This window comes from Pomacea canaliculata, linkage group LG6 (genome assembly GCF_003073045.1).
Source record: "Pomacea canaliculata isolate SZHN2017 linkage group LG6, ASM307304v1, whole genome shotgun sequence".
In the NCBI taxonomy this organism is placed as follows: Eukaryota; Metazoa; Mollusca; class Gastropoda; order Architaenioglossa; family Ampullariidae; genus Pomacea; species Pomacea canaliculata.
In genome coordinates, this window is record NC_037595.1 from 5,392,352 (window position 1) to 5,680,709 (window position 288,358).

Sequence of the window (288,358 nt, forward strand, 5' to 3'; positions counted from 1 at the left end):
GAGCTGGCGTGCTTTTACGTTCAAGCTTTGAGGAGGTTCTTCCTGATAACAATCTGCCCAGTTAACCCCCACATAAACTGCTCCTTCCCTTCTTCTAGACATCAAGCTATGGGGGATCAGCCGCCGACACCCCACAAAAGAGTTTGCGATCCTCGTGGGATACTGGATTTCTTCGATCGCCCGGATTGTGCCAGGGCATCTAGAGTACAATCTGCTGTGCACCGGAGATACCACAGGGATCAGAAGATAAATCTCCATTGGTGTGTCTGCTGGCGAGGTCTCTGCTGTTCTGGTGGACTCAACAGTCCTGCAGGAAGCGGGCAATGGCATCTATAGCTGTACCGCTGGCGACTCTTGAATGCAAAATTTGATGCCGAGTCTGGTTACCTGTCCCGAGTTTCATGATCATCCGTTCCTCTCTCTCGATTTTGTCAGAAGAATCATGGCTGCTGCAGGTGAATCCATCTTTTTATGTGCTTTACATTTATTTTGTCTAGGCCTTAAAACAGCTGACATAGGGAAAGGTCTCCAGGCAGCTTTTCTCATTAGCTAGTCACAGGATAAAGACAACCCTTTGCTGAATTCGAAGGCAACATTCTTATACATTTATCACCACCAACCTGTGCTCAACAGATAATTAAAAATACGGGGATTAACGTTTCCCATGCATGACTGCATGCTTTTCTGAGAGCTGCAAAATGCAGAATGCAGTCTACATGAACACCTCTGGTGTGTGATTGCAAGTTATGATCACTGCCCATGTCTAACGTCCTCCCTTTCTCCTAGGCTTCCCATGTACATCTTAAACACTTTAACTACAAGCCTTGTCAACATTTCTCAAGTCACATTTCTTGTAATTCCTTTACCTTAAAAACTCCCTTTTGGTTGGTAATAAAACTTATTTTTCCCTGAAAAACAAACAATAAAACACAGCAGTGGATAAATGATGAAGGAAATGTTTTCAATTATTCAAAAGTTAGAATCTGGTATTCACGATTCAGTGCTCATCCATAAAGCTATCATCATAATTTTTCTTTTACCTTTTGAATATCACAGTCACCAGCATCACAACAGCAACATTTTCTCAGATGGTCAAATAATGTTATAGAAATGATTTGTACTTGAATTTTAGTTCTGTCCCACTGAAGATATCGCAAAGGAACAGTCACCATAATCTTAAAATAAATGCAATGGAAGTACGTCTTGTTAGATTTTATTACTCTGGAGAACCTGTTTTTCTCTTTACCCTTTTCTCATTTTATACTGCTTTTTTATAGGAGCGAGAAAACGATGCATGAAAGGTACAATAACAGGATTTAATGTAATGACAATCATAAAACATTTGAATGGCAACTTAAAAATTTGTGTTTGTTTCCAATTTTAGAAAAATGAGAGGAAAACAAGGGTCTACTTGAAACTATTTTGGTCCTGTTTATTGTTAAAATCTTATCCAGTTCTTCAGCAAGCAGCAGATAATAAAAGTCAAGAGGCATAAAATGACGAGTGTGAGGAAAAACAGCACAGCATACAACTATTAATAAACTCAGGAGGGAGCAGGGGATTGGTGTTTTACTCCGTGCCAGAAACTAAGGCTATATCACAGCAAGGCAGCCAGCCCTGTAAACAGATGCCACATGCAGATACACCTCTAAACTAGCGTGCCTGAGACGAGAGCTGAGCCCAGGACAGCCAACCTTCACTGTATTGGTAACAGGTGCTAACTATTGGGCCACCGGACCGTCCGAATAAACTCTGAACATAAAAGTTAATATTTTATAACAATTTTAAGCTGGCAAAACCTTTATAACGAAAGCATGTGTTTGCTTGCACGTTCTCATATATATGTGTGGATGATGTATCTGTTTTGCATAACAACACCTATTAATATGATCAGAAAGATGACTTGTACTTTTCTGCATGTATATAAGATCAATATTATGGTGCAGAGTTAAAATAGCTGTGAACTAACTTGATCGGCAGGAAACAATTTTCTGTTAAGGAGATTTAAATGATGATGCTGTCATAATTTTAAAACATTCACCTTGATATTTCTTGATACTCATCATCAAATAACCCAAAGGGAATCAAACTCATATATTCTGCCTGCAAAACTGAAGGCATCATAGGTAGAACAGTATCATACAAACAGTATTCCAAAACAACAAAGCTGGAATTAAAAAACAAAACAAAACAAGTGAATGGACTGTGTTGATGTTTAATGCTGAAAGGTGACCACAACACATAAGAACTGTTTTCCAACATTTTCAGACAAAACCCATGCAGCAGCATTCTGTCACAGGGAGAGAAGCACTACAACAGGACAGTGATCACTGCCTTTGACATCTTTACGAATCAAACTGTCACACAGATCCTTCTTCAGTCGCTGTGACAATACAAAGTAATCCAGACGCCTAGCAAGACATAAAGAGATTTACAATTAAAAAAGATCTGACAGGTCAGCAAAAGGAAATAAAATCAGAACTGCTTTTATCTAAAGCTTTTTCTTCTGACACAGAATGTACACAGACACACAAAAATGCACGCATACTTTTTAATTTGTAAATCAGCATTTAAAACCAGCATCATAAGGTTTTACTTACCAGCCAATATTTTTTTCGCGGGCATTTCTGAAGTTCGACCAGAAAGTGTATGCTTCTTCCTGGTCTGGGTAGAGTGTGCGGAAAGAATCAATGAAGCCTTCCTCCAACTGCTTCGTAAACTCTGCACGTTCCTCATCGGTAAATCCCGCATTCCTTTTGTTAGATTTGGGGTTTTTCAGATCTGCAAAAGCACCACATTATAGCACAGTCAGGTCTTGATGTTAATGACTCACATGAAGAGCCATAAAAAATACAGCAGTAAAGATCCATGGTAAGCAGCATTCTGATTTTCACCTTTCAGAACATATGCATGTACACGTTGTGCATACACATACAGGGATACAACATTACAGCAGTGCATGAGACTCTACATTAAGAAATGCATGATAACAGAGACTACACATCTTGACAGCAAGAAACAAAAAGCATTAATTCCTTGAGACCAACAAAGGTAACAATTGTTTACTACACATTTTATATTAATAGAAAGAGTAACACAAAGGACAGACAAAGCTAAGTAGGAAGTGCTTGCCTATTTCAAGGTGGGCAACATTGAGGTCTCCACACAGAACAACTGGCTTCTTTTCCTCAAGGCCTTTCAGATATTTTCTGAAATCTACATCCCACTCTTCAGTTCTGTACTTTAGCCGCACCAATCCCTGTCCTGAGTTAGGCACATCTGCACTCATTGTAGGATACAAATGCGGTACAGATCAATGTCTTCACATCCATTTGCAAGTGATTTCAATGAGTCAAAATTGCTTTTAGCACATTCTAATCAAATGAGAAAGAAAAAGAAATGATGTTGTAGCCTAGTGGCTGCAGAGTGAAGTGTAAGTGATTTACTGCATCCAGAGCCCGGTATGTGGTTTCTGCCCCTTTTACCTTTCCTGCTAAATCAGACTCCTATTACTTCTGGGGAGGTCTTTAGACATGCAAGCACACATGAACCTGGAATTGGCAGCCTACTCTTCCAAAGGCAACAAACCACAGTGTTACCTATTCCCTCTCACATTAAGTAAAACATTCGATTTTTTAATTTAAATATGCACTCACAAAAAGCTAATAATTACATTTTTCCTTAAATAATTGGTTTCCATTCTTTTACAGGATTCTGATATCTTCTGATATCAATTATAAATGCAGTAAAACTGGGTAATTTTATAAATTATACATGATATCAGTAAATCTGTTTGTGTTTGCTCTATATGTTGCTGTAGAACAGGTCTAGATAATAAAGTACTATGTCATACCCCCCCCCCAAAAAAAAAAACCAAAAAAACAAAACAAACAAACAAAACCCAAACTTATATCTCATCTCTCAGTGCCAGAACAGAGAAGTATATAAGATCACAATTTAAGGTGTAAAGAATTAGTCTCCAAATAAATACTCTGGCCAAATGCATGTGAAAAGTTTACTTTTACTGCACATAAAAATAATCTCTGAAGGTAATGGTATGATGTATCAAACCTACATGCAGTAACCAAGTAGAATTTGTCAAACTCTGCAGTCATCACCCTGCCCTCATTGTCGTGCTTTTCAATACCTGAAAAAGAGAAAAATGCTGCAAATGTAATTCACTTGGAAGTCAGAAAATGATGGCATGATTCAAATAAAAATGTATTTTTCCAAATTCTTTTTCTTCTTCAGCATTCACAAAAAAAAAAAAAAGCACAACTATCGATTAGTTTTGTTCTGATTATAAAATGGACTACTTTACCTTGTTCACTTGGTGATTCTTCAAAATAAAAATTAACTTTTCAAACTGGATAGATGGAAGTTTACAAGAACATGCTGGTCTGCTTTACGGTAATTTCTAAGATTTAGCTAGAGTTTTTTCTCTCTTTTTTTAAGCTAATGCTCAGCTATCTCCTTATAAGCACTTAAGAAATGGCAATCACAGAAGAACAGCTCTTAACTGCATTCTTCACAGCTCATAATCGTTATTTCTTTAAAAAAAATTCAAGATATATTTGCAATGACTTTGTATATTGTCTATACTAAATATCATGCTGAAATTATGACTCAACATAAAAAAAAGGACAGTAAATGCTGTGCATCAGCACATTTTAATCACACTAGCAAACATTCTGGAAATTTAATACTAATAATTGAACTTTCTTTGTTTTACTGTTGTGTTTAATACTTTTATTTACGCTGAAAATGATAACATCTTAAACAGACCTAAGCCATATGTGATGGAGATAGGCTCTGTTTTTGTATACATTCCAATGCCAGAGTATCCTTCTTTTTCTGCTGAATACCAGTAAGCTTTGTAGCCTTCTGCCTCAGCCTCCTTAGGAATTTTTTGTTTTGAACATTTTGTCTCTTGGACACAAAGCACATCTGGTTTTTCCTTTGTCAGGTAGGACAGCCCACCTTTCTGTAACATGAAATAATGAAAAGAACATCGAGAAGAGAATTTGTGTGAAAGGATAACATGCCAAACCCTAACTGATTTTTCTTTGAACCTGGTGTCTGATAGCTTTAGTATATTTATGTTTAAATGAATGCTTGAAACATTTCTCTTTGTCTTCTGCTGAACAACTAAAATAGTCTAGTAATGAATGAACAAAGGAATATCAAAATGAACTTAGTAATGTCATTCCAAATAGGAATGAAGGCTCCCCCAAGCAACTGACACATATGATAATGTTGGTGAGTTCATGAACACAAAACACAATCAAACATAAACACCACTTTAAAAATGCACTTGAACAGTACTATAGAAATGTATCATATTCTGGAAAATTGTTATGATAATGAATATTTCAATAACAGAAGCCTACTCTCCATTATTATGGGGAAAAATTGTGGAATGTTCCAATCACTCTAACAATTTGCCCTTAACAACACTGACATACTTTACAGCATCTACAAGAACATCATTCAACAATGCCAGCATTCTATAACATAGCAAAAATTATAATAACTAAATAAAATAAAAATTAAGACTGTTCACCAACAAGATATGAAAGATGTGGATTAACAAAGGTAGTAATCATATATTCTCAAGGCTCATTGTGAACATCAAAACTGTTAATGGCTAACACAATACACCATAGACTGAGAATCATCACATGAATCAAAACAAAGTTGCTGGCTGGTTGCTCATGATATCCACCCATACAACTATGCACATACATTTTGCACATTTCAGATGATGCCCTCTCTACATGTACATCTGCCACAGAGATGCATGCACAGCCTCACTGCACTAGTATCAAATTTGGTTTTTTAAATCAAATTTCTGGATGGCAATCATTATATAGCAGTGAATAACAGTTTGAAAAGCATAATATATCAAATACTCTATACATTTCAAAGGGAATTTAAACTGCCAAAATTCCACTGTACATTTCTAGCATGGTATTTCACCATTTACAGTTTATAAGGTTTAGTAAGCTATAAAGGTTCTATTTTGTCATTGTCTGCTTCAAGTCGAGGGCAAATTGTCCTCCCCCCAAAAAAAAACATTTCAAATTATACTTACATTTAACCATGCTCGGACACCATTGATATTCCAAGATGCTAGCTTCAAATTCCAGGGGCGTCCATCATTTGTTTTAGCTGTCGACTCAAAGTCTGTTGTGGAAAGACTATCTGAGACCTTGGCCTGCTTTGGAGTGGGCTCTAATTTCTCTTCAGACCCATTTTCTCCATCATCAGCTCTCTTTGCTTTTCCCCTGCTTCTCTATAGGTATTAATAAACCCCATGAAAACAGTTACATAAAACAGACTTCTCCTTTAGTATTTCTTACAAATAATTTTATCAATCATTTCAGTCCATGTATCATTTGTCCATGTATTCTTTTCGCTTTATTGATTTGATTGTGTGTGTGTGTTTTTTTAGCTTTTAAATCTGACCTTTTTTGCAAAAGTTTTAGTATTCCTCTCAGACTGTAAGAATGGCAACATGCACAAATCAGTAGGGGAAAGAGAAAATAAAAGCTTAGGTCACCTTTGTTCCTTTCTTGACGGTGTCAATTTCATTTTCCGAGGTCTCATCTTCAAGTGTTTCATCCACAGACTTCGGTTTAGATTTATCCTTGGCAGCTTTAGTATTTGCCTTCCAAAATGATGACAAAATGTTTTCTAAGAATAGCAAATTTTAATACAAAGCTTTTAGTGTAAAGTTTAGGACTAGTATGACAGGGAGAATCCTCAGCTAAATCCGAGTACAACAAAATCTCACAAACAATTAAATGGATAAGAAAATACTAAATAGCAGAATCAACTTCCTCTGATAGTGCATCTACAAGATACGAAAATCCCTTTCTGCATCATTACTTCTTCGAATTTCTGTATTTGTCATACCTTTTCTCTTCCCTATCAAATCTTTTAAATAAACTGCTCTACATCAAATCACATGAAAGTGAAACTGCATAACTGGTATGCGATCCTTGATTATGACCACTTTAAAATAACTACATACCTAAAAAAATTCAATTAAGATACATATTTTATATATAAAGCTATTAATTTTAAAAGATCGGATAAAGGACAAACAACAATCACGGATATGTCCGTCCAGATCTATAGTCACCGTTAAAAAAAAAAAGATAGTAAGACATTTATAAAATCTCACAGCAGCTCTTTTCTTCGGTGGCATGACGAAATGTCTAAACAAGAAGTTTGATACAGAAGTATTATCAAATACAAGACAACAACTTTTGGGATTTGCTGATTTTGCAATTAGTTTACACCACGATGCCAGCATACGCGCTCTATTGTTGTTGTTGACTGTACGCGCGAAATGCCGGCGGAGAATCAAAAATTATACCAAGTCTATAACGCTCAATTTAAAATATAAATCACTCTCAATTTAACATTATAAATATCATTTTTCTTACAATAGAAATAATGCATTTAACTGTTTATTTATAACTAATTATGATTTTATTTTTATTGTAACTTTTTGTCGCACATTTCCTTAGCCATAGTTTTTGATAAAGCACAATGTTGATATTGAGGCTCCGGTAAGGATGCAAGAAATAGGTAGGTATAACTAAGCATCACAAATAACAGCTTGTGTACTGTTCATACGTGTGTGCGTGTGCGTGCGTACGCTCGTTTGTTTTTCTGCCGGAGACTTTGTTACATAAGGAGAATACCGTGGTGGATATATATCCATGTTCAGCAAGATCTCTCATTCTTACGCAAGCAATTGAGCAATTAGCTCGCACACTTACACAAGCATACAACAAACACGTACTCTCACTCAAGCACACACTAACACGTAGTCTCACACAAGCACACACACTCACACACTCATACCCCAGCCCTTCCACACACCCACAGAAATAGATCACTAAGAGCGTAGAGACAGACGCGCAAAAGCATTGATTTAGCCAAGGGCCAAAACTCTGATAGTAACTATGACTACCCTGCAGCAATGGCTAATAACGATGAAAAGAAAAATTCAAACTCTGTTTTCGGTGGACATGAAAAAGGGCACGCACAACATCACAACGCATCATACGAAGAGCATAACAAGAACAACAAATCACACAGGTAGCACAAGCATGCGATTGATGCTTGACGCACGCTGTATAGGTGAATAGATATCGCAGCAGGTGGGCATGAATCGCAGGTCTGCCTTTGGGGTATTTGGGAAATAGTTGTGCGACTGTGTATGGCAGGTGTGTCAAACTAAGGGTTCCCCGAGTACCGCATTGGTCACATTTGTGTTGTCATGAGGGCCGTACATGTGTACAGTTTGCTTTGACATGCCTGGTATATATGGAATACAGGTGAACGTAATCGGTATAGCCCTTTACCTCGTCGTGTACATCAACAAGCCAACATGGAATCAGGTATAATGGTTCCTGACTTGGTATATTATCAGTTTTTGTCTCTGCACTGCATGGTAACTGAGATTTTTCACTGCTCAAGAAACGATCCAGTAGAAAGGTCAAGAAGGCAGTATTGGATTTATATCCTGCTCTTTTTTGTCCAAGTTCAAACTTTTTTTTAAATTCTTTTCTTTCCTCTTCGTTTTGGAAATACAAGCGTATATCTTTCGTTAAAGACCTATATTCATAAGTTTTAAAAGAGCCGTCAGCCATAAGTTTCTTGTACCGATTCCTGCGAGACGATGATTTCACCTCAGAACCCTTTGTTGTGGGCATGTTGATAATTTTCAGTAAATGCCGCAGGTATCTGGGAACCTGTTTTTAAAAAAGTCAAATAAGTTTTTATTTACAATCATAGCCGAATTTTCTTGTAAATTTAAAGAATATCGCTAACTTATTTTGTAGTAGAAAAATGTGACCAAAAAAAAAAAAAAAAAACCCCAACAAAACAACTGATTTTGCGTGTCATTCTTTTGCATGCAGTTTTATTAATAAATGCTGTTTGTTTCACGTATTTAGTCTTTTTGGATTGGAAGTATATCTTATTGTCGTTCATGCGTTCATCATTTGATTGGTACAACGAAAGGTTTCACTCGATCCCAATCGGAGACGTGGTCGCTTAGAGTTATGTCAGGGTTAGATCGTCGTCTTTCATTTCACACGTGTGTGTATGTGTGGTCATCCCTAAACGCCTTCACATTGGGTGAATCGACTCCTCTCAAATCAACTTGGTCGAATCGACCGATGACCCTGAACCCTGAACGACCACTTTCGTTTTACCTGCCAGACAGACTAAAACAGTTTCTTTTTTGTACTTTATAAATTGCAGGTAAACAAAACCAAACATACCCGCAATGACTGAGAAAATCCAAGTTATAGCTCAGTGGCGCGTGGTGGCAGTGCGAAATCGAGAGAACACTTCTAATGTCAGGAAACTGCCTCCGCCCTTTGGCAACTGAGAGTGGAAGATATGTTTATCAGGAAGGCAATTGCAGGTCAGTCATGCGGTGAAACAGGTGTCGTAACGCATGAATTAGTCAACGTAGATCGGTAACATCAGACAGCACAACGCTAGTTCGACACAAGGAGCCATAGTCATAAAACCGGTTTCTCGCTTTCTTGCTGTAGGTAAGAAAGAGGGAGACTCTGGGGGCGGGGGTGGCAAACACGTATTGTGCCGTCTAGCCAGAGACACTAAAGAGCAAGGACTGCCATCTCTTGCGACGCGCATGCGCTGGACTAAGTTGTTGCTTTGCCTTTTCCGGTTTCCCTTTATACAGTGCGTCGCAGAGCTATTGTTGTTATCATTTTGAGATGCCAGGCAATAGTTGTGCGATTACCAGGAGGCCCTGCATGGAAAAGTCAACACAAATGTTTATGATTTTATCCGCATACGAAAACTAGACAATCAAGACTGGGAGGGGCGGGGGGGGGGGGAATGTTGTGTGATTCCAATCGTTGTGATTCTTGAAAGAGCAACCATTTGTTTCAGACATTTCAAACCGGAGTGTTACATTGAAGGTAGGTCATTAATCATTACTATGATACAACATATAGTTACTGTCAAGAGTAATGCATGCTTAAAAAATAATGTGTTTTATGTGAAACTTTTTATGTTTACCAAGTTAATGTTCTTAATGCTTCTAGTTTCATTCTGCATTATACCTTCGATACCTTTACATCCTTGCATGGTAAGATACACATATAATTAAAGTCAACTGGTTAAAAAATCTGCAGTAGCTAAGCTAAAGCATTGATGATAAGAGGTTTATTATAACCTTTGTTTACATTTTAAGACCATTGACTGCAGTAGTTTTAACCTTGACGCATTTTATTAACTCTCGGTATAAAGTTCTTAGTGTGCACTGCATGTTATGTATAATGTCACTTCACCAATGGTATCGTTTACTGGATAAGAAGGAGCTACAATGTTCCTTTATTACAGAGTCCTGTCTCTTGTTTTGCCTTGTTCCTGGCCTTGGCTGAAATACACCGGAACAATAAAACAAAACACAAAAAAAAAACCAATTACTAAGGGTGTAAGGGTGTTATCTTTATTGAATTGAGTGTGCATGAATTTAAGTGCCAAAGTGATTAAAGCCATGGAATCAACATTTCACATCAATTTTTGTTTTATATATATACACATCAAGTAAGGCTCCTCTACTTATATAATGCTTAAGATTACAACGCCTTTGGGATAATTAGATTAAATTAAATTTGGCATTTCCTTCAGCATGGGCCAGAAGAATACAGTTTTGCTGAAATCCTTGAGATCGCATGACGAAATGGACAGCTGGCGAAATATGGAGTACTTCGAGGAGGATCTTCATGAAGCTGTGGTGTCTGGGAACCTGGCTTCGGTGGAAGGATACCTGAAGCGAGGTCTTAGCCCCAACCACGCCTTCCGCTCCGCCGATCCTGCCGCGGCCAGGCGTATGGGGCGCACGCTGCTGGAAGAAGCCGTGCATGCTGGTCAGAAAGACATCGTGCGCCTGCTGGCCACGTTCAAAGTCGACCCCAACCTGACCTTCGTCGTTCACGTAGACGAGGACTTACGCCCCGTGCTAAAGCCGTACACGAAGAAGGAGCGGTTGAAGATGTCCTGCGTTTACCCCAGCATCGTCCGGCGCGACGTAGAGATGGTGCAGCTGTTGGTGCGGGCGGGGCTGGACGTCAACCTCTGTGACGACCGCGGCTGCACGGCGCTGTGGCACGCCGTTGACCTGCAAGACTATGACCTGGCCAAGGCCTTGGTCGGCAGTCCGGCCTGTGACGTCAACCTGCCTGACGTAGCGCAACTCCGCCCTCTGCACGTCGCGGCCCTCCACGGCCACGTGCGCTTGGCCTCCTTGCTCATCCGACACGGCGCGCGGGTGGATCCGGTGCAGCTGCGAGGATCCACACCCTTGGTACTGGCTTGCAAGGCCGCATGCTGCCAGACTGCCCGCCTTCTGCTGCTCAACGGGGCAGATCCCAACCACGTGGGCTATAACGGCCACACACCCATGTCGGCTGCCCTGGAAAGTTGTCGCGAGCGACACCTGACGGATCTTTTGATCGACGCCGGCGCCACAGTGGACTGCACAACGGTCCGGAAGTGCATCAGGGACCAGGTGCCGCTGCTCCAGACGTGCCCGGAAGTTCTGGACCTCATCCGGGAACTTGCGCGTACGCCCCGCCCCTTGAAGGTGCAGTGCCTCTTAGCCGTCCGCCGTGCGGTAGTCGCCTCCCTCAGCAAACTGCACTTCGTGCTCAAAGTAGAGAGTCTCCCCGTCCCTCGCATCGTGCAGGAGCTCATCCTGCTGAGCTACTTGTAATACCATGCAGGAACTCATTCTGCTGAACACACCTTGAACTAGTCTTGATGAGTTCATTGTAAAACACTGTGCAAGGTCTTTTCCTGCTAAACTGCTTGTAGTAATCTTGTAACAGTGTGCACTTGACTAAAAGTTGTAATCTGCCTGTAACTGCATTGCCTGGATCACACCACTGAACTTTTTAATACAGTGTTAACAAACTTATCCTGCTGAACTACTTGTAATATATTTTCCTGGAGCACATCCACAGAAATTCTTGTAACAATATGCAAGGTCTCTCATCCGGCAGAGCTACTACTTGTAATATACTGTGTGTAATGTAATACAGTGTTCAGTATTTCGTCCGAGTGAATGACTTGTAATAAATTGCATGATAGTTCTGTTGTCGTTAAGTGTTTCTGATGAACAAGGTCGGCAGTTGTGTGGCATCTTCATGTCGTGTTGTCGATGAAGTACTTGTGACATGTTGCACCGGTATCTGTCTTGTAACTGTGCTCTGTGTGTGTGTGTGTGTGATTTAGCATAAAATTCATTCAGTCATTCGTACCTTGATGGTACCAGTCGCTGGGGTAGGGGGGCAGGGAGCACATGGATAGACACGGCCCGCCATTCACGTCTATTGTGGGCGATGGTCAGCAGGACCACAGGTCCAGTTTTTGACGCTCGTAAGCCAGTTCTTCCTCTGGCTGCGGCGTCCACCACCCTCCAAGATAACTTGAAGGACAAAAAATTATTGTGAACAAGATGTTATTTTTTTTTTAATTTTAACTATCATGTGTATCATCTGACTAAAAGGCCAGATCTGTCACCGAAAACAAGACTGCGTGGTCCGTGTTTGATGCGGTAGTCTGCTTAGCTTTAGAGGATCAATTATTTATTATCCTTAATTAAAGAGCAGTTAACGCGACTAAAACGTATATTCTTTATCGTTGACTCTTTTTTGCTATGGTAAAAATAGCACACCGACAAAAAAAATTTTGAAAAAAAATTCGGTTGGAAGAAAATCACCTAAAGAAAGTGGCATAACTGGACTAAAGGACCTTTCCTCGAGAGATTTCTCGATCGGATTTTCTCGTGTATTGGGGTGAAAAAAAAGGGGGCCACGCCCTAGGCTTAATCTGTCTTTCATTATACCAAAGACCTCGACAAGTTCCAATCAGCAAGTAAGCACGTGTATCACTGTCCTTGATAAGAGCAAAGAGCATTAGTAATTGCATGGTTGGCTTATGTGGTAAGAGGGCAGATCGATTCGACAACAACCCACAGTCGATTCAACAACAGGTCTGAGTCAATTTGACCACCGAGTACATATTGAAAACTCTACTGTTATGTTTTCTGAGATTTTTAAGAATCTTGGTGTTGTGATCGACTGTCATTTAACAATGCCTGCTCATCATATTCTTGGTATTGTTGGTTGGTTGGGCTCGTCGCTTTGACGGGAAAATATGCTTGTCTAAAGGTGATTTTGCACGTATGTTTACAAGCATTTTAACCACTACGCTACTGGGTTCCCCTTCTTAGTATCATCTGTGAGCATGGAACTGCATTGACTTCCAGGTGAATCCAGAATAAAGTACAAACTTTCATGTCTATCGTATGGTGCTGTTTACTGAAGTGGCCCTTCATATCTGATGTGTTTCACTGGTACATCAAACTATCTGGGGATCAAACTTCCTCCGAGTACTTACATTGGCCTGCGGCCAGAGCGGTGCCCAGATTCTTCTGTCGAGGCACTGCACAGGACTCGTCATACTAGCAAGAGAGACTTGTGCAGCTGCTCTCCTTTTGTGAGTGTCGTTGAAACAGCGATGCTAGCCAGTGACAAGTGCTGCAAGCGGGAAGTGGCAAGCACCTTGCTGCACCTAAACACTTCGCCAACACAAAGCCATTTGACAGGAGTGATCTACCGGACCAATAACCTTTGGTAAGGGAAGGTGGTGGAGAGGGAGAAGAACACCCTGACGACCAGTCCTGTCAACAGGTTCACCTCCCTGGGGGCGAGATCTGAGTGCATGATCTTCGTTGCAGTAGTGATAAGTCGACTTGGATCCACTTCGCAGACTCCCTCCTCCTATAGTCCATTGCAACCGAAACCTGAATAGGGCCCCAAAAGAAGGTAGGCAATCCCTGCTGCACAGGTTGCTATGCTTGTCGATTGTCTCCCATGAAGAGCTAATACAGAGTGGTGCATGAAAAATCATCCCTCAGGCCGATGTGAGCCACGTTTCAGACTCCATACAGAAAAATAATACCAGAACTTAGACACACGTTATTCTGTAGGGTTTCATTTGTAGAGAGTGTAACACACGTTGACAAAACCTGCGCGAAACGTTCGTTTGTAGCGAAAATTTACATGTCGACTTCGTAAGACTTTGTGGTCAGCCACGCTTGAATATCTGCGATCACAGATCTTTTCTCGCGTTTGTAACTGACCTGTTGTACGTTACTTATTCATTAAAACTTGTATATTGCTAGTCTTTCCTGGCAGGCTATAGTCAGGAAACTTGAATGCAAAAATATCCCGGGTTTTGTAAATGGGACCGGTAAACATGTACGCTGCGCCTTTACAACTGCGATTATTAATTTGTTGCAGAGAATACATCTTTGAAGCTCCTTCGCACACGGCTGTAGACATCTGCCTCACAGCTTTCGTCCTCACGAGAACTTCTGTGATCCTGACGAGCTTGAGGCGATGTTAACTCTGTTGTGCAGGAAAGTGTAAAGGGAAAACACTCGATCACTCTCTGCAGACAACAAAGATGTTGCTCATGATCATCGTTTTCCTCATCGTGGTAATGTTTGCAGTTTTGCAAAAATTTGCTACAGAAATAACTGTAAAAGTGAGTATTGATTTGTCATTATTTTTATTACTGGAAGGAAGAATTTCATAATATCTAGCATAGTTACAGCAATATCTCGCTTACTAAAATCTATGCACGGATATCACTGTCAAACTTTAGGAGTAACCGTCTTGCTCGTCGTGGAGTCAAGATATCCAGAGTATTATACAGTAGTACTATATTAGTTTAGTTGCTCACCCACTTTAACCCACTTCTAGAGACGAAGCAACTGAAAAACCAAGCTGTCACTTCGAGTGGGAGTCCCGATTTTTTGTGCATTTTATGTAAATTTGACATTTTGTTTATTGGCATTCATTCATGTTAGACCCATAGTTTTTTTTCTTCTTTAAGGCTCTCCCTATTGAAATAATTTCCCGAATTCGAAATATGGAACACTTTTGTCAGTAAATATGGTGTTTTTGGTCAAATATAATCAGTTCTGCTCCATTGAACTAATATTACATGAAGAGTTTGTAAAATGGTAGTTATATGACATGTTTAATACAATATGTAACCACATAGTAATGTTTGTTGTTTGAAATTTGTCATTTCTGTTAAAACAAAGCACTTGCAGTTCTTTTAATTTCTATTTTATTTACTTTTTGAAATAATATTTTTTGTTTTTTTTTAATTGTTTGAAGTCACTGATGACTTGATGTGGGACGTTGAATGAGCCCATTCTAATGCCCAATATATATTCATTCAAGAAGTATTTTGAAATATATAAAATTTACATTTCAGTAGTTTAATTATAGTCAATTTTGAATTATCCATCATCATCTTTTAGACTTTTATAATGTTTTTCTTTCTTAGGTTGGCAACTGTATCTTCTCACCTGATGATGCTGAACTTGACCTCAGAGCACAAATTCGAGACCTGAAAGACCAGCAGGCTCAAATCAGCATGATTGATGAATTTGCTCGTTACATGAAGCTTCAACGACAGATTGACAAGTTCCTTTCTCAGGTCAAAGAAAGTAGTAAGTAATTTGTGAAAACTAGTTAACAATTTACAGCAGAAAATTGACTACCTTGAGAAAAACACAAAACTCTATGTTGTATGTTGATTGTATTGGATCATGTAGGACTTCTTTCCGTTTTTTCAGGTGGTTTAAGAGAAAGAAACTTACTATGCTGGATACTGGTGTGAAAATTGGAATACATGTTCTGCATGTAAGTATAAAGAGGAGTAGAAATCTATACTGCTCATAAAAAGATATGCAATCTTGGAGATATTTTGAAAACATTGTATAACAATTACACTATTTCATTGATCATTGTGAAAATTGTACATCACTAAAGCTTGTCAGTTATAAATCCATATAAATATCACAGTTAGTCTTCTATCATGATAATAACAAATTACTCATCCAGTCATCAGACAACAAGTACAGTTATATTATGCTAGTAAATTTTAGCTTTTAGTAAAGTTTACAATATCTAAACATTTTGGACAGTTCCACAGGACTTTTTTGCATAAAGTTTCCATCTTTATGGTAATAAATAGATCAGAACTTGACAAAAATAATAGTCAGACACTAGCCATCAATTTAGTTACTTTCACTAGACCAGCTTTTGCATTACTGACTTTGTTCAGAGTGAAAGCTGCTATATATTTAATCATTTGGTCAGTCTATCTATAAATCTGTTCATCAGTCAAAGATATTCCCAATTCTTGGCATCAATGAAGTGATGTCCCTTTTCACTGACTGTGGGTAAAGAGTGTATTCATGTGGAGCAGATAAAGAGTGGGAGGCAAGAGGCACCAGTAGCCATTTGTAGTGAAGGAAGAGATTAAAATTATGGCTGTGCCAGCTTTCTCCCCCGGCTCTTTCTGTCCTCCTCTGGCTCAGTTTTTTAATTTCTAGCTTAAGGTTTCCTCTTAAATTATGGCGTTGTCCAAGTTTGCTCTGTATAGTAGAGGTATGTTACAGTTTGATCTGCATTATAGACCTTTTTCCTTTTATTTGGAGCCATCCCTAACATCTTAAAAATGGAAAAATTGCAAAGTAAACATTGCTCTGGAGCAATATATTAATTTTATATATATTTATATATACACATACAAAACAAAAAATTTGATTAGGAGTGCAAAAACATTAATTTGCAGATGTGGTCACTACACATATCAGCACATTCTGCTTTATTTATAAGATTTGTGTACAACGGACTATTATGTAAAGTCACATTTAGTGAAAACAGCAGATATACAGATGCTATAAAGTAATTAGTGGATGCCTTTATCAGTTTAGAGAGAGGTTGAAGAAGAATTTAAATTTAGTACTGAGGTTGTACAGATAATTGTGTAATCATAGCTTTTTTAACTGTCAGGTTTGAGACATGTTATAGAAGACTGCTGACACAATTGCATTATGTTATGGGTTTAATTGCATTAATAAAAGCTGGCAGGTCCAGTGACATAATCATTGAACTGGTTTGTATTGACAACAACAAGACTTAAAATGTTTCTTGTAAGAAACAAATTCTGGTATAATGATGATCATTACATATTGGCCAGGGCTTCATAATGCTGGTTTTGGTGCTACTTTACCGAAGTCAACCCTGATGCTGCTGCCAGAAAGGTGGTTCTTCCCTGTGCAACGTTTTGTATCTTTTCCTTCTGGTGTTTCAGGTAGAAGACTTTTTAAATAGTCTGCCAATTTATGACTCATTTATGAGAGACTTTAAAAATAGCTAATGTAATACACCTGGAGCATTTGTTTAGCATTTTTGAGACAACAAAGACGTGAAATAGAGATGAACTTCTCTCAAGTGGCAAAGACTTCTTTCATTTTACACGGAAAGGTTATAGATCTTTGTGAGATAAAGAAACTAAACTTCTTTTTGTACCTGCTGAGTTTGTCTTCATAAATAACTTTTCTGTTTGGTTCAAACTGCATAAAAATACATCTTAGAATTTTAGACCAGAGATATGAAATAATCAGAAAAAAATAAGCTCAAAGAAACACCAGGCTGAATACATTACAGGATACTAATAGGTGAAGAACTGTTTTTGAACAGCTAAATGCTTGGTGGAGAGAGACATATAGGCTTAACTAAAGACAGTCCAATCCATGCATGCCACAAAATCTTAAAAGCATGGTATAGATAAAAAAAAATTATTGTTCACCATTACAAGCCACTCTTCCACTAAAATAAGAATCAAACAACTTCATTGGTAAGTCTGCCAGCTTAAGGAAAAAAAGAAAGATTGCATGTCATGTCCTTTGTAGCCTTCCACCCAGTTTAGTCCCCAGTTAGCTGCAGGTTATATTTTGCGAAAATAATTTTATGTATAATTAGCTGAAGAAAATGTAATTGGGGTCAGTATGGTGATCACTCTCTGTGTTATTTGGATAGTATTTTTAATTAAGATATTTGAGAGAATTCTGTGTGAATTAAATGTATATTTGCTGTATTTGAATTTATTGTTTTTTTTTGTTTTTTTAAAACCAGGTGGTGTTGGAATAGTATGCTGGATTTTGGTTTGCAACTCAGTGGTGATGCGTGCAAAACGGTTACTGGCTATTTCATCAAGCAAGTCAATGTAAAATACAATTTGAAATTGAAAATAAGTCTGTGCCTTAGGTTTGAGTAGGTTGAAGTATATAAGCACCTGTACATGCAGTATACATAGAGGGAGACAAGTATAGCCCTGCCTGCTTCTCATCCAAAACAGTTGTAAACTGTTCAAAAAATGTGAATAATAATGTATAATATTGCATGCATGAGTGTCTGTGTGTGTGTTAGAGAAAGAAAACATGTATGAAAGTGAACATAATTCTGCGTGTGAGGAAATATCCACTGTCAAAGTTGTTATTTTGCCAGCTTCATAGATAAAAGTCCAAGCACGAATGAGAGAGCAAATTCAGCTGCCACAAATACTCATGTTCATTTTTTTAGAGGTTGTGATTTTGTTTTTTATTTGTAATATTTCCTATTATTGGATAAGATAGAAACTTCAATAAAACATGCTTTCCCAAAAACTCAGGAAAAAAGAGATCATGTTCTCCTTTAAGACAGATTGCTATATTGCTGTTCTCATTTATAACTCATCATTCACACATAAAGATGTCTGCAACTGCACTAATCCCTCTCATGCACACACACGCACGTACATTCACACACCCTAAGCATCTAGTATCTGTACACCCTTACAATCTATTACACATGCACATGCAGGAAGACTGTTGGCTGTGTTTGAGTACCTAAACATTTGATAATGTGCTTTAAAAGTCAAACTTCCACTGTTGAGCAGGAAAGCATAATTTGACCTTGGAGAGGGTACTTGTTGCTCAGATGAAAACAACATAGCATGACCTCCAGAGTAGCTGGCACTGTGTGCACTCCTCACCCCACTGCATGGCTCATGCAGGGTTAGGGTCGAAAACCACTTCTATACAGTAAATAAGCAAGGATCTCAGGACTGCAAAGAGATCTAATTTCAAAAGGAAAACTATATATGCATAAAACATTAAATTTTTCCATCTTATTTCCAGTTTTTTTATTGACTTAACCATGCTCTATAGGCAGTATTATTCATGTTAAAAATTTAGAAAGTGAATATTAGAATTATCTGCTTTATCTTGCACCTCTACTGTTTATGCATGTATTTTAATATCTCGTACACCTGTAACACATTCAATAAGCACAAAAGAATATATGTATACCTAGATTCATAATTGTATCAACAATGTCAGATTGAAAAACTACATCTAAATCAATTTTAAGAACTAAAGAGAAAGGTAAAAAGGCAAAAAACTTAAGCATACTAACTCATTTAACTTGTTTTTGACCAAGCATTATCAAATAAAAATATCTGGCAAAATTTATTTGCTAATGGAAGACCATGTAGACGGTTTTGTGTGTGTCATGAAGAGACATTAAAGATTGTGGAAATTTGAGATTCCCGAAAACCTACAAAGAAAGAAAACTGCTGATGCAATAACATGAATGTAAAGTTTATCAAAATGTTTCATGGATTTTCTAAAATAAAAATTTTAATTATTTACAAATGTTGCAAACTATATGAAAGCATCATGATTAACAAAATTACAGAGAAATCTGACATCTTGTTATTAGTCACTGAATGATGGAATTCCTCGCAGTACTGGATGGACAAAATGGACTTGTTCTGTTAACCACCACCAATAATTAAACTTTAGTGCAGCATGGAAAAATACCTTGTTGTAAGCAAATTTAACAAGGGAACAGTTATAGGGTTCCCATGGACTGTAAATTCACACCTTGTGTTGCATGAACTTGTAAACTTATGAAAACATTTTAAAACATAGAAAAAACAGAAGACAAGATTGCATAAATTTATCTACTTTATTTACCAAGATAAACATTGCCTTTAGTATTCCTACCACCTTTCTATAGTTTAAAACAACTTTAGGCTTTCCAAAAAAAAAAGAAGAAAGACTCATCTATTGTATAATAACACTAATGAATGTCATCATTCTTCTTATGTCTGTCAGCATTACAATTTTGCAAACTTTTGTTTTATTGGACAGAATAAATCTGAGAAAAAGGTGATCAATTTCTAAAAATGTTCGTGTTCAATGATATTGCAATTGAGTTATAATTACATTATTGAAGTTTTATCATGACCACAGCACATCACCAACAAAATAGGTTATGCAGGAATATTAAATACAAAAACTTAAGTGACAATAGAATAAATTATCTCTTTCTCTGCAGACTTGTCTCAGCATCTGAACTAATATTAACAGGTTAGAAGAAACATGTCTGTTTAAATACAATCAGTTATATATGAAAGAAGAGTTCCTACCACTCATTGTAAATTATCAGGATTTTTAAGATCTAGGAACTAACAAAGGATCTGTATCACTGTCCTTGAAACTAGCTCAGTAAGACATTTTTACTAGGACATGTCATTTTACATGAACTGAGTATCAAATATTAGTCACTGATAACATTTATTACTTGAGTGCATTGATACCAGTTAAAAACTGTGAAATTTAAACAAGACAAGAGGTCTTTTGATATATGTCCTGCTATTTAGTGATTTTGATGATCAGCTATTTCTATCTGTGGTATAGTTTCTGTCCTCTCTATTATTACATATATGGTGAGTCTTTGTGCATATTTACATTGCTGTATGATGTATTTCAGAGGTAAGAAGTTTTCTAATGCAACCTGACCCATGTTAAACTAAATCCTTTGAAGTATCCAACTATTTGCTTTTACTTCCTAACATTAGCATATATTATGTTTGTGATATTCTTATTGTCCTTTCTGACCACATGACTGCAGCAACACAACTGTAAGACACACCTTAAACTTGCTAAAGGAAATTCCAACATAAAGGCTGTGCATCACAGTGAGGAATAAACTTTGTAAGCTCAGATCATGATGCACACAAACGTTCAAAGTGCTGTTATTACGACACTTGAAATGAAGCTAAAGTTACGGACAGATATAGATGAGAAGCATGCGTTTCCCAAAGTTTTCAGCCAGACTTAAAAAAAACCAAGTACTATTTAGCTGGTAAAGTACACTGTTTCCCTCTCAATGTGAGAACTATTAAGTCACTATGGAGTCAATTTATCCTGTACAGTATTCCTAAATACATACTTGACACTTGCCAGTTGTTTAAAGAAGCACAAGGGTTTTACTCCACATTCATGAGGCACAGCTGTGATGAACACTATCTTCAGAGACCTGTCTGTGGGATATGGGTAGACTAGCTCCTTCAAGTAACAGCGATCATGTAAGCTTTTGCTTCATCTGAGTTAGCTGCAGAGCAGGATGATAAGCCACTCTACAGAATTATCCTCTCCCTCACCACACCTAGTAAGTGAAGTTGGCTGGAAGAGGTTCTGATTATGACAAAAAAGAAAAAAAACGATGTTGTGGACATGCACTGTCCAATTTGTGACATCACAGCAAAAGAAATTATGCCCAAACAGAATGTACCCTGATTACTTTCGACCACAAAACAGATCCTTTCTGAAGTATTCACCTGCACACATCCCAGTTTATACCTATTACAGAAATCACAGCTGTAATCAAAGAATAACTTCTTCGATATCATCATCTATATTATCAATTGCTGTGACTGCTGGTTTGGAACTGAAAGCAGTTGACTGCTGCCTCTGTCGTCTTGGCAATAAGACTGCTGAGGAATTATTTGCAGCAGAATCATCATCAACAAGAGCAGCCCCTCCTCCAAAGAGAACACTGGACTCCCGGTGATTGACAGCTGTGCTGCCATGGCTTTAGAAGAACTTTTGTCATCATCCCATGGGAATCCTGAACTTTGCTTTGAGTGTGTTGGTTGCAAGGGGAGCTTACTGGTGAGGAACATATCATCACTGTCATTTCTTTTGGAGTGAGTTGCAGCTGCCTCAGGACCAAACAAGTCGGCCATGAGCTTGGACTTTTTGTCTACTGGGGTTGATGACGCTTTGCTGCTGCTGTCATCTTCAAACAGAGACATGGGTTTTTTGTGCATCTTACCACTTTTGGTTGTAGAATATGATGGTTGATAGCCTCCAGTTTCTAAGTCCTCCTTTTCGGCCTTGGACCTGCGCTGCTTTTCCAGGTATGGCACAGACACATCACCGTGTGAGGGCCTACCTTTGTGTAGGTTCTCAATGGGGCGTGTGAAGGCATAGTCCTTTTTGTTGTTAAGATTATACTCGCTGTTGTCTGCCATGGTGTTCAAGAACGGATCTCTTTGCTGTTTCTTTCCCAAAGAGCTACTTGAGGATGTGGCAAATAATGTATTGACAGCTGTGTCCCCTCCACCATGTACTGTGGTAGCCTTGTCAGTGTGGACAGGAGCAAAAGGATCTTGAGGCTGCGAGTTCTCTTTGCTGGCATCGAGCTGTTTCAGCCGACGGAGAAGTTCATCTTTCTTTCGCCTTTCCTCTGCAAGCCTGGGATCGTTATCAAGCCGCTCTCTTTCTTCCTTTGCCCTTTTCTCTTTATCTGCTCTGGCCCTCCTTTCTCGTTCTTGTTCATTTTCTCTTCTCTCCCTCTCTCTCTGTTCCCGCTCTTCTTGTTCCATCCTAGCCCTTTCATGCTCCCTCCTTTCTTTCGCATCTTCTTCCCGCCTTATTCTTTCTGCCTTTTCTCTGTCTTCTAAGTCTCGCTTCATCTTTTCTCTGTTACGGAGAAATTGCTCTCGTTCTTTTTCTTCATTTTTTCTTTTCGCTTCCTCCCGTTCTCTCTCTTTTTCACCACTCTCTTGATCCCTTTGCTGCTTGTATTCTTCTTCCTGACGCTTCCAGAAGTCATCTTCGCTATCCTGGTGAGGGAGGCTGTTGAAGGAGGCCTGACTTTCTTTGATTTCTGAACCTTTTTTTATGGCACTGTCTTCCCATTTGTGCATTTTCACATTCTTGACCTGCAACATAGACTGAGCTTGTTGGGAAATAATACTATATGTATCTAGTATAAAGCAAAGCTATTTTGAGAATGCAGATTCATGCTTTTTAACTTTTCTAATTGCAAGTAAGCCTAGACTTTATAATTTTTTTTTCACAACTATAGCGTCTGAATATGAGGCAATACATAACCAGTGTAGCTGAATATAATGGACAACTACATCAATATCAAGAAATAAGCAACTGCACAGCACAGAACTACAAAGAATTTCTATCTCTATTATTAAAATATCCCTATGCAAGAAAAAAGATGTTTTAGACAGAGTATCACAGTGGGTCACATGGCCAGACCAGATCAACTTTCACTCTTCACAATTCACAAGGGCAGCCACTGTGCTCCGTACAAAGTCATGGGTTTTGCATACCCTGTATGAGATTCAGAGCAGCCTCCTCAGGAACTCGGTCTCATTTTTGCATCACATGCCACTGCCTCTCATGCCAGACTCAAATGCTTTTATAAAGTCAACGAAGTTGTGTAAGAGGCTGTGTTGGTGCTGTAGATGTTCTTCTATCAAGATGCAACTGTTGAAGATCTGTTTAACTGTGCTTATGCCTAGCATGAAACTAGTCTGTTCTTCTGCCAGCAGTTCTTTGGAGGTGGTGTTTATGCAATTCTGGATTACTTTCAGCATGACTTTGCTTGGGTAGCTGATTAGCTTATGGTTCTGTAATTCTGGAACTTTTTTCAGTAATTTTTTTTGGGAAGGGGTGCAGGTAGCGAGTCTGCCCATTCTTTGGATCATTCTTTTGCATTCCAGACTCTGGCAAAGAGCCGTAAAGGACCTTGCTTCTTCATATTTAGTAATGAGTTCACAAAGCCTGGGTGTTGAATTCATTTTAAAAATTAATGAAGCTGTTAACACCATGTACCTTAATCTACTTTTTGCTGAAACTCCTAGTTTTGTAAGAATGTAAGGAAGACAAATTATGGACACATATTCTAAAGGCCAGTTTGAATGCATACCAACTCTTATATTAATATCTTGTTTGAACAAAAATTATGTGAATAGAGCATATTATTTAAGTCTGGGAATACATTACCTTTTTCTTTTTTTCTTCAACCTTTCTTTTTTCTTCGTATGCTTTAGCTTTTTCTCTAGGGTTCACATCTGTTAAAGATGGTGCTCTTTTCTTCAAAGCTTGCTTCCAGAGTGGGGGTGAGTCTTGAGGAGTACCACTGTATGATGATGGATGAAGAAGACGATTACTGTAGATGTTTCTCAGTTCTAACACCTTCTCTTTTTCCTGAAGAATACAACAGAACCAAAAACACACTTTCTGAAGTTGGACTTAAAGGTAAGTTTTTCTTGTTCTTTTATTCTGAGTAATTGAATGGGTTGGTAGGTTGGGGAATGAGTAAAGCAGTGAGATAGACAGCCGAAAAAGGAATGAAGATGAGTAGAAAGCACAAGAAGATGACAATAATGATTATATGTTCATGCAGATGGGAGGGGAAGGATTTCTGACAAGAAAAGGAGATAATCAAAATGTTGCAAGCTGTAATAGACTCCACAGTTTGTTTTAAATGGATCATTTATGAAGTAAGGATTTCTAGAAGCTTGTGTGCTAAAATTCATTTCTAAAATTAATATCAAAGATGTTAAAATTATCTAATAAATTTACCTTAACTTGTTCCTCTAATTTTTTGTTAAAAGCTTGCGCATTCTCCAGCTGGTGCTGAGTTTCTTTGGATCGGGCTCTCTCTATTCCCAGTTCATGGCGATGATTCTTCTTCAAGTTCTCAATATACCGTTCCAGTTCCTTAAACATATGAATTGCATAAATTAATTTCTTCTAAATATACACCTGAAAATGAAAGAATCAAAGAAATAGAAAATGAGAGAATAAAGTTAAAGTACATGTGATAAGCACAACATAAGCATTTTTAAAAATGGTTTTCTATTCCTTGCTACAATCATTGGCACAAGAGTTCTTACTAGTTATGTGCAGGTTTATTGGTAGGAAGTTTCTTATAAAATAAATATAACAGCATCACAGGCCAACATCGAATTCAGCATCAATTTCTCTTGAAATTTGATTATTCTCAATAATATCTACTGTGAGAGATTTTCCATATATTCCCATATCTTAGTTTAGTTAGTTTATTCCTTGTTGCTCCTTTGAGGAGCATAGGGCTGCAATCCCATATCTTAACTAGATACAAATAGTTGTTGACAAGAATGACTTCACATGTATTGCTATACATTTGATGAAACAGAGTTAAGTATTCCATATTTTCCAGCATCTCTTCTGTGATGTGTAGTGCATAAAAACAACTAGCAAAACAAGCGGAAACTCCATTATAACTCACTTTAATTTTGACATCTTTTTCTTCAATTTTCAGTTCTGCATCATTCAGATTATTTCTGAGCTCACTTCGCTCAGCCAGTTCCTGCTGGTCAGCTAGATCTTTGTATTTTTTCATGCGTGCTTTTGCTTTCTCTAGTTCATCTTCTGCATCTCTGAGGTAGCGATCTGTCTTTTCATACTTCTCACGAGTTCGGCGAAGCTGTTCTTTGATTGTTCTCACTTCATTGTTGTGAGCTTGAATCAACTGAGGGAGCTCATTCTCTCGATCTTCAAACTTTTCTAAAGCTTTCTCCTGCAATTCACAATTTCATGTAATTGTGCATGTGTGGTAAACAGCAGTTGTTGGAACTTTTAAAGTATTCTTACCATCTTACACCTAAAATCTGTGCAGTGTCATAATGCAAGACATGGTATAGCATACTGAACTGGAATATTAGGAAGAACTAGGGGCTAAGGCTAAGGGAAGATTTTAAAGATTTGAATATATTGAGGGTCCTGCGAACTTTTATACGTACTGTATGCGTTAATACTAATTATTTTCACACAAAAGTCTCCTCCAAAGTTAAACAACATAAGTTTTAAGTGTTCAGGCAAGCATCATAACTGCTGCTACAGTTATTATCACATTCTTGGCTTGCTTTATCTAAATTTTCTCCTACGTGAATACTTCAAACTCCTGTCTTAGAGGATCCACCTGCTTGTGCTGAAGACGCTTGTACAGCTTGTTTTCCTCGATGATAATCTTCATCTGCCTGCGCAGGTCTTCTACCTCATTTTGCAGATCCTTGATTTTTTGATGGCTTGCTGATAACAGGCGCTTGGTCACCACATCCTTACCAGAGTCTGATGCTGCTCGACTTTGATTGCCACCTCCAACTCTCCTCCCTCCCCTACCATGACTTTTTCCTTTGCCATAACCTGACCAAAAAAAAAAAACAAAAAACAGATCGTAATAAAAATGAAGGAAAATTCAGAAAATCTCATAAATAAAGGGAAATATTCTTGTCATGACTTTCATGTTTCACTTTTGAACGAAGGCTAACTGTGTAGTAGAAACAAGAGAAGTGCAAGGAGAGCCCGAAATCATGAAAATAACAAACATTAAATCAAATGTAAGAAACAATGAACATCAGATAAAAAAAATGTGTAAACAACAAATTTATTCATAAAAACCTGGCTTCGCTATTTTAATTATTCCTCATTTGTGCATGAGTTAATTTCATCTTGTGATGTCCTACATTGTAACTCTTTTTAAAAAAATTTTCTGACCAAAAGGCAGCTATCTTTTGTTTACCAGAGTGTATGCTGTATTTCTCTCCATACAGGTAAATTGTTCTGCAAAATCCTTTCCAGGAGGGCGCAAACATCATACTTAAAGTAATCAATGCTTAAAGTTGTAATTGATGAACTGTGCTGAGTATTCTACCTTGGCACTTGGAGTGTTGCCACTTCAGCATGTGTGAATGAATTAAGCCAGTAACTGTGCATACTTGAAGTCCCATGCATACATTATAACATTTGAACTAAAGTGTAGCACTCCACTTAAGCTTAGATAAGTATCAGTTCAACAGAGTTAAATAGTGATACCATTCTGCACAATCTATGACCACAGCAAACACGAGCTACAAGAACTAAATCATTCTTTAAATTGCTCAAATTACTTTGGGATCAATTCTTAAACGTTTAAATATTAGTGAAAGGCAAGTGCTTAAGTTTGTAAGAAGCCTAATAATCATTAACCCCTGTGAAATGATGTGGAGGAAGACAAGCTGTCCCAGAGATTTTAACAAAACTTATTTAGGAGTGGAAGATTTTGCACATTGATATTCAACAAAGTCAAAACTGATTAGCCCCAGCACAAATTAGGTTCTGAACAAACGTTTTTCTGCTCCTCTTTAAGCAGTACATGGTATAAATATATTATTTTTAACAAATTCTCCTTTTGTTAAAGAGACGTGCTTTTTTTTTTTGATATGGTTCGGCATCAGAAGCAAGACCCAAGACATAGTCACATGCCAAGAACCCTGACATCAGAAGAAAATAGGGATAGAAACATGAAAACATTTATACATGTGACCAGAGTACCTTTTTCTGCAAATAATAAGTGAAACTGCAAAATATTTATATGGTGTCTGAAAACACCCAATAATTTTAACTAGGGAGTCTAAAAATCCCTTGTACTTTATGGATGGAAAACATGCTGGCAGCCATGGCATACAACAAATATGATAAAAACTAACATTTGTGTGTGTATGTGTGTGAGAAAGGGAATGTAGATGTGCAGTTGTGAGTGCATGTGGAAGAATGAGAGAAAAGACCAAAAGAACCTCTGCATGTATGTGCACGCACACACACACAGAGGACCAAAACAAGTACAAAGATAAATGCTAAAGGACACAGCAAGAGAATTCAAACACATGGCTAACATTTTACTGTTTGGTCAAATATGCAAGTCAAAAAAGCTACATTTACGCAGCAATGAGCAAGAAAGTGTTAAGAGTTAAAGGCTATCCTGTTGTATTCTGAGAGTAAGAAGCTCCATTATTGAAATCTAACCCACAACTGAAACAATAAAACAGAGATCCTGGCTAGTCAAAACAGAGATGTGCTGATCTTTTAACTGAATTTAAGCTCAATCCAGACAATTTATTAGTAATTTAGTACTGTATAGTAGTATGGAACATGGCACGCATACACAAGCACACAGGACAGGTACAGGCTGGCGGTGGGGGTTAATTACTAACCGGGTAACAACACCGTGACCGGAGGAGAGTTGGCGAGTTGACTATTGACAGGATGGAGGTGCAGGGATATGTTTGGAGGGAAGTCGGGTGTGAAGGTCGGGTGAAGAGAGAGTGGTCAGAATGTGAAGGGACAGTGCAGAGGTGGAAGCACACTTCAGTTTCATCAACAGCGCGAGTGTGTGGTGTGGAGGTTTCGTCTTACCCAGAACCATCGACTAGCGTTAGGGTAAAAAGAACTTAGAACCCATGAAAGTGTTGTTCTTGGTTCTTGTGGTGAGATTGGGAGAGCAACCACATCTGCTCTGTTACAACTGCATTATAAATAGATGATTAAAATTCTGACAAATTGCTGAAGCTCCCATAATATTTCACATTTTTTCAAATTTTTTAGTTGAGTAGACATAGTGGAGAAATGGATGCATGAGGCCAGAAAGACAGGCTGATCAGCTCAATACCAATAGTGCTCAGCGCATTTTTTACAGTTGACCAAACTGTTGTTAGTTACCTTATACCTTAGATGGTTGGATAAGAGCAGCAAGTAAGAGGAAACTGCCCTCATAAGATGCTGGCCCCATTTTGTGCACTCTCTAACACCCCAATAACTTAGGCTACAACAGAATAATCAGTAACTCTTTACACTTTCTTGTTCAACCACTGAAGCTTAACAGAAAGATCCACAAGTACTGTGAAATCAATCAGTGATTACTAGAAGAAAATATGTATACATATATGTGTGCCTTCATGCATAGGTCTCAACACATTTAGAGGATATAGGCAATAATGTGGGAGATAAAAACAATGAGAAAGCATTAGAATGTAAGTCTACTCACCTCTGGTTCTTATGGTTGGAAACTGTTTTGGCTTTGCTGGCTGATTATGTTCCTCATCCACAACAAAATCCTCACTGTAATTATCATCTTCCTCAGAGTGGTTTACATTGTTGTAATGGTTCTTGGTGGCCATGGTTGTTGCTCTTTGACCGGGATATGTGCTATTAGTGCTGTACATTAATCATTGGTTTATTTGGGGGAAAAATCTACTGACTCCACTTTATCAAACCCATCTTTTTATTCTTGAGTCCATTTCCCCTGATGATCTTAGGCATGTCAGATTTTGCCTGAAAGCACTTTTGGTCCGTAGTATGTACCACATAGGACCTGACATGAAAAAAAGGTGTTGATAGTTGAACTTAACAAGAAGAAGTTTTAAAACAAATAAGAAATGGTTCTAATTCACTTATTTCTTTTAAAATTCTTGTTGCATTCAAATATCATTGAATACGGTTGAGCATTCAAAGAGTATAAAATAATGTGAGTGAAAAATTAAGGTGGAACTTTTTCTGGCCATTTTCTGCAGTTATGATATATGTTTGCAGTTACACACTGTACACCTATAGCTGTGGCTCAGTATGTAACTGCAAATATTTAGCCACTACAAGGAGCTAGACAAAACCAATAATTTAAAACAATAATTTTTATCAACCGTAGAATGAATAGCTGCAAGGAGCTCTCTGATACAGTTTTAATGCTGTCCTCTCTTCAATATATGACTGAAGATGTATAATCATAGCCAGTCCAGTATGAAAATAACCTGTCCGTGGAAAATTCGGAACACAGAAAGTGTTGCATTCATTAACAGTATCAGTGATGCGTCCAAAAAATATAAAGTCTTGGTTAAAGTGATCAAGTTCTGAAGTTAATTTAGTAAAGACTCTATCTTTTTTATTACTAAAATATGCCTACCTATTGAGTAAAATCAAACAGTTTCTCATAAGATTGGCGGCTTTCAAACCAGAATGAAGTGTAGCATTTCATCATCCCGTCTTATATCCGACAGATGTGCGTGTAAGGAATGAAGAATGAGTCTAATGCGTGATCCACCGGTATGTCAATTTGTTTACCTGCCCCAGCAACAAGCAACAACTTCCTGTGACCTGTTGGTTACCGCGTGTGCGCGCTGAAGCCTACTACGTCATTGATTCCTGCTGTGACGTTGACAGCATCTTCTCTTTCTTTCCATACTTGCGAAGTCTGTTGGCCGTGAACTGATCTTGTTTCGTCCTGCTCAGTTCAGCAGGCATTTTCTGTGTGTATTTGACGAACATATTAAAAATAGGCAAGCAAAAATGACTAAAGGGGTGATTAAAGTTTATTGTACAAGTGTTACCACCAATACAAAGGTAAGTTGTGATGACGGTGTACCAGTCGGCTAGTAGCAGACGCTAGTTCCTTAAAAGGAAAAAAGCAAGGTTAGGAACGACTGTGATATGTCAACAAGACCCTAACTTAGTTTGATAATACATTTTAGAAGGTAACTGTACTAAAAGGTTATTTTTTTTAAATTAATATTTTAAGCGACAGAGAGCAAAATGTCAAACCGCACAGAAAGAGCGAGCATACAAGTAGAATTCCAAGCATACATCCTACCATAAAGTCATTATTATTTAACGGTCGTATAATTTTGTTTATACCTCAGAAGCATATCGGTCATCCATTTTGGTATATTTGTTGAGTTTTTATTAATTTCAAATTTAATTTTAGAAGTACAGTTTTAGTGACATTTTGCAAATCTTGAGGTAGGTTACAGGGGTAATTTTATGGTACTGCAACCTATCTAAGAAAGGTTAAAAATAATCCAGTTCATTACAAAGATTTTGGAAAATTATGCAATATACAAATATAACTTTATATCTTGCTGTACAGAAATGTGGCTGTTTAAAACTTAAAGAAAGAAGATAAGGCATATATGCCCAGTTTCAGTGAGCTTGCTCAGGTCTGTTTAAAAAAATGAAACATTTGTGTGTAGCCTAATTATCCATTGCTTCAGTTTGTAACTAGTTTATCTCAAGGACTGAATATTAATACACTTTGTCATTCATGAAACAGTGAAGACCATTGCAAAATATTATTTCAGCTTCGGAAACAACAGCAGCAGGTGATTGATACACTTGAAAGCATGAAAATTCCATTTGAACAAGTGGATATATCTGATCCATGCAATGATGAAGCCTTGAAATTTATGAGAGCCAACAGCAAACCAAGAAAAGACAACCAGAGGCCTCTTCCTCCTCAGATTTTTAACGATGAGGACTACTGCGGTGTATGCTAGTATAATTTTTTTTTTCTTTACCATGGTGGTGAAAGTAAATGGAATGTCATGTATATGTATGTGTGACAGCTGTTGGGAGGGGTGAGGGAAGTCCCATGTTTGTTTATGCACAAATAAAAAGCAGAGAATAAAACAATAGTAAAATAACAAATACGGTGGTGTTCTGATATCGTCAGCAAATAGAATATTGCAAGCATGCTTCTTTTAGCTTCCCACTAATATATGTGCTTCCTGTGAACATTTGTTGCCCTTCCTATTTGAACTGAATTTGCAGTTAGTATAGCCTTTGCCTTTCTCTCTACCTCCCCTTTGTTACCACCTAAACAGCTCATTATTCTGAGTTTAGAATGAGTTAAAGTTGCAATGAAGATGGTTATTGCAGTTTCAAGAGGCAAAACTATGTTTCAGTTTTGATTTTTCTCTTTCACCCCTAACTGTTGTTAACTTTCTTACCCACAACTGTTGAATGCTTAGCAAAATGTTTTCCCCTGTTGCCTGTTTAAAATACTTTCTTGTTTGTCACAGGATTTTGATTCCTTTGCTGAAAGTGTGGAGACAGATACTTTTTATGAGTTTCTGAAACTGGTGAACCCTAACAAAACATCAAGAGCAGCTGTGGTAATAACAGGAGTGGGTAACAGTTTGTTTGCTTTGAGATTTTTTTTTTAGCACAATTATCACTGGTGGAGCTGGAAGGATACAAGTATACAAATATGCTCACACACCACGTTTTTCAAATGCTATCTGAGAGAGTATATTTTTTTTCTTGCCTTGAAAATGTTGCAGAGCTGTTGGTAATAATATTGAAGATTGGAACAACCAGCCAAATGTTTTTTTTTTTTGCTTTTTTTCTGCTGCATTTTTACACATAGTACCATTCTTGACCATCATATTCTGACTGTATTATTGCTTAAAATCTTATGTTTTTAAGAATTTTCTCATTGCATTGCTAGGAGGAGGAAGAGGAAAAAGAAAAACAGGATGAGGTAATCCATGGTGTGGAGTGTGTACTAACATTTCAGAATATTTTGCTTTATATATAATAAGTCTTTTTTTTCTCTTTTGGCTTTAGGTACCAAATGTTTGCTTTAGCTGTTGATTTTAGCAGATTATTTTTGTCTGCTTTTTTTTCAAATGTTGTAACAACTGCTTTATTTGAGCTTTTGATAACCAATGAGATATCTTACAAGATGCTTTAAACAATTTTTTCTCTTTTGTTTCTTCTATTTCAGTTCATTATATTTTAATTACTCTGACAGGTTTTGTGTGAAAGTGAGTGTGTATGTGTATGTGCATGCATGCATTAATATTTGTGTATGCATGAGTGTGTGGGAATTTGATCAAAGAAATTGCAAAGTTTGTGAGATAAAATTTAAATATCTGTGTTTTATCACACATTATATTAATACTTTCAAAGTGATGTATAAGATGTTGTGAATTTTTATTAATTCTTGGGCTAAACTCTTTATCTAGGGACCACCAATTTTGTATGGATTTTCATTGTCATAAACAACTGTTATTGTTATGAGGTTAAGTTCCAACCCTAATGAGTTTTGTGCTTTGCTGAAGTTAAAGCATTTTCCATGCTGTTGTATCGGTGAAAGCATAGTTAATGGCATTCCTTAGTGTCCACATTACCATTTAAGTGTTTTTATTCTCCTGTACACTTAATGTCTATTCAAGCTTGATGATTGTAAAGGGCTGTAAGCATTTTGTAACATCCCACAGTGATGTAAAAGTTATCTTTCTCTAGCTATAGTTTTGATGTGCAGACCAAAGAAGAAAGGGGAGAGGAGAAGGAGGAGACAGAAAAGTTAGAAGCAGATAAGGAGATCAGTTCAGAGAAAGAAAAAGAGGATGTTAAACAGGAAGTGGAAAAGAAAGATGAAGAGAAAAAGGAAAAGGAGAAAGGAGAAAAAGAGGAGGTGGAAGATTCTGCTGCATCTTTTGCCTCAAGGTTTAGAAAGATGAAGGATGAAGAAGACGAGCCAGATGAGCTTCTCTTTGAGGAAGAAAAGCCAAAGGAAGAACAAAAGGAAGAGAAGAAAGAAGATGCTGAAGAAAAGAAAGAAGATTCTGCTGTGTCTTTGGCATCACGTTTCAAAAAGCTGAGAGATTATGAAGAAGAGCCAGAAGAGCTACTGTTTGAAGAAAAGGAAGAAAAGAAAAGTGAAGACAAGGAACAAGTAGAGGAAAAAAAGAGGATACCACTGCTGCCTTTGCATCCAGATTCAAGAAGATAAGAGACTACGATGACGAATGTGAAGAACTTTTATTTGAAGAATCTTTAGTTGAAGACAAGAAGGAGGAGGAGAAGAAAGAAGAAGAAAGAAAAAAGGAAGAAGAGGACGACACAGCTTCTTCTTTTGCTGCAAGATTTAAAAAGCTAAGAGACTTTGAAGATGAACCAGAAGAACTTACGTTGGAACAGTCAGCAAAAGATACTGCAGAGGAGGAACCCACACAGGAAAGAAAGGTAAGTGAAGATGCTCCAAAAGAAAAGGAAGAAGAGAGAAAACAAGTGGATGAACCAGCTAAGAAAGAGGAAGATCCTGCAGCTGCATTAGCAGCTAGAATGAAAAAAAGCAGGGGAGAAGAAGAAGATCTTGACATCAGCCACAAGGAGGAAGAGGAAAAGGTGAAATCAGAAGATGAGAGCCTTGGGAAAAAGGAGGAAATGATTGAAGTACCCAAAGAAACAGAGGAGAATGCAGAGGTTGTAACTTAGCTGAGGAGGCAAGTTCAGCTGTGAAAGAAGTGAACAAAGAAGAACCAGCGAAAGAGGAAATAAAAGAAGAACCAGCGAAAGAGAAATAAAAGAAGAACCAGCGAAAGAAGAAATAAAAGAAGAACCAGCGAAAGAGGAAATAAAAGAAGAACCAGCGAAAGAGGAAATAAAAGAAGAACCAGCGAAAGAGGAAATAAAAGAACCAGCGAAAGAGGAAATAAAAGAAGAACCCAAGCAAGAGACTATGGCAGAGAGACTGAGAAGACTGCGAACAGAAGAGGAGACTAAGCTGGAAGATAAGAAAGAAGAAGAAACAGAACAAAAGGTGGAGGAGAGCCCTTCCGAGCGTTTGAGGCGTCGAAGGGCCGAACCCAAGAAGAAGAAGTGGAAGAGAAAAAGGAGCAAGAAAAGAATGAAGAGGAAACTCCTGCTGAGCGCTTAAGGCGCAGGAGGGCAGCTAAGAGAGGCAGAAGAAACCAAAGTGGAAGAACCAAAAGAAGAGGAGAGCTACACTTCCCGAAGGAGACGCAGAGCGGATGCAGAAAAGGTGGCAGAAGAGAATAAACCAGAAGACAGCCAAGAAGCAAGGCGGCGCCACAGACAGGAACAGGAAAGCGCTGCTGCGCCCAGTGAACCTGCTGAAGAAGATGACAGGGAGGCCAGACGCAGACGCCGTCGAGAGGAACGGCAGAAGCAGGAAGCTGAAGCAGCTGCCGAAGAGGAGGAACGAGAGGCTAGGCGCAGGCGCAGGCGTAACCGTACAGGGGAGGAAGACTGAAGGGAGGTAATGCTTACATTTGAGTGCTGCAACCCTGGGCTTGTGCCTGAAGTGACTTAGCGGTTTAGAGAACAAGATTGCATGGAGTGACATCCATACGATGAACTGCCAGAACTCACCCAAGCACAAGTTTTCAATTGCTCTGCCTTACACCCAGTGCACATCATATGAGACTGAGACTGCATGAGGAATGTTAGTCGTCACTTGGCATGCTTAGCCAGTTTAGTATCCCCAGTGTAAGTGTTATTCTCTCTCTCCTGGAATTTCCTTTTGAAGAAATGCATGGTGTGTTGCCAAGACTGACAGTAGGTAGAAATGTGACTTCAGGATGCATAACTCAAGTAATAATGATATTCATGATCAGAGAAATATTTTCCCAGCTTGAAAGGTGCAATTTTTGACATGATGCTACTTCAAAGAATGTCTTGTTAACCATTTTACCATGTGATAAAATTTCTATTGTCTGTTTTGTGCTTACTTGATATATGTCTATATATACACACACATCTATTCTTTTGCTCTTTTGCTTATTATTTCACCATAATTATTAGGCATTGATAAAATTGAGTACTAATTTACTAGTATAATAACATGCATGTCTCTTTTTTTTTATTTCATGAATTTTGAGAGAGAAGGATAACACTACATTTGCGATGTCTTTTGAATGTGTGCAGCTAGAAGACAGTTATTAATGTTGAGTTACTCAGTTTTGATTTTCAGCACTGTAAGGCCTTCAGATGTTTTTATTTTTTTAGCATAGAGTCCTAATGTTAAGTCCTAAAACTATACTATTTTACATATACAGCTTGATTTTTTTCTTAGAGGTTCATAAAACCTACCATTTTTTTTTTTTTTTGCAACACTGTGCCCCAAATTTTTTGAACAGTTAATAAATTAACTATAACATATAAGAATTTAATTCCATTTTAAATTTACATTATTAGATTTTAATATTGTTTCTTGATGCCACTCTTGTTAACCTTATGTCATGTTTCATGCTTTCAGAACCAGTGTTGACATGAGTTTTGTTAACCATGGTATTTCCAGCTGTTTTAAGTTTGAGTATTTTTATACACTTCAATGGCTTAGCAGTTTGACTTTGCCACATTGATAAACAGCTCCACATCAGTCACAAAATTAGTGTCCTTGCTTTCTTGCAAACATTAAAACCAGAAATGTGTTTAAATGTGCATGAAAGTTATAAACACTTCAGCAGTTTTTTTTTGTTTTTTTTTAAGGGCTATACACACTTAAAAATTACTGCTAGCTATGTGGATGATTGTCAGTGAATCATCAATATTTTTTAATCTATGTTTAAAATTTCTCTACAGTTATCAATATTGCTATCATCACTGTGTAAATTGAAATGTTTCTATCAGTACTATTATTACTACCACCAGTAACACAAATCGTTAATGAGTAACAGATTTACATTTAAATCATATTCAAAACAGAAATGAAATGTTGCTACCTGCAACAGGTAGAAGAACAGCTTGTGGAATATTCGTTGACACTGGTGATTTACTAATTCTGACTTGCTGCAGTGACCAATGACCAGATGACAACCGTAGTTGCATGCAGGGCCCAGTGTATTTAAATGATTGCATAGGGTATTATCACATTTATAAGCTTTAGGTGTTTAGGTGTGTTTTAATCCATTTGTAACTAGCATTCAAAATGCCACTGATATAATAATTTGGGTAACTCCCAGTGTTGTAGGGCATTCTTTTAAGGTATGCAATTTAAGAGTGATTCCTTTTCTTCCTCATAGATTACACTACTGACTGTTCAGTTGATTATAGTTTTATGAACTAAAGCATCATTACCGCCTCCTGTTACATAACAAAGATTTATTCCTGGGGGCATGGTTCTAACCTGTAGTATCTGGTTATTATTAATCTTGTTTTTGTATTTCAAATACATTCTTGTGTGGTTTTTCAGACTCCAGATTCACCATACGAATCAATCCAGTAGTATGACTGGTAAGATTTTACTGATGAGTTTGTGTTCTAAATGTTGGTGATATGATTGAATTTGGTTCCTGGGGCATTCACAAGATATAATTGATTTATTGGAACTGGAACAGATAAGAAGTTAACTAGGTGTTTTCCTTCATTCTCTACTTTCAGTGCAGTAACTGCCAGTTTATTTTGAAGTTTCTGTTATCTTCGTATTTTTTTTTTATACATTTATTAATGAATTTCATGCAGCTTTGTCAGTGTTTTCGGCATGTAACATTTTATGGTTGAAAGTGTTAATAATGATCTTAATAAAGAAATGCTTCTTGGAAATAGTCATACAACGAACATTTTATGATGATAGCCATAACTAAATTTTCCTACAGTTTTTATCAGGATTTCACACATTGTACAATACTCTATCAGTTTTTAATACATGAAAAGATATTGAAGATGCTTATTGAAGACTCATGATAATGATAATTGTACCCTTCCTCATGTTCCAAGAAGATGTACACTTTATGAAGTAGTGCATATTGAGAAGTTCTGATGTCTAGAAAAGAACACATTTGTTCAGATCACTGGGGTGAGTTCAGTGCAAAGTATCAAGTGAACACTTCCTCCTTTCTTCCAAGATACAGGCCTACAAATATTACTTTTCAGAAGCAAGTCAAACCTGTGATGTTATGAATGCCCATGGGTGGGTCCCAGCACTCCTACTGATAAACTAAGTGTATCCTCGTCTAATGCCAAGGTTATGACCTCTCTTTGCAGGGTCTTTTTGTAAAATGCTATGTTAACTGAGCTCAGCCCAGTCATTTGATAGAAATGCCTGCAGTCTTAACTCCTGTAGAATCTGGATGTTGGAGAGGAGAAGAAACTGACGCTAATGTTGAGCTATTTTTATTACTATAAAACGCTAAGATATTTCAGGATATGCAGACAAGGGAATAAAAAGTAAAATACATGGGACTGTCATTATTACTGCCAACATGCTTCTTAGTTTCTGCTTCAAATTGGATCTCTGTTTACATTTGCAGATCTGCTATATGCACATCATTGACAGAAGGACCTGTTTGTCCTATCCTCCGTCTTAACGTTTGAAATCACGATGCCCTCAACTTTCAGTTTTATCTTCTCAGGAGATCAGACTACTCTTTCTTTTCATCACTTCTGCATCTCCACCGTTTTTTGATGCGTTATGGTTTTGTTAAAAGCAAAACTAATAATAATAACACTTCTTTAAATGCAATAAATCGTGCATCTTTTGTGCATTATCCTGTAACTAACTGCAATATCTATGGGGTGGATGCATTTGCTAGCATCAGACTTCAGTGCAATTTTATATCCACCTTCAGCAACATAAGACAAAAAGTTAGGTTTCCTGTAACTGTTATTAAATAATTATTTATTATAAAGAATGAAACATGCATTTGTGTTAACAATGATGATTAATAAATTCAAAATGATAATGTCAAATGATTTTCAGCTTTTGGAGTAACATTAATGAGTAAAAAAAATGTTCACATGTATTTACTGTATGCTGTATGAGCAGAGAACAAATGTTTCCTTCAACACAGTGAGTTAGACGACCAATGCCATTGTTAAACTTATTATTTTTGTAACAGATGCTTGCCAAATGATCTTAGTATGCTGTGTGCAATACTTGTACATGTCTTGCACAGATTCATTTGAATATGATTGCCCTTTTTTTTCTCATTAACCTGTTCTGCAGTTGCATGCAATATAAGTAGCTGCTCATTATTGTGCATACTCTTTGTGGAAACTGTCAACTTATGTTTCCTTAATTTTATGCCGCTCATAAAAGAAAAACTGTAATGGGTGCTTATGAAGTGATGCTCAGTGGATGTTTTTCATCTGTCTCAAAGCATATTTACCAAAAGAGATGGAACTTAAAAGTCTATTTTGTAACTGAGATCATTAACCTTGCCGTACATTATCTTTAGTATGTTTTAATGTTTATAAAGTAATTGACTTTAGTTTTCTGTTTCATTGTTAGTGTTCTTTTCCAGGTCAAAGATTGGTTCAAAAAAGAAACCAAACAAACAAGCAAGCACTTGGTTAAAAGAGTATATATATATATTTGCCTGACTTCTACCACTTTACTCCTATTGTTACTTTAAACTCCTGGAAATTCTTTGCATTATTCAGGATTCAGCTGAACTGGAATCTGCTACATTTTCTTGTAATTCTATGATGTCCTAATGGCTCAGAAATTGGCAGAGTTAAGAAAAGATGTAATTAAAAAGCTGCCCGAGTGAAGCCATTACACCTTACTGTTAGTACAGACTATTTGAACTCTCCAGGGGTCGGATGTTGCATTGTCGTTCTCCAACATACTTATGTTTGGGGATTACTTAACTACAAAAGTTCAAAACATGTTAATGGTACCTTATATGCCATGTGGTTTGGTCTAAAAGCACTAATCAAAATGCACATGAGTGTATACATGCATGTGTGAGTGTGTGCATGTATACTGTGTACATCGAAATGTGTATAGGGTGTTCCTTCCCGAACACCAGAAGTCATGGCAACGCAATTAGTTGGGCATTTTTGTTCTCAGGCACATGTTGAAGGTAGCATTGTGTATGAAATTCAATTTTGCTCGAAATCTATCTACAAATTTTAATATAAATTTCAGTTATCTTCTAAACAGCTTAGAAGATACATTTAGCTGCATATGGTTATTTTGCTGGCAACATGACTTTTTTAATGATCATGGCAACCGTAAGAATTTGTCCCTAACCAGATGCTTATCACCAAAATTCTTGTTCAGCTTCGTCATATTTTCAAATACTACTACTAAAATATGCAAAGTCTGCCTTTTTAAGGAGCACACTTTTCTTTAGTTTTCGTCTTTTTTTTTTTAAACAGATTTCTGTGAGCACACTTGAAATAAGCAAAGGTACTTTAGACTTATTTTGTGCTGGTTCGAACAATCTGGACATCTTTTGACTTTGGTGATGACTATTTAAAATTAACCTAGTGATTTGAATCCATTTTTGTATACTAGTCTTTCACTATATACATGTTATCGTGTTGGAAGATTGATCCTTTTGATAGTAAAAATTTACCGCAAATCACTTGCACCTTCTGTTTCTGGATGTGTGCTTAAGTGTGTAAATACAAAATGCATATTGTATTTTTTTAAATGTGCCCACACCTTACTCATCCTCTCCATCACTGTTGCATGCACCTAAAGGAACATTTGAATCGATCAAAATTATTATTAGTTTAAAAAAAACCCCAAACAGAAACATTATATAACATTAAATGCATTAAAGTATTTTGCAATGCTGACTAGTTATTTCACTACTATTTCAATTATTAGAAATGTAAACTTGACACCCTGTTGTTTCTGTACTCAAATACGTGTATTCACTGCTGACCTATTTCAATATTTTTGGAAAACTATCAACCATGAATGTATACAGCCTCATTCAGCCAAAATTTCGAGCAAACTTCATGACTCTTTAATTTATTGTTTTAATTTTCCTGCAGTCTTTCTTCATCTCACTTGTATACACTTAAACATTGATACATTTTAACATGCACCAAATGTAACCACAGTTAAATGTGTGTGAGTTTATTATAGTGCAACTATTTCTATTACACACAGTAACCCCTGAGCACTAAGTACATGAGGGTGGCTGTCCAGTGTATCCCAGCACACTGCGGCTTATCAGGAAATGAAGTTACAAACTAGAATATGCAGCGTGTTCTCAGAGGCATATTTATGAAGCTCTTTTCTATGGCATTAGTGTAGTGGATCACCAGCAGATCTTGGTCATTCAAACCTACAAGCATATAATTATCAAATTTGTTTGTGTAAACACGTGTATCCACCACCAGTCCACTAAACAGAAGAACAAATCCATCACTAAGAAAATATTTTATTTGGGGGTGCTCAAAACATCATTACACAATTGGAGTTATAATGCACCAAGTGTGAGGCAATGATGGAGTACCTGAGAGAAGAAAGATTTCTGGAACACAAGGTGTGGCCTGTGCAAGAAACCAACAATAAACAAGAACTGACAAGCGTTTCTGAATTTACATTTTAAATGCATTAAAGGGAAAAGTGATAGACAATGCAATTTTTTTTTCCTTTAGTGGTCCCTGACTGTTGGAAGAAACAAAAGCCATAACACTCATCACAGACACTTTAAAAACAAAATGCTAAGATATATGACATGACAGTTGTCCCAGCATCCAAAAAACAAGTATACGATCAACTGCAATAAAAAGTGCAACCTAGGTTATACCAGCTGTCTGTAGCCAGATCTCACATTCAAAAACTAATTTTTCTCTGCTGTTTTACAAGGCAATTCTTTCTTCTTAATGTTTTTAAATTATTTAAGCTAAACACAGATGATATATCTGCTAATAGCCTTAACTACCAACATATTCTAAACTACAGGTCAAGGTCAAAGTATTCCAAAGCACATTCCATTTATTTCTGTCAAATTTTGTTTTGAAGTTAAACTTTAAAAATAAAACCCCCAATGAATTTGAAAAAAAAAAGCAGAATGACAAAGTATCAAAGCTAAGAAACCTAATAAAACACATTTCCAGTGGTTTTAGACCCCCCCCTCCCAATACGTCTGTTCAAATCTCAATTTGTAATAAAAGACCATTTTTTGTAGAGACAAAATGGTTCCTTTCGTTGCAGGATGAAACGACCAATTTCTCCATGGCAGAAATAAAGTGAACTTATATAGAAACACATCCCAGGGCCCTATGGGCAACCTCATGGCACTTTACAAAGAATGACAAACACACAACATGAAGACATGGGATGAGAAAGATATAAGCCAACAGTTGCTCCCCGCTTGATTGATTCATCTGAAAAACTATCAAGACAGCAAATGCTCCTATCCACACCACAGTTCCAACCATAGAACAGATCAAATAGGTGTGAATGTTTTTTTTGTCTTTTTTTTAAGCTTATAGGATAATCTGCAGAATGCCTATTTAAAAACTACAAGTCTGAGTTGACAAGCCATGGGGAGCATCAGCACAAATCTAATACTTTCAACTTGCCATTATCCTTCATGAGTTGCAAATTCACATGCTTTTGTTAAACACTGCTATAATCTTCTGTTGAAAAGATATAATAGAAGATAGATTTCTATTTCTTTCTTGCCAGAAATGCAGTCTACTTATAGTCGAAAGTTTCTCCAACTTCTCTGCGGAAAAACAAGATGTAATGAGCACTAGGGGCATAATGGTATGAATAAAACAGACATTGAAAATAATGTTAATCTAGTTAAATACTGTGCATCTGAGAGATGAAGGCAATATTGTCATGGCCAGCCTTAAAAGTTAATTATTATATACTCTCATAGTTTCATGATTTTCACTGTTGCCAATACACTGGACGAAGGATACAACTCACTTTACACTCCAGTAAATATTACTTGAATACAATTCAACATAAATTAATACAAATTTTATGGTTTAAATTATGAATGGATTTTATTTAATATATCTAGAAGTCTTTTTTTATTATACATTTTATCTCATAATTAACACACAAATGTTCAATTAACATGCATTTATATGATGAAGGGCAGCAAATATGATGCTAGCTTAGTAATTAAGAAATAGATTTTGCATCTGACTGCTGTGAACCTAGTTAAAATGTACTTGAAAGAACAGGGCTTAATACATGCAAGGAAAAATATGTGATTTGGAAAAAAATAAACTTATGAATTTTTATTACTGATTGTTAATGGATGTCTTTGCACAATGAATCAGTTAATAACAATGGCACACCTGTAAACTATCAGAAATGCAACTAGTATTCAGTTTCAAATGCCACATAAGAAAAAGTCGTGGTTGAGATTTTAATAAGATCTTGTAATTTCCTGAGTGCCGAATGTGTTTTAAGTCCCCAGTTCTGTGGTACGTGCGAAATTTCTGTGTATATTACTGAAAACACCATTTTGGATTGTTTTGACAAAGTAACAAATGACTTCATGCACAAAATAAACAAGCATGTGAGAGATGAAATAATGTACCACACAAAACGCCAAAACATGGGTTACTAACAGAAAAACAACCAAAAAAACATAAAAATAATGTAGGTATCACTTTGAGACTGGAGGAATCGCAATAGCCAATCCAAAGTCTTATGAGCTACTCAGCACTTTATAAACAAAAACATACTGTCTAATTAATCGAAAGGCTTGTATTTCTTTTATCTTCATCTGTAGTGACAGGAGGACACCAGAATGTTGTTTTCTTTCCACATAAAGTAAAACAGAGTTTTGCTTGTATGTCAGTTCCCAAGCCACTACGCAAAATGTCAAAAAACAATTTATCGAATGGTTATAAGCATGCAACTGGCCAATCAATATGATCTTGTATTTCACACCAGAAAAATTTGAAGAGACAAAATGAATAAACAGCTCATAAAACGAACATTACGAAAAAAGTATGATTTTATTTTTAAATAAATATATATGATCAAAAAGTCGCAAAAATATCCTCACCTACTTCAACAGGAACAGTTGTGTTAAAAACATGTAAGTGCTAAGATCCAAAATGCAGCAATACATAATCATGATAATATAATTTATGACTACCTAAAATGTCATAAGACTCAATTTTTTCAGGTAATAAAATAAATGCAACTAAAATTCCCACAACTGCTACTTTTAACAACAAAATTTATATGTGCCATGAGGTCCCACAAGTATGACCATGGCAAAAATATATTTACATACAAAAATTATAATGCAAAGCACCATGCTTAGAGAGTTTCTATGCTTTTTTTATTTTCAACGCTAGCCCGTAATTTCAAAAGTCAGATGTTATTAAACACTTTCTGTTTCTGTTCAACTAGCTGGGCCTGTAAATTTACTGTGATGTAAAATAACAACCAGAATAAACCAATGGAACCATAAATAGCTGATACATAAAATGGGAAGACATTGTTCATAATTTCTTCATAAATCAAGTTATACAGATAAAGTGGGAAAGGAAAGAAAAAAATCTGAAAAGTTGACAACAGAAAGTAATGTCACACAAGTTTACTACAATCTTTAAAAAAAAAGCAAGTAAAATAGATTATCAATAGTTTTATTATAGGGCTTGCTTGAAAGCAGAACAGTCTGACAGAAAAAGTGAGGCGCAACTTATAACACTGGAATATACACAAACTTTCATGTGCTATCTGCACACACAACCAAATGTTTCCTTGTAACTGTCCATTTACTACTGGCCTACTACAAGTTTAAAATGTTATTTCTTACACTTTTATGCCCTAATAATAAGCAGTAAATTAACAAATGCACTGACATTATTTTGTTCCTGCAGAACATTTACTACTGGGAAAGTGGTTGGAAAGTAAGGTGGACAGAGCAACCGTCAGCATTTATCATTCCTGGTTAAGCAATTTATACCAGTTTGACTAAAAATTATTTAACACTGGCATTACTTCTATACTCATGCCCATACCCATCATTCAGACATTTTTTTCCTCATATTTACTACAAATACTGTATCATGATGAGCTTAAGACATGTAATACCTTTCAAATGGTATTTTTATGGCTTTGAGCCCATGCCATCAAGGGAAATGGAAATGACTGCTCATTGAGTACGTTGAAACAGCCACAAATGTACATCATGGCAAGCTAAAACCAGGCATGTAAATCAGGTGCCAGAGAGAAATTACGTGCGACAAGTGAGATTTGAGCCTAAGACCCTTCCTGACACTTAGAGAACAAACGGCAAAGCAGTTTTTCATGAGATCAACAATCTTTTGCAACTTAAGCTGATGTTGCTTTATTTTACTGAACTGATGTACCAACCAATGTTCTTTGTATACATGACTGAAAAAACCAGTAACTGCCAAGAAAATGTTAACTTAAACTGGAGGCATGAATACACTAACCATCTCACAACAAATGTCAATGCTACTATCACTGCAATTACAAGACATAAGCAAGAATAAAACTGGTCAACATGAGCTTTCCCAACCTCGTCCCCAAAAATAATAATTTTCTTTATCTTAAAAAAAAAAAAAAACCACATAAAATTTTATCCCACATCCCACTATTTCTACAGGTTAAAGAATCTAAAAAAGCTTGTTACACACCCTTCAACGGAAAAAGTTTCAAACCTGACCAAAATTCTTATGTACCAATCAAACAATAATACTATACTATTTGAAAAAAAATGCCTCACAAATGAAATGAAAAATTTGCTGTTGCCAACTTCCATCCTTGATTATGAATATTTCTCCTTTTGTGTGAGTGAAAGAAAATTCTTGTAACAACAGAAATAAAATGCAATAAACAGAAGGCACAAAGTTCACATACTCTAGTCTGTGCCAAAATACTTCTGTCCAAAGTGGTTGGGTGTCACAGGATGCACCTCAGTCGTCACGATTGTTAAGCCAGGAAACTTTGTGAGAATTTGTTTTACAGCTGTCAAGTAAAATAAAACAAAACAAAAAACACTATAAAATAAAAACAAACCTCTAACATGTGTGCCACACAGCACAACAGTGAATACTATGCTATTTGGAAAGTCATGTGTAAGTGAAGGAGGCAAGCATAAAAACAAACTTCTAAAATTTATGTTTTATTTAAATCATTTTAATTCTATGAAACTTTCATTCCATATTTTCCTTGTGCACTGCACCTTGTCATCTAAAATTTTACTATGACGTTGATGTACAAAGCCCTTAAACCATAAACTATTTCTAAATTGTTGATTCCTTCAACAACACATCTCTCACAGCAAGAGCATAACTTTTAGGATACATTCTACATGTAATATGAAAACCCGCATTGTTTTAAATAATACAATATAATACCTTGAGGTGTGCAGAAGAGATTCAGCAAAATTATATTTTGTTCTTTAGCATTATGTTCCTGAAGCACACTCACTGCTTTTACAACTGTATTGCCAGTATCTGGAAAAAGTAAACTCTTACTTATTACTTGATGAAAGATGCAGTCTGATAAAGCTGGTGAAAAGGATAACTTTTTTCTTTGCTGCTTATCATTGTACTTCAAACAGTTAAAAAATCTTCTCTTTCTTAAACTTAAGTCTTAAAAGAAAAATAATTGACAGAATATTTCCAATGATGAATTATCATTTTGTAACTATTCTACTAGCATTTCACCTTTTTATGTTTACCTGTAATGTCATTCTGCAAGTATAAACAGTACTTAAATGTTTTCAAAAATCTCTTTCTACTGTAATATATAAAATACAGCAGTGGTTCTCAAAGTGTGGTCTATAGACCACTTGTGGGCCGCATGTATAAGTCAGGTGGTCCGTGGCTGACAGTCATCATGTGTCAGCAAAGTGATGTTTAAATCTTCAGATACACTAATTAGTCCAGTATTGATTTCACTCGAGTTTTAATTTTATCCATGCCCAACTGCTTTTTTGCATAAAACGCTCACTTACCAACTAAGTCTTTATACCACAGTGCAAGCACTGCGTCATTGAATCCGTCATCTGTTACCCTTAGTAATGCAGGTCACTTCATTATTTTTAATTTTTTTATGTGTACTTTGTGAAGTATGTAATTTTATGTAAACTTATTAGTATACTACTGTTGCAACACCAAAGTACATTTAGTTTTGAATTGTAATGAAACAAATGCAGCAATTTAAATTTGAAATTCATGTTACAGAGTGATTTTAGGCCTTGATGGTTTGCTGCATTTTTTACTTTAATAAAGTGGTTCGTGGTACAAAATACTTTGATAACCACTGAAATACAGTATAAACTAATACAGTGAAGCCTGTTACTTTTATCTGAAGGAATTATTATGAAGAGTAGAAAAGTAGAAGAGGATTGTTAGTAAAATGTGTTAACTAGTAAAAACAGCAAACAAAATAAACATAGCAGTCTAAAATATTTCCTGTTTTCACATGGCCGTAAACATAAATTCTCATGCTAATTATACATTCAAATTCTAAATATTTCAATAAGAATCTGAAAAGGTGGGACTTACTCATAATTGGATACATCAATAAAACTTTTCTCTTGTAAATGTCCACTGGAACCTTGGCATAGACACGTTTTGCTTCATGAGTATCCTCATCACTATGAATCAGAATTTTGCCAAGTCGTATGGATCTGCAACAGTCCCGAAGACCTTGCTCCATAGCTTCACCTGCTCAAATGAAAAAGAAATTAAACCAAAGTTTTCTCAGTGGGTAAAATCTATTAAGATCTATAAGCTAGCAATAAACAAATCCAAAACTAAATTTTCTGAGAAATTTGTTTTTACTGTTAGTTGTTAAGTACACAGAAAATCATTGCACTTGCCAAACACTTCATGACTAAACAGTTAATGCATTTTACCTGTAGTACTCACCACTTCTCATGATGCTGACTCCACAGTTCCCTTTCTCATATCGCAACCCCAGGTATGCATGACCTGTTTCAATCAAATAGGAGCAAAAATTACAATTTATTGAAAAGCAGTTCAGGACAGATTCTTTTTTTTTTTGTCTAAACTTCATGGTATGCATTTGTAGATACACTTGTGTCTGCTGCTACCCTTTATGATGTGGCAAAGCACCACCACAATAAAGGCAGCTCACTCTTTTGGGATTTAATTAAAAACACCCTAGTTCAAGCGTTTTTGTTGCTATTATCAACATGGGATATGTAAATTATTAATATATAATGCCTAGAAAAATTTCTCACCTCACAAAATATCATTATAGCATATTTTATTATCCATTACCTAGGAATAAAGTGTTCACAACAATCATACCTGTTGGTGTTGTGATAACACATTCCTTGTAAGGCAACTGGTTCAGGCCCTCCTCAACTACCAAACGTATCTGGTACAAGGGAAGAAATAAGTAAACTTGCTTAAGAAGAAACAATAAAAAGCTCTCATTCTACTACCCATATTTACACCACTGACAACTCCATGATATAATCTGAAACAGATGGAAATTTTTGTAACAATGAATGCAACCCATACTCAGCTTTTTCAGTATGATAATACAATGGACTGGTAAACAGCCAGATCGATTTAATCCATTCTGAATCCAGTTTGTACCTAGAAATGCTTTCAAGATATGAAAGTATGTGTTTCATTTTCTTTTAGGCAAGAGCTTTCTGCACAAAGAATATGGCAGCATAGCTATCAGAGTATAAAATGTGGACAGGTACAATTTTGTGTGTGTTTTCTTGGATTTTTCCATTCTCTTCTTACAACATGTTAGAAAATAAAGAAGAAATTATCAATATATAAGTTTATTGTTCTTTGCTATAAACTGACATTTCTTCTATTATCTTTGTACTTTTAAAATTGTCTAGAGAACAAGAGATGAAATTCACTCTGAATAAACAGGAACCATGTTGCAAAAGTCCCTTGTTAATGTGGCACTATATTTTATAGTTATTGTCGAATTTCAAGTGTACAATAATTCTTTTACAGTTCTATATAAACATACCAATCTGTCAGCATAAAATATGAAGTCACTTCTTGATGTTGACCTATTCAGAAAAACAAGAAAAGTGTGCTGTCATAATTTATACAGTGTTTGAAATATGAACATGCATATATGCAACACCACTAGCTCTTCAAATGGGTTAGATGTAGTTACAAACACATTTTGATTCATAAGCTGTTTTGTAGATGAAAACACCAACGGGCTGATTTGTTTTAATTCTTGCTGAGCAATTTACTATATGGCATATAATCTAATTTCCATAACCTGTTTAAGTATACCATATACCATAAACATAAGCTATACCCTTAGTCCCTGCTTTCTCAATCACTTGTTTGACACACCATATGCGAAGATCTATTCAACACGGAACGAAATGTTAAAGTTCAACTTTCCTAATGAGGTGGCTCGTATTGTAAATGTAATGTTGAGAAACGCGAACTTCTTGACAGCAGAATTTAGAGGCACTGAACCGTATGCTACATTGATCCTACAGAACGGCTCCATCTGTATAGCCTTTCACTTGACTGAGTCGCAACATATTAAGGAAAATGCGTGGGCACTCAACGTGAACGAAGCAAGCATAACTTTATGAACAGTTCCTGTGCTACAGGCTGTTACACACAAATGCTGCACACGCGTCTGACAACACAGCAATTAAAATTACATCGGTATCATCATATAGTGTAAATTTCTGAAAATCACTTGCTCTTTATAACATAAAACATAAGTGACGGTGCAAAACATAAGAAACGGTGTAACTAAACTTTTAAATTCGCTAGTGGCATCACCTGACTAATCACTGAAGCAGACGAGCAGGTTGACAACAAAGACTTTACAAACACGTGCAGATTGGCAACTCACTTGTCTCTTAAATTTGTCTGTAAGTCCCGAACATTGTCGGTGATCCGCAAAACTTTCAACGATGTCCTATAAGGTTCTTCTTCAAAAAATGCTGTTACGGGAATAACATCAGGCTCCATTTTCCGTCAAAATACGCAGACGATCGCCGCAATGGACAGACCTCCTCCACTGTTGATTCGAGTATTGACAACTTCCGGAATTTTAATATCCTTCCGCAAAATATGGCCAGGTTTAAAACAGTGAGATACATAAAACCTATAGTTTATTTTAATTCTCAAACAGAAATCTACCAACACATTTTAAAGTCGTATAAAAGGACACATCAAGTGGATAATATAATGGAGTATAGCACGCGTTTAAAGATAGCGCGGATAAATACGTGAACTGTGAAGGGGAGACTACCCTAAACATCAGTCACGTGACTGCCAAGTGTCGAGAAGATGGAGTCTACCAACATAGAGACGTATGGGGACGGATTTTGACATGTACTTGCTACGAGTTATGTGTTGCCACAACCGGTAAAGATCCGCAGTTATTTTAAGCCCAACTGAGATGAAACAGTAAAATATTCCCAAGTATATTAATCGCAAGGCAGTATTGTATCAATTTTTGCTAATACTGTATTAGAACGTTACGCTGATAAAGTTGTCAACTAAGATTTACTTGAAACTGTGAGTGAGTGTCGACTAAATTACCAAGCTTATTATTATTATCATCATCACACGCAGAGTCCACACAAAACGAGAAGGAGGAAAGCCTTTACGTTTTGTCTTTACAGCTACATTCTTGGAAACTTTTTGTTAGTTTTTGCTTAGATACAGGCTATTGAACTCCATTGCATTAAATATTGAATGGTCATTGATAGAATCACGAGCACCGAAAACAGGAAAATAAACACGGAGTACAGCCAATATTTACTTTTTAAGATATATATATATGAACTTTTATTCAGAGTGCATTTCTTGGGTATCTGATCAAAACTAGCAATATGATAAAGATTGCATGGATTTAAGTAATGAATTATTAGTGTAACTAAAGCATTTAAAGTGTGTATTTTTTTAATCTTTAACTAAGCTAGAGTTATGTAGTTGACTACACAACAAAATCTTAGTGTAAATTTGACCTATATCTACAAGTAAATGATGAGGATAGGTCACTTAGGTGTAATGATTTATTTGTTGTGGATAGGGACATAAAATAGAAAGTAACAATAGATACTGTCAAATAAATGGAATATCCAAAACCTTGAGGTAAAGAATATAAAAAACTTGATGAAGGACCAAGGGAGCAGCAAGCATTATTTTCATAAAGGATAAGAGCCTTTCTCTCATTTATGAAACCACTAATCTGGCTTCTTCAACCATGCATTTGTTATTTACTTTGCTAAATCTTCATGTGCTGTCTCCTTGTAAGCAAAATATTTTAAAAGAAAAAAAAAGGAATTAATGTATAGGTTAGTAATATGTATTATTAAGATAAGATACAACTTTATTTATCACAGAGAGCAATTAGTAGCAACTCTGTTGGGAAATAGGGGTTAGAACCATACAGCACAACAACATCAGTTAACAATACCATAAGACATTCAGCCATAACTGCTTCACCAAATAGATGCCTATACAATCAGGATTCAGACTCCACATTCACATTCCACATTCATTTACATACAACCAATGAAGGACAACCTTAATGTTGGTTCAGCATGCAGATACACATCAGCTTGGCGGAAGTTGATGGAATGTTCCTGACAAGATATTATATATGCAAAAATAGCATACATTTCTTTTCTTTTTTTGTGCCTCTTAATAAGGACACAGTGTTATTTTGGAGAAAAACTTCAGTACAACAAACTGACTACAATGTTAGCTCATGACTCTCATTCAATCAGTAATTTGACAACAGATCCATAGACAGAAGTGAAAGGTTTAGAGTTCTTCAAGTCAGAACTGCAAGATATCTGCACTCTCTTATTCCAGCATCAATCCACATTTTTTTTATTGTTTGTTCTTAAGTATGTTTATATTTAATGTCATATTTTAGGTATCATGTAACATCTGGTGTATTATGTAATAGTGGCAAACAATTTCCTGGAAAGGATTAATAATGATGTTTTGTATTTGTATTTAGATATAAACTTTTATTTACTTTTTGCAGAGGCATACATTGATGTAAGAAGATGGAAAAATCTCAGAATATGAGAGAATGCTAGATTGAATAACGCTTGGTGGAGTAGTTGGCAGGTAAAAATTTTGGAAGTGAGCCTTATCCTGTTTGTCTTGTTCTTTATTTTATGGTCATGACAGGCTTTAATTTTGTCTTTAAACATAAACTTAGTTTCTCTAGCTTCAGTCTCCATGTTTAGCTATAACATAAAAGGATATTGTTTTCAAATAATATGTCTTGAAAAGTGATCTCAGACACAGACCTTGTTCCTATAATGTTATTCTTTGGAAACATTGCTCGCTACGTTGGTTACAGATGTTTGAGATGGATGAGCAGTAAGGAGTCTACAGGTTGCTGGTAGAAAAGAAAAATAAATCAGCAAAATGGCTGACAGTGAGCTTCAGATGCAAGTAGAGCAGCAGCAGCTGATGATCAACCAGCTGAAAGAGCTCATCCGCCTGAGAGATTCTGACCTTGACAAAAAGGAAAAAGAGTTGCATGTAAAAATACCTTTAATTTCTCCCATATAGTCTTAAGTAAAACCAAGCTAAATTTGTTTTTTTTTATATTAAAAAATACATCATTTTGTTCATTTATCACTGTGAGCATATTTCTTTGTTTCATCTAATTTATGTGCAAAACATAAAAATCATAAACTGCATATTATGTTATAGGTAAACTGCATGTTTGATGTATTGTTTCAATGGTTACATGAATATAGGCTGTTGATTCTGGTTGTGAACAGATATCACTTGTCAGTTTCAGTAAAGATTATCTGAGAAGGATATGTAACCATAATTTTGTCTTTAAACATAAACTTAGTTTCTCTAGCTTCAGTCTCCATGTTTAGCTATAACATAAAAGGATATTGTTTTCAAATAATATGTCTTGAAAAGTGATCTCAGACACAGACCTTGTTCCTATAATGTTATTCTTTGGAAACATTGCTCGCTACGTTGGTTACAGATGTTTGAGATGGATGAGCAGTAAGGAGTCTACAGGTTGCTGGTAGAAAAGAAAAATATTTAGTGGAACTAAATGCCAGAAGAAATTTAATTTGGATATGACTGTAATGCTTTGTATGTTAGTTGTTTTAGCAGCAAAATTTTACTTTTTCAGGATACAACCACCAAATTATCTAAAATGAAATTACAAAACAAAGCAAAACAGGCCAGAATGTCCAAAATGGAGGAATCTAAAAGAGAGCCAGTGGAGGAAAAGGTATTGCTATTGAAATTAGTTTCTCTTTCAGAGGAAATTGTTGATTTTTAAGGATTTGCAGTTTTTCAAGCATATAAGGGCTTGCGGTCCAGTTTTCTCATTTGGATGCTTAGCAGATCATGTTTGTGATATAGCTTTCCTCTCATTAAAAAAAAAGGGAAAGCACATATTTCTTAAGAAAATAATTTATTTCCTTAACACCCTGCAGTTTTCCTTGCCTCAGGCTTTGGAATTCATGCTTTTAAGTGTGAGAAATTTTTTCTTGTAGGCTGAACATTTACAGATTTATTTCAGCATCCAGTTTCAAAATATATCACTCATTTAAGAAGAAATAACTAAAGGGAAGAAACTATTGGTTCATTAAGGGATCATTTTTTACTTTAAAAATCCACCCAAATCAGGTCGTAACTGAGAGGGGTCTTAGCAGGGAAATCGATCAGTCTGCTTTTACTTCTAAGAACCATAGGTTCAAACACCTATAAATTCAAGTTCATTTATTTACATGTTGAAAATAAACTGCTTAAAACCATATCATAGTGCTTTTCTTGGTTGCTTTCACTCAGTCATGCTTACTTTTGTTTACTATACATGTATGCCATGGTAGATAAAGATGCTTTCTTAAAGTGGACTGTATTTTTTTTCAATGTGATTTCTGCAAAAAGTTGCAATAGAACACAAACTGTTGGCCACAAGAATTAACCTCTGCTATGACCATATGGACAACCATGACCATGTTAAGTCCGCATTGTCCAAACACCAACAGTCGAATTGACCTAAGTCGAGCCTAAATGAATGCCTGAGCAGTGACACATGTTTGATATTTATCAAATATGTCATACATATTTAAAATGATCTCCAAATTAAAAAATAAATAAAAACAAATGCTTCTTCAAAAAAAGAAAATATCATGTTCCATTGTGAGATTCTTTCTGTGAGTATGTACAGCCAAGCAGCTAGTTTTGTTTATTGCAGTGGTGCCTGAACTTGCTTGAACAATATATGGTTTTGTTTGTAATATTTGATGTTAATAACTACTTTTGTCATTGGTGATATATTCTATTTTTGGATTTGGGTTGTTGTAGTGTTACATGAGATGATACAATCAAGGTGGGGTCAGTTTGCAAAATGACCCGTGAAACAGTCTTTTTCTAAATTTACTTAATTAACCTATTCTGTTATAGGGAAAGCTTCTGCAAAAAGGTTGTAATACAACACGAATTATTGGCCGTAAGCTGTGTTGGAGAGGTAGTCATAATAGAGATGATGTTTATTTAGTGAAACATCCATGAAAAACTTTGGGCTGTGTCTATGTGAGAGTTGCAATATGGAACGTTTTAATGAGAAGATTTTTCTGTCTATATTTTATCTGTGTGAAGACTGAAACTGCTGAAATGCATAAAGAGGAAGCATCAGTATCTCAAGCCAGTCGTGCCAAAATGACATTGCTGAAAAAAAGGTTGGAAGAAAAGGATCGCATCATTAGCGAGAAGGATGAAGTCATCAAGACACGAGAGCAACAGGTGGAGGCGAAGGAGCGTGTTCTTGCCGAAAGAGATTCATTTATAAATAGTCTTAATGAGCAACTGGAAGAGAAAACCAAAATATTGGAGAACCTCCAGGCAGGCCGAAGTTTTGCATGTGGTGATGGTGATTCAGAGGTTAGTGGGGTTTTTTTTCATTCACATGCATGAATCTGTGTACATGTGCACACATTCATATACATTTTTTCTTGTGCTAAATGATTTAGCTCGTAGTAGAAAGAAATGGCCTAACAATAATTTTTAAAGCAACCACTCTGTTTAGTTTTAAATATCTGTATACCAGTTATTAGCATAAAACTAGTATTGTCTCACTCTTCCCTAATGTGGAAACTCAAACAAGCAAAATATCAGGACATTGTATTTTGCCCTTTTTCTGAAATAATTGAGCATTAGTATAAGTAAATTTTAAAAAATGTATTTTACAGCATATATTTCACCTCTTACCCAGATTTTTTTCCCAGAGATAAGAGAGAAAGGTATGGAAAAGTAAAAATCAGGACATGTGCAATGTTTTTAATACGCATAAACTGTTCTCTTATAATTGCAGACACAGGTGCAGGCGATGTTTGCTCAAATGGTGTACAAGGATCGCATGATCATGGAGCTGAATAATAAAATTCTGGAACAGGATCGGAAAGTGATGGATCTTCAAGAGCTTGCTGGTGAAAAGCAAGAGGTCATCAGAGGTCGAGATAAAGTAATTGAGGTAATTAAAGGAACAAGCTTTAAAAAACAGCAAAAAAAAGAAGTATTTTTAAATATATACCTATTAATTTTTCATTTTTCTTGGGAATAGTAGAGTTTCTCTATTACCATTTGATTCCTTTGCCTACTAGAGGCAATCCAGTGATGTAAAAGTTAAATGCCTGCCACCAAAAACAATGCAGATTGGCTGTCCTAGATTCCAGTCTTGTCTTGGACATTCTGTTTTTTCTTAGCATGTGACACTGGTTTATAATGCTGGCTTCCTTGCCATAAAGTAGCTCTACTTGCTGGCTTCATGTTGGCATAAAGCACCACTCCCCATCTTTTCTGAAGTCATCAAAATACACAGCTATATTGGATGTGTGAAGGACATTTGATCTCCCAAATAGTTTGCCAAATAAATTATACCCATTGTAAAGTATATGTTATAGATTATATAAATTACAAATTACATAAATTGTAAATATCTCATTTACTTAAAATAAAAACTCATACATGCATGTACACACACGCACACATATTCATGCGCAGTGCCAAAATAGCTAAATAACTGTGCATTTAGATGAATGTCAAAGGTTGTATAGTCGTTTATTTTTTCATCTTGCAGATCTTGCAGGCATCCATCAAAGAAAAGGAGCAGAGTTTTAATGATCATACAGCACTTATTGCCAAGCTGACTGCTAGGATTGAGAACAATGAAGAGGCCCATGACATGACAAGAGAAAACTTGCGGAAAGCAGAACATCTGCTGAAGTCAGAAACTGATCGATTTCATATCAAACTGACTGAAACCCAAAAGTATTTTGAAGAAATGCTGGCAGAGTTAGATTCTGAGTGTCAGCAGTTGAAGAACACTATCAGAGAGAAGGACAAAGAACTCACCACTCGGGAGAATGATCTTCGGGAAGTCATTGTCCGACATGAACAGGACATCCAGCGGATTATGTCCAAGGAAGAAGTCAATATTCAGGATGAGATCATTCGCATGTTTGAACAGAAGCTGAAAGACACTAATGATGTTCTTGAAGGCAAAGCCAGGGTGATAGAGGTTCTACAGAAAGAGTCAGCAGACAAGGAGAAGGAACTGCAAGAAAACAAAGATGCTCTTAAAATGCTTAGAGAAAAACTGCAGGTGTGTTGTTTCTTTGAGCTTAGCTGGTGACATAGCCTATGAGATAATAGCTTACATGTGCTCTTTAACCATTGAAGGTTGATTCCCTGACAGGGAGCTAGTACATACCTGCATTCAGATCACTTCACCAGTCAGTGAGCCACTGCAAAGCCAATTCAGCAGTGCAATTTGCTGTCTGCTCTTGAGCTATGTGCAGTGTTCCAACTTTACTTAAGGTTTGCCCATATACTGCGGGTCTTTCCATTCTTGCCCATCCCTTCAGGCTGTCACTCGCTTTGTTGACTTTCACTTGTATGAAAGTCAGATCTCCAGCCCTATCAGGATTTTATTTATCTGGGGAATGGGTTTCCTTACAGCAGGTAGGTCTGTCTGGTCCTGACCCAGGCATAGATGATTCAGAATGAAGCCTCCTCTTTTGTCCACAGCCCTTCCAAGTTGGCTTGGTTGGGGCTGCGCCTTCTGGGACTTCAGAATGCTGCATCTGACCCTTTTTCCCTAAGCCAGCTTTGGATGCATTGTCTCCAAATGTGCCTGCTGCAGTTCTGGAAGTGGCTGATAAGTCATTTTGAGGACTGAGTTCTTGTCTTGCAGCTTGCCATGTGCAGCTTTCACTGCTGGAATGACTGGCTACGGGTGGGAATGCTACTGCAACAAGAAACTGCAAAGTTTACCCTCTGACTCAATGCCAGCAAGACAGGGAAGCTCATCTTTCCCCTCCTTTTCTTCAGCCCCAGGCTTCTTGGTCTCCACAGGAGACATCAATCTTCTGAAAGTGCTTCAGCAGTAGACTGTGCTGCTGACCCACCAAGGAGTATTGCATCTGTTGGACAACTCCGCCCATGGTAGTGTGATATTTGCACAGAAAGGGGGACACTTTATCCCCCTCTCTCTCAGTCTTTAGGCCTGGAAGATTCTGTTTTGCTGCTGGGATCATGTGATTCGGCTCCAAGTCCTTCACATTCCTGGATACTTGAACATCCTTGCCAATGCCCTCAGCAGGAACACAGAGTGTTCACCTGACCAGTGAAGTGCTCCATATACCAGGCTTGTGCTGAGTTACTGTCATAGAGTCAACTTTCGATGGTTAAAAAGCAGATGATATCTATTTTTGTGTATGATCGTATCATCTGGCAGGTCTCAAAGAGAATTCATAATAACATTTTCTCTTTTTTTTTTTTTTCATCTTTGAATCAAAAGAGTACCCATGATTTTGCATTAACTCAGTAAACATATGTTAGCCATCAATATACATTGTTCGTGGACATATTTTCCAGAAAATGAACTGTCAACAGTAAGTGACAAAGTTAGATTCTTTTAAATATATATTGAAATTGATTTCTCCTATATAAATGCATTAGTACTTTGAAGGGTGTGTTAACAACATTGTCAGTGTGTTAAAATCTCAAGCAACAGAAGATACGACATTTTTGCTGCAGATTAAAATTTTTTTGCTCTCATAGGTGACATCAGAGCAGCTGATGCTTCTTCAGGCTAACTTTGTAGACAAGGAGAATGAATGGAGGGAAGAGAAGCATCGACTAGATGTTAAAATGCATGATGCTGCTGAGAAACATGAACTTGAGTTGTCTGAGAAGGAACTGCAGATTCAGACATTGAGGTCATCACTTCAGCAGTATGAGTATGCGTACAGTCAAGCAGCCATGCAGTACAGTGCTTTGCAGGTATTGTAAATAGATCATGCAGGAACATGCTTTATGTTTATTATTTTCCTTGAAATTGCATACTAACAAATTATTTAAAAGACTCCTGACAATTTTGAAAAGAATTTTTAGATTAAAAAAATAATAATAAGGATTGGAGGTCATCTAACAGTCATGACAAAAATTGTTGGTAAGTTTCCAGTGCCTGATGTAATTAAATAATAAAGGTACATTTATATAGCACAGTTTCCTAACTCCTTATTGCAATTAACAAAACTAAACAGAAATGGTTTGATTATCCTGAATTGATGTAATAAATATATCTGTGACTTATCCAGACAGGTAACCTGTTTTATCATGTTAACTGATGAAAGGCCTTTCTATAAAGAGCTTGTTGGTGTTGTGAATCCCTTCAGGAAAGGTATCAGCAAGCATTTGAATCTCAAGCAGTGCATCCAGCACAAGAGCTGGCAGCACCTCTTTTGACTTCTTCCCATGCTACTGGTGCGACCTCGGACAAAGATAATCTCCAGGAGATGTTGGACAGGTTGCAGAAGGAGCTCCAGGAGAAGACTGAGCAGCTAGAGGAAGCCAGAAAAATGGCTGAGGAGGGGGGTGGTAAGAGTGAGACAAAGATGCTGAAGTTGAAGGCACAGATGACATCCAAGATCAGAGCTCTGGAGAAAGAACTGCAGGAATTACGACAGGTGAACACCTAGGTTACAGTATTATGTTGTAAATATTTAATCCCCACTCTTTCCCCTCAAATGAAGGCTTGAACTTTGAATTATTGAATAGTTTGATTTTTCCTTTTAAAATGAACCATGTTGAAAAGAGAATAGACCTTTTATACAAGAGATTTTTTGGCTGCTTCAGCTTCTGAGGTTTGTCAGAACTTTGTCATCAGGTCTCCCAGCACAAACTGTTACTTATGAATGAAGAGAATTTTGTGAGGATATGAGATTTCGTGTCTGGATTGAAATGTTATCGTTAATGTGTTTTCCACTGTCTGCAAAAGATTATGTGACCACTAGTTCCTATTGTTTCTTGGATGTGTCTCTTCATAGTTCCAGCAAAAAAAACGGAGAGGTTAACTTACTGGCAGAATGGGGATGAGTTGCTTGAGTTTCTGTGCTCCCTGTTTATTTGTCAGTTTTTGGCCAATAGGGAGCAGACAGTTTGGTAGCTAGTAGGCTGAACTCCACAGTCATGTTATCTGTCATCGAAGACAGAAATTTTTCTATCAAAATAGTATTTTTTTATTGCCTTTTCTGCTGTTGTCTGTCCCCATGCTTTGTGTTGTAATGACTTTTCATATGCATGTTTCCTGTGAAAGAATTTTCCCCGCGATCTCTCTAGCTTTAGAACAGATCTTGGATGCTAGCTATATATGTGACCCTCTTTTGTTGTATGACTTAGGGAAGTGCCCTTGCTGATGAAGTGGTGCAGCTGAGAAATAAAATGGCAGAACTGGAGGATGAAAAGGGTAACCTGCAGCTCAGACTGGTTGATTTTGAAGAAACTAAAGCTTCTCTGAGTAAGTTGTGTGAATAGATTATAGACCTACCCCTAAGAGTTTTGTAAGACATTAGTCTCACACTGAGTGAGTTGTGTGGACAAATTTAAGACCTGGCCCTTCAAATTCTGCATTACAGTAGTTGCACCCTGAACTGAGAACCACATTAATGGTTCATCTAAATTCTTCAGACTTCCTGCTGGTACTGTCATGTAGCCCTTTAGTTGATTAGAACAGAGTCCGGAATAGGCATTCCTGTTGCTATAAACATTTTAGGAAGCTTTGTATGGCTCAAAGCAAATTTCTTATACATCTTGAGAACATATGTTTGACATTTGGCAGTGCATGATATTGGATTGTTTGATACTTTATTTAGCTAGTTGTAGATAGTTAGCAGTGTTGGTAGATATGTATGCCCCTTACTAGTGCTCCTTCTAGAGCAAAAATGATTTTGTGGAGCTCAGACTAGATTTGTGGCATGTATATAAGTGGATCAGTTCATTTGAGCTGCACCTTTCAGTGGAATGAGTTTTCCTGGGTGTTATTTAAAAACATTTTGAAAATTTTTTAGAGTTGGTAGGTTATTTTTTAAATTTCAGATGAGTAGATATGCATTGTTTCACATGTTCCTATTTGGGTTTCATGATTTGGAGTTCTTAACTCTCTCCTTACATAAAATGTTAGTGTTGTAGTTTGTCTTCCACAAATACTTTACACAGTAGGCAATTTTATTCTGCATCTTTTCTCCCTCAGCTGCAGATTGTTTTTAATTGTTTGTCTGGATATTTATTCACTGACTTAGCTTGTGAATGTGAATGTATGTGCACATGTAATCATCGTGTTCAAGATTTGCCAACATAAAACTGTGACATTTTTTTTTTTTAAAGCTTCAATGGAAAACCAGATTAAAGATTTGGAAGGCAGCCAAACACAGGCACAGCAAGAACAAGCTAAACTTGCTGCAGACATGGATGTTGTCATAGATGAGCGCAACAAGTACAGCCAGATTGTGGCGGACCTTCAAATACAAACAGTAAGTAAGGATTATAAAGTAATTGGAGGCTGTGGAAGGCTTGGCCTTTTAAGTATTTACCTCAAAGTAATGTAGATGAAGGCAGACAGATTGTTACCCGCTTCTATATTTAGAGAAGAGATATATTTAAGCCTTCAGCTCAGTGGAGCTCTCAGATTGGACATCTAAGGCATTTTTAATTGATTGTATCTGGTTGATTCCTTAAGGACACCTGTAACACCGCTGACTTTGTCAGTACCCATTGAGAAAAGAATTTCTAGTAAAGATTTCATGATCTAAGAACATAGTAAAACTTGATTTATTGCAGTCTTTTGATAATTATATTAATGTATCAAAAGTGTAAGTAAATAAAGTTTAGTCAGCATAGTTGTAGTTGATATTCTGAAACAGCCTTTTGTGTGTTTTTGCAGGAAAGCCTGATGGAACAGGTGAGTGCTCTCAAGAAGGAAGTCCAGTCCCTAGAGGCATCGAAGCAAGAGTTGCAGGGAGAAAAAGTTTCGTTAGAAGTCCGAATGGCAGAGCTGGAGGAACAGAGAGAAGGTGAGTTCATCAACAAGCACCAACAGATATAGGATTCTCATTGGAATGTCACCATGAGTCAGAAATGGTTAAAAAAAAAATCAAGATTGTTTAAATTTACTGAAATGAAATGTGAGAGAGTGAAAATGAGCTAGTATGGAACTAAAAGGAAAGAGTACTTATCTTAAATGCTGCATGCTATGTACTCTGGATATGAATGGAGTGTTATGTATTTGGCTGTTTATGGTAGCATTGAACTTTTGAATTATCCTTTGTTACAATTTTTCAGAGCTGGAAAAGGAGAAGGCAGAACTGTACAAAGAGATTGAAAAATGGCGAGAAAGAGTAGAATATGAGAAGCAGCCAAATATTGCTTTTGAAAAAGAGAATGAAGAAATGCGGTCAAAAGTAAGTTAAAGACATTGTAGTTTTTTCTTGGAGGCAGTCTTGAATACTCATGGAGTAATTTGTCAGTATCTGTAATAAGATAATGGCTGTTTCAACATTGTGACTGTTGGTTTTAAGCTCATTAGCTTTATATAAGTGAGTGATAAATTGTATTTTGGCATAAAGGGAAGACAAACTAAAAATAAAATAATAGCACTAGAAAGACAATAATCATTATGAAAGTATTTGTCTATGAGTTAGAAACAACTGTAGAAAAAAACAAAAAACTTACACATGCATTTTGAAACCATTATTTTTGATTCAGGTGGAAATACTTGATAAAAAGTTGCAAGAAGAGGAGGTTTTAAACAAGCAACAGAAGGAAGAGATAAACTACCTAACTGCTGAACTCCTTGCTTTGAAAAATGAACAGGTGGGACTTGGTGGTCTGTTGAGCATGTCAGATGTCCATGTTTTGTCTTAAGAAGAGTTTAAAATGCACTCAATCCCCCCCCCCCCAAAAAACCCTTTTATTGAGGTAATGATTTTGATAAAAGCTTAGACTGTTTTCCTGACACTGTTTTTTTAAATTTTGTGTTTCAGTCTGAACTGAAGTTGGAACATGACAAACTGAAATCAGAGTTAGAAGTTACCAAAGGGTCACTTGAAGATGCAAATGTTGAGGCCCAGAAGCTGCAGGGAGAAGTGCAAGAGCTGCTGACCAAGGTGACTAATGCAGAGATACAGCTGGAACAAACTCACAAAAAACATCAGACTGAGATGGAAGACCTTCAAATAATGTTGACGGAGACCCGTGAACAGCAGGAGGAGGTGACCACAGATCTTCAGAAGAAGCTCACCATGTATCAGGAGCAGGCACAAAGACTTCAGGGCGAGCTTGCTGAAAGAGCTTCCCTGGTCAGCAAGCTGGAACTGCAGGTGACGCAGATGGCCAGGGAGGCAGAGGTCTGCGGGAGGGACAGAGTGAGAGAGGAAAAGAGTTCGAGTCCAAGACCCGCTCCTTGCTGACTCAGCTATTGTCAGAGTTGGAATCAGAGCTGATGCATCAGCAGGAGCTGTCTGGAAAGTTTGAGGAAGAAGTTGCACGGCTAAACTATGAACTACAGGACAAGCAGCAAACGATAGACTCCCTAACTCTCAAATCCACAGACATGTCTTTGAAAATGGAGCAGCAGCAAACCAATCTGATTCAACAGGCCAGTGAACTTGCATCCCTCAGGGAGGAATTAAGGCTGCAGCAGGAAGAGTGTGCAGAACTCAAAAAGACTATTGCTTCACATGAATCACAGACAAAGAGTGAACTTACAGATAAGGAAAAGGAATTGTCCAGTCTGTCTGAAAAGTTGAATAGCATTTTTTCAGTTTTGGAAGAAGAAAAGGCCAAATTAAGAAAGTCAGAAGAGACCATAGTTGAACTGCAGACACAGCTTCAAAGCAAAGACTCAGAAGTTGAAGAGATGCAAAATTCCTTGGAACAAGTCCAGTCAGTATTGATGGAGAAGACTGCCATGTACACTGCTTTACAGAAAGACTTTGAAAGGTTAAAGCAGGAGAAAGAGTCTTTGGAAGGTGACCATCAGAGCAGTCAGGCTCAGTGTTCAGAGCTGCTGCAGACTCAGAAGCAGATGGAGCAGGAAGCGGAACTCCTAAAGGGAGATTTGGAAGAGAAGGCTGGAAAGCTGAATGCTCTTATGCAGTCTATGGATGACACCTCATCCAGCAACCTGGAAGTGCTGCAAGCAAAGGATCTGGTAATTCAGAGTTTAAAGACTGAAGTGGAGGAGTTGAAGTCAATCCTAGAGAAGCATCAAGAGTCAATTGTCTTACTGGAAACCTCTTTACAAGAAAAGGAGCAGTTGCTGCTGGAGAAGAAGGGGCAAGTGGAGCTGCTTTCGGCAGAGGTGAATAACCAACAAGAAAGTCGCTGTGGTTTGGAGAGCTGCTTGAGACATACAGAAGACAGGATGGCAGCAAAGGTGAGGAGCTTGTCTGAAACTAATCAACTTCTGTTACAGGAAAAAAACCAACTTTCTCTTTCTCTTGATGGCACCAAACAAGCTCTGTTTTCGCTTGAATCTCAGGCACTTTCTCTGAAAGAGTCCATGGACTCTTTGCAAACCTTGTTCGAGTCTAAATGTGCTGAGTGTCTCTCTTTGTCCGAAAAACTCAATGGCTTGCAGTCTTTGCACGAAGAGAAGGTAGAAGAATTATCTAAAGTAAAAGAACTGCTAACTAGCCTGCATGTAAGTTTGGAAGAAAAGCACATTGAGGTGTCTTCCCTTAAGGAGTCCCTCAAATCATCCAAGGATCTGCATGAAAAAGATGTAGAAAATTTAAATTTCAAACTTCATGAGCATGCTGGTCAGGTGCATGATCTGAATTCTTGCATGAACACTTATACCTCTGAAATAGCCTCTTTGAAGTTACAGCTAGTGGACATTAAGCAGGAGAAAGACGTGTTGCATGAAAAACATGTTGCTGTGTGTTCACAGCATGCAGAGGAGATCTCTAATCTAAAGCTGACATTGCAGAGTGCCTTAGATAAGAATAGCATCTCAGAAGCTGAGCAGCTGGTGGAAATTTCCTCTTTGCAGAAGCAACTGGAAAGTGCCTTGCATGATGTGACTAGCCTGCAAGAGAAGCTTGTTATCTGTGAGCAGCAGGAGGAGGTCAAAATCGGTTCGCTGATGTCCAAGCTGCACGACATCTCTCAGGAAAAAGAGACCTTGCATGGTGTACACATTGATCTTCAAACTGCTCACCAGTGCCTTGTCAGTCAGTTAGAGTCCCTCCAGCAGAAGCTACAGTCTAGTGAGCATGAACTGCATGATGCCTTAGCCTCCCTGGCCAGTCTGCAGCAACAAAGGCAGCAGGACCTGTCTTTTGTGTCTGTGCATTGTTCAGAAATTGTTCAGTGCTTATCTTCTCTTCCTGACTTCAAACCTACTGGTGAGATCAACATGGAGAATGTATCATTAACAGATATTTCTTGCATTGTGCACAATGTGGTTGCAAGTGTGAAGTCAAAGTCAGCTGATGACGAGAAAACCATTCAGGAGGAAAGGAGCAGATTTTCTCGGGTGTGTGCTGAACAACAGGAAAAGGTTTCTAGTCTTTTGCAAGAACTTAGTAACCAAAAGGTCTTAGCATTCGAAGAAAGTTCAGCTTTGCAGGCCCAGATACAGTCTTTAGGTCTGCAGTTGAAAGAGAGTGAAGAAAAAGTAAACAATCTGGTGCAGGAACTTGCAGATGAAAAAACCAAGTGCTGGGAGGAATGCTTATCGTTTAAGAAAGCCATTGAGTCCCTGGAGATTACTTTAGCTGAACAAGAGGCAAAAAACAAACAGCTGATGAATGACATTGCCCAAGAGAAAGATGCTGGGTCAGAGAAATGCTTATCATTACAGTCCACAATTAGCATGGTAGAAGATGAAATCAGTAATGTTAGAGAAACTTTGGCCAATGAACTTACTCAGAACAGAATTTTGCAGGAGACAGTTAAGACCTTGCAAGGCAGAATTAGAACTTTGGAAGATGACAACCAGGACCTTACTGGGAAACTGTCTGATGAGAAGGCCTCTTGCTGTGGTCTGCAGGCAAATGTTGAGTCTTTGCAGCAAATAGTAAATAGTCTGAACAGCACCATGGTTGAAGAACAGAGGACAGCTGCCACAAAGTATGAGAGCCTTGTGGCCTCTCTGCAAGAAAATCTGAAAGCACAGACAGAGTTATTGGAAATCAAGGAAAAGGATCAAGAGATGCTTGAGCAGCAGCTGAGAGAGTCAAGCAGCAAAATAATGCTGTTAGAAAAAGAGATGGGCGAATGCAGGTCTAAGACTGATGACCTTGAATGTGTCGTTTCGCAGCAGCATGCTGTTATCAGTGAAAAGAATGAGACGTTGGCTAAAATCATAGGTGTGAAAGATTCACTTGAGAATGAGAAGAAGGACTTGAAGCCATCATCAGCTCCCTGAGGGAGGGGTTGTTAAAGACTGAAGATGCCCAAAATAAGCTAGCTGTTGAAAAAGATGAGCTCCTGTTGGAAGTGTGCACATGGAAGGAGAAGTGCCAGGAAAGAGAAATGAGCTTGGCTGAGCTAAATGCTGTCTTAGCCAAGTCCAAAGATGAAGCCACACAGACCTTCGCATCTGTTCAAAACACTTTGACAGACCTGCGAGAAGAATTGACAGAAAGGATTTCCACTGCTGAAGACCTGGGGCAACAGTTGAAGAGTGTAGAAGCTGATCTGCAAGCCAGAACTCTTTTGTGCCAAAATCTAGAAGCCAAGCTTTCCTCTGAGAAGAAAGAAATAGGAAGTTTGAATGAACAGTGCAGTCTTTATGTTGAAACTATTAGTAGTCTGCAGATGCAGCTTGGTGTAATTGAGTCAGCACTCCAAGAAGCAGAAACAGAGAAAAATGCTTTGCAGTGTGAACAACATTCTTTTTACAAAAAGTACAGAAGTCTGAACTTTTGTATAAATGTGTTGAAAATTCATTAAATGTAGAAAGGTTAAAGTTACTGATACAGAGGACCAAGTAAGCAAGTTGAAATCTACTCTAGAAGAAGTTGTGAACCAGAGAGTGAGTGCAAGTGATGAAGTTGTGAGAATGCAAAAAGAAATGTATGAACTTGTTGGACAAGTGGCCGACACAACAAAAGCTCTGGAAGAAAAGGACTCAGCAATAGGTGACCTTCTGAGACAAGTTGAAGATTTGAAGTCCAGCATGTTGAACCTAAGGAAAGAGAAAGCTTTGCTGAAGGAACAGTTAGCAGCCCAACAAAATGTCTGTGAGGAGCTCAGTGTGCAGCTTCAAGACATGGAGCAGAAGACAACTGCTAGGCTGATGGAACTGGACACATTAGCTATAGAGAACAAGAGGCTGGAAGAAATTCTGCAGAAGGAAAAACAAAGTCACCTAGGGATGGTTCAGACTTTGGAGGAAACAATACAAAAACTGGTATCAGAAAATTCCACTCTCACAGAGAAGCTGACCAGTGCTCTGTCTCAAGTAGAGTCATTGCAATCAGAAGACTCTGTATTAAAATGTAAAATTTCTGAATTTGTTGTTGAGGATAGGAACCTCTGAGGTGGAAGTGTCAACTCTGTCTCAAGAGGCTTCACATCTCCAGTCCCAAGTCCAGTGTTTGGACGAAGAAAAAGCACGCTCGATAGAACAGATATCTCTTATTCTGAGCCAGTTAAAGGCAGTAGAAGAAGAGAAAAACTATCTGATTCAAGAAAAGACTTTTTTAAATCAACAGCTTGTTCAGGGGCGGGATCAAATAGCAGTCCTGGAAAAGGAGAAGAGTTCTGTTTTTCAAGAACTGTCAGCACTACAAACGGAACTTTCTGAAGTAAAGACAGAGAATGCCTTTCTCCATGCCCATCAACAGGAAAGTCAAACTAGAGAAGCTGAGTTACAGGAGCAGTTACATGAAAAGGCGACAGTACTTGAGATTCTGGCAGAAGAGTACCAGAATCTTTCAGATAAAGATTGTGTGACTGAGATTTCTTTTCAGAAATCTTTGAAGAAAATCAAAACCCTGATGGACATGGTTGCTGCCACTTTAGAAGAAAAAGATGTCTTGTCAGAAGTGGTGTCAAGTAAACAAGCTGATCTGCAGGAAAAGAAATTGGAAATCGAAGCCCTGCTTCAAAAATTACAGGAAAGAGAAGTAAAAATGCAGCAACTTGAACACTGCCTGAAAGAAGAGCGTGGTGTAGTTTTGAAGTAACAAGGAAGAATGAAGTTGGTCAGGAGGTAGTTCTGCACTTAGAGGCAGAGCTGAAAGCAGTTCAAGACCAGCTGCAGTCAGTCTGTGAAGAGAGCCAGAGCAGACTTCAGCAGATAGAGTCCTTGCAGACTGAACTGGAAACTGCCATGAGAGTAAACTATGAAAATGTTGACAACATAGAGAGGCTTCAGGCAGAAATACAGCATCTGTCTGAAATGCTGGATCTTACAAGAACTGAGAATCAGGCAAGAACAGAAGAAGTGCAGAAACTCACAGCAGAACTTGAAAAAGCTTTAAATGAACTTGGAGAATCAGCACAAGCGAGTAGCTTAAACCTGGGCAGACTGCAGGAGTGTGAGGCTCACTTGGAGAAGACAGTTGATCATCTTGGGAAAGTTAATGGTGAAAATGAGGCCCATTTGCAACGGATCCATTGCCTTGAGAAGGAGCTAGAGGAAGTGAAGGGGCAGCTTCGATGTGTGACTGATGAAAACCAAAACAGTCTGGGGCAGATGCAGTGTCTGGAAGCCGAACTGACAATATTACAGAAAAAAGTGTTAGAATTCAATGATGAAAGGGAGCAACTCAAAAAGACACTTAACACCACAACAAGCGATCTTAAGACTCAGTTAAGAGAAAGTGATGAACACCTACAGAGTGCTGAAGAAACTATCAGTAGATTAAGAGCAGGTAGTGACATTCAATCTGCAAAGCTGCTAGAAATAGAGAGAAGTTTGGATGCTGAAAAAGAAAGAAATGTTCTTCTGTTAGAAGAAAGAAATAGACTTAAAGCACAGCTATGTCATGTCACCGAAGAGAAAGACATTCAGCAGAAATCTTTCTTTGACACATATGAATTGATGAAAGAGAGACTTGAGGAAGCAGTTTCTGAAAAGGAGTCCCTGTCATCAAAATTATGCCATCAACTAAAGGAATCTCTGATTGTGAAGACAGAGTTGTTGTCGGTCCAGAAGAATTTGAAAAATGCAGAAGCTACTTTGCAGAAGACAGCAGAAGAGAAAGATGTGTATGTCAAGACAATTTCAAAGCAACTAAAAGATATGGCAGGCACAGCAGAGAGGCTGAAAGATGAAATTGATGAAAAGGAGCAACAGCTAGCAGACATGGTACATGAGTTGGGAGTCTGCAAGGCGAAGCTGGAGGAAAAGTCTTTACTCATAGAAGAAAATCTCAGAGCAAAAGATTACGTGATGAAGCTTCTTGAAGACGATAAAGCTGAGCTAGCTGTTTTCACAGCTCAGAACATTCAGCTTCAGGAAAATCTTTCCTGTGAGCATCAGAAAAACGACTACCTTCGCAGGGAACTTGCATTGAAAAGTGAAACATGCTGTGTGGTAGAACAGGATTTGCAGTCTCAGACCATGAAATTGAAAGACTTAGAGTCCGTTATTACTGAAAGGAACCAATCTCTTTCACAGCTTCAACAAAAGGTTGATGCATCTTTGGAGGATGTTCATCATCTTACATTGCAGCTTGAAGAAAGAGACATCTTGGTGAAGAGGCTTCAGGCAGACCTGCAGAGCACTTCAACAGAACTCAAGGACACTCAACAAGAGCTGCAGTTATCCTTTGAAAGCAACAGAGAGGCAGAAGACTCAAGGGCAGAGCTCAACAGCATGAATGAGAATCTCCGAGGAAAGCTGAAAGAAATTGATGTATTACAAGAACAGGTGCAGACTTCCCAAGAGTCTCTTGCTGTTATTCAAGAAGAAGTAGCTGATAAAACCTCGAGACTTTTTGAGCTGCAGGAGAGTAATAGACTGCTGAAGGAAGAAATTGCAGGACTAAAGGAAGTGAACGTGTCACTGGAAGTTGAAGTCGAGTCCAAAAATGAGATTGAGATTTCTCTTGGAAAACAGCTGTCTGAGCTTCAGGAAGAGCGTGCTATTCTTGTCCCATCATTGCAGCAGCAAATTCAGACCATGGCATCAGAACTAGAGAAAGTCAGGCTGGAGGTGGAAAAACTTAGGGCAGAAGCCAGTCATCAGTCTGAAGAAATCAGTCACCTGAGGAAAACTCTTCAGGAGAGAAACCTACAGATCTCTATATTTACTGACAGTGACATACTGCTTCAGGATGCTTTAGACTCTAACCGTAGTCAACTTGCATCTGCACTACATAAGGAAAAACGACTTAAAGAAACACTTGAGTACCAAGATCATCTGCTTGAAGCCAAGGAGCTGATCATACAAAGTCTGACACAGGATGTTGAGAAACAAAAAGACAGACTATTACAATTAGCGGCAGCAGAAAACAAACTGTCAGAAAGTGTAAGTCAGTGCAAAGCAGAGCTAGTTGCGAAGGAGGAAAACATTCAGCACCTTTGTGATGACCTGGAAAAGGCTACTACAGCCATAAGAGCAGGGAGCAAGAACTGGAAATGCTGTCCAGCCAGTATAAAGATAGCCAATTCACTGTTGCAGAACAAGAAAGAGAAATCAACCACCTCAGGATTGTTTGTGATGAGACGTCATCACAGATTGATAATACCCGTGGTTTGTTAGAAGAAACAGCTTCCTCCAGAGATCAAACGGCTCAAGCCTTGGCAGAACGTACAGAACAGTTACAGGCTGTGGAGCAGAAGCTGCATGCTTTGGAAGAGCACAGTCAGCAGATGGAGGAGGATCTTACCAATTTCAAGACTCTGCTCAAGGACAAGAAGAGAAGAACCAGATGGATCTTACCAGCCTGACCCGTTTGCAGACTGATAAAAATGACCTTGAGGTGGCCTTGAGTGCCATGACTCGTAAGACAGCGGAACTTGAAGCAAGTTTGGAAGATTTGGAGAAAAAATGTTGTGCATCTGATAAGAGTGTTGTGGAAATAAAGGCAGTGTTACAAAATGAGAGAGAAAAAATTGCTGACTTGGAGGCAAGTTCTTCTGAACTTCTTAGCCTACAGCAGGACTTGCAGGCTAATTTGTCTGCGACTGAGAAGCTACTTGCTTCAGCCAATCAGAACTTAGAAAGAAGTTTTATGGAGAAAGATGAAGTGAAAAAGGAAAATGAGAAACTTCTGAATTCCTTGGAAGACAGAGAAATTGTGATCTTACAGACAAAGGAACGGATGACATCATTGGAACAGCACCTAGCAGCTGTAAAGAGTGAAATGTGTGAGAGAGAAAATACTGTGACCAATTCCCAATTCCCAGCTAGAGAACACCATTTTGGAAAAGGACACCATTGTCCAGAAGATGGAAGCTGAACGTGATGTGCTTAAACAAGAGCTGGAAGAAAAGGACCTGATCTTGAAGGAACAAGAGATGAAGCTTGGTGACCTGAAGCTTGAACTTTTGCAGTCCATGGAACAACAAAGTGCTTTAACTGCACAGAATGACCAGTTGATCAAGGACCTGCGGAGCGTTGTGAAAGAGAAGGAAGACATACAGGAACAGTTATCCCAGCTCAAGCATCAAAGAAATGAGAGAGAAGAGAAGATACAGGAGATGGAGAGGCAGTTGAAGTCAGGCCACCAGCATGTGGAGACTGTTCAGACAGAGCTGGGTGAAGCCATTGCTGAGCTTACACGCAAAGGATCGGAGCTTCAGTACATCAAAGAGCAGTGGGATAGTTTGCAGAAGGAGAGCAATGATGGCTCTAGGCGCATTGAGGATCTGGAGAATGTTGTGGAGCAGCTCCAAAATATGGCAGCCAGGCTGAAAGAGGAGAAACAATTGAATGATCAGACCCTCACGTCCAACCTGGAAAAGGTCAACACTGCCCTCTTTGAAGAGAGAACCAAAACAGGCAAGATTCAAAAGGAGATGCGGGAGCTGAAGAGTGCCTTACAGGCAGTGAAGAGCAAGTTTATGAAAATAAAAGGTGAAAAGAATCACATAGAAGGTGAGCTTCTTGTTAATGTAAAGTCCAGCAAGGCTGATTTGGAAAAGCTTAGGAACACTTTAGGGGAAACACAGGCTGGGATGATTTTGAACAAAACTACCATAGACCAGCTGAAGGCTGACTTGGAAGTGTGCAAAGAAGGTAGAGAGGAGTCCAAACAAATGCTGTTTCAGGTGAAAACAGACTTGCAAGAGCACATGGATAAGAGAAAGAAGACAGGTGAAGACCAAGCAGCCATCAACCAAAGTCTCAGTGAAACCAGAGTGGCAATTGAGTTTCTCCGCCATTCCATCCTCAACATTGACAGCTCTTCCAGAACCAGCATTTCAAACTTTGAAGATCTGTTGCTTCAGGTTAAAGAAGAAAGAAATTCCAGAGAATCCCTTAGTGAGCAAGTTTTACTTGCAAGTACTGCTTTCACAACTTTGAAATCTAACCTGGAACAGGTGCTTGAGCAGATCTGTAAAGAGCAAAGCCATTTGTCAGAAAGCAAGAGTGTTGTTAATGACCTTGATGAAAATACAGTCTGAGCTGCAAAACCAAAATGAGTCCTTGGGATCTGACCTCAGCAAGATGGCAGAGAAGCTCAGTGCTGTGGAGTCAAGGGTTCAGAAGTACATTGATGCCATGGTGGACTTAGAACAGCAGGTCTGCGGCTTCATAGAAGATAAAACGAAAGCCAGGGAAGAGAGGGACCTTGAGTGTACCAAACTGCGAGAAGAAATGAACAATATAAGGGAGCAGATTACAGAGGACTGTGCCAAGAAAGAGGATGAACTGTCCATTTGGAAGACCCATTCTGAAACACTGACAACACTGCTAGAGGAAGCAAGGACTGGGCTTGAAGCAGTCCAGAAAGAGAACCATGTCCTACAAGCAGAGATGCAGCAGCTTAAAAAGAACCACTTGGACCATGAGGCAGAACTGCAGGAAGAACAAGAGGCACTTAAACTCATCCAACAAGAGAAAGATGAACTCACTACTTTGAGCAGATCTCTGAAAGATGCCAATGCTGTTTTGCATCAAGAGCTAGACAAAGCTCATGCTGAGTATGAGCAGCTCAAGCTAGACAACGATAGTCTTGTGTCAAAAGAACATCAGACTGCTGAAGAACTACAGCAACTTAAGGAAGACAGCAGTCGTCTTCAAGAACAATGTGCCTTGCAAAAGTACTTACATGAGAGCTTTCTCCCAGGCAGGAGAAAAAAGCAAGCAGATAGAAAGTTTGCTTTCGGAGGTCCATACTCTTCAAGAGCATGAGAAGGACCTCATTGAAACAAATACTGAGCTTAAGAAACAGGCTGAGGAGATGGCAAACAGGGGATTGCATCAAGCTTCAGAACTTGCAACACTGCAGCTCCAATTGCAGATGATGGTTGTACATATTACAGAGAAAGAATCTCTGGCCATTTCAAGCTCTTCAGCAGCAACCAAACTGTCAGATGAAGTGTCTAGGCTGAAGACCCGGTGTGCAGGACTTGCCAGTGAGTTGCAGGAAAACATAAATATAAAGGAACAAATTGAAGTGCAGCTACTTCAAGAGAAGGCAGAAACAAGTCAGCTGAAGAACATCCTGGAGCAGAAGATGTCTGATGCTGACCTCCTTCTGAAGAAAAGCCACGAGGAACTGAAAACAAAGAAAGAAGACTTTGAATCTGTCATTGCTGAGAAAACGAGGCTGCAGGAAGAGCTGAAGGAGATAAGGGAAGCCCACCAAGATCAGGCTGATTTGCAAGCAGTTGTGACAGCTTCTGCCAGTGAGATAGTTGAGCTGAATAGCAAAGTAAGTAGTTTACAAGAAGAAAAAGGCCAGTTGATCAGCCAGTGTTCTAGCCTCCAACAAGTTTGTGGGACTTTGCAAGAAGATAAAGATACCTTAATTTCTCAAAAGGCTAAGTTGTTGCAGGATGGGGCTGAGAGCAACAGAGCACACCAGGATCTGTTGGAAAAGCTTGAGAGGTGTGAAGAAGCGAATAAAATTTTAATGCAAGAACATAGAAGTTTAAAATGTGACTTGGATGAGAGAACTTCCCAGTTTGTTGCTTTGCAAGCCATCTGTAAAGACCTGCAAGAAGCTGTAGATGCCAGGGCAGCTGCTGAAGAAATTCATCATTGCCAGATCGAGAAGCTTACTGCTTTGAAAAATAGTCTACAAAACATAGTAGAACTACACAAGAAGACAGTGGCAAACAGCTCCATAGGCTGGAAGAAGAAAGGAAGCTGTTAGTTGAGAAGGTAATTTCCTTAGAAGAGCAGCACAAAGTTATTGTGGATGACAATGCCAGGCTGGCTGTCCAGATTAATGATAAGAATGTAGAAATAAACACACTTGTAGAGAGATTTCAGAGTTCGCAGGACAGACTTCAAGAAACTGAGGCAGAATGTAGGGACATCAAGTCGATTCTTCTTGAGAAAAACAACTTGATTCTGGACCTGGAAGCCAGATTTAAGATGGCAGAGAGCGAACTTGAACAGCTTCATGAACAGTACGCTATAGCAAACAGTGCACACAAGCATTTTTTCAGGCTAGAGAAACAGTACGCAGCTTTGGATACCATTTCCACTGAAAGCAAGGTTTGTCTCAACAATACATTGATGGCACTTGCCGAGGTTCTTCAGATAGTGAAGGAATTGGGTGTGGTGGTGTACAGCATGGATGAAAAGGCCAAAACAGGGGAAAGCTGTCTGGAAGTCTTTGATGGATGTAGTTCAGATTTGGATTACACGAGTATGGTGAAGATTCATGAGTTCAAAGTAGCTTTTGATTATCTGCAGTCAGAAAAAGTTCAGAAGCTAAAAGCTTTGTCTGATGGCGTTCACAGAGTGGTGCAGGAGAAGCTGATGCTAGAGAAAGAGCAGGCAAAACTGCTGAAGCTTCTAGAGGAAACAATTGACGAGAAGGACTTGACTGACCAGCAAATGCTGGATACCCAGACTGTATGCCAGACCCTTCAGGAGGAGATTGGGCAGCTGACGCAAGAGCTGGAGGAGGTCAAGGTGATTGTGGTTGGCAAAGAATCCCACCTTGAGAAAGTGCAGGAGGTGAAAAAGGGCTTTGAATCTGACTTCCAGCAGTTTCGAAGCACTTTAACATCTCTTATGGAAGAGAAACAACAACTCTGCAATGAAAATGAACATCTGATGACCAAACTTGTGGATTTTCAAGCCATCCTTGATCTTGAGAAAGATTTCCACCTTACTCAGATTAAGAATTTGGAGGAAGAGATAAAGGTGTTGCAAGACAATGCTCATAAAGATACAATTTTTAGGGAAGAAATGTCGCAACAGAAAGCCAGATTAGAAAATGAATTGTCTGATTTGCAGAGGCGTCTAGAAATAGAGAAACAAGAGCAAGCAGCCAGAACTGATGCCCAGAATGAAAAGATGAAAGATCTGCAGTCTTCACTCAATGAAAAGGTGTCTAGCCATTTGCTGGTAAACCAACAGCTGGAGGACTTGACATCTCAGTTAGCAGCCATGCAGGATGAGTTAGTGATAAGTAATGATAAGAATGAGTCTTTACAGTCTATTCACAGAAAATTGATAAGATATTCCCATGACACCGAGAAGAGAATTCAAGGTCTTGCTGAACAGTTGACTCTAGAACGTCAAACTATTAAGAGTTTAAATTCAGCTCTTTATAATAAAGAGACAGCCCTTTTGCAAGAACAAGAAAAAGTGTTAGATTTAGAACAGTCCCTTCTTGAAAGAACCGATGAAGTAGAATCCAGAGATAAAGAATTAGAAGCACAGTTCCAGAAAATGCTTGTGTTTAAAGAAAATATCCTTGAACTGAATTATGCTGATGAGGAGAAGAGGAGCGAGCTGGAGACCCTGAGGGCTCATATGGATGAGGCTTTGGACAAAGTTCATAACCTGCAAAGTGAGAGGGATGAGATGGAAGAGAGGCTTTTAGATTCTCAGGTGTATGTGCAGCGAAGTGAACTGAGGCTTGAGCAACTGGAAAGCCTTGTGCAGAATCTTGAGGCTGAAGTTCATGAATGGAAGAAGAAGTTCCAAGAAACCAGAGATGTGTTAATCAGCTCTGAGTCACATTTCCACACATGCCAGACAGAAAATAATGACCTTGCATCACAGTTGCTATCTGTTGAAGTGGAGTTGAAAGAAAAGCAGAAGGAAGTTTCTGGCTTGATGGAGCAATTAGAGAGGATGGAATTCAATCTGGCCAACAAAAACTGCCTTGAGGAAGATCTTCAGGTACTGAGAACTGAATTACAGGAGTGCAGGAAGAACCTGGACTTGGTAGTTGCAGAATGTAGTGATTTAAAACAAAATCTAAATGAGTCAGAGGCACAGGAGTTAAGGTTGCAGCAGAGTATTGAAGAGAAAGATGATATAATTAACGGTTTGACTGCAGAAGCCATGAGTTTGAGTAGGACAAAGACAGACCTTGAAGCTTGCTTACAGTTTGCTAACGAAAATGTCATAGCTTTGAAGGGGGAACTTGAGATGAGGGATGAAGCTCTTGTTGATAAAAGAGTTGAAATAGATGATTTAGCAAATCAAATGCATTCTTTAAGAGCTGAATTGACAAAAGAAATAGAGACAAGAAATTGTAGAATAGATGATTTGGAAAAGAAACTTGAGGGCATTGGTGCGGAGTTGACACCTTCTCTGGGTACCCAGGATGAATCGCCACTCAAGGACCAGCAGGAGGTGGTGGTGGAAGCAGTTGGCCTGGCAAGTAAACCCCAAAAAGAAGCTGTGCAGGAAGCAATTTTGACTGAGCAGCAGGAGTTCTCCCATCAACAGAAAGATACTCTGAACGTTTCAGTTTCGTTACTTACAGATCGTCTACATTCATTAGAAACAGAGAACATGCGCCTCCAGGAGCTTCTTCAGAAGAAGGAGAAGATCATTCAAGGTCTTCACCTCAAGAAAAGACATACAGCAGCAAAGAACCAGCACCTTGCATTACTGCAGACTACAGAGTCGGTCAAGCAAGTCCAGCAAGAGGAAGGAGCAGTGGTAGATCACACAACAACCCTTAACGTTGCTGGTGTTCAGTCATCCGCAGCAGCTTCTGACCTCATCTCAGAGTCACATGCTTCCACACTGCTGTCTGAGAATACTGTAGGGAGTCAGCATACAGGTGAGGCTTTACAGAAACTGCTAAAGGAGAACCAGTACCTCGTCATTGAAAGGGATACAATGAAGGAGATATGTGATGAAAAGGATGCAGAGATCATCCAGCTTCAGACGAGGTTTTTTGATGCAGAATATCATTGGAAAGAAATGGTAGCAGCAAAAGAGAGGGAAATAGTCCGACTCTTAAAACAATTTCAGGAAGAAGAAGACGTGTCTCAAGATCTACAGAAAAAGAAGGAGATTTTGGAGCAGGATTCAGCAGATACAAATACAAAGCTTCTTCTCATCTCAGAGGAAGCTGGATTCCATGAAACAACAGTCAGAAGAGGAGAATAAGAAGATGCAAGAACTTTTAAAAGATCTGCAGCAGCTTCGTGATGAGAAACTCATGTTGTCCCAGCAACTAGACAGCTATGTTGAATACAGCAGACAGCAGCAAGAATCCATTGCATCCTTGCAAAGTCAGCTGCAGGACTTCAGTCGTGACCAGCAGGTTTCGCAGTCAGTTTTGAAAGACAAAGATTCCAGTTTAGAACGAGAGAACAAGAGGCTGGCTTACGAAGTCCGAAACCTAGAGGCGCAGGTGTCATCACTGAAAGAGAATCTAGGGATTATGGAGATGGAAAGACAGGGACGAAGCGAGCACCTCAAGACATATCTGAATAGATGCCAGCAGCTGGAAGAAGCATTAAAGGAGATGGCAGCTGAAGCACAAGACCTGAAGCAAAAGCTGTCAGAGAAAGTACAGCAGCTGAGTGTGACGGAGGATGTCATGAAGGGTATGTTAGGAGAAAAGGATGCTGACCAGAAAACAGTATTGATGTTGTCTTCAGAACTGGAAACTGTCAAGAAAGAAAACACTTTCATGAAAAAGGAGCTGTCAGAGCTGCAGAAAACTTTAAAGAAGCGGGAGGCTAGGCTGTCCAAGCTGACCAAGGAGCTGAAAGGTGCAAAGACTTCAGAAGGTACTGCACAACTGGGTGAAAGTTCATCTGAAATGGGCTCCTCCCAGTTTGGGTCCCAGTATCTATTTGGTAGTGTAGACACTCTCTCCTCAAGTGCACATGAAGACAGTAGCATTAACAAGACTTTAGATAGCAGCGAACTGGTTACAGAAGCTGATGAACTTTGTAGCGACTTTGCAAGTGCAAGTGCCAAAAGTCAGAATCCAGAGACAGAAAGCTTGCGGCAGGCACTTTCTTACAAAGCTCAGCAACTTTTAGCAGCTCAAGCTGAGCTGGAAGCCATCAAGAAACAAATGAAGAGAAAAGATGCCAAACTTCTTTCTTTGACTAAGAAGCTGAAGAATACAGAAGCTACACCAGAGACCAAAGCAATGGGAGATGTAAGAGAAACAGTGGACACACCACCATTAACTCCCAGCACAAAGTCCACACCAGGTGCTGACTTCCAAGACTTCCAAGAAGTTGTTCGGGAGAGGGATCGGCTGGAAATGCTTCTCAGGGATACAGAGGACTCTCTGCATCAGGCGGAAGAGAGAAATGACATTCTGGAGCAGGACTTAGAAGACCTGGAGGCCAGGTTGCAGAAGGTGGAGCTAGAGAGAGGTCACATGGAGTCAGACCTCATGGACATTCAGGCCATTGTTTACCGGAGGCCACGGTCTGACTTCACCTATGTTATCAATATGCGAGACACACTGGCTAGACTACATCAACTCCTTGGAGAGCGAGTCCCTGCAGCTGGCCATTTTGGAGAGCAAATTGTAGACTTGCAGTGGGAAAGAGACAGCCTCTGGGAGCGCTTGAACAAGGCAGAGAAGTATATCCAGCAATGTGAAGAAGACAAAAATGCTTTGGGACAAAAGTGTCAAGCCTCCAGCATAGAGCTGCAACAAGCTGCTGAACGAGATCAAGCACAGATACAACAAATTCAAGAGCTGCAGCAGCAGCTTGCTGATGTGCAGGATGCTGCTGGTGTCAGTGGAGAGAAACAATTAAAGGACTTCTTGGCTGAGATGGATCAGCTACAGAAAGAGAAGCAGAGTGCATTGGACAGCCTGCAAAATGCAGTCACAAAGATTGAGCACTTGGAGAGGGAGAGGTGTGCCTTGCAGGAGAGCCTAGACCAGGTGCAGAGAGATCTGGCTGATGCGGATGGTTATTACAGGCAAATACATGAGGACCTCAACATTCAGCTTCAGCAACTTGAGTCACAGGTTTCGGAGCTTCGTCAGGAAAACGCTAGCCTTGTCGCACAAAGATCTGCAACACAAGATGATATTGTAAAACTTGACAGTGACTACAGAAGGGTTAACGAAGCCCTCAGCAAGGCTGCGCATGATCGAGATCTGGCCGAAAAGCAGCTTTCTGCCATGGAGAAAGATGTGGACTATCAGAGAACAAGGGCAGAGAAACTGCTCAAGTTGCTTCGTGAAAAAGAAAGTAGTGAAACATCAGCAACTGAAATGGTGACTCATCTGCAAAGTCAGGTAGAGCTGTCTCGGAATGAAGTCCATGATCTTCAGCAGATCCTCACCATCCTCCAGCAGCAAGAAGCAGCGGCTAAAGAAGAGGCTGCGAAGTGTCAGAGTCAGTTGTTGTGTAATTCACTGGAGTCCGTCACCAAAGCAGAGAAAATCTCCTCACTTGAAGAGCAAGTAGCCATTTTAAAACAGGACATGGTCTCCAGAAATGAAGACTTCCTAGAACTGGAGAAGATTGTGTCAGACTTAAAGCATGAGCTGCAATTAAAAGCTGCCACTGAAGAGCAGCAGCAGCTGGAGCTTTCAGCAGCTGTGAACAAACATGAGGGCTGATGCAGCAGATTCAGATGCTGACAGGACTTCAGCAGCAGGCTGAAATAGAGAGGGACAGTGCTTTAGCCAGCCAGGAGCTAGTCAGGAATGAGCTGACTCAACAGATAAAGCATTTGCAGCAACAGCTGGATGATAGTAGACAGTTATCGGCAAACTTAGAGAAGCAGCTGTTGACAGTTGAACAGGGCCAGCAAGAAGGTCTGTGGAGCCAAGAGTCTCAGTTCAGGGAGATGCAGCAGAAGCTCAGTGAGTGGGAAGCTTACTGCACACATCAGGACCAACAGAAGCAGCAGCTGGAGGAGCATGCAAGACAGCTGCAGCTGCAGTGTTTGGAGTTTACAGAGCAGAGCCAGCATTACCAGGAACTGATACTGCAGCTTGAGGGGCGAATAAACATTCTGGAGCAGCAACTGTTGGCTGTAACCAAAAGAGCTGATCAGGAAGATCGACTGAAGGCAAATCTAGAAGCCAGAGTTGTGGAGCTGGAGTCAGAATTACAAAGTAAAATTCATGCTTTCACAGAAGACATAGAATCTCTACGCTTGCAAGTGGAGGTGGAGAGGCAGATGGTGGTTAATCTGGATGCTGAAGTGAAGGCAGAAAGAGTGGCTGTTCAGGTTAGTGAAGCAGAGAAGTTGCAGCTGATGTTGAAACTGAAGGAGACTGAGGAAGAACTTTCAGCAGTAAGTCAAACCAAAGAGGAAACGGTCAGAAAACTTTCTGATTTGAACAGTGAACTTAGTCGGACAGCTAGTCACTCTGAGGAACTGCAGACACAGATTCTTCAGAAGGATAGAGCATTTGAAGGTGTCAGTGACTTGCTAGTGTCATCACAGAATGAGCTTAAGAGACTGAATGATGAGCTGCAGCAGTTGACTGAAAGGAATACAGCACTTCAAGCTCAGAATGCCTTTCTGCAGCAGGAACTGCATACAGCTCGTCAGAATCTGCACGTGACTGTTGAGAAACTGAGATCCAGCGAGTCAGGCTCCAGAGCTTGTGAGAGCAGTGCTGCACAGGAACTTCATAGTAAAATAGCTGAAATGCAGAAATCCCTCAAGAAAAAGGATGCCAAAGTTACTTCGCTCACCAAACAGCTAACCAAAAGTCAAGACAAGATGGAAATCCTGTCCAAAGAGCTTGAGCAAGCCAAAGAAGAGATTGCCCATCTGTGTTCCCATTCATCTGAGCATTCTTCAGTCGCAGATTTGACCAGCAAACATGCTGTTGCAGACTATTTCGCAACACAAGCGCCGGATGAAAATGTATTTGCTAGTTTCTTTCCAAGCAGCGATGCTGCACATAACCAGATACTTGCAGCAGATTGTGCCACCAAAGAAAAAGTCCAGCTTTGCAATGAGGAACCAAAGATGACTGCTCTGAAGGCGACAGATTCAGAGACTGATGATCTAATAACACAGCTCAGGTCACAGCTCCAGGCAAAGGAAGTACATGTAAGATATTATGTCCTGAGACTTTCTGCCAAGCAGCAAGTGTATTGTAAAGTTTATGCTCATGCGCTAACTGCCTTGCTAAGTTGTACTGCCCACTAACCTGTTGGATGCATCGTTCATATGTTCACCTGCCAACCAACCTTGGGCAAAGTTTGCTTCCTTTGCGGATCCTGAGTTCTGGATGAAAATGTCGTTTATTTGGGTACATGTTTGGTTGGCAGCGTGATCATGCCGTTATGCTGAATTTTTCTTTTCATTTCCTTCCATTGCAATATAGCTTTTGGAAAACAAAATGGAGGCATGAAGTGATAAAGGCTGCATCTGGTGTGAAGACATGTAAAAGGCAGATCTGGGGCTTGTGGAAAAGGTTACACCTTCCATAAACCTGCTCTCAAATAGGAGTGTAAACTGTGGTGGGATGGAAGTTGTAATTGTATTATTAAATGTTGAAATTACGACTCAAAATCTTTGTATAATACAGTAGTCTTGGGCAAGAACCAGGTGTGCCTTCCATCCTTGTCTTCCATCAGACTAGGCTTCATACGTTAGCAGCATTGTGTGGTTTTACACAGAACCCTTCCATTCAGTGCACATCTGCTCTGTTTGTGTTATGTCTCAACATAGGTAAAAATCTGATGATAAGTTTAAAATGTCCTTACTAACGATTTATTTATTTGCTCTTTTTGCAGCTAATGAATGAATCACTTTTATCTTAAATCTGCCCTTTCCAAGAAAATTAAACATATGATTTAGCATTTTGATATAGTCATTAATGTCATTGCATTTAAAACCTAAGTTTGTGTTTCAGTCCTTGTGTATTCTTGCATTTACTTCCCACTTTAGATGATGCGTTGTGGGAATCAACATTCTTTTTTGTAGCACATTCTAAGTTACGCACTAGGTTATGTATAGAGATAATCGGATATATATGTTTAATAACTTACACTAAAATCAGTTTAGTTTGGTGAAGGGCTTTGTAAAGCAGAGCAGTAAATACGAAGTGTCATGGCTTATCTTGCTTGCACTGGCAGCACACTACTGTGCCTCTCATTTAGGTTATGTATCACTGTTCTAGTTTTAATCAATGGAGGACTAATTACTTTTCTGTAGAATTTAAGTCTAGATTTACGTTTCAATCATTTGTTGCTGTTTTCTTTGACGTGTTGGTTTATTATTTATGTTTTTGCTGTTATTTGAAAGGTAAAGGTAGGTTTCCTTTTAAAAAGTAACAGCATTTAGGTTAGCTTTCACAGATTTTCTATATATTTTATATTGAAGAATTTAATAGATAAAAAGTTATATATTAAAGAAAGCTAGTTCTTTATTTCATTCTTTAGAAATGCATTGCTGCTTAAGAGTGAAAAAAACTGGTTTTGACACTTTTTTATTTAGGTCATTTTTGGGGGACTGCTGAGAAAGTTAATAAATACAGTTGGTATTTTTTTTATAAATGCAGTTCATGTTAGTGTTTTGCAGTTGGTAAGGCTACGTCCATTTTGTTAATGATGAACTTAATCTTTGCTTCCTGTACAAGGTGGCTGACCTAACACAGACCATTGAGACATTTCAAGAACAGCTGCAGATGTATGGCCAGTCCATGGAGGCCCTGCAGAGCCAGGTCAGCCAACTGGAAGAGCAGAAAGAGGTTGCAGAACAGTTGGCTGATTCACAAGCCATTCAGATGAGAGAGCTGAAAGACAAACTTGCTGAAGCACTATCACAGAAAGAAGAGTCTGAGAAGACACTTAGCAATATTCAAAGTGACCTGGATACAAAACTGTCAGAGGCATTGTCAGCAAAGGAGGAAGCTGAAAGCAGTTTGAATAAGCTTGACCAGCAATTAGGGGAACTTGGTGCCAAGTTTTCAGAGTCTGTGATGGAAAGGTCAGAGCTGGAAAATAAGGTTGTCAAGATGCATGACCTGCTAGCAGAACTAGAATCCAGGCTGTCGGCAGAACTGTCAGAGAAGTCAAGAGTAGAATGTGAGGTGCAGACTCTGAACCAGCAGCTGACAGAGATTAAGTCACAGCTATCTGATGTGTCTTCAGAGAAGGAGGAGGCTGAGGCAAGTGCCATCAAACTAAATGATCAATTGTCTGAACTAGGCACCTAAGCTATCTGAGGTTTTTGATAGCAAAAGCTGAAGCAGAGAACAAAGCAGAGAGGCTTGAGTTGGAGTTGAGAACTTCTAGAGAACATCTCAGTCAGCTTCAATTATTGTCCGAGCAGTCATCTGATGAACTAAGCAAAGAGTTGCATGGTCGCTTGGAGGAGAATGCTGCCTTGCAAAATCAGCTTCTATCATTCAAGCAGGAACTTTGTGAGGTCAAGGACCAGCAGAGACTGATTGAAGAAGAGAAGAATATGTTGCAGGTTCAGCTGGCTTCCAGTCAGCAGGAGCTTGAGAATCTGAAGGAAACTCTAACCTGTGTCCAGATAGAAAGAGACTGTCAACAGGCTGAGATGGAATCTGTGCAAAATCTGAAGAGAAATATGGAAGAACAAGTGAGTGAGCTTAAGAGTGAAGCAGCTGCTGCTCACGAACAGTTGAGGGAGTCTCAGGAAGCGAAGCTGTCAGCTGAGTCAAGGGCACTGCAGCTCCAGCGAGAAGTAGAGGCATTGTCAGAAACAGTACCATCCTCAGATTCCTTGTTGGCAGACCTTGCCAGGCTGCAGCAAGAGAAATCCTCATACTCAACACATGTGGAGGAACTGGAGGAAGCACTGACAGCTCTTGCGGTTAAGTATGATGGCATACTGGCTGCCTCGGAACCAGTGCGTGCAGAGCTGGAAACTGTCCAAAATCAGCTGATGGCATCCCAGGACCATTCTCGTGAAATGGAGGTTGCTGTTAGTGACCTCACAAAACAGCTAGAAGAATCTCAGTCCCTTTGTGCCTCGCAAAACATGGCCATGAAAGCAGTGCAGTCAGATCTGGAGCAGGCTCAGTCATCTTTGCTAGCCTGTCAGTCACAGCTGCAGGACACTGAAGCTGCTCTGTCAAAAGAGCTAGCAGTTGTCCGAGAAGACAATCGTGACTTGTTGGAAAAATCTTCTATGTTGGAGGAGCAAATAGCTGAGCTGAAGGCCCAACTGCTGGACCAGAGTGGCTCTGAGACAAAGATGCAGCACATGCTAGAAACCACAAACCAGCAGCTGTCGGAGAAGGATGATCAAGTGGATAATTTGCAAGAAAAGCTTCAGATAGCCAGGAACCAGGTAACTACAGGTTTGATCACACAGCTCATGTATAGGAAAATATATATATATGAGTGTGACCTGCCACCACGAAATGAGTCTTAAGTCACACAGACCAGTTTCAAAGTAGAGGCCCAGAAAGGTGATTAGGATCAACTTTTTGCCATTGGATCTGCACACTTCAAAAGGTCAAAAACCTGTACATTTTAAAAATATACAATTTGCAAAATCTGAAATTTTCGACTTCAGATTCATTCTGTGGTGGCGGGTCACATATATACTTGTTCATATGGTGAACTACTAACAGTAAAGTTTGTGTCAGATCCAGTTTGTTCATTGACAGGTAAAGAGATGGAGAGAAACAGAAGGAAAGAGGTTGTGGGGTTGAAAGAGGAAAAACAAATGGAGAAACATTTACAGCTGGCACATGTCTGAAACCTTCAGTTTAGGAACTTTTGTTATGACTTTCAGATTGCAGATCTGACACAGAAACTGCACACAAAGGAGGAGAAAATGATGTCCCTTGTGGAGACCATGCGGGAGATGGAGGAGCGACTTGAGCAGCTCACAGCTGAGGCTGAGGAAGGAAATAGACAGGCCACTGTGCCTGGCAGTCTAGCTGCTGAACAGGTAGGAATACTAGCAGAATACAAGAATAAGGCTTGCCCTGATAATGTTCTGTGGCATTTTACTGTTTACTTCAGCAATGGAATGAAATGTTTCTACCAGAGAAGAACAAACAACACGAAGCATTGAAACGTAACCATGGCCCATATTATATGTCTGCAGGGCGTGCATGAGGAGCTCCTCACACTTAAAGCTCAGCTGACAGCCAAGGAGGAGAGTCTAGCAGCTAGGAGAAATTGGTGTCCGATAAAGAACTGACTTTGAAGAAAGCCTTGGCTACTGTCAAAAAGCTCAAGTATCAGTTAGAGCAAACAAATACAAAGGTCAGCTGAGAAACTTACATTTATTGATAAACATATACATAGGGGTGAATGAAGAGTTCTAAGATTTTCTTACAGCAAAGACATTTTATTTGTACTTTACACTAGGATCAATAAAGAAGCTTGCAGTTATTGTACTTTCTAGAGTAGTGTTTAAGGAAATCTTTATGTGGGGGTATATCTTAGTTATGTTCATTGTGTCTGGCTTTGAGCTGTGTACAGTTAATAAAAATCATCATTTCTCTTCTGTAGGTGCAGCAGCTCACTCAGGAAAAAGAAGCACTTGAGCAACAAATAGCACAACAACAGGAAATTCCGTCCTCATTTGTCGAAGTAGCAGCGATCAAAGAGCAGAAAGTCATAGCTGAAGAGAAACTCCAAAGCTCTGAAAATGTTGGTACTGGCCGAATATTAGCAGATGCAGACCAGCACCCATTAGAGCTTCAAGAACTAAAGAAGCAGGTGCAAGCAATCAGTGAATACTGCCAGCGTCTTCAAGAACAGGTTCAGACCTTGACAGAGAGTAACCAGCTTGCAGAGAGCTCAAAACTTTCTGCTCTTCAACAACTAAAACTGGAGCAGCAAACAGCAGAGAAAGCTACGCAGGAAGTATCTTTTCTGCAGCAGCAGTTGTCCAGTGCAGAGCAAGAGCTCACCCAGAACCAGGAAGAATTACTTTCTCTTCAGGAACAGCTTGTCCAACTCAAACAGGAACAAGTAAAGACAGAGAAACTGAAAGAGGAAGACTCACTGCTGAAAGAACAGATGTCCAGCCTAGACCAGGAGCTTGCCAGTGCTAAGCAAGAGATTCTTAGCCTTCAGGAGCAGCTTACCCTCAGGCAGGAGGATTTGGACCAGGTACGACAAGATTATGCCAGTCTGCAGGAACACATGGACCAGATGCAGGAGGACTCGGACAAGACACTGGGTCAACTTGATTCACTCCAGCATTCCTTGAGTGAGGCACGCCAAAGTGCGGAGAAAATGCAGCAAGATAACACCAGTCTGCAGAACACTGTGACAGCTATTGGGCAGGAAGCAGAGAAGGCTCAGCAAGAAGCAGAAAAAGCTCATCAAGACTTAATGTCAGTGCAGGAGCAGCTCTTGCAGGCCAAGGAAGAGGCAAGTCAAGCAGTGGAGCAATGCTCATCCCTGAAGCAAATGCTCAGAGAACGGGAGGAGAAAGTGCAACAACTGCAGCAAGAAAGAGACAGTTTATGTGAGCAGCTAGCAGAAGTGGAGTCTTTAAAGTTCTCTGTGGAAGAGAAGACCAGGCATGTGGAGCAGCTTACGCTGGCTGTGGAGGACATGAGGAGTGCCAAGATAGAACAGGCTCAACTGAAGGAGGACTTTGACCAGCAGGTGACCTCCATGCTGTCGGTGGTGGAGACTTTGCGAGGCAACCTCAGCAAACGGGATGAGGAGCTAGAGGAGATGATGAGGGAGATGTTGAGCTTGAAGGAGAGGTTGGCAGAACGTGAAGGAGAAGTGTCCAGTTTGCAGGATAACCTCAGAGATGTGCAGGATGTGATTGCAGTGACCAAACTGGACCTGGAAGCAGTCACTGGTGATTTTAACAATCGTAGCAAGGACATGGAAGCACGTATCAGTGAGTTGGAAAATGAGCGAGATGCTTTGAGGGGTGAGCTTCAGGCAGAGAAAGACAGGACCCAGGAGACACTGACACAGCTGTCCGAGGCTCAGAACAAAGAAGCTGCCATGGCTGCAGAAGCAGAAGCATTGAGAAGCACATATCAAGAACAGATAAAATCGCTGTCTGCAGAGCTTGCTGATGCCAGGCAGCAAATGGCTCAGTTGGATGAGGTGAATGTATCTCTTGTAGCAGAGCTACAGAATAAAACCAGTGATCTACAATCTTTGGAGGACTTGCATTGTCAGGTCCGGTCACTTAATTCAGACATTTTGACGTACCAGCAGCAGATAGAGGTGCTGAGTAAAGGTCATCAAAGAACTTCAAGTGAAGAATCTGAAAAACAGTTGGAACCAGCTGCCGAGAGTGATAGTTTCTCACAGATACAGGCCTACCAACAGGAGATAGAAGATCTTAAAGAACAGCTTGCACAGGTCAAGCTGGCAATCAAGGTTCCTGCTTTGAGTAATGAGTCGACCATGGAACTGAAACCCCAACTTGATCAAATGGTTACTGAAAAAACAGACAGGGAAACCACCATACAGGACTTGCAGGAGTTGGTCCAGCGCCTGCAGGCTGAAAAATCCTCTCTTACTGCCTCTTTGGACCAGACACAAGAAGAACTGGAGCAGGAGCAGCAGGTGGTGCTTCAGAAGGATGCAGACTTGGCCAGCCTGCGTTCTGCTACTGATGCTCTAGGTGCTCAACTGAAGCGAGCGCTGCAAGAGAAGGAGAAGCTGCAGCAGCAAAAAGAGCAGCTGGAAATGGACTGCGATACTTTGAGGGGAGAGATCGAGGGTATGGAAAAGATCATCGCGGATGCCCAGTTTGCTGAGACGGATTCGGTTGGAGAGCGCAGGCGACTGCAGCAGGATTTGAACAAGGTGCTGCAAGACAATGCTGCTCTCAAAGCTCAAATAGAAGAGCTGCAGACATTGTCAGCGCAGAAACAGCAACAAAGTGCAGCAGAAAACAGCAGTGGGAATGATTCATGGGACTGGGGAGTGCAGGTCGCTGTGGAAGAGCCTGTGGTTATACAGCAGAGTCTGCAGCAGGCAGCACCAAAGCCACTCCATTCCAGTGAAGTGATTTTACAAGAAGTCAGACAGCAGTACCAGAGGCTGCAGCTAGAGCATGACAAGGTGAGTGTAGGTGGCTGTAGTCTCAACTGAAATGGAAATGCTTATCAAGCCACCAAGACATCTTGTCAAATGCACATCTAGAGTTTTGATGAAAACTTGTACCAAGCATCAATTTCATGGTTTCAGTGAGTGCATGAAGTATTGATTTTGGCAATACATTAAAAACGCATGGTTGTTCTATTCTTGGAGCCTTGCTGTCTTATGTTCATGTAAAAGGACATGCATGCGCACACACAAACACACTCCTTGTCACTCACTCTCAATGTTTGCATTTGCATGTATCTGTATAGGTTATGCAGGTACAGAAGTGCTGCAGTCATTTAATGTTATATTGGACCAAATGCCCATTGGTGATAACATTAAATTGTTGCCCTTTTTAATATTCAGGTACGAAATCGACTGCAGGTGAATGAAATAAAATGTGAGAAGATGCTAGTCAAGTTGAAAGCTTTTAAAGAAAAGAATGAACGCTTGCAACTCACTCTGGATGAAACTCAGAGGAACTCCGAGCGCCAGCTTTGGGAAGTTCGTCGTGGCCTAGAGGAGCAGCTACAAGGACTGCGCATCCGGCTGAGAGATGTTGAAACTTACAATGGACAACTCATACATGAAAACAACACTTTGAAGGAGGCAGCAGCCAAAGCATCCGGAGTTGCTTCTGTGAGTCTGTCTGGCATTGCTGAGATCTCTTTGGTGGTCTTCAGTACCTTCAGAAAGTTGTGTGGCAGATATGTGATGTGGTATATTGTCATCCACACTGATGTTTTTGATGTCATTCTGTCACTCAGCATACAGTTTCATATTATGCCATGTGTCTCATGATTGCATTATGTGGGACTGTGCCTTTACAGGTGCTTGGGAGCCTAGTGAACCAAACATCTCTCAGTCCCCATATCTTTTGTAGTTGTTAACTTTCCGACCTCTCTCACCTGAAGTGCTTTTTTAAATCTAAATGCATAGCTAGTTTCACAGTACATGCAATGCAGTAGTATTTTTCATTTCTTCTTCATATCTTTCTTATTTGTCTTTCATTTATATCTCTCTAGGTCAAACTTTCTCATATTCTCTTACACTTATACAGTCAAAATTATTTTCACGAGATGTCAGAGGATTTCGTTAACATGGAATTAACTCAACACAGGACACAGAAGAGCTGAAGCGACTGCAGTTAGTGGTGGCTCAGCTACAGAGCAGATGTCAGGTTCTGAGTGAGGAGAAGACTACTTTAGAGGCTGCCCAGCAACAGGAGCTTGCTGAGGCCAACGCCCAGGTGCAGAAAGCTCAGCAAGAGATGGAGCAGCATAGAATTCTGGCACAGAACCTGCAGCAAGAGTTGGAGCGATTGAAACGAGAGAAAGCAGATAAGCTGCAGGAGGCTTCATTGGCTGCACAGCAGAGTCAGCAGCTGCTTCAGACTGAGGTCAGGAATGTGGCCATGGTTATCTGTTCCATGAGCATTACTTCTTACACCAATCAACAAAATGCTAGTCCATTTTCTAACCCTTTCTCTTTTTTCGTCCACTGATTAGTTGTCAATAACTGTGATTATAACCTGCCTGCTTGTCTTCTTCTGCAGATTTATGATACTCCTTACTATTTGTTTCTCGATCCCTCTTTGCGTCTTCTATGTTTGTCTTTTGTTATTATTATTCAGCCTCTGTCCTTCGTATGCTGTCCATGTCTCCTTAAGCACTGAGAGCATTCTCCTTCATGAGTGTGGTCATGCGCTATATAAATCACATGTTTATATAAATCACACTGTCTGCTTTATAGAGAAATGTGCTCTATAAGTGCACTTTATTAGAGAGACCTAAGAATGTTTTAAATTAAGTTACTATGTTTGATATTTGCTTTCGTTACCATTTGCTAGTATCATAATCTGATACATTTCATTTGTGTTTTTTGTATAAATTATTTTTTCAAGTAAATGAAAAATTGACCACAGGCTTGATGTAGCTTTATAAGCAATTTAGTGAGAGTAAGCAGTCTCTCTTTAATTTTATAAATGAACATAGTATTTGGTGTTTTTAAAAAATAGGTTGAGAGTCTGCAGAACCAACTCAAAGACTTGCGTAAACACTACCAAATGCTTCAGGAAGACAACAACCAGTACCAAGAAGTCCTTGCTTCTCTTACAACCACCAACAAAGAACTCAAGCGCCAGGTGGAACAACTTCAGTTTGACCTCAGCAAGACAACAAAGTCACCATTGCTGACAGACATTCCTGCTGTTTCTTCCATTTCACCTCCAGCCTCTGCAGACATTCCAGACAGTAATTATGTCAGCCAGAAAGACGTGCAGAACCTGGAAAGGCAGGTCCAACAGCTGGAGACGGAGAAGCACGATCTCACAGAGGAGCTGGAAGGGGTGATGGAAGAAGCAATTGCTTTGAGGCGGGAGAAGCAGCAGCTTGCTATGCGCGTTGGTGATGTTGTTCATCAGATATCACAGCTACAAGAACAGCATAAAGTGGAGGTGATGGGGCTGCAGGAACAGATTAGTGGCCTGACCTGGAGGCTGGAGGAGGCCTCTGGCTGGGAGGAGGAGGTGGAGGACTTGAAACAGCAGTTGGAAGCATCGAGCACCAGTAAACACACCGAGCTGCTGGCAGAAATCTCCAGGCTGACCATCATTGCTGACAAGGCTGAGTCTCTTGATACTCAGTTGCTTGAGCTTCAAAGGGAGGTGATTGAAAAGTCTAAAGAGCTGGAGGAAACCAGACTCATTGTGAGTGTGAAGGAAGAGGAAATTGTGTCACTTAAGGACAGTCTTTTGAAGGCAAACAAAGAATCTTGCAGGCTTAAGGGAGATTTAGATGTGCAGAACGAAAAAGTGGCGGGACTGGATGAACAGATAGTGGCACTGACGCAAGAGTTGGCAGACTCACAGGGAGAAGCTAGCAAGCTTAGGCGACAGGCTGATCTGTTCACAGCTAAGCTAGACACAGTGCAGTCTCTCGAGTTGGATTTTGAGTCATTGAGTGAGGAGTACCATGGAGTGCTCAGAGACAATTCAGCCCTTGTGCAGCAGATTGAGGTACTTCACAGACGCATTGAGGAACTTTCGCGACAGGCAAGTCTAGTTTTGCAACGAGGGTTATGGCTTTTCCTGCTAAAGTCTTGTAAGATCAAGAAATTCCTGCTTTCAAATAGTTGTTAGTGGGTAAAGAAGCCACTTTTTTACCATTAGCAAGATTTTTTTGTTGTGACTTCAGCACATTGTATTATGGTGATCTTTCTCTGTTAACAGAGACAAATGGGATGATGGATGTAAAAGGAAAAGGTAATCTTTCAGGGATTGTGAATAAAATTTAGTATTCTTGAATATGATATTGTCTATCATTTTGGAGTCTTTGATCCCCAAAGATATTCCTGCCAGACTTCTCATTTTTAAACTTTGTTGCTGTCACTGCATGGTCTTTTGGCTGTTTCAAGTCTCTAACCCTTCAATCCTTTTCTTCACCAAGGACCAAGAAGCAGCATTGGACCAAGGACGACGAGAGCATTTTGAACGTGAGATCGACCGCTTGAACCAACGAATCATGGAGCTGGAGGAACAGGTGGCATCTCTCTTGACTACTAACACTCACTTAAAACAAGAACTGGCTGCAACCTCCTCCAATGTACAGCAGCTGACCTTTCAGCATCAGGCTCTGCAGGCCCAGTGTCAGTTGACACCAACCGCTGGAGATGATGCAGCGGACTATGACAGGCTACAGGAGCAGTTTCGTAAGGTACTGGAGGAGAAAAACCAGCTACAGGAGGAGGTAAATCAGGACCAGCATTCTCTCCAGCAGAGGGAGGCACGATGCCAGCAGTTGGCCATGCAAGTGAGTGCAGATAGCTGTCATGTGAACATCTCCGTCTAGTCTTGGCATCATCATGTTCAGTTTTTACATCTGTAGAGTCTAGTCTTAGTATTGTTATGCTAAGAAATTTGGTTCTCATTTATGCTGCGTACCAAGTGTGTTAACAGTCTGTCACCTTGAGCAAATGCTTACAATTGTTGTGGTTTGAGTAGGAGTTTAGGATAAGCTGCTGTTAGAAAGTACCATGTTGATTGTTGATGGTCCCCATTAGTAACAGGCAAGAACTGAGGTTTCTGGGTGATACTTTAGAAATGTTAAAAAAACCCTGTTCTGTAAGACTGTGAAGATGTGAAGGTATTTCATTCTCCATCATCGCCTGTCCTGTCATGTTTCTGTCATTTCTGTTATCAGCTATATTCTGATCAGTCACACCAGGGTGAGGTAGGATATATTACATGGACTTCATTTTTTAAATGCAGGGTATCATGGTGGCTTGTGAAGCATTTGATTTTCAAACACTTGTTTTTTGTGAAGCTGTTTCAGCAGTTATGACTTATTTGTTCTTCGGTACATTTTGTCCTGTTGAATTAACCTCAGGGTGCTGTGTTTTTGTGCTGCCTGATTGTAAACCCATGTTGCTGACTTGCTAAACCTTATTATTTCTGCTCATTACTGATATTCACTGGTCAGCAGGAGCCTTTGAGCTTATTTCTAAGAAAGGTTTTTTTTAAGCTTGGCCATTCTAGATGACAATGGATTTCATTTGCTAAGTCAGGAACACTTTTTCCCGGTTTGTTGACTGATTGGATGTGTGGGTCACTGACACATTTCAGCACTGTTCATGTTGTTTGTGAAGAGGGTGCTGGTTTACCTGCTTTTCTCTACTTTGAAGATAGAGAATAAGAATCATAGCTTGGTGAATTTCCTAAGCTTTTCATCAGAAAATAGAAGAAAGATTCTTTCATTTAAAAAAAAATGAAAGCATGGCATCCAAAAAAAAGTAAGATAGCTGCTGGAAAACTGTGTGTGTGGTTATTTGAGTTGTATGTCAAAACAGTTATGTGTGGTTATTTAAAATCCTAACCACTGTTGGTAAAAGGAGGAGTTTATGATGTTAGGTTGGTCAACTGGTGGAGGACCGTACATATCTCAATACACAGCTGGGCACCCTGTCCAGGTCGCTGAGGGAGAAAGAGGCTGAGTGGATTGCTATGAGACAGCAATACTCTAGTCTGCACCAGGCACACATAGCTACCCAGGCAAAGGTACAGTAGTTACTATAGTCTGCACCAGGCACAAGAAGCTACTCAGCCAGTAGTAAATAGGTACAGTTGTTACGTTGACAAGAGCGCACAGGTACCTGAAAGTATAGTAAGCTGCACCAAGCAAACATAACCACCAAGGCAAAAGTGGCATAGGAACAGACATTTTGAGTAGAGTCGTGAGTTTAGAGGTATACTTTAAATGAAAGATGGGAGAACTATTGCTGAAAGGGCTTTGTAGCTATGTAGACCATTGTTTATGAGGTCATGGGCCATTTTTTTTGGGGGTGGGGGGAAGAGGGGGATACACTATGAATAAAATGTCTGTGTCGCATGTTTTGAAGGCTTTTCTGGTTGTCTAACTTAGTTAAAGCTTTTGGCAAAAAACTTCTTCATGCAACAAATATTTCTTATTTTACAGGACAGATGTATTTTTCAATGCTTCTGAGGTTTCTGTTCATTTGTGTTTGTGTGTGTTTGCAGGTTGGAGAACTAGAGCGTCGAGTGGCTCTGGAATCACTTCAGAAAGATGTTGATGTGGAGGAGATATCAAAAGCTGATGAATCCAGACACCAGGCTCTGCAGGAAAGGTGTGTAGGTGCATGTGTACATCCAAAGAAGGATGCAATGTTACCATTTTTTAAACAAGAGATAGGAAAATGGATTTACTTGTAAACTTGTATAAGATTGTAGCTTAAAGCCAAACAGCAAATATTTAGGGGATCATATTTTTGTGGTATGGATTTCTCTAGTCCTGTCATCTATGGGCCTTACATTAACTTATCTTGTCCAGATGTCATTTTACAGATTGGAAGCACTGAATGCCGACTACCAAAAAGCCATACACAACTTGCATTTAGTGGAAGATCAACTGGCCAGAGAAAGTGCAGCCAAACTGCAAGCTGAACGTGCCCTAGGAGAGGCCCAGGAACACATCAGGTTACAAGCATCAGGTTCTTTACATGAGGTTAGTGATCCACTGTCCACATGCTACATCTGTTTCTGATCTGATCCACCTCCTGTCTGTTCTCCTGTGGTCTTGTCATCTGGTAAAGTCAGTGAGTAACAAAATTTTGAAGTTCTTTTTCTTTGAGACAACACGACAGCAATTCCCTTCCTCCTGCTTATCTTTGTGACCGAGTTGTGGTGAAAAGTAGTCTTAGGCAAGCATCAAGGGAGATAAACCCCAAAAGGACGAGAAAATTAGACTTAAAAATGTAAATGTTCGTGAAAGTTATGTGTTCCCTCAAGCTTTGCTAAGGAGAGAGTTTGACATATTCCCCGTCATCCCCAGCTAGACACACGAAGAGAGAAAAGTAAGCTGATTGTATTCTGCTGAATGGCTTTCTGTTGAAAAGAAGTAAAACAGTTTTGGGGTTATAAAAGAGCATTTTTAATACTCAGTTGCTGCTTTATTGTCATGTGCAAGATCTTTATGGTATTTTTCAGCTGAATTTGAATTTGTGTTTATATATACACAGATCAAGCTGGAGATGGAAGAGGAACTAGATAACAGGATCCCAGAAACATCAGCAATGCTAAGTAAGCAAGCAGTGTTGTTGTTGAGGTCAAAACTCTGCTGTACATTCTGATGCCACTCAAGCTTGTCCTCACTCTTGCCTGTTGCTTCTCAAAACTAAATGACAATGTCTTCCCTCTCTCTTAGTTTCCTTTCATATTCTCTTTCACTATTTTTTGTGACATTTTTTCAGTATGTTTGGTCTAGTCGCTTGAAAGCCTCAGATCAATTAGCAGAATAGCCTAGAATTCTGATGGTGCCACCAAACTTGAGATAAGTTGTTGAATCCTATTTTTATGTTTGCAGCTCGGCATGGCATGGGATATGTGCAGAGACTGCAAAGACTTTTGAGAGTAAGAAGGTAAGATAACTGCATCAATTGAAACAAGTGAATTTGGTAAATATGATGTTAGAGTAAACAACATCGGGACAGTGTAAAACTATTTAGTCTTTTCAATATTTTGTAGTTAAAATTTAAACTTCACAGTTTTCAGTCATGATGCTACATTAAATGAGGAACATTGATGACTTCATTTGGTGTCATTGAGAGCTCAAGAGTTAATTGGTTAGGATGTCTGAACTTTTCCTGAACCATTTGTGCATGCACACGCATACACAAAAATGAGAGATGTAGGCTGCATGTCTGTTGTTCAGGATAACCATTTATAATAACGTATTGCTTTTTACTGCTTGCACTCATTTCTTATTGCTCCAGTTCTGCTGGGAAAGCTGATTTCTTTAATCTACATCTGTCTAAATTAATGTTCTAGTTGAAACCCAACCCATCAGAGTGAAAATGCTTGGACATGAACGTGTACAATCTCTAGATATGTTCAAAAACCATTGAAAGATTAGTGTGAAACAGTATTAAATGCCTGCTGTGGGTTGGTTCGTTAAAACTATTCTTGTATTCTTGATTGGTTGGTGAAGGGGTGTCTGGCATGCTGTTCCCACACTCCCCGCTGCAATCTTCTTCTCACTGCAGGGAATCATTCTGCTTTTCCAGCCGACAGTTATCCCGCCTCATGCGTCTGCGGCCTGGGATACGAACTCTTATCTGGGTCTACTTTATTTGCCTGCATCTCCTGATAGTTGGCTGCTTTACAGGGATCTTATGACAGCACATCTACTGATGGTGGTCTGGTTTATGGGGATCTTGTGACAGCACATTTGAACCTGTGATGTTTAATGTACACGCGGCTGTGATCACTTGCATTGACAAAAACTATTGACATTTGACCTACACATCAATGCAAGTTCATGCCATTTTTCCTCTATTGACATTTGACCTACGCATTTCTGCAAGTTAATGCCATGCTGCCTAATCATGTTTCATCAGGGTTCCAAATTTATGAACATTGTTTGAAATTTATAGAAAGGAACATATGGTGTAAATGGCTTTAATTTGTGAGCTGAATGAGAGGCACAGTTTTAAAAAAAAATAGTGATGTTTTGTGGCGTTGTAGCATTTGCAAAAAATATTTTTGGAGTGCAGCTGTCAGTTTCAAGAGGGATGTATGGTGTTAAAATACATTTACCGCTATGTTCAGAAATGATTAAGATTTTATTTTTCATTTTGTTTGATACAGTTGTATTTGTGCAAGATATGTATTTTTGATGCATCCTAAGCCCTCTGACTTCACAAGCCAGGGTTTGGACAGGCAAGATCTGTTTTTAAACTGCAGTGCATTGTAATTAATGAGGGTGTGTGCGGCGGTCTTAAGCTTAACCGTGTGAGCTCACCATACATGCTATTTAAGCATATCTAGCATATTGCTAGCCAGTCGCCTTGTCAGCAGAGGCATGTAATTAATTTGCCTGGCAAAAGGTGTTGGGCAATTTTAGATACCATGTAGAATAGTGAAATTGTGATACTTGTTTTCACACATCTGTGTTATGGGACAGCCTGCTCAGATGTGCAGTAAGTGCATGTGATGAATGTTCACCATTGATATGCAAAGTTTTGCATTATTTTCACTTTTTCTTCCATTAGTCCGACATTAAGGGGATAAAATTGGGCTTTCATTGTGACTAAGGTTGTGTCATGTTTTCACTTTTTTGAATATTTCAAAAAAATCATTATCAAAATATTAATCTGATTTTTGCATGCTTCTGTTTATAAGCAATTGCTACGTCGTGTTTTATTTAATGGAATATCACATCCCTCCTGATCTGAACATGGGTTATGTGGTGGCATTGGGTTAGCCTAGCTTCTAGCAACCTTGCATATTGTAGGCCTGGCATGTGTTATGATCAACTCATCAGCTTTAGTGTCAGGGAAATCTTTGTACAGAGAGTTTATTTTTGTGACATGTACATACTTAACAGTCACAAATGTCTCCATGAAGACCTTGACCAGCTGTGACCAGTAGTTTTTATAAGCACAGCATTCCTGCTAGTTTTGTCTAGAGTCTTGTATACCCTGCTATACATTTCGTGAAACATTCCAGATGTTAGTAGTGCATCTTGCATGATGAAGTGGGGATGGTTGCAATTGAAACATGAACATATATAATATATATTGTCTATAGTAATGTTTATATGTTAACCTTATCTGATTAATTTTTTTAAATATCAACTCCAAAACATCCTGGCATAATTTCTGTCTGGGAGATAATACAGTGAAATCCTATGGGAAAGATTTTCCAACTGCTTGAATGACCATTAGGTGGCGAGTTTACAAACCTATATGGAAATTGTGGCTTGCAGCTTGTTTACAGTTGAGATGTTTGGGTTAGATAAGCCTATGATGAATTGCCATGTTGGTAATGGTTGATTTATTAAAAGAAAATGTTTCCATGTGTGCACAATCTGCCACTAGTTGGAGAGCCAATGCTTCCTTGCAGTTCGCCAAAATGCACATTATACTAAAACTCAAATCGCAAAACACCTTCACGGTGAAGTCAGGTGTTGAAAGGGCTGCATTGCTAGTTGATGCCTGTTTGCACGATCATTTTGAAATGTCTTAAAAGATATAACACCACCATCATTGTAGTGTAGCTCTGGCATTTAAGCTCCCATCAGAACCCTAACAGTGCACTCAATGGCATTTTGTGTAAGAACATGTTAACTGCACACAACATCTAGTAGCTTCTGCTGTAACAATCTCCCCTACGTCTCAGTGAAGATCAAATGACAGGCTACATACACCTCATCTCTGCATAGCAATAGTTACTTCACACAGGATTAACAACTATGTCTGCATTTACTAGAGGTGGCAAGCTAATTTTTAGAACTTCTTCCCATGATCACATTTCATTATGACATGTCCACAGCATTTTACAAATTGTAACTTACAATTTCTTGCTCATTGACCAATTAAACATTTTTTGTCTCAACCATGTTTAAAATCTGGAGTTCAAATGTTGCTACAGGGTTAAAGTGAAGGAAGGACTGCTAAAATGTTTGTGAAACGAACAAAAAAATGCAGACTTGTAAAGATGAGACAACTCTAAACTTCTGCTAACCAGCATTCTTTAAGGATTTTACCTGGGGTTGACGACTGAAGAAAGTACAACTTATTCAAATGTCTAAAGACTCACCACTATAGCAAAATATTTATTATGCAACTGTTCATTAATCTAAATTAGAAACAGAAACCTTTGAGTATTTGAATAGCCCTACATGCTTCACAAGTCCAACTTCACAGCACCAAATTCAGTGAGTAAAGATTTAGACAAACTAAACAAACATTTACAAATGCATGACAAGGACTGCTAATGTTGCATTGTAAAATTGGATTTGCTCTGCTGCCTATGACAAATCAAACATTTCGATTGCTACCAAAGAAAGCATCTAACCAGTGTTGAAATGGCTCTAGCTGTAAATGAAAGCACTGCAAACTATGAAATGGAGAGTAAGTTTCAACCACGTTGCTCAGTTTATGGTAGACTCCCATTTATTTACACCATAGTATTTACTGTGCATGCACATCACTGGCTTTATAAGTTGAGTTGATATACAAAACTATCAGTGCCTGTCTGTCAGCAAAATTTCTGATCAAATGTGTATTTTTTTAAAGCAACCATGTTTATCCACTTTTGACTTCTAACCCTAATAGTATGCCACGACCTATAAATCCTTATAAGCTGGTTATCAACCAGTCAAAATTTCAGTCTCTCTATTTCCAAGTGTAGAGATAGCAAAGCCACAGATAAAATATTCTAGTTTGGCACATTTTTAAATGGTATGTTTTCATTTGAAGACCAGAGCATACATTTTGTAACAGCATATAAAAACCATACAAAAGTCAAGTGTGAAGAAGAGGAGATGGGGGAAAGGTGGCAGGCACACTCAGTCAGACGTAGTGAGACATACTTTAGGGTAGGAATGTACTTTGACAGGGTTCATACTAACACTGTTCCATGGTCATATGACCCGCTGCCTTAAAAGCCGTGTTACATATGGAAATGCCTAGGACACAGCTTATCTAATGATTTAATTTTAGATTCTTGACAAATGCCATCATCATCCACCTACCTCTATTAATCAAGTTCCTACAGAGACTACATGGTTGATCTTGAACTCAACAAGACTTATTATCTACATGCATCTTTTCTCTTTGGGGAGTAATTGTTGTTTTAGGGGTGTAAATGTGAGAGGTAGGGAAAGCCTGGCTTGAGATCAGATCAGAAGTTTTGTGCTATGGTCTTTGAACTGAAAATCGAATCTGTAAACATAAGCTTTTGAAGTATCTCAACAATAATCACAGCTACCACCGCTGAAGCTGGAAATATTTGCAACTTAAAGGCTGAACTTCGATTTGAGTTTGGGGGAAGGAAGGTGAGGGTACTTGTTGGGCCAGATGTAAGCAGTTTAGCCAAGCATACCAAGAGGTTATGCGACAACCATTCTCTCCTACAGAAAGGTAAAAAGTACAGCCTTTAAATGCCATAAATGGAATGCTCTGAAAAGCTAGAAATAAATTATGCACTGCAATAATACTTTAAAAAAAAAATGCAAGAAATATTCTGGACATGCTAACATAATTTTATAAATCTTTCCCTGAATTCTTATTAAAGTAAACATTCTCAAGCCATTCCAGTAAGTAGTACCAAGTCTCTTTTAGACAGCATTTTGTATCTAGGCTTTGTTTCACAATAGCAGTCTACTTTCAGGGATATTCAGCATGTCATGTCAGATTATTACGTCAACTAATTAAGTCAATTGCACATGCAAGCAGATTTTTCTGTAGGACATCTCAATACCACTTTCCTCCAAGAGACAATGTACGTTCACAGAATTTGTTAATGAAGTGAAATTTCCATAATTATGAGCCTTCCCCTGTAGAGCTGGAACCAATTCCTTGATATGCCTTACAAAATTATCGAATTCTACCCAAAAAACACCCACACATGTATGACTCTAAAAATGTGCGCAGTGGTTCTCTCCAAACACACACATACCTTTCATAAGTATGCACAGACTCATTAATCTTTCTGCTCATCCATCTCAAGCAAACAGGAACTTGATACACATATGCATTAACGCATGCATGCATGCACACATTTTCAACATGTTGCAAACATATCTTTCTTCCTAATGGCGCTGGCAAGGAAATCAACCTCACTAATATCAGTCATCACAACCATGTCATGTGTTCACAGTTGTTGCACCATAAATGAGACACATTGCATCATTTGTTCACAGGCTCAGGTGGGTCAGTAGTCTCTAGAGTGGAGAGGATTCGAACCACTTCTGCTCTCTGTGCAGGTGTCATAAGTTGTGTCATATGAACCACAACATCCATTGAAACTTCTGGGTTCTTCTCCAGGACACTGCAAAAAGTTGCACATCCAATGAGTACCTCGGGAGAGTGGATAAAGCACAACATAACTAAAATAGTTTGCCTTACTTGCTATCCTTACTGCAGAAAAGGACCAAATAAAAAAAATAATAGCCTGATACTCATAAATATATAAATAAAACTTATCAGACTGAAGTGATTCGTTCTCCACCACCCATAACGATCTGTGCTACAATGTTCCACCACCTATAACCGTAGCATCTGTGCTACAGACATGGTTACTTACTCCTTGACGTGGGCAAGCACATGGTCCCGCTGCAAGCACCGCACATTGTCCTTTAGCAAAGAGCAGCCCTCTGTTCCATCACGCTCCTGCAGCTGTTGCTGCAGCCAGTTCACAACCTTTTGGTCATTTTCCCACAAGTAGCCCTGCATGCACACAGAAAAGTGTATAAAGTGAAGTAGTTTCAGCTGAATTTGCAGCAGACCATAACATCTGAACCATCAGCAGCAAATGACCAAGCAGTTCGGCTGAAATTCTCAGCAATTCACAACTCTTGAAGTACAATCAACATAACCAAGTAGCTTTCATCAAGGTGAATTCTCAGGGAACCGTAACATCTAAGCTACAATCATAGTTTGTCCCCTTCACTTCGTAATTCCATAAATAAGTCTAAATACCTATTCTATTACAAATCCTTTCTCAGCCAGATTGTCAAGTGAACACTAATTACCCCTGATTACTCACTCCAGACTTCAGCAATCTGATCCTGAAGATTTTTTCGCATCCTTAGTAAACTTTTTAAGAAAACTTTCTCATAACCTCTGAGGCCATTTTTGAGACTTCCTACAGTTCCTAGTAAACATTTATGACTAAGTTCAACATACGTTGACAGCTCCTTGGTCTTCGGAAAACCATCGACTCAGCATGGAGTCAAAGTGGGCACGTGATTGCATGCGATGGCCGCCCTCTGACAACAGCTTCTTAGCCTGCATCTCCAACAGTCGCCGCTGCAGCCGCCAGTAGAAGAACTCTCGACTCTTCTGCCACTGCAGTACATTCTGCAAGTGAATTGCTCCTAATTAATCACAGGTCTGTGGAGTTTATGTTGCACAACTATTCAGGATAACATAAGCTATCAGAACAACACTGCATGAAATAACATTTCTTCTTTTACAAAAAATCCAGTCCTCAAGAATAGACGACAGGTATTAGTAGAAGACCAAAGGATCCAAGCACAGATCTGAAGATTTTAATATTCCCTCCCCCAACTCCTTTGGTCCTCATCTGAATATATAACTGATACAAGAACATTGCTTTGAAAGTGCTATTGAAAAAAAAACCTGACTTCACCCTTAAAGCTAATACTCTATTCTTATTTAGCATTTTCACAATGATGTCCACTCACTGATATAACTCCTTTCTCCTCCATGCGACCAGGTGTATCATGCAGATCAGCAAAGTGCAAGGCTACTGTATGATAAACTGGGGCCAGTGCATCCTCTGCAGCCTTCAGTTGCTTTTCCAGCTCTGCCCTTGTGTTTGCTGGCAGGTCAGGAGTTGCCATCTGTTCTACTATCTGTCGGACATTGGGGTCCAGCCGCCGCATCACCTTCTCCAGGTCTTTGCGTCGGAACTTGATTTCCACAGTGCCTTCAGGCTCCAAAACTCCACCCCTAGAAGTGAAAATCAAGACTGTATGCCTTATAAAGAGTGATTGTGGTTTTTCTCAATTACATCAGTAATCTTGTGGTGGATCACTGTCACCAGATATCATCAATATTTACATTCAACTTAGTTTAGTATGGAATATTTCTACAATTACCAGATAACTATGTTTGTCAGTGGTATTTTATCATAGTCTTTTGAATTATGAAAGAAAATGATGTAATATTTTAAAATACTTCATGCAGAATTTAAAATAAGAACAAGTCACAGGATGCATAAGCATTTGAAGCTAAATGTCACCTGCAAAGAGAATCGGCAAACATTTCCATGTGGTCTGGGTTGATTGTGGGATCCACTACCACCCACGAACCCCCTCGCAGCTCCCCATAAGGAGGGATGTAAATCAGCACAGGCTGCTGGTAGGCACGTAGAGCATCAACAATGTAGGAACCAAACTTGAGTACCTGGTCGTACATGTCTGTGATAATAAACAAAGATCACACTTCTATATCAGCAGAGAACTTCGTAATTCTGCAACTGTCAGTGTACATGATAAACAACAAGGGTGACAGACAACAGCTTTGTGGCGATTCAATGCTTATAATAACATCAAAACTCTTTACATAAGCCCTCTGCAGCCTGCAAGTCAAAAAATCCACTATTCACAAAATGGATAAGGAGGAAAGGCCGATGAAAATTTTGTGTATTTTGCCAGGGATGTGTTTTTTTTCTCTGTGTGTGTTTTTTCTATAATTGTTTTAAGTGGTAGTCCTTTATGTTTTGTGTATATGTTGCATAATAAACAAAACAACAACAAAAATTCCACACACAGACTTACTATTTGTAAATAACTGTTTTATGTGATCATATCGAGTTCTTTATATGCTACAGTAAGTCCTGACAATCACTTTTACCTGTTAGACATAATTTGAGAACTTTAACTGTTCTTGTGTCTTACTCATGCATGTGTCAACTTACATGAATGCATGCACAGAACAGCAAAACTATGAGACAAGCAAGAGTGACTGTACCTTTCATGCCACCTGAAAAGCCACGCCAGTTTGCAAAAATTATCAGTGGAAGCTCTTCTCTATTGAAATCCATGATGGCCTGGGCTGTCTTGTAAGCTGAGTCTGGGAACCAAACCTGACCAGCTTGCTGGATCACCTGAGACAGTAAAAATGGGATTTCTAATTTGCTAATAACAAGAAATTTGTTATATCAGTATAATAATTTATACCTGTATTTGGTCTTTTTTTTCCAAAGTACTTACAAAGCAAACAAAAAAAGGCTAACAGAAAAAAAAAAAAGACAAATCAAGTAATTGCATACTGCTCAGAAAATAATTCTTGTCAGGTGATAAACACATTTACTGGTTCCGCCCTCAAATGACCAAAGGGGAAGAATTCTGCCTACCTTCGTCTCCGAGTCCAAATTAGCAGGGTCAGCAGGAACAACCAGTTCTACTGTTCTCGTTTCTACAGAAACCACACCAACAGGAATGCCACCCAGTCTTGCTCTGCCAACAACAACAGTCTCTGCCCAGGGTTTCAAGATCTCATCAAATGATCCAATGTCAAAAAATCCAGCCTGGAACTGCTTGGTTTCTGGACACACACCAAAAAAAAAAAAAAAGGTTAACTTTTCTAGCAGAACAAAGCTGTAGCCTTTAAATTTTACAATCTCAACCAGACATGCAAATGGAGAAATAGTACAATGGAGAAATAGTACAAATTGTGAACAAGTTGCGACATCAACTCTTGTATGGTGAGCAAGAAATTTGTGATACATTTTTGCATTAATGGTTAAACATGGCCCCTAAATTATTTTTGTTTACATGATTATTTAAGGGAGAAACTGAGTTAAACACAAGTGATGGAAAGTGACATTCTAAATAACTTTCCTTCAGAATTTCTGGTGGCAAAATGATAGTTCACTTCTAAACAACTCTGAGGGGTTTAAACAGGTTGTAATGTTGTGATGTTGAATCACAGCTGTCAGATTAGAGCAAGCTCTGTCTCTTCAGGGGTGTGGCTCTGTCAAAACAATGACAATGGCTGTCTGGATTTGGAAATCATGCAGTAAAATAATCTGGAACCAGAGCACCATGATGAAAAAAATAAGAAAAACTTGAGAATACTAGCACTACTTAATGGACATCTTTTCCGGTTCATTCGTGTTGAGAGTGGGGGTATCGGCAGTTCCAGAGATTCTTAAAAATGAAGCTCTGCACTCACTCTGCTTTCTCAAAGGTAGGTCTATCATGTAAACCCAGCTTACCATTTTCCTTTAAACAAGATGATATTTCTTTTGAAATATCAACTCCTGTTGGGAAAAAAAAAAAAAAAAAAAAACAGCAGAAAGATAAAAACCATTTTAACACACCTGGTACTTTGCGTCCTGCTAACATCCATCGGGGGTCATACGGCGTTTTGGTTGGCATGAACTCCACACTTCGTTCCACAGGATCTGTGATGCTTAGGATGGGCAGAGGGCCTCCGCGAAACTATTACAATGAATGGTGATATTTAAATATTTAATACACATCTTCACCCACTTACACACTCTCTCTGTGCTTATTTTACAGATTTAAAAAAGAACTTGCTCTAAAGCAACCCTGGCAAGTTTACTTGTGTGTTTTTATTAGTTTGATGACATCACAAAAGTAAAACCAAAAAAGACAATCAAGTAGATTTAGAATATACCTTAGGCATGTAGGACAACCAATGTAGAACCTTGTACACCCCTTCAAAGTCATCGTGAACAACTGCATGAGTAACACCATTGTTGTACATGATCTGTATGCCTCCCAGCTGGTTATTGCTGGTGTACACTTCACGGCCAAGTACCTAATACAGCAGTAAAAAAAAAAAACAGCTTTTTTTAAAAATATTACATACACATTTCACAATTTGATTAAAAGAACATTTTTTTCATCTGGTCTGGGGATTAAGTATGAGGTGAAATAAACTCATTGTTTACCTTGTTGAGGGCAGAAGCTCCAGTCAGAATAATGGCTGAGTTTTCAACTTGGATAACTCGTTGGCCCAGACGCACCAGATAAGCCCCAATTCCAATAGCTCTGCAAGTCACCTGCCAGCAAAACATTTTCTCCTCTGAAGAATTCAGCCCAATGAGGCAACCATTCATGGCAAAAAGAATCTTCTTACATCAATTGTGGTAGTTTAAAATTTTGAGATTTTTCTGCTGAAAAAAAAAATCTGAAAGTCTGTAACTCACCAAGTTTATGGTGATAACTTCATCATAAGCAGTGGATGTCTCGCCTGCAATCATCCCTGAACCACGAAGATTTTCAACACCCAAGCCATCCTCTTTACCTGCATCAACAGCAGATACACCAGTTTATTCAAAATAAACACCTGCTTTAGACTTCATTTAATCACATAACCAGAATCAAGATGACAGTTCTTTGAAAGATTACAGGCTAGAGAACTACCTTAAACATTTTTTTTAAAAGTCTATCCTGTATCTAGCAAGTCTGAGTCTGTAGGATAAGAGGACCACTTACCTATAATGTCAGTGATCTTGTACCTTGACTCTCCTTCATCCTCTATCAATTCTGCACGGACTGAGCTCATGGAACTCACTTTCTTGAATTCATCAGGTCGCAAATATAGGTACTTGAAACCCTGCACACAAAACACAAGCTTTAAAAAAAAAAAATCCACAATAAGACTGCCATAAAAAATCCTCCAAGTAGCATACAATTTTTAAATGCATCTACGCATACCTGCAAGATAACAGTATGTATCAATCAATGCAATAATCAGAAAAACATGATATCTCAGAAAAATCTTAAAAACAAAAAACAATAAAAACATCAAAAGAAAATTTAAATTGGAAGAGTAGACAGCAACTGTCACACCTTGTCTGGATTCTCTGGGTCTTCCCAGGCAACACGAAACAGGTGTTTGATTTCTTCAGCAAGACCAATGCGAGCCCCACTGTTGGCAGCAAGGAAAATTCGTGGCAGGCCATATTTTCTGGACAGCTCTGATGCCTTCTGAATGACCAGACATGGGAGGAAGATTAGTCAGTGCATACATGAACAACTTATAAAAAAAAAGAGAAGTAAATAATAGGAGACCCGAAAGGATTTCAAACAGGTAACAGAAACAACAAACTTTATAAACCTGTAATGACTTTGTTGTCAAATGAATGAGACTCTTAAATGGAAAGGGAAAAATTAAAATGCAAGCAAAGGATTGCCAGTGTTAGCTCTTAACAATATAATACTTGCTTTGAACAAAAGATCTTCCTGAGGCCCAAATGAACCAATCTTGTTTGTCATGTCATTGGCGATAACAACAATGTCCCGGCCATCTGGAAATTCTGGTGTTTTAAGGGTCATCTTCCACACCACCATCCCTATCTAATCATAAAAACAAACGTTTCTTCATAAGGTATCTTTAAATATAAGCTATCAAGTATCTTAAAATACCTGGCATAAGACATAACCACAGGAACATCTCTACGTCTCTAACTTTAATCTCGGGAAAAAACTGATTAAATGAGGTGAATCTTATGATACATTAAATGCAATAACACTGATTTCATCCACTATTTATCTTATGTGTATGATAATGTTTTGCTGTTGTCGATGTTTTTGTAGCAAGGGTTTGTTTTACGGGGTGGGGGTGCTAGCCCCACGCCCAACCCTCCTCCTTTTTCAGCCGGGCTTGGGACCGTCCTCAAATCAGGTTGGATGGGGAGCCGCTAGAAGAAGTCGACACCTTTACCTACCTCGGGAGTGTGGTGGACAAACAGGGAGGGACAGACGCGGATGTAAAGACAAGAATTAACAAGGCAAGATGCGCTTTCATAAAGCTTGGAAAGGTCTGGAGCTCCGGGAGCATAGGCTACACGACAAAGATCCGTCTCTTCAACTCCAACGTCAAGTCATCCTACTATACGGAGCAGAAACATGGAGGACGACCAAGGGCACAACGAAGAAGATCCAAACGTTTGTCAACCAGTGCCTGCGCAGAATCCTCAGAATTCACTGGCCAGAGAGGATAAGCAACACCGACCTGTGCAGAGAACGAAACAACAGCCCATAGAGGAGGAAATCCTGCGGAGAAGATGGGGTTGGCTAGGACACACCCTAAGGAAACCAACATCCAACGTCACAAGACAATCGCTGACGTGGAACCCCCAGGGAAAGAGAAAGCGAGGAAGGCCGAGAAACACCTGGAGACGGGACCTCGCCGCCGACACCAAGCTCACCGGATTTGGATGGGGTCAGCTGGTGACGGTAGCCCAGGACAGGAGGCGTTGGAGGGCGGTCGTCGATGGCCTATGCACCAGGAGGGGCGAAGGGCATAACTGACTGAACTGAACTAACTGTATGATAATGTTATTTTCCACAAGTAAATATTCAAAGCATAATTGTATCGCAAGAAGGATAAATCCAGGTCTATTTGCATCCTAGGTAAAAGTGTATTTATTAACATTAATATTAAAAGAGATTTAATGCTAGAAAAGCTGGACTGTTAAAGTATTTTGTAATAGTGTGATTACAGTAGTCAGTTCTGTATAGTTATGCTGTGGGTTTTTTTTTTAAATCTGTGGTCAAGGGAATGTTCAAGTTTTGTATGCATTGTGATGGGACAATTGCTTTGAATTGTCATATGCTACATCGAAGTAAATCACTGGAAATTATTGGGCTTGTTGGTGACCACACCTTTCACTTATTCTTTTCACCCCAAACTGGCAGAAAATAGGGACAAAAAAAGGGGTTGGGGGGTCTCAGAGATTTTTATGGTCAAGTCTAAGAAGAAATAATTGGGAATTGAAAAAAAAAAATCAAGCTACCAGAAAATTATGGTCATTAACATCCTTCTCGATGTTTTGAGACTAGTCCTGACCTGTTGCTGGCCAGTGTGTCAAGGAGCATAACTGCATTACCTCGTTCTCCCCAGGCAGGCGGTTGTGCGGACACATGTGACCATGTGAGTCCAGCACTAGCTCCACACATGACAGCATGTCCATGAAGTTGCGCTCGATCTTGCAGTTGAAGGTTTTGTCATGCTGCTCCCACAACTGCATCAAGGCCTAGTGAGAGAACAATTAAGGATGACAAGCAGGATCACACAGCACCAGCAGCAACCCAACCAGAGGTTTTCTCTACCTTTTTTTTCCTTATAATAATAATGGTGGTAAAAATGGTAAAAATTCATCCACATCCAAGGAAATACTTCATTTACGCATTTACCTGTCTGAACATCTCTGGGTAGTCATAGACATAGGTAGTTCCACTTGACTGGGCCTGGAATCGTTTAAGCTGCAGGTGATCTTTGGTCAGGTATGGTGTGGAGATAAGTAATCCATGTAGTGGTCCTCGTTTGGCCCCATAAGACTCAAACATTATCTGTAACCAAAGAAAACAGCATCCACAATACAGAAAAAAACGACAAATGCTGTATGAACAAAGCTCTTTCTGCAGCTGCAGGTTTATCCACAGCGTAATTCCTGTAGTGGGTAGTGTCACAAAACAAATCATGCTTTGTGTAAATGAATGAATATATAAGGAAGAAACTGTTGGCTACTTCAGGGATTGTTTTCTTATGAATTCCTTCAAGGAGCTAAAATAGTCAACATATCAGGTATTTTGTTATGCCTGAAAGAAGGCAATGAGACAGTTGGTAAAGAGCCATGTCTGAGATGGTTCCCATTCTACATCAAATCGCATTGCTTTTTGTCTGCATTGAACAAGACTTAGTTTTCAGTGATTTTACTGCTATACGATACCGACCTGTCCAGTTCTGGAATCTGTCACCTCCCGATACAAACTGATGTCCAAATAGTATCCACTTTCATTGGTTACAAACAGCCGGATGGGAAAACTTGAAGCAATTCCTCCTGTTGTCAGCCTGGAAGAGAAACAAAACCCACACTTTACAATCTCACTTATAAATCTACATGCTCAATGTCTTCTCCAGCCTGAAGCCATGGACGTAGTAATTTCATACAGTTCAATTATCATTGAATAACCATATTTACTCTGGGAATAAACAAGAAACTACCAGAAGGCACAAAATTTATAAATAGACCAAAACTCATGTTTAAAAAAATTAGAAGGAATGGAAAAACGAAAAAATTACCTGATGCTAAACTTCAACTCAGCATGCAGCACGCGAAGCTTCCAAAGTCGACTGCCGTACCTCATGATGAATGTTCGCACAGTCTCTACCAGCTAAACCATAATTCATGACAGGTTATTATTCACAAGTAGTATGCAGAAGCTTGTAGCATAGTAACAGAATTCATGCCTGTTTGGCACATTAAAAACAAAAACAAAATAAAAAGCATCTGCATGTCAAGACAAATTATCACTTGAAACAAGGAAGAACCATGCAAGTTACAATGAGTCATTGTATTACCTTTCCTGGTTCTGTAAGCGTCAGTGTTGGCACAAAGTTGAGGAAGATGTGATTACAGTCAGTTTTTTTGGACTGAAATGAAAGAGAGAAAAAAAAGGAAGCAATCTGAAAATTTAGAGTTTGTACTGCATGACTCAAAACCATGATAAAAATTTTAATGTATGTTTGCAAACATGATGGCATGCTTGCACACTGAAATTTGGGCATTTTTTTAAGTTTCACATTAAAGCTTGTAAAAAGCATTAGTAAACATAACTTCTTATTTAGCTTCTTACTTCTGTCTGCTGTCACATATTTCATCCCTTGAACTAAAGGTAAGACTGTCTTACCACTTGTTGTGAATGAGAAAAGGCAACCTCCAAGGAATCCATTGCCTCCAGAAGGGTTCGTTCCCCTTCATTCTGGAGGTATTCAAAAGATGCTTCCTGCAACAACCACATGGGTATTTGTGTTTATCGTATCACTCTCCATGACAAATCAACAAGCAATTAAATAAATAGTATCTGCAGATCTTGGAGACTTAGTTCTCAATTCTGATTATGAGGTTGATGAAAATAATATGAAACATGCACAACTGGATATAGGGGCAGTTTTTAAGATACTAGAAAAGAAATGTTAGAAATAACCTACTAAAAAGAGAATCTAAGATCAATCAGTGGATAAAACAAAACTTTTTATAGAATCAGGCAGAATGACTGGCATAAAATGTAGAATGAATTATTACACAAGATGGTACAAGATTTATATCAGCCATCAGGTGATAAGATCACAAACCTTTGTGACAAGATCTGAGTGGCGCACTATTGCGCGTACGAAGAAACGAAAATCAGTGACTTCTTGACCCTTGGCAACCTTCGCCTTGCCAAGATAAAGGTGCATTTTGTAGTTGGCAGTAGGAATGTTTGTAAGTTCAAAGTTCCGCAGACGATTAATCTCTAACTGAAAAGCCAAACCAGGCTCCAGGTGTCTGTAGATCGTATCTTCACAGAACTGCACACCACACACAGGGTTATGATAGATGTTTTAAAGATGCCAGCTTTCATTTGCTATTAAATGCTCACACATATGCATAATTTTTCATCTGTGGAATGACCACATCATACATGGTCCTGGCTCACCACACAAATTCACAAAAAAACATACTGGACCAGATGCACAACTCAATGCTTGGCAATATGTTGCAGGCAGATTTTCTTTTACTTTTTTCTTTCAAAAGCTTAGGTTTTCATTGCTAATCTTTAGCTAGGAGTGGGAAAAAACCCAGATAAAATTTTGCATTCTTATCATAAAATGGAAGTGCTTCAAAATAAAACATTTTCACCATGGAATACCAATTACTCAGGCAGGAATCTTACCTCAAACTTTGCTCTGTAAGTAAAGTATTTTGGCACAGCTTTCTGTAAATAAGAGCAAAATATTACAACATATTTGATGAAATGGATCTTTTGACATACTATGTTCTTTTCACACTTTTTAGGCTTTGTTGTCATGTTCTCTTTCTCATAAACCATGCCGTACAAATTCTCACAGGATAGTTTAGTTCAAATCACGAAACAACTTCCATAGACATATTGTACACTGAACTCCCGATAATTGTCATTTTTCAAAAACCTTAGAGGATAAATCTCAGCAATATATCTGCAACATTTTCTTCTATAAATTGACGACTGACAGGAACAAAACAAACAATGAAATAAGAGAAACATCTATATACCCTGTACAGCACAACGAAGGTGACTCTTCTGATGCCACGGTCATATAAAGCTCGCTCCTTAGAGAAAAAAGGAAAACATTTAAAATCTAGTAATTGGATTAATGCAAGTAAAGTTTTTGTTTGTACAATGTGTTGGGTTATTGACAGAACAACTTCCAACCAAAAAGGGAAAATAATTTTAAGCATATTCTTGTGCAGAATACGGTCATAAGCTGCTTGCATTTCATTATTTTCACCAACTGCACCACTGATTACTATAACAGCTACAGAATGACTGACCTGTTGTTTGCAGAAGACCTGGAAGCGCTGAGAAAGCACGTTGTCCTGCTCATACTCCTCCATTCTCATTGCAATGTTAATGATATGAATGGGGTCGTCTGTATCTGACAGGCTCTGAAATAAAAGACTTTTTAAATTCTTCTTTGGCATAGATTGCAGCCAGAAAGCAAAAATATAATGTACACAAACTTTACATCACCAGATAAATTATGAAAGAAAGATTGAAGCTATTCTTGTATGAATTACAGAGGCATTTCAATGCCAATATTATTTTACAACTTTTCTGGGGAGACTGGCAGCTGCCATGAGAACAAGTTTTAAAATAATTAACAATGAAATTTTTTACCAATGAAAGAAGTTATCCTTAGATCTGACAGCTTGTCTTCGAGTATTATTCTGTGCCTCCTCTGCATGTGGCACCTGTCTATAGGGCCAGCTCCCTGTGTTGCTGGCTCAGCATAAAACCTTTATTTACTAAACGTCCCTCTGCCTCTTTCACCTACAAACATGGGAGCAACGAAATCAAAGTTTGGTACCTGTATGGACTGCATGGAGCCAAAATCTTCACTGTCAGACAAAAGAGGACTGTCAGGTTGTGGCATGCTTTGAAATTTGTCCAAAACACCCTCAAAGTTTCTGGAAAAGAAAATGAAATTTAAAAAAAAATAAATAGAAGTTGCTTAACAAATTTTCTGCTTGAAAAATGCAAACACTGGTATATACAGAAGAAATGAAAGGGAAAATGTGTCGGATATAGAAATGGATGCTTAGAGACAATGGGGCTCACCTGGACATCTGTTCAAATGTCTCAAATGCTGTCATGACTCCCATTCTCTGGCATACTGGAAGCTCCTCCCAGTTGTCTGAATCTGAGGACTCTTTCTCCATGCTGTTCACTCGCATCATTGCGCACAGGTCAAACCGAGTCACCATCAGTCTAATGTCATTAGAAATTGCACCATTATCCACAGGTCAAAGGGCATCATCATCAGTCTATCAACATTAGAAACACATACAATACAAAACATCTTTATAAATCCCTTATGGGAAATTAATTAACATCAGACATTACATGATGGTTACATCTTTAAAAAACAAAACAGGAACAGGTGTCAGCTGTGTAAGAACCTTCACTCAAAGATGAGTCCTAGCCATGATTTGGTTGCATATGCAAATTGCCGCTGGAATAAGAGTGCAGATATCGTTCGGTTCTACCTAGGGTATTTTTGTTTATATGTCTGTTGTCAAATTCCTGTCAAAATGAATGATAGTTGTCAGCTAAAATTGTAGAAAGTTTGTTATACAGAAGCTTGTGACATAGTGTCTCTAAGTCATTCAGCCCCCTCACAAGTAATTCATAAAGATTTTTACATGTAAAAATGCTGGTAAATCTAACAGCCTCATTCTCTTTAACTGAACTGTTATATCTTGCAGAAGATATAGGATTTCTTTCACCAGAGAGGACTAACCTGTTGGGATGAGATCGCGGCAACAGGAACCGGAACTCTACGACACAGTGTCCATCAGGAAGGGATGAATGTTGGAGCGAGTGTAGCTCATAAGCAACGTATGCTCGCCGAATGTACACCTAGCACAAATCCCACATTTTCTCAAGCTCTGGTTTGTGTCGAGTGTGTGTATAGAAACAGACATCTTTGAGTATGTAGCTATGTGCAACGCAACAAAACTGTACACTTATTTCCAACATTTCAGATACCATACAGACTGCATAAATAAAACTCTGCTCTCTCTCAGCAGAATGTGTTAAAGTCTCCTAAGACAATTACCAGCAACATTCTAACCTAGGGCTCCCTTAGACAAACCACAAGCACATCCTTTAAAAAATGATGTTGTGATTAAGTTATCATATGAGAAGCAATCATTCATGGAAAACATGCATGTGCTCTTGTCCTGGAAACTCATGAAAAGACAACTCCCATGCCCCTGCAGGCAAACATCTCAGTGATTTACCTCCAGTGCTGCACTTTCACCAGGTCATTAGGGTGGAAGAAAAATTCTTGTAGAACATCGTAAATTGCAGTTTCTGAGTTTATCAGCTTCTGTAATCACCAAAAATAGTCAAATACTCTACTGATCATGAGCTTCTCTTTAAATATCTCTCATTTCAAAATAGCATTCACGTTTGTGTATGTCATGATATGTTATTAAAGGGGAAGATATACATGCATATGGGTGCACATGCAAATTATGCACATTTCAAAATTTGCATCACTCAAAAGATTCTAAAACAGATTTCAAAATTTCATGATATTCCCCATCATTAATGAATAAATGTCATATAGCTACCTGCAAGTTTTCTGGAGAGAAATCATGACCATATATATTGATGGATGAAAGAAAGATGGACTCCATCTGGTTATAGCGTTGCTCATATGGAGGTTGGTGAGCTGCTATTAAAACCTGTCACAAGAAGACAAAAAAAAAAAAAATCTGCAAAGACCGTTCAAGGGAAACGCAATGGTTTATTAATTTTTTTTAATGACTGCCAGACTCATTAAAATTTACAGGTTTCCCATATACCAAGAGAACAGCCCTCTTACTTTCACTGCACTTCCTACACTCTCTCTCTCTCTCACAAGCACATATGCAAATGCTAAGTTCTATATCCCCACTCTCCTCACCTGTCTAGCTTTAAGAGCCACTTTGGAGTTTTCTGTCTTGCTCAGTTGTGTCAGTTCACTCAGAACACTGGCCAGCTCATCTGTTAGTCCAGGCTCTTTTCCAAAAAGATGATCCTGACAAAAGACATTGGTACCAATGAATTTCATTCTGCTTTATACAGCAAGCCAACTGTTCCATTCTCTACATGTTTGCAAAAATAAGTAAAATCATAAATAAATAAAATAACAAATAATTAATCACAAAAACTGCCTTTGATCCCTTTCAACGTACAATGAGCATGATGACCAGGGCATTTCTCTGTTGGATGGCCAGATGGGAAAAGATGGTTTGCACCACCACTGGAATATTTTCTTTGTTCTTGTCCCGAAGCTGTTGAACACACTTGTCATAGGAACCTGTATATAATCAACAGCTGTTGTACATACTTGTTACAGGAAGCTGTAATATGATCAACAGTTGATATATACTTGTTACCCCTGTGACTCAATTATCAGATGTGTCATACAATTGTTACAGGTACTGGTGCAATGACACTGCACACTCTTGCCTACAACACATGGCACAGAAAATTAATGTTCACACTGAAGCTTGCAAAAGATTAGTGATCAAAAAAAGAAAATATGCCTTAATGTACAAACATAAATCTTTTACCATGAAAGGTGCCGACAAATAGTAATTACTTGAAAAAAGAAAAAAAAAGGAAAAAAAGAAGAAAATAGTTCTTTCAAACCTTCCTCCACAAAATCTCCTGCCTGCACAAACCATTCACAGGCACATGAGCAGCAGCTAACAAAGATTCTGTAAAATACCAGCACAGCCAATCACTAAGAATGACAAAGTACAATGACTGACCATTTTGAAACTGAAGCTCAACCCTGAGGTACTGCCGGAGCAAGTCCTGCACAACACTCTTCATGTGGCCACGGATTCCATTCCGATAGCGCTGCACTAGCTGCACAACACCTTGTGTGGCCATAAAGAACACATCCCGGTCTCCTCGCTTGCTTAGTGTTGCTGCATAGTTGTCGATGACACTAGCAATCTGAATAAAAAGAAAAAAACTATCAAAACAATATCTATCTACACAGTTTAGCAAAACTGTATCTGTAAAAAGACTTTCTATCAGAGAAGGAGTTTATTTTCCAGAAATAAAGAAACTCTGAAGAAAGAACTCTGACCTGCTGGCTGGGAAACTGGCTGAGGATGGAGGTGATGTTGGAAGAGTAGGAGGACATGAGCTTGCGGATGGAACGCTCCACCAGGTGTGGCACTCGGCCCCTGATCATGGATATCAGCTCCTGAAAGATCCACACGACATGAATTTAAGCTTAGTTTTCTAACCTTAGGGGTGTAAAATATTTTTGTATTTATATATATATTTCAATATTCTACTCAGAGCAAACACTGCTTTTAGAACATTGCATTAACCAAAAAAAAAAAAAAGCCTAGTCATGAAAATAAGTGCACAGTTTAATGTGCATGCATATGACATCGAGGAAGTAGGCATGTGTGCAAGTCCATCGACAACTATATGCATGTCCCTTTTCTCACACACCTGAAGCTCCAACAAAGGCAGGCAAGGATCCTTCAGACAAGACATGAGTCTCTCTACTGTCACCAGGGCCTTTTGTTCAAAGTAGGGGTCAGGGAGAATGTAGCCACTCATTATGTTGTCCAGCTCTGAGCGTGTGCGCTGAAAGACCTGGTGCAGCTTGTCACCATGTGTCATTGGATTCTGGGGTTGAGGCAGTGTCTCTGTACACTCCAGGGCCTATGGTGTGAAAACATTCCTCAAGATGAGACAGATTTTACAAATATTTCGCACACAGGTAAGACCGAAAACCTACCAGTCAACATTATAATTCAAACAGCTGTGTGTGTTTTTAAACATATTTGTGACCTACAACACCAACATACCAGTTTATGGAATTGAAAATCTCAAATTAAAAACCACAGAGAGAAACCAGTAAGACATGGATGTTTTGAATACCTGCTGCACCCGACTGGGATCATCAAGCTGAAGATAGGCCACAACAGTACCTGGATCCAGTACTGACCCAGGCCGCCTGGAGAAGTGGATGCTGAAAGTAAACAAGTCACACACACACAATAATTGGATTTGTAGAGTGCATTTTCACATATGGACATGAGCTTAATGTGCTGCACAACAAAGATCATGAATGAACTGACAGTAAACCATACAAAAGCATTAAGGGTCAGCAGAAAAAAAAAAAAAAGAAAAGAAAGAAAGAGTGAACAGGAAGGAAATGCTATGATGATCAAGAAGAAATAAAAGACTAAGTGAAGGAATATTATCTTTAAGATTATGAAAGATACTTTCCAGATATAGGTCAGGCAGAATTAGAAGGCTTTAAATGAAGACATAGTTTGGAGAGAAAGAGAGAGCTCCAAACAGTGGGCCTGAAAAGGAAAGGGAATGTCTGCCAAATTTCTCCAGTCCTATATGTCTGTGGCACAGAAAGGACGGTGGCACAAACAGATCAAAGAGACCGACTGCAGAATTCTGAATCCCATCTTCAGAAAAAAAGTTACTGAGAACTTCAGCAACCTACAGCGTGTTGCCAATAGACATACCAGCCATTCTCTGTCACACGTAGTTCCATGACCATTTTCATGACCTCTATCTCTGCATAAACATCGCCTGAAAACACATGGCCCCCATCTTCCACAGCGAAGTTAAGTAGCTTTCCTGCTGATGGAGATCTGCAAAGGATAACATAAAAAAGTCAAAACCCAAAGCTCAAGAAAAAGACTTAGCTGATAATGAGGATTTTAATGAGGATTTGACAGCCTATAAAATACAAGCTACTGCCTTTCAGAAATGTGTGCAATTTTAAAGCCATTTTAATATGGTTCTAATTGCTTTATCTAAACTCACTGTGCTGAAGCAAAAGGAAAATGTTTTAAGTGACATTATATAAATAAACAATACACTATCAAAGATCATGTGAAGTAAGCAGCTATGCTTGCCTGAGAATTGTGGGATCATTTTCCTTTTGCATGCAACATGTCTGGTTGTCAATGGTAATGCGGTAATTGTTTACTTGTTCTTTCATATAGGTGGTGTAACTCAACCCATCAACTGACAACAGCAGCCCTCCATCACTTAACCTGCAAGTAAATCAAGTTTTTTTGTTAATCCACCATAAGAATATTACACATTATTCTCTTTACTAAAGTAAAATATTTTTCTGAAAAAGGAAATGGGGTGCAAGCAGCAAAAGATACAAGGATTATTTTGGTATCCAGTGTGTATTACTGAAACATGACTTGTTTTGCTGGATAGCAAGTTTACTGTACCTGTGGGCTTCCACATCTAGTGTAGATTTGTTCATGCTGAGCAGTAACTGCTCTGTCCAGTTTTGACTACCTATCAGAAATTAGAAAAACAAAGCTTCAAGCAAGGTAACTTTTATCTTGTATTTATCTAATACAGATCAAGAACAGATACTACACTTTGATCTTAGCCAAAAGGCCGAGAAGCAGGCCCGGTGCTGGTAAATGTAGCCACTAAATTTTGTCAGTGAGAACATTGCCTATACCCTTTTACACGCTTCAGATAACAGAATAAAATTAAAGGAACTTGGTTGCAATAGAAACTTTACATGCAATATACAGGAGATTTTACCTGTAAAGCGTACTTCACTCCTTCATAAATGAACTGTACATCAGCAATGTTCTTTAAAGAGTATGATGGCAGAATCTGACCCCTGCAAAAACAATTGCAATGCCACATTAGGATTAAGAATAATTACACTCATTTACTTAACCATGTTGGCAACACCAACTATTGACAACAACGCAAAAAAAAAAAAAACCCCCAAAAAAAAAAAAAAAAAAACCATGAGAAATGTTATCTCAAGGCTGCTCTTTGCACATGCACAATTATTCCTCTGTAGTTTGGTTTTAAGAAAGCTATGATGACTGCTACTTTTATTGCTTTGCCTGTCAATAGAATCCTATTTACCCTTCTTTGCTGATGAAACCTCAATAATATAATCAATAAGGGAACCAGACCAGGGTAATTCTCCCTTCTAAAGGTTGAAGAAAAAAAAAGACACATGCAAAACCCAAAAACATAAAGTGAAAAAAAAAACTTCTTTAAAGAAAAAATACAGAGCTTAATAAAAGGAGAGGAAGAAAAATGAACAGAAGAGCAGTAATGAAATGATTGTCTGAACTACAGCGTTCACCACTAACTTTTCCAGTGATGCTGTGAAATCTGAGAAACTGGAGATTATCTGGTGGTCAGCGATGTGCAGGGCACAAACAATGACTGCCAGCATTGTGTCTGGCCTTTCTGCCTTCACTTTTTCTGCAATGAGGCGATCAAGCCATCCTGTGGTAATGGTGTTTGTTTGATATTCTTCTGTTTCCAGAAGTTTGATCAAATACTCCACTGTTGTCCCAAAGTCACCACGAATAGACAGTTCCTTTAGGGCCACAACAAGGTTCCTGCAAACATAAAATTAAAATTTTAGTTTTAAAAAATAGCACTTTTAGTACCATTTTTTTTTCTTTAAGATACTTACATGATGTTAAAAGATTTCCAAAATTCACCATCAAGTTTCAGTCAAATTTAAAACCAATTATAATTGGATAAACATATACTCACTCTCTGGCAGCCTCTCGGTCCTCCCCCCATGAAAAACAATGTCCAAACTGCGAGTCAGCAAACTCATGCAGCCCTCCAGAGGCAGCAACACTAAAGTAGCCCCACACATTCTTGCTGCTGCGGAAGTTCAGCTCAGAGACAGTACCAGAACTAGGTTTGAAGCCCTGTTATGATAAAAAGGTGATTTTTTCTCTCAGTAAAATCACTTTTCTGAGACTTACCAGATGATGTGACCACAGGAGTTCAGTGCTACTACCGTCTGTATAGGATTGTATTGTGTGTGCTATTACAAGACCTCTGACTCTTAATAATCCACCCAGTAATCTCCCCTGAGCACCCATGATAGTTGTTGTAAATGTATGAGATGAATATACTTAAACTTTACACCACATTAGACTTTTCAGAATGTACAAAAGTCAAGTGAAAGCAAGCACACCAAGAAAATACAGATTAAAACTTCCCCCACCTCATCTGGGTTTTCACTTGTTATTCTGGCAGCAATGACATGACCACGTGGCTGAGGCTGATGCTGCGGCTGGTCAAAATCAATCACAGAATCACCCCATGGATCCTCGCCATAAAGCATACGAATGTCTTTGATGCGATACAAAGGCAGTCCCATGGCAATCTGCCCACAAAGACCAAGTCAAAGTGTTGACATCAAAAAAATAATCTAGTCCTGCAAGTAGAGTTCCAGATCTTGCAACATGTATTTATTTCAATGTTTATCATATGAAAAAAGACAAAACATACCTGGATGCAAGAAACAGAATAAATAGGACAAGACCTAGTAGTCAGTAAAAATATATATATATCTTCAACCAACAACTTGCTATACAGACATGCAAAAGTTAAAAAAACAACAACAAAAAAAAAAAAAACCAAACAAACAAAATTCAGAATCAAAACACTTTATCTGTTGAAAAAGCAGCATGAATAAACCATCACCTGCAACTGAGCAGCAGGTAAGTTGATGTCTGCAACCATTTCTGTACATGGGTGTTCTACTTGCAGACGTGGATTCAGCTCCAGGAAGTGGAATGTGTCATCACTGGCACTATATAGGTACTCCACTGTGCCTGCACTCACGTACCCCACCATCTTGGCTAGCTTCACTGCAGCCTGTGTGGGATAACAACAACAAAAATCTATTCATGGCTCATTCTATGGCAAGTTAATACAACATGGTGCCTAATAAGTCTCAATGATGGGATCTACAAACATTAGCTACTGAAGTTCCAGTCTTTTTCCCACATCACCAACTATTTCAAGCAAGTACTGTGAAGAATGCATCTAAGACCCTAATTTTTACTCTACAATATGCCATCCTGCACAACAAATAATTTCAGATTTCTGTCATAAAATGCTAACAACACTTTATGCTAATGAAAGGCATAACTTGACCACACTATTGCACGTGTCTGTGACTATTTTCTCTTTTGTGTTTTATTCGTGTATCTTGAATACAACTCTCTTTCACTGTCAGCATATATTGACAGCAAAAAGTCAAAAAACTAATGCTCTAAAGCACATCCACAATTGAGTGGAGAGAGAGAGAGAGAGAGAATGTGTTTATGCATGTATTTAATTTTGAAATGAACATTTGATGCCTGTAAAATGCCTGTTCACTCTCACCTTCTCCATCTTCTCAAACACATCAGGCTTAGCAATTACTGCAGGAGCCTCCTCGATGATCTTCTGGTGGCGGCGCTGAATAGAGCAGTCACGACCAAAAAGAGAAATGGCATTTCCATACTTGTCAGCCAGCAGCTGCACCTCCAAGTGCCGAGCAACAGAGGCCAGCTTCATGATAAATATTGGGGAGCCTGGAACCTCCTGCTGTACCTGGTATTCACAAATTTAAAGTGATTCTTCAAGATACCAAAGTTAATCAGGTGTGTAGCTCTTTTGAGGAAATTTAATGTGCTTTGTCATTAAATATGTTCTTTACTCTTTGGCAAACAGCTCCTGGTAAAAAGGTTGCATCATATTTACATTTGTTAGCATTTAAGATAAAACATAAAAATAATATCCAAGGTTTGGTGCGATTCCCCCTCCCCCCACAAAAATTTTTTCTTGCCTATAAATGCTTTCTGTTTGGTTGATCAACAGATGACCAAACGTAAAACTGTTCTTCTATCTCCAACGTCAGATCTTAGCGAAAAGGTTTCAAATTAGCACCCGTGTTCTATGTCTCCCATTTGATTTTCTTTGTAACACTTAACCTTGTAGGAAAAGGTAGCAGATGCCACTAAAAACTTGAGCTTATGGAACATAGTCACCCTGTTTCTTGGGTTTATTCCTTACCTGGCGGTACATATTGTTGAAATCATTGGCACTGTCTACTTTACGGATACCCTTGCCTCCTCCACCTTCTGAGGCCTTTATCATGACAGGAAAGCCAATCTCAGTGGCCACTTTCAGCCCCTCATCAACATTCATGGTGCACCCTCGCCTGTACAACTCTTGCGGAACAGACAGTGGTTTGCCCCTCATACAATCCTCCTCAGACCAACTGAGCTTTATGCCTGATCCGCTCCATGGCAGTGTAGGTACCCCAGCTGTTTGAGCGACAATGGAAGAGGCTATCTTGTCCCCTAGAGCCCACATGGCATTCTCTGGTGGTCCTGACAACCATGCCATATAGTAAATAAGACATTCATACAAAACAGGTATGTATGGACAATTTTCAGGATCGTACAAATTGCAAGTGATTTAATTTGTAATTTTATAAAAATTTATAAAAATATACATACATAGAGCAGTTTTGAAAATACAATGCCTATTGCTGAGAAAATCAAAAAAAGAAGGGGATTTTAAACACTAAAGCACACTGTAATTTTTGAATGTCAGAGAAAAGTAGATAAAGGCGTTAAACCAGTATAATAAAAAGATTTATACCAATGAATTGAATATTGTTCTTGTGCAGCAACTCAGGTAGTTTAGGATTTTCTGATGCATGACCCCAGCCAGCCCACACTGCCTGCACACGTTTCCATTTTTTAAATACAGATTCAAAAGTCTGTCCTTTTACTATACCTTAAAAGGACATTGCTATCTCAAGTAGACAAATGCAAAACATAATTATATGAACAGCAACATTCATAAGAATTTCACCAATGGTGAGATAAATGTGCATTTCAAGCCTCAAGTATGTATGGGTGTGAATATTATATGCGAGTGCATGGACAAAGAGGGAAATAAGTGGATGTGTGTGTGAAAAATTAATAATAAGTACACATGGGCATATCCATTAGTGTGTGTGCATATATATATACACATACAAGTTTCTTATAATTATAATCAGAATTTTTTGTAACATGGAATATACCAGCACGTGACCAGGAACTTTGTGCTTCACAATACCGCGGACCAGGTTTTGGGCAGCCCCCCCACCTCTCTCAGTTGGGTCCATGTGGTTCTGACATCCTTTCCCTCACTTTCTACTGTTCTTTTCCAAGTCTGCTTTGCAAATGTATTTAAGTATAAATAGGGCTGTGTGGGTAAAGGAGGGGAATATTTTGAAAGATTAAACCAAATAATAACATGCCAATGGAAGGTGCTGTGAAAATTATCCTACAATTCCTGTCTGGGACTATGTGGGTTGGCTTTAATATCTTCAAAGCATACCTATCAATGACATGAAGACTGACCTGGACATGCGTGCGCTTGGCAATGTCAAGAATGAGCTCCACATTAGCATAGTTGTTGTTGTTTGTTCCCCCAGGCACAGGAATGTATTGGTCAGCCATGCGAATATACTCTGCAAAATGAAACAGCTTTCTTCATTATCAAGCTTATGTAAATGAGTACAAGTCGGCACATTCGCTGAAGCCAAATTCTAATCTCTGCATCTCAGATTTGGCAAACAGAGGCAATCCAAGATTTTAATGCTGACCTTCAGACACACTTCTGTAAAGATTTCCAATACCACCCACTACCCACCCCCAAGCTTTTGTATTTGCCAGATATATTACTGTATTTGTTACTTGGAATATTTTTTTATTAAGGCAGATTATGCTCACTACCAGAAACAGAGGTGCATTATAAAAGTACTTTATTACCACTACAAAACAGCTTCCTGAGAATTTACCTGCATTAGCTTTCAAATCTTCTGGTGTGACCATGACAACAAAACGAATAGCTCGCTCATTCCGAAACATTTCATAGGCCCATCGCCTCACTGATCTCATGCATTTCACTGCAGCAATGCCATTGTTGGCAATAAGGACCTAAGACAAATAATAATAGTGTAAACAAATTTGAAATCTTTGAGCATTTCTAGTTTTTCCTGACTACAAAGCCAGCACCCATAAAAGCTCTATTGAAAATGGTTATATAAATGTAAGAGTTCTGTTTTCATGGTATATTACAAAAAATAATTAGCTTAATGCCATTCTTCAGAATCTTCACCAAATGCAATGAAAGCACTTTACCTTGTTTATCACCACATCCCCACCAAAGCACTTGACATACTCCTCTGGAGTGGCCACACAGAAATCTTTGATATAAGCTCTTCGACCCTTGGTTGTATCCAAAGAAATCCCTGACATGGTATGTCTGAAATTTAAAATCATCAGCTGATTTAAAATATGGAAGTTATCAAAATCCACAAAAATTCTATCTGACCTAATTCTTTATTAAAAAATGCTGTGCCTTTTTATCACATACTGTTATCATACTTTCATCAACAACTTACAAAAAATGAATTGACACATTCATATTTTAAAATGTACACAATCATCTTTAAGAGGGTTAACAGAAAACACACATTAAGTCTCACGCTGCAGTGCAAAAAAGGAAATGAAAAAAATAACATTTCAAAATAACAGGGTAGTGGATACTGACAATATCTTAGAAAAACACAGCAAATATACTGTGAATGTCACAAGTGCTTAGGGTGCCAAGCAGGCATTTGCAAGCATTGTGCAATCTAGTAAAGCAAAACTAGAAAACACTGCCAGCAGTGGAATAAAATGGACTAAAAATGCAAAAGCACTGCATGTAATAAATAACAAAACAATTCTAAATAATAAATGGCTAACTACATATTTTTAACGCATAAGACACAACCACTCCAGTTACATAGAATATAGACACACACAAAACAAAGCCTCTGCTCTGTAAAGCTCTCTGGGAAAGTAGGTCATTTCAACCCCGAAATTGTGTGGCTCTTATCAAGCATCTCGACACAGAAGAAAAAAGTGCATTTTGGAAAAGTCCTCTGAGATGAAATATAAGCTTATCTGCAACCACTACTACTCAACACAAGTCTATCACCTTCAACTATGCTGTCTAGTTTAATCACCTGATAAGCATTTAATTTTCATTTTTGTTTGCTACTCATTTAGCTGTCACCAAATCCCCTACTGTTTGGTCTACATCAAATGTACACATCTTGGATATACCCAAATGGTTTTCTATGTACGAACTTAAACCAGCTGCTTTATTTTCAAACACTGCAACACAGAATGGCTTTAGATGGAGTGACAGACTTTTTCTTTAATAGCCACTTATGTCCTTTAAGACTGAAATAAATACTCTTGGACAAACTTAATATTAATTAGTGTTTAAATTTGTATGATCTTCACTGTTGCCCCAAACACTTGATAGAGTGGGTAGGGTTACAGAAATACACTTTTTTTTTCACCGTTTCAAAAGATTTATTTGACTTATCAAGAACTAGTACAAAGTCACTTTGGTTAAAAAAAAAAAGAAAAAGAAAAGAAAAGCAAAAAGGCCAAAGTGCTAAAAATAGCCAAATCTGATGAGGCAGGTTTTACTTTAAATACAAATACTGAGAGCAGTGTACTTGCGACATCAGATTTGGATAAATGCTTTTAAACAGGCAAGTAAGCCAAGGTTTATGAAGCAGACTATAGAAATAAAAGCTCTTTAAAAAGAAAGTATGGGCGATGGCTAAATGCTCCAAGCTTTGGACAGAAGCAGAATACTAGATAATCACTAATCTCAACTTTTCCATACAGCCAACATATGATGTCTTAATCCTTAGATGAACATACATTTGCATAGAAGGGAAATAATAAAAAAAAGTTTTAGTTTTTGAATACCAAACTTAAAATTACCATCAGAGAACTGCATCTACATGATAAAGTAGAATCATGATCTTGTTATGAGCAGTCTAATATGGTTTTACACAGTTGGTGTTCTTAATAAACTAATGGCAACATTAAAATTTATCATAGTTACACCCCTAGCACAGACAACTTACTGCATTAATCACGTCTTTTTCCTGGAAAACATGCTGCACACACCTGCTATTGCAATTTTTTGCTTTCCTTGTCAGTTTAACATACTCAAGACTGCTCAAGCACAGATTTCAAAGTCACGAAGGAACATTACCTTCTTGACACAAATATAGAGTATGAACCATTGCACCTACCTATCACCTAGGTGCAGTAACAGGCCATTCCCTTATCTACCAATGACATGGATTTGATCTGGGTCCAATATCAATCTCGTGAACCCTGATATACAGATAACCCTTTTGGCCTTTACTGTTTGCAATGTTACATTTGCAACACCAGCCTGCAAGGAGGCACACACATAACACATCATTCATTCTAAAACCCTATTTCACTCACATTCCTAATCAGCCACCAATAAATGTGCTGACAGAGTATAAAAAAAACCTGTTGTGTAAAAAAAAAGCGAACAGCAGTTAAAAATACTTTGACCCATAACACAAGATGCTGAGGGCCCATAAAAAAAAGACTACAGTTCATACCGTGGTAAATCCATTGTTTCTAATTTGCTTCCAGTTGTTTTGCTTTAGACAGCCCATCTGGTCTTCTAAACAGCTTTGCACCAAACCGTTCTTTATGGTACATGCCATTGCCAGCTAAGCACACTTATCGCTAAAACTAGGTCAGTAATGCTGATTCCATGGCAATGAAAACATCCGCTCACACTGCTGGGGGCGAGGGGTAAATACATGGTACAGGAAGCAAGAAAGCCAAGTTGTGGTGGGAGGGGAAGAAATGTTGCAGAAGTACATCAAACTAATGACTGTGTATATGTTGCTGTATTAGCTGTTGACCCTGTCAATGCTTCAGAATTGTAACAGTAAAACACAGAAAATATAAATTATGGAATGCATGTACCAATGAAAAAATATTGTTCACTAAAGTGCAAGAAATGGTGCAACTGTTTAACTGGCTCTGCACTATAAAATGGACAAAAAATATTGCTTGCCTCTGAAGGTTAAAAGCCATGCCTATATCTTAACATCAGAGAGAAAACATTATAGTTCCTAATCTCAACTCAAATCCTTAAAATAATCTACATTAATACACTCACAGAATTTGGGGTAACTTTGCAGCAATGTTCTACTTTTTCCAGAGCAGGCAGAAAGCCTACGCCTTCTCTACTAATGGAAAAACCTGTGGTTAAACTAATGTGTTAAAGTTTTAATTTAAAATTAGAAACCAGTCCAAGTATTATGTCAAAAGCTCAGGTGAGCAAATAACTTTCATAGCTTTTAACCATCTCATTACGGCCTACAAACGAATCTTAGGTATTGTTGTACAAGAGAAAGCAGGCATGGGATGTTTATAACCCTATTAAAAATGTAACAAAAGAGATTAATGTATAGAGGAAAAAAATCCAAGAAATAAACTTAATGCTTTTGGATGACAGCTTTAGATGTCTTTTTGAACATTTGAAAAAAAAATTCATGCTTGATCAATAAAATTAAAATTACTCTGAAATATGAAACTGAAGAGGAAAAGGTTTAAGAATATACAATAATAATTCAAAATAAAACTTTAAGTGTTTCATGCTGTGGTCAAACTTCTCGAATGTACTGTATATAACAATACTGATAACTCAAACTTTATGAACAGTTTCTAATGATGACTGTATCAGAGTTAACATCATTTGATAGCTTATTTTCCTTACTTTTCCCTTGAGGAAAAAGGCAGCTGAACTCTGAAAAATACAATGGCAATGTCTGATCTATATGCATTTGTTTTGGGAGAGACCAACAATCATTGTGAAAAATTCAGTTTCAACTGAAATAATTCTAAACAGTAATTAAATATTAAAGGTAATACTCTTGTTTATGACTGTGCCAGACATCATTACTATGAGTAAATTGCAGTAACATTAAATCATCAATAAATGATTCTATAATTGTTAACTTTAATTTTATTTTAATATAAATGAAAAAATCCAATGGAGTTTGACTGATGATCCATTATTTGTGTGATGCAGTATTTTTTTTAATAGGAATTTTGAAGATTTCATTAAACCTCTGTTTCTGAAGCCCAACCTCCTACCTTTCACTTGGCAACACAATAAGTTAGGGATTATCTCCCCTGTACTACAAAGTCAAAGTAGCTTTCTCCCAGATTTTCAGGATAACTTTGAGCATATATAGGTATGGATACATCAAACATGCACAAATAAATTTATGCTAACAGATGTTTATTGCATCTGATGCCACATTGGCACTTTTAAAAGAAAGTGGATCAACGGCAAACATGATAGGGAAATGATACAAGTAGTAGTAATTGTGAAAAAAGGCTAAACAACTATTAGTGCCACATACATTACTATTACTGATAAAACTTGCATAATGGGCACATGACAGAAAAGACGGAAAGAGCAAAATGAACATTTTACACAGACAACACAGAACACACCAGTCAGGGCACAACATCTAAGAAAAAAAAAACCCCAACTGATCCATGCCCAAGTATCAGGTCCACTATCAGCCTAATTAATACAATCTCCACAGCCTGGCCTAGTGAATCTGCTGGCCACAGCTTTGTGATGCAGTGTTGTAACCACAGTAGTCTGAGGTTATAATACTGTGCTTAAATGAATACATAAGGGAAAAAATACTGGAACCTTTAGGAATAGTTCCACTGTGGATTACTTCCCTTTAGATCCCGAAAAAAGTCAAATAATCAGGTATTTCGTTATGTTTGAGAGTAGGCGAAGTTTAGTTGATCAAGCACCATGTCGAAGTCGGTTGCCGGTTACTCAATTCAACATGGATTTGTACTTAAACAACTGAGAAAGAGAAAAAAACAGTAAGTAATATTTAAATTCTAAAGTATATTCTAATAAAATATATGCCTGTTTTGTATTTTGTGTGCATATACAGTGGAACCTCGGTTAGCGAACGCCTCGGATAGCGAATATTTCGGTTAACGAACAAAAATTTCGTTAAAAATTTGTCTCGGATAGCGAACAAAATTTCGGATAACGAACAGCCACCTGAACCACACGTGACCGACCAGCATGTCATCATTCGCGCTCGAGACACAGTTACCTTACCTGTGCGCATCCTTCTTATTTAGTGATTTTTGTGCCTTATTTTAATAAGATAATCCCCAATAATGGCTCCAAAGAAGATTAACAGCAATTAATAGTAGTGAGGTAATGACAAGGAAGCGGCCAACAAATGAATTGAAAAAGGAAATGACTTCAAAGTATGAAGGTGGCATGCGTCTGTCGGATGTGTGATGTCGTATTACCGAAGAGTTTTACAAAAAATGCAGAAGCAACAGACACTGGACAAGATTTTTCCTTTAACCTCAAAGCTACAGAAAAGGAAAGTCACCCCCGATTTTACAATGTCACGTGCTCATGGAGGGGGAATCCAAGCAGTAATTCCACCCCTTCCTCCCCACACCTCCATCCACCCATGCTGTCAAAACGGCAAGTTTTCTGATGTTTAAATGCTTTCGTTAATGTTTTTATGTTTATTTAACTCCTTTTATATTGCATTATAACTGTTCTCATTAAAACAAATACCTATAGAGCCTGTAACTTTCAAATATTAGCGAGTCAACAGGGGCTAGGAACCAATTAAATCTATTTCCTTTATTTCTCATGGAAAAAATTGTTTCGGATAACGAACAGCTTTCCAGAACGGATTAAGTTCGTTAACCGAGGTTCCACTGTATTGTATAAATATTTTTTTCTTAATGTCATACTTTTGACCTACTTTCTGATTTGTGAATTCTCTGTCCTGTACAGTAACAGTTTTTCAGTTGCTTTTACTAAAAGAAAATAAAACCTACAACTGTTAAAATTCACACCACATAAATCTCTTTAAAATGTTCTTTAAAACGGAGTATCACAGATAGTTGTCTTTATTGTAGCTTAATAGATATAATATTTTAAAATACCAGTCAAAATTTCATTTGCCAGATTTTGCCCCAGTGTAAGGAACAACTAGCAACCTTGAAGACTCCCTGCAGTGTTGTGAAAGTGCTAACACAACTGTAAGTCAACTGCCATGATCTGCTTGAACAATGCATGAATACATTTTTGTAAAACTCTATCAAGTTGACTGCTGACAATTAAAGGTTGAGGCATAGATACTGACCACACTAATTATAATCTTGGGAAAATATGTTACAATGTGACAGGTAGAAAAGGGATCCATTATTGTAATTGAAGGCAATATAAAATAGGTTATAATAATGGGAAATATTTGGGCAGAATAGACAGTTTCTGAACTAAGTATTTTCAGTAATAGCAATAATAATTATAATCATAAGGGGCACAGAACTACAATCCATGGTGTGCTGAAACTTTAATATGATGATATCCTATTGCTATTATTCTCCTTTTGCTTTAAACCTGCCTATCATTATGACTATTAAACTTTGTCATTATTATTTTCTTTGCTAATAAAGATAGGCTACAAGTTTTTAACAGATTTGAATGTGAAGTTGTAAAATATCATTTGAAAATCCTTCATTTTAAATTACTACTTTAGCATGATGTTTATTACAATGGGAAACTATGGTCAACTGCAATTTTTATGCTTAAATCGAATAAAGAGGAAGACATTAATTATCAATATGCACAAACTGATGTCCTGAATGATCTTCTCAGGTCAGCTAAAAAAGGATTTTTTCCCCTTAAACTTTGTACACTTTGACAGCATAAATTATTCAGCACTCTTGCCATTTTGTTAACAGAATAGTGAGGGGATAGTAATTTGGACATCCCTTTATGTTAAAGTAGGGTAAAAAAAAATACACGGCTGATTAATAAAAGCACTATTTAAAATATAAAAAAATTACTCAAACTAGATCACCTTATTGTTGACTTTGTGACATCTGCTCCTGAATCAGAGTACAGTGAAGACTCTGATTCGCTTCGATACATGCTGGGTGATGATGAACCAGTGGACAGATCAGCACTCACTTGATGACTGAATTTTCTCCTACTTATTAGAGGCCCCACTTGTTCTTTGGCCTCTGGATGGTCATCATCATCATCTTGGTCAAGATTAAAAACAACCTTTTCACTGGATTCATCACCTGCATCCTCATCCAACTTTCCCGCTCCAGATTCTTCACTCTCTTCTGCTTTGTTTCCCAGACCAGACATACTGTCCACCTCCCAGTAGTCTTCAGCACAAACAAATTCTGTTCCTTCAAAACAGAAAGAAAAGGAAATTAGAAAATCTATTTATTATGAGCATCGTTTACACACAAAAAAAGAAAAAAGTGTAAAACACCAAACTGTTATTGTTGCTATCGATGCACTGTCCAAACCATTTGAGTACAGTTTCCCATCTGGTAACCATTTCTAAACACATATCATCACAAATTATCTTGGAATATCTTTTATTAATGACAAATACAACATACCCTAGCCCTTTTTTCATAACTATTTCTTCATACTAACAGCTGTACCTGACTTACGTCTTGAATAACGTGAATCCTAGCTAACCTTAAGGCTAAGTAGTTGATGCGAACGATAAACCTTTTTTACAAAGTGGGTCGTGGTAGATTCTGGCATGTATGGTATTTACTCAATGGTACTGCAAGTTTACTGCATCAATATTTTCTTACAAAGAGTAATGCAAGTCGCCTGCATTTAGTTTTACGGAGCCTGACAACTGGGTCTGGCATGGGAGGGCACACTTTACAAATCGAAAGAGAAGAAAATAGAAAATAACTTTTAAAAAAAATTGCATAAAAAAACGGATATACCTCCAAGAAAATTCTGTAAAAATAAATAATACTGTCAGTCAGCTAGCTCACAGAGCTAACTTAAAACACGTGCGTGGAGCAGTGATGCAACTGTGTCATGCTACTTTGTCGTTCGTTCGTCACCAGACGATGGCGTGAGCCGACCATACTTCCGGAAATCCTCGTTGCCTGGCTCGGGTGAGATCTCACGAGGTTACCGCGAGGTCACGGACGTGGGCATCGAGTTCCTTTACGAAGACTATTCGAAGTCAGCGGAAGTATGGACAGTTGTTTTGCTTACATCGATGTAAAATGTTCTGAGATACTACAACAGAACGTAGATTTTACAATTAATTTCCTGGTAAAAAACCTGGGACTCATCAGATCAGGCCCAAAGATTGGGAATAGGGGTTCAAGGCCGTGTCAATAGGGAGCGCGGACCTACGTCAGTAATGAAGGTCTGTGTGTGATTAAAGTATAAAAACTTTCGTAGTGCTTTACGGGGTTATCAGTATCAGAGAGAGGATGGTAAAGATTCTATTTATTTGTTTTAAAAAGCGTAATATCTGGACAACTATTTGTTTTGCAACCTTTTGAAACCAATATGGGTGTTTTTCCACCCATGCACCTCCTACCCTTTCTGTTCACCATAAGGGAAAACGGATTGAAAATCACAGAACATATAATTTGACTGTGATGCAGTCCCAACAGTTTTTCAATAGTCGTCCTCAAATTAAAAATAGCATTACACCATTTATAAATAGAAAAGAAATGGTGTGGTCGAGTGCGTTCAATCACACCTTTCGAAACGTTCGGTCATAAAATATAACACACAAGCCTTAGAGATTTTCTTGTTAATGCCGATCGCTATATACTTTTATACGACGAGCGCACACATTTCAAAAACAATTAACATTATCACCCTTACTGGTCTAAGGCATAAAATTGAAAGGGGCTTTATTGTACATGTAATAAATTCTGACGTGTGGCATAACAGAATTAATTGAAATTCATCGACCAGCCCTTCACCTATATATATATATGATTTTAAAGGGATATATAGATATAGTGAGGTGCACAATTTTTTTTACAACCGGGTAAAGCTAATACAAAATGATCGGTCGCACTGGGTTTCTGTTCCGAGCGCCAGAAGCCGGCCTTTGTTGCTGAACTGAACGCTCTTGCCACGTACATGCTTTGACTTTTCTCGTCACAAAACAAGACGTACTGATGAGGTCAACCACCTCGACTGATGCGGTGGACCCCCTGCCCTCTTTCTCGCCGGTAACTGATCCATACTGCGGCTATCACTGATATCTCTTGTTGTCCCCTTGCTTTCCGCCAGACGCGATTACAATTTTACAATTGAAAAAAAAAAAGACTTAGATATTCGAAATCTCGCACAAATGTTAAAAATAATATTTCCTCATTTCCGAGATAATGGCCTATCCGTGAGCACAACGAAAAGATCTGATTTGAAAAGCAGGTGTTAAACACATTGACTAATCCCACCATGCAGTTGCACAGGTAGGTAAAATTACTTTCATCGTGTCGCCGTTGCAGAATACCTGACACACACTTTACGGAAGAATACAGAAGTACCCGCTTTGTACCAGCCACAATCAGTGCTTTGTTTGATGATGGTCGCCGTGATGTAGCCTTATATATAGTTGCTGGCTTGGCATAAAACACAATTATTTAATGATGGGAAAGAGTCCGTGTGCTAGCCTGATTGACAAGAAAACTAATTTATAGCCTTGCTTGGAGGTATTACCGCTTTTTGATTTAAAAAAAAAAATTCTTTCAATTTCTGTTCTCCCATAAGAGTCTCTATTCGCACTTCGATAAATCAAGTGTCGGTTATGTTTTGTAAACAAACTATGAAGAAGGTAGTATATAAAACTTTCTGAGTCATTTCATCGGTATTATGAACTCACGATGTACATTATGTTTTCTGTATTCACTTTTATCGACTAACCTTTCTGTCAAAAGGATTATATATATTAAACAAGTACGTACGCACGCGTGTGTGTGAGTGATAACTGAAGCATAAAAGCAACGAAACAATGAGTTATAATTAACTCACGGAAAATTCCCTGCAGAAGAAACTCCGATATCAACTGCAGAAAAATCCTTAGTGTTCTAAGAAACTGTGTAATGAAGACCCTCATATATCGTGGGGATAGCTCGCCCTGCTTGCGAGCCGACTGCAAATACACAAATAAATCTCGTGCTTTAAGGTCATCGCCTTTCAGCGAAGTGCTGCGGACTGCTGGTCCACAGAATTGTCCATCGACCATCACAAACATTGATTATATGCCGTTGGTCCTGGGGCCGTGTGCACGACACCTCGCTACGCTTAGTCTGGCTTGCTGGCTAAACGCAAAGCATCGGCTAAACTGCCTAGTGAATGGCCGTGCATCTGGCCCCACATCTTCAGACCCTCTAGAGATCTGTTATAAAGCAAATACATTAAACTGATTCGTGCCCACGTTCGAGTCTCGGGCACACACGCGCAAAGTTCACAGCAATGACCAGTATGACATGAATACAGAATGGCCAGTATCCTTAACAAAAAGGAACACTTTTGTCTGATAAAGCCTTTTCATTTTGCAGATTCAAATCATAGTTCTCTTAACAATATTAACAAGATATCAACTTGCAGGTTTTCTTCTGATGGGGTAGTGCTTGCTTATTTTCATAGTCGCTTTATTCCTCTCGATCTGTAGTCAAAACTCGTTAACTCGTCAACCCGTCCCCTCGACACACGTTGTGGCAGAATGACCCCCCCCCCCCCCTCAACCTAAAAAAAAGTGTAATATATAAAGGAGATCTGAAATTAACCTTAGTACTTAGCCATGGGCTAGCAGCAAGCGTTCAATACATGCCCGCAAGCGAATAAAGAACACACACGGGTATGTTGATGGACACGCTCATGCAACCCAGCACAGAAAATATTCATCACGAGAGATCGCACCCCGCTTTTGACACGATAAAAGGTCAAGGGGTCTACTATCTGTAAGCTGTTCTCGGAGAACTTTGCTCGGGATGCCTTTAGATAGCATCACCTACCTTATTAATAAAGCAAATAACGCATACACCTTCAGACGTTCAGGTAGCGTGACGGCCGGAATAGTGAACAGGTGGATACAAGTACACTACTTAATATGATGATTGTCTTCTATAACTATTGATTTGTTTTTTACATAATGACTCACCTTACACATAGTCAGGTTTGAATGATCAATCTCTTCTATATAAAAATAAAAGAATTTTTAATTTAAAAAATGCTGTATATTATCATGGAAACGAGCGTATTCCATTTCAAAGAAAAGTTTTTGTCATATGAGATTTGCTTAAATGAAAGGTGAACTTTTTCTAATGCAGAATATCTTGCAAGCATCTATTTACAGGTGCTTGCGGCAATAAGCTTTGACCCTAATCCATGGTTGCATTGACCCACAGTAAGCTCATCTATAATTTACATGCGTTGGCGTAAAACTTAGTCACTCAGCGGAAGAATTTGATGATCACCTTCGATTCCGACCTCAAACGGTCGTTGCAAGCTGCAGACTTGACACTAACGGAGACTTGAAACAAGTCAGCCTCGGCAAACAGTTTTCATACTGCAAGTCTTTATTTCTAATGGGTCCTCAGCTTAAGGTCAATATGCGAGTATGTGTCAGGAGAGCAAGACAAATTGCAACATATATGTCTCCAGGCATTAAATTATGCCACATTAATAATATCTGAAATGCAGAAGACGACTCTCGCTCCAACAAAATCGATCAAGTTTTTTCGGACATGGAAATTATCAAAGTTCAATCAAACAGAGCTCTGCAGTGGTTTCCATGGTATCCAGACTGACGTGCACACGGAATGTCAAAGGTCGATGATCTTGTTTTGCTTCAGCTCATTTGCACGAATAGATTATATTTAATTAAATAAAAAATAAAAAATATTATTTTTATTGATTCTATTAATCTTTTACGCATGCATTTTGATATAGACTGAAAATCACCTTAGTAATGGTGAGAAGAGCGAAGATAACGAACTTGATAATGATGACTTCGATGAATGGTGAGCATTTTATACATCACCTTATTTATACAGGTAACGAAAGCCTTAGTTTCTACAGAACTACGATGGTTTGGCAGCGTTAAGACGGTTTTAGTTACCATTTTCCCTTGATCATCTTCCATTGACATATGGATTCTGTTCAAATTTAGGTTTTCTAATTTTATTTTATTGTCGATCAACCAAAATCTCGACTCTTAAGAACTTGTAACTGAAAAAGTAATCGAATAAATGAGATGTTCGGTGAGCGTGGTAGCCTGTTCTTGAAGAGAAAATGAGTGTGAGGAATTAGGAAAGGAGTAAGCACCGTTCACTACCATTACACGAGATAAAAATCTTATCGAGCAATGGTTGCAAAAAAAAGACACACAAACAATTTTGTATCATCCAGGATTTTATAATTTAGTAGGTTACTGACTTTTGATAAAAAGTCAAGAAACATCTTTTTACTGAAAAGTCTTACACGATAAAACTCAAACTAAACTTTTACGTTTTGAGACCCTCGATGCCAAATCATGAAGGTTTTGAGCTCCTCTCCACCCTCATCCCTGCGTGGGTTCTGAGGGGAAAGAAACCCTGTTCCCCAGTCTTTTGTTCATGCATCACAAAGGGTTGAGCTTCGCGTAACGTCTAAAATCAATCGATGTTGCTTGTTCTGAAGCATCATGTGTGTGCGACATGACATTTAAAATTAAATTTACATTTGATTGACGGAGCGTTTTAAATCTTACCTCGATTCATTCTGAAGTCTGGAGTAGAATGTCGTCTTTGCGACATTTTCGGAAGGTCTGGCCACTGCGGTCGACGTATCCCACCTTGTACGTGCAGACAATTAAGCTTGGTGAAAAAGGAGAAGTGGGGGCAAAGGGCGCAGGGATCAAGGGAGAAACGGGGGAAATCACGTGCGCCACCTGACAGGTATGCGTCAGACAACAGCTCAAGAGTTGTCAGAAATAAATCATCCGAGTCTACTACCTTTCCTGAAAACGGGAGCAAAAACAAATTTGTGATGACAGAAAAGGACCCGAAGAATTACATAATTACAGAGTGATGAGACACCAATGATATAATAAATGTCAATTTTATACGGACTAAATAACGTAGTCGTAGTATGGCTTGTTTCACAACTGAAAATCTCCATGTGACCTCCATATATTACCTCAGTGACTTATAACATACTGTCTGTATACATTTTGCATGTGAAGTTTTAGGGGTGCCCAGTATATAGTGTATATAGTGGTTAAAACACTCGCTTGTCATCGCCACCACTTCAGTGAGAAGATCAGGGTTCAGATCTCGTCTCGGGACACTCTCTGTATGTGACACATGACTGTAGGGCTGGGGGTAGGGGATTTTCTCCGGATACTCGTCTGGTTTAAATCCTCTCCCCACCTCGATCCCCTTTAATACGTTAAATCACCAAAAGGTGGAAACACTTCAATTCCTACTAAACCAACCAAAAACCACGTATAAAGTTTTACATGTATAACGATTATTTCCTTGTCTGCTGACTTGTTTCTTTTTCCTTTTTACAGTAGACACAAATTTTGATCAAGCAACTAGCAGAACACTGTGGGTGTGATTATAAGCAGAAATTAGAGTACGCTAGCTGTATTAAAACCATCAGATCGCTATAAAGGTCTAAAGCCTATATAGGTATATACGAGAACTATGCAACTATGTCACAGGCTTTCGGTAACAATCATGTACAGGGACTATATCTGGATAAAGAGCACCAAATATTTCTTATATGCTGTTAACCTGTCAAGCAGGTAACATATTATGTATATAAGTCGGAGCAGTAAGAAGTAAATCCATGTACGTGGCTGTTAGCGTCAAGTTCTACAACTCTCATCCATTTGTTTTTAAAAGCAGTGCATTGCGTCCCCTGCACAATATGGCTGATATCGGTAAGACGGAGCATCCCTTATGTTTTTTCGATTTTCTTATTAGACGGAAACACGAGTCGACGTACAGTAGCAATGTTTCCAGAAGGTTATTATTTTAATTTATATAGCCTATAATATGTACAAATTATCTCCATTTTTGTATTATTACGAAGGGCAATACATAGTTGTCTCACCTAGACTGACTTTGGTTATGCACTACCTCTCCAGCATTTAGTTTTACTTAAAAAATTACTTTCATGTTTCCTGCTATTCAACGCAGCAAAATATTTATGTTTTTTTGCAATAAATTCATTAGGTACAGAAGTCCGTTGAAAATAAGAGGTTACATTTCCAGTAAATCCTCAGTGACGTCGAAAATGCAGACGAAAACAGATTATCCCGAGGCCGTAATTAATGATAAAACATAATGTTAGAAATCAGATAATGAATAATCGATCTGTAAGTGAAAGCATGTTTGTCATGCACTACATTCTCTTTCAATTCAAATTCTTTAAAACATAAAATTCTTTTACTGACTGCTGAAAAAAACTTACTATTTGTGGATTCCTTGCAGTATATCTCATTAAGTATAGCGTGTTGATATTTAAATATTAAGAGTTGAGAACACTCAAGTTTAAAGTTTTGAATATAGCTTATACTGCAGACATAATCGTTGCATCCAGTGTAATTTACAAATAAAACCACAAAAATTGGTCTCTTAGACACTGCTTTTTCGTAATAATAATTACAATTTTGGGGTTTTGATGGCAATTACCCGTGAATTTGTTGTGTATGCATGAATATTAGGACAGTTTGTGAATTGGTTATTTATTCATTTTTAGATCAGCTCCAATTTTTTTCTGCAGGACATACAGAAATGGCTGACTCACAAACAAAAACATCAGCAAAGTCACTGGTATCCGAACAGTATTTAGATGGATGGCCTCTTGATGATGACAACAATGAAGAAGAAGAGGAGGAGGAGGAGAAGAAGATGATGATGATAATGATAACAATGAGGATGATGATGATAATGATGATGATGATGACGAAGACGTGATTCAAAGCCTGAAGAAGAGAAATCATCAACAAGCAAGAACTCTTCAGACAAGGTAAGCATATCTAGTACAGTAATTAGTAATTTTGTATGATCAGATCCATACTCAAAAGCTAATTGTACATCACTTTTTGCTGTTTCAGCTGTTTAGTCTTTTTTTTAATTTAGCTCAAGGTTTAAAAAAAGTGGAAAAAGACAGCATTATCTTAAACTAACTTTTCAGTAGATTCAGTGACGTATCAGGAACCATAGAATATAAAAAAATCTTTCCAAATATCCTGCAGTGTTTTTTTATTATGTAATAGTTATGGAAATATTTTGAAAAAGGGTTTACTTTACAGGAGACTGCTTGTAAATTGGTTATTCATTCGTTTTAGATAAGCTACAAGTTTTGTGTACAGGATATACAGAAATGTCCATTTAAAGAGAAGAGAGACAGCTTATTTTTAGAAGGATTATTGTTTTAACTGAGATTAGAACTCATTTATGCTGCAACAAATGAAAACCGGAGTTTTTTTGTTTTCATAAAAGTGTCACTCATGATGTGGATGACTTTACTTACCTGAGAACATTGAGGTTAAAAATGGTGAGAATTTAAAACACTGAACTACAAATCACTGAAGAATTGACTATTTTTTGTTTTTTAGACAAACCTCTCCAGAAGCTCTGTAAAAAGACAAAATTATGATGAAGAAGAGACAACAGAGAAGAAGAGAGCTTGTTACACCTTTAGTAGTGTAGATGACAAATCAGATGTCAACAAACCCTTGGCATCATCCAGGATCTCTATGAACCTAGGGTCGTCAAAGGCAAAAATTGTTGCCCCTATCAAGATGGATTTATCATCCCAGGTCTGTGAACAGTTTGCTGGTGTTTTTATCTTTTTATTTCTCTTATACTCTGTTGTAATCCACAATTATATTGTTTAATGGTTTGTGCCTTGTTATTGACATTTTGAGCTGTTATTTTAGTAATTCTAGTTGCGTGGCTGTGTGTAACTGTGCATTCAGTGTCATGGATGTGACATTCTAAACTCTTTGGATTCAGCCCAGATACTCTTTGGTGATTACAAATTATGATTATTTAAACCCTAGAAGTGCAGAATCCTTCACGGTTAAATCTGCCATCACAGAAAATAGACTTTTGGAAATGTTTTTGTGATTTCAGAGTTACTACCAAAAAATGTCACTGTATGTGTATCATTTCCATTTTATAATATGCTTTGAAGAACAAATCTGTATTAAACCTTTACTTATCTCCAGTCAAAACCAAAGGAACCACACTCCTTAATCAAGAAAAGTGCAGCTGTGGAGCAAGCATTTGGTGAAGACAGTGATGATGTAAGTATCTTGTACAAGTCTGTTCATTTTGAAACATTTAGTGTATTGTACAGATATTTAGCAATTAAGAATGAATCTTCGGTTCATCACGAGAATGGTCATCATGTAGGTGCACATCTGCCCCCATTACACATAATTATGAAAATATGTCCATGTATGAATAAACACTCCAGTGTCGAACATCATGATGTATTTAAATATAACTGACAAGCTCTTTTCTTTTTCTAAAATTCGTGAATGATTTAAACAATAAAGGCATGGTTTCAAATATAAAACGAGTACATTTGGTGTTAATTCAGGTAAGCTTCTGTTTACAGCGACGTATCAGCAAACTTTGGATTAAAAATACTGGCAATAGTGATGTGCAGTGTTGGTAAGACTGCATTTTTTATACCACCCTCCTCCCCAATAAAAAAGCCATGAAGTCATGGACTAAGCAGGGGTAAGATGGAAAGCAGAAAACACTGATGATGAAGATCCTATATTTCAGAGTGAAGAAGAGATGCCAGCTGAGGCACGGATGCGCATGAGGAATATTGGCAGGTGATAAACATTGCTGCACTCCGGAATGCTACATCTTAGTCCACACATTTTTGTTGCTATGTCTTTAAAGCTTGAATTGATAGACTGAAATACATGTAGGAAGTATTCAGCAAACAAAACATAAGACCTGATCATGAAAACATGTGGACTTAAACCCTCTTGTGTTTGGTAAAATTATTTTCTAATCTTGGGACGTTGCCTTTCCCCAGATTTCTAAGTTCTTATGCTGAATTATAGCTTAGCTACAAGATCACAACACAAACAAGAAAACAGATGTCACATATTTAATAATGTCAGTCACTCAACCGTGTAGGGCAAAAAAAAATTTATTTCCTTTTTGCAAGTCTGCCCAAAACTTCAGGTCTGACCAGAATGATTCTATTGTTGAAGGAAGTGGTTGATAGTATTACCCACATCAACACAAGAGGGTTAAATATGCTGCCATCTTAAAGAGGCCTCTTAACTGGACATATGTTGCCAAATATGTGAGTTGCAATTTTCTTTGTCATGTAAGATTTGCCACATGCAGTTACATATTCAAAAGCATGTGTCTGGTTAAGAAAACCCTGAGAGATCAGTGATTCGTACTCTTCTTGTGCAAAGCTATGAGCATCAGCCATGATATATGGTCAATGCTGACACTTTTGGATTCTTTCTGTGTGCAGAGAAACTCCAACAGCTGCAGGGCCCAACTCTTTTGGCAAAGGAAGATTGGGGTTTTGTGATCGACAGAAAATCATTGAAAGGGAGCTCGTTAAAAAAACAGATTCCTGAAGCACCTGACAGAAACAGAAGGATGGTTGATGACTGATGCATTGTTTACTGTGTTTGCTTGGGACTGCTGAACACACTTTAAAGACAAGGATGAAAAATGGCTCTGGTTTCTTCATACAGTTTTTGTGGCAGGTTGTTTTTAAAAGGAAAAAGGTTGAACACCTGGGTGTTGGTCACCTGCTGGAACTATTAAATCATTTGTCAGCATTCTTTCTTGCCAGCCCAAGTTGTCAGAGGCAGTAAGTAGCAAACAGCACTTCTGTGTGTAGCCCTGTTACTCTGGCTTTGCAGTCTTATTAGGGTATTGAAACGGCAATGGTTATTAAGTATCTTTTGCATTAATGACTGGTACATGTGGTAAAATCCATTTCACAGGTTTTAATGTAAACAGATACATGGTTAAGAAGTCTTGTCGCAAAGTTCCTTAGGTAATTTTCCACAGCTTGCTTGAGCACTGAGAAGGATGCTGTTTGAGAGTTGCTTTGTTGCAGATGAATGAATTAAAGTTAGTGAATGGGCAATCGGTAGCTTCTAAACTAGCCTTTTTGGGGGAGATGGTCCTACACATGCTCCTAACGTGAGCTGTCATTGCCTTAACATTCAGTGCAAGCAGACATAGAATAAGTTATTAATCATGGGTTATGCTGTGACTTTGATCCGACTGATCGAGTATATTTTGAAATGTGAAACACATTTAAGGTTAGTTTCCATTATTATTTGTATTTTATTAGCACCATTCTTGAATGCATATTTAAAGAATAATAGCTTCTGTCAGCTTTCTGTTAGAATTAAATTGCACGGTGCTCTTGGTGTTTCTTTTCTACAAGTCAACATTTTTGTCACAAATGCAACAGCACATTACAGTGAAAAAAATTATTTTCCACCTCAAAACTGATATCTTTGTGAATAATTTATTTGGCACTTTCTGTATCTGCATTAATCGAATTGTTTATTAGTTCCAAGTGACTAGCAAGAAATATATATTTGTATTTAAAATGTTAATGTTGAAAATTAACTGGACAGATGTTCATACCTACAACTATTTAGCTGTTTGATAACAGAATGTATTATACTGCCTCTTTATAGTGCTGCATGATGTTTTATTTCTGAATGTATTGAATGTTTTTGTACAGTTTATGCTGGTTTCTGGAAGAAATGCTTTCAGTGACAGTATCTTGAACAGCAGTTTGCATTATGCCAAACTGATGTGAATACAAAAATGGTTTCAGTCTTATACTTTACCTTTTTTTCATGTTTTATATTCTTGAAAGAGTGTTAGCTGCTGTGGTAAAAGGTTGAAAGGTAAAAGTGATTGAAATGACAGTACTTCACAGCATACTTCTAATAAAGAAGTAATTGCATGATTTATATGGTGCATGCTCACGCTCACAAACAATGTATTGGCATCTGTGCAGGGACATTTTTTTCGTAAGGATGATAACCATCTCCTCTCACCATCTAACTGCCTCACTGCCTTTCCTTCCTCAACCCTCCAAGCTCAAAGGGTCAGGTACACATTCCAACAGCTGGGTCAACTGGATGAAGCACATTGTGCCACATGATTTTTATCTAACCATTTAGCTTTCTGCTTCCCTAAAAGAAAGACTGACTCATCCACAGTTTACTATGTACAGGACGGAGTCATTGATGCTTCAGCACATCTAATACGTGCAGAAGGGAGCAGTGAGGTAGAAGAGGAGGAGAAGAAGGAAAATTTACCAACTACAAGTCTCTTTTCACACGTTTAAACTCACCAACTACAAGTCTCTCTTTACATATTTAAACTTACCAGCTTCAAATCTCTTTTCACACATTTAAACTCATCAGCATCAAGTCTCTTCACACAAACTCATCAGTTACAAGTCTCTCTTCAGCTGAGCCAAAGAGATAAAACGTTTGTACTCCGTGTAATCACCTCGCCTTCTGCAGAAATGACAGTAATATTCAGGTTTACATTTCAATGCAGAGAACTTCTCACATTAAGCCTTTTACATTTGACATTTTTTCCTCCATCCACCCGATTGATATGCTGTGATTTTTTTCCCACTATGTGTCCATGTGGAGCTGGAAAGAGTTAAAGAGATCCTGTAACTCAACTCACATTGGTACCTTGTTTTTTAGCGTCCTTTTTCCGACCTGGCATTACAGGCTTTGCTTTCTGGAAAAAAAAAATGGAAACAATAGCGATTAAAAAGTTGACCATCAAAAGCTTTTAGTAAAACAGATGACACACTTTTCTGCTATTGCCATGAACACAAAAACAAGCAACGTGCATGTGAAAAGGATAGGATGGTGGTAATGATGACGATGCAAAAGACTCGGGTTCTTGTGTTGTTGTCAATGGCTCTTGCGTCCTTGAATCTATGATGCCAGTCTCTCAGTCAAGCTAAGTCCATACAACCTTTGTTGAACTCAGATAAAGTTACAGTTCATATTTGCGATGACCTCCAAGTGCCAAATCAGCAGACACATGCGCTGACTAAAGGTGAAATACCCCTAACAAATAATCCTTGCATGATCTCTATGCACTTTCTTGATACTTCTCTCACCCTCAGCACGTATTTACAGAAAACTCTAAATAAAATAACTACCTTTCACTCATGTGCTCTTTCACACCCAATGGTCATAATTATAAGTACTGGAAGGATCAAGAGCTCACTGGAGCTAGAGCTAGGGTTAGACTTACTAATGAGTTATACCCACCTCTATGACAGCATCTTTGTCAACTTCAATCAAAATCCAGGTATACAGTCTCTTCAGCTCAAATGCCAGCTTTGTGTATTCAAGGCTGCTTAGACCATCGGAGTCGAATCTTGTAGGGGCTTTGTGTAGTAGGTTCATTCTGAGGAGGGAAGAGAAAACATGATTCATCATTACTGAGGTGTTGAAGCTGCATTATAGGAAATCTAGAAATAGATCTGCTACTATTTTTTATGTTTCATTTTCCTGTTGTAGATCAGTCTTTGATGAGTTTAAGTTTTATGCATTCTGTATAGTTCACTCAAAACAGATACAGTAGCTCATAATGAAATGCTAAGCAGAAAAAGAGTGAAAAGATGGGCAAGAGTTTGGTTAATTTTTTAACATTAGGAGAAAGTTTTAGCATTACTACAGCTGGATTGGGGAACCTAGTGTCTCAGAACCAAACTCTGCAACATATTTTTCATCACATGAACAGATACTTACCGAGCTGGATTGGGCTGCTCTCGTGCATGTGACATGGACTTGTAGCGAGCGACATCTCTTTTATATCTTACTATGCGCATACCACGGCTTTTGACCCTAAAGAAACGTATGATTCACGTTTGTATATTAATCTTGCTTCTTTAAGTCTCAAATACATAGTGAACAATAGTAAAAGTGAATGCTAAGAAAAAATTTCCTTCGAATTATCTCTTTCTTTCTATCATGCATACTACAATATCAATCCATATGCCCACCTGCCAACCCCAACAACTTCTTTGCCAAATAAATTTTTTTAAAGATCTAGGTATATTTATTTATTTATATTTCTCTATCCTGCACACAAGAATTCTGAAACACACCTCCACCCACCAATCCCAACAACCGCCTTGCCAACTTCCCCCACAACCCCACCTCTGCACATACAGTAATGTTTCTTGTATAATGAACCCAGTACATTAGCGAGATAGCCAGCCCCTTAACCCCTAAACTTAAAATGATATAATGTGATGTATTCTGCACTCTAAAATTTAATATGTTGGAAAAAATACAACCAGTATTGTGATGTTCTACACATAAACTAAATGGTTTGCAGATGAAAAACACAACCAATAAAAAAACCAGTTTTTTAAGTTTACATCAGACATTCACATAATAAAAGTAAAAAAAGGTTTCCTGTTGTAAGGTTATTGACTAAGCTATTCACTTCCAAAGCTCATTCATCCTCTAAAAGTCATTGGAGATATACAAAGGAACAATAGTTACCTCTGGGACATATCGTCATCCTCTCCACCCCAGCCAAAGTAGACATTTGAGAAGCCATTGACAAGCATAAACTGATTTTTTGTCAGGGCTGATGCACCGCCAAAGATAGAATAGTATGGCAACCTTGAAAACATACATCAATAATTCTTGCTGAAATGTTTACCAGAATGGAGTGGTTCAGTCATTTTTGTGATATTACCCTGTCCCCTACCCCTAAAAATATATATATAGAGAGAGAGGGCGCCCACCGTAACTATAAATTTTGAAAGATGTCATTCTGACTGCCCAGCTTTAAAAAAAAGCTGCTTGAGATTATTTTTCTATAAAATATACTATTATCTCACTTCCGATTTTATCATTACAATTTTTTATGCTTATTTTTTAGTTTCATTTTTTTTAAATGTCAACCCCTCAACCTAAAAGTCCACTCCATCCTCTTGATCAGCTTCTCTCCTAAACAAAACATTTCAAACCCATATTTCATATGTATATATGGCACACTCATAATGTATAAGCAAGAATTTGCATAAAACATCTTTATGCATAAGCAGGTAAACTAAGATTAATGAGAATAATATAATTCAAAATATTGAGGAAGGACAGCAAGCTGGAGCAAGTTTACTACAAAGCATAATGCTTTTCTACCTGTAATTCATTCTGTCAATGGCCACTGACAAATGACGAGGCTCCCTTGTACACCTGTACAAGTTTCGATCATCCTCAGGTATAAGGTCCACATCATGGAAGATAAAACAGGTGTAGTTGTCCTGCTTTAATGCTTCAGTGAAGCCCACGTTAAACAGCAGAGCTCTGTTAAATTCAATACCTTCTTTCTGAAAAAAAAAAAAAAAAAAAAATTCGGAGTTTAGTTCATTATCGGGTTTTCTGGATGGATGCTAGTATGGGTACTAAACCAGTAATAGCTGAAAGAGTGGGGAGGTCGAAAAAATTCCAAATATTATAAACACTATTATTCACCATTTCAACCACATAGATGCCATAGTCCAACTGCTGGCGCTGAAGAAATGGGTGAATGTTGTTCAAAAATATTTTCAGGTGAACCTGTCGATCCCTGTAGGGTATAATTAATGCAACCTTTTGATGAGCTAAACACTCTGGTGGCTGATGCTGTCCTCCTGGCTGTAACATGCTGAACTTTTCATTAAGTTCTTGGAAAGATGGCACCTGTTCGTCTACCTTGAGTAGACCCTCTATAAAAAAATACATAAAAATAAACACATGGTTTGGTCTTCTATGATGAAAAATTTCAGCTCTTACTAACAAAGAAAAATCTGATAAGTAATTAGATGTGTGCCATAGCTTTAATTTGATGAACTTAGCTGATTTTGTGGACAGAAAATAATGACTAGGATCCAAGAAACACAAACAACCCTCACCTATAATCATTAATTCTGATTTGTTTTAACATGACCAAGCTTAAAGATTTGTTTGACTGGATTTTCCTTGTGATTCTTATTCTTCCTTTCTCTCAAGAAGTCAAAATTTTTTGTTACGAATCATCTATCATTTCTTTGTTGCCGCTGTCACCTCTCATTTATGTTGAATAGATGATGGTGAGATAATATGTTGGGAATACATTTTAAAACAAATCATACCAATAACTACAATAAAAGCTACTCACCTAGACCTGGAGGTATCAGCGGACAGGGAGGTAGATTTTTGTTTTCATCACTCTGTAAAAACCATGTTTGAAAGATGCTTTTTTGTGGTCTGATGCCAGCTGCATTCTCAAAGTCAGAAAAACTTATTTTTCCATCTTTGTACCATTTGATATGCCTGAAATAGGTTCCACCATTATAGCCAAAGTATACAGCCAGTGAAAGTAGGGCCTCTGCCACACACAACAGCAGGAAAAAGACACACACATAACGTATACTTCTCTTCAGCAAAGGAAAGACAGCTGATAGAATATTCCAGCTTCCTACTGCTGAAGAACCTCCTTTTTTCCACATTCTGTTCTTTACTCACACACAGCCCCAGACTAATTGCTAGTTCTCGGTGAGATAATTGGGAATGTCTGGGCAGTACAACTGAAGACTGCTTTCACTATTCTCATTTTGCCATAATGATCTAATAATCTGGCAGTATTCTCAATCCTGTGTCAGCACCAAGGTTGTATCTAAAGTCAGACACGATGAATATGAAGTTCAAGCCATTGCAGAAAAATTATTGGAGCTCACTGCAACACAAAACATGTCTATAAGATGAGAGCAAAATCAGGCAGAACTGCATTGGGAAAAATAGTAACAATAATGACTTAACACTGATAAGAAGTACTCGAAGTATAAGAGAAAATCCTTAAACTAGGAAGATAAGAAGATAAAAACAACACACTCCTTATCAATCAACACAGAGAGAGCCACCATTGTGTGTATAAGGGGGTGAAAAGTGAGAGAAAGAAAGCATTTGAGTGCGCATTACATCTCTAGCCATAATAAAAAATACAGATGCTTTCAAATAGAATGTCAATAAATGTCACCGTCAATGATTATTTTTCCAAGTTTAATGAACACGATCTGCCAATCTTTTATTACTTTAATATCGCTAGGAAGCACAGACAGAAAGACATTGTGTGCCAGAGTGCTTATACCTGTTGAGGAAAAAAAATATCATAGCTTGTCAAGCGGGTTCTTGCTCGTGCAGTGACATTTAATTAAACTATATCTTTTGAACAAAGAAAATGTGTTAAGAGGAATGCGACAATACCCTATCTTTTCTCCTCTCCACCCCCCACAAAAAAAAAAAAAGTCCGAACTCACAGTTGAACGCTGAGTTACCAAGTTATTATTTTTTGACTCATGAGTGTCTATACACAATCTATGAAAGCATGCTCCATCCATGCAGTCGCAGAGTCAGCTGGTGGTCTAAATCCCTGTCAGGACACATTGGTGCAGCTGATGTTTACACCACAGAAAGTTCAGCAACTTGGCAGCGAGGAACCCCCCACCATCTTGGAGAGTTGTGCGCCAAGCGTGGTGCCGACCACAGATATCTCTCCGCCTGGCAGGCTGCAGGGCTGGCACTGCAACACGCTCCACTGAAAGCTGCTGTGTAGCTTCCTAGGCATGTGAAAACAAAATGGACTACTGTCGATGTAGGTAAAAGAATATCGGTGTCATTTCTCCATTGACTATGGGCACCCCGAAATTTGAAACGCGGAGGGAGGTGTACAAATGTATGCAAAAGACGCGAGATGTTTACGAAAACAAACACATAGCAAACACTCATGTTTCTGCGTCCATGGAACGTGGAACACGATCCTGATACTTATCAATGTACCCGTAAGGTCACGATCACGTGACGATCGACGTCTTATTACGTGCTTATTACGTTTCACTTCAAAATCTTATTACTTATGACTTCGAACCAAACATGCAGGGTCCTCTTTGGTCAACCTTCTTGGTTTCTGCATTGATGCTAAGGAACCTTGAGACGTCGGATGTGTGGAGCACATGATCAGAGATACTCATGCAGTGAGGTTGAATTCTATAGTTTATTTGGCAGAAAAGGGCCGGCGAGACGATTTTACAAAATGAAGGGATAGGGGAAAGTGGAGTACCCGAAAAACCTTCTCCGACAGCTAGACTGGCGAACGAGTGCTATAAATAAGATATTGTAGTGTTCTTATATGAGATTTGAACCCCTGACCATACGACGACATTTGTGACCTGCGTGTCGGACTGCAAGGCTGGCCTAGAGATTTTTTAATTTTGCAAGTCGTTTGCCCTTTCCATTCACAGATTTGCAAGACGGAGGGTTCTGTGTACCGCATTGGAGAAAAGGGCGTTGACGACGGCATGAGCAAGATATTGGTTGGAGGGATTGTTGTATAATTTGTGGCATCATATTGTTCTGACATTTGCACCCAGTCCTGACGAGATAGAAAAGTCAGGCAGGGTTTTGAATCAAGTACATTTTTCGTATGGCTTTTCACTGTCAGTTGGTTGATTTAGTATTAAAGTGCTTCCACCTTGGGGTGCCTTTGCACTATGGGGGGAGAGATAGTGGAGAAGGGAACCAGAGTCCCCAGAGAAACCCGTAATTCCATCCCCGCGAACATGTATAGAGTGTCCTGAGACGAGGTCTTTGCATCAGATTTCCATTTATTTTGTAGGTTTTTTTTTAATTCACTTACAGTTAAACAATACGCCAGGCGCTACAGAATGTCTGATAAGCAAGTGATGCGACTAATCATAATATACTATAAAACTGCATGACTAGACACGTCTCCATTCCCAAGCTAAGCCACCTGTCAAACAAACTGTTGTTTACATTTAGTTATAAGTTACATACAAGTCTCGCCGCCATTTCGCCAGGCGGTTTGAAAACCAAGTCTGGAAGGTAGAACCAGAATGTTAATGCGTGTCTCTTTGAGTCATTTGCTTTTGTAAAATTCTTTGAGCTTGCCATCCTGTGAGAGAATACATTTGCTAGCTGCTACTTCTGAGACAGAACAAATATTATTGAGTGAACAAGTCTACGGTTCCTAATTTTCTCTTCTAGAAAAACTCCACTCAGAGCAAAGGCAAGATTGAGGACAGTGACCTCAAGGCACAAACTAGAAAGGTCTAGAGTCATGCGCACTTTTGTCATGCATGGTAAGAAGAGGCACCATTTCTCTTTCGGCATGCAGGTTTCCCCTAGTCTCATGTGTTCATCCACTTGTGACCGATTAAAAGATATCAAGTACGATCGTGCATGCTAATTAGCGAACTCTCCTGTTCTACCCGGCCCATCCATCCTACCTCCATCTAACCGCCATTCCACCCACTCACCCCTAGGTCTCTTTGGTGTGTGCGGACACAGCTGTGACGCGGTCGTTTTCGCGGACGAATCGACATGCATCAGCTTGGCAATGACGTAGCACGATCGTGAAGACTGACTTTAACGTCACAAATACTGGTAACTACTTACTGGCAACTTGTAACTGTTCTCGCATGCATCAGCACTTTTCTAGCATGCAGATCCCGCCAAACTATCAACCGCCGGCTCCGCCAAAACCAAACAACGCCGGACTACCGGCCCTCTACACACATATTGAGTAAGTAGAAGCAAATTATTTTTCTTTCGTTTTCGATTTTTCGAAAATAAGTAGCCTGATGAAAAAGGCATCGCCAGGTTCAATGTCGTTTCATAAGTTACAACTCGTGTTGTTTGCCGTCTGCCTGGAAGACAAATCACGGGGAGAGTAGTCTTACTTTGAATAGGAAACAGTTTGTGCAGATGCGAAAATTTGAAAACAGTTTGCCTTTTGCATTTCTTTTCTACGGTAATACAAAAGAAACTGGTTGGTGGACAGGATTTGATTTCTGTCATGGATGCTTTTCAAATTTTGATTGATTAGTGACTCAAACTGCAAGAAAGTAAAAGCGTGTCCTTGTGAGTGTCACACCACAGTTGACTGCAAGAGTGGAAAACGACTTTTGCAACCTCCCCAGTGTAGGTAGTTGATCAAAAAGACGAGAAATGGCATTGTGATTGACAGCATAGGGTTCTTGTCGCAGTTTATTTGAAAAGAGACCAATAATTTCTTCGATGTGTGTCATCCTTATTCCTCCGGTCTGATGCTTTTGTAGAGGTAAATGGCTAAGCAAAGTGTTATGCCTAGATTTTTATCAGCCGTAAGTACAGAAAATCTAAAGTGAGATAAAAATTTACAGAACTTGGTTGGAATACACTCTTCTCTCAACTCGGTATATCTACGACAACCAAGTACAAAGTAAAGTTCGATCTCATCACAGTAATATAACAAATTGCATAGAGAACTGCTGTTTAAAGTACCTAAATTTAGGACACAAGATTCGTCTAAATCTGGCTAAGGTTTCTCTAAAACCTGTATGTCTGAGGTCAGAGAGATATGCACTAGTTGTATGGAAAAAATGTTCGAGAATATTGTCAAATACATCTGCCGCTTGATATGCAATCAAATTGCGAATAAAATGCCCTCTAACATTTTTATATCGTGGAAGGAATGAACGCACGTGCAAGGATGAGAGAGCGTGAATTAGGAAAGAGTAAGTGACGAAAGTTTTCAGAATGCGTGTATGAATGACTTAAAAATGAAGTATAACGAAGACAGTAAATGCATGAAGATAGGGGGCAGAGAGGAGCTAGAACCACGATGTCAAATAATATTTGGTGAGTAAAAGTACATTTCACTGAGGAGTAAGTCGAAAGTGAGAGCGAACTCCTACTACATTTTCATATGCTAATATCTCTTATGACGATATATTTAAAAAAAGCTCAGTCTTTAGATCTTGAATTAATAATATTCGTTTTTAGGGTCGTTTTTAACTAGAATTCAGAACATAGGTGGGAAGAGAAACCTGGATACAAAATATGTCACAGGTGCTACTCTTGTCGGAAACAAAGGGGCTTGTGGAGCGGACCGGAATGCTTCACTTCAGTGCGGAGATACGATTTATTCCGTTTCAAAAGGACTTGTCACAGAATTAGCATTAAAATGATCCCTAAAATGATATTCTAAGCATAAGTAATAATTTAGTTTGTTTGTGTTTTTATTTGTTTCAGCTAGAAAAGCTAAAGTAATATATATGAGGAGAACCGAAAAATGAAGTTACGGAGTTGGGCCAAGTGGCGGCGGAATGACCGTGGAGCTCGAGGACGGCTGGAACTTTGCCCCTGCTTTCCAAAAGTCCAACTACCCCGAGGCGCTGGCAAGAAAACCAGACTCTCAGCAACCACGGTCCGGGTGGGCACAGTAAACAGGTACAGTGCCTATTGAGTTTAGACAGTATATATAAACAACTCTTTACATAAGTGTTTCAACTATTCGTTTTCTACTCCTCGTAGTCTCTCTCTTTTTCTTTCTTTCTCTCTCTCTCTACAAGTAGGTTTCGTGTGTATATAGAACACACATTTTCCCAGTCGTCATATAGTGACTGTTTTAATGACACGTCAATTTTATTAGATAGAAAGAATAGAATGCTTCAAAGGAAGGCCTAAAGGCCAGTCTAAAGGCCAAAGGTTGAACATGTTTGAGTCCAAGCTGCTTGCTAATTCGTTTGACAATAAAATAGTCTTGGGAGGTTCGATGCTTCGGTGTTTCGGCTTGAAACGCAGCGTTTTGTTTACAGTTTGCTACCACAACACCCAGGATGTGGGAGCGTTTCCTGTCCTGCGCTGGGCACAGACCGGGGGTCACGGTTACGCTCACTGACTCACTCATTCATCTTTGAAGAATGGCTCCACTACTGGTATCCTTTCAGGAAGAAACGCTTCTGGCAGAGTGGCATCGGGGCTGGCTCCTTTGCATCAATCACCATCTTTTGTGTAAGTCTTCCCTGACTTATTTTGCATTTTTTCTGTTTTATTTGTATTGTTTCTTGACCTAAAGACTATAAGTGTGAGTTGTAAATAAATGGGCCGGGTAGAACAGGAGAGTTCGCTAATTAGTATGCACGATCGTGCTTGAAAGCTTTTAATCGGTCACAAGGGGATGAACTCAAATATATATATATTCAGTGAGAATTACTTCATAAATTTTTCCCCTGCTCTTAGATACAAGTTAATGAAATTAAGATGTAGAAATATCCCTAGATATTTAAGAACATATCTGTTGTGATGAGGTAGATGATGAATTTCATTATCTGTTTTTGTGTGCTCTTTCTTTGCTGACTGTTTTGCGGAATATGCTTTTTGCATATTTTGTGCGTATTAAAGGACAAAAAAGTCGAATAGCCAATATGTTAGAAGGTTAAGAGAATACAAAACTAGAGACCATGAGTCTAGAGGGAATTTGACCAGAGCCACTATCACTCGGTGAGGACAGGGTATGAAATAGCCTTCTCGATCTCTCCATTGACTGAAGGAAAAATAAAATTATAGAATAAATAGTCGCTTTCAGACAAAATGTTTATGATGTGATTGTTTCTTTTATTGCAGATTTAACCATGAAAATATTCTATATCCTTTGCGCTTGCGCAGTTGTGTCCGCCGCCCTAAACCCCGGTGTTACCAAAGAACAGCTGCACGACTGTGAGTATCTAGCGAGATATAATACGATTCTTAAGTCCACTTTTAACCCTCCAAATGTTTGCGAACGATTTTGGCGAAGCTGGGTTGTGTGTGTGATATAAAAATATAAAGGTGGGGTAAATTAAGAGCACTCTCTGTTGGACGGTCTGTTCAAACCATGCAGTAGTCACAAGAATGTATGAAGTTTCTGGTCATGCCTCTCCTGAAGAAAGTAAACGCGAGGAAGTCCCAGAACCATCGAACGATAAGCCTGATTAGTAAATCCAGCCTAAGGTGACCCAGAACTGTCTCACACCTTCGGCAAAGGAGCAGCAGGGATTCCAGGCCAACAAGAGAACTGCTGAACAAATTTTCAACAGCTTAGTCCTCACTGAAAAACAATAGCCGCATGGCAAGGATCTCTACCATAACTTTATAGACTTTGATAATGGAGTATAGCATTAGGGGCTATGGAACGTTCTGCTGACATTCAACGTAGAAGACGAGCTTGTACACCATCAAGGCGCTGCTGTATGACAGTTCCAGGAGCTGAGTACCACTAGTGCTGCTTAACATCTGCCTGGAGAAATCATTCTTGATCATGCTTCATGACCATCACACCACAGAAATCGACTTGATGGCGAACACCAACAGCGAGTTACTGAGCTTCACTGAAAAACTCACCACCAGTGCATACGGGATGTGGATGAGCACGGACAGTGTTTAGTCATTGTAAACACCAGCAGATGTAGCATGGCGGACATCCGGATAAACAGGGTACAGCAGTACGAGGTGGGGGCCTTCAGATACCAGGGCGCCACCATTTCAAACAAACGTCTCAGGATCACGTCAACAACAGCGGCGATGTCCCCTGAGCCAAAATATACAAATGCAAAATTGAGATTAAGGACTTGACACGTTTTTTAGTCTTAAGGTACACAAATTTAATCTGCATTAACAATTGTTGATTTTATTTTACATTAGCAGTGAAGTTAATATTGAAAATTCATTTAATATATATTTGAATTCTTTCGCAGGTTGCAATCAGTCCAATCTTCATAACTGCTGACGTCGAGACAGTCCGGATTTCTCCTCCCATTAAAAGTTTCTTCCCAAGTTTCTAAAGACTCAAAGTGCTACTCGTAGTTCCTTTTTCTTTAAATTCAGAACTTCTGAATGTTTCAATTAATTCAAGTTCCAACACAGAGAAAATAGTAAAGAATCTGAAAACAGCGACGGCTTTTGTCTTTTCACCGTTTTGAGATTACAGTTGCATGTGTATGTGTACCAGTCCGAATATCTGAATTTATGTTACTTTCTGTCAGTCTGTCTCTATACGTATAAGGCCATTCACGTCTGTCGTGCCTGTTTCTCGACTGTTGCCTACCTGGTTCAAGATGTGTAGTTTTCCTCCATAGGCTCCATTGCCCATCAAAAGATATTTAAGAAATACACGCATATTCCAGAAACCGCTCGTGGTTCTATATTTGATGGTCAAGATTTCCATCTTCGAATCGGAAGCCTCATGTATGACTGCCTCCACCACTGTTAACAGCGTACGTGTTACTTCACAAGCAGTCAACTTCTTATAAACTGTTTCCTCGGTTTTTTTTTTTTTTTTTTCCACGGGACATGGCTGTTAGCCTCATGCCCCCCAACCTGGAGGACCAGAGATCGCGCTTCTGGTTTCTGCCTTTTGCCATAACCAGAATCAGCATGGCGATCATTCTCGACACCAGAGGCCCTTCCCATGGGACACCGAAACAGTCTACCTGACCTCGAAAAGGTGCTAATTCTCCAGGGACCATGAGCTGCCACGAGGGGCTTAATGCAAGGGAAATAACTGCAAAATCTCTTAGTCCCTGATGCTATCTATTTTCTTATTAGTTCCTTGTATTGCATGGGAAAGGAGCTTCGCTGTCACCACTTGTATATCTCTGGACTTCTGCCAGTTTTGCCGAGACCATCTAGCGATTTAATATCCGGAAAACCACACTTAAATTGTTGAAGTCCACAATAGACCTCAACGTCCCACGAATTTCAGTTGAAAACTGAAAAATACAACACACTGTACCATAAAGCTTGCGTTTTTGTACCTCCATCAACACAAGAGTTCGCATCGTCTGCTCTTTCTTCTTGTTGTTGATAATTAAAGCATTGATGCTAAGGAACCTTGAGACGTCGGATGTGTGGAGCACATGATCAGAGATACTCATGCAGTGAGGTTGAATTCTATAGTTTATTTGGCAGAAAAGGGCCGGCGAGACGATTTTGCAAAATGAAGGGATAGGGGAAAGTGGAGTACCCGAAAAACCTTCTCGACAGCTAGACTGGCGAACGAGTGCTATAAATAAGATATTGTAGTGTTCTTATATGAGATTTGAACCCCTGACCATACGACGACATTTGTGACCTGCGTGTCGGACTGCAAGGCTGGCCTAGAGATTTTTTAATTTTGCAAGTCGTTTGCCCTTTCCATTCACAGATTTGCAAGACGGAGGGTTCTGTGTACCGCATTGGAGAAAAGGGCGTTGACTACGGCATGAGCAAGATATTGGTTGGAGGGATTGTTGTATAATTTGTGGCATCATATTGTTCTGACATTTGCACCCAGTCCTGACGAGATAGAAAAGTCAGGCAGGGTTTTGAATCAAGTACATTTTTCGTATGACTTTTCACTGTCAGTTGGTTGATTTAGTATTAAAGTGCTTTCACCTTGGGGTGCCTTTGCAATATGGGGGGAGAGATAGTGGAGAAGGGAACCAAAGTCCCCCAGAGAAACCCGTAATTCAATCCTTGTAAACTAGAAAGGTCTAGACTCCTAGAACCAGCCTAGAGTCATGCATGTCATTTTTTTTTTCTTCCTTTTTTTGATTTGTGGTCCTGTGTTGTGAGTAGTGGTCATGCGCTTTGTAGCAGCAGATCGTTCGCTCACAACTGTGGTCCTTTTTTAGCCGTCTGATCGTTTGATTTTAACTTCCCTTTTGGTTTTCTGCAGCTGCTAATGTTTTATTGGTGTACCTTTCTGTATCATTTCGGCGCATTGAGCATTTCCCTAGGATTCGGATTTTGCGCGTTATAAGTCTCCTTTTATTTATTTATTATTATGGTAAGAAGAGGCACCATTTCTCTTTCGGCATACAGGTTTCCCCTCTCATGTGTTCATCCACTTGTGACCGATTAAAAGATATCAAGTACGATCGTGCATGCTAATTAGCGAACTCTCCTGTTGTACACGGCCCATCCATCCTACCTCCATCTAACCGCCATTCCACCCACTCACCCTTAGGTCTCTTTGGTGTGTGCGGACACAGCTGTGACGCGGTCGTTTTCGAGCCTAGCGGACGAATCGACATGCGTCAGCTTGGCAATGACGTAGCACGATCGTGAAGACTGACTTTAACGTCACAAATACTGGTAACTACTTACTGGCAACTTGTAACTGTTCTCGCATGCATCAGCACTTTTCTAGCATGCAGATCCCGCCAAACTATCAACCGCCGGCTCCGCCAAAACCAAACAACGCCGGACTACCGGCCCTCTACACACATATTGAGTAAGTAGAAGCAAATTATTTTTCTTTCGTTTTCGATTTTTCGAAAATAAGTAGCCTGATGAAAAAGGCATCGCCAGGTTCAATGTCGTTTCATAAGTTACAACTCGTGTTGTTTGCCGTCTGCCTGGAAGACAAATCACGGGGAGAGTAGTCTTACTTTGAATAGGAAACAGTTTGTGCAGATGCGAAAATTTGAAAACAGTTTGCCTTTTGCATTTCTTTTCTACGGTAATACAAAAGAAACTGGTTGGTGGACAGGATTTGATTTCTGTCATGGATGCTTTTCAAATTTTGATTGATTAGTGACTCAAACTGCAAGAAAGTAAAAGCGTGTCCTTGTGAGTGTCACACCACAGTTGACTGCAAGAGTGGAAAACGACTTTTGCAACCTCCCCAGTGTAGGCAGTTGATCAAAAAGACGATAAATGGCATTGTGATTGACAGCATAGGGTTCTTGTCGCAGTTTATTTGAAAAGAGACCAATAATTTCTTCGATGTGTGTCATCCTTATTCCTCCGGTCTGATGCTTTGTAGAGGTAAATGGCTAAGCAAAGTGTTATGCCTAGATTTTTATCAGCCGTAAGTACAGAAAATCTAAAGTGAGATGAAAATTTACAGAACTTGGGTGGAATACACTCTTCTCTCAACTCGGTATATCTACGACAACCAAGTACAAAGTAAAGTTCGATCTCATCACAGTAATATAACAAATTGCATAGAGAACTGCTGTTTAAAGTACCTAAATTTAGGACACAAGATTCGTCTAAATCTGGCTAAGGTTTCTCTAAAACCTGTATGTCTGAGGTCAGAGAGATATGCACTAGTTGTATGGAAAAAATGTTCGAGAATATTGTCAAATACATCTGCCGCTTGATATGCAATCAAATTGCGAATAAAATGCCCTCTAACATTTTATATCGTGGAAGGAATGAAACGCACGTGCAAGGATGAGAGAGCGTGAATTAGGAAAGAGTAAGTGACGAAATTTTCAGAATGCGTGTATCAATGACGTAAAAATGAAGTATAACGAAGACAGTAAATGCATGAAGATAGGGGGCAGAGAGGAGCTAGAACCACGATGTCAAATAATATTTGGTGAGTAAAAGTACATTTCACTGAGGAGTAAGTGGAAAGCGAGAGCGAACTCCTACTACATTTTCATATGCTAATATCTCTTATGACGATAGATTTAAAAAAAGCTCAGTCTTTAGATCTTGAATTAATAATATTCATTTTTAGGGTCGTTTTTAACTAGAATTCAGAACATAGGTGGGAAGAGAAACCTGGATACAAAATATGTCACAGGTGCTACTCTTGTCGGAAACAAAGGGGCTTGTGGAGCGGACCGGAATGCTTCACTTCAGTGCGGAGATACGATTTATTCCGTTTCAAAAGGACTTGTCACAGAATTAGCATTAAAATGATCCCTAAAATGATATTCTAAGCATAAGTAATAATTTAGTTTGTTTGTGTTTTTATTTGTTTCAGCTAGAAAAGCTAAAGTAATATGAGGAGAACCGAAAAATGAAGTTACGGAGTTGGGCCAAGTGGCGGCGGAATGACCGTGGAGCTCGAGGACGGCTGGAACTTTGCCCCTGCTTTCCAAAAGTCCAACTACCCCGAGGCGCTGGCAAGAAAACCAGACTCTCAGCAACCACGGTCCGGGTGGGCACAGTAAACAGGTACAGTGCCTATTGAGTTTAGACAGTATATATAAACAACTCTTTACATAAGTGTTTCAACTATTCGTTTTCTACTCCTCGTAGTCTCTCTTTTTCTTTCTTTCTCTCTCTCTCTACAAGTAGGTTTCGTGTGTATATAGAACACACATTTTCCCAGTCGTCATATAGTGACTGTTTTAATGACACGTCAATTTTATTAGACAGAAAGAATAGAATGCTTCAAAGGAAGGCCTAAAGGCCAGTCTAAAGGCCAAAGGTTGAACATGTTTGAGTCCAAGCTGCTTGCTAATTCGTTTGACAATAAAATAGGTCTTGGGAGGTTCGATGCTTCGGTGTTTCGGCTTGAAACGCAGCGTTTTGTTTACAGTTTGCTACCAACAACACCCAGGATGTGGAGCGTTTCCTGTCCTGCGCTGGCACAGACCGGGGGTCACGGTTACGCTCACTGACTCACTCATTCATCTTTGAAGAATGGCTCCACTACTGGTATCCTTTCAGGAAGAAACGCCTCTGGCAGAGTGGCATCGGGGCTGGCTCCTTTGCATCAATCACCATCTTTTGTGTAAGTCTTCCCTGACTTATTTTGCATTTTTTCTGTTTTATTTGTATTGTTTCTTGACCTAAAGACTATAAGTGTGAGTTGTAAATAAATGGGCCGGGTAGAACAGGAGAGTTCGCTAATTAGTATGCACGATCGTGCTTGAAAGCTTTTAATCGGTCACAAGGGATGAACTCAAATATATATAATTCAGTGAGAATTACTTCATAAATTTTTCCCCTGCTCTTAGATACAAGTTAATGAAATTAAGATGTAGAAATATCCCTAGATATTTAAGAACATATCTGTTGTGATGAGGTAGATGATGAATTTCATTATCTTTTTTTGTGTGCTCTTTCTTTGCTGACTGTTTTGCGGAATATGCTTTTTGCATATTTTGTGCGTATTAAAGGACAAAAAAGTCGAATAGCCAATATGTTAGAAGGTTAAGAGAATACAAACTAGAGACCATGAGTCTAGAGGGAATTTGACCAGAGCCACTATCACTCGGTGAGGACAGGGTATGAAATAGCCTTCTCGATCTCTCCATTGACTGAAGGAAAAATAAAATTATGGAATAAATAGTCGCTTTCAGACAAAATGTTTATGATGTGATTGTTTCTTTTATTGCAGATTTAACCATGAAAATATTCTATTTCCTTTGCGCTTGCGCAGTTGTGTCCGCCGCCCTAAACCCCGGTGTTACCAAAGAACAGCTGCACGACTGTGAGTATCTGGCGAGATATAATACGATTCTTAAGTCCACTTTTAACCCTCCAAATGTTTGCGAACGATTTTAGCGAAGCTGGGTTGTGTGTGTGATATAAAAATATAAAGGTGGGTAAATTAAGAGCACTCTCTGTTGGACGGTCTGTTCAACCATGCAGTAGTCACAAGAATGTATGAAGTTTCTGGTCATGCCTCTCCTGAAGAAAGTAAACGCGAGGAAGTCCCAGAACCATCGAACGATAAGCCTGATTAGTAATCCAGCCTAAGGTGACCCAGAACTGTCTCACACCTTCGGCAAAGGAGCAGGCAGGGATTCCAGGCCAACAAGAGAACTGCTGAACAAATTTTCAACAGCTTAGTCCTCACTGAAAAACAATAGCCGCATGGCAAGGATCTCTACCATAACTTTATAGACTTTGATAATGGAGTATAGCATTAGGGGCTATGGAACGTTCTGCTGACATTCAACGTAGAAGACGAGCTTGTACACCATCAAGGCGCTGCTGTATGACAGTTCCAGGAGCTGAGTACCACTAGTGCTGCTTAACATCTGCCTGGAGAAATCATTCTTGATCATGCTTCATGACCATCACACCACAGAAATCGACTTGATGGCGAACACCAACAGCGAGTTACTGAGCTTCACTGAAAAACTCACCACCAGTGCATACGGGATGTGGATGAGCACGGACAGTGTTTAGTCATTGTAAACACCACCAGATGTAGCATAGCGGACATCCGGATAAACAGGGTACAGCAGTACGAGGTGGGGGCCTTCAGATACCAGGGCGCCACCATTTCAAACGAACGTCTCAGGATCACGTCAACAACAGCGGCGATGTCCCCTGAGCCAAAATATACAAATGCAAAATTGAGATTAAAGACTTGACGCGTTTTTTAGTCTTAAGGTACAAAAATTTAATCTGCATTAACAATTGTTGATTTTATTTTACATTAGCAGTGAAGTTAATATTGAAAATTCATTTAATATATTTGAGTTCTTTCGCAGGTTGCAATCAGTCCAATCTTCATAACTGCTGACGTCGAGACAGTCCGGATTTATCCTCCCATTAAAAAGTTTCTCCCCAAGTTTCTAAAGACTCAAAGTGCTACTCGTAGTTCCTTTTTCTTTAAATTCAGAACTTCTGAATGTTTCAATTAATTCAAGTTCCAACACAGAGAAAATAGTAAAGAATCTGAAAACAGCGACGGCTTTTGTCTTTTCACCGTTTTGAGATTACAGTTGCATGTGTATGTGTACCAGTCCGAATATCTGAATTTATGTTACTTTCTGTCAGTCTGTCTCTATACGTATAAGGCCATTCACGTCTGTCGTGCCTGTTTCTCGACTGTTGCCTACCTGGTTCAAGATGTGTAGTTTTCCTCCATAGGCTCCATTGCCCATCAAAAGATATTTAAGAAATACACGCATATTCCAGAAACAGCTCGTGGTTCTATATTTGGTGATCAAGACTTCCATCTTCGAATCGGAAGCCTCATGTATGACTGCCTCCACCACTGTTAACAGCGTACGTGTTACTTCACAAGCAGTCAACGACTTCTTATAAATCGTTTCCTCAGGTTTTTTTTTTTTGTTGTTGTTGTTTTTTTTTCCACGGGACATGGCTGTTAGCCTCATGCCCCCCAACCTGGAGGACCAGAGATCGCGCTTCGTCTGGTTTCTGCCTTTTGCCATAACCAGAATCAGCATGGCGATCATTCTCGACACCAGAGGCCCTTCCCATGGGACACCGAAACAGTCTACCTGACCTCGAAAAGGTGCTAATTCTCCAGGGACCATGAGCTGCCACGAGGGGCTTAATGCAAGGGAAATAACTGCAAAATCTCTTAGTCCCTGATGCTATCTATTTTCTTATTAGTTCCCTTGTATTGCATGGGAAAGGAGCTTCGCTGTCACCACTTGTATATCTCTGGACTTCTGCCAGTTTGCCGAGACCATCTAGCGATTTAATATCCGAAACCACACTTAAATTGTTGAAGTCCACAATAGACCTCAACGTCCCACGAATTTCAGTTGAAAACTGAAAATACAACACACTGTACCATAAAGCTTGCGTTTTTGTACCTCCATCAACACAAGAGTTCGCATCGTCTGCTCTTTCTTCTTGTTGTTGATAATTAAAGCATTGATGCTAAGGAACCTTGAGACGTCGGATGTGTGGAGCACATGATCAGAGATACTCATGCAGTGAGGTTGAATTCTATAGTTTATTTGGCAGAAAAGGGCCGGCGAGACGATTTTGCAAAATGAAGGGATAGGGGCAGAGGCGGCGTTAGGACTACGCGGGGCCTGGGGCCGACCATCCGCGAGGGGCCGGGGTAGCGGAGTACGTGTATCAATATCCCTATTGATATGATGCCGGAATCACTGATTTATAGACAGTTAGGTAGGCTGGATCAATTTCGCGAAATAACGCACGAATTTAGTGTTTTAACTGTTCGTAACCTTTCCCACCGTTTGTGACAGTAGCGGTTTTTTCTTAAAGCGAAATAATATGGCGACGGTAACTTAAGGTGCAGAGGGCTGTTGTGTTCAGGTACCTTGGTACAGTGATCGACGGGAGGCTCTCCTTTAGTGATCACGTGAACCAAGTGTACAGACAGGACCAGCAACGGCTGTACCATCTGACGAGACTCCGCATCTTCAATGTCAGCTGTGGGGTGCTGGAGACTGTGTACAGGTCTCTTGTTGACAGCATCCTCTCATTCAACATCGCTGCCTGGTATGGTCTACTCCTCGTCAACGACAAGGCAAGGCTGGCCAGAGTCATCCACCAGGCAAATAAAATTATTGGTCAAGCACAGCTGCCATTTTCTGACTTGTACCTTCATGCAGTCAGAAGGATGGCACACAACATCATTTCTGACCTAACACCCTCTCCATCCCAACTTCCAGCTGTTGCCATCAGGCAGGCGCTACAAAGTGCCACGTGTACGGAAAGCTGCCTACCAGAGGTCCTTAGTGCCAGCAGCCATCACCATCCTAAATAAAGTGACAAGGACTCAGGAGGAATTAAACACAGTCTGAAGAGAAGAGGGTGCTGACATCCATTATCAGCCATCACTTTGTTGGATGTGCGCTCTCTTTCGCACAAACAAGACGAGCTCTCAATCTAAATAATTAATGAAATGCAGGGATTTCTGTCACAGGCCAATAGATGACATAGATGACAATTTGTAATGTTGTTTGCCTGCAGGTGATGAACAGATAGTAGTGATTATGTGTGCGTTAAATGTCTGTATGAGTATGTATGCCTGCCCGTGTGAGCAAAAGAAAAATTTCTGTCTTGGGGTCTCCTCGACAGGCAATAAAGTCTGTTTTGATTTGATTTGATTTAATAAACTGCTTGTTATTATTGGCGGGTTTAAAGTTAAGACATGGGTTCAATAATTTGCTTAATTAGAACTTAAAAGTGTTTACTGAACGTCAATTATTTGGTCACAACTTGTTTAGCACAGCTGGCAATAAGTCAGAAAGATGACCTCGGGGCTGAAGCGCGGGGCCCCTTCGAGAGCGGGGCCTGGGGCGGCCGCCCCACTTGCCACCCCCTAACGCCGCCTCTGGATAGGGGAATGTGGAGTACCCGAAAAACCTTCTCCGACAGCTAGACTGGCGAACGAGTGCTATAAATAAGATATTGTAGTGTTCTTATATGAGATTTGAACCCCTGACCATACGACGACATTTGTGACCTGCGTGTCGGATTGCAAGGCTGGCCTAGAGATTTTTTAATTTTGCAAGTCGTTTGCCCTTTCCATTCACAGATTTGCAAGACGGAGGGTTCTGTGTACCGCATTGGAGAAAAGGGCGTTGACTACGGCATGAGCAAGATATTGGTTGGAGGGATTGTTGTATAATTTGTGGCATCATATTGTTCTGACATTTGCACCCAGTCCTGACGAGATAGAAAAGTCAGGCAGGGTTTTGATTCAAGTACATTTTTCGTATGACTTTTCACTGTCAGTTGGTTGATTTAGTATTAAAGTGCTTTCACCTTGGGGTGCCTTTGCACTATGGGGGGAGAGATAGTGGAGAAGGGAACCAAAGTCCCCCAGAGAAACCCGTAATTCAATCCTTGTAAACTAGAAAGGTCTAGAGTCATGCATGGTAAGAAGAGGCACCATTTCTCTTTCGGCATACAGGTTTCCCCTCTCATGTGTTCATCCACTTGTAACCGATTAAAAGCTTTCAAGCACGATCGTGCATGCTAATTAGCGAACTCTCCTGTTCTACCCGGCCCATCCATCCTACCTCCATCTAACCGCCATTCCACCCACTCACCCTTAGGTCTCTTTGGTGTGTGCGGACACAGCTGTGACGCGGTCGTTTTCGAGCCTAGCGGATGAATCGACATGCGTCAGCTTGGCAATGACGTAGCACGATCGTGACGACTGACTTTAACGTCACAAATACTGGTAACTACTTACTGGCAACTTGTAACTGTTCTCGCATGCATCAGCACTTTTCTAGCATGCAGATCCCGCCAAACTATCAACCGCCGGCTCCGCCAAAACCAAACAACGCCGGACTACTGGCCCTCTACACACATATTGAGTAAGTAGAAGCAAATTATTTTTCTTTCGTTTTCGATTTTTCGAAAATAAGTAGCCTGACGAAAAAGGCATCGCCAGGTTCAATGTCGTTTCATAAGTTACAACTCGTGTTGTTTGCCGTCTGCCTGGAAGACAAATCACGGGGAGAGTAGTCTTACTTTGAATAGGAAACAGTTTGTGCAGATGCGAAAATTTGAAAACAGTTTGCCTTTTGCATTTCTTTTCTACGGTAATACAAAAGAAACTGGTTGGTGGACAGGATTTGATTTCTGTCATGGATGCTTTCAAATTTTGATTGATTAGTGACTCAAACTGCAAAGAAAGTAAAAGCGTGTCCTTGTGAGTGTCACACCACAGTTGACTGCAAGAGTGGAAAACGACTTTTGCAACCTCCCCAGTGTAGGCAGTTGATCAAAAAGACGAGAAATGGCATTGTGATTGACAGCATAGGGTTCTTGTCGCAGTTTATTTGAAAAGAGACCAATAATTTCTTCGATGTGTGTCATCCTTATTCCTCCGGTCTGATGCTTTTGTAGAGGTAAATGGCTAAGCAAAGTGTTATGCCTAGATTTTTATCAGCCGTAAGTACAGAAAATCTAAAGTGAGATGAAAATTTACAGAACTTGGGTGGAATACACTCTTCTCTCAACTCGGTATACCTACGACAACCAAGTACAAAGTAAAGTTCGATCTCATCACAGTAATATAACAAATTGCATAGAGAACTGCTGTTTAAAGTACCTAAATTTAGGACACAAGATTCGTCTAAATCTGGCTAAGGTTTCTCTAAAACCTGTATGTCTGAGGTCAGAGAGATATGCACTAGTTGTATGGAAAAAATGTTCGAGAATATTGTCAAATACATCTGCCGCTTGATATGATATATGTCAATGCAATCAAATTACGAATAAAATGCCCTCTAACATTTTTATATCGCGGAAGGAATGAACGCGCGTGCAAGGATGAGAGAGCGTGAATTGGGAAAGAGTAAGTGACGAAAGTTTTCAGAATGCGTGTATGAATGAGTTTAAAAGAGGTGATCAAACTGATTAAAATAGTCATCTCTCTAGTGTAACTCTGCTTAAAAATAAAAAAAGAGAGAATGACTGAATGACTGAATCGCTCACTAACTCACTCATTCTGCTTTGCAGAATGGTACACTACTGGCATCATTTCAAGATGGAATGGATTTGGAACCTGCTGTTGAGACAAGATTCGGTGTGAGATGGGCCTTGGGCCATTTGAAACCTCAGCCACATCTTCCCCGTGAGTATTTTAACAGGCTGGGGTCGTATTTAAATTATGCACTCAAAGATCCAGAAATGTGAAAAGTTCAACCCGCTGCTTCTTTCATATTCTCACTTTGAAAACAGGGTTTTCCCTCTTCAGGGCTAGAATAAAGAATAGCTGTTTGCTACCCTTGTTAATGAACAATTGTCATAGTCATGGTCATTAAAATTGCCAATGTCATTGTTCTAATTGCTACTGCAATTGCAATTATATTTTTATTGCCAGTGTTATTTTAGCGGTACGTTTCATTAACAAAGGTCATTGTAATTTTCAGGGTCATTATTGTTAGGTTAAGCATTCTCTCTGTCACACACACACACACAAAGACTGTGTGTCGCTTAACCCACGTGCAAAACCCGCAGAGGGCAAGGTTCCAGCCGGAGCAGCTGCGCACCCAGGAAAAAAGCTTTTAAAAAGACTCGCTACCCCGGGGTTGGTGTCCGCGAGTCCCTGGCACGAAGGACCGGGCTGTCAGCAACCAGGGTACAGGTAGGCACAGTAAACCGGTCCAACGCGTAGTCCAGAGGTTCTCAAACTATTTCGGACCGCGGACCACTTTACTTAAGTACAAAATATGGCAAACCACCAAGGCCTAAAAATCACTATGTACTATGAATTTCAAATTTAAATTGCCGGATTGCCGCATTTGTTTCATTACAATTCAAAATTAAATGTACTTTTGTGACAGTAGTACAAATTGCAAATTACAAATTGCAATTATGACACCAATCGTCCGACATTTTTAATGACTTAAGACTTGAATCCTACTCCCCTGAAAAAATGGACGAAGGTTTGGGCAAAGTTTTTACATGACGCTTATGTTGGAACTTAATCACACCAATTTTTTCCCGGTTAAAAACAACACTAAAGCACGTCTTACTTTTGTTTGAACAGTTTCCATAGACATCGGGCAGCTTTAACAGCCACTTGCTGCCGTCTTGGACCTGCGCACCCAGGAAAAAGCCTTTAAAAAGACTCGCTACCCCGGTGTTGGTGTCCGCAAGGCCCTGGCAAGAAGAACCGGGCTGTCAGCAACCAGGGTACAGGTAGGCACAGTAAACCGGTCCAACGCGTAGTCCAGTGGTTCTCAAACTATTTCGGACAGCGGACCACTTCACCAATCGTCCGACATTTTTAATGACTTAAGACTTGAATCCTACTCCCCTGAAAAAATGGACAAAGGTTTGGGCAAAGTTTTTACATGACGCTTATGTTGGAACTTAATCACACCAATTTTTTCCCGGTTAAAAACAACACTAAAGCACGTCTTACTTTTGTTTGAACAGTTTCCATAGACAGCGGGCAGCTTTAACAGCCACTTGCTGCCGTCTTGGACCTGTCCTGTGGCCAGTGACCCCTGACCCACGTGACCCTGTGTCTCCGTTTTTCGAGGCTGTTCCCCAGACTACAGCCCGCTTGGGTCCTCGTTGAAGAACCATGTGGTCACCATAGTAAGTTGCCAGCTGCAGAGCACCTTGACCTGAAAGTCATGCTTAGCTGTGGAAGTCGTAATTTACATATTTTACTACTTTACCTTCCAAATGTACATCTAGAAAAAGCAACTCACGAATACCTTACATGCTCTGTGAGTGTGTATGTGTGCGTGGGACATACACCAATAACGACGACCACCACCCCTTCCCGTGCGAACGTCGTTATGACTCAGCACAAAGGGGAGGCCAACTGAAAACTCTTATCTTGACTAGTAAAAGGAACCTTGGAGAACAAATTCCGTTATCCGACATATGGATACGTAATGTAACATACATGTAACCGCCATATTAAAATGCATCTTTAATATAAACACCGAGGGTGGTGTACTTTGAAAGATTCACCCGTAGGATCAGATCTTTTCTTGCATGTGGTGTAAACTCACCGCTTTGACACAGAAAGTAGAAGATGAAAACGCAAACCAGCAGCTGGCGAGGCGCCAAAATATACAAATGCAAAATTGAGATTAAAGACTTGAAACGTTTTTTAGTCTTAAGGTACAAAAATTTAATCTGATTTAACAATTGTTTATTTTATTTTACATTAGTAGTGAAGTTAATATTGAAAATTCATTTAATATATTTGAGTTCTTTCGCAGGTTGCAATCAGTCCAATCTTCATAACCGCTGACGTCGAGACAGTCCGGATTTCTCCTCACATGAAAAGTTTCTCCCCAAGTTTCTAAAGACTCAAAGTGCTACTCGTAGTTCCTTTTTCTTTAAATTCAGAACTTCTGAATATTTCAATTAATTCAAGTTCCAACACAGAGAAAATAGTAAAGAATCTGAAAACAGTGACGGCTTTTGTCTTTTCACCGTTTTGAGATTACAGTTGCATGTGTATGTGTACCAGTCCGAATATCTAAATTTATGTTACTTTCTGTCAGTCTGTCTCTATACGTATAAGGCCATTCACGTCTGTCGTGCCTGTTTCTCGACTGTTGCCTACCTGGTTCAAGATGTGTAGTTTTCCTCCATAGGCTCCATTGCCCATCAAAAGATATTTAAGAAATACACGCATATTCCAGAAACAGCTCGTGGTTCTATATTTGGTGGTCAAGACTTCCATCTTCGAATCGGAAGCCTCATGTATGACTGCCTCCACCACTGTTAACAGCGTACGTGTTACTTCACAAGCAGTCAACGACTTCTTATAAACTGTTTCCTCGGGGTTTTTTCTTTACCACGGGACATGGCTGTTAGGCTCATGCCCCCAACCTGGAGGACCAGAGATCGCGCTTCGTCTGGTCTCTGCCTTTTGCCATAACCAGAATCAGCATGGCGATCATTCTCGACACGACTGGCCCTTCCCATGGGACACCGAAAAAGTCTACCTGACCGCGAAAATGTGCTAATTCTCCAGGGACAATGCTCGTCTACTGAAGGATATTTGTTAGTTTTGCAGTTCTCCTGACGTTAGTTGTCGATATCACATTATTAAATGAACCTTGAATCTTGACATGTGAAGCATTTAATTTTGCATCTTAAAAAAAATGCCATGTTCACTTAATGCAGAGTGGCAAAACAGATCGCTTCACTCGTCTGACTTATGGCCCGTGCTTGCTCTCGGTGGTCCCGGCTACACCAGGGGACACAAATAACATGCAGCATAACATTCTCACAAGTCTTTAGTGTCTACAGGTAGAAAGTGGTCACGATGGGCGTAATGCAAGGGAAATAACTGCAAAATCTCTTAGTCCCTGATGCTATCTATTTTCTTATTACTTCCCTTGCATTGCATGGGAAAGGAGCTTCGCTTCCACCACTTGTATATCTCTGGACTTCTGCCAGTTTGCAGAGACAATCTAGCGATTTAATATCCGAAACCACGCTTAAATTGTTGAAGTCTGCAATAAACCTCCACTTCCCACGAATTTCAGCTGAAAACTGAAAATTCAACACACTGTACGGTAAGGCTTGCGCTTTTGTACCTCCGTCAACACGAGAGTTCGCATCGTCTGCTCTTTCTGTTTCGTGTTGATAATTAAATCGGATGCGAATTCATTTTAGAAGTTAACGCTGAAAAATTTGTCTGCAAGCAGTCCAGTAAACTTATACGTCCGTGCAGTCACCTTCACAGTCCATCGTCGCAAACAACGACATTGAATTATATATGCATTACGACGTTTTGGTCAAAGGCAAACAACATAATATTTAAGATGTCAAAAAATCTACTGCACTGTCAGTTGTATAATAGTATAGCATGTACAGTACATAAGACCTAATAATTTATAGTAAATAATGACGTTTGTCTATGATAGTCGCACAACCTCAACATGAACTTTGTTTAGCGACGTCAATGGTAACAATGCAGTGGTCACGTGAGTTGTATGCTCCAGAAAGTCTGTGAACTTTCTTTTTCCTAGTTATTTTTAATTGGCTTCAAAGAAAACCGTAATATTGGTATAAACTCGTATGCTATATCGAAGAATGAAATTAATCGTTCTCCGATTCACTTGTATCAAATATAAATTAAAATACATAAAAATTGGAGAATTTATACGAATGCTCGTGATTAGACAACTCGTGCAATGCAATCCTGAGAATGAGTGTGTGAGCTTAGCACGTTAGGTGTAAATAAATGCGTTCTGCTGTTGTTGGGTTTTTTTAAAAACCCACACAATGAATTGTGCTTCAAGTTAGTGATGCTCAGATATCAGCTACCTTCTGTAGCAGCAATCAAACGCGCTAATAAAATACCAGCCACGTCTGATCAGCAAAAAATATGCGCGCCATCTCTGTAATCTCTTGAACAAGGCAGACACCTGCTGTGCTGTAACCTCTTTTTGAGAGTGCGCTCCCTTATTTATTTATTTTTTGTTGTTGCTGTAGACAGGTATGACATCTGTACAACGTCAGATTTAGCATGACTAGTATACATCATCGATTCAGCACGACCAGTGTAAACTTCAGATTACCGACCAGTGTGCAAGAACAGATTTATCGTGACCAGTCTACAACATAACATTTAGTATGATGTGTGGGCTGTATCAGATTTTTCACACTTTACATGCTGTAAACGTGGCGTCATATCGACAGCAATTGACTTATTGACTCGCCGGTCGGCCGGCTGGTCGGCTGACTGGTTCGCTGGTTAACTGTCTGCTTGGTGAGTGATTAATTAGACTATTTTTAGAGCGAGAGAGTGATGTGCACCGAGCCAGCGCCGCTCTTTTCTGGCCCACTTCATACGCAGACCGAGTCCAAGCCATAAAGTAGAAGTGCGTTTTCCCGCGTCATTACATTTATAGGATGGCCATCACAGGAAATTACACGCCGCCAGAATGGTCCTTCATCACTGCTTTATGGCAGACCTCAAAGAAACACTCGGCATTATGCTCAGACATACTTTGCGCAGTCGCCGGAGTTATCAGCCCCCTTCGTTGCAGTTATCGGTCTTTTCCTCTTCTTTTTTTTGTAAACTGCGGGTCGTTCTGCCGGTAGGGTCGTTGTGGACTCGGAAAATGTTCGCGCCAAGTGCTTAGAGGAGATTGAACACGGTCACAACGATTTGCTGGCAAAGCAGTAAGTAATAAAAGAAAGAAGGAAAAAGGGAGAGGGAGGCTGCTAGATTGTGGGGAGCGTTCAGAGTACTGTTCGCCTGTCCAAGTGAGCCTAATGTCCCGGACCGCGACTTTAACGTCTCGGAGCAAGGGACCGTTTTTTAGTCAGCAGAAATCAGCAGAAAAGGAGAGCTTTCACATGCTTTCGTCTGAAGATCCTATTTACTGCCTCCCATATACCATGCTAAACTATCTCCAAATATGAATACATCAGAGGAAAATGAAGAAGACGACGTCGGTGGAGAAGAAAGATGAAAAACAAAAGGGGGGAGGGGATTAGTGTTTTACGCCGAACCAGCAACCAAGGCTATATCACGGCAATGTAGCCAGCTCTGTAAACAGATGGAGTAAAAGAATAAACATGCAGTAACAGAATAGCGTGCCGGAGACGAGAGCTGAACCCAGGACAGTCAACTCTCACTATATCAGTGGCAGGCGCTAACCGTTGCTCTACCGGACAGTCCCAGATGAAAAATAAAGACGTGAAGGAAGAAGGTGAGGAAGAGAAGGAGACTGAAGAATGGCAAGAGGAAGATCCAGCCAGGCGACATAGCTGTTTACAGCTGTATACAGCTCCGTACACTGGGCGAGAGAGCTATTTACCGCTGTTTATAGCTCCGTGCACCGGGAGACCTTGGATGAATACAAGAGATTTTTTCTGAAATAACATTCCACAGCTCGGAAGGGTTTCTCCAAACGGGTTCTAAAACGTATGCGAAAACACAACCATTTGTATATACATATAGAATCGTTTGTCAGCACATTTTTCGTGTTATTACAATGGCTTTTCCTTTTCTACTTTTGCTCTGTTATCACTTTATAGCTAAAGATGGTGGAGTTTCTTTGAACGGTTCTCTGCCTTGGAAATATTTTATCAACTAATAAATGATATGTTTATTTAAGTGATGATTACTACCAGAGAACGCTTGAGCTATTTTTTAGTATGACCAGTGGCGAGCGACATGTCCCTCCATTTTCTGAGTGGCTGTATTTTTTTGGAAAGGGGGAAATATTTTTTTGCTTCTGAAATAGATTGGTCATCTTTTACATGCATACACAGTTAGTCTCTTGATCTTTAATGTTAATATCTATTCACTTTAAATTTCTTCAACAAAACAAGCGCACTGTATTTCCTTCCACAAAGTCTGTGTGTTTCACTTCAAATCCTCCTATGTATTCATTCTCAACCGGACAAACGTCCATGGGACAAACATCGTCGAACCAAATTGTGAACATTGTGTGATCCTAAATAGTAGTATTTAGTTTCACACGATGGAGTCTTTTTTCACACCAATTCCTCCTACTCTTAGTCCTTGTTATTTCGATCCTCTTTACGTTTTCTGTATTTGTTTCAGTTGATCATCAGCACTGTTGTTTATCCTTCCGTAGTCACAATCTTTGATCTTTTTTTACCATGCAGTATTTAGTGTCTTTGGTCTTTGACAACGCTATGTGTTAGACAGTCTCAGGGAAAAAAAAACTGTTTTGGAGTCGAACATCTGGAACTAAGTTAACAAGCATTACAACATGATCTCCGCTCTTCATACACTAATTAAGGTTTGCGTGTATGTACGTTTGGGTTCGATCCAGAACGCGCAAACACGTCTGACTAGTCACGTGACCCACCGCCTGTTTGATCCAGCTTCTATACCAACGCCATAGTACGCCGTAAATCATAGCGAAAAGCCAGCAGCTGCCTGGGCTATCCATGCATTCTGTTTCATCTGAAAAACAGCATTCGATTTTGTATGATTGCAAGCTCCCGTGGCACTTGTAAATCTCCCGAAATCTCTGATGTCGTCTGCTTCACAGCCCCGGGAAAAATGCAGGGGCAAGCCACTCTGCCTGCGGGATTGAAAGGGGGAGAACTAGGAGGGGAGAGGGAGAAAAATCGTGTTTGGTGTTCTCGTGCCGTTCAAGCTTTTGGGTCGCAGGGGCTAATTAAGATGAATTAAAGCAAGGGCACTTTTTTAAAAATCCAATTTTGAGCGTGGGGCTGGTTGCTGGGACATGTTTCTTTCAGGAAGCACAAGGGCCTTGTGATGAATGGGATCAAAGAACGATTACTCTGTCCAAATCGGGAGGGACGAGTTTTATGTCCCTTTATCTGTGGAGAGCGAAAGAAGTCTGCTTTTCATGCCTTTTATCGGTATTTCGTTCTTTTTTTCTTTTTTCGCTCATCTCAAAAGACCAATGTTTTTGTGGATGCATGCATTACAGTTTTATAACGGAGCCCTATATCCATCTGGCTTCAGCTTCATCTCTTTGTTGTGTCTGTGTTTGTGTTTCTGATATTTTCTCTCTTACAAAAATGAAGCTCGTTTTATAGATTGAACAGCGCTCACAACGATCGCTGCTTATTAGAGGAACCTCTCGCGATCGCTTCTGGCTCTATTGCCCATGGTGGTTTGATTTTTCAGTTGTGGGTAGTTTTCAGCAGTTCGCTTCGTGGTCACAGCGGTCACCTAATGGTCATCAGTAGATCCCTGCACACCACCACCGTCGCACCTTGTTGGCCCGTCACTGCCATCCTGGCACGCTGGTTCGCCATGAAATCAGCCGCCCCCCAGAGAGCTGATTCGCACACTGAGAACAGGAGAGATGGAGGAGTGTGTGTGGGTAGGGGGGCTAACAGCGTCACTTCCCAACTTATCGCTTGAGATTTTTTTAAAAAAAAGCGACTTATCGCAGATCGCATGATGTCAGGGCTGCGCAGCCACATGGAGCCTGGAGGCGGTTGTCGTGTGGTGGTGGTGCTGATCGTGGTGGATGTGGCGTCTGTCGAACACGTGCCTACAGCGATCATAGAGATGATAGGAGCTGGGTGGGGTAGATGGGAAGTACTGGCTGGTGGGGGTGGTCCTAGGCAGAATGGGAGAGGAGACGTCCACGGAACTGTTGCGTTATGACGGGGCTAGCTACAGCGCCGTGGGCAGACGGCCGTGGTTAGTTCTCTTTGATGTGGCGCCAGGGGTCTCTGCGGTCCCTGGACAAATTCGCCTGGCAATTTAGCCGAAAAGACATAAAATGGCAGGCGGGCGTAATCCAGGCCGTGCGGCCACCAGTTTAGCGCCAGCAGCCAGAGGGCGCTTTGGTCTCTGTCCCTCGTCTGCTTTGCGAACGGTTGTAGCTGTGGTGGGAAGGAAGGATGGAAGAGAGGGGAGAGGGATAAAGTAATTTTCTGTTGCGAAGGCGAAGACCATGATGCAGTGGTTGTTACGTAGATCACGTGACGGAACTTCCATTAGGAAGACAAGCCTCTATCTCACTCTCGCCAACGGACGTATTGTGACACACGGTGTTCAAAAGAACTTAATAAGTCCTGCTGAGCATCTCCCGCACTGAACCAACCACGTCAGATCATTTTTGCCTTGTGGCGACGAGAGAGAGAGAACAGAAAAGGGAAGAGAGAGAGAGGAAGAGGGCAAGCGGTTTCCATGGCTATGAGAGGGTCTACCTCGTGTCCGGCAGTTATGGCGACCGTAGCTCGCTGTGAAGCTCTGTATCTCTCCAAACAGACATTTGCGGAGCTGTTCCCCAGCACTAGGCTGCCAGCGGCGGCGGAGAAAAGCGACAGCAGACAGTGGACACTTACAACGAAATAAAGTAAAAGAAGATACTGGCGGCACATGTCGTCAGGAAAGCACTTTTGCCTATTATGGGCAATAACCCTGTACATGACGACCAGTCCAGTCTTTGACATTCGTAAGTCAGTTCTTCCTCTGGCCACCGCGGCGTCGACTACCTTTCAAGATGTGTTATTTGGTGTTGATTGGTGACTTGCTGGATTAAAAAATTTTGTGTGGCAGTAGTTTTTGTCATAAGTACGAGCAACCCAGTTTATAATTAATACATTTATTTAACATGAAGCTATAACGGGGAACACTTCGCCAGCGATTGGTCCCCAAGACATCCACCGTCTAAAATTTCTGGCGACCGCTCGACCTGTCGGACCTGGTAGCCGGGTGCCTTTGCTACAGAAGACAGAGAAAGGCAAGACGATAGCGGATACATAACACAAGACCATGATTTATGACCTACAACACTTCTTTATTAAATTTACTACAACAAGTTAAATACCTGCTCCCTAACCTTAGTCTAGAACCCGGCTCCTACAATTTTACTTTCACAATCTGGCATCCTCCCTGCGGCGCACCTCTCAGTCGTCCCTTCATCTCTCTCTGAAGGATAAAAAAAAAATAGAGAGATTTCCACGTGTCTCCTGTTTTTATAAACATATACCGGTTCTTTTGAAGTGTGTAGTCAACGCGTGGTCATATGGTCAGCCCTGTTTGGCTAAGCCCTGTGGAAGGACACACAATGCAAGATTACTAAATAACTCTCTCCACTGCTCGTGCTCACTCATTCACACATTTTCTCAACACATCAATAAAACAACATCAAAAGAATAAATAACAAAACGAATTTTCATTTTATTTTCTTTTATTTTAATCTGTACAGTTTTGGGGCCATCTGATTGATATTAATTTCGCCAGAACAGGCGGCAAATTTAAGGACTTTCAAGAGCCGCAAGTCTTCAAGAGTTTTAGTGTTTCTCGCTGTTTCTCTGGTAACTCTGGTTTCTGCACACAGCCATCAGAAATAGTGACATAAATAAGCTGCATCTAGAAAAGAAACAGCAATTTGTTGTGAAATAACATGTTATGAAAAAATTAACCTATCTCCCTTAGTTACGATTTTTTGAAATTAGAATCAGTTTAATTTAAAACTTTATATAAAACACTTTATTATTTACAAGTGATCGAAATTACTAACAACTCCTATCATTACACAAACTTAAGCAGCAGTTGATTCTTTTGTATTCTTTAATTGTATTGCTGTATTGCTTTATACATATATATATATACACACATACCAACAAACACAGACATCGTACAGGAATTGAAGTAAGTCTGTAGATGCCCCTGTACCTTGTCGGGCCCTTCGGGGAACAGACACGCGGAATGGACGGAGATGTTGTAATGAAGCCACTGCCTCTGGCTAATTAAACTCCCGACATCCTTGACACCCATGCCGATGCATGCGTGTATGTAATACACTTACACTAAATTGCTAACTAACGATTTCCCCATTGACTCCGAGCCCCTCCAGCGATCGTACTTAATAAACAACCAGCACAATTTACTGTAGCATATGGAAGTTATTATTAATATGGTCGAGAGCTTGTCCAAATATTGGCACCAAGATTTCGTTCTGCTGGTTCTCTAGGTTCTCGTTAATCTTTCCTGCTGATAGCACAAATAACAAGTGAATCAACGACCACCTTGAATCAACAACACCCCGAGCACATTTGTCCTTCATACATTCAGTCGGCGCTTAGCCTTATACACAATCATGCTTCTTGCGGAGTGGAGGGCCCTCCCGGTGCTCGTTGAAGAATTTGGTGAAGCGTGGAATGTTGATTCCCTCGTCGATAATTGATGCCTTCACACTCGCACTGACACGCAAAGAACGTGCTGTAGGGATTCAGACCGACTGTCCACGTGACCGGTCCCCTAGCAACAGCACGTCACCCTAGGTCGTGACTACTTTAGGGAGCAGAACAGGCGTATTCATCAGTTCTTACGAGGATCTACAGTAACAGAAGATGTAACAGTCAGTCCTCCATTGCTGGCCGATCTCCGAGGACGTAGTTGTGAAGCGAGAGTATAAGTAGTTTCCCGAGGTCGGGAAAGTCAACTCTTGTGAAAGTCAACTCTTGTTCTCGGAGTTCGAAAGCGATGTCCAGACCTCGTGGTCACTGCTTCATTTTTTTTTACGACATCTTTGCCACCGTTACGGCTCCAGGGGTTATAACAACATCTGCAGTCTAGACAACCGCTCCCCATGTTGTCCCAGGACAAAGACTTGCCCTCGGTTCATGACCACAGCCCCTGGGGAGTTAATGGGCAGCGGGATGGTCACTGGCACCGTGGCACGTGTCTCGCGACGGTTTTGTGACGCGCATCGACAACCGCGGTGTCGTTCCTCGACGTAACATCCCGTAACCCGCCACCCGCCACCCGTGCTCGGCGTCTGCTCGTCCGTTTGGATGCGCTCGCACGAATCGTAGGCAATGCTTCAGTGAAACAACAACGATCGGGTCCGACTGTTATCTCATGACATATATTCACTTCACAGGTCTTGTGTCTTTCTTTGTTTTGCTTAAAATTTTTTATGTGTGCGTCTATCTCAGATGATGTTGATGTTTATTATTATTACGGAAGTGCAACAGATATAGTGATGGAATGGCAACATCATTTATTGACCACAATGAAAATCAGAACAGGGGGTACGTATCACCCAATCAGGAGTTTACTGACTGCCGTACACAAACCAGACAACAAAAGAACTGTTTGTGTGTCTTGTTGATAAATGTATTCTTTTACTGAGCTACACGATTTCCGCGTTGCTCAAATGGAGAAGTGATTTGACTCAGTAGAAGTTCAGACTGAACAAAAAAGTCGCTTTCGCTGTTGCCGCCGGTCACATTTGTCACACGCAGAAAGTGTCACACAGGACCTTGTGACTCTCACTGAAGATCAGTGAGTGTTTGACCGACGGACAGACGAACGGACGAAAGGGACAAGACCCTGAAAACTTTGCCTCATTTCTTAATCCAGCAGTTCCATATTCACCGATTCTTTTATCATTACAAACTTCCATTCGTACATATCTTTTAGTCCATCCATCCATCTCTATAAACTTTCAGTCTTTATCCTTTTCACAATCCCTAATCCCAAGATTTCTTTTGCTTTGTCATCATCTTGTCTCTTCCAAAAGGTTCTTGAAAACTAAATGCGACACAACGGGATGGGATGAAGAGTTTTGAGGTTTGAGAGGCAGAAGGCCACGGAGATCAGTGTTCTTGAAGAACGGGGAACCAAACTGTCGACTGGAGCACAAAGAAACTCAGACCCACTTCCCCTACCTAACGGCCCCATAGACTCGTACTTTTACTGTCTGGTCGCGTCTGTCTTGGCCTTGAAGTCTGCTTTCTATGGCCCGCGAGTCACTCCATCTTATCGCAGGGGCGATAATTTAACAGCCGGCTTGATTCTTCGACTGGGTTATCTCGCCTTTTGGGCTAATTCTGCCACTATTGCCTTTCTTTATCAGACTCTAAGTGAATTGGGTAGAGTCCTTTAAAGGCCCGACTTATGATAGCTGCTTGATGTTTTTATTGTCCTCCATATTTTCCCGATAGAAGTTTAGTGTCATGAAAAGTCACACACGCGCGCACACACACACACGCACGTATGCAAGCACGTATATACATGTATATATGCACTGCATATACTCATATCCTTTTTGTTACATGTCAAATAATGATCTTCAAAGGCGTATGCAACAGATTTTTTTTTCTCTCTCTCTCTCACCCATCTACTTATTCTCATTCATGCAGTTGTACCCGCACATATTCACGAGCACACACACACATATATGCAAACACCCCACCCTCCAAGAATCCCTATTTTCAATCCTCGCTGCTCCATTAGAGTATGTGCGGAAGATAAGAGACAATCTCGATGACAGCTGGGTCGTGTGAATACGTTAACTCCCATGACCTCTTACACAACCCTTTGCGGCTTGTAATCTGCCGCGCGTTAACCTCTGACCCCTCGAGAATGGTACAAAGATTTTCCCGCACATTGCTGCGGCGGATGTCTTGTTGGCCAATTATTTCTTTATTACAAATGTTAAAAAAAAAATCTCGCGAATCGTCCTGGCAAAGTGAAGGTCACACATTCCCCCCGCCATTCATGATTTATTTTGAGATGAGTAAGTGCATCTATAAAGCATTACAGTAATGATTCTTTTCCGTTGCAAGCATGTTCAAAATATGTTAACGCTTTTTGACAAGCATTACAGATCCTTTCACTTGTTAACCTCAGTTCATCGTTATCACCGCCAAAAAGCAGCCGTTCGGTGTAAAGTTGTGATAACAATTATGATTGAGGTCTCATCAATCATGGAGATGAAGGACAAATTCCAAACATTCGAACAGATTGGAAAACAGATTAAATAATCAGTCTTCAGTATCTTTGATCAAATACACAGGTAGACCTGCTACCAGGTCAGTCAGTGGAAGTAAATGTAGTTTCTCTCAGCTCCTGGCTCTTCAGGTAAGTGCAGAGTCGTCCCCGAGTCGCCGAAGGTTACCCAGGAGCTAATCCGGGTAATCTGCTGGAGATCAGCTCTCATCCAGGGGCGCCGTGGTGGCAGGTTGTACCCGAGCACGTCGACCGACACCCGACCTGCAATTTAAAATCGAAAAAAAGACAGTCTGTGTGGGGAAGGGACTGGCAATGATCTTCCATGACACCTGCTGTCTCACCACAACCACACCCGCCATACTGCCAGCGATGTTTGCTCGCCAATCTTGCAGAGAGTGCTTCGGGTATCGGTGTCAGGGGTACTAGACAGCATGCTGGTGTAAGCCTCAAGCCAAGGCGAAAAATTATTTTCTTAACACCAAGTAAGAACGGCAGACTGTGCACGTGTCTGGACTGGCGATTGAATGTTTGAAAGATTTAATGTCATCATCCAGCACTAATTAAATAAACACGTTCTCTCCCCCTCCCATAACCTCCAACAGATATACTGACAAATAGACTGGTGTGTGTCACACTGCGGTGGCACACACGGTCACAGTATATATCGCCACCAACAAGAGCTACACCTCATCCTCACCTGCTACCAGTCAGCAACTCTCCATTGCGATTGTATTGAGAAGCTGACCTCCCTTCTCCAACACCCCGACACTTCTGCTTGGCTGCATCTGTGACAATCGAGCTTGGCTGGACCTTTTTTCCCTCAAGTAGGCCGAGAGGCTTATGGTATTAAACTTTGGTGGCTCACGGTGCAGGAACTCACGCCGAACGATAATACCTGCCCAGGTAGACAGGCTTTGATCAGGGCCGACGAAAATAAAGTATTGAAAAAGGACATGAGCTGGTCCACCTCACTGGGACCAAAATTGAACTCTGGGAAAGGAGACACGCAGCAGAATGAAAAATATGGACACAGACTCAATCTTAAAGGTATTCATCTTTGTTGTTGATCTTTGCCATTATCTATACCTTCAGGTAGAGACACGGTCTACCCTCCTCTTGAATCTCAAGTACTCAGCACCGGACAAGGGTAGGCACAGAGACAGACTGCAGCTGCCTGACATGCTACCGGCCAAGACACGTGATCAGAATCAAACCCACCGCTGTTTACCACAAAATAAAGAGTCCGAATGTGTTTATCATTAAGGGAGGAAAAGAAGCACATCGGCAGCGCTCCCCCCAAAAACGCAAAGCGACGGTTAATTGTCGTACAGTGCAGTTTCTAAAGGAGACGAGATAAACACTTCAAGCACCACTTTTCCACAGAAAAACAGACCAGCTCGAAATGAGCAGCGGATGCTGGAGTAGGGAGGGTCAGAATGGCTTCACAAGCTTCTCAACGGCTCTGCACCGGAGAGATTCTTTCTGTGCGCTCTTCAATGGCGTTGCTCACCAGCCACTTAAAAAAAAAAACCAAACAAAAAAGTTTTCTTTGGGTTGTTTTTTTTTTTTTTTTGAAATAGAAAGAAAAATCGAAGCAAATCTCCCACCTGCACGAGCGTGCACGTCTGTGTTCGCGTGCACTCGCGTGCCGTTAAGAGGAGGAGGGTGTTTACCACTGGCTGCGCCGATTCCGCTGTGGAAGTGGCTATCAAAGGCGCTGCTGTCGCCGCCAGCACAACATCAAAGACTTGCCGGCCCCTGCTTTGTGTGCAACCGCCATCGACCGCTGCCACGGCATGACCAAGGCGCTGCACGTGCGTGCGTGCGTGTGTGTGTTTGTGCGCATGCGTACGCGCATGTGTTCACGCACGGTCGTGCATGTGTGTGTGTGTTTCAAAACTTTGTGTGTGGATGTGAATGAGAGACACTCGTCAATAAACGCGTTTACTTGTTTATTGTCTTCCATTTTCCTGTCGCACGAGGATGCAAATGTACTGGTTCCTGTTTATACAGGAAATGTAATCATTGTCTCCCTTTGACACGCACAGGCAAAATGCTCGGTGAATTTGAGACTGGAGATGGCATCTGGACATACTTCTTGAGAACAGTCAAGTTTTTTTTAAAGTATTAGCTTTTACACAGGTTTATGACACAAACAATTTCTCCCCCCTCTTTTTACTTTAGAACTCGACTGTAAGTGAATCACATCGAAACCATCTGATCATTTCTTGCAATATTTCAGTATTTTTCGCAATAAAAAACGTTTTGGACTTGCGAACGGAAGAAGCGAGGTTTTGTAACGGTCCCCGCAGTCGTTTCGTCCCACTCATGCCGAGGGTCAAACTCTGGACGATGAGAAAAAGGATGGAGGATACACTTCAATGCTGCGACAAATGTGGGAAGAGCAGCAAGGCTGTTAATGTCTTGTCAGGCTGAAAGTTTCCGTGCCAAACTATTCCCCTTAAGTCCTCTTCACACGATGCGACAACATGGTGGTCAACAAGCAGTCTGACATTCTGTAACGAAGACTCTGTAGCAAATTTCTGTCAAAAGATATTCCCCACACAACATCTCTCGTTTGAGGTTGACAATCTCATCCTATTTTGACGAGATAATGTCAGATGACAGGATACAGTTGCAGGAGATGAGACTTTTTTTTTAAAAATGTTCCTCAAAGGACAGTCGGACATTGTGAAGGCGGCTTAATGTTATTTAGAAGCCCAGGCCTGCCAGTCCGTTTTTGGCTAGTGTTCTTCTGAAGTGCTTGCTTAATGTTTGCTCGTAACTATCTTCTCAGGCCTTTCATCTTCTTCCTTGAGAGACATTCTCTTTGCCCTGCGGGTCTAAAACTCGCCGCTTCTCGTCCGTTTAGCCTTTTTTCGCCTTCTTTCTTTTTGTTTTTGCTCGCTCGCCGTCTCGTAGTTCTCAGCGCCAGGAGGCTGGTTGCCTGAGGGCTCGTCGCCTCGCAAATCGTGTTGACAGAAACGGTTTTCACAGCAGTACTCGATGCCAGGCAAACTTCCTGGAAAATTAGCGCCGGACAACTTTGTTCTTGGCCTGCAAACGAGCGTCCAGTTTACAAAGGAATGAAGGGAAATCCCAGCACACACTGTACAGGGAAAGTGATCTTGTACATCAAGGAACTTTAAAAAAAAAATCACTTTTACCACTAGAACGGGTTTTTTGAAAAAACTGCGATTGTGACAAGACAACGAACTCTTCCGATGTAGGTCTGCCTCAACACATGTTGATGTGTAAGCATTCAGTGTAAACAATTCCATCTCGCAAGCCAAGAAAGCATTCAAAGACTCCCAGAGAGCAATCCATGTACACTTCCCCTCCCCTGCTCCACATAAGCACTCTCCCTTGACAGTCCCGTGACCACTGGACAGAGGCAGGATATCTACTGCAGGATATCAGTGATGTATGATTTGATCCTCGTCTGATTATTGATGACGAGTGGACAGACATCTCGTTCTTCGTCATCAGCTGTCACTAGGAGTGTGGTAGTGGGTTTGGTGGGTGGGTGAAGTAGTTGTGAGGAGGATTTATAAAATATATTGCATCCCGTCAAACAAACCGAACTGATTTATGCTGAGCCAACAGACATGATTCTGTCTGAATTGTACTTCGCCTTGTAGTTTTGTGTTCTTTTCGTGTCCAAGTCCTTTTTCATTTGTCCCACAAGACTTGTCTAGAAATAAGAGAGAGAGAGAGACGAAGACAGTGTTTGTGTGTGGCACTGCAGTTAATACCTGAGCAACTAATTTACATCGTAATTCTGGCCCTCGACAGAGACAGCAGCAGGTGAGGGGAGAGTCTGTGAAACATGTAACTGTCTTTTTTTGTGGACTTGTGTTGAAAGCTGATTAGTGCGTGTCCACATTTAAAAACAACAACATAGAACACGCATGCAAACATTGAAATCAATCCAATCTACCAACCTTTATTTGGAAAAAAAATATGGACGGTGGGGCATCAGTTTCTGATGGCTCATTTTAGACATTTTTGGCTTTGATCCCGGTGGGTGGGAGAACGGTCTTGTGCCACACGTATCGTCAGGGGAGGGGGATCACTCGACACTTGCCCGTCACGCCACTCACACCATCTTGCTGTAAGGGATGGGGACCGTGCAGCAACGGAGCTGTGGAGTGAGGTAGGGTGGAGGGGGACTCCACCTCAACACAGAGAGACAGCTGCGCGTTATGACAACAGGGCGGCGCCTTTGATGTCGTGGAGCGAGGGGGGTGATGACGAGGGCGGTGGTTCTGGATCGATGGCTGCTACAGCAGCAGGCAATGGAGGCTGGCAGAAAGACGGGCTTACGTCGCCGCCGCTAGACGAGAATAAAACTTGTTATCAGGGCGACGAGCGCAAAATGATGACAGTGGGTGATGACATCCCTCCCACCCGCCCTCTTCCCTGCAAAACATCGAACCCGGCGGAGCGGACAAGCTGATGAGGGACATGCTGTTATTGTGGCAGATGTTTGACAGCAAACACCAGACTGATTGCCGATGGCTGTTTGTACGTAAGGACGCACCCATCCACTGACTCACCACTCCCTCCAACCACCACCACCACCACCACTCTTTCACGTGCTCTCTCTCTCAAACGCACGCTGTTACTCTCCATCTCACACTTTCTCACTCCCGCGCTCTCTCTTTCTCTCACACATGCTCTCACACACGTATTCTCTCTCTCTCACTGACACACAAAGTCTCTCATATACACTCATTCAAAGGCGATGTTTCCCAAAGTTTGGCACTCACACTTTCACACACACCAACTCTCACACACATATCACGTGTCTCGGTTTGTTTTCTCTTTCTCCCATTGGCATGCAGCATTAAACGGAGTGTGAGGACAGGAAGAAAAGAACGATTGCTTTAAAGTGATCCAATGGATTATTCACGATCCACGGAGTGTGTCAAGGGGTGGGAATGCAGTTAGAACAAACGAAAAAGGAAGAGCAAAGCACAAAGTAACGAATTCAAGCAAAATAATAGATATCAAGATAATAGACACCAAAATAATAGACACAAACAGTTACAACAAAGAAGAAGAAAGATCAAAGAGACAAGAGAATAAGAGAAAGCAGTAACGAAGGACTCTCACTCGACAGAGTGATTGACAGTAAACAATTTGTATTATTTGTTGTATTCATGACCAAATATTGCAAAGGGTCAATGTATCTCGAGAGCGGTTCCTTACACATTGAGAAAAAAGGAAAAGGAAATGTGACGGACAGTAAATGGACTGGTAGGGTTCGACAGGTAGGGGCCGACACACAGAGGTCAACAAGTACGGCCGAGGTTGTAGAGGTCGGCAGGTAGGGGACGACAGTTTGATCCTTAGTAATTTGACAGGGTAGGGGTTAATGATCGGCATATGTTTTCATACCTGTCAGTGTAGTGTGTGTGTGGAGGGGAGAGTGAGGAGGGAGTATTCAGGTAGTCTTCAATGACTCAGCCATGTGTTGAGTCTCTCACAGATTAACAAGCCCGCGAGAATAGGGTGCGATAGCAGTGATAGTGGGGTGAGATTGGGGGAGTGGGTGTAGATAGAAGAAAAGCAGCGGTGAATGTGAACAACTCCGACTTTTCTGTCGGTGGCAGCAAGCCGTACCTTGATCGATGACATCGCATCACATCAAAACAGATTGTTCCCTAGCCCCTACAACCCTTCTCGTGAGACAAGGAAGCGCACCTGAGGTGGTAGGTGGCAGGTCACAGGTCACCCTGCGTAACGCACTCTTGGCCTCCATAGCTCGCGAGCAGACCATGTCAGACAACTTTAATTACCCTCCCCATCGTCTCTTCCCCACCCAAAACCAAAACCCAGACGATCCCAGTTTGCACCCGAGGAAGCAGACATCGCAAGGTGAAGCCAACATCCTCAAACCTGACAACGTCCAGCGTTTGCTAGTTTTCGTGACAGCTCCTCGACATCCTTTCCCCACCCTATCCCTCCACCCTAGCCCCTTCTCTCTCTTCACATTCCCCATTCTTACCATCTCCACCCATTCCCTCCATCCCTCCCACCTCATTTTCCCCCATCACACCTGCCTCCCGGCGAGTGATCCCGCCTCGTTGTAACGCAATGCCGTCAACGGTTGTATGAACTGCCGGGGAAAAATTTTATGTCTGCGGGCGGGTGTGGGTGTGGAGATGGAGGGAATGGGTAGGGCGGGGTAGAGTAGGCCACCACGTTTCGTCCTTCCCCCACCCTAACTATCCCCCACCCCGCGGGCTGGCTTCAGCCAGTTTTAATCACCGTTTTCTATCTGCATACGAACGCGGTGATCCTGAGAGATACAAACCACTAAGCCAAGACAAGAGGCCTGTAATTCTTGCCATCGCTACGTGCGTGGCAGTGAGAGAGAGAAAGAAAGAGAAAGTGAGTGAGAAACATTTTCCCCTCTCTGATTTAAAGAGTAACGTCCCTTTGACGCAAAGTATGTGGCGGGTGGAGGAGGGGTTGTCAAACACAAAGAGCTTACACACCTATAAAAATCTGTGGTGTTACATACCCGGATGGGACGAATAAAGGGGTGTGGTGTTTGACTACCAAGAGGTACGCTATAGCACAGACGGCATGAAGCGCCCTGTTGGTGGCATACCCCGAGTTGAGCGAGTACTTCCCAGAAGTCAATGCAGTACCCAGTCCGCCCTGAAGCCCATTATCCTTGAGTTTTAATTACTTTAGACAGTAGGCGTTAGGACTTCGCCTAAAGGTCATTTGTAGGGTCAGTAGGCACTGCCGCTCTGAACAAATGTCAAAATTGTGTGAAATAAAAGTTGAAAAATATAATAATGATGCACATACTGTTCTCAAAAACATTTAAAACCATTTTTCCTTGTAATGCGTGTGTGGTCATGACACGGACTGTTTCTGCAAGTGGCTATTGAATAAAGTCTATTTATAATCTTTTATGGAATAATTCAATTATTCAAGGCTGGATCATCTCAAGTATGTGATTTTGGTTTTGTTTAACTGACACATTGTCCTGTGATAGTAACTGCATGCTGAGAGAGTAAGTAAATATGCCAGCAGAAAATATCTCCCCTCAGGACAGTACTTCGACGGTGTAAATAAAAAATTTTCTTTATGAAACTTTTAATTGAGCAACCGGAGGTTAGGTGTCCTCCATTCATGTTTTTATGACCTCATATGAAACAGCTCACTATTTTGGAAGACTGGACGAGCAAGACTGATAACAAAGACCTTTTCAAAGTCTCTATGCTGCAATCAGTCTGTTACACAGTGCGACTGTCGAAAGGTGGTTTCATGATGTAAAAACAGGCGAGGAATCGTTCTGCGCTGAATCCGATGATATTTTCTGTACTTCTGCTTGCGCGTATGAATCAAAGACGATAATAATCCATTTTAAAAAAGTTTAAAAACACTTCTTCATCCATCCGCTCACTTTCCACTTCACCGTGATACGCATCCGCGAAGAGACAGCAGTAATGACAGGGTATCAAAGTCCGCGCCGCAGGACTACAAAGCTAGGACCAGCAGGCGCCGCCCTCCACGACTGTTTAAACGGGTGGATCCCGCACATGACCCCTGCCAGGCGACCCGAACGGGACCTGACCCACGAAAGGCGAGCTGAATGGCGAGGAAGAAAGATCGTGGAGGGGGGTCGCTTAATTGAGGGGTCCAGTTTCCCTCGCACCCGCTGTGCTCAGCGAGCTCAACCTCGGAGAGTTCAAACTTGTAGCGAAAAAGAAGACCCCCTACCCCTTCTTAAAATAAAAATACAGAAAAAGATGAATCTCGTGCGGTTCTGAGATGGTGCCGAGAAGCAAACAAGAGTGAGTTGTTTCGGCAAACATCTCCACTTGTTTGATGGCTGCTGAATACTTCACGACGAGGGCGAGAAATATATTTGTTGCCTTTGCTGTTATTCTTCGATCACGTTCAATGAAATCCATCGTATGGAGTCGGTAAGAACATTGAGTGAAGTCCATATTCACACCTTGCACCACTGGGGTTGTTGTCCTGCTTAGTCTGCTTAATAAAGACTGTTTGGTCAGGGGTCCAGATTGTTACAAATCGAGTTTTTAGCGGTGTTGGTACGGTGAACCACCCACAGTCATGGGCATGCTTCAGATGAAAACAAAGGTGAAAGAAAAAGATTCTTTTTTCACAGTTTGAATCCATATTTGTTTGTGAGAACAACAGCCACACATACAGACACAGAGGCGCACATACACAGATATACATACACATACAGATAAACATACACAGATACACATACACACGCGCGCACACACCCACCCACATGGATATTGGTGATGCTACCTATTATAAAAAATCGCCATACAAGGCTTGACGAATAAAACCTCTTTTTTTTAAGGAGAGTTTAGTGAGGGAAATGAGGGGAGCTATAAATGATTTAATAACCCGCACGGTTTTTTCTGTTTAGAGACTGTTGACAAAAGCTGTCTGTGTGGTGATGAGCCGACGTCAGCAGCTGCATTGTTGTGCCATTTGTCAACGTGGTGGGTGGTCGTAGCCCTGTCGAGCCACTCACTCGACGAAAAGTTCCCCTTCGGTCGTCCATCTGCACTCGGAGGCACACAGTGCAACTGATTCCCCCGTCAGGTAACAGTCTTCAGGTGTTGCTGACAGAGTCTTTACACACCTGAGCTTTGTCTCCGACCGAGGTGTGGGCGTGCAAGCGCGCTCTTGTGTTAGACAGGAAGACAGAAAAGAAAAATAAATGATTGAGAAGCTTTCTATCGCAGAAGTTTGCTCATTTGCTTTATTACAACATTTCTTACTAAAATAAGATAAAACTGTCCTTAATCAGGACACGCCATCACTAACTTTTCATGCAGTGTGAGTAGAATTACCGGGTGGGTTGTTGATCGTCAAATTGAAGACCAGCATAACAGATAAAGTTGCACCCGGGGTGAGCAGTTCAAGGTGGGATATCAATGCAGCAGGGTGCACCCACGAGAAGCCACAGGCAAAGTCGACCATTACCTAGAGACTACAGTGAAACGACTCGACCAATCCCTAGACGGTCAATATTTTTTTTAAAATACCATGGTAATGTCTTTGAGTCCATTATGTGCTAAAATATGATCTGTGAATGAGGAATTCATTAATTACAATTAATTCATGTTTCAAATTACGTGTTATTCTGCACTTTTTTCCCAGTAGTCATGAAATCTTTTCAATAATTTGTGGTTATTTGTTGAAATTTTCTTAAGTTTTTCTTAGGCTAAAACAACTGTCGTCATTTTCATCGTAGTTTGTTTGTGAACATTCGAAATCCTGAATGTGATTGTGATAACAGCAGTTAAACATTTGAAGCAGATTCACACAAAAAAAAAATCATCTTTAAAATATCTGCTAAAACGCTCGTGCAATGATCTCCTCGAACTTTGACCAACCGTTGATGTATCTGTGTTTCTCTAGAAGCTGGTGGCAGCTGGCCCTTTAAGTGTCGAGACTCGCAAGAGCTCTATAGACTTTTTTTTAACAGATCCTTAGAGAGACAAATCTGTGAATTTTCTTGAAAGTTAATGGGGAGCAGCAGCCCGGACACTGAACTCTCCTGCTCGTGGAGTCTTAAAAACTGCAAACGTCGTCTGCGCCAGTGCGTGCAGAGCTCGGCCATTGTGTGCTGCAGCCATTTGCCTTTCAGCACCGCCCTGCTAAATGTCGCACGGGGTGTCCAACACCCGGGACCACAAGACCGGAGACCGATCGTATCTCTGATACCGGGGGCTGTCGGCGACAATGCTCGACAGTTGGGACGGTGGGGAGACGATTCTCAGGTGGGATAACCTTCTGTGGCCAATGAAAACGTGTCGCCTTTGGCCTCAGTGTGCCAATCACTATTCCTTCTTCTCTCTCTCTCTCTCCTTCCTTCTCAAACTATATTAACACTATACCTTCTCTCTTCCCTTCCTCCTCAATCAAACTATATCAATACTATACCTTCTCTCTCTCTCCTTCCTTCTCAATCACTGACGTCGCCACGCACTTTCTTCCACCGACACCATTATTTTACTTTTTTTTTCGTTTTGTTGTTTACTTGTTCTTTGTTTTTAATTCTTTCTTTTAAGAACCTTAAAATTAGCACTATTGCAAGAACATTAATGAAGCTGTCACACAATAAATATTTTTGCAGAAACAGAGAAATGTTCAGAGTGATGCTTTGTTCACTACCTTTAAATTAAATACTTGGCAAATCATCTATATACATATAGCAATAAATAAGAGATAATACTTTTGTTACAATTTTTACAAACAACTTTCCCCACCACACACAAAGAAAAGGGGAATTCAAGCATCAAGAGGAGTTTGTCCGTTTATCATTTAGGTAAATAAAACAAATTTGGCAAAGCACAGAATAAATCAGATAACTGTTATTGCTATTTTGCTACCCACTGCTGAAAATTATTATTTAGACAAGAACAGGTAAGTAATTTTGTCAAACTTCAGAACTTTGATTCAAATCATTCTTTTTTCCCTCTAATCAATCAATCAGTAGTGTAGCTCACAGTGAAAGACGGGTACAAGCTAAGCTAGGTACATACCCTAGAGGCCTAGACTAAGATGCACAATGTTCAGCGACATCCCCAACTGTTCTGCAGCGTCGTTAAGTCATTAAAAAAATGTTGTTTCTACCGAGCATTCAGATGCAAACATGTAAACAGGTTCGTTTGCATCTACATCTGTCACCTTGATTTTTCTTTCAAGCAATGGCTAACCGGGACCAGCCCCGAGACCGGAAGTACACACACCATCGTCTGCAGTCGGTCGTCTGCAACCACTTCATAAAGCAAAGAAGAATTTTGAGGACAATGTGTGTGTGGGTGTATATACGGGTGGTGATGTTTCTGAAGGTCCACTTGCACACCGTGTCTGCGGGCCGGGGTGAGTCGGGGTCAGCCTGCCTGTGCGACCTGGCGGGAGGAAACTGTAATAGCTGCCGTTCAGCACCGGAAGCAGTTGGGCAGGCGGTGGCGCTCCAACACAACGACCCGTAATGACGGCACATCAAAGGCCTCGCGCCGTGGAAACGGCGGCCTGCGGAACCCGGGTCCTCGCTGCCTCGTCAGACAGAAAAAAATATTCTCAAGAACCTTTTACCGGCAACTTTAGCGAGTGCCCGGATGGTGGCGGCCCAGGCCGACAGTGCAAGTGTTTACTGGAATGGAGAAGGTGAGCAGAGAGAGAGGAATGGAGAAGGTGAGCAGAGAGAGGAATGGGTCCAGCAACTTTTTGTGCCTGATAATGGCCGCTCATGTCATGGCGTGGATGTCTATGTCGCACTATTGTTGTGGAGGTTTGAACACCCTAAAACTGCCAGTCTATGGGTTCTCCCTTTGAAGAACAGAGAAAATGAGTGGGAAGACGATGAGGGTTTTAATTTGCAGTTAAAAAAAAAGAAAAATAGCTTAGCCAGCAACTAACGGCCTCGTCATTACAACGCTGCCTCTCACCGAGACCAAATCGAAACTTGGACATCCGATGTATGTTGGTGACAAGTGTTCACTGGACCGATTAGACGACAAGTGTGAGGAGGGAATGAGGGAGGGAGCGCGAGACAGGTGAGGAATTGAGAAAGAAAACTTGATTGTTAATTGATCTGTTGTTAATTGCTGATAGTCTTTTTTCAATGTGTCTGTCCGGGTGTCTTTATACATGGTTTTTTTTTTTTTTTTTTTTTTTTTGTTTTTCTTCAGGGAACGGTGTACCGAGAGTTTGGGAGAGAATGTTTATCTTTATGGATTGAGATATGACCACAGAGCATCATCAAGGAGGAGAGCAAAAAGTCACATTCACACGATCACATAAAATGTAGTAAACATTTTTCAATTAGGTAAATAAAATCTCTTAACAACTTTGGCATGACAGAGAGATTTGTTTACTGCTTTGCTCCAGCAAGGGTGAGAACAGATGTTGAAGTCATTATACAACATCAGAGAATCACTGTAAACATACTGTAAATATAATACACATATATGAAAGAAGATTACATCTCACAAAATTCAATTTTAAAAGAATTGTGCTTCAGGAAGTCACATAAACAGAGCGTTTGATAGCGGTACCCGGATCAACAGCACTCCCACCAACAGAGAGCCACTGGCCGCCAGGTACCCGTACCCGCATGCACGCTGCAATAATTTCAATAAAGTGAACAGTTTGTCTCTGGGATTTAGCAAGCACGATTTTCTATTTTTCCTTCGACTTAAGCCTGTCAGCGTTCAGCGCTGAGAAAATGCAGTGGTCTCCTCCAGAAAAGATTAGTTTGTATCCACGTGTTGTACTGTTCACACCTCTCTGAACAAGGCCGTTGATCCCACAGGTAAGCAGCTGGCTTTGAGGACGTAAATAGAGAACAAACCCCAGTTTTTTGTTTTTACTGCACCTCGTTGTTTATTTCCGATTTGTCAATGCCAAACAGTGACAAACCATTTTGAGATACATTCGCTATCTGCGCCATGTCCACTGCAGGCACGAGTTCTCTCATTAGTCTTCTGTCGTTCGATGCTCTCCCTTTCATACCTGTGTTATCTCGCTTGCCCCAAGTGATATAGCCTGCTGGTTTCTGTCAATTTCTGACAAACTTTCTGAAAAATCTTTTGTGCGCATGCCACATCTAATACCGCTTCTAAAACGCTGGGGAGGCTGCTAGCGATTCGAGGGTGCATACATACAGCTCGGCGATACCATCTTCATTGTGTTTTGACGCCACTGGTTGATTAAAAATTGAGTAAATTAATTTTATTGCTACAAAGTTTTATGCTTTGTCGTCTCCTCTGGTTTAGGAAGCAACCACCGAGACAGCAACAAATTGGACAGCAAAACTTGAATCGTGCACACTACAAGTAAAACAATGTTTGTAGATTATACACACCATCTAATTGAACATTCTTAAAAAAACATTGTTTAATTCATTATAAATTGAATTTATATGTTTACATTATGTCCATGGAACACAGGTAATTAATATGTGGGTCTTAGATATTGTAATTAAATATTGTATACGCTAACAATATTATTAGGATGCACTCTGTAAGAAAGAAAAAAAAAAACCGAAGGATTAAAGGAAGGTTAGAATAAGGATAAGGCTGAAGAAAAGAAAGAAAGAAAAATCAAAACAATTAAAGTTGTAATTCCTTCTTTTTACTTTTCTCTATTTCCTGTTCCTTTCCAGCAAGTGCTTTCGAGGAGTTTGCCGCCATATTCTTTTAAGCGAGCATTTCTCGAGCTTATTTGAAACGGTTTGAATGTTTGTCAACATAAAAACAATCGTGCAATTAGTTAATAGTGTGATCAATACTGATTATGACAGTCAAATCGCCTCACATAAAAGCTCAAATTAAGATACCTATTCTTTACAATTAGCATATCTCTCTCAAGGAGTGACAATGGGAAGAGCGAAATCTGAACTGTCATTTTACCATTTTTGGACACAAGTCCATCATAATAACTTCAATATAAAAACAAAATATAAAATGTAACAGATTTAAATAAAGTTGTGAAAAGTGTTTCACATTAAAATGACAGTAAATGTAATGGAAACAATCATTAAAAAGACCTCTTACAAGATATAAACTGACATGAAAGTCGGCATAACGATGATCGCCAAACATCAGTGCAGAGAGAGAGAGAGAGAATGAAAGAGAGACTTGTTCCATCGTCTCAACACAAATCTTCAATCGCTCAGATAAGATCGAACATATATAGCTGCATCGTCAAGACTTCTCCCTCCCTCTCCCATACCCCCGCTCCCTCAATCACCTCGCCGAAACCGTTCATTTTTTTATTATTTTTTTTTTCACTTCAGAGCCGGCAGTCATAAATAAAACCTGGAAACGAAGGAGGATTTATGGCGATGGAAGGGGCCGGAGCCTCACTTTCACGTTACTGGGCATGATGGCGAGGTGACGACTCTATTCGTCCTCTCTCTTTCTGTGGTGCCTGCCAAGCGTTGGCGACCGGAGGTTACTCGCCCGCTATGGAGGGTTATCTCCCGCTGGCGCGGCGGCCATGTCGGCGGTTATCAATACCTGTCCAATATTGGGCGATTCGCGTGATTAACAGCGGGACCCGCACTCGGTGCGTGTGTATTACGACACGAGGGACGCGAGTGTTCATCAAGCAGCCACCCTGGGTGGTTGGGGTTCTCCTGCAGGCGGTCTGGCTGTGTAACAGTCGGCACGAGCGATGAGGAGAGTTAGTAGTCAGTGCGCGAGTAGGTGGCAGAGTGAGTGAAGGCAGAAACAACGACAAACAACCTTTCTAGAGTTTGCTGGTCTTTTAATTCAGTTGCTGTCAGGGATCCATTCCCTCCCTCCTCAAAGAAAGGCTCCGTAGATTGGTCAGCTGTAGGGCAAAAGACCTTTTGTGGTCTGTGGCTGGAAAGAGTCAATGAGCAGCCTTTCGTAAAAAAAAAAAAAAAAGGAAATAGCAGCAGAAGAAGAGGTTGTGCTTCATCTTCGCATGCAGTTCCTTGACACAATGAACCACTTACATTTACTCCCCATCCCCGCCCACAGCCATCAGGGTATAAAATTTTTACCTTTGACCTTATCCCCTCTTCCCAAATAATGCCGGGAATCTTGTGGTTTTTAACTGGGATGTGGGGTGTGTGGCAATTGGTGTTTTACGCCGAGCCAGCAACTAAGGGTATATCACGGCAAGGCAGCCAGCCCTGTAAACAAATGCCACATTCAAAGAAAGAACAGCGTGCCCGAGACGAGAGTTGAACCCTGGACACCCAACTCTCACTGTATTGGTGACACGCTAACCGTTCCGCCTCGGACACCTGAGGATTTAACCGGACACATACTCTCCAATATGTAGCTAGACATGACAAGTTTGCTACATGTCCTTCATGCAACAATTTGACGAGAGAATTCCATTAAGACTTTGTTTCACAAAAAAAAAAAAAAAAACAAAACAAACAAAACAAAAACCCAACATGATCAGCAGACCAGATGGTTGTCGACTGCCATGCAATTTTTGCTTCGTGCCTTGTAGTCTGCCTGCCGGACAGCAAGGCAGTTAATTAGACAAACAGTTGATATAAATTCACTCCTTCCCCCCACCCCTTCTTCTACTAATGTGAGTTGGTGGCAATACCTTAATACCACATAACCACAGCTGCTAGAACTCTTTTCTTAAAGGAAAAAAAAAGCAGACGTGATTATTCCTTCAGGCCGGAATGAATGTAATTTGTTACTAAGATGGCGCCTGGTTTGTGGCACTTGTCGGACTGACAAGAAACTTATTTTCGTTCCATATCCTGGGTAGCTCTCCACCCTCCACCGCCTCCACCCACCCCAGGCTCGTAACGGCCAAACGGGTAGCACAAATGGTGTAACTCGTCACGTGGTGGTACCTGAAAGCTTTCTTCGTTGGAATGTTTTTTTTTTTTAACTTCAAAGCCGTCCAGTCATAATTAAACGAAGTTCTTTACTCTCCTGCAACTCTGTTCATGCTCTACCTCGATAATGTAAAAGTCTAGCAATTTTCCATACTTTACTCACATGTGAGGTAAGGGCTACAGGTAAAAATGCATGTTTTATTTATTTATTTACTATACCACCCTCGTAAATAAATTGTCACTATTGTCACTCGTAAATGAAGAATTGTCATTATCATCGTCTCGTCTCTCTCTTCTCGCCTCACTTTCTGTCTCTCCTGCTTCCTTCCCCCCTCTCTCTTTCCCCTCCCCCAGTTCTCATGCGCATATCCGTCAGACTTTGTGCCTCTTGGATTTGTACTGGAGGGGTGGAGGGGTGGAGGGGTAGACGAGGGGAGGTTACGTTCTGGGGCCAAACAAATTTATTACCACTTTATCTTCTCCTCCGCGCATGCGCGGAACCCACACAAAAAGGTGGTTTTCGAGAGACGTGTCATGTTACCACGGGTCAGTCTGGAACATTCAGGCAGGCGGGTATGTCTTGACCTGCCATACAAAAGTGGCACGAGATAGCAGCGATACGATTTTCTCCTCCGGGACTTTCTTTTCTTTTCCTGCGCTCCTACACTCGCGGGCGGCGGTGGCTGGTGCCGGGTGGGACTGGCTTTCAGTGGGGGTGTCTCGGGGAGGATGGTGGGGTGGTTTTTATTTTCAAAACCTGTCATCGCTTTTCATGGGCGATTCTTCACTTGTATACCAACCGGATCGAATGTCTGGGGTGGCTTGTGTCAAGACTACCCCGCCATACGCGGGACACGATGTGTATGTAGATGTCTTAGCAAGCCACCCGCATGACAGCACCATTCATCTCTGGCTGAACCATCACTTGGAACACCTGCTTCTACCACAAGTTTGTCTTCAAGTTTGTCTTCAATTAAACCTTGTGGTCTCCATGTGTGAGGAAGAGTCAGCTGAAAAGCTTAATTTTTTTATTTAATTTCCGTTAAACTTTTAAAGGTCTAGAGCGGCGTAAAACTAGTTTTCTCAGCCATTTAAATTTTTGGTGTGAAAAATAATTTTCTTGACAAAATATTTCCCGTTATATTTACTATTTTTTACTTATTCATTTCCTTCACATTTTTATTCCTCGCACCCACAAAGAAGCTTTTAAATTTTTTATTTTAATTTTTATCACTTAATGATCTGTAGTCCTGTCGTCTACAGTTTGCGGACAACTCTCTTCCGATAAGGTCCACATGCATGGTAGGACGGATCTGGAATGCGTGCGAACAGAAACCGATTGAGTAGGAATGAGGATGATGGGTTCCTCCAAACTGGACATTGTTTAGAGGATGATGGTGAGACTTTCACAGAATCAGCGATGACTACATTTTCAAGGCAACGCGTGAAGCCAGGCAAAAAATGCCATCAAGACAGTGCGACAACAGGTTTGTGGAGGGAGATTCAAACAAGATGACACAAGGTGACACAAGATGACACAAGATGACAGCCAAAAGGGCGGCTTGCATGCAAATCTTACAACGTGGCTGGTACATGCCAGCAAAACATCTTTGCTCCAATGAGCCGGGATCACACATCATGTCCCGACAGACCCAGACATTGGTAGGGAGAGTGGAGAGAGGGTAAAGAAAACACTAAAATTAAAGTATACAAAGTAAGGATCGTCCTTCTGGAATCTGCCAAACCTACAAAACTTCAAGATGGACGACATAGTACGTGGACGGCGCAGTAGAGAGGTGTTGGGATGTGGGAGGGTCTCCACACTTACCTGTCTTTGAACCAGGTGAACTGAATGATTTAAAATACCCTGCCACCCGTATAAACACAACGAGATGCAAGGGTGGTGCACAGCACGGTCCCTTCGTAAACTGGTGTTGTCGAACACAAAATGGCAAAACAGCTAGGACGGCGGACATGTTACGTATGTATATATATTGTATATTTTATTCCCTCGTCACACATTTTCATCAGTTTCTTCAAAGTCGGATGTCATCACGGTCACGGTCACGTGATCTACTCCCTGGTCGTCTGATGGTCGAGTTTTTGTTTGTTTGTTGTTTTTTTTTTAATCAACCCTTCATACTTTACGACTAGAAATCTCAATTTTTTTTTATTTTTTTTTTTACTGATTCAGAAGAGAACATTGCCAAGTAACTGACTTCGTACATCCAGAGTCGCTAGAAGATGGCAGGACGGTTTAACACGTGATAAATGCTGACACATGAAACGCGAAACAACTTTGCAGGGAAGTTAATTATACAGCAGCACTTCAAACAAAACGGCCGGACGATAATTCATCCGAAGATGACGTGGCGAGGCTGTATGAATAAGTGATGAATAATAACACAGTTTCTGAACACTTTGACACATTTTTCATGAGGTTTCTCTGGGTCGCTTTCGTTGTTTCAATGTTTATTAACAGAAGAAAGCTCGACTCACCCTTTCCTCAACACGATTATCACATTGCAGCAGTGACCACAGCGATAAAGACGAGCACACTGTATTGAAAGAAAATGGAAGAGAGAGAGAAAGGTTATATAACTTGAAAGGTTAATGTCATAAATTTTTTGGGGGGACACAAGGAAGCAGGTGGGCAGACAACCAGGGATTTGCGTGGAGGCCCGCAGGTGTACGTCACGTGACGTCCGCAGTTTTTCTTTGATGTAACGGACGTCACTGAAGGCCCGTCAGACTATAGATTGGATAAGTAAGGCTAATTAAGGTCAGTGATAATTGATTTCGCTGTGTTGTATCTTCATTCAGTTCGCGGAATCAGTTGGAAGTAAAATAAATATCAAAGCTGCTTTGCAAGATCTTCCAGAAAATATGGAATGCTGAATGAGGTGAATACAAAAAAGCCATAATCTTCAAACTGCCAAAGAAAAGTGACTTAGGAGACTGTAACAACTGGCAAGAATTATACTTTCATTTCTGATTATGTTGTAGCATGTGTGAGTTAAGCATTCATTCACTTTAACTACACCAATCCCATCTCGCCCACCTCAGCCCCAGCTGTCCTTCGGGAAGAGGGGTGGTTCCCATCCGGGGTGGGTATCATTAAGTCTGCCGAGAAATTTGAGACGAGAGGCATACTGCTGCTAAGACCTGATGTGTTTAAAAGATTTACCTCGCTAGCTTGTCGGGAGCCATTTTACAGGGGAACAGAGCGAGGAGCAGCGAGAGATGACATCTGATGATCACATCAGTCAGTGCACGGAGGTACACGGAGAAAGGCAGGAGGCAACAAGATGATAGGTCAAGACTGATTCATTTCAATACATTAAATTTCACTTTATAATGGTTCAGTTATATCGCATCATCCCTATTTTAAACGAGGCTCTATACTTTTCACAAAATACTTGAAGGGAAAAGGAATAAAGTATCCACCTGGTCTCGCTTTTTTTTTTTCAGAGGAAGATAAGTATTTGCAGTTCGTCATCTATGACATCAGTATGTATCGCCTGTCTCATTCACCTAACAGTTATCGAAGCACTGAATAAACAGTTTTTAAAACTTTCTTCATTTTTAGCATCGCCGGTTTCAGCATCCATCATGTTCCTGTCCCGTGACCTACCCAGGTCAGTGGTACCCGGTTGTCACCACACCATCGTAGAGAGTCTGTGGCCAGGGGTAGCCTACAGAGTCTGTTGGTGCGGAGGGGAACAGCGTGTGGATGCGAGGACAGGGGAGGGGAATAGTACTGGGTAGTGGGGTGTAACGGAGAGAGGAGGAGGTACCTGAGCGTCCACACCCATCCAAAGAGAGGCTATCATCTTTCGTGAGACCTGGAAGCTGATCAAACATGTTTACGAACCTACGAACACACACACACACACTCTCACACAGTTAAAAACGATAGAAATACATCTCTAATTTATTTCCTTTTTATCACTTTGTTTTATTTCTTCCTCCCTTCATTATCTTTGCCATTTTCTCCTTCCTTTCTTTTCTTTTCCACTCGGGCTGCATACAACCCTCGTCAGATGGTTTTTTGTATGTGTGTTAGCCGATGTTTATGACCATTTCGTAAATATTTCTTGTTTGTTTTCCATTTCTCTATTGCTTTTTCGTTATTTTTTCTGCCGTACTTCTATTTACGCCAGTTTTTGTTGTTGTAATGAAACGTTTTAATGTCTGTGAGTGGGAGATATATGTGGACGTAGCAGTTTGGGGATCTCCTTTCTCTCTCTCTCTGATTATGTGTGTTGTATACGTGATAGTTTACAAAATATTTCCCTTTTATGTGCATTTGTATTAAGCTTGCACATTTTCTTTATGCATTTGTATTACGCTTTATGGTCCCGGTGCTTTGATGTTTCCCATAGATGCAATATTGTTTGTGTTCCATAACATCATTTAATGTGGTTTGTTTCTTATGTCTGTCGGCGAGTTCACTTTGTTGACAACGTAAAACGTTTTTTTTTTTTTTTAGTAATTACAATAAAAAATATTTGTTTGTACCCGATAGCTTGGTTCTACTTTATTTACTTGAACTGAGGTCACAGTTGGGTGTGTATATCTAGGGACAGGGACACACACACAGGCACGTAGTGAATGAATGCTTGAGTGAAGAAAGCGATCGTGAACGAGAGAGGGGAGAAGGGTGGCAAATGGGGGGACAGCGACGAGTGGGGGGAGGAAACAAGAAAAATAAAAGTGTGTGTGTAGGGGGGGGGGAAACAAGAGTAAGCGAAGACCAGAGAGCTGGGAAGTATCGACAGTGAGACAGTATGGAAGGGTGAGGCCAGAAGGTTGAGGCGAGGGATGGGTTTCGGTCAGTTCGGTCGAGGAAATAACTCGCAGATTTAAACCCCCGAGTGAAACTTTATTTAACAACGTTTCGGTGTCTCTTCAAAGAAGGCAATAAGCCGAACCCCGGTTTAGGGCAGCGGAATATGGCGGTGTCCGCCGTAAAAATCCAGGCGCACCGGAAGAACAAAATTGAATTTCCTTCTCCTCCTTCCTTTTCATGCCCGTGCCGCCAGGGGACATGACTGTCAAAGGCGGCGGCGGCGGTGGTGTTGTGGTGATGGTGGTTGTGGTGGTGGTGGAGGTGGAAAGGGCGCGGGACGCAAAGGATTGTCAGCGGGGTCATCGCAGGCCCTGGGTTCGAGGTGGGAGGTGTGTGTGATGATGCAGGGGGGTGGGGATGCCATCAGGGGTTTGAACTTCTTGACGGTTCTTCCCAAGATACGGGTCTTAAGTCGCGATTGTCGTGTCGTTGTCACGGGCCTCGGCGTTATCGCACGCTGCCGTGAAGTGTCGTGACGTCACAGCCGAAGGTGATAACTGTTGGCGACTTTTTTAAGGTGACGATTTTCCCACACTTCTGAAGGTCAGGCTTGACTGAGCTCGAACTGTAACAAGCCATGTAAATATTATGTCGTGATAAGTAATGTTCTTTAATCTGGGACGCCACCTACAAATAGTATGGCTACCACACCGATGTTTATTTGTTTACAGCTTTCCTTTGGTTCACAATGCAAAGTCTGTCTACAGCCTTACACTATTACTATGCGGTGATTAGGGTCCATACCTCTTAACCACGGCTTAAATATTTCATATACTGCATAAATTACAATATTGAAAAAATAATTAATGTTTTTCGATCACAATCCTTTCTCACGTGTTGACCTGCGAGTCGCCATTTTGAAAGTCGAGCTCTAACCTCACGATCACGATATTGCGTGCTGCATATTAAATCGTGACTAATGGTCTTGAAATTATTAATAAATTATTATTTAAGGATAAAAATATTGATCAAATACATTTTATTTCAATTTTTTTCAAAAAAATAGTAAATATTTATTCGTAACATTGCGTGGCACAATACAATTAATACAGTATTAAAATAGTAATTGTTTGATATATAAGCGAAATTACACGCAAGCACTTTTGCTACCATCACACATTAGTACATTAACAATATTATAAATATTTCAAATAAAAATTTTAAACTTTCCAAAATTAAACATACATTAATATGATAGTTGTTGTTACACAATAATAAATTACAAACGTAATAAATGCGAACAGATTTCAAGTCCAGTCAGACAATTTAATTCCTAGTCCTGAAAAATCTCAAGCTCGCCTACTTTGAATCAATGTAAATAATAAATATTTCTTATTATAAACTAATTTCACCTCATGCATAACAACAACCAATGCCACACTAAAAGACAGAAATACAAAGAAGAAGACAAAATAAAGAAGATATTAAACAGAAAACAAGATCTGCTCCTTGATAACGGGCGATGCAGGATTCTCAAGTTCGATAAATCTGCTGAGCTGCGTCGTCGTGCAAAGGCGCAGGACAAACGCATTGTCTGCCCTTGTTCCGCCTGTTATTGCTGCTTTTTGGCTAAGCGCGCCAACACTTGTCTCCCTTGTTTGTTCACGTCTCGCTTGCAACGCGGCTACGCGAGAAAGGGCGAGATCGGCAGATGCAATTTCCTCTGATGAGAAGCAGGTCAGCCGGTTGTCTCGCAATTTCCTTTGTTTGTCCTCGAGACCAAGAGAGCGAAAACATGGAGTCTCTCTCTGTTTCTGAAGTCCAAGAACTGAGTGAGCGACTAGGGCACCATTCCTATGAACACGTTCAACGCCTGGCGAAAGGCTGAGGTTGCCATGTTCTACTCAACAAGTCTACAAGTCCTTATAGGACCAGGGGAGTAATGACAATAAATGGAGAGGACTGGGTGAGGTTACATAAGAAAGTTTGACCAGTCCTCTCTACCTCCGCTCACCCATCTAGATGCTTCCATCCAACAGGTGGCTTTACACCTTTGTGCTCACGAGGTGTGAATAAGGGTGTCAGCCCCACACCCGGCCTCCAGCTCTCGTGTCTTTGATCGCGACACAAAGACACAAAGACAAGCTGTCTGTTGTATACAAGGCCAGTCTCTATGAGATGTACATGGTCTGTGCTATCCTTGTGCAATCGCTTCTAATGGCTATGAAAATTCATGAGCCCTTCCCTCTTTGATGATGCGCTAGAAGATAAACTAAATGTAAATGCACAAAGCTGAACTTTAGATGCACAGAGATAAATACGAAAACTTGAGCAAAACAAACGAAATAAAAGAGAATAAGAGTCAGTCGATAACATTACACTTGGTAAAAGAGAAATTGGAAATGACATCTTAGGGATAAATAATGAAGATACTGTAAAGACGGAGAAGAAATGACTCAATAATCATGCTGATTGACATAAAAAAATTCTTTATGCAAGAAATAAAACGTTTTTAATCTTTAATTCCATGGGAGTAAATGTTAGTCAATAAACAGCAAATATAAAGCAAAAAACGGGAGAAACTAGATAACTTTGAAATATTTTAAACAGATAAACAATAAAATCTTTTCAAATGAACTAACTGCAAAACTAAGAACCTAGACAACTAACAAAAATCAAGGAAACATTGTGGAAAATTAAGCAAAATGAGTTTTCAGACTGAAGGAGACTCTTACAGATACATCTGTGTAAGAACTTGTTACATAAGCTAAGTGTACTACAGACGGTGACCAGGTGACGTGCGGTCAGCAGGAGCGTCACCTCAATTATTGAACGATGGAAAGTGGCTGTAGGTGATTGAAACCTGGCGAAGAAAGGTAGGTAAGGAGTGAAAGAAGTAGGGTATGAACTTTAAAAAATATAATCAGATATACATGTACCGCTAAAACACACACACGTGACATACCACGCGCGCACGCTGAACAAACTGTTGTTTCAAGCATTGCTTATTAAAATCAAAGTCTAGATGTATGTCAAAGCTACCTTTTTATGACCGGTAGATAAATGTTAGAATAAGAAAGAGAGAGCGAGATGCGAGGGTGTTGACAAGGAGAATTATACCACGTACTGCGATAAAGTCATAACAATTTAAAAAGTCGCTAACTCATTTCTCATGTGCTGAAATCTCAGAAAGCGACCCAAAAATTTTAATCTGACCATCAACTGACTAAAGATTATTCCGAAAATTTTATAATCAACTGTTGACCGTTATTGGAAAGGGAATTCTGTACTTAAAAGCAGAATAAATTATCTACAGAGAAACATTCTCCTTGATGGCCATTCCTGATATGACATCAATATTAAGTTAATGTTGCCCGGTGTAACTCGTAGTGGAAGTTGTTGAAATAGTCGAGATTTGCTCTAGTTTGTGCCGTTAACCGACCGTTGTTCCAGGCGAACAAGAAACGCTCATTCACCTGCCATTTCCTTTACACAAATAGCGCTCACGCTGCTGTAAGAGCGGAAATCTATATCTAAGCAAATTACCTAATTAACATAAGCGACCGCCATTTCCCCTGAAGGGTATTAAAAAATAAAGCTACGTGGCCTACGTGACCAATTTAGGTCACAACTGAAAAAAGAAAAAAAAAAATGAAGCGAAGTGAAGTCGACTCGCGTAAGTTTATGTGTCAGGCGAAGCGGAAAGGGGAACAAGCTTAATCATAAGGGAGAGAACTTGATAGGGTGTTAGCTATTTTATGCGGCTGAGCCCCTGCTTTCATCTGACAAAAATTTGTCGCGATCCTCTTTTTCATCTGACAGGCGACCAACCCTCAGAGGATGCATAAAGAGGTGTAATACATGCAGCGCCTTGCTACAACTTTCAAGATTTGTGTTTGACTGACTCTCCATCGCTCCTCTCTCTCTTTCTCTTAGTCTCTCTTTCTCTCTTTCTCTTAGTCTCTCTCTTTCTCTCACTTTCTCTCCCTGGAATGGCGTAGTACGATTTGATTATGCCTTCTACTTCTGTGATGTGTGTGCGTGCTTGCTTGATACTATGTTTGCGTGTATGTCGTGTGCCTTTATGTTATTACGCGTTTATTGCGAACGAGAAAAAAATTCACAAAGAAGCAGAATAATTTTCAAGCCTGTTCATAAAGAAAATACCTCGAGCACCTGACAACCGAAGAATTTCGCTACTTTACACGTTTTTCACTCACTCTTTGACCTGTTTATTCATTCTGTCGTCCTGTGCTCCCAGTCGTGTTGTTCTGCCATGATTTCAAACGTTGTAAACATGCACTTACCTTTGCTTGATCCTTTTTTCCATTCTAGGGGATATAACAAAGGACAAGATTTAATATATATGGTACTCATGTCACATGACGTGGACTGATCTGTTCGCCATGAAAGTAGCTGACTTGCTTATCGTTCGTTGCCAAGGAATCACAGATTCTCTCCTCATCGCCAATCAAATAAATAAATAGTTTACCGAGTATTTTAAAGGAGTAATAGAGTTGACGAATGTAAATCCTGTTTGTCACAGTGAGTGCCCTTGTGTATTGTTTTTGTGTAGAGCCTGTGACGTATCGTGTCTCCACGTTGTTATCGTGATGAACACGTCACTACCTTGACAGCATGGCAAACACGTCACTAACGTATTCAGCGTACGGTGACGTTCAGTGTCGCATCTCATTCTGGGGACTGGGGGTCATCTTACTCATTTTTTAGGGTATCTCTGTCTCTACATTTTGAGGACATCTCTCTACATCTCGGGTTATCTCTTGGGGTCATCGTTTCGGAGTAAAAGCTCTTTTTTCATCTTTCGATTCATCTTTCTCCTCATCGGTCATCTTTCTCATTCTCGGTTTCTTCTCGTGTCTCCTTCCTTAGCTTTTTCTTTCTCTGCCATTATATTTTTGTCTCTACAACACATGCACACAGACCAGCGACACTGGCGCATAAATATATCATTCAACACGCCCACACGCACAAGCACACAGGCACTCTCTCTCACACACACACACACAAACCAGCGACACCGGCACAACAATATATGAACACAGAACACGCACACAAACACCACATCACACTAATCACCTACACAAACACACCAATCCGTCGCCTGTCATCAAGATTTGTATTTACGGAAATCATTCAAAGCAATGCTTATCAACCTCGTTTTGATGTGAGTGATGGATAAAAACCTGAATAAATCTTGAGTTCCTCTGGCCGACAGTAGAGGCGAGTAGAGTACAACTTGCCAGCACAACGATTACATTCGACTGGCCAGAAGATATCACCCGACTAAAAGAATAACAAATCTAATACATTTGTATTAGTATGAGTACTGTGTGAGTACATCTGAACAGCATCATCATCTGAGTACATATAACCGTTAGAAAGAGAGCACTATTCACCACCCGTTTGTAAACCCCTTTTCTCTCAGATTTCTCCTTTCCACCAACTTATCGCAGCTACCCTCAACCTCCCCTCCCCTCGTTAATCACATCCGAACATGGAAAAGACGGAAAGAAAACATATTATTTACAGACACCGTCCTTTCACGGGAGACACACGGTGATTGCGACATCAGCCCATGATACACTGTGTGCTATCTCTCATGTTACCCCCGGTGAGGGGCTGAAACAAATTCTAATCGCCTACGTTTGTTTGGATTAGAAGAAAAGTTCTCGGGTAACCCGACCCATTCATTTTTCTCATCTCCTGGCAAAACGAGGATTAGACGGTGTTAAGACTTAAAGGGGCCTAAGAGACACTTCAGGAGGCACGACACGAGAAGAAGACGGGGGAACAAAACGGTTTCTCAATTCGTCACGGATGCCTCCTTCTCTGTAACTTGAGATATGGAGCTTTGAGCGAAATTTGTGCACACACTGAAGTAGACAGGGGCGGCTGTCTGAAGGTTTGCTGCAGTGAATAATACGAGGGAGAAGATAATACGGTTTTTAGAGCCGCCAACACTGTAGATAACAGCACCTGCCAACTTGACAAAATGTCTCCATTCGATCTTCTGCATACCAAACGTCAACGTGAACGCAGTAAAAACACAACTTCAAAGTGCTAATACTTTGAGAAAGAACAAAAATAAAAAAAAAATTAAAAAAATAATAATAAAAAACTTGAATCAGAACCATGAATCAGATCAAGCGCATGTTGTATAAAAGATTCAGGTTAAACAAGACAAAGCTGTTGCTTAAACAGTTTTAAAAAAATTGGAACAGAAGAGTTATGGAAGATGATGGAAAGGTGTCAACAAACAGATAATGATGGAATGAGGGATGGCTGCTGAATTGTGTACATAGTGTTAAGAGTCACTGTGAAAGAGATAGTGCGTGCGTGCGTGCGTATAAGCGGATAACGACGCTGACGATACAAAATAATATCAAAGTAAAGGAAGTCTCGCTATCTTGTAGTCGTCTTAGAGCCTTTTTTTCTGTGAGGGTGGGACAAAATCCTCGGATGGCGTGGCTGTTAGTAAAGGGGAAGGGGAAAGGAATCGGTGAAGACTGAAGGCATAGTCAGTCCAAGGAAAATCGGACCACACCCGAATTTCAGATTGAATTATGAAGATTAAATTTTTTTGACAGAAAATAAGATATTTTAAATTTTTTATTAGAATACGCAAACAAAATTAAAGATAATTCACAGATGATAAAACTAGGGAGTGCGTGGATGTGATAAAGAGAGAAAAATAGAGATACCCTGAGGCTGAGGCGGACTGCCATTGTCAAGACTATCAGAACCGAAATCGCAGCATCCGGGCACTTCGCGGATCAGGCGGAACTTGACAGTGTGGTGGTTGTGGTGGTGGCTGTGGGTGGTGGTCGTGGCGGTGGTGGCGGTGGGTTTTGGGCAAAGAAGAGGGTATGGAGGAGAATGAGTTTTATGACGATGAACATTTAAAAATCGTTACCATCGTTCCCGCCTCAAGTACACCACCACCACCACCGTCACCACCACCGTCACCACCACCAACACATACCCCTATCATTGCGGGTGCAGACACGTATTAAGACAGTAACAAGCGCGACAAGAGACCACGGGATCTACAGGATAGAGTGGGGGTTGAGGTGGTGGTGGATGAGGGGAAGGGGTGGGAAAAGGTGGGGGGAAACAGCATGTCGCGCTGCCGCGACAGGCCTGCAGTTAGAGGCCACGCATGCGCACAACGTGGTGTGCACGTGTTAATCAAGCCCCCGTTACCTTAGCGTCAGCCGCAGCCAGTTGCGGGACAGTTTCTTTTTTCTTTCTTTTTTTTTTTTTTTGTAAAAGCCATCATTGCCTCGAGCTAAGCCTTTGATAAAAACAAGCTGTGAAAAGCTTGGACGCCTGGCAAACGCGATACTGCTAAAATTATGTGCTCAGCACATCGTAACTGCTTCAAAGGACAAACAAGATGGCAGCTGAGGGGGCGCTGTTGTGGCACAATGTTCGATAAGGAAAAATAGGGTTTGGGGAACAGGGGTTCCGCCCCCCCCCCAATGATGGTTTGAAATAATTGCGCACTTAGGATGACCGAGTGACGTTTGTAATTAAATTTACTGTGGTGATTTATTGTTTTGAAATAATTTTTGAGAATATTCTCATCGGTCCGTACTCTTGGTACATGTAACAGAAAAAAAAACAACCCTACAACCTCAAAACAAAACGAAGATAAGAAAGAGAGGAAAAAAATGAATACTCTCATTTTACAATCAAAAAAAAAAAAATTGCTGGAGTGCTGAACTTTAGGCAAGTGTTAATATCAGATGCAGACTTTTCATGTTTCTTCAAACACGCGAGCGCACGCGCATGCTAGTAGAACTAGTAAATAAACAGTACAGAGGACAACAACTGAAACAAGGACAGAGAGTAAACCCCAAAGAAAGTATTGACAGTGTAATCAACACTTAAACAAACAGAAGATCAGACCCACTAATGGGCAGCGCTTACAAAATCTCAGATACCTGAAATAATAATAATAGCAATACCTGAAAACCTGGAATATGAGGTGGAGGCGCACCTTTGCAGTAGATTTATTGAACTCAACCTGCAGCATGACGCAGAACTTCAAAGAGGAGATTTTCAGTTGCTCGTGTCTCATTGATTCTCCTATTTAAACATGCACGAAGCGGCATGGAGCTCCAGGCATGCGCAGTGAGAATAATTGCCATGGCGGCAGCCTCGATTTCAGGTGTGCGGACTTCACGTAGTGGAAATAATTCCGCCAATTGTCATCTCACGAAGAACTCACAAGTCATGTAACCTTGCTTCAATGTGCAGCAAACCGCACTTCATCGTCTCTCCGTCAGGAACATGGCGGAGCTCTGGAACTCTACTCGTCTCGCGCCGTGAAGTGAAGCGGACTATAGTCTTGTAATGATGTCTGTGTCGTCTGATGTCCAGGACAAAGAAGACGAAATATGTATTTGGTTGGCCATTTGCGCCCATTGAAAATTGTTAGTGTACAACGCATTACAGGAAACAAATCATCCTATTAAATGAAGAACATATTTTAGTGTAACTGGGTGTTAATTTTATTTGTTAACAAATACCTTAACATTAGATCGTGGCAAGTTATGTCATTTTGTGTTGATATCAGCTCAGGATTTTAGAGATACAAGGAATACGTTTTTGGCATGAAATTTTATTAAGAATAATATATTAGAATAATAAATGGAAACTTTGTAAAGCGTATACTCTCGATTGTGATAAACCTGCTAATTCCACGCCAGGACTTTTAAGCAGACATGTCTAACGCCATCCTCTGCTGACGTAACATAAAGCCTTGTGAACAAAATGACGTCACATAGATCGTCATTTTACGCTATGACTTGAAACAACCTCTTTGAAATGACGTCATAAAGATATGCATCGTCTGCTTTCTTGAAATGACGTCTTTTATGACGACTGGCATACGTAAGTCATTCTATTTTATTTTCATGCAGTCTCCATTTTGCTAAACCAAAAAAAAAAAGTACTAATAAATAAAACTTAAAAACAATCCAGACAACTGTCTCCTTTACCTAAGAGTTGTCTACCCTCCATTGCTGAATTTGCGAAGAAGAATAAGCTCTCAGTTTCTACAATATTTGTCAGAACTGTCAATTAACGCCATACTGGCCTAGATCGTGGACTGTCTTGTAGTACAAAACGCATATCATCTTCTTCAGACAAATCACACAATGGGCGGACATTTTCATGTCAGGGAAAAGGATTGTCTATTCTGATATTCCAAAACGAAATTTATTGCATTTTAAATGTTTTTCGATGTGTGGAGGCTTGCACACAAGGCGTTATGAACCTGTTACAACAATCCAAACATGATCACTCCAGTTTTGTTACCTCCACCAGTCGCTCCTCAAACACACAAACAAACACTGAATCTTGTTTGTAACAGTAAGCCATTCACTTTGTCTTCAAACTCAGACCCGTAGAAATGCATAATTAACGAAGCAGACCTGACTGCAGTGAAACAGCAGCCCAACCTTTGTTTGTACACAGCCATTAACGGCACCAGGCGGGTGGCAGGAACAAAGGAGTTTCGCCGACACAACAGCCGCTACTCGTGAGCAGAGCTCAGGTGACTCAAAGACAGTGTGCAGCGACACAGACGGCAGACAGCTCAGTCTTGCTTAAGCCGCTAAAAGCATTTTGCCACCAACTCTCCTGAACTAAACCCAGACGAGACACATTAGACTACTGATGAAAATGGATTTCAACAGGTCTTGGATGATACAACTCAAGACTTCTGTGCCATTCTTTACTGTATAATTGCACTCACTCCTATCCTGTGTTTCCGTGTACTCAGTATTTTCAGTTAAATTTACCTTTTGGTTTTCTGGTATAATTCTTTATGCTATTAGTAACATTTATCTACGTCTGATGTGCTCCTTTTGTGTCATTTATTCACTTATGTCGTGTTTTTAAGTATAATTACATATATAGTATAATCAGTATAATTTACCTACAATACTTTTCAGAATAATGTTAAATATTTTCAATATAATTCGCCCAAATCCTTCGTGCTCTTCAACATAGCTGAATATTTTATATTTTTATTCACTTATATGTTTCACATTATTACCTTGGGACTTGTGTACTCTTCAACCTTCTCCTCCTGCCACTCTGATACATTAATGAGAAGCGAACGCTCCTCAGCTACATCTGGGTCATTGCATGTTGTGACCCCCACTTCCCTTTTATTTCTCTTAGCCTCGTTTCCACACTCTGCCGGAACTGACGTCACATGTCACGGCCTCACTTTGTTCTGCCCTTCTGATGGGTGGTTCTTCCTTCTCTGTTCATTTGCTGAAATCCCAGATCGTAAGTCCGCCCAGCAAGCCTCCCAGTTGTACAAGTACCACGAAATGAACGAGGAAGTTAACTTCTTTTTCTTTTTTTAAAGTCCTCAAACAACAGACCAGGCAGACTTGCGCTATGATTTTGTTGCGTTGTTTACGAAATCAAAGGAGAAACCCAAGAGGAAGTAACTCTAGATGTCTGAAAGAAAGGGTTACGTGGCCGCAGTCACCTGCGTTGCGTTTACTCCGACAATTTGGGTACGTGTGTTATTTTCTCTTACTTGGCAGCACTGTCTCGAGAGATCAGACGACAGCCCGCGACTGTTTACACAGTAATGAAAACCACAGTTGTCTTCCCCCTCACACACACACTACCCATACCTCCTCTTCCATTCTTTTCTCCCTCCCTCTCTCCATCAGCTCTCTATTTGCTCCCGATGCAAGCATGAAACTGAAGATGAAGTGCACGTGTTGGTTGATTGTCCTGCCTATGACAGTTACAGATCGAAAGTTGTTTTAAAATCTGAAATACCCGATGATCCGGGTACTGGTGGAATCACGTGTCTTTGTAGATAACTCCGAAATAACCATCAGACAGATCTCTAGATATCTGTGTCAAGTGTTTAAAAACAGAAATGAAAAGGGTGCAGACATTGTTGGAAAGGGAAAGTAATGTTCGTAAACAAAATGTAGCGCTGTTGTAAATATTGCTGAAGCTGTTTTTAATTTATTTATAATTTCCTCCTTGAAACAAAGGGTTTGCTCAATAGAAAATTCGTTTGTTCGTTCGGTCAGTTCTTTATCTATCATTAGTACACATATGGAAAGATGGAAAGTATGTCGGATGTGCTGATTAGTTCCTTCCTTTTTCCTGTAAATTTCCCCAAATTTTTCGGTGTTATACACTGGTCATACTCTCTTTTTTTTTTTGTCTCTCTCTCTCTCCCTCCATGCATTAGGCCCCATGACACATGCAGCATATTCCCAATTCACGTAATATTAGTGTTCGTATGACAATTGCAGAATAATAAGAACTCTATTATATTAAACAAATTAAAATAAAAAAACACCCAAAAACAAACAAACAAACAAACAAACAAACAAACAAACAAAAAGGAATCCACGAGAAACATATGTTCATTTTGTTCTTGAATGCCGTCCTTGAAATAATTTCATTTTCAAATGTTTTAACTTGAAAGCACTTTACCTGAAAGCAGCAATAAACATGGAAATGCTGTGTCTGCGGTTTTTTGTTTGTTTTGTTTTTACCTGCAGGGGAAAATGTCAAAATTGGGGATAGGGGTTCTGCAACGTTGTGGTCTGCGTGAGCAGGAAGCGGAAGTGTCTGGACACTGAAGTACGCCATATTTTACCTGTCCTCGACTTGTCAAGGTGTTTGGCTGTGAAGTCTCGTACTTGACTAGTTGTCCTGTCGTCTGCTTTGATATTCTCTTGCTCCCATGTTTCTTTCCCTCACTTTTCCCTTCATCACAGCTGCGCCTGTTCCTTACCTGACAATCTCGCAGTTTTTTGTTTAATTTATGAATAATCTCACCTGCTCTGTACTCCATAACCCTGCCTCTTCCCAACTTCTAATTCCTGCCTGCTCCCAACTTGTGTCTCTCATCTCACTCATTGTTTTATAACCTGTCTTTATTCATCGTCCTTTCTGTTGATCATCTATCGGTCTGGTGACACAACAGTTAGCGCCTGTCATCAGTACAGTGAGGACAGGCTGTCCTGGGTTCAAATCTCGTCTGTTTTTTTTCTGCATTCGGCACCTGTTTACACCATCTTTTCACCCCCACTTCCTGTGGATCATCATCCTTCTGTCATTCTTTTCAAAGTCCTTGTCCATCACTCGCCACCTCACCTCACCTCACCTCCCCCTCTCTCGTTGCCCTACGTGTCGGCTACGTCAAATATCGGCGTTTCCCGTCTCGACTGCATTGTTTGCGTAACTGTTGCAGAGGCAATGTCGCAGCCTCATCATTCATCACCTACCCACAGTTGAGGAGATCATACAGTACCAGGCCGTGTGCGACCTCAGTTCAGTTGTGAACGTGGAACGTGGATGTTGCTACGGGGGACTCCACGGCAAGTGGTTGCGGCTTCTCCACATACCTATTGATTCCTCCCTCGTGTCACGTGATCCAGTGCAGCAACCCCGTGGCTTGGGTTACGGCGCGTGTGTGTGGCTGTAATAACCAAGCGCTTCCTGATTTTTTTTTATAAGGGTGGGAGGGTGATGGTGTGAGGGAGGGAGGCAGGGGGAAGCTCCTCACCGCGCCATTTGCTTTGCCGACAAAGTGTGTGTGGTTTTTTTTCTTTCTTTCTTTTGTGTGTTGTGATTATCATGCAGCGTTTACAGTGAAGTCTCTAGGGTGGAACCTACCCGGGCGTTTGTCGTCAGCACATTAGCGAGGACTGGCGAAATATGATAACAAATGAGATCTGATGCTAACAGTTAGTGTTTTATTCCTCGGGGTGGATGGGTGGCTGAGAACAATGGGAATCATACTGCTTATTTTGATGAGGTTGTGCCAAATAAATATTTGTCCCTCTTTGTTCCCTTTCTCCAACATTTTTCGTTTACCTTCCTTCCTCAGAAGTGATCGCACTCTCTTAAACACACAAGCATGCACGAGCGCGCGCTCTCTCTCTCGCACACACCCACACAAAGATACAATGTCTCTGCGCAAAAAATAACAGAAATCTGAGCTCTTTTCGATTAAAAAAAATTGTAATACTCGTCATGTGACACTCCGCCTGAGGTGCATGGACAGACATGCAGACAAGTTTTCCGCTCTCACAAGCTCCAGCAAATAATTCCTTCTCTACTGATGCGCCGTCATCATCTGTCATTGTCCAGGGGATCGTGTGACAACTGAAATTGCATCACTTTAACAACTCGCCCAAGCCATCATCTCACGTAACCACGGTAACCGACTCGCCCGCAAAATCCCGTAGATACCCGTCATCTCGCGTAATCTGACAGAGAGGGGCTGGACAGTCCGCGAGCTCCGAAGCCAGTTCTGCTGGACATGCGATGCAGAGGAAGAAGTCACGAGAGACAAGCTTTTTCTCCCTTCCTTCCTTTCTCTCTCCCTCTGGGAATGCTACTACCACCACCACCCCACACTCACCCACCCTACAACTGAACCGTTAAACAGGGCACAGCTCCTTTATCTGTAGCAGGAAGTTTTGTAAATAAAAGTGAGGCCAGCTGCACAGGTAAGATCGCAGGTGTTGATGCCATGTAGTCCAGTAAAACTCTGGTAAGTGTTGTGTGTAGCTGTCTGCTCCACGTTAGCCATTCAGCTAATGCCTATTGTGTCTGCCATGACCTGGATGCTAATGACCGTCTGCCCAGTGGTCTCTAGAGCTTCTCTCTTTGTGGGTGTGTGTGTGTGCGGACGCGCGGACGAAATCAAGATGGTCGTACTGGAGGCCCCACGTGACTGTTCTCCTTCACTCCCCTGCAGATGCACAGGCTATCGTTTGTTCTATTGTTATATTGTGCACTCAGGTTTTCGCAGTGAAAGGTGGTACTCTGAGTTCCGGTCCCTCCATCCAAAGAGTCAAATCATCTGAAGCTGGAAGCACGTTCCTGACAAATAAACTAATCAGCCAACCAATAATTAGTGGAGGGTCTTGAATCTTGGTTGAATTGCAGGTAGGACAGACTAACCTGGACACCTAACCGGACAAGACAATGCAGCTGCTATCTACTCTAACAGTCAGAAACCAATGGCGAGGGAAAAAAAAAAGAAAAACAGAAGAAGACAGGGAGGAGGAGGTAATGGGGGAATATAGAAGGGAGTTTCTACTGCGACATAACTGGGTTGCATGTGAGGTCTTTAGTCGACTTTTTCCGCTAAACTTCGCCCAGAATCGCCGTTGGCGGGTATGCACTTGAGGTCTTAGACATCATCGGTCTCCAGATGGCAAGTCGACTAATTCCAACCACATTTTAGAGGAGTCGACTTGTACACGAGACTGGCGATTAAGATTTCTGTGAAGACCTTATTGCAGCCCAGGCCGAAGAATCTTGCAAGCTGCTCGTCAGCGCAGTGAAGCGTGAAGGGCCTGGTGTCTCGTCGTCTGATCAGGTGCTTCGCCTCCGGACTTTCGTGTTCCTGGCTTGTCCTCCAGCCCACACTTTGCGCGGGACATGCGCATTGACGCACTTCCTGTCGAACAGAAAAGGCCTGCGCTGCAGCTCTTCTCTGAGAGAACAGGAAAATCCTTCCATACTTTTGATCATTACGCAACCCATTAGCCGCGGGGTTGGTCAATCGCTCCCCCTCCCTCTCTCACAGGGACAGAGAGAGAGACTTCTGTGATGTGAAATCCATACTCTGGCAGTGAGAATGAAGTAATCGAACATGGCGCTTGCTATAATCATGTTCTCATATGTCAAAAACTGATTACTCATATCTGACACTCTTCTTTATCGGCCCATACGCCGCGCTTTTCAAAGAGTGTAAAATTACGCTTAAGAAAATTAATTTTCTTATGAAAGGTCTTGCTGGAATGTTTTTGCACGCGAGCCAGATAAAAATAAAGGAGGTGGGAAGGGTGGGAGAGAGAGAAGGAAGGCCTGGTTGACAGTCAAGTGAGACAGACAATGTAAAATAGTTCAAGCGTGTCGGTCGACCGACTGGATGCTTAATGGGGCGTTCTCTCATTGTTGTTTCACTGTCAGTCATGTGTGGGGTGTGTATGTGGGTGCGTGAGTATGTAGGTGTGTGTAAGGTGTGTATGTGTGTGCGTGAGTATGTAGGTGTGTGTAGGGTGTGTATGTGTGTGCGTGCGTGCATAGGTGTGTGTAGGGTGTGTAAGTAGGTGTGTGTCGTCCAATACCTTCCTTATGCAGATTTTTTCTCGGCTTTCTCGAGCAGACTTGCTATCTCATCCGGACTTACCTTCGGGGCAGGGCGACATTCCACCAGGTACAAAGACAGGTAAGACGGCGAGAGGGCAGGAAGCGGAAGATAGCATCTTCACAAGCAAAGAGTCGGGAGGGTGAGCTTCCGTGACCCTTTGACCTGCCATTGGCAGTGTTGACTCTACTTTCCTGATCCCAGGTTCCCGCCCATCAGGTGCGAAAGCCCGAGAAAAGGAGAGATCGGAAACTAAGGGGTGCGAACCCCAGTAGCAGGACCTGCGGTGATGCTGTCGGCCTCAAACATTGCCGGAATCATAATCGTCTTTACACCATACATTCAAGATTGTTCTATTATTATTCTATACACAGAGTCTTTCGACCTAAAGGGAAAATTTGAATATAGAAAGTTGCTTTATTATATAGGTAAATGGTCTTTAGCTTTAGGTGCTATGAGCAGCAATCAGACATTCGTATTCAGTTCAGAATCAAACGATGATACACTCGAAGAACACTAAATATTAAATATTGTACTGTACACAGATTGGGTTTTCTCACAAACCCCTGCAGTTTGGACACAGGCATATCAACACCCTCACCCTGCTTGGCGTGGAAAAGGTAATACAGCAAAGAAATTTAAATAAATGGCTGTACTGTAATAAAGATATGATCGATGCTCATCCACACTAATGAAAAAGTAGGGTAACCATGTGGAAGGGTAGACACATAAAGAAACATGAAAACTTACCCAGACGAAATTTACTGCCCTTCTAGGAAGCAAACCTGTTAAAAAAAATCCTTCCTCTTAATTTCTTTACTATCTTTATTGCTTCTTTTCTGTCGGAACTTCACAGACCCGATCCTCCGCAATAGCTTCTCTCTCTACCTCTCTCTCTCTCTCCCTCCCTACAAGTCACCATTCTTTATTCTGATGAGCACAGCAATCTTTAAACGCATAAGACCTTATTTACGATAATTTTCGAGAATGAGAAGAGCAGGGGATTGAATGCCAGTCGGTTTTCATTCTCTCCACAAGCGTGTTTTGGAAGATTGAAAGCCCCGGATGTCGAGCTGTGGCTTGGACAAGACCTGGACCCAGAATGATTGTATTGTCCCGCGAGGAACAAACACCAAGGTGGCGGTCCGCACAGACTGAGGAACGTGTAGTCACTGACTCAGTGGTGACCACGAGTGAAACCCAGAATCCTTTGTGTACGAGTTCCTAACGACTCCTGTATGAAGGGCAGATAAAAGTTGTGATGATGTTGGGAGGAACAATCTTTGTCAGTTGTCGTCAGCAACTCCCTAGTCACCACCACTGCCATCAGTAATACAACCACCAGCACCAACACCAGCGTAATATCAGGATGTACAGTAGTAATATCAACATGATGTACAGTAGTAATATCAATATGATATACAGTAGTAATATCAACATGATGTACAGTAGTAATGTCAACATGATGTACAGTAGTAATATCAACATGATGTACAGTAGTAATATCAACATGATGTACAGTAGTAATATCAACATGATGTACAGTAGTAATGTCACATGATGTACAGTAGTAATATCAACATGATGTACAGTAGTAATGTCAATATGATATACAGAAGTAATATCAACATGATGTACAGTAGTAATGTCAACATGATGTACAGTAGTAATATCAACATGATGTACAGTAGTAGTATCAACATGATGTACAGTAGTAATGTCAACATGATGTACAGTAGTAATGTCAACATGATGTACAGTAGTAATATCAACATGATGTACAGTAGTAATATCAACATGATATACAGAAGCAATATCAACATGATGTACAGTAGTAATATCAACATGATATACAGAAGCAATATCAACATGATGTGCAGTAGTAATCAATACTCCTGGAGCGTCCGCACGTGCCGAGTATCAATGCCTTTATGTATATTATGTATATGTAGTCTTATGTCTCCTCCTAGTTCACACAGCTGCACTAACTCCTCCACAGCTGTTACTCCTCATTCTCCCTCAGACATCTGCTATTCCTCTTCTCCATCCACAGCTGTGCTTACACTTCTAGACACTCGTCATGTCTTTCCATCCACACAATTGTTTCACCTCGCCTTCGTCTACCCCCGCCCTATCTCCCTTCCTACAACTCCTCTACACAGGTGTTATATGCCCTCCTCCTCCTCCTCCTAGTCCTCTACACAGGTGTTATGCCTCCTCCTCCTAGTCCTCTACACAGGTGTTATGCCTCCTCCTCTTCCTAGTCCTCTACACAGGTGTTATGCCTCCTCCTAGTCCTCTACACAGGTGTTATTTTGCTTCTTCTGCGGCACCTATGTCTCTTTTTAAACAGCTTTTTCATCGCCTCTTCTAAAACGACTATATTTTTTTCATATGTAGCTCATCTATCGCCCACCTCCTATTTATTCTCGTCCACTGCAGCTGTTGTGCCTCTTTCTCTGTACCACTGTTATGTTCTAAATTACATCATCATCTCTACCTTTTATCACTTATGTCACTTGAGTGCTGTTCACATGTTGCGGCACAAAACAGTCACCTGGCCGTCGGGTACAGCATACAAATACACTGTCTCATTCCCACCCCTACAACCTAACACACACTCACCTCAGAGCGGGTGTCTTGTGGGACCTCCAACATCTCTCATATCTGACCTCCCCTTCCCCTTTCCTCCATCAAAAGCAGTCCGCAAGCGAAAATTGATTCGGTCGTTCGTTATTTACGAACGAAAGGCGATTAATCCCGAAGGGGGAGCTATTGCCTCGACACGAACAATGCCGAGGACGGCCGAACAATGCCGAGCGGGGCCTGAATAGTCGTCTGGGCCCGGCAAGGTGGAAAGCGATCCGGCGAGGCTTCAATCGCCCGCTCATCAGATTTACGATGATGGGTGGCTCATAAATCGTGCTTAGCCGCCCGCCACTCGTCAGTGGGTGCCACGCTCGAGAGAAGAATGGCAATGTGCAGGTCAGGGAGAACCATTCTAGTAAGATCTGCTGGGGTAGGTCAGACGGTCGGCCAGACGGCTGGAGGTCTTCAGTCCTTCTGCAGGGGAAGCATTTGGTCGCAATGGTCCGAGAACTGGTGTATGCATGTATGTATTATATCATCATTAATAATATTATTATCATCATCATCTTCTTTTTGCTTATCCTTCTCTTCCTCTCCTGCACTCGACTGTCCCTCCGCCTGGGATTTACAGTGGACTTCCAAGTTCTAAATCAGCCGGTTTCGGCCCTCAAAATGGACATAAAGTGTTGGACCTTAAGACCACGACTAATGCAGCGAGAGAGAAAAAATGGTTGGGAGGAAGGGAAGGACCTAAGTATTTCTGGATCACTTATCGTCAGCCGAAATAAAAGAACTTTCCTCCACGAGTCATTAACTTGGAAAAGCTATTTTTTTTACACAATGTTTATTTTCATTAACGTTGGACTTCCGTTAACCGTAAAGCAGCCTACATCGTAGATTTTTTTTTCTCCCTGCGCCCCTCCCTTGCTCTTATCTGCAATGCCAGATTAAGGAATCGATCACAATTCTTTTTGCGAGGTTCGAAGCCTGGCGGCGCTTGCGTCCACAGTCAGCAGGGTGCCTTCCGACTGCCGTGCACTCGACACCGAAAGCCACTCCTCATCCACTGTCTGGCTATCCGGTCCACTTCCTCTGACTAGACCTGCATATGAACACATACTCCCTGTCCCCTTACCCTATCCACTTACCTTCCGGTGGCGTCTGTAACTGTTCGCTCTGGAGAATGGTCTGGCTCTACAATGCCCTGGTTATTCCAACTATTGTGGCTAGATGAGAGGAACAAGGAACACGAGGGTCTAGTGGGCGCAGGAGCAGTGAAGGTTCATGTCTTGGACAGAGCACTGACCTAATTCTGTTTAATAATGTTTAATTTAAAAAAATAATGGTTTATGTCCCTTGATATAATCAACTAGGGAGTTGCATAAATTTCACAGCCTCCTGCCCGAACAGGTCTCGAACCAGCGACCTTCAGTTCTACAATCGAGTGCAGTTGCTACAAGGCTACGCGGTCAGGAGGCCGGATGTCAAAGAACCACAACTCTATGGGACTCTCTCTATATATATCTTAGTTACATGTAGGCACAGACTGCGCAAACAGGTTTCAAACCTTCCACTATTTTAGTGCGAAACGACGAAGGGCAGAGGGTCGTAGAAAAAGCGAGGAGGTGGCTGAACCACGAATTAATATCAACTTCCTCCGTTCTCACCCGCGCTAACCGCCATGGTGGAAAAGGGAGATAATTTACGACTGTTGTACCAGTGTTTCCGAACCATAAAATTCAATGATTTTGCGGACACTCTACCCGCTCTCACCTCTTAAAACTGTTAGGGTTAGTTTATATCCTCAATTAAAAATTATTGGGGTTTTAAATTGTCATATTGGAAGGTTTTTTTGGTTTTTTTTTACCAGAGGCAGTAAAGGTGCAGTTAGAAAGCTCGTGTATTGACATTTCCGTGATTTGGATAAAGAGTGACATGCTTTTATGATGTAAAACTGTGAAACTGGTATTTGATACCAAGTAATGGGGTAGCATCATCTGCCACGTGTTTGTTTTCCAGTGTTGTCCATAGGAATGGGAATCCCATGGGAATCCCATGGGAAACGTCCCATGATGGGATGGGACAGCACACATTTGTATTTCCCATGGTAGTCGATACTTGATATTGCAAATAAATTTACTGTTATTTCATTCATCAAGGATTTAAATCTTTCCTCTGAATCATCTATTGTATGTGAAGTAGCAGGAATTATAGAACAAAGCCGAAAAGTGTTTTCAGTGTTGTCCATAGATTGTTAATACCATGGGAATCCCATGGGAAACATCGTGGGATGGGACGGGGATCATGGGACGGGAGGGACGGGATAGAAAAATATGTCCCATGGACAACCCTGTTGTTTTCCCATGTTTTTGGTGTGACCTCCGACCTAACCTCGTTTTTCTTGTAGTACATAGGATCAGTCTTACCTGATTTACGAATGTTTTTGCGAGATGGGAAAACCGGCTTCAGAAAGGGTAGCAACTGTGTGAGGCGGTCCAAGCACGTGACCTTTCTCGTAGTAAATGTACTGAATAATTAAGAACACACGTACACACACACAAACAGCACAAGACTAGGAGCTGCAGACTGAAGTTTTTGTGACAGTGAGCTCGTGCAGCACGAGCCAGACTGTAGACAGAGTGGCCTTGGCCAGGTGCGGGTGTAGAGGCTGAAGACACAGCTACAGAGAAGAAGAAGACACAGCCGGTGATCTACGACTTTTCTGTTGTGAACGGTTGTCGTTGTTAACGGCGCGGAAGCGCCTCTAGCGAGAGAAAGTTCCTTAGAGTGGGAGGGAGATGTGCAAGAAAGACGATTGCTGTCGACTGCAAAACCAGACGAGCGCTCATCGTTGAAGATGCAAACTGGTTGTGAGTGGAGCGAGATGATGGGAAAAGGAGAGATGTGGCCTCCACACTAGGAGAGCTAGGAGAGCTAGGAGAGCTCCGGAGGCAGTCAAGCGGCTTGAGCACTGGGCACTTAATGTGAGTGATGATGTCTGGTGTGTGTCTGCTACACGTGCATGCTGCATCGACAGACGAGAGAACATCTATACAGTGCTGCTGTACACTGCCCTGTGTCTGTACGATGATGCCGTACATCATCACGTGTCTGTATAATACACATGTACATCATCACGTGTCTGTACAATACACATGTACATCATCACGTGACTGTACAATCTCCTATTATATTTCTCCGTTTCTTAAACTAGTCTGCAATATTTTATGTCATATCGTAAATAATATTATGGACAACGCTGGATAGAAAATTCAGAAGTGATCACTCTGTTCAAATAACTCCGGAAAAGCAGCTAGCGCCACCTAGGTAAATTATCGCCCTTCTCCGCCATCAAAAGAGCGAAAGGGATCGACACGGAGGAGTCAGCTTTCCGCTTTCCTTGCCCCTTAATTACACAAGAGACCACGTACTATTTGACTGTACTTTCCACCTACCCTCCCACGATGGAACATCAAACAGTCAGTCGCGCAGGAGGACCAGCGTGACCTACGTGACCTACGTGACCTACGACGTCGGAGGGTAAGTGCAAAGGGTTTAGACTCCGGCTCTGTGAACTCGTAGTCATGAAACACGTTTACCTACTCCCTGGGTAAATCGCTTGCTGCAGACAGTTGCATGGACTTAAGAGTATACAAAGGATTTAACAGACGGTAGGTAATTTATCGGAGGGATTCCTCCCCACCCTCGTCTTCCATCTTTCCTTCCCCTTCCCCCATAACCTCTGCAATTCTATTTCTTTTCGGTTTCTTTTTTCCATATTGGTGGAGATGACGACTGATTTAGTTCAACAGAATGTTTACAGCACTAACGAATATAATGTACAGACATCACTATTTCGTCACAAACCGCTCTTATTGAATTCAATGCGAAATTCGCAGACGCCATGAAAATGTAATTATCCGTGTCGCTTTGGAGTTTCTTCCGTTGGGATTTTATTTTGGATGAAAATAAATTAGTATTTTTGTAGTTTAAAACATACTCAAGGAACATTATTTGATTACAACGAATAATTTTTCCGACTTTATTTTAAACAACTGTTTTTCGTGTTAGCTGTAGGTTGCCCTTTGACCCAATGATACAGCTCCTCTCATAAAATTACAGGTTAAAAGTCGTGTAATCTTTCTTCTTTTTTTTTTCAAGTGACTCGGCCCACCTCAGTCCTAAATTTTGTAAAACTGAAACACTTCTCTGTCCTGTTGCAAACAGCATCATCAACAGAAAAGGTGAGGTTAGGGTCAGCACTGGAAATAATGAAGAAGGGAAGGTTGTTAATGACTGACCATTGTGCTACACAGTATTGATGCCAGTGCACCAGATGAACTCGGACAGTTCCCAGACAGTTCCCACAGCTAGTGTCGTGGATGTGGCTGCAGGGCTGCCGTGGTGTCAAAGGTGTTAATGTAGAAGCACCCGGATGTACATTTGTTGGCGACTCGATGATTTCCCGACACCTCGCTGTCACCATGGAGTTTTTATTTTGTTATTTGTTTTGCTTGGTTGTTTGGTATTCGTAATTAAGTACATTTCGCGCTGAATATTTTCTCTGCTCAAGTCCACACAAACAAACAAACAAACAAACAAACAAACAAACAACAAACAAACAAAAAAAAAAAACAACAATTGTTTCTCGTCTTCTTAACAGCATTTCAGCTCGCATTTTTACACATGTTGCAGTTTTCCTGTAAATCACGTGACAAGTCTTTTGTTATAAAACAAGTATATAAGTTGGAAGTGATCTTTCACTTACCTCGGGGTCAATGTTTGTAAGGCGGTGCTCATCTCCTCTGTTTCTTCTACATTTTCCTTCATCTCTGCAGCCCTCTGAGGATCAAGGTACCCATTTCACAGCTTTTTCAACTAGCGGAAGTGCGCTGCGCGACACGGGTTTTGAACCGGGCAGTATGTGCACCATCGGGTTTGAACGCCGTCCTGAATAGCTTTGCTACTACAGCAACATGGTCAAAGAGGTTTGTCACCAGACTAATCCAGGTAGGTCACACTTCACTGCCCTCCAAGTCGCTACCGTCTGTCGCTCCTTCTCATTGACAATGGCGTTGACTGTGTGGGAGGTTCACACTGATTGCCTTTTGAATGTTGCGATTCGTTGAAACTACCTACCCATGATTCCTCTCCGGCATGGAGTTATCGCTGCGCTGGCGCTGAATGCAGGACAACCACTCGTTGTTAAATCGAGCGTGAAATGGAAGCCAGCGCATGCAATGAGCATGAACTGCTGTCACACGTCTGGCGATGTCAGAGTAGGTTCCTCACAACAACCATTCGTGGCAGAACTTCATTCTCTCTGCTCGTCTGTTGGTCTGATTTCCTGTTGGTCCGCCTGGCTGCCGGGCCTGCTTCCCTTCCAGTCTCGTTTTCTTTCTGCATGCCTGCCTCATCATGTTGGTTTGCCTGTAAATTAGTGCAACACAACTCTGAAACTCACTTAAAAACATGGTGTGGCTTTCGTTAATAAAACACCATAGACTTCTAACATTCTCTTACACCCACCCGCATCTCCACCTGCTAGAAACTGCTAATCTGTGGAGCAAAAATGTGTCTGTGAGAGAGAGAATTGTGTGATTGTAAACTCCATTGGATACCCGCTTTAGGGGTGTGCTAGTGCACTTTCGTGTAAGTGTGGGTGTAAGCCCTCCTTCAGTACCCGCAAAAGGTGATATACAAGTAAATAGTTTTAATTTATTATCATACCCCACACAAGGCAACAAAGCGAGTGTCCAGAGACAAGGGAGGCGACTGAGCTAGTGACTGTAGCATCGCTGTTGATGTTTGTACCAGCTGATGACTGTGGTTGTCATCCAAGATGATATTCAGTCAGCACCACCCATTACCAACAACATGCCTTTGACCTTCTGAACCTTGTGAAGTATCTGACTGTTTGAAGAACCTACTTTACGTACCACCGCACTTCTCGCTACCATCAGCGAGTGAGAGAACGAAGGCGGGAAAGCGGAAATATTTCTAGAACAATGAAATGTAACAGTACTTATATCCATTGTATTCTTTTTCTCGTGGGAACTGACGGCTTAGATGTTAGAGCAAGGATGTGTATAGGTGGACTGCTGTCTGTCTACCGAGACCAACGCTTAGTTCTCCGCTGTAAGTCTCGGCGTGCCTAAACAAAGAATGTGACTAAACCATAAGCTTTGTAGTCTCATGCCTCGTTTTAGTAGTTAATCTGAAATGTGAATAAACCGGAAGCTTAGTAGTCTCATGCCTCATTTTATAATCGTCTGTCACCAGTCCAGTAACATAAGATCGTGGTTAGCTCAACATCAATCCGGAAGTCGCTCCATAGTCTTGCCGTAGACCGCCAGCTTAGAGTATCTTAAAAAATATTTCTCTCCAATTTTATTTTCTTTCCGAGTATTAAGAAATATTTTGTAAGAACATCTGATTTCGGATTTACCAGTGCAGTTCGCTGGTACTGTCTCGGTCACATCGATCCGCCATGTGACCTGGAAGTACTTCTAAAGGGTAACCGGATGGTTAGGTGACTTCCTCACTGATTCTGTGAAGTAACATGTGACATGTACACAAGGCGAGACCGAGTTCGTTCCCACAAAATCTGTGGGAAAAGGTCAGCGCGAGCTGTTTCATCACAGACACCACACGAGGAAGCAAGTCAAGCGGCCATCGACATCTGTCATATCGACAGAAACATTCAGCAGGTGCCTGCGTCTGATCTGCCGTCCATCAACAGGTAACCCACCCTGTTATCATCGACATGCGCCAGATGCTGAGAACAGCTCCAGTCACTTCCGCTTAACCCTCCACCCTCGGTACAGACGGCGTTACGGTTGGAGTGAGGCCGGGGTGGAAGTTGTGAAGTTGGTGTAGAAGTCCGTTTTCTCGTTTTAACAGGTTCGGCATCATCGACGCCCGCCGGCGGCGTCCACCGCAGTCAACGAAGGGTGGCGAATCCGTCACGGACAGGTGAGTGCCAAAAGGTGTGTGGGATCCCCGAGAGCGCCAAGTGAACTGCTTTCATTGTACGAACATCTGTGTTACGGTCTCGGGATCCTCTCCGGTTCTCGCTTGTCTCTGACCAAACAAACCCACAGCCCGAAGCATCGGGAGTGAGGAGGGCATGACAAAACATCTGCTCGCTCGCAGGGTCCTCCTCGCTCCCTGGCAGAGAGAAAAGCGATGTTTGACCTCGCCAGCTGATAGCCCTCTCGCAACCTACTCCGGCTGCCTAGGGCACGAGCAAACAGCCGAGGAAAAAGGACAGGCATGTTTACTGATGGCCCCGAGAGCTTGAAAGAAAGCCTCCACTCCGCCATTTGCATGTCATAAAATAAGCAAGAGGGGTTCTTGGAGGCGAAGGATGCGAGGATGGAGGGAAGGGTAGGGATGGGGATGTTTGAAACAACGGTAGAATGAAAATGTGGACGTTGAAGACGCTGAGACGAGTAAAGCAGAATTACCACGGTCTGTAGTTTTTTTTTTTACACAGAAAATAAAACAAGTTATTAAAAAATGACATTAAATTTAGAGATGTCTTGAGGTTCCCATGGACACAATGGGATGAAGAAGGAAAAAAACTATAATTACAAAGAACATCGGAGCCAGCCAGCAAACTGGAGGTTTCCACTCCCCAGCCATGAGATTGGGACTAACTTCTCATAAAACCACACCCTTTGAAATCGCTTCGCAGCACTTTCTGTCCGCAACTGGTGTCACGGAAGCTGGCGTGATTGCCTTCAGCCAAAACAAACGGCCGGCTTCAAAGGGTTTGCAAGCACGCGCGCAGGAATGAGTGACGTAGGGGGCGTGGCCTCAACTCTATAGATCACAGCGGAGTCCCTCGGCGCGCGGTGGGTGAGTGACAGGCGCGGACTACTCTTGTTGTGTACTTGGCCGCTCGTGTTGCCGCCTACTTCCACACCTCTAATGGGCGGCAATCCACATGTCTGCGCTCTATAAAATAGTTCTCTTACCCCAACGTCGCTTCTCGCGTAGAAATTGCTGCAACTGCACTCTAAAGAGGATTTAAACGTTTAGAAATATTATTCTGGATTTTTTTAAAAGTCAGAAAACGGGGATTACGAAACCGATTTGGGAAGTCAGGGAGCAATAAAATTTGTCGTCTGCGCGCGCATGAATTTAATGGCGCCTAACGCCGAGCCGTGCACCAAGGCAGCGCGAGTAAAGAGCGTCCGAACCACTTGAATAGGCTCTCGTCAGACACGCTCGAGTCCGCGCGATGAAGACTATCAGTCACCGTAGGCTTGCGTTTGGCAGCGGCCGGCCGGCAGACGTCCCCCCAGAGCCCAGCGCGAGGAGGTTACCTATGATCACAGGTCGCTTGGCAGCAGACGGCAAGTTGCTGCTCCGTCTGCTCGCAGTACTGGAAGTCGTGTGAGTGGAGGTGAGGTGTGTATGTGTGTGTGTGCGCGCGCGCGCGTGCGTGTGTCAGTTTTTCTACGCACCATTCAACATGCGGGCCGCGACCGTTGTGCGTGTCCCACACCAATGTTACTGTTGCAGTAGTAGTAGTAGAAGAGGAAGCAGCAGCGTCTGTGGTGGTGTTGGAAATATGTTGCATCTTCTGATCCGTGACTGGAACGCAGGTGTTGTGTCATCATCACTGGCGTTGGTGTTCTCGCATCGGACTCGACACCAGCAGCTGCGTGGAGTCCAGGTGCGTGCATCGTGGTGCTGGAGATGGTGGTGGTGGTGGTGTGTCGTTGTCGTCGGATGCTTTACCTTGGTGCCAGGAGCTGCTGCTCTGTCGCTGGACAGTCCGCACATGAATGGTCGGTGCGAGCCGGTGACGATCCCCATGTGTCTGGACATGCGCTACAACATGACACGGATGCCCAACCTCGTGGGCCACTTCAACCAGAAGGATGCTGCCATCCAAGTGCACGAATTCATCCCCCTCGTTCAGTTCGGCTGCTCGCGCTTGCTGAAATTCTTCCTGTGCTCTCTCTACGCCCCGATGTGCACAGAGATGGTAGACGAGACCCTCATTATCACGGCCTGTCGCTCCATGTGCCTGGAGGTCAAATCCAAGTGCGAGCCCATTCTGCAGCGGTTCAACTTCCCTTGGCCCAGCATGCTGGCCTGCGAGAAGTTACCCGAGAAGAGTGACCCTCGGAATAATCTGTGCATGGAAGCACCCCCGGTCACAGACGAACCTGAGTTCGATGCCGGAAATGTAGGAGGCTCACTGGATGACAACGCTGAATGGAGAAAGCTTTTCGCCGAGTTCAATTTCAGGTAACGGTCATCATTTCGATATTTAGTCATTTCTGTTGTCATTATTATAAATACCTAAGTCTGTTTGTGTTGCCCTGAAGCAGAACTTACAAATATGATAGTGCTTCGATGAGGTAGCAGTCTTGAAATGTTTACAGGTGTTGTTTCCGCAAGCGCATTCTCTTCTTCTGTAGTCCTCCACCCCACCCCACTCCCCACCCATCCGTGCCTTATGACTAATCTTGTTGGAGAGCTGCGCAGAGAGCTCTTCATCGCCGGCATATTAGGCACGATCATTAGAATGAACGAGGAGAACTGGCGTGATTTAGAGCTAATCACAACACCTAAAGGCCGCTCCTGCTAGGCCCTCGACAAGTGCTCTAAGCGTGCATTCGACGGTGCACGGCGGCGCGAGGCCACGGCTGCTTTGAAGAGTAACTACCGGGTGTCTGTATGGACACTTCTTTTTATTATTATGCTTTCATCTTCGCCGGCACTACAGTTATAAAGAAACTGGTGTAAGGCTAGCTTTGATTCAATTAAAGAAGACCGTGTTGACTCATACAGCCACACACTCAACTCGTGTTCCCACCATTGAACTTCGTAACAGCTGTGTCGATTGTCAAAGCTGTTAGCTGGTTGAGTAGGAAACGAAGCAAGTCAAAACAGCGTGACGAATGTTGGGGTAGAGGGGGTGGGGGAATGTCAAGGGGTGTGTGCGTGTGGTAAGCCTTGGGGCAGTGGGGAGGGTTAGTTACCCAATGTCATCCACACCAGTCCCGAGTCCGTACATACAAGGCCATCGTATCTGTAACTAACCTTCGACAGGCGGTTAGGTAATTCGATCTCTCGAAATAATAACACGAATGGCTCGCGAGCACGTGACGGCGAAAAACTATACACTGTAGTCGTGTCGTCACCCACCCCAGACTACTGCCGAGGGCTTTAGTTGACGAGAGCAAACACTGTACAGCAGGTCACAGCACTAAAGAAAGGAGGTCGCCCTGTAGACAGCGCTCGTACGTTACGCGTCTTCTCGCGCCTCGTGGTGCGATCGCCTCTGCTGCGCCATGCGGTGTGATGCGCTAAAGGGGCCGACACGTGACCCGCTACACAGCGTGAAATTGACCTGCTACGGGCTATAGAGTGACGTGCGTGAAGTGTGACGTGCGCTATAGCGGCGTATGGGCGCCTGTCTCCGCAAGGTTTTCTTTATCATACATGTGCGTGCGTGCTTGTATGTGTGTGTGTGGTTATAAACAGATAAGGGTAGTTTTTAACAGCTAGCCAGGAAACGATGGTCCTCAAAAAAAAAAAAAAAAAATGATGAGACGGAAGTGGGAGGTGTCGTGCTACCTAGCAAGAAGAGGTGTGAAGCTGACGATGTGGTTTGACCGTGATAACAGGTCAGACGATCGTCGTGGCACGACCGCGAATCACTTAGTCTTACATAAACAAGAGGGTGGAGTGCCAGAGTTAAAGTGGTCTACGGGGGGACTGAAAGTATCAGCGAATACTGTCAAACCCGAGCATTAGTCGAGAGAACATGTTAGATTTTCGTTTTACGTAGCTGCGTGCGTGCGTGGGTGTGTTCTCACATTCGTACAGGACTGTTTACTTGACACCTCTTCCCCTTCCCATTAAAAAACAGAAAAACAAACAACAAACCTGCCGTACCCTCGCTAGCTGGTTAAACCTTGCGTAGTCCCCCCTCGTGCCCACACCACAAGCGAGCCTGATCAGGGTCTGCTTAGAATACCGTTTTGAACGCACGCGCACAGAGTGAAACTACCTGACAAAGGAACCGGAATCGTGACGCAGACACTCTATGATCAAGTTTACTGTGTAAATATTTCACGTGGTGCTACGTTCATTTTACGTTCATGATATATGTGTGTATAATATAGGGGAGTGTACAATGGCAGGTGAACGGCCAATTCACATTTAGCTTAGCCATGAACAGTAATTTCAAAATCAAACACGCGGAACGCCTTTGGAGCGTGAATAGTTTCGGGGGGAAACAAATGGTGGGGGAGGAAAAGGAGGAAGGCTAGAGTATAGTGCGTGTGTCCGCACGGGTGGATGGATGTACCCACGCAGTTGCAGGTAGCATAGCGAACTGTGTTTAAACCTGGCACCTCAGGTAATTGCCATTGATTAGTGCAGATCGCTAACGTCGCACGCCAACGGCCATGTTTCAGGGACAGGACAACGACGGAGCCCGCACGCAGGGAAGAGGTGGGGCGCGAGGGGGGCCCGTGTCCGCCTCGCTTCGTGCACGTGGACAAGATCGAGGGCAACAACACGTGCGCCCCGCGCTGTGACGTCGACGTCTTCTTTCGCAAGGAGGACAAACACTTCGCCAAGGTGACTAGCCCCTGTCTGTGTCCCTGTCAGCTGATACGGTCTGCTCCCACTCTCCCTTTAGTCTCTTTCTCTCTTTTTTTTTTTTTTTTCATTTTTACCGGTGGCGTGTGTTGTCACACTTGAGTCCTGTTATCATCCATTACCAGTCATCATCATCATTATCCTCATGTTCCACTGTTTAATCCCTTTCCCTCTAATAGTAATATTTATATTTAAATATCGTTTTAAATGTAGTTGTGGTGTTCCCTTTCCACATCATAAAAATTGTGGTCGCCACCAGTGATTAAAGCTACAGCAACAGTTCATTCCGAGCTCGCTGACTCTCAACGACATGGCGGACATGCGGGCAGGATAGTAGCCTGAGTATAGAAAAATAAAAAAGTTTTGTCTTAATTGCGAGAATGCTCACCGTCCTGCATTGCTGTTGCAAAGTGAAATGAGAAATAATTAAAACACGCTTGCTGATATGAGCAGGTGGAGTCAGTTGTCTTGTTGTCAGGAGTCAGTGTCATGTAAACAATGACAGTTTATATACACTGCGTTCCTGAACTTTCCCGCCTGTTAGTTTCCAAGATTGGATTTTGTTGCCCTTCATTTTAGTGACCGTTAGATAACGATATAATAGGTCCCCTCCACCCTCTGTCACCTTTCTTATCTTGGAGCATTTCGTGTAACACAGTTCATGTGACAGGTGCAAGGCTTTGCCAGATGTTTCTAAAAACAAATAATAATATTGACGACCAGCAACCACCAAAATAAATTTGGATGTGTCTCGGGATTAACGCCAACCGTTATCCTGCCTACACTAGGCGGACTTTAATAACGGCCCCAAATTGCCCTTGTAACATTAATTTTGGTGGGACGAAAAACACCGGTGTCGAGTGTCTCCCGTCGAGAGATGTGATTAATGAGATGCGGCACGTGCTGACCTGACCAGCTTAACGGGCGTGCGACGAGCCGGTGATCAGTCGGTTCTGGGGGTCCAGCTGATTGCTCATGAATGAAATGGGTGTTGTGTGGAGGGAGGGGATGGGTGGGGAGACATGTAGCCAGAGTCGTGCCCGCGAGAGGTGCGCATGTCTGTCAGCATACGAGCTAGTGCCCCGTATGTTGTGGAAGTGACCTGTCGTGAGACTGATTGTCTCTGTGTCACGTGTGTCGTGAATGGCGGCGATTGTTAGGTGGGGAGAGTTCTTGTGACATGTGGTAGATGACATCGACGTTAGTATCAACATCAGCGGTGGCGTGGGCAAAGTACGGCCCCGGATGTCATTAGACCGCCCCGTCTCCTAAAATAAGAAGCGCACTTTAAACAAAAAACACCTAGGTTCATTTTATTGAAAGTTATCTAATACGACTTGTTAGAAATCGGCAACACATAACAAACATAAGGTACACCAATAATGACTGATGTAGAGAGCGTCGGCTGCCGTATATTTTGTCGCAGAGCATATTTTTTCGCGCACCTAACTACGACAGGGTGGATTGTAGAACAGCAGTGCCAGGCAGGCTGAGATTGTACATGTTGGGAAAGTGTTAAACTGGCGAAACTACAGCTTAACCATAATACAGTCAAATGTCGCTACTATGCCACTTGTGCTCGGAGAGTGGCATAATAACGAGGGTTCGTAAAAAACAGCTTTATTTGTTCAAGTTACCCGTCAGTCCAAATCTCTCAAGAATCGTCAGCTGGCGCTAGCTGTCTCCTCTCATTTTCCCCCTCACCTCTTCATCCTCCACCCCTCCAACCACATCCGCGCACCTGCATCCTGTCGCTAGTCGACCCCCGCCCGCTCTCCCTCTGTCACTGGGCTGTCACCCGGCCAGTGACCACCCCCCATCGCCAGCCTCCACCCTCCCTGTGTGCGTGCTATGTTCCATCCCCCTAACTGCGATGTCCCATATATACGGAAGGTATATAATAATCGAGCACTGCACGGAATTTCACAACTTGTGCCTTTTAACAATCACACAATATTGGCATAGTAGCGAGAGTAGGGGGTGGCATAGTCAATTTATTTTGCATTGAATTTATAGTCGGGACCGAGCAAAAGTGGTATAATACCGAGAGTGGCATAGCGAGGTGTCATAGTAGCAAGATTTGACTGTAAAGCAGGATAATTTTTAAGTGGATACATAGTTTTATGGCCCGCGGAGGATGTAATAAATATCAAAATGGCGCTTAGAGAAAATAGGTACATCACCCCTGATGTAAAGGGTGTAGTCGCCATATCTAAATCCGCCCTTAACACCCGTGGAAGAGGACATTCTGTAATTTATAGAGCAGGACGAAACAGCTCTCTCTCTATCACACAAGCCACAGGCAAGGGTCAAAAGGAAGCCAGCGGATCCACGTCCACCCGATGTCTCCCGGTCAAGCTGTTCGGTGTGCCGTTAGGCAAGATGCTAGATAGCGCATACAGTGTAAATACCAGGATCAACTTCGCGGAACAAGAAGTGCCTTGTCTGAACAGAGTTTCGTGGTGATACTAGCTGATCACAGTAATCCTGGCATGAATGAGGAAGCTACTCACAAAATAATCAGCAAGCCATCATAGACGATAGGAATGATTAGAGGGAGAAAGTCCCACGGCCAGCCAAGGAAGGAAAAAAAACAAACCAAAACAACAATAACCGGAGAACAAGGCTACACCACCATCTCGAGCTCTCGGTCAAGCCCCGGACCAAGACTCCCGCGTGATACAGCCGTGACGTCACGACGCGAGGCGGCGCTCGTTACTAATGTGAGAGTTGCCGCCCGTACACTGCCACAAAACCGACAAGGATACCGTTGAAGTTGTGGCCGCTGGCTCGCATGACCTGACAGCCAACTGATGTTTTGCTGTAGTCGTCAGCTTAATGACGGGCTAGGCTTTCTCCCCGCGCGCACCTGATTGGTTCTGGAGCTGTTCAGGCCGTGTAACGCAAGCCCGCGGGTTATGTCCCATGTCAGGCTGAATTGTCTTTCTTTTGACAAAAGGGGTGATGTTTCTTGTAGCGCTAGGCCATTAACAAGTGCCCGGTTACCGTACAGGCTAGGAAGTGGTTTATAGTGAATGTCGGAATGACACTGGTCGTAGTTTGTTTTTCTTTCTCTCTCTCCGGTTTGAACAGTTAAAAAAGTACTAAATTCGGATTTAAATGCCCGTTACAGAGAATATCACGATTTAAGAATAATCTTTTGTTGCTTCAACCTTCTGCAATAGTGCCTTAGTTGTTTTTTTTTTTTTAAAAAAGTAAGATTTATTGACTTAAAAAAATGGCGGTTAAAGAAGAAGGTTCATCCATCCTCTTGATTCCCCGCTCTCGCTCGCGCACACACTCTCGTGCAGACCAGACAGGCCTCTTCTTCTCTCCTTGGCTCGCACTTCACAGCAAATTGTCACTTTCGCGGAACGCAATGTGGCGACCTTTGTCGAGGGTCGTAAACTTGTCACTTGCTGAAATAAATACAAAGACTTGCATGCATACACGCAAACAGTTCTCTTTTCTTTTTGTCTGTGGCCCTCCTTTTTTGCCCGGAGCAGCGCGTGTTACAGACATACCCCGGGTAAAAGTCGCGACATCAACGTCAGTCGGCAAATGCTGCGAGTGCTAAATCGCACGTGTGTACTTTGATGGTCCGTGCTTTTTGTTTTGTATTTCTTGTATTATGTAACATATTATGTAACATATCTACATTATGTCTTCTAACATACATGCCGGAAAACTTTTTTGTTTTTGTTTTTGTTTTAAGAGCGACAGGAATGCTTTAAAGCCATGAGCTTGGCTTGGCCTTCCAAAGATAAAGGATAACTCGGGTGAATTTGTTGTGCTTTTCTTTTTGTCTGATATTTATCGGTTTCCGTTTCTTCGCTGCACTGGGTAACACCACCGTAAATATAAATGTTCGTAGTTTGAATAGGAAGCAGGGTAGCTTGCCCTCGACACAAGTGCATTTTCCACAGACACGACAACCGATCGTTTGCTGCCTCATCATGTGAAGGCTGTAAATAAAAACGGTGAATTTTCAGCGATGAGAATCTGGAGGCTGTTGGGAAATAAGTGAGGGAAGGAAGGAGGACAACCCACACAACCCTTAAACAGCTTTCTCTGTTTATCAGAGGTTAACGGACTGTCGTCATTGCTGTAACACACACAACAAAACTCCCCCACCCAGTTTCCCGCTGTTTCAACTGATTTTATTCACCAACGAATTTACCTCAAGAATAGTTCTGGTCGTCTGCGCCTGAAGTATTTAAGTGTTCCCGAGGTTGCTCATCCCCAGTATGTGCCTCCAGTCCTCGGGAGGGCACAGACAGCAGTAACTTTCGACCAGACGAGGACCATCTTTTATCCGTTGGCATCTAGGATCTTTGCTGTTGAAGGTCCTCTCGTCGCTTCCGTCTCGTGGCTGCCCCCGAAGTCATGTTACCTCCGAACTATAATTACCCTCATTGGCCAAGGACTACGCGGGTCCTCGTTTCGTCTCGTCTGCTTCCTCTCTGTGTCTGGCACTCGCAGAGAGCACGTGAGTTTGGGTTTCTCGTGCACTTGATCTCATTTCTACCGCCCTCCTTCACGGCGGTCACGCCCAGTGAATAACCTATCAACGTCAGACAGAAGTTTAACCTCGGACACGTGCACGTTCAGTAACCAGTAGATCATCTGGAAAATAAGCTCTAACGAAAAAATAATTTTTCATACTTTTCTGGAGAATATGTTTTTTTAATACGTATCTGGAGAATATTCAGTTTTATATACTTTCTAAAGAATACAGGTTTTTTTTTGCGGCTAAAAAGTTTATTTTTTGTGATAGACGAGGAGAGACAAGAAGGTTCGTACAATATTTCCGTCCGTTAAATAGTCGATAATACAACGAATCTGTATTATTCAGCGTAGCTCTACAATTTAGTAACTTAAAAAAAAAATTTCAAGGGCGACTAGAAGGGAGCTAGTAACCACGAACTTGTATTACTCGACTGCTGGAAGACGATTTTTTCCAGTCAACTACTAAAACGAGGCAGGTGTGTACAAAGCTTCCGGTTTAGTTACATTTATTGTTTAGGCTCGCCGAGACTAACAACGGAGAACACGAGACTAAGCCTATACACCTATACACGCCCGTGATGTAACGGATATTTGGCGGTGGAAGGGGTTGGGAGAGGGACTGCTGGGTGACGGAAAAGAGTCGTCAGCACATGGAGAGGCAGACGCTGCGAGCGCGAGCGAAGTCAGCTGGCTGGGTCAGAGATCAGTTTGGTGCGAGGCGGCCGAGTCAGGTAGAGTGTATCCGAGTGATCATCTATTTACCCAGGGTGGGGCCGGTGCATGTACATAGAACACAGTTGGCCTGAGCCTGTCCACGAGGACACACATCTCCAGCGAGACTTGTGATGGTTACTTGGGAATACTGTTCTTTCTTACCTGGTCTGTCACATGCAATGACCCAAAACGGCAACAGTCTTCAGACGAGGGGTTGATAAACTTAATATTTGATTAAAAAATAAATTGCTTTAGCAGACGTGACAAGGACCGCGCGTGACGCGTGATAGTCGCGAGCGTAATTAGCAGGTGTCGCAGCATTTCCTCGGACAGGTAACAATGTACTGTTAATGTTGTACAGGTAACTCGTCCTGACAACTGAGGTCTGGGGCAGAACGATTGACACCAAGCGAACGTGTAAAAAGAACGAACACAATCGCAAGGATCACACATGGCATGCACAAAACAGTTTTACGGTGTGTGCTTCTCGGGTATTGGGAGCTCAGGGCTGGGATCATGTGACCCACAGGCAGTTAAGCGCCAGAGCAAACTAAAACCGCAGACAGTTGTGAATAAATCGACCATTTTTTTTTTCATCCTCACACACCTCGAATTTCTCCCTTGTCTTTATCGTCTCGCCCTTCTGTTTCTTTTCACTGTCCTTCAAGCACTTCTACCTTTCCTGTATACAATCTATTTTTAGCAGAACCAGCCCTCGTGTTTGTTGGGGCTTCCTTCTGGGTGGAACATGAGAAACCCTTTGTCATCATCGTCATCATTGTCATCAACATCATCATCGTGGTCATTATCACTATCGTCCTGCCTGTCAAGTTGTGTCACCATTAAATGTATTGGGTAGGAGTGGCAGTTGTAACGAATTTTGTTGTCTGTGTCCGGCTGTTGATTATTTATCTGTTGGTGACCTTTGCCTGCAGGTGTGGATGATCGTGTGGGCGTCCTTGTGCTGCTTGTCCACCTCCATCACAGTGTGGACCTTCGTCATCGACACCTCCCGCTTCAAGTACCCGGAGCGGCCCATCATCTTTCTGTCCATGTGCTACGCCATCTACTCTGTGGCCTTCATCATCCGGGCAGTCACGGGGCCAGAGGCCATTTCCTGCGACAAGGGCCGGGACGGCAGGACGTTCCTGATCCAGGAAGGCCTGGAGTCGACCTGGTGCATCATCGTCTTTCTCATCCTGTACTTCTTTGGCATGGCCTCGTCGATCTGGTGGGTGGTCTTGACCTTGACCTGGTTCCTGGCCGCCGGCCGCAAGTGGGGTCAAGAGGCCATCGAGGCGCTGAGCTCCTATTTCCACCTGGCGGCTTGGGCCATTCCGGCCATCCAGACCATCGTGATCCTGACCATGAGGCGGGTGGACGGGGACGAGCTGACAGGAATGTGCTACGTGGGAAACCAAGACATCGTGGCTCTCACCGGCTTCGTGCTGGTGCCGCTCATCATCTACCTCATCGTCGGCACCGTCTTCATCCTCGCCGGCTTCGTGGCGCTCTTCCGCATCCGCAGCAACCTCAAGCAAGATGGCGGCGGTGGACCCAACATTCGCAAGCTGGAGAAGCTGATGGCCAAGATCGGGGTGTTCTCCGTGTTGTACACTGTTCCGGCCACCTGCGTCATCGGCTGTTACTTTTACGAGAGGATGAACTTTGACAGCTGGCAGCGCGAGGCCAGGCGGCGGCCTTGTCTGCCCTCCTATGACTGCCCCCTGGAGCACGCCATCCCTACTGTGGAGGTGTACATGCTCAAAATCTTCATGTCCCTTGTCGTCGGCATCACCAGCGGCATGTGGATCTGGTCCTCCAAGACCGTCAGCTCGTGGAAAAACTTCTGTTCGGGAAGGTTTCGACGGAGAAAGTCCGGACACGCCGGTGGTGGTGGAAGTGGCGGGGCTGGTGGTGGGGCTGGAAACGGCGGTGGCGGTGGTGGTGGTGGAGGAAGTGGGGGCGGTGGAAGCACTCATTATACTGCCAGCTACCACCCCGCCCCCGTGGTGATTATGAAGTCGCATGGACACAAACATCTACCCAAGATGGCGGGGTCGCGGGTGTGACGCACGTTGGAGCTGTGAAGACTCGGATCTGTGTTTTTGATTGGATGGGAAGGTTGGCGGAAGTTTGAGTGTAGGGAGTGAGATGCAGACTGGGATTCAACCGAACTAATGGGAACTTGTAAAGGGGTGGACGAACCTCGAAGACGCCTTTTTCTCTCTCTCAAGTGGTAGTGTATGAACACTGTGCCGGGTGGGCTTCAGTCACCTGTGACACATTACCTGTGCGGCTTTTGTCAGTGGTGTCTTTGTGCTGCCCACCCCCGACGTTGTGTTCATTTCATCGTTTGAAGCATTTCGGTTTCTCGAGAAAGAGCGAGTTAGATCACGCGCCGCAAAGCACGCGCGGCATGTGAGTGTGTGCGCGCGCATGCGCATGTGCACACGTTTATTTGCTTCTTTTGACGAGGCGCGCAATCCAGACACAGTCCTGCACAGAGGACAAGGCAGTTCTTGACTTTCCTTCAGCGCGTGCGTGCGTGTGTGTGTGTTTGTTGATGCGTAGGTGTTTTTTGCAAACTTGCAGAGAGGCAATGGAGTGAACGGGGAGAGAACTTTATGGCCCTGAGTGAATAGACGCTGGGTTTTAGTGCCTGCCTTTCGACAGAGGGCGCCACTGTTGCTGTGTTATTGCTGATTCTTTGTACACGGCTTCAAGGCAGAGCCGGAGGAAGGAAAAGAGAATAATGGATTTCTTCTCCAGGTTCACGAAGCTGGAACTGGTTGAAGGGTTAGAAGAGGAGATCACTCTAGAGGGCTTTTCTCATTGTCACATTAGCCGTAGCAGCTCGGACTGGAGGTTTGTCTCCCGTGATGTAAGCCTAGCGGAGGGACTGGTGCATCTATATATACTTCGGTTTTGAAAGGTAGAAAAATGTTGGAAGTATGGTTTTTTGGGGTAGGTGAGCGGGCGGGTAAGATGGGGTGAGACAGTGTAGGGGGAGGGAATCCCTCTGAAATATGTCATTCTAGCTGTACATGTCAAGTATTTGGCTCTCGCTCTAGCTCTCGGCTGTGCACTCACACACGGATCAGGCCCATCCTCTAGCTCCCCTCGCTGCACGGGGGTTGGGGGTAGGTGTTGAGGGAGGGTGGGAGGTGTAGGAAGGAGCGGGAGGCGTAGAGGCAGCGCACCCCATAATCTCATCAGGCGTCGCTAATGATACCTTCTGTCCTGAACATCACTACTGGAGTGCACTCGGCCTTGTCTAATAGCTCTCGCGCTCTCGTGCTCGCTCCCTCGCGTGCCTGCGCGCACATACATCCACCATGTGTGCGCGATGAAATCACAAATGAGTTGGATACATTCCAGTAGCGCACACTTCCCTGCAATACGTGCGTGCAAGCGCGTGCTTGCGTATTGTGTAGTGCAGGTGGAATTGCGGGTAGAGGATGCGAGGGGTAGGTTAATTTATTTGTCGTGGGGTTAGTCGGCAGCGGACCCAACACCAAAAAAGACACAAACGGCGGGTTTCAAAGTTGTGAGAAGTTATGATGTTTGACAGTTACAGACGTTGGGGTGAAAGAAGATACTGGAACAGATGCGACAAAGAGTTCGCTCACTCCCTCGCCACCGATCACAATATCACTTACAAGTAAAGAGAAAGCAAGGGTTACTTTTTATTATAGCCCCTATTTTGTTGTTTTAAGACCCTCGCAGTTCGTGGGGCCGTTCATCCCTCAGATGTTACCCTGAAGTCACCTTTCCCACCGTCTTTGGGTGGCGGGTGGAGGTTTTCATTATTCACGGGGGAGGAGTGAGTGGATTGTGAGCACTATAAACTTCCTGTCACTTGCAAGCAAGAAGTATTCATTTACCGTGTGAAGTTTTGTGTAATCGATGTTTTTCGTGTCTCGCTGAAGAGGGTCTTGAAGATCGGGGTCACACAGAGCTGGGGAAGGGCTATGCGGCGTTAGGGCGGCAACCAAAGCGCGCGCGCACGCACACAGTTCAAAGCAACACTTCAAAGCGCGAGAGCACAGTTACGGCGCTGTTGTGGAGAGCTGGCGAGAGGGCCATAGTTTCGCTTGGCTTTAGTGATGACAGAGAAGGATCTCATCTATCCCTGGGCTGAGTGTGTGCATGTGGTAGAGAGAATAGATAATTATGCGCTAGTGAAAGTTTTGGTCAAGTCTGATGACACGGACAGAAAAAATCCCCCTCTCGAGCGTTGGTGTAGACATGAGCACACACGTGTGAATATGCAAGTGTATATGACTGTAGACATGGGTGGTTGTGCTAATTTACATGTAAACAGTTACTGAATGTATTTGCGCGGATGTGTGTATAAACAGTAGCCAAGGCAGAACCGTAGTACTGGCATGAAAGAAAATACTGCTACAGTTGTCTCGCCTGCTCAGTGCAGTCGTACCGACATCATCACGAGCTTTCAGTGTCTCACACCAATCACAGCTGTGACACCAGATCAATCCCAACTTCCTTCCCCATGTCCTGTCATCAGCTGTGTGCGCTTGAGCAGGGAAATGCTTTTCATTTCTATGAACCACATGATGCCAGTGTGAGCAAGAGGTGCAGCCAGGGGATGCTGGGTAGCAAGGACATCCAGGACTAGAGCTGTGTGTGTGGGTGAGACAACTGGTGTTCCCATCAACAGCATGAAGCCCTGCACCACAGACCTACAACAGTTGAACCATAATGGTGAAGGTACTGCAGGAACATCAACTGTTTTTAACTGTCGTATGAAAACTGCAAAAATGTTGTCAAGAAAGGACAATAATACTTCGGAAGCTGTGGGAGTACAATGTGAATTATTTGTGGCAAGAAGGATACATGATGCTGGCCAGCAACAGTTGTGATGCGAACAGTGTACAACTGTGGACTGGTAAAGAGACTGTAGGCAATTGAAGCCAACAAAAGTGTTATAATAAGTTCGGAATATAACCATGATGATGTTCAGCGCATTTACAATTAGTTTGCCTTTGGCTGAGGTACATTCTCAGTTATTATTACTAGAGCCGAATAGGGAAGGACAATGGGAGAATTCAAGCCGACACAAGCAGTTAAATGAGGCGGAAATAGCAAGAGAATTTTAGTCTTTTACAACAAAAACGGAAGATAGCATGGGAAACAGTGAAGGAACTGTTGATAAGCTTTGCTGAAACAAATGAATATTACAAGAATGTTACAAGAAATTTTGAACGATTGGGAATTTTATTTGACGAAGGCTGTTTTAAAATGAACCAAATATATTCAATAGTAAAATTATTGTTGAGCAGAAAATTAACAAAGGACGGCTTTGCAGGAAATAGGCAAAGTTTGTGTATTAGTAACAATGAAAGGGTTTTAGTTATGTAACATGTAACAATATTTTGACAAGAACATAATTTTACTCTCATGCTTGCAGAGAAGGTAACAATATTTCTGCACTGCGGCCACATGATTACATTTGTGTTTTTTAAAATTAAAGGACTTTACCAAGACAGGTAAAGTCCTGGTGTTACAAAGAAGCGGGGCCATTCCCCTGAGCAGGTTCAGGTAGAAACTGCAGACAGAATAAAAATAGGGGGGGGGGCGATAGAAGAGAAGGAGGGTTTTTATTTTGGACTGTTTGCTGAAGCACGAATTTCAAGTCTTTCAAGGATATTAAAGACATACATTTCATTGTTTAGCGGACCTCCGCTTGGCGATTGACTATGGCTTACGATTTATCACTGGGTTTGTTTGTCGAGGCGGCTGGAGAGGGTGGCTGTAACTCACCCACAATGCCTGTCGCGCGACTCCAGTGCCTGTAGGACCAACGCCTGGGCAAACAAATCCAGTGACGAGAGCTCAGTGAGGAGCACACGATCTTCTTTTTGTTGCTACACACAGTTTGTGAACAATAAAGTGCAGTATATATGTTGGTGGAAGTGCATCTGTTTGTTTATTTGTTTGAAAATCAGATCTTGAAAATGTTTTGTCCAAAGCAGTGGACGGGTGTGTTTGCTAAATGCGCGTGGATTGAGTGGATTTTCTGATTTTCAGAGGGCAGGATGTGCATGTAAACATAATAAACTGAAACCAAAACTGCAAACTCACCACAGGTCGGCAAGCAAGCAGACGAACAGTCATATCTCAACAGTATAATATACTTATTAATATACATGCATATATTATAACCAAAATGAAGCTTCACAAAATATGAGGACATTCAAAAATGAAAGGGAAGAGTTGAATGTAGAAAAGATGATGTAGCATCAATTTAAGATGAGGTGCACCAGTTCGCCCAGATACATCAGACACTAATGTCCGAGAGGAGCTGCAAGGCGGTTGGCAATGTTCAAACCAAAGAAAAAAAACTGCCACCATTTTCCGAAGCAGACCGCAGTCCTGTGTAGGCAATTTGCACATGCGAATCGCTTCCCTGTGGTTTTATGGCGAGGGTTGAGGCGGAACCAACTGTATGCATAGCAGACACCACGGCTGGCAAAGAATTACTAATTATGATCCAGACAGCGGAGGATCCCATAACATTTTCGCCTGGAGGGCTTTGGTATGTCCGCGTGGAGCTCTTCCTGGCAGCTACATTACTTTCAACTGCACACTCGCAGGGCGTAATTCATTTTAATTGCTTCACCTATGACACCTTATCCTCTGCTGGCTACAAAACACGACCCCATCCTCCCTCGTGTCCTCCCATCCCCATCACGTGACCTTCCGCCTGAGGAAACGTGTAGACTGGCAAGTGCAGCGGCATGTGTCATTCCAATATTTATTTTGCGGGGGTGTATTGTGTTGATGTATGTATATCCTGTACCAAAGTACATATATGTATACCAACACACTTTAGTGGTTCAAGAAAAGCTTATTTTTTAATTTTCATCCTCTGCAGGTCTTCACGAGTCAGAAGAATTTTTAAAAAGAAAATGAAAACATAATTCTTGAACATCGGCAGCCATTTATAACATTAGTGCAGCGCCTTCCGGGTTTTTTTTTTCTTCTTGCGGTAAACGACCAGACGTCTCGTTTTTAGCAGTTTTTTTTGTAAAAAAAATTTTTTTTTTAGAGTGAAGTAACTTATTTTCTACATGAGCTGCAAGAGCAAATTTAAAAAAAAACACACACACACATACACGTGGAAGAGAGCTGGGGTCGACACAGAGTCAGGCCACGCATCTGTATAAAGGAAGGGAGTTGGAGGTTGTGGGTAAGAAATACATTACATAATTTTTCAAACCTTTATGATTCCAAACCACCTCTGACCCCAAAATTTTCCCTTCTTAAACAGCTTTTACTTTTCGTTCATTTAGTTGACTTAGCAGCTGTGATGTGGAGGTAGTGATGGGATTGCCAGAATGAATATCTCCCTCAACTGGAGAGGTACATGCATTCAACAAAGTTTTCAATGCCTCGATATCCCCCGCCTCACCCATACATTCCCCCTCATCCCCTCACGTTTAATTATCTTTACCTGTCAGGTAAGCAGACAGTTTAACTCACAGACAATTTCTCTGTCGTCTGTGCAGACGGTTACAGCGACAAAAGAAGTGTTGAGATGTATTCAGGCCTCGTCGCTTGTCAGCCGTTTTGTCTTGTATGCAAATTAATATACGACCGTTATGCAGATGAGGAATATTGAGGAAGAAGAGTGATAAATGACCCGGGGCGAGGCTGAAGAAGTCAGGGTGGAGGAATGTTTCATAAAGCAAAACGTACGTGCATGCTGGAGCATCGTGAAGTGGAGCGGTTGGTGTTGGAACCAATAACATGCAACAATGGCAACAACAAAAGTGTTATTTTGATGTACTGTTATCAAGCAGTGATATCCGATGTCATCCTACATTCTAAAAAGTCAGCTGAGTGCTGCCAATCTTCCCCTTCCCTGAAATTTTCCACATTTTCTAATTAGACCAGATTGTATTTCTGCAAGTGTCCAGTTGTAAAATCGTCTGCTTAGAACTTGCCATTTCTGTCATACTTGGCTGATATTATCCTTTTAATGGTAATCACGATGTTTGTTGGAAAATGGTTTTTTAAAAATGTATCTTGTCGTGGCATCCAGATTCAAGAAGACGAAGAAAAAACAAACACTACATACCAATCGAAACGATGTCGGCGGTTTCATCGAAAGAAGAAATACATTTCTTTTGATGTAAGACCAAGGCCACTCCACTGACATATTTCTTTTTTTCGTTTTAAAAATAAAGAAAATTGCTGCACACGCCCCCATACAAACGATCGTTTTAATCACGACGAGGAGGATGTGAGCAGAATTATCGCCATGTTTGCATCTCGGCATTCACCTCCAACCGCCTCCGGCCATCCGTCGGTTGAATGGGAGGATTGGGGAAAGGGCAGAGTGAGGGATTGAGGGATCGAGAATAGAACCCTGCTGACTTACATTCGATTTTAAATTACTTGTAAGTTTTCCTTGGGTTCGCTTCTTCTGATTATTTCCAAAAGTACAAACAAAACAACACAAAGCACAAGAAAAATAAAACAAAAACAAAACTAACACCAAATCCCACAGACACGGATTTAAGACTTTTGTTTGATGTCACACGGACACTGTTCGAGGGTGAGTAGACGGGGTTGAAAGGGTCAAAGGAGCTGTGACGGACCAGACTTGCTGCAGACTGACTTGATGTGGTGAAAGTGTCGTCCGTCGTCCGTTGACGGTTGATGAACACCTGTGCGTGCTGTGACTAGCGGTGGCGTGCGAGGTGCAGGTCAGTCAGGCGTGTCGGCGGCCTGGTGACAGCTTGGCAAGGCTGAGAACAGCCCTGGAGGAACTGAAAACACACCCCTTCCCCCCGATCCCCGCTATCCCACCCTTACAAGTATAACCTCAGAGTGAACTCAAGCCCGGGTACAGTTCGCACGGTGGTCGGGTAGTAGACGGGGGTCGGGTGTCCGTGACACTAGGAACAATCGCTGATCGGGGGATCAACCCTCGCATACTGTAAACAGACCTTGCTAAAGGTACGACTCGGCCAAACAGTACAAAGCTGCTTATATCAATTTAGCTCATCGTAAAGCAGCTCAAGAAATAATACTAATAAAAAAACACCAACAAAAAAAAAAAAAACCAACCAAACAAAACAAAACAAAAAACCCCCAAAAAAAACCAAAACAAAAAAAAAAAAAAAAAACAACAAACAATCAACCAACCAAACAAACAAAAAACATGTAAGGCTGACAGTTTGTGGAAGGTACGAAAGTACAACAGCTGGGCATTACCGCCTTCTGACTTCTGAGTACAAAGGCGGCTTGTAAGCTTCATGCAGATCCACCCTGGGTGTATCCATTAGTTCATTGGGTACCGTACCCTTGATGGACATGTTTCAGGAAAGGGATGTTTAGTGCTTCTGGTCCAGAAAATAGAAAAGGTTTTACTTCCACGCAAGAAAGACATCAATTAAAAGATTGTCCGAAAGAAAGAACACGCTCAAGAATAACATTGATTAAAGATTAACTTTGGGTGGGAGGGTGGCGGGTAAGGCACAATCTATAAAACCGAGGGCTGAATGACCCTTAGCTCTTTTAAAAATACACTGGATACAAAATGTCTGCAGGAAGCATTTTTTTTTAAACCCCAGCCGTCTCCCTTAACATCTCATTTCATGCAAATTATTGCCCACTTTCGTGTGAGTGGCGTTGACCTAACTTTTTGTTATGACCCTCGGGAGTGTGGAAGACACTCGTATTACTTCATCCGGTCCGTGAAATCGCATTGCACTATGGTACACCGGTCACTGAACAAATGTTTACAAGGCTGACACTTCAGTAAATTATTTATTCAAAGCACCTGCTTGAATCAGGTTATTATGTTTGAGCACCTGCGTGCTTTAGACGACTTGGGAGAAATATGCATGCACGTGACCACCACCCCATGGCGATGGTGGACCACTTCCGGTTTTAATGTCGGCAGTTGATGCGTGTCGCGTCCTTCGACCATGTCATTTTTTGTCATAATAATAATATAAAAATATCGCTCATTGGTGTGTACCTCAGCATACAGCTCAGGACCATAAACATACATTATCCTTTCCTCGATTTCCAAAGGGCGAATAAATGAAGAAGCTTTGGCTTGTAAAAACTGTGTTGGGTTTATTAGTTCGCTTCTACATGTGTGTGTAGCAGGTGTGTAGACACTTTGTAAGTTATGCGGGTACTAGGTGCTTATTATTACATTCTAAAACTACCAAGAAAAAAATTGTGCATTAAGATTTTAAAAAAAAATTTTTTTACTATACTTTATCTCCTCTATAGACTTTCCATTTATAACGGTATTTTTAGAGACTCCAAGCCCTTGTTACACTGTGCTTTTGCTTATTTTAGGAAAAGAAAATTTACACTCGTCGTCAGCAGCTCCAAGTGCCTGGGGAATTGCAGTTTTTGTATGCGAGATGTTGCTTGGCAACCATCATTGTAGGGGTTTGGTTCAACTGTATTTCTTAAAAAAAGAAAAAAGATACACATACAAAAAAACCAACAGGAAACTTATCGTAGGAGAACAAACGATAAAATAATTCACAAGAAACAACATACACTTGTACACTAACCTGGATAAAAGACAAAATTTAAACAAATCAAGTTTTCACTTTCACTACCTTATATTTATTTTCTCTCACCCAAATTTACCTCAGTGTGTGTAAGAAATTACTTCTAATGTAACAATGTGTATTTCTTGCCATTATTTTGATAAGACTGATAACATTCCGACAAAAAGCCGTGATCACAATCGCACATGCACCCTGAATACATGTCGTGTCCTGCAGGCTGAATACATTTCTGGACAAAATAACTATATCCAACTCATAATCACAATCTTCAGTGACTGGAACTAAATACCTCAATGTCTCCCAACGAAATATTGTCACACCTTGCAAATTTCCACAGGACATGGAGAAGACGCCTGACATCGTGCCTCACCCTCGCCAGCAATGTCTTGACCGGAAGTACCATGTGGTTTTCTGCGCATATTTTCGCGCATCTACTTACGGAGTGGATGTATGTCTTTCCGTCTTGTCGACATCGACAACTGTCTATGTAGATACTGCCTCCTTTTGTCATCCCCCGCGAGAAAGGGCAACATTAATCGCAAGGCGACACTTAGCGGCGGTGTAAAGCCTCTTACCGTAGAAGAAGCCGCCATTAACGGTCATACTCATATCTACTCCTCTGTGACGGGTGTCTACTTCTCCCCAGCGATCCGAGAATGAAGGGCGATTAAACGGCTTTTGAAAGCTAATTATCACTCACCTGTTCTCCCGTGGCCGGAGATAAGCGCCGGGCCGCTGTCAGCAGGTAGGTTCTGGGCAAACATCCTTCTTACTGCCAACGGCTCCAACAGCCCAGGAGATTAGGAGCCTCGGTGAGCCTGCAAGAAAGCAATAATCCTCCTAAGGTAACAAGGCTACCGTGAAAATTAGGGGTATATGTGGGTACAGATCGGCACTACTGTGTTACCTGGCGAGGTAAGTATTTATACCCGCCGGAGTAAATCTTTCCAGGAGAGTTTAGGGTGTAGGGGAAGGTGAGGAGGAGCTCAGTCGGTTGACGATTTGCCAGGACGATTCGACCACATCATCAGTCATGTGACGACTCGACCACGAAATGAATGAATGTTTCTTTAGTCTCCTTCGTGGGCTGTGGTTGACATGGGCACGTCGGTGTGTGGGTGGCAGGGGAGGGGGAAAACTAATTTTAGTGGAATGTTTTAGACTGGAAAATTGCCTTCATTTTTTTTTTTGTGTTTTTGTGTTTTTTTTTTTTTTTTTTTTTTTTTTTTTTTTTTTTTTTTTTTTTTTGATATCGTATGGTCAGGAGTGAAATGTCGCATAGATACACGGGGCCTCTGTCAAAAAAAATCAGAACTTCTGGCCACTCGTCCTGTAGCCAAAGACTGTGTGACGGAATGGGCTGTCACGTGACAGGCTCATCGTGTAGCTTCACTGTGTTCAACACCCGATTAACTGCTTTGAGATGACAGCAAATGAGGCCAATACGGGTGCACTACCCGACAACAGTGACACCAGGACCACACCGGCTACCGTCTCCGGCATCTTGTTTGGCCACCGGACCTTTAACCTTTAGCGGCGTGACTTTGTAGCACACATCCGGGTTCTGTGCAGGCGGTGCAGCTTAAACGACTAAATTTTCTGTATATACATCAAGATCGAACTTAGTTATTTTAACCATCTCACGACTAAGCTCAGTATTCTTGGGGGGAAACAACAACAACATGTTGGGGGAACAACAACAACAACAACAACGACGACGACGACGACGACGACGACGACGAATCAATAGACCAGGCAAACAGTTCATCAATGTATGTAACTTCACGAAGTCGGCGAGAAGAATCACGACCCTCCTTCCCCCAGACCTGTGTACATCCTCAGATCCTCACCCAACAGGTCTTTTCACTCCTACACACACAAACGAGAGCCAGGCGAGGGGAAGCAAACTCTACATAAAGAATATGGCGCCCTAGGTGAGGACATTTGTCGTAACCTGGGAAATTCACACGACACAACTACACCGTTGTCTTTATGGCCACCGCCAGCAGTTGCCTTGTCATTAGCATAATGTATGGGCAGTTAAGGCAAGTTGGGCGGGTTGCTAACGGCAACAGCGCTGGACTTTTATTGTCTTCCTGTATGTGGAAACAGGACCCACCCTTCCTACCACATTCTTGTTCGTCCCTCTCCTCTCTCTCTCCCCTCAGCAGAGAGGTTCAGACTGTGAAGATGGTCTCCTGTGTGTTTTATGAGTTCCAAGTCTTGCTTGCTAAAGGTCCCGTGAAAGACACGTGTGTCGTGTCACCTGATATCACAGGACATTCGTCTTGTTGGACAGTTTTCTGACAGCTGATGTCTTATCATGTCCTCCCAAACGCACAGTAAGTGAAGCAGAAGGGGAGGATGTAGGTTTACTTTTTATTTTGTCCCCTTCACAGAATGTATGATGTACAATCTTTTCTTTCCGACCCGTCTCTCCCTTTCTCTCTCTCTCTTTCTATTTTGTTCGGTTAGCCTTGCCTCCGCGACCTCCACCTTCCCCACCTCATGTGTGGAATTTTAATAAAGAGTAATCATTAATACGATCTTTATGTCAGCTCAGAGAGCAAATGCTTATAAACAGTGATGTATGGAGATCACTAGGACACGGTGTTGAATAAACGATCATGGCAAATTCTTAGATAAAAGTATTAATTAATAAATATTCTCCAAAGTCACTTTTTCGGAATATGTGCCTAGTTAAGAAATCCGTTGAAACTTAACAACTAATGGACATAGCCAAACATTGGCTACACTCGCAACACCAGCAGTCTTCACGTCGTCTGTGTCGATGATAAGAGAGAGAAAGACGAAAATAAATATTTCATCAGCTCCTGCTGACAACCGGTGGTATTTAAAGACCACAAAAGACATCAACCCGGGACATCGTGAAGACCATTCAGTGACAGATGTGAGAGGCACCGACGACAAGATCATCTCCGCTCATCTGCCTGATGATGCCGAGCAACTGCAGGAGCTTTTATCAACATCGCGCAGGTCAAGACGATACCCGCTCTGTTTCCACAACAGAAAGCTCCTTTATCACAAACGATGGGGGTAAAAAAAAAAAAAATAAAAGAGAGGACAAGATTCCATCGTGTGAAGGCAACGTCGTGATGGATAAAGAGATTCCGAGAACGATAAGTTTGGAAAAAAAAAGAGATGTGAGTCTACTCGCCGTGCTCCCCAGCCCTCGCGAAGACGAGCGTTCCGTTGAGGGCGAAGACTTTCAGAAAGGAGGTTGGGAGAGCGAGGGTTTGGGGGGCAAGTGAGGAAGAGAACCGGGAGGAACAAAAGAAGGTGGCTAAGATCTGAGTAGGCAAACAACAGGTGGTGTAGCGGACTTGCTGGGGTACGGGTGGGGTTGGTGGGGTTGGGGGTCGCGCCTCTGATGTTGAAATACTGTCAGTCTCGCTGCGTGCCCCAGATGTTTGCCCTCGTGAGTTTAGTTAACTTTTCCTTGCCGCCTCTTGCATTCTGCTCTTGCCGCAGGCTCTGCACGTGCAGCCAGCCCTTGAGATTGCCAACACCTTCAGCGGTCTCCCCCCGACTCCCACACCCACAGTGGCCATCTTTCTCCATCCTCCACTCCCTACCTACCTGATCTAACGATCGCTGTTTTGCGCTTCGATAATGTAATCAGTGCGAGTGAACCTCGCAGTCGCTGTCTTAAAACACCATTCACCTGCACATCGACCGCTGATGACCTTTGATCCACCCACATTTCGTTACTTTCCACAGACGTCACTGTGTTCCACCGTTGATCAAAAATGAGTGCTGGTCAGATAGCAGCAGGACTTGTATCCACCAAAGGGAAGAGCGGGTGTCTTCTCACCTGGGTAGGTTGGATCATGGCAGACAAAACATCAAAAGCTGATATTGTTTTCTATTTTTAGGTTGCTGCTAACTGTATAATTATTATTTTTTAATTGTGATACTTTTACAATTCTGTGTATGCAAAAAGATATTTTATCTACAGAGAACTGTCGACTTCGTTTCTGGACTGGCAACTGCACACGTGACGTGTCTTTACCACCTCGTTCAAGCACGTGCGCGCGCGCGAGAGGAAGAGAGAACACGGACTGTGAACACGAAATGGCGGCGGGTCTGATGTAAACTTTATGACTGATTGATCATGTGTCGGTTATTACAAAATCCTGTAGTCTTGATGGTCAACAGCAAAACCACCGAGTTGTTTTTTCAGTCCCCGAGTCTTGTCCATGCCAGATGTCGAGCTTCCTGCTCGGACTCCGCAAACAGTCGTGTCTTTCTCCATCTTCTGTCCTCGCTGACCTTTCACCTCCCGGCGGCGACTACTCCAAATATAAACAGTTAGACATTGACGAAAAAGGTGAAAGGTCCTCGCAATCCTGCTGTCGTCGATAACAGCCACTCGCAATGTCAGGATCATTGATCAAGATTCTATATAACTATATTATTTATAACATATATATATATACTATACGTTTAGTGGCATTGTTTGTATTCTTAGCTTTTATATCTATGTATATTGAATATAATATTGTATTATCATTGTTGTTTGCTCCACTTCTATGGGCAATGGTCCTTGAATAAACAATCAATTATTCAAATGATGTTCATACGTCTGTAACTAAGATGTTCACATAAAAATACACGTACACACACACACTGGCGAGGGCACTTAGGGACAGGCCTCGGGTGATGGTCCCTGCCTCATGTCCCGCTACAGTCCACATCACACCGTCTATCCATCATTTCCAGCATCTGGGCGTCTGTCAGTCAGTCAGTCACCGGTCAACCCCCTGGCATACCCCGGACCCACCCTCCCCACCAAACATCCCGTCACTTCATGTTGTGCATGTTTATGTGACGTGTGCGCTGATGTGACGTGTGTGTGACAGTCGTTTGTGACCTGTATTCATGGACCTGCATGCTCTTAATGCTCAGACAGACAGACAGACAGACAGACAGACATGGACAGGCATGGAGACATGTCCACACGCGCACGCAGGGGCTTGGACACCAGGACCCGCACACCTTTAATTAGGTCTCCTAATTGATGTCGGGAGACCTTTGAGGTCGCTTCATGAATGCTTTATGCCTGCCGGGGTCATCACGGTAATGCTTTATTTGCCTCACAAGGACATTTCATCAATGGTTCAGGCGTTATGAAGTCACGTGATTAATGTTTGTGTGTTAGGAGGTCACTTAATTGCTTGCCTCGTGACCAGACTTTGGGTGAGCATGATTCCCCACGTGGCACGATGATTGTAGAGTGGGACTGTGTATAGGACACAATGAGACACAACACCCAGAGTGAGACTGTGTATAGGACACAATGAGACACAACACCGAGGGTGAGACTGTGTATAGGACACAATGAGACAGAACACCGAGGGTGAGACTCTTCACAAGACAAACCTTTAATAAACCCTCAATAAACGGTATCTCCTCTTCTTCACTCCTGTTTGGTTGAGAAACAACAAAATGTTCAACCTTCTCTCCTTCGCGTGTTGATTCCGCCGTTGTCAGCAGTACACGTGCGAGTGGTTCTTCCTACTTCCTCACCTACTGACCTGACTACGCCCGCTGCACCTCCATCAAAGTGACTGGAGCTGAAAAAGATTGTTCATTGGAAACGGACTCCAGACTCTGCCTCCCTGCCCCTGCCTCCAACTACTTTTACCTCCCTTACCTCCCACCTCTCACCTCCCGCACGCGCCAGGCCTCCCGTGATCCCGCGCTTCCGCTTGAAGGAAACATTGGCCGATGTCTCTTGCGCTTTGTTTATGTAACAGCGAGCTTTGGGCGGAATTCTCGCTCACTTGTATCTCTCACTCGTGTAAACAGCAAACTCTGCGCTACATCAGTGCGCGCACACGCACGTGACGAGAGCGAGAGAGAACGAGAGTTCAGTAAGAAGAGATAAAGAGAGGGCAATAACAAAACACACGCACAGTAAACAAAAAAAGAGAGAGAAAGTGAGGGGAAGAGTGAGAGAGGAGGCAGAGAAACGAGAGGGAGGGACAGAAAGAGGAGGAAGAAGTCAGAACAGGGTGGGTAAAGTACGGACCGACGGGCCGGTGCAGTCTTTGTACCGGCTCGTTTGCTGAACTTTGTATTCTCCTTGTTTTAATGTTTACAAAAAATAACCTAGGTCAACATGATTGAAATTTATTAAACACGACTTACCGTTAGAAATCAACCGCCCGTAACAGTCTAACACCAAGTACAAACACAACAAATAACGGGGCCGACATGTCTGATGGAGTCACGAGGGTGCATCGGTGGCGGCTGCCTTCAAAGGAAAGGCTGGTTTGAAAGTGTTATTGTGAGCAAATTCAAACAACCAAACAGCTTCAGTGTTCACGTACCAGTCGGTAAGTGAACGCCATTAAAAATAATTTTTTTCGCTCGGTTTTTACGAGGTTTGTTGTCGAGTCACTTGGCGCGTGTTTTTGGTCTGAGACCGGCCCGCCGCATAGTTTAGAGTTTTGAGATCGGCCAACGAGCAGAGAACTTTGCCCACCCCGGAGTTGGTGGGGTGGGGGTGGGTGGGGGAGAGGTGGGTTTTGGGAGGGAGGTAGGGAGTGGGTGGGGCCGTGACTGCAGATGATGCTGTGCACGTGCCGTCAGGTGCTGCAGGCTGTCGTCACGCTTGCCGCACGCGTTGTTTGTCGCCGGTGTTGTTCCTGGTGTTGTTTACGACCACCAGACTGGTGAAGCATCTCCAGTCCCGGGCCGCCAGGTACTCGGGCTGACAGACTTACAGATTTACATGTTTACAGTTTACAGGTTTACAGAGACTCATGAGAGACAGCAGAGAGAAAGATCCTTGCAAGCTGACTTTGTTAACCCACGAATTGTATCACTGACTGCTGGCAGACGATTTTTTTCCAGTTAACTTCTAAAACGAGGCATGAGACTACAAAGCTTCCGGTTTATTCACATTCTTTGTTGCGGCTCGCCGAGACTAACAGCGGAGAACTTCCCAAGAGGCCAAGCGTTGGTCTTGCGTTGGTCTTGGCAGACAGCAGTCCACCTACACACCTCCGTGGTTACTCCCACTGTCCCTCCCCCTCATCCTATTCATGGTGCTCGTGAGATCACTCCGGAGTGGGTGGGTAGTAGCATTGATTGTTTATTAGAATGTTTATTTTATTTATCATTTTTATTTCTGTTTTATTCGCAGTAATTAGACAAACATGGATATTTACATCGCACACATATTTACCAATATTTACAATACTCATAATTTTTATATATTCTGGTTTTGTTTTCAAATTAATGTTCGTTTGTATAGTTTAGTTCGTGAGCTAAGTAGGATCTCAGGACATCGTGAAGGAGAAAACTGATTTTTGTAGCCCTATAACAACATACGAGAGAGGCTTGTCGGCCACAGCGGCTTCCAAAGTTTGCCCGGCAAATCCAAGCCCGAACGATGAGCTGTGTTTACTCGCATCGACCCCTGTCCTTTGTCTGACCTTTCCTCCAAGCATCCCTTCGATTTCATGAATGGCATTCCAAGGTCCCTCCTCGCATACTGCGCATGCGCCAGTGTCGTCCCTGTTGATCCATCACACAAGCGTGACGTCACGGGGGAGCTGGTCGCTGGATGCATCCAAACACCACCGGATGGCTGACCAAGACTGGACTTCCCCGCGGCTGATTGTGGAGTCACGGTTAAGCTCTGCTTCTATAGGCCAGGCGGAGGCGGCTGCGCTTTGTCTCAGGATTATCGAAGATTTCAGGCGAGCTGCGAAGATGCCGAGACCGAGAATGTCTCCGGGAGGATGGCAGTGACGCACGCATGGGCCTGCTTGCACGAGGCAATCCTACTGCAGCCCTCGTCCAGCAGAAGCTCGGGTGAAGACAGTTATGGCTTAAGATCGTGCTGCAGTCTAAAGCTTTGATAATGGACAGAATGCGAGCATCGATGATGTTATCCCGATTTCAATTATTATTTCATCTTATTTTCTATTTCTTGTAACAAACGCGCAGGCGAATAGACAGGAGCTCACGCATGCAAGCACGCACACAAACACGCGCGCATACACAACTCGTTTTTTCCTTTTTTCCTTTTTTCCTTTCTTTTTTCAGTTTCTATGTCTCCTTTCTTTCTTTTCTCTCGAGAGACCATGCTTCTTTCTCTCTCCTTTCTCTCTCTCTCCTTCATCCGCATTCACTCTTTGATTTTTATTCTTCCTTTTTGTACTGTTACCAAAGCGCCGTATTCCCTGACAAGTACCCGTATGTTAGCATGCTTCTTCCTAGGGGTGCTAACCGTGCAGCCATCATCCTGCTAATGCATTGTTCGCATGCTGCTGCTGCTGCTGCTGCAGTTTGATTTACACCAGATCATCCTCCTGCGCCTGGCGTTTGCTGACAATTTTTTTCTTTCCCCAACCCCTGTCCACAAGCAGTCGATTTGTGATTTAACTCCCTTTGCGGTCAAAGACCCCTACGACGGGGAGCGGACATTTTGTTTGCCGGCCATGGCAAACATGGCGACACTAATGACTAGCTTCTGTCAGGACGATTAGGCCAGCGTGTTGACCGCTCACAAATCACACGGAGGATGAGTCAATGCCATCTCCAAAGGGGAATAACTCTGTGCAGGTGGCGTTGATGGAGCGACGGGCAGAAAGTCCTTCTACTTATTGTCACGCTGTCATTTATTGACACCACTGTAGATATAAACGTTTGAGGAGCTAAACATGAAATCTTCTATTATACAAATTCCGACATAACTCGTGGAGAGAAGATAAGCGATGATAGTCACAAAGAGGAGGTAATGCTGCTTCTCGCCATGGACCGGAAGCTTTTGCAGGTACTGTAGGGAAGAGTTGAATACATCGCAGTCAGTTGATTGTTTACAGGTCTGTGTCGTGCGTATGGTCAATAATCACAAACAAACAAGATTTAACATGGTTGTAGGTATTTGTGGAAGTAAAACAACATGTGGCGACATCTGAGTCACATAAGAGAGCATTGGACGGTCTCGAGGGTATGGCACAGACTGGGTGGACGATGTTTGCGGGGTATGGCACAGACTGGGTGGTCTCGCGCTTGTCTCTGATCTGGAGAGCAGGCAGAAAAGGTTTCTTTAAACTATTTGAGTAGATAAACATACTATATTGACATGCTTTCCTTTTGATTCATGCCCTCTTTATTCCGTGAACACTCGATTTTATTCCTTGTTATCACTTCAAAGCACCCAACACATTCCGTTTTTTTCACATTCTTATTTCGGAGCAACTTATGCACGCTCTCTCTCTCTCACACACACACTATAGATACAGTGTAGATATGCAGACATACACATAACAACAATATCAGGGTGGATCACAGGTCACGTGAGCGGCACATCCGTTTGTGTTGTTTTCAATTTAAAATTTGTGGAAAACGACTTTAGAAACTGATTTTATTTCAGGCTACAACTGGACCAACGGTGGCAGACAACCACGAGGCATATACACACAAAACGGTCATGACCGATCTCGTGCCCCTGTGTGTGTGAGAGACTTGTTTGATCACATGACCTGGGCCACCTGTCCAGTAGACGTACCCTCATGCTACTCAGCTGCGCGGAGAAAAGGTCCCAGAAGCAGGCTGGCACAGCAACCCCCCGACACAGCTATACGTGGAACCCTGGGCGGCGCCGGTACCCGAGGATCCTCACGGGCGTCCATTGCCACATCAAAGCTGCAGCTCAGGCCGTAAAGACTTCTCCCCCTTCACCCTCACCGTAAGTAACTCTCCAGTCTGGAGAGTCGAGAAGGGTCTGCGTGCTCCTGTTGCCTCCCTTCCCACCCCGCCACCAACACACCCACACACAAGCAACTGCACCCTACCCGAAACTTCCTTGCCCACCCCATCCTCCTACCGCGATGCGAGTTCACGATTCTGTTCTGTGGGCGCCAGAAGTCGTTTGGCGGCGTGGATATCACGAGCATGCGCGGCGCAGCTACCGGAAGTCGAACGAGGTAGGTGTTGCAGGACATGGTGCCTGGAAACTCGCGACACCCTGAGCGTGCAAGTGTGTGTGTGTGAGAGAGAGAGCGCACCCGGTCGTGCAATAAGAGAATGCTTGGTTCCCTCTCAAATTTCTCTCCTTTAAAAAAACAAAAAACAACAAAAAAACCAACAAAAAAAAAACAACCCCAAGCCGGCATCTCGAAAATTAATCGCGGAGCTGCGATCCAGCGCCTGCATCTGACATGTAAATTATCCGGGGATCTCTCGCCTCCAGTGAGGGGGACCTCAGTAATGGCGATGCTGACTTACACTCACGCCCGCCATGGCTGCCACCACCCGGCTCCTTGGCGTGGTCGCTGAGCGAAAGAATAAAGGAATGAATGCGATTTTTTTTTAATACGAACAAAATTAAGGGATTAACGAGGCTGTAAAGGGTTCAGCCTCTGCGCACACATGCAGAGAGAACATTTCAACGCCGCATCTCGCCGAGGAGAGGATGTTTTTCCGCTCAGAATTGGAGAATTGTTACCATGGCAACAAACTAATTTCAAGATTTCCGGGCGGAAGTGCCTCTAAACCGAACGCCATTGGTGTGACTACCAGGCAAGTGTTCTGGGACTTCCTTCGGTAGTCGTCGGCGTGTAAGGTCCTCAAGATGGTGATTGTTGGTCAGAGAGTTGTCAGCTGATGTCCTGGGCTCTGTCGCCATTTCAAGTGTGTTGACCACGTGTCCTCAACCACCAGCGAACTGCTGATAAGTTTGCTGACAGATTAAACCTGAAGGATGTCGCACCTTGTGGGCAGATAACTGGAAGCCTCGATGTCAGATGATAGTCGTCTGTGTTGCCCCCATCTGTCTTTCCTCCGAGCGATGACACGGTTGTAAACTGCGGCCGATGGCCGGCAAAGCTGGATGAAGGTGTGACCGAGTTTGGCAAACTTTTATGTAAATGTCGACTTCGCCAAAGCTGCTCAAACTTCGGGTTATATTTACTGTTAACATCGGCCGTTATGCCATCGACTATCGGAGGACAGACACCTCTTCTCTATCTTTCTCTCCACCTCCTTCTCTCGCTGTACCTCTCTCTCTCCCCCTCCTCTCTCTTTTGTCCAGCTCCAATAAATGTGCACCCAAGGCACCCGGGTGGCGACACCCTTGTCGATAAAAGCAAACATAGTCAGTGTGCTCTTTGAAAAAAAAAAAGTAAAATAGTGTCCATTGCCCGCGATAAAGCGGCGGTTGGAGCATTAGCTGTTGACACAGGCTTAAATTAGATGTACAGTCCTATTTACCTTGCTGTTATCTCAGGTTCACTTGCTTTTGATCTACGTGACAATTCCGCCGAAAGACACCCTCAATGATGTGCAGAACGAGGGAGAAGGTGGGGGTGGGGAGGTCTGTTGCTTGTCTCCCTTGGGCGCCATGTTCCCCGCTACTTCCCGTTAGCGACAGCGACTACACCGGCGTCGTCAACCTGTAAGCACACCACGACAGGACGAGATTTATCAAGCGGACGACGGGAGGGGCGGAGTGGAGGAGATACTGGGTGGGGGAGTGGGGAGAAGAAAAGGGGGGAGGACATGAAACGTCGAGTGAAAGGTCATGTCCACATCAAAAGGTGTTTGGGTACGGAAACTGTTTTTCCGTTGTCAGCAGTTTTAGCTAATAATGCACATTTATTCATTTTAATTATTTTAACGGTGTTAGTTTTTCTATATATTTACCTGTTTATGGTACTTTGGGATTTCAACTATTATTTATCAAAACCTTGTACTTATTCAAACATATCCTCGTTTCGAGATGCTAACTAGAGATTTTTAAAAGTTAATATTATTATTTATTTACACCAATGAAATATTGAGGCATCATCACCAGAAAGGTTATTGTGATTATTGTGATGTTACCTTTCAGGTGGGCATCACAAAGATGCTGACTGCACTAAGGGAGAAATTACATAGACAACCTAAACGACTGGATAAGAAATGGGGAAAGGGGATGGTACAAATAGGAGAGAGAGAGACGAGTATGACCGGTAGACGCTGGCAGTTGAGCTGATAAACTGCCGGGTAGTAAAGTGTGGATGATAAGAGTAGTTTGCTGTTCGAGAAAGCTGGAAAGAGGTCAGACTTTAATGGTTGTTCTTTTTTGTGCCTGGTCGTCTAGACATTAAATTAACCAACCTTTGAAGATGCATCTACACAAGCATCAGATATGTGTCCACTTCTCCTCATCAAAGAGCTCGCTCTCTTTCAAACTGCAAGCAATAGAGATCAAAATTAAAAAGAGTTTTTTTTTCTAATGACTTGTAATCTTCTTCTGGAGTGACTTTCCTTACCTCCAGGTGGGTGGAGGAGGGATCCTATTTGTAAACTGGTGTGCGCTTGTTGTGATGGTGGTTGTTGCAGTTCCGACTCTTGTAGAAGTTTATAATTAGTGTTTATAATTAGTTTATAATTAGTTTATAATTAGTGCCATCAGCGAGAGGACGAGGACCAGCTACACAGAAAGGAGAGAGGACAATGGATTGCTCTGTTGCCCCATTAAGGAGGTAACTCTCGCAAACAGTTCAAGCCGCTTACCACACTGACGGTGAATGTCAGAGCGAGCTGTGGATCCACACAGAAACATGGAAGCTGAACCACATCCGGTTCATGGCGCATCTCTAGAGTATTCAGCCCCTGACACTGCGCACTACTCATGTCCGTGTCCACAAAGGCTGTTCCACCGCATCTTCCTCACGTGACCGAATCAACACGCGATGCTGGGTCGTGCGAGCCACGTGGCCACTAGGGGGCGTGTCAAAACTAGAAAAAACAGGACCGACCACTCGCTTGCCAGCGGGAGACAACTCCACGGAAATACGTAAAAATGCGAAATATATTTTATTTTTATTATCTCCATATGTTTTTTTTTTGTTTTGTAGGAGCTGTGTGTCCTGCACGCGAGACAAAGAAATGTCGGACACAGATGTTAGAGGGAATAAAGGAATAGGAGGAGGAGGAGGAGAGAGGGAGGAAATGTTCTGTACCTGCTTTTCCTTTTGTCTGTCAAAAGCGCTCCATCCTTTCTCCATCAGGAACGTGTAATTAATTATGATGTTGTACATGTATTAAAAAATCATATTCAGCCAGACCAAGCTTTCTTGCAACTTAAAGTTTTATACTAGTGCAACATTGGATTTCATTACGGATTTGTGTGTTGTACAACTTACTATCTTATTTCAAAATCAACTTACATAACACCCATTCCGTTTTCAAGACACAAGCCTTCACCATAGCCAGATGAAAGGTCCCACCCGGGATGTCCAGACACTTATTACAGCGAAACTTTGATAAGGACAAGAGTCTCGATATAGTTCCTGATGTGAAAATGTTTATTATCATGGCGATGTTTGCGAGCTTTTGTCTAGAGACCGGTCGCCAGTTATTTGCTCATATTTTGAGAAATGTTGCCCAACACTCTGCTCAGCCAAGTCAGCTGAAAACCTGTTTGTCACTGCAGTAGACCTTTAAGATAGCTTATCCGGCAATCAGTAAACAACACAGTGTCATTATTTTCCCACAGCCAAGCAGCACTCCCCTCCGTGTTTCATCTCGCGGCACAGTTTTCAAGCATGGTGGCGAGAGACACGAGGTCTGCTGGGAGGACTGAGGCCAAAAATGGGGGGACCCTTTGAAGAGCTGGGCAAATATTCAAAACAGATGATAACTTGCAATCTCGCAGACAACCTCGATAACGGTGATGATTGTGTAACGGCATTTCCACGCCAAGCGTGTGGCGATCAAACAAATAAAAGGCTGATAGACAAAATAAATTGTTTACAAAGCTTTACGTGCGTGAACACAAACAAACCCGCCTATGAACAGCCCTGCTCTTTGTATCGCCGGGTATGTGGTGGTGGCGACCCAGCGGCCTCAGCGCCAGCGGGTACTAATTAATGGCGGGACTAACAACACACAGTTTGTTATCCTTATCCTCCTACCCTCACAGGGTGCAGCCTCGTTCTGACTTCAAAGGTCAGGGAACTACGGGTCTGTAACGGACGGCAACTGTCGGTTCTGTCGGCTCATTAGGTCCTGTCCAGGATCACGAACCATTTTGAAACCAGAACGAGGCTGTGTGTGCGTTTGCCTCGCTGAATGGAACAATAGTCTTATCATTTACGAAGCAAATGTTGAAGGTGAACTTTATTAAAGCATGCTCCTTTATTAACAACAACAACAACAACAACAACAACAACAACAACAACAACAACAACAACAACAACAACATTGCTCATTGATGAGGCACCAGTAAAGAATCAACCAATCAAATAAATCTTTATTTTCTGTACAAGTGACAAGCTCGGAACATAACTGTCTTAAGCTTGCACAAGAATTTTACAAATGAAGACATCTCACAACTTATTCAAACATAAGCACGCGCTCACGCACACATACACGAGGAACGTGGCTGTCGTTGAGAAAATGTCATAACCGCGCATCTGCATTGCGCAGCTTCCGGAAGAACGAATACCTGAAGGTAAAGCGAGGACAGTCGGGTGCTTTGATGTTTTTGGCGAGGACCACGAGGGCGCTGTTCATGGTCACCTGACAGCTGTTGCGGCGCCCGGGACTCGCGCCATCAATTACCCAACCAGCTAAAGAGCATCCATAATTTACATGGTTAAAAACTAAGAGAGTGTTTGTTTTTTCCCCCTCTTCTTTAATCAGTCGTGATTGGCTGTCTCTCATTGAAGTCTGTGGCTGTTTTTTTCCTGGGGAGGTCACCCCTGCAGATGCCAAGAATTAGGCAGGTGATGGGAAGTGTCTCGAGGGAACGGTAATCAAGAGAGCCGCGAGTGCTTTAAACGGATTAAAAAGAATCAGGTGCGGACCTCTCCTCACCCTCGATCTCTACACCGGCGGCTAAACTAATTGCACCGGGGCAACACTCGCCAGACCACTTTAAAAACTCTCGAGCCAACGCCAACGTCAGCGGAACTTGAACCTCCAGTGGGGGGGCATGGGGTGGGGACACGCACGTGCAATCACGTGCACCCATGGTGCCAACTTCCCCCTTACCTCAGCCCCTTGCGGTGATGAAGCGAAATCGTGACGCAGCTTCCGGTGGTGCCAGAGACACCCGGTTCGTAACACTCCTAGAAATGAAGGTCGACCCGTTCCGCTACTTTTGATCTGCCCGAGCACTTCCGTCGGGGTGGTTGGTTCCAGTTGAGTGGAACGATTGTCTGTTTCTCTTTCGCGTAGATTATGAACGCTAGCAGTGAAACGCATTCGACCCCACCGACCCCCTGGCGTGCAGACGACCCCACGTGGTGCGATCAAAGGGTCCTCCCTCACCTTGCTGCTTGTTCTCGTTTAGTTCGTAGTTTTGTTTCCAACACAGTGTGCTTCAGCGGTTCATTTCCGTAAACATTCGAAGAATTACTAGATGCATTACTAGCTGAATTACTAGCTGCATTACTGGCCTAATTACTAGCATTACTAGCTGCATTACTAGCTGCATTACTAGCATTACGAGCTGCATTACTAGCTGAATTATTAGCCTTACTAGCTGACGAGTTTCAGCAACAATCTGGTTCTCCAACACTGAATGAAAAGCAGAAGCTGCTGTCATCACGACAAAATTTCTTTCTCTACCCATCATTGCCAGTGTGTGATAACACAGGTTCATGTGAAGGGCACAGCACTACATTACGATACAAACAAGATGGTGAATATGGATCAACATTGTCCATCTTGTTTCAATTTTTGATGTTTATTCAATTATGCGCGGCGACCGAAATAACTGGACATATTCAGGGTATAAGAAGCGAACTGCAGGGTTTTAAAAATGGAGATAAAAATGATTCCCCATTACCAGACTTGTCGCCATCAAAAAGTTCTAATCTCTTGGAGGGGATACCCTCCCATGCACAGACTGCTTCCCCCCCCCCCCCCCCCATTTAGAGTTGATAGAGCCACTTGCTGTCGAGGGGAAAAAAGTCTGACCCTCTCTCTCTCTCGTTTTTTTTTATAAAAAAGTCCCAAACGCGAAATCTACCCCATTATCCTCTACAAGTCTTGACTGTTCCTGGGGTGGAGGTAGGTTTTATATGCCCCTCCTAAGCCTGGACGAAATGAGTTAATCAGGAGAAGTTCAAGACTACATCAGCCGCCTTGTTCTTCGCCGCCAGTCACCCGCTCAGGGGTCACCTGTTAGCCGGGTTTCAGGTGCTAAAGGTGAAAAACCCAGAAAAGCTCTTGGTCCACAAAAGGGGATGGGGGAAGACAGGAAACTAAACAGGCGACACCTGGTCAGAAGCAACAAAAGGGAGAGAACTGCACGGACACGAAAAGACTAGCCTCCCTTTACCTCCACCTAACCAGAATGAGATTCGCAAGGGATGACGGCGGAGGGCTAGCTGCAAAGTCTTTTCATTTCATGGAGGGCCGTCCGTTCCCGTCCCTCCTCTCCGTGTTTTCCTTTCTCTTTCTGAAACACAAAGGCGGCGCAGGAAGGCCGCTAATCCTGGCGGTAGTCGTCCGCCAGAGGGCGCCATACACGGAACACCACAAATTACGTGGCGGACTTCAATGCGGCGCTTGTGTTCCCCATCAGACCACAAACCTCGCAAGGGCACAGCCAGTCATGCCCTTTGACCCGCGACCATTGACACCAAGTTCCATCAAGCTCGGCGCGAGAACACTCGCATGCTAATGGCTCACCCGCCTTATTCTATTTGGCTTTATTGAAGTCACTTCTCCTGGTGTCGCCCTCCACCTGGGGATGTGAGCACTTCCTGGCAAGGTGAGAGGTGGTTCATCGTACGCACGATGACGTCATAATCCCAGAGTTCCGTGCGTTAGTCTCGTGTCGATCAACGCCGATTTCAGGTAGAAGAATTCTCTCAACCACGCTCTCACAATCGGAGCTGAACCCGAGAAAAGTTCAGTCGCTAACACCTTATTGAAATTTCGTCGAGGAAATGAATTGGTGGTGGTGGTAGTGGTGGTGGTGCTGGTGCTGGTGGTGGTGGTGGTGGTAGGGTGGCTGCATCGTAAGCGAGTTAGTGTGCGTGCTCTCACGTGTGAAAATCTGCGTGATGCTGAGCGGAGTTCAGTCTACGGGTTAGGAAGGGTAGGTGGGGTAGGTCGAAAGATCTGACTGTGCTCGATAGCCAAAGGTCAGCCAACACCCTCCAGACCTGTCCTCGTTTTCAATCCTATCCGACGATTCCGAAAATAAATTTCTGACTATTCACAGTTCAGCCCATCACCCTCGCTGTGCTCACGGTAGGTGCTTCTGATGGCTACGTGAGTTGTGGGGTGGGAAGAGAAAAGAAACCCAGTGGCGTTTGGATGAAAGCTGTAAAAACCAAAAAGCTGAGGTCACGTGACATCTGACGTAACTGACTAGAGGTCACGACCATCAGTGACGAGCACGCGCACACGCGAAGATCATGCTGTGAACATTTTACAGGCGGTTCATCCTATCGAGAAAAACAGTTTTTGAAGTTTTTGTTTAGAGATAAAAAGGGAGAGAAGCAGCAGGACATGTGATGCTTTTGTTTAGTTTCAAAATGTGTCCGTGGCACTCCATTTTTTTGACAGTTTTGTTTTTGTTTTTGTGTTGAACCAGTAAACAACTGGCAGGTTTCTCAAGAACACGTACCCGGGAGACGAGGCCCATGATCCGTACAGATTGTACGGTTTTAGCTTTCTGTGTAATATTTATTCAGTTAAAAAGTAAAAAAGGAGGAAATGGAGTCTATTAAACGTGAGGTGTTCGTTGTCAGGTCGCTAGGCAAGTCAGTTTTACCAGTGAACCGTTAGGGAGGAGAGGGATGCAGGACCGACTACGGCGACCCTGGTGAAGCAGCAATTTAGGAGGTCGAAGCTCCCCTCAGTTTTTTTTTTTTTGTTTGTGATGTGATCTATCTCGCGGTCCTCAGGTTATCAAACACGGACTGCACACACACACACACACACAGACACACAGACACACAACATACAAACACACAAACACACACACACACAAACACACAGACACAGACACACAAACACACAACCACACAGACACACAGACACCCTCCACCCCGAACCCCCCGCTGTCATCTGCCCACCAGACTGTTTGTCGGTCACACGGCAGTTGGGGGAGGGGGTGTGCCCCCCTAGTGAGCGGAGGATTAAGCATCACATGGACTGGGGTGGGGGGAGCATTCAAGGGACGAAATCCTCGCGTTGTTCTCTCCCTTGGATGAGCGGGCGCCGAGCAAGCAAACACCAGTGTAACGGAGCTCTCTACAAACATACCGACAGAAACACAGCCTCCACCCTTGGCTTCCGGTACACACAGGGAAACGAGTGGAGGAGACATCTTTGAAAATAATGTAGTAGCGTAGGAAGAAAATATCTGTGTGTGTGTGTGAGAGAGAGAGAGAGTTCAACTGTATTGTTTGTTCATAATATTAATCGGCGACAAAGGGAATAAACATTTTTTGTTTAAAAAAATATACAGCAAGGTGAATAATTGTTTAGCTGTAAATAATTGATGTTGCCTTCCAAGGTGCCATTGCACATTGGGTGTATTGGGTGGCAGCTGTACCTCCAGGACTTGGTTAACAGCCGACACAGCTTCCAACATTTACTCGTCTTACTACCGTCGCTTTCGCTTACACCTGCCGCGTGACTGTAATTATTGCCCTGCCCTGCCCCATACCTTCAGACGCCATCCAGCATGGTATCTTCAGAGCTGCACAGCCCCACTGCAGCTTGCGGCAAGCTGTGAGAAAGCCGGTGTCTTGTTTCTGTCGGAGAGAAGAAAGTCGATTGCCGCCGTCAGAGGTTTTTATCGCGCGGAGTTTTCTATCCGCCCACCGCTTCACCCTGACAGTAACACGTGTAGCACGCGCGCCCCCCTGCGCCTCACCTGTCAGGCGCAAGGGCTGATAACTCTATGCAACATTTGGCGCCGGTGTAAGGGAGGCCACTCCACCAGTCCGCGCGCTCCGCCCGACGCCGCGCGGTTCCACGGACCGAGAGAGGAGCGGTGTCCGCCGCGCGGCACGCTGTGCGATAAACGCTGATTCGCGCGAGCCTCGGTCTCCGCTCGCCTCCTCCAGAGCGAGATTATGAACGTCAGATACTGTAAACGTCAGATGAAGAGCGAGTAGGAGGCGAGAGCTCGTCAGATAGAAGTGAACGAAAGTCTTGCAGAGGAACATCAAATGCAGGTCCCTGGCAGATGCCGAGCGTAAAACTCAGGAGCACGTGAGGTAGAGAAGAACGTCAGATGGCGACAGTGAGATGAGAGTGAACGTGAGATAGAGAACGTCAGATGTGAGCTTGATCAACGTAAAGGTGTAAAGGATGAAGTAAGGCGGGAGAGGAGACGAAGGTTGAGGTTGAGGGTTTGGGTGAGAGGTGTGGAGTGTGTGTGTTGGTGAGTGTGTTGATGTGTGTGTTGGTGAGTGTGTGTTGGTGTGTGTGTGTTGGTGAGTGTGTGTGTGTGAGTGTGTCGAGGGTTCTCGGACCGCGTGCAGCTGGTTGTCGACGGTTCGGTTCCTGTTTTGAGGTCACAAGTCCTGACCCGACCTCTAGCAATGTCTGTCATGAGTAATAGTAATTAGCTCAGTTCAAAGGTTGTCACCAACTTCATTATTTTGGTTTATTCGGAGCAACCGAGACATGACACTATTTCCGCACTAAAACTGAGGCACAAGAAAGCCAACAAACAAAAAGAAAGTGTAGTTTGAAGGTCTGCATCCACCGTGTGAGAGTTCCCTCCCACCGCCATGGCATTTCCCATCATCTCTGCCAGTGTAGAGGAATTATAAAACTAATGTGATTCAGGCGAGGCAAGAAAAACAGTCTGCTGTGTTGTGAGTTAATCATCTCTGATTCCCCCCTAGCTCGGCAGGCAATGAGAAATTCATCCTGAGAGATCCGAGATATCCCACACCCACCTTCCCTACCTTTTCCACCAACTGCAAATAACAACGGACAAGAGAGGTCGGCTTCTAAAGGATCGTACAACGGACGGACGGACAAAGAAGAGAATAGAGGAGAGAGTTTATTTCAAAGAGATACAGAGAGCTGCGAAGAGAGAAGGTGGATAATTTGACATATTAGGAAGAAAAGATCAGACAAAAATCTGTTTTCTTTCTGAAGTAAGCTTTAAAAAAAAATGTTAGTGAAATGGAAGTTGAAATATTGAAAGCAAATATGTATGGTTCGATTTCGTTTGTTTTCTTTTCTGAGAACCATTTTCTGTTGATATTTTATTATCATTATTATTTGCTCGACTTTTATTTTTGCATTTCCGTTTTTTCTGTTATGATCCCCTTCTTCCACCCAACTTTTATTCAATGTGTCGAGGAACTGATCGGCCGAGCCTCACGTAATGAGCTTTTGGTTGACCACCTCCCATTCCCCACTCTACCTTCAGATGATAACCCTTCTCCCCCACATACTCATCCCCAAGTCACCCTCGCCAGCTGTGATTACCTGGGTAGCGCTAATTAAGGGCGAGTCCGCAGCCTCCTGCACACGGCGCACCTCACCTTTCGCACTTAATTTGTGGTGAGGGGAGACAGGGTGGACTGTCCACCCTCACGCTGGTTAATTAAGCTGTTTGTCAGACACCCGTAAGATCTCCGGACTGAACTCAGGATATAAATCATGTATGTATCTGTGAAATCGCCATTGGTTCTAAAATAAACAACAACAGCAACACGTATGTGCTTGGGGATCTCTCGTCTCAAGAGAATTGAGAGAAAAGAGAAACTGGTTGATGTGATGTTACCAACAAGAGAGAGATCAAGGAGTAAGGAGGACACGGGTTCAGACTAGTTAATCTGTATCCCCGTCTAGTTCAGGGTCTTTGGTTGATAGGACTGTGGTTCAGACCGAGGATGCCAGACGCCTGGCATGAACCAGACCACCCCGGCCCTCGCAGCCTCGTGAATACAGAACAAGAGATGGAGTGACGCAGCACTTATCGAGAGACAGGTTACCTCCGACCTCGACGGTGTCTGTCCGCCCAGGCATTGTACAGGCGCAAGGTGGAGGTTAAAGTGCAGGAATGATGGTTGACAACAGGTTGGAGAGTAGGAGAGAGAAGAGTAAGTGACTGTAGAGGTGATGGCGACGGTGGCGGGTGGGTGTTGGTGGTGGTAGAGGTAGAGGCTGAAGAGGTAAGACTGCTTCATGCCCTGCAGCTCTGTCCACTACACAGACAGAAATGGACAAAGCTAGACAGAACCATGACCCCAAGGAGCGACCTTTTTGTAACCAAGTAAAAATTTTATCTGACAGGCGCGATCTCTGGAGCGCAAAAGGGGAAAAAAAAAAAAGTAAATGCAGTTAATTGTTTAAAAGAATTAATGGTTTCTTGTCACCCTGCACACAGTAAATCCAATTTTATGCGATCCACCTCTCCCTCCACAGAAACATCGGTAGAAGTGGAGGCTGCAGTCTGTGGTCAGCGGTGTCATCATCGATAGCTGCTCAGACGGGAAGAGGGGAGGGAGAGGGAATGTAGATAAATAAATTCCACTCTTCCACCTTGTCTACAATCACGAAAATGGCGGGGAAGGAATTCGTTTTGTGTCTTTGCAGATCGTTTCCGACTAGACCAGGGTGGACAATTCGATTAAAGCAGAATCCGATGCTGTGAGGTGTCCGTGGTACCCGAGGTCTCTTAGCCACAGAAAGTCCGAGTGGTACACTTCCGGTCCTGGTGTTTAAAATCAAGGAAGAAAGCTTTAAACTGGACACTGGAGACTGGACACTGGACACTTGGACACGTGGTATTACAAGATTCAATCGCCGATGGTAAGACTCGAGGGGCTCGTGGTCACCGTGGTTTGATTTATCAGACGCGGTTCTGAGGACCCTAGTAAAGAAGAATTTGTTTGAAATTTTCTTTTTCACATTCATTTCCGAAATGACATCCATTTTTTCACTTTATTTTTCTTGTTGCAAATAAAGGGCTAGAAATGCTTTACAACGAGTCTTAGTACCACCGTCGCCTTGGTTACAAAGTTCCTGAGTTTTTCTCGTCAAGAAGCAAATTTGTCCCGGAGAACTGGCGGATCACGTGGTCAGTTGTAGTCTAGACCTTTACTTGTGGGTGATTTCGTGTTTTGCTTAAAGTTACCACAGATACCCTTGTAACTGCCATGTGATGCTGTTGTTGTTGTTGTTAAGAACAGAAGGCGCGGGCGGTGGGCGAGTGTTTTGTGTGTATGTGTGCGCGGGCGAGAGCGTTGGTGAGTGTGCTTCATGACAGCCACATTTTCTTTGATGTAAGGGGGTCACTGAGGGCTCCACTCTTATAAATGTTGATGATTATGAGTGGCCAGGTGAGAGAGCGAGCTTAGTTGCCCGATGCGCATGTGCCTCACTGTGACAGGACATTGCACAGAGTGTTGCTGAGTGCGGCAAGGGCGTTAATGACGGTTTGGTTATTTCTAAACTTAATTAGTGTTTTCTAAAGCCAACAGTTTTAAGATCCGAGACGCACACATTCTGGAAATTTTTTATTTAATTTGACCAAGAAAATAAAAGAGAGAGAAGGTTTTGATGTGCGTGTAACTGCATTCTGATGCTAAATTTAGAACTTCGTTTTCATTGATAGTCAGGTGTGACTCCAGTGTAATCAGTTTTGTAATGTCAACTATGTTCTCATCTACTCATCGTTAAGTAAACCCTGTTTCTTACTATTTTGTAGCAGTTTCAGGGGAGCCAATAAAGCTTAATGTGGATATAAATGTGTGTTACTGAGCTGTACATGGCTCAGCTACATTTTTCTGTCTTCAGTGGGAGGGAGAGCTGTAGCTTGAGGGTGAGGGGCGGAGTGGAGAGCAAGCATTCACAGTGCTGTACCATTGTAGTCGGAATCTGCATCCCTGCTCTTTGTCAGTCTGGGACTGGTCTGATAGCCTGTGTTATCTCCCCTTGTCCTCCTTCCGTTCTTGGTCACGTGATCGAATCGTCGCGCTCGTAAATCTCGCGGCGCATCGTGGGGCCGGCGGCACGAGGATCCCTACGTCCACCCAGACGACAAACCCTAAAGCCGCGATAATGTAAGGAACAACTTAAAGCTGCGAGGGTTCTTGCAATGAGCATGGTCCTCATCTCTGAGAATGCGAGGTGTGTAATGTGTGCAAAACAAAAAGAGACTTTCACAGGAAGTAGAATGATTGCGCAAGGCAAGATTTCACAGAAGCAACAGGACACCCACGAGGACAGGAAAATTAAATAATCATCAGTGCAATCATAAGAACAGAGAGACAGGATGCACTGGACAGAACTCGCTGCATCAGGTGCACACAGTGGACTCGGGTACCCACCCTCCACTTCAGAGGGGTGACCCCCAGCATACCGCTGTCACCAGAGGTCACAACACGTCCAAGTCTCGCAGGTCCTGGGTTCAGTTCCGATAAAGCGACGAGATTCTCCGCTCTCCGGGCAACCGCCGACTGTCGGGGGGGGCCTCCGATTGCCCGAGAAAAAAAAATGGCAAGCGGAAGGATTAAGCGGAATAATATAGACACTTGGCTCCCCCATTTTCTCCATGTCTCTTGAATTAACGAGACCAAACTATCTTCAACTGTCTTTTGGGTTCCGATGTGCACGAGCAAGAGCTGGCGTATCGTTTGACGAGCGACAGCAGCGCTGGAGTGTTGAGCTTCCTTGTGACAGTAATCCCGAGATCCTTAGCGGCAAACCCGAGCAGAACGATTCCCAGTTCTCAAAAAAAAAAAAAAAAAAGAAAGAAAAAAAAAAAAAAGAGAAAAAATAACAACAAAACAACGCACACAAACGAAAACCAATGAAGTAATATTTTAAATATAAATTCAAGAAGCACAATTATTGTTAAGCGAGTGATCATTGGGTGAGTTGCTTTAGCAGAGCGAGGGATGCTGTATTCATCTTGACCTTTGGCACAAAATAATGGCAGCCGGCTATGTATGTGTTTTGATGTGGGAAGAATGGTCAGGTCTCAGAATTATCAGTGAATACATCCAGTAGATATTGGAAAACGTGCGGCATGCATGTTTCTAACCTTTCGTCTTTAACCCCGGAAGTGATCCTTGACCTGTTGGGACCAGGAACCACCCCCAGTAACACGCCAGGGCCGAGCCACTAACCGAGGTGGGAGATGGAGGTTGTTGGGGTGTGGGGGAGACAGAGAGGGGCAGGGTGCCAGTCCAGACACGTCGAGACCCCCCTTGCTGCACGTCGTCGTCTGTTCTCGAGACATCTCGTCGAGAAAAAAATAAAAAAAAGAAAAAGAGCGCGCGCCGCACACGGCCAAGCAAGAGGAGATAACCCTCGGCAGCCCATCAAATTTTTAAAGCCACCAATAATCTAATGAAACGCCATTTCCTGCTCGACCTCCAGAGCTGGCCGCATAAAAACACCACCACAAGGGAGGCGATCTGTCCTCTACGTTTTCAGGTTTGTGTGCCGGGCGACGAAGTTGCCAATATGCCCGGCCAATTAAAAAAACCGCAAGGGGTCAGCACGGCTCTGCTTTGATCTGCATCTAAATTCCGCCAACAAACGACAGACGGCGCTCGGTGCCAGGGTCCAAGGCAGGACACAGGATAGGCGACTATTGAGTGGCGGCAGTCGGGGCGTGAAGAGCCACAAAGGCGCGTGCTGCACACCCGTAACTGCCGCGCGCTTCAAACGCGCAGACCGTCTGATCCTTTCTAATCGCCCGGGACTAGAGAGTGATTGGAAACATTCTGTGCCAGGGGTCTGATTGCCGCCTGCAAGCGCCCTCCTCGTCCGCGGGTAGGGAGGATGGGGATGGGGATGCTGTCGGGCTCTGGCGAGGTGTGCCGGGTCATCATAGAAAAGAGGAGCCTGGACAAGTTATAATTTGAAGAGACTCCGATGTATCCAGCACGTGTCTGTGCAGGCAAACTATTGCCTGTCTGCTTCCCTTTATTTCCCCCAACACACCCACACACTGTTTGTCAAATGTCCGTTCAAAGTCTAGCGGGTACATTTTTTTCTACTGAGTGGGTAAAGCTCAGTGCAAGCTACTATTTCCAAAAATTCGTGTAGGAGATACTCCTCCTCTTCGTTCTTGAGATAAGATCCTGCAAAGATTGCTGTTGCGACAACATTCACCAAACATTCACTAAGGGCATTGATTAAGATCGAATTGTTTGGAACTGGTCACAGAGTTACAATATTTAGTATGTATTTCACGACAACAGAGGACACTACGGCTTTCCGCCAATGTCCCTCCAAGACACAATCAACATCGATAACGAACATCTATTGATCCCAGCTGAACTTTCCAGAAACCAAGAGCCCCCACAACTGTCCAATAAGTCCTTTATTTACCTTTTTTTTTGTTTTAACAAACTGCTTCTTGTGTTAACTCGAACCTCAATCTGCAAAAAACATCACGTGAACGGGGTGCATCCTAACTGGCAATCAGCTCTTTCATTACATCACAATGGAGGGAGAGGATGTGAAAATTTCCATTCGTATAGCCAATCAGCGTAAGAAGGAAAACCGTTTTTTACTGGCTAGAGGGCGGAATTAGCAAAGACATTTGTAGAGAGCTGTGAGGACTTCTCTACAAACCTGTGTTGTGCAGGATGTGAGTGAGAATCTAGCAATATACTATCCTCCTTTGTGTGAGAGTGAGAGAGAGAGAAATACAAATGTGGTGATTGATCTTTCTGGTCACGATTTCAAGTTATTTATAGATTCGCTTTACCCGGATGTACTGCGCGGTTGCCCGGATGACGAGATTCCAGGCTGGGTTGCGTTCAGGTGCTGAAAACACTCGCAACCTTTCGTCTGCTGAGAGGCCATGCGAGCGAACCTTCGCTTAGGCGAGACTTAAAATGGCCGCAGATAGGGTCACGTGCTCGGTGAGGCCAATCGTATCCATTTTGCAAGCGATGAGATCGTGTTTTTGTTTTTGGAAGTTTCGCAGAGCTGCTGCTTTGCTCTGTTATTGCTTTTGTTTTTCCTTCTGCAATTATTTCACTTTTCATTTGAACCCGACGCCATGTTGACGTTGCAGTTGCTGTAGTTCGCCTTCAACCTTCCTTGTTCCCAAGACAGTGAGGGTCATTGGTTCGGATTTCGCCTTCAGAACCGTTCCTTTCTCAAAAACGAGAAAGTGTTTGCAGCTGTAGTCCAACGAGAACGAAGGACGGAGCGCCTCACGCAGCTGTCGGTCACCGGAACTGTTTCTTGGCTGGTGAACACTAGCGGCCATGGCTACTGTCCGATAGCTCACCTAGAGTAAGGACCACACATAGAAAGGATTGCTGAAATGATCGGCTGGTCTGCTGTGATATCTCTTTCTCGCCACACGCTGAGCATTCTGGTCTCGGCGAGCCTTTTGAAAAGCCAACATCCGGGACCATAAACAGGCGACGATGGATCTCGCCGAAAATCGTAATATCAACAAGTTTCTTACTATTTTTTTTTCTTTTAAGTAAATCATCAATCCCAACTCCCAACTCACAGCAGACTAAAAACTTCGATATTAACCCCTCATCAACACAAATTAATCGCGAAACCGGAAGTTCACGTGCAAATGACTTGTTCTAGTAGGTAATGAAGATATCATCTGCCTGCAATCCATTCTATGTATGCTCCTTCCTGCGATACTACATTCACACTTCGGTCCGTTAAGTCCAAGCGGTTTCGGGGCTGTGACAGTTTGGCTCAAACTGCGATTGCACGGTTGACCGGTGACTGCACCGGGTCAAAGGTTACATCGACTACACGATGGTGCCAGGAGTTAGTCCCGTCCTGGCGTTAGGAGCATCAAAAGGATGTTGTCATCCTCATCAACTCTTGGCTTGGAGTAACCATTCTTGTTCACACAACGAGTCACGTGATTTGTGTTATGCTCTGCTGACTATTTGGATGTTCATTAGAGCGTGAGAGAGAGAGAGAGAGGACTGGAAAATTATTTTGGTTTTATTCTTAGTATTTGTACAGAGATACATCTGCTCTGTTTGAATGCTATATAAAGATATGAATTTACTGTATCCTCCTCCTCCTCCTCCTCACCGTCATCATCGTCGTCGTCGATTTCGTGATTGTCGTCTAATACGGCAACAATGCTGTATAGTCTCCTCCTGACGCCGCCATCTGTGTCTCTGTTTGTCCTTTCCTCTTCCTGCCTTCCTGTCGTTCCTGCTGTCTGTCTGAAGACATGAGGTAGTTAATCGGTCAGTTTTGCAGCTACCCGGACCCTGACCACGCAGACACCGAGATAGCCCGGCGACCGCCGGCGGGGGCAGAAGTCGCGAGGAGGATGCGTGAGGAAATATGCAGATGAGCGCGTGAGGCCATGAACAATTCAGACTGGAAGCAGAACTCAATTGGCGGCTCATCAGACTCCCAATCTACTCAGAGTACTCGCCAACGAGGCCTTGTGGGTACCGGTGGGTCCGGAGGGTCACTTCTGGGGCCTCGTATTCTCAGTTTGCATCTGCTTCGTTGGTGGGTCGGCTTTCTTCATCCAAGAAGACGGGAGGGTGAAAGGAGTCTCCTGCTGGGTACTAAATTTAGAAGCTGACCGAAACCCAACATGAAACTTTCTCTCAGAATCGTTGATAAAATAATGAGATTTAACTGCTGTCATCACGTGTGTGTGTGAGAGAGAGAGAGAGAGCATTTAAAAATCCGTTGTCATAGCAACATCACACCACATGCAGGACATCAGAAGTCGCCAAACCTGTTAGTGTTTTATGTCAGCGTCCTCTATGTTCTTCCGTTTGTCAGTCTTGCTGATACATCCGAGAAATGATAAATGATCAGTGTTCACAGACTCGAGGATCTCTTTCATCCAGCAGCTGGTCATGGAGAAAAAAGTCTGCGCATGCGCGGAGAGGTAGGATTGGAGCGGAAGAGCGAGTGGTACAGACAGACCGTCTACTCCCTCATCGATCAAACGATTTGAGCGGTTATCTCCTGGGTAATGCCTTGAGCGCAGTGCAAATACCAAGCAAAGGTTCGAGACTAATCTACGAGAATGCTGGGAACCCTCGTGATGCCAGGGAGACAATGCTGTCAGGCAGCTGCGAACCCTCACAGGAACAGCATTTGAATATTCCACACTGGAAAGTATGATAAGGAGACAAGCTGAATACTTTCATGTTCATCTCTTTCTAGGGAATATTGCAAGGTGGGTGTGGTGGTACCCTGGCTATAAAGAATCACTGACTCAGCAAGCAAGCACACACCCAAGTAGCAGACAGCAAGGAGGAGAAAACATATCCACATCCATCCGTCAGACAACATGATGTCAAAATAATAATTCCATCAGGTGGTTTTGAACATAACAAACTGGACTTTAAAAATCTGTTTGATGGATGCATTGTTTGCTGACCGCCCTCACAACATTTCTCTCATCATCAGACCCACCCCAAGTCCAGCATCAGCTCCTGACCATCCTGTGCTCCATGCATGCCAATGACATCCACCCTGGACTTCAGTTTCCAGGCGATAAGCTGCGACTACAGTCGTTACCTATGCCAAGAGGCCGTGCCAGAGAGCGCTGTGATAATGGAGGGGGAGGCCGGTGAAGGTGGGGGGAAAGGTCAGGCACAGTCAAGGGGTCAGAGGATGACACGAAGAATGTCCGGGAGTTGGCGGTAGCGACATCTAGTGGTCGGGAGGAATTCAGCCGTTGCCTGCATAGACCACCACTTAGTTTATCTGGCGACTAACGCCCACTGATTCTCTCCCTCGGGCACCACAGTGGGGACTGCACGCCTGAAGACAAGGAGTGAGAGAAAGTCTGAGAGAGAGAGAGAAAGGAGAGAGAGAGAGTAAGAGAGAGACAAAGAACGACATCCTGATACTGTTAGTACTTATAACTTACAACTGCTGTCTACCTGTGGCTGTTGGTATCAGGATTATTCAGCATTTCTAACCTTTCTAGAAGTACCTGAAAATCATGTTCACAGACAAAGAGCGATGAGAGGAATGAAAGTTTGGTACACAAATTGTGTCTCGCAGAATACTCATCTGGTTTGCAAAAAAAAAAAAAAAAAAAAAAAAAAAAAAAAAGAAAGAAATGCCTCAGAGAATGCTGTCTTATTTCCTTTTTGTAAAAGTCTGTACAATCCTAGGTATCAAATATCTGAAACAAAACCTTCTTACAGGAAACCACTGCAGACATAGTGAAACTCTTACTTTACATTAACAGTTACCAAGGGAACCACACCAGGACCTTGTCTTTGTATCTACATTAACTAAACACACTTATTGTCAAACCTTCCACACTTTTCGTCTTGTTGAGCTCCTTATTTGCATTATTCATTTACAATTTCAAATGCACTGACTTTGTGGCTGAAGAACTGATCAAGTGATCTCCATGAATTATTGAAATGAGGCTAATAATGTCAACATTTTATGTTCACTCTACCTGCATCCATAAATTTGTTTTTAATAGTTCGCCCTACTGGGTGCTAGTATAATTTTGTGTGCTTAGTGTGAAATTCAGTGTGCAATTTTGATGTTCACACACACACATATACACACACATATCAGCAGTTACAGAATAAATAAAATACAGTCAGATAAATTAATGCTTGTAAATGATGTTATGAAAATTAGAGCACCAATAAACTCAAAGGCAATGACAATTATTTTTACTTGACAGTCAGGCTGACCAACCTTACACTCGAGTTACTAATGATCCGCTGGTCTATCAGGGTTCAAAATAATAATAACAAAATTTCAAACAAATACAGAATAATATTATTAAAAAGATCAACACAAATACTCGTTGATGGAGGCCTGTCGCCTGTTGTTTTCCAGCTTTTATAAAGAAAACAATTAGCATTCACAAGAAAACACTTCAAAAATTATATTTAAAAATACCACAACGACGGCGAGAACATAACTGGACTGTGAATTCTAGACAACACAAAAATTTCTTCTTTGCGTTTATGTAATTATTTCCCCTGAAGGTAACAACTCGGCCGCTAGGGTCGCTCTACTCACTCACTGAAGAGACCTATCTTGTAATGCTCAGTATCTTCGACCTACCCGTTTATTCCCACCCACCTGCTAAGTCCTGTCGCTCTGTGCTCACCTGTCAGCGTCAGGTGAGTCGCTCAGCGTTTGACTGTCTGTGAGCCCCGGATGTTTGTTTTATTCCGGATACACACACAGAACAGGGTGGGAGCACCCACTAACCCACCTCCGGACCTCCCACCTCCCCACCAGTCACCCCCTCCTCTCTCCTGGCGTCTAGGCCACAAATGATTGAGGGATAACTCTCGAGGATTGCTGCCCTTGGCGTCATAAAACCGACGGACTGTGGAGGATTTATGTCTTTGCTCCCTACGGTTGTCGTCCCTGTCTGAATTTCTGCTCTCCAGGGCGATCGTTATGAAAACACCGAGGACGCCCATTAGCCGCCGAGGGAACCATAAAAAAAAGCCTGACGTGGCCCGAGGAGATTGTGGTGATTCACAGGCCCCGATCCTGCCAGCGGTGGGTCGTACCTGGGACCTTCACCAGCTTCCCAAGACATGCACCCGACACCTGGCCTTCACCTCCGCCACAGGGAGGTCGTCGAAGAGGGTCAGGCTCTGAAGAGCACTGGAACTCTCGACAACGGACACAGATGCACAAAGGACATATGACTTACAATACACATACTCATCATCAACAACAAAAACAACAAAAACAACAACAACAACACACTCAGATGCTTACTTGCAACAAAGGATCGTGAATAAAATTAATCAAAGACAGACAAACCAACAGACGAACGAGAGATTGATGTTTTGAGGTTAGCCAGGCCACATCAGACTTTGCTAGTTTTGACTCTTTTCTGGCTTCACTGTCTTTTATTTTGGGTTTGTTTCTTTCTGTTTCTACATTCATGACTGTTTTATATTTAGCCCCTTGTCAAGCGGTGCTCAGTGAACATCAAATGCCTTCAGTTGAAAACATTTGCTCCAATTTCCAAATTTTCTCATCTGGGAAGAGAATCACACCATCTCTCATTTCTTCAAGATGAATATGAGTGCCAGTCAGGGTTATCTTTACTGGTTCTATGGCATTACATGTTGTTGTTATGTAACACATCGACATGGCGGCCAGGTTACACTCGCTATGTTAGCAAATGTTTGATGCGATGAAAAAGGAAACTTCCTAAATTTTTGTCCCCAAATAAGAACAGTGTGAACTTTGCAGAACTGTGATTGTCGACCTATTATCCTATTCCTATTGGTGATTCCTATTATCTTGTTACCATGACGTCTGTAAACAGTCAACAAACATCGATGAATGTTTTGTCCAACGTCTTCTACTTGACACACGCCGAATCTTTCTTAAAACACTGTAAACAAAATTAAATGTATTTTGTTCTCGTAGTACAATCAATATTTATACAATATATTTATACTCGTTGATCTTCAATTTGCATCTGTTTTAAATGTTTTTAAACTTTGTCTTATGATTGGCGTCCCTTAGACTCTACGATCCGCTTTTGAACTTTGACCTTTTCTTACAATAAAATAGCACAGTCTATATTAGGGAACAGGGGTTTCGCAAGAAAGTCTGTTTATTGGGGCTGAGCTGATTAAGGCATTAGTCCTCTTAGTCTTCTTCTTCTTTGCTGCTCTTGCTATTTTTCTGCTCATGGAGCAGCTGGACTCATCGGATGCCGGCGACCACGTGGCCAGGGTTCGGTTGCGATCAGCCCTGGTGATGAAACGCAAGGGGTGGCGGAGGAATTTAAGCGGCTCCCCAGTCAGGTGTCCGCAAAGGTTAATATGAGCACCTGCAGCGCACACCTCCAAGAAAAAGCCTCCAAGACTTGCCTCTCATCACCAGGGAGACAAAGAAGGAGAACGGGGAACTGGGACTCGCGATGGCTCAGGGGAGTAGACCAACAGACGAAGTACATGAGCAGACATGACACACTGGAGTGACTCCAGTCCCTGCTGCACTGACTCCCAGATGGTACAGGCCCCGCCTGCCTACGTACTTCTTACTACTGCTGTTTTTTCATCTTTTTTTTTTCAATCATTCCTTCGCTCTTTTTTTATTTCTTTTTTCTTTTGTTCTTCGGCTAAAGAAATGACTGATGCAATTTAGACTGATCTTCAATTGGCCAGCTAAACTGTTTAACATTTTTTTCCCCTCTTTCTTTCGTTCATCTTTTCTTTCTTTCTTGCTGTCCCCTTTAAAAAAATTTTTTCTTCAAAGCTGAGGAAATGGCTGACTCTTTTTGACTGATTTGATCACCTAACCTCCACTTTTATCTTTTTCTTTCCTTTTGAACCCTGTGTGACTTTGAAAACATGAACGACACATACAAAAACCAGTTTTGCTCATTTTTTCTTTTTTTTTTTTTTTCTCTCTTCCTTCATGCTCAGTTCGTCGCGGTTTTCTACTCACGCCTTATCCTGAAGATAAACCGATGTGGAGTCAGCTGAGGGCTTGTGTTCATTACTTCTGTCTGTCAAAACAACTATCCACTAGTCTCGTGTCACGTGCGTGTTCCACACGTGTAACTCGGTGCCAAACTGTTTACTATGATGTGTCATGGTGCGCAGAGTGCGTGCGCGTGCATTATTCTCCAGTTCGCCTTTGCACGTGGAGGAGCGTGCATGAGTGAAGCAAGCACTTGATCAGGCGAAAGAAAGGTTCGAGGGGTTCAGCATGATCTGAAAAAAAAAAAGAAGATAGAGAAACAACTTAAGTGTAATGTGCACGGCTCCCCCTTTTTTTTTTTTTTAATAATCCAATTTCCGCAGGAAAAACGTTGAAATAGAAAGAGTTCTAATTCCTCGCGATTTGTACGCCAAAGGCAGCGCAAAGTTTAGGAATTTTTAAGTTGTCTCTGAGCACTATGTCTTTTAACTGTAAAAAAATAAAAAAGAGAGATAGAGAGAGAAGAAGAAGAAGAAGAAAAAAAAAAAGATGGGCGAGAAGGAAGGGGAGAGAAATCTCTCTAAATGTGTTGGTTTTTGCTTTTCCTGCAGCCGATAGCAGACGCAGGATGCTTCAGTTTCCACAGTTGATGCAAACTTGGTGGAGAAACGATTGAAACGACGACATAACTGTCAGGTTTAAATAATAACGGCCACGTGAGGCTCCGTGCACGCTCGGATAAGTTGGGTAAGTGTCTCGGTGAGGGGAGGTAATGCTGACTGTACTGTAGGTTGTTGTTGTTGTTGTTGTTGTTGTTGTTGTTGCGACTGTTAAATACTTTAAAGTTCAAATCAACGGAGCGAGATATACTTTCTGGTAAGTTCTATAGAAGTATTAAAAGTATCAGGATTTCTAAACGTTTTCTCAAACGATTTTTTGTAATCTGCTGGTGATTGGTATAAGCAACACCTAAACCCATTTATAGTTCACAAAATATTTCATCATATCCACATAGGTGTGTCTCTTACATCTGTTACAGGTAATCTGTCTTCCACCGATATATAACGGACTGTGTGACTATTTTGAAATATAAAGGGCGTCTACCCATCTCTCAGGATTTCCTTGATATATGCTAATATATGTTTGAAAATGTTTCAGAGCGAACACGTATACTCAAAACAAAAACAAAAACAAAACAAAAAAAATCGTTGGTCTCATCTTCTAGACCCTCATATTTCAGCTGCACACACACAAGGACTGGTTGAAACTGTAAGTCGAAGAGATTCCAGAACAGACGGTGGTCTACCTGGGTATTTTTTTTTTTTTTTTTTGGCAACGCTTTTGTTAATCCGGGTTTTTATTTCCACTTTCTTGTGTAATTCCTTCTATGATGCCGTGAATGTAGAAACTACTTTCTTCAACAAATTTTATCAGCGATCTACTCACATTATTTCTTGCTGATGTGAGTTGAAAAAGTGCATGAGAGGACAAAGACTGGAGGAAAGAAAGAGTTTTGGGCGGGTGGTAAAAACGAGAAAAAAACATTAAAAACTAATAAAATAATCATCAAAATTTTCTTAGCAAGCGATGTCCTCCACCCATCATCCCCCCGACAATAGAAGCATCTAGCATCTGCCGCCCAGTGTCTATTGAAAGGCTGGCTTCACAAAGTGCAGGTCCTTTCAGATGCCAGAGAAGAGGAAAGTGTTGGTGAGAGGAGAGAGAGAGGAGAACAAGTGAAGTGTTTGACATGGCGGCTTTAATGGTTTCCTTGCCTTTGTGTACGTAAGCCATATCTTCCTCTCGCCGCCAACACTTTACTCTTCTCGATGGTTCTTTGTTGGAGCTTGCTGGCACAATGTGCCACTTGAGGTCCAAACAGCGTGCATCCTCGCGATATTCCGAGACCCACCGCGTGAAAGGCACGCGACAGTTATTTATTGCAGTTTTACGACAACCATGCCGCAAACGCGATGTTAAATCTGCATCAGGTACGACAACGCCGACAGACGGCAATCAATGGGCATTCAACATGGCTGCCTGCGGTGGCAGACGCAGTGTGAAGCAGTGCGAGAGGAAAGCCGAGTCCAGGGTGCAGCCAGGACGACCCCAGGGTTGGGGGAACGGCTCGTGGGGTAGTTGCCTTGGGTGGGTTTCGGGTGGGGGAGAGGGACGCAGCAACATCTCATGCCCACCACCCCGACACAACACTACCCCTGCTCGAAGGCCCTTGAGTCGGGGCAGGGCAGGCAGGTAGGGCATGTCCCCTCGGTGTTGCTCGACAAGGCTCAGTATAAATATCTCATCGCTTAATTAATTAATTATAATAATAATAAGTGATAATTATCACTCACTGCAACCCCATCCATCTTTGATCAAGGAGCGACAAGACCCAGACCCTATTTCTCAGGACATCACAGAAGTCGACTTGCTGAAGGGCAAGGTCTCGCTAGCATTGTCTTGGAGACTTGGCAATGGCTGCGGTCTTCGTGGATGTCAAAGACAGAATTTCTATCAACGCAACACAACATTTGCTTTGCTCAAAATAAACGGGTAAAAAAAAAGAGAAAAAAGTGAAATACAAGGATTTTTGTAGGTGTACAAATGTCAGAGCAGTGTTCCGTTCTTTGAATTCCAAACTGGGGCTATGCATTGAAGTTTCTGGGATTTTGCACACACACACACACACACACACACACAAACACACACACAAAACACACACACACACAAACACACACAAACACACACAAACACGTGTGAGCGAGAGAGAAAACTTGTCAGGGGCTCATACAAGAGACTGTGGAACCTTGTCGCTGTAGACACGTGGCTCCTATAAGGGATGGACACCAGCAACCCTCTTGAAGAAGAAGAAGGGTGACGTGGTACAAAGCCAGGGCAGTGTGATGCACAGTTCTGTAGCAGAGCAAATATTTAGAACAGAAACGTTGAGGAACGTTAAGTGGAGGAGGAGGTAGCTTGGGCTGAACACTGCTCTTGGTGAGTAGGGAAAGTCGAAACCATTCTCCTCCTCAGCTACCTTCATCTTTCACCTGCTACAGACAGCGAGCTAGCTAAGACAGACAGACGGGCAGACAGACGGACAGACAGACAGACAGACAGGCAGACAGGCAGGCAGACAGGCAGGCAGGCAGGCAGACCGACAGACAGACCGACCGACAGACAGACAGACAATGTTTAAAAAAGCGTGCGCTCTTAGCTGAACGACTTTCCCAACTGCCTCCCACACTCATGTTGCTAACAGCTGCCGGGGTTAAAGACCTACTAGAGAGCATCTGATTGTCTAAGTGAAACTTTGTGTTCAGATCGCCATTCTACAGTTTTGTTCAGCAAAGACTTCCTTGTCTCAGTGCTTAGTGAGGACCCAGACCAGACTGTGGAGTACATCAGTAGGACTGACGATTCCCTAGTCTTGCCCGCTGCCCCTACAGGGTCGCTGGTCACTGGCGCCGACATCTGGTCTTTAATTGTAACAGACAGAAAGGTGAAGGAAGGTGCTAGGGAATCTGTCCACAATGGGCCATATCCAAGATTCCCAGTTCTGACAAAGTCTTTGAGCCTGCGATGCCCTGTGGGCAGTCGGAAGTTTGGCTTTTCTAAGCTAAAAAGGGTTTTGTTAAGGGCTGTATACTTGGTTTCTTGCTTCTCCAGTCAGATGTCATTTCCCTTTTACCAAAAAACTCGTAATAACTTAAACCTGCTTAGTTTAACAAAATAATAAACTGCACACCAGTTGGTCTTTAAGGAATGTGCAACATGTGCACTTCCCTGATGCGTAGGAATGAAAACATCACGACACGACTTCACCAATCACATCCACTGCCAGCAACACGACACGGTCTGCCTTGATTAACCTCTGACCTCGCATGAATACATCACTTCGATACGCCAAGCCTAACTGCCCAGCAGGGACACCCTTCTCTCTTCCTTCTCTCCTGGACTTCCGATGATGCTGGGAATGGAGGATCTTGCTGAAGAACAAGGAGTTAGTTGTTGGTGACTTTGTCCGAGGGCCGGTGGGACTTGGGACTGCAAAGTGAAGGGTGGGAGTGAGGGTGGGCACCATGAAGCAAGTAGTGCACGCTCTGGTGAACTTTGCCAGTGAGTCACCGCCCAACACCCAGGGTTTTTACGACCCATCGTTAAGGGCGGCCATTCGCCGCTGATGTATATCGGACTTGCACTGGCACTCGGTCAACGGTTTCACGGCCTCGTTCTGCCGAGTGACCCCCAGGCTTGTAACTCATGCCCCGGGGGTGAGTGGTCGGTCCACTTGGCGTTTTATTTGTTTCCTGATGACTTTCGCTGTTTGGCGCTGGTCTCACCCTCCCTGCAGACCCTCGCAATTAAAAAAAAAATATTAGGAGCAGTCCGGGAGGAAGCAACGGTCTTGGCGGCTCATCTCCGGAACTTGTTGCTGAGGTGTTGAGCGGATCTTTGTGTTGACAGCACCTGTCATGCTGCAAGAGTCCTGACACTCCATAGAGGTTACAAGTGCAGTAGAGTTGACTAACTAAAATGACTAACCGACTGAGTCAACCAGTCAACTCGTGTTTGTCTTGCAGATACACTTTTATAAATATAAATTATTTGAGAAAGACTCCGTTATAACAAGAAAGCAACTGATATTGTTAGTGCTTCCATCTACATACTAAGGGTGTGGGACCGACAGTAAGTTATGGGCTAAAACTGTTAAAACCGCTCAGCTCGTGGACAACCGAAGCCAGCGGCCACAGGAGGGGTTCATCGGCTCCAGTGCACCCAGCAGCTGCTCGTGTTCGTCGACGGTTGTCCGTGGTAATGGCTGGCCACAGACAGCAGATGTCACAGACTTGTAGATTCCCAGGTCTGAATAATTCATGTCCAGTGGATAGCAGGTGTGGAAAGTGTCGTGAGAGGGCGCCATTGGCGGGTGTCGGGTATCACTCAGGTCGGCTGTAAAGGGACTTCCCCACCGACACCCGCAGACACGACTCTTGGGTTGCTGCCAGCCTGGCAGGCCGTGCATCCATAATGCAGCTGGTGCACCTCTCACCTGCCACGTCGTCCTCTCCCAGACTGCTGCCCCTGTGAGGTGTAGGTAGGTGTGTGAGGGTGTGTGAGGATGTAGGTGGTAGGTGTGTGAGGGTGTAGGTAGGTGTGTGAGGGTGTGTGAGGGTGTAGGTAGATGTGTGAGGGTGTGTGAGGATGTAGGTAGATGTGTGAGGGTGTAGGTAGATGTGCTACCAGCTTGTTTAGTTGGTCCTAAGCCCAAGTCCCAGTTCCAGACCACTCAACCACTATTCCCTCTCCGTCCTGAAGTAATAAACACAAATAAAAACACTGATACACATCAGGTAAAAATAATCGCGTGATCTTATAGTCATAGGGTTTTTTCACCCTCGCTCTCTCTTCATTTCTTTAAAAAAATATAGTCTTACTGTTTTTTTTATTTGTTTGTTTCTTCTGAATGTTTTTTACATTTCCTATTTTAAATATATTTCTTGTAGTTCATTGCATCGAGAAATGTCTGTAAGGTTTGGGTAAGTGTTGGCGTCTATGTCTGAGTAACATGTCAAGACAGAACACACGACGGTATGCACTCTGTCCCTTTAAAAAAAAAAAAAGACAAAACAACAACAAAAACCGCGTGCCCTTGTTCGGACGCCGTCGTCATCCACTTGCCCTCGATGGTATGGTCCTGAGGTCCACCACAGCATGAGAGGAGAGTGACCAGTAAATCACGTGACTACCTGCCTCGCCACACTCTTTCTATGTCAAATCAGAAGAACAAGGACACTCCCAGATCGCCTGGAAGCAAAACTAGATAGGATGAAATCGATTGCAACAAAATTATTCCCTGCCACTTTGAAAAAAAGTGTTTTCAGATTGTAAGGACACCGAATATAATGGACAGAAAAATAAGATCAGTTTCCATTCTTGTCATTCAACTTTTGATTGTATTCCGCAGAGCGATGTCATTGAGGACTGTTGGTTTCCGTCCTCAAAGTGTAGTTCTGGTCACCAAAAAAACAAAAAAAAAAAAAAAAAAAAAGAAAAAAGAAAAAAAAAAAAAAGAAAAAAAAAAAAGACGGATATGCGCGAGCTGCTTAAATCAGCTTTAAGACCAAAACAAACAAATATCAAATCTTTTCTTCTTATTCCCGTGAAATGTGTCTACTCCTGCAGGTGGGATCACTGCGGTTTCGCTCGCAATAAGAGTCTTCTCCCACCCACCTAGCCACACACATTCATGAGATGCTTTCTTTCTTCTCGCTCTTCTTTTCCATCTTACATCCCTCTAATTTATTCCTTCCCTCTCTCTTACTTTCTTCTCCAATTTCTTGCTTTCTTTGAAATTGCGTGCGGGCGTTGGTGAATGCCTCCTGAAGACTTGGCTGATAAGTACAGTCTGGTTATAAGACTTGGCTGATAAGATTTTTTCAGCGACGAGGGCCTGTCTGTTATAACAGTTATATCACAGGCTGCCTGTTATAAGAGTTATCCCTCCGCCAAATTTGAATCAGCTCCTAGACACTGGCTTTCATCGCGAGAGCGAAGATGAAAGTGCGACTATCTCTCCTTTACATCTATGAATGCAGACCTCAAAGGGGGCGCGGGAATAAAATTAACCTGATAAGTGAATAACCCCCCACCATTCAGGGGGAAGTCTTCTCCCCTTTTACAGGCCGATTTGCCGGCGCGATTCCGCTAGGTGGCGCTCTGTGAAGCGCCATGCTCCGAGAAGTTTGTTGATTCTTCCGATCTTCCACGGCGCTGGAGTTTGCCGGCCCCAGAGCGAGGCTCCAGCCGCCGCCATGTCTGGGGGCTGCTGTCTGTTCGAATGTTTGTCTCGAAAAAAACTGTTGTCTGTTTATGTATGTATATCTTCTTCTCTTATCGCAGTAAAGTAGCGAAGATTGTTCAGGAGCGAGAGCCTCGATGGGTTGCAGCCACCGACTGTGTGCGCGCGCATCCAGCCTTATGTCCCACACTTCCGGCGCACGTTAGTGATCTCAGTGTCGCCTTTGCATGGATGGCGGGGGCCGAGTAAACCGACAGGGAGGGAAGATGACGATGATGTGCAGGGAACCCATGATACGTGACACTGCGCAGTAGTTTAGTTAGTGCTTTGGTCGAGGGCTTGGTTCCTTACAATGAAGACAGGACAGTCCGACGGTTGTACTGATGAGGAGTCGAGCACGAAATGTGCATGCGACTCATAGGTTCTGGGAGGGAGCAAAGAGATTTGTAAGAGAGAGAGACAAAAGAAGAGATGTGAAAGGTGAGCGAAGAAAGAATAACAGAGAGCTGTTCACTCGCTGCCTGCTCTCCCATTACCAGGACCACTCTGCTACTCCACATCCGGTAAACAGATTGTGCCGCAACTTTCAAAGCTGTCATTAAGACAAACTAGTCGGTTTTTTCTGTTAAAGATTAATTACAGATCCCCGCTCCGCGCATGCGCATGGGATGGCAGATGCATGTACACCACCAGGGTAGTGCGACAGGAGACATGGACTGTTAGTGTCAACACTGTACACTGTACTGTAGCTACCACGTGACAAAGACAACTAGTCTTCTAGCGCCCCCTTAGCATTGCTGGGGTCACCTCACTGACATTAATTCTCTTCCAAACTTAATTGTCCATACTTCCATGTCATCCCCCGATTACCTCCGTCCTGCCACAATGCACATCTGTCATCTGCCGATGGTCGATGGTGAAGGACATGTTGCCGCCAGCTCCGCATCCTCTGGACTCACATCCGGGGCTGACAAGCCCTTTGACTAGCAATCGTCCAACTTCCTCTCTCACATCTTCTGTCTACAGTGAATAATTCTGTTCGGTTACCTGCTTACTCGTCATTACACGATGTTTTAGAAGGAACGGAAAGAGAAAATACAAAGGAAGAAGGGAGGAGAGTTGTTCATCGTACATTTGGTGCGGACACAGGTTCCCCAGCCCGCCAGCCAGTCAGCCCGCCAGCCCCAGTTTGTGTTTGTGTGTTGACGAGGACATGTGTTGATGATTGCCTCATAATCCACGCACCCGGCGAGTGCAGAAAAGGGATTTTGCAGCTGCAGTAGCGGTTTGATCCCGCGCTCCCCTCCACCCCGAGCTGCGGCGGCAGATAGTGCTAATATCCCGTGTACTTGTGTCAACACTATCGCCTTTCCACCCGGCATGCACCCCAGCCACTGCACGCGCATGCGCCGTCGTGAAACCATCGTCTACACCGCCGGATGCGGAAGCCGCGCAGAAACAGAGAGGAGCGTGCTCGGCAAAAATAAAAAAAAGCTGCGAAAGCCTCGAGTTTTAATTTGTTTGTTTGTTTTTCGGGAGGGACGTGGAGTGTGAAAAGAATAGGGAGTAACCTCGGGTACAGATACCCGTGGGTGGGTGGATTTCCAATGAATTCCAGGGTGGAGTGATGCAAGAGATGCAGAAGGTGGTTGACACTGGGGTAGCTCTGTCACCACATGAACAGAACTCAGTTGCTGCATTCGCCGATGTGTCCAAATTTTGTCAAAAGTCTGGAAACTGTAAGCAGAGTACTGTTCATCTCTGTGGCTTCCATTTGCTTGTCTTTCAGTAACGGTCTCCAGTGTAATGTCAAATATTGAGGTCCGCTCGTGTCAAGGACGCTGCTGACCCTGTGACACTGCTGTCTTCTCTGCGAAGGCCTACCCAAGGGTGGCAGACAATTCTGGTGTCACTACGGGGTTCCGATCAAGTGTCGATGACCCTGATAGACAATAACTTCATTCTGAGGTCTGTGAAATGTGAAAGCAATAACTGCACTGTGACATCCGGCTCTCGCCAAGTTTGCTTCGCAGTGACATTCGGCCTTTGGTGGGCTCCATCGCTTCTATCTAACTAACCCTCTTCTCCACTAATACCACCACCACCACCACCACCACCACCACCACCACCGATACACAGCGTCACATCACTGTTAGATTGCTGTGCACCAGCTTCCCTCCTTTAAAAATTCATAACGAATTTCCTTCGAGTGCGTCCCTGACTTTGCCCCACAGACTGCTGGTACTTCCTGCAAGTTTATATCCCTCCCCACATTCTTCTCACACTCTCTCTCTCCACCTCTCACACACTTCCCTAGCACTTCATCCACCCACCTGTCCTCGTTTGACACACCACCAGAGGACGCCACGCACTGGTCTATTCACCCCTTCCTCCAACCCACCCGGGTCCCTCTCCGTGTGGACCACTTGTGAGCAGGCTCTCCACACGTGTTCTCTCCCTTTGAAGGATGAAAGCGAGGCTTGGGGGCGCAGCTAGTCGTCAAACAGACCCATCCCTGCTTTGTTGAAGTTGCTCATTCTCATTTCAACTCACTCTCCTCCTCCTTCCTCTCTGATCCACCCATTCCCTACAGTCCTTTGCCTGATGTGTGTGTCTGTGCACGAGATTTTTATTATTATTATTAGTGCGGTTGTATGTGTGTATAACCGTGTATAACCCTAAGTCAGCCCCGGATGTAAACTCTACCTCACAAGCTGAAGGTTCGCAATTCAGAAGTCATGCCAAAATGTGGCCCACCCGAAGTTGCAGATGACCTGTTGGAGCTCGCTGACGAACATGGCTGAAGCCCCCCCCCCCCAGCGGGGCGGAGGTCACTTCCGGAAGTATCTGGCGCAACTCAGGTGTGCGTTCCCAGGTGAGACACGATGCAGTCCTAGCAAAATGTGATGGCCACCCAAGAGACTGGGCTAGTGGGTTATCGAGGGTACTGGTCTGACATTTGGCTACCCCAGGGGACTGTAGCCACCGAGGTCTGTCTTGTGATGCCGGCACAACGACTGTTGTTCTGACGTCAGCTAATCTAACAGATAAGTTATGGAAATGTGCTCGCTGGCTCCACCTGGTGGCAAACTTCACACTGCCTACACCCGGGATGCTTGTGACATCAAAGTCATCGACATTAAAGGGGTCCCCGAGTGCACAAATATTTTCAAGTGGGCGAGATTATGATAAACTAATAATTTCTTACATGTAAGCGGAATACTCGCCTTCGCTAGCAAGGGAAGCGACTCTGACATTACAGTTCTCACCTGGGTTTCTGGAGACTGTAATATTTTAATTCCTGTGACTTCACAAGGGTAGGCTGGATGATTGTGCAACCTCCCTTTAGCCTAGGATTGAACATCTTGCATTGGCTTCCATGAACTCAGAAGATGGAAGTGCGCCAACAGTCCAATTGTATCGGCATCATGCACTTTGGTCAAAATTTGTTACCATGAAATAATGGAGAAAATTCACAGAGCGAGATGGAGACATACACTTATCATCGGCAGTGCATTTGGGGTGAGAAAGACAGAAAAAGGTCCTTGTCTATTTTCGTGTGTGTGAGAGAGAGAGAGGAAGGTAGGAAGGGAGAGCTATTTCTGTCCTTGATGGAATCAAGACACCGACCATCCAATGCAAGAGAAATCTCCGAATTTCTTGCTCTCAGTCGCTTTTGTTTTTCCTCCCCCTCGCTATCGCAGCCTCCACTGGGCCAGAGACGAGCATCACAGAGTGTACTAGTGTAACCTCCGAGGTAGTTTGTAGAATTTCTTTGATTATTTTGGTGGCGTCCACACATCTTTCAGCCACTTCATCCCAGTCTCTCCTGGACTTTTACAGATGAGATGTTTGAGTCGAGTTGTACAGACAGACACGCTTGTGGCGCCCTCTGGTTTTTGTTGTGCACGTGCGACACTTTGCTGTTTTTTTACAGATTGTTTACCAACGGGACGCTCGTGACCGTCAGGGTCACTGACGTAGGAATGTAAGCCAACGGCTCTTTCATGTTCGTCAGGGTCAGTGAACGTGTGGCGGGTGTACGTGGCAGTCACGTGACCGTACCGTCATCCAGGGACACGTCAGCCGACACCACACAAGTCAACCAACAGCCAAACTTTCACCGCCACACGTCGTCAGCATGGTTCTGGGAGCGCATGGCATCACCACGGGGGCTGCCTGGTGAACGGGGGCACGTGGGGTCACGTGGGGGCACGAAGTGTCATCTGGCTTTCTTTCATCCTCCAGCGGAGGCGTTCGGGCGTTAAATTTACGATATCGTAAACAGGTACAGGGCTGCGGTGTCTTCGAATTCCTCGCTGCACTGGAAGAACATATGGCTGAGATTTCCTTACATCCTGTTGTTGCCACTGTAGAAGTTCCTTCACACACAACACACACTCAACACCCACACACACACACACACACATACCAACACACACACACACACAACATCCACACACACACACTCACCAACACACAACACCCACCCACACACTCACATTTAAACAGAAGGTTCTTGCTGTACAGGCGAGGGAAAAGCGCGCCCTGCACACATGAGATAATGAAGGGACTGCATAAACCAGTCTAAAGATTCAAACAAACAACAAAAACAAAAAAAAAAAAAAAAAAATGAAAGAAAGAAACGAAGAACAAACAAAAACACTAACCAACGAATAAAACTAAGCAAGGAAACGGGAAAAAAATATAAAATTGCAAAAGAGATTTCGTGCTTTTATCATTGTTTCTGGACAGGAATTTAGTATCACTTTAACTACTGCGATGTTATTTTACTTTTATTTTACTTTTTATATCACTTTCTATTTATTTATTTGTTTGTTATTTTTATTTTTAGATGAAAGGTTAACAACCTAAATAATGTAAACTTAAGCATTAAACCCTTTCGTGCCCTGATGTACAGACACACAAACACACACACACACACACACTGCCATGTGTACAAGTGTCTAACAGAATAACATGTCTTCAACTACAGATGTTCCCTTGTTACCAGAGCAACACATTTTTATAAATCCATTTCCTTGGATCCAAGTGTAAACAGGTTTTCTGGAGTATATGAGAGATGTGGGTGTGAATTAAAGTTTGCAAGTCATACATCACTGACCACTTCAGACAGTGGAATGCTTTGCAAGTTCAAGATGGAAGTTCAAGCACAGTTTCCAAGTTTACACAAAACCACAGGTCACTGAAAAAACTAGCAGGACGAGACTAGACGAGACGAGACGAGACGAGACGAGACGAGACGAGACGAGACGAGAACACCAAGAATACAAACACCTTAAATAGACCGCTGATGCATGATAAACAGATGACTGAAATGATGATTGATGATGATGATGATGATGATGATGATGATGATGATGATGATGATGATGATGATGATGATGATGATGATGATGATGATGATGTAAAAGGCACACTAAAAAGAGAGAAATGCATCTCACAGAAACTGTGAGTCTACAAGGAAAGGAAGGAGCGAGGGAAGAACGAGTCTGCCAGTAACGATGTTTGTAACTTATCTTCTCGAAAATAAAGGGTCGACAAGAGAGAACAACTCCGATTCAAAGACTACCTGCAACTGCACTCAAGGGAGAGCATTCGACATGCACACGATGTTTGCACCAAGACCTCCAAGCAACAACAACAACTGCCCCTCCCTCTCCACCCGCACCCACCTCCACTGCTACTTGGGTGGGAGGCTAGAAAGTGTCAGGTTTGTGATGGAGCTGATGAGCACTTCTTCCGACCTGAAGGGAACTGTTATTGCAACTTACGTGCGAATTATGATCAAAGAACAGGTGAGAGCCGGCAGGAAGTTGGCATCCACGTGCTGGACCTGCATGCACACACGCTGCACGTGCAGCAAACACATCGACTTTGTTAAAGATCTAGAGAACTGTAATTACTTTTCTAATGATTGGGTAAAGTTCTAGGTACCCGCACAAACATGCAGGTACATACACACGAGTTTTAACTGATATTCAAAAGAAAATGGAAGGAAGTATTTACGATTCATTAGTAGTTTTTGTCAGAGATTGTTTACCAACTGAGGTCTTCGACACTGTAGTCGGAAGGACAACAGTGACATGAGTGAAGAGCGCCCTCAAAATCTTTCGATATTTTTCATATTTATAATTAATATTTAATTTTTAATATATTATAATTAATATATTATATTTCAATATTGTAAATCTTTTTTTGAAGCTACAATGTGAAAGCTGTTGGACAGTAGAGCAATGGCTTCAACACTCGTAAGGGTTGTCCTCAGACCTGCTGACCTCCCACAACTCTTCCCTGGCCTCCCCACTCCAAATACCAATTTCCGCTGGCATTTGGCCCTTTGTCCAAAGAAATGCAAATCGAGACATTTTTTTCCCACTGTCAGTAGTTGTCAGTCCATTGCCACAAATGACATGACACACATCTGTAAATTGCTTTATGTAAATATTATTTTTGATGACCTTTTCCATCAGACACAGAAATATTCAGATGGACAACGAATTTCCACATCCTTCGCTTTCATCTTCTGATCAACTTGATTCATGTGTTTCACAGACGGGCTTCTTTGGACTCAATGGTACAACACATTATTGGGATTTTTCTCTCGTTTCCAATAAGAAGCGGATGGAAATCTCGTTCACAGGAAAATGTTAAGGTCTTGTGGATGCGCGTGCAAGAAAATGGACCACGTGTTCTTCGAACACCACTGCAGCTGTAAACGAAATGAAACAATAAAGTTTAACAAATCAAAAAATCTTCCATTGCGTAATCTTAGTTTGAGTAACAAAACATCCACAGTATATTTTAAACACGTGACTGTAGTGTAGTCAGGGGTCGTAATCCGTGGGCAGGTCTGGTTGTCGGAACTGAGCCTCGTTAGTACAAGCTGTGGCTGGTCTGCTACATGTTGGTCCAGCACTGGCTGTAAATACATTTTCTTTCAACTTGTTTTCTATAAACTTCCTTGGCAAACAACACATTCAACAGATTTTCTAGAGAAGGTGCGGGTGTGGTTATTATCTCCCTTACGAGTATAGGAAGACGTTTATGTCCCTTACATCTGCAGCTTCCGGGCCTACTGAATGTTTGTAACAGAGAAACTGAGTGATGATGAAGAAAGTATTTGTAAGAGGAAAGTGGCCTGATGGAGGATTATTTGTTTTTCTGTGTTTCTACAACTACTGTGTGAGACATCTTGGATTTGAAGGCGACTGGAACATGAACGATGAGGTTTTGTGTGTTATACTTGCTTTGTTGATATGTGCAAACATAAAAACAAGACAGATTTTGTTTGCATACTTATTTCTAGTAGGATATAACTGGTAAAAAATGTTTGGTTTTCCATCTTTTTGCTTTTTCCA

General features: G+C 41.7%; 12 protein-coding genes, 5 long non-coding RNA genes and 1 pseudogene across 20 annotated transcripts; 12 read left to right on the forward strand and 6 right to left on the reverse strand.

Annotated features, from left to right (window-relative positions):
• Positions 1-2,199: 2,199 nt before the first annotated feature.
• LOC112567112 (exodeoxyribonuclease-like) lies at positions 2,200-7,378 on the reverse strand. Its single transcript, XM_025243658.1, has 8 exons — positions 7,190-7,378; positions 6,563-6,670; positions 6,095-6,295; positions 4,786-4,984; positions 4,076-4,147; positions 3,133-3,279; positions 2,601-2,781; positions 2,200-2,411 (listed from the first exon to the last, which is right to left on the reverse strand). Exons 1-8 carry the CDS (start codon positions 7,319-7,321, stop codon positions 2,294-2,296), a joined length of 1,158 nt encoding a protein of 385 aa, XP_025099443.1. The 5' UTR covers positions 7,322-7,378; the 3' UTR covers positions 2,200-2,293.
• Positions 7,379-7,563: 185 nt separating this feature from the next.
• LOC112565545 (ankyrin-1-like) lies at positions 7,564-12,155 on the forward strand. Of its 2 annotated transcripts, none has more exons than XM_025241038.1 (3): positions 7,564-7,599; positions 9,949-9,977; positions 10,693-12,155. In XM_025241038.1, the coding sequence occupies exon 3, from the start codon at positions 10,694-10,696 to the stop codon at positions 11,774-11,776; it is 1,083 nt and encodes a 360-aa protein (XP_025096823.1). In that variant the 5' UTR covers positions 7,564-7,599; positions 9,949-9,977; position 10,693; the 3' UTR covers positions 11,777-12,155. The 2 variants fall into 2 exon arrangements, with proteins under 2 accessions (XP_025096823.1, XP_025096822.1); XM_025241037.1 differs by lacking the exon at positions 7,564-7,599 and adding an exon at positions 9,315-9,451.
• A 1,779-nt stretch (positions 12,156-13,934) lies between these two features.
• On the forward strand, positions 13,935-18,613 carry LOC112566006 (tail-anchored protein insertion receptor WRB-like). The gene is made up of 6 exons (XM_025241926.1): positions 13,935-13,990; positions 14,370-14,616; positions 15,430-15,595; positions 15,732-15,788; positions 17,134-17,247; positions 18,072-18,613. The coding sequence occupies exons 2-6, from the start codon at positions 14,536-14,538 to the stop codon at positions 18,164-18,166; spliced, it is 513 nt and encodes a 170-aa protein (XP_025097711.1). The 5' UTR covers positions 13,935-13,990; positions 14,370-14,535; the 3' UTR covers positions 18,167-18,613.
• A 489-nt stretch (positions 18,614-19,102) lies between these two features.
• Positions 19,103-29,996, reverse strand: LOC112565544 (lebercilin-like). The gene is given in 8 exon segments (XM_025241036.1): positions 19,103-21,838; positions 21,841-22,992; positions 24,074-24,277; positions 24,656-24,793; positions 25,344-25,634; positions 26,037-26,260; positions 28,917-29,243; positions 29,829-29,996. Coding segments are annotated over 7 exon segments (2,376 nt in total). The 5' UTR covers positions 29,095-29,243; positions 29,829-29,996; the 3' UTR covers positions 19,103-21,649.
• A 77-nt stretch (positions 29,997-30,073) lies between these two features.
• LOC112565546 (SH3 domain-binding glutamic acid-rich protein homolog) lies at positions 30,074-33,521 on the forward strand. Its single transcript, XM_025241039.1, has 5 exons — positions 30,074-30,265; positions 31,000-31,185; positions 31,720-31,824; positions 32,148-32,180; positions 32,967-33,521. The coding sequence occupies exons 1-5, from the start codon at positions 30,212-30,214 to the stop codon at positions 33,435-33,437; spliced, it is 849 nt and encodes a 282-aa protein (XP_025096824.1). The 5' UTR covers positions 30,074-30,211; the 3' UTR covers positions 33,438-33,521.
• A 1,028-nt stretch (positions 33,522-34,549) lies between these two features.
• On the forward strand, positions 34,550-39,762 carry LOC112565550. Its single transcript, XR_003099434.1, has 3 exons — positions 34,550-34,706; positions 36,642-36,682; positions 37,699-39,762. It is a non-coding gene; the product is annotated as an uncharacterized LOC112565550 (long non-coding RNA).
• Positions 39,763-40,556: 794 nt separating this feature from the next.
• On the reverse strand, positions 40,557-49,266 carry LOC112565548 (uracil phosphoribosyltransferase homolog). The gene is made up of 7 exons (XM_025241040.1): positions 48,987-49,266; positions 48,126-48,168; positions 47,435-47,504; positions 47,030-47,092; positions 46,664-46,825; positions 45,509-45,607; positions 40,557-45,116 (listed from the first exon to the last, which is right to left on the reverse strand). Exons 1-7 carry the CDS (start codon positions 49,103-49,105, stop codon positions 45,010-45,012), a joined length of 663 nt encoding a protein of 220 aa, XP_025096825.1. The 5' UTR covers positions 49,106-49,266; the 3' UTR covers positions 40,557-45,009.
• A 106-nt stretch (positions 49,267-49,372) lies between these two features.
• Positions 49,373-96,700, forward strand: LOC112566008 (nesprin-1-like). Its single transcript, XM_025241931.1, is given in 42 exon segments — positions 49,373-49,504; positions 51,141-51,226; positions 51,465-51,649; positions 52,269-52,370; positions 53,747-54,028; positions 54,459-54,617; positions 55,224-55,748; positions 57,209-57,430; positions 57,826-58,116; positions 58,829-58,946; positions 59,813-59,958; positions 60,369-60,498; positions 60,767-60,885; positions 61,190-61,297; positions 61,468-61,828; positions 61,831-64,847; positions 64,850-65,374; positions 65,466-65,897; positions 66,151-66,493; positions 66,622-69,100; positions 69,195-69,687; positions 69,782-71,011; positions 71,061-71,536; positions 71,658-72,642; positions 72,645-75,914; positions 75,916-78,368; positions 78,371-79,829; positions 81,364-81,930; positions 81,933-83,048; positions 83,499-83,657; positions 83,885-83,977; positions 84,227-86,767; positions 87,155-87,427; positions 87,909-88,187; positions 88,806-89,840; positions 90,235-90,597; positions 91,695-91,841; positions 92,322-92,428; positions 92,646-92,805; positions 93,320-93,380; positions 93,664-93,718; positions 94,364-96,700. Coding segments are annotated over 40 exon segments (26,910 nt in total). The 5' UTR covers positions 49,373-49,504; positions 51,141-51,226; positions 51,465-51,532; the 3' UTR covers positions 94,476-96,700.
• Positions 65,353-66,126, forward strand: LOC112565549. Its single transcript, XM_025241041.1, has one exon. The coding sequence runs from the start codon at positions 65,496-65,498 to the stop codon at positions 65,973-65,975; it is 480 nt and encodes a 159-aa protein (XP_025096826.1). The 5' UTR covers positions 65,353-65,495; the 3' UTR covers positions 65,976-66,126.
• Positions 96,701-96,878: 178 nt separating the features above from the next.
• Positions 96,879-134,282, reverse strand: LOC112565543 (acetyl-CoA carboxylase-like). Its single transcript, XM_025241035.1, is given in 54 exon segments — positions 96,879-99,134; positions 99,390-99,532; positions 99,992-100,165; positions 100,513-100,780; positions 101,073-101,250; positions 101,804-101,939; positions 102,189-102,379; positions 103,158-103,278; positions 103,478-103,621; positions 103,755-103,865; positions 104,013-104,110; positions 104,302-104,422; positions 104,659-104,796; positions 105,034-105,165; positions 106,701-106,847; positions 107,008-107,163; positions 107,548-107,665; positions 107,897-107,988; positions 108,176-108,247; positions 108,505-108,600; positions 108,950-109,165; positions 109,531-109,572; positions 109,890-109,946; positions 110,169-110,282; positions 110,705-110,804; positions 110,956-111,105; positions 111,638-111,756; positions 112,140-112,156; positions 112,159-112,228; positions 112,476-112,589; positions 112,811-112,924; positions 113,082-113,206; positions 113,664-113,853; positions 113,990-114,109; positions 114,367-114,582; positions 114,802-114,892; positions 115,407-115,535; positions 115,803-115,943; positions 116,133-116,175; positions 116,178-116,202; positions 116,461-116,542; positions 117,033-117,287; positions 117,448-117,611; positions 117,914-118,075; positions 118,396-118,569; positions 119,083-119,292; positions 119,755-120,074; positions 120,349-120,430; positions 121,101-121,210; positions 121,541-121,679; positions 121,884-122,007; positions 125,368-125,397; positions 128,531-128,870; positions 134,222-134,282. Coding segments are annotated over 54 exon segments (7,209 nt in total). The 5' UTR covers positions 134,268-134,282; the 3' UTR covers positions 96,879-98,992.
• Positions 116,117-116,319, reverse strand: LOC112567383 (annotated as a pseudogene).
• A 1,055-nt stretch (positions 134,283-135,337) lies between the features above and the next one.
• On the forward strand, positions 135,338-140,334 carry LOC112566509 (PEST proteolytic signal-containing nuclear protein-like). Of its 2 annotated transcripts, none has more exons than XM_025242727.1 (6): positions 135,338-135,400; positions 136,246-136,491; positions 137,084-137,287; positions 137,699-137,776; positions 138,267-138,319; positions 138,985-140,334. In XM_025242727.1, exons 3-6 carry the CDS (start codon positions 137,225-137,227, stop codon positions 139,091-139,093), a joined length of 303 nt encoding a protein of 100 aa, XP_025098512.1. In that variant the 5' UTR covers positions 135,338-135,400; positions 136,246-136,491; positions 137,084-137,224; the 3' UTR covers positions 139,094-140,334. The 2 variants fall into 2 exon arrangements, with proteins under 2 accessions (XP_025098512.1, XP_025098513.1); XM_025242728.1 differs by having other exon boundaries at positions 135,372-135,485.
• A 305-nt stretch (positions 140,335-140,639) lies between these two features.
• Positions 140,640-146,326, reverse strand: LOC112566507 (beta-1,4-galactosyltransferase 4-like). The gene is made up of 8 exons (XM_025242726.1): positions 145,822-146,326; positions 144,684-145,241; positions 144,020-144,252; positions 143,687-143,874; positions 143,042-143,164; positions 142,280-142,375; positions 141,797-141,935; positions 140,640-141,251 (listed from the first exon to the last, which is right to left on the reverse strand). The coding sequence occupies exons 2-8, from the start codon at positions 145,012-145,014 to the stop codon at positions 141,186-141,188; spliced, it is 1,176 nt and encodes a 391-aa protein (XP_025098511.1). The 5' UTR covers positions 145,015-145,241; positions 145,822-146,326; the 3' UTR covers positions 140,640-141,185.
• Positions 146,327-149,622: 3,296 nt separating this feature from the next.
• Positions 149,623-152,261, forward strand: LOC112566511. Its single transcript, XR_003099612.1, has 4 exons — positions 149,623-149,791; positions 150,160-150,355; positions 150,968-151,060; positions 152,077-152,261. It is a non-coding gene; the product is annotated as an uncharacterized LOC112566511 (long non-coding RNA).
• A 4,441-nt stretch (positions 152,262-156,702) lies between these two features.
• Positions 156,703-158,683, forward strand: LOC112566512. Its single transcript, XR_003099613.1, has 3 exons — positions 156,703-156,839; positions 157,449-157,541; positions 158,554-158,683. It is a non-coding gene; the product is annotated as an uncharacterized LOC112566512 (long non-coding RNA).
• Positions 158,684-162,025: 3,342 nt separating this feature from the next.
• LOC112566510 lies at positions 162,026-165,688 on the forward strand. 2 transcript variants are annotated; one of them, XR_003099610.1, is made up of 6 exons: positions 162,026-162,120; positions 163,271-163,385; positions 163,684-163,898; positions 164,304-164,455; positions 164,696-164,860; positions 165,499-165,688. It is a non-coding gene; the product is annotated as an uncharacterized LOC112566510 (long non-coding RNA). The 2 variants fall into 2 exon arrangements; XR_003099611.1 differs by lacking the exon at positions 164,304-164,455.
• A 39,793-nt stretch (positions 165,689-205,481) lies between these two features.
• LOC112566223 lies at positions 205,482-207,223 on the forward strand. The gene is made up of 3 exons (XR_003099538.1): positions 205,482-205,537; positions 206,123-206,343; positions 207,027-207,223. It is a non-coding gene; the product is annotated as an uncharacterized LOC112566223 (long non-coding RNA).
• A 14,605-nt stretch (positions 207,224-221,828) lies between these two features.
• LOC112566222 (frizzled-9-like) lies at positions 221,829-237,193 on the forward strand. Its single transcript, XM_025242263.1, has 3 exons — positions 221,829-223,664; positions 225,845-226,010; positions 232,190-237,193. Exons 1-3 carry the CDS (start codon positions 222,880-222,882, stop codon positions 233,324-233,326), a joined length of 2,088 nt encoding a protein of 695 aa, XP_025098048.1. The 5' UTR covers positions 221,829-222,879; the 3' UTR covers positions 233,327-237,193.
• Positions 237,194-288,358: the final 51,165 nt, after the last annotated feature.

What these genes read in the sequence shown, in the direction of transcription:
- LOC112566222 (XM_025242263.1), top strand. Translation starts at nt 222,880, where the DNA reads ATGCGGGCCGCGACCGTTGTGCGTGTCCCACACCAATGTTACTGTTGC. An exon ending in TTCGCCGAGTTCAATTTCAG is followed by an intron (nt 223,665 to 225,844) that starts GTAACGGTCATC and finishes GCCATGTTTCAG; the next exon opens with GGACAGGACAACGACGGAGC. An exon ending in AGGACAAACACTTCGCCAAG is followed by an intron (nt 226,011 to 232,189) that starts GTGACTAGCCCC and finishes CTTTGCCTGCAG; the next exon opens with GTGTGGATGATCGTGTGGGC.
- LOC112567112 (XM_025243658.1), bottom strand. Translation starts at nt 7,321, where the DNA reads ATGCTGGCATCGTGGTGTAAACTAATTGCAAAATCAGCAAATCCCAAA. An exon ending in GTGTCCGAGCATGGTTAAAT is followed by an intron (nt 4,985 to 6,094) that starts GTAAGTATAATT and finishes TTCATGTTACAG; the next exon opens with AAAGGTGGGCTGTCCTACCT. An exon ending in CTCCATCACATATGGCTTAG is followed by an intron (nt 4,148 to 4,785) that starts GTCTGTTTAAGA and finishes TCTCTTTTTCAG; the next exon opens with GTATTGAAAAGCACGACAAT.
- LOC112565546 (XM_025241039.1), top strand. Translation starts at nt 30,212, where the DNA reads ATGACTAAAGGGGTGATTAAAGTTTATTGTACAAGTGTTACCACCAAT. An exon ending in ACGATGAGGACTACTGCGGT is followed by an intron (nt 31,186 to 31,719) that starts GTATGCTAGTAT and finishes TGTTTGTCACAG; the next exon opens with GATTTTGATTCCTTTGCTGA. An exon ending in CAGCTGTGGTAATAACAGGA is followed by an intron (nt 31,825 to 32,147) that starts GTGGGTAACAGT and finishes TTGCATTGCTAG; the next exon opens with GAGGAGGAAGAGGAAAAAGA.
- LOC112566509 (XM_025242727.1), top strand. Translation starts at nt 137,225, where the DNA reads ATGAACCTAGGGTCGTCAAAGGCAAAAATTGTTGCCCCTATCAAGATG. An exon ending in AGATGGATTTATCATCCCAG is followed by an intron (nt 137,288 to 137,698) that starts GTCTGTGAACAG and finishes ACTTATCTCCAG; the next exon opens with TCAAAACCAAAGGAACCACA. An exon ending in TTGGTGAAGACAGTGATGAT is followed by an intron (nt 137,777 to 138,266) that starts GTAAGTATCTTG and finishes CCTATATTTCAG; the next exon opens with AGTGAAGAAGAGATGCCAGC.
- LOC112565545 (XM_025241038.1), top strand. Translation starts at nt 10,694, where the DNA reads ATGGGCCAGAAGAATACAGTTTTGCTGAAATCCTTGAGATCGCATGAC.
- LOC112565549 (XM_025241041.1), top strand. Translation starts at nt 65,496, where the DNA reads ATGCAAAAAGAAATGTATGAACTTGTTGGACAAGTGGCCGACACAACA.
- LOC112566507 (XM_025242726.1), bottom strand. Translation starts at nt 145,014, where the DNA reads ATGTGGAAAAAAGGAGGTTCTTCAGCAGTAGGAAGCTGGAATATTCTA. An exon ending in GAGCAGCCCAATCCAGCTCG is followed by an intron (nt 141,936 to 142,279) that starts GTAAGTATCTGT and finishes TTCCCTCCTCAG; the next exon opens with AATGAACCTACTACACAAAG. An exon ending in ACAAAGATGCTGTCATAGAG is followed by an intron (nt 141,252 to 141,796) that starts GTGGGTATAACT and finishes TTTTTTTTCCAG; the next exon opens with AAAGCAAAGCCTGTAATGCC.
- LOC112565548 (XM_025241040.1), bottom strand. Translation starts at nt 49,105, where the DNA reads ATGGAGCCTGATGTTATTCCCGTAACAGCATTTTTTGAAGAAGAACCT. An exon ending in AGTCAGCATCATGAGAAGTG is followed by an intron (nt 46,826 to 47,029) that starts GTGAGTACTACA and finishes TCATTTGAGCAG; the next exon opens with GTGAAGCTATGGAGCAAGGT. An exon ending in ATTGATGTATCCAATTATGA is followed by an intron (nt 45,608 to 46,663) that starts GTAAGTCCCACC and finishes TACTTTTTCCAG; the next exon opens with ATACTGGCAATACAGTTGTA.
- LOC112566006 (XM_025241926.1), top strand. Translation starts at nt 14,536, where the DNA reads ATGTTGCTCATGATCATCGTTTTCCTCATCGTGGTAATGTTTGCAGTT. An exon ending in TTCTCAGGTCAAAGAAAGTA is followed by an intron (nt 15,596 to 15,731) that starts GTAAGTAATTTG and finishes AGGTGGTTTAAG; the next exon opens with AGAAAGAAACTTACTATGCT. An exon ending in TTGGAATACATGTTCTGCAT is followed by an intron (nt 15,789 to 17,133) that starts GTAAGTATAAAG and finishes CATATTGGCCAG; the next exon opens with GGCTTCATAATGCTGGTTTT.